Source organism: Lampetra planeri, chromosome 7 (assembly GCF_965212315.1).
Source record: "Lampetra planeri chromosome 7, kcLamPlan1.2.h2, whole genome shotgun sequence".
Taxonomy (NCBI): Eukaryota; Metazoa; Chordata; class Hyperoartia; order Petromyzontiformes; family Petromyzontidae; genus Lampetra; species Lampetra planeri.
The window spans coordinates 9,059,552-9,342,070 of NC_136113.1; the positions used below are offsets into that span (position 1 = coordinate 9,059,552).

Consider the following 282,519-nt stretch of genomic DNA (forward strand, 5'->3'; position numbering starts at 1 on the left):
CTTGCCCTGCGCCGAAATCGCCGCTTGTTCACTCTGCTCCCACTCAAGAGCGGCACACCCCCCCCCCCCCCCTTGACATCACGTTTGCACGTCCTGTTATGTTGTTGTGCATCACGCATCCTAGATACATTATCCCTACGAGTTTTGGAGGATTGTGATAATACGATGTGAGAGCCGCCGGTCAATCCGTCGCTTGCGGCAGGGTGGTCAGTGGAGATCGGTGAAGTTAGGGGAGTAGGGGGAGCCGGTGGCACTGGCTCAGGTGCATCACACACCAACTGATGTTGGCTGTGGCTAGGAATCAAACTCGGGAAAAACGAGTGTCGCAACAAAGTTTATGGTACGGTGCGCTAATCACTGCGCCACCACTCCGCGCTTTGATATATTCTGAGCATAACATTATCATTGTAATGCGCAATACATTCCCTGGCCGCACATTCGACATCGCATAAATTTAGAACAACGTATGTGGCTGGCTCAGTGTTAAAAGAAACGAATTTAAAACAGCTAAAGGCTAACAGAGTATGGAATATACAAACGAGGACGCATACGCAATGTCATGATTTGCTAAATGTAAATTGTACTTGAGAAGAGGAGACAATCTGGCTCTCTTCAGGCTAAATAAAATACGTCAATGTTAGGCGCAGAGTCCGACACTCAATGTGCATGGGCATAACACAGAAAAGCTGCAGACTCCACTCGAGTTGTTGCATTTGCATCCACACAGTAGACGGGTTTAGACTGAAACACAGCAATGCATTGACTTGTTTTTATCACAAAAATATGATTGTTATCTATATTTTCTGTATTTGTTTTTCACGTGTTCATCTGGACCGGTGAAGTGTGGTCAATCAACCCCCATGAGCGGCATGATTTGGGAGAGGCCTTCAGCCAGCGGCGGATTGACACAGAGGCTAAAACAATGCGCTCTGTTACTCGCAAGGTAACAACAATAGCATGGAGTGTGATGTTTAGTAAATCTTAGCAATGATTACGTAATGCCCTCTGTCAATCCACGACCAGATGAAGGCCCCTTAACACTAGACCAGGCACAGGGTTGTGTTTGACCATACTTCACTTTCTCTGGTGAACTCTGATTTGTAAATGCATAAGGGCCAACACCATGTGAGATTAGGCTCTAAGAAAAGCTGTCTCGGGTGTGGACCAATCAATTTCAAGGACAGTGCATGCATTATCAGAGTTGTGGGTTTTTTTGCATTCCGACCGCAGGTATTGTGGTCAATGCAAACATGACTCCTTGTCAAAAAAGGTGTCAGTTTTGTTGCCAGATAAAATGGTAAAAAATAAATTCTAATATTTTGCTACTGGCAAAGGAGGTTCCAATGGCGTAAGGGCAATCCGGAGCCGGTTCAGACATCGCTCGCCACTGACGTTCGCCACAGCTTGGAAATGAGCGAACTCGGGTCCCCTCCGGGTTCACAGCGCAGTGCTAACTGCTCCACCACCGCTTCCCCAAAACACACACACGCACGCACATAATGAGTTTGTTTGACACTTAATGTTGCTGTTGAGTGCGCCGCAGTTTGCGTCATCGTCCCGCGTTCGCGACCGCTGTGTCGAGCAGCGCTCATTCATCGCGCCCACAGGGGACACTCGAGCGAGGCTGACACAATCGCCTGAGAGGCAGGACTCAAGGTGGGCCAGTGTCATCACGCCGAGTGCACGTTACTAGGCCGCCTACAACATTAGCAGCCCCCTCCTTCCCCCCCCCCTCCATCCCATAACATCACCCCTTGCGACGTTTCACCCGCGCACCCTGCAACCCACGCGCTCCGATCACCCTCTCCCAGGCAACGCACGCTCATCAAGATTGCTAAATTGCCATGCGCTCACTATGCCATTTTGCTAAATGGCCGCGGAGAAGCGCAAATCGTCACCCTGAAGTCACTCGGGGCAGGGCACGGAAGTCCTCTCTCGTGAGCGTTGTTTTTACGACCGCTCCGAGTTTATATGTTTGTGAGCGTAGAGGTGTGTGAGCGTCGCCACGTGATCGTATCGGTGCGAGTGTAGGCCCGTGAGTCCAGGTGCGAGTGGAGCACATTTGGCTGCGTACGGTGCGAAAGAAGTTCAACAAAGGCACACACGTACGTGAGTGTATCGGTGCGAGTGTGCGTTGTGGTTTGCTTGACCAATAACATTGCAGAGAAGGCGTGGAGTTCATTCCCATTATCCTCTCAAGCCTCTCTACAAAGCAAAGCGTGGCATTTATTTATTTGATTGACAAGCGTATTTATTTATTTATTTCGCCACTGACATCCCAAGGCTTCTTTCTACTCGAGATCGTCCTGCACAAGAGAGGAGACGCCATCCAGAGGACGCCCGCGATGACACCAGGTCACGTGCAGGTGTCACGTGCTCTGAAGAAGGGACATTGCCCAAAACGTCGCCCAGTAGAAATATTTTTTTTCTAATTTTGTGGCGAATGTGTTGAGTTATTGTGTTTTTTGTGCTCGTAACGCCACTACCGATACAGCAGCATCGCAAAGCAATGTGCGCGAAAGCGATGGGCGCAGTGTTCCCTCGTTATTTGCGAGGGAAACGTTCCGCAGATGCCCTTGAAAAGAACATTTTTGCGGATGATTCTATTGGCCTTCGAAAACCACCATTGTCGATTAATCACCTTCTACAAATACGTAAAAAAAGGTGTAAAAATGTATCATAACACGGAAAGAAATTGCTTCTAAAGCTTCGAGAAGTTCTATCTCTCTCATCTCTTTATCGCTTCACTTTGTCGCATCTCATCACTTTCTTTCTCTCTGGATGCAGTAGTAGTCGTGTAGAGTTCCATATACGATTCACAGAGAGCCAAAATCGCCGGTAGCAAGTTCGTGAATGACGAGGAACTACTGTACCGCTTATTCTTATCGCATCACACGACTGCGAGAGATGACAAAAGCTTGCGGAGCACTTCATCCAGCAGTGGATTGAACATGCATGATGATGACAGGCGTACCTCGGCATGTGTGGCCATGTCATACCTGTCAACCCCTTATCAGTGCCCCCTTGCTTATTACAAACCAATTGAAACCGTATTCGTCACCCCGTGCCCTTCTACATCTCAAAGTTCATCCTACAAAGTCCCATCACAAGGGAGAAACACAAACAAACAGACCAAACACGTAATTTTGCCCGTATCGAAACGGCTGTACGCCGTATGGACCTGAAAACTCAATATCCCTGCACAAGAACACGGGTAAACCGTACGGGTTGACACGGTACATGCCATGCCAGTAAATGAACAAACTATTTCCTGTCCCGCCTGCCATGCAGGTGAGTGATGAACGCGCACGATGGGCACGACTCATCAACCCAACCTCTCAAAGCAGAGCCGCCACGAGGGGGCAACAGCCCCGGGGGGGGGGGGGCGAACTTTGCCTCGCCCCCCCCCCCCCACGCTTCGATGTCAGATTTTAGCTCGAGAGCATCGGGGGGGAGGGGGGGGCCCACGCTGAGTGATTTGCCCCAGGCCCCGCACGCCTCAACACCGGGCTATGGACGGCCCTTGCTCTAAGCCCCCCCTGGACCAGAGGTCAGCTACCAATGTAACAAAAAAAGGCATTTTTCTTCGAATTCGGAACCAAAAAAAGGTAAAGTCACGTAGAAGGGAAATAATACAATAAAAAAATAAAACATAATTAAATAATTCTCACGACGTTTCGGCCACAACGCAAGCAGCCGTCCTCATGTGAAGAATGTCGTCGTGAGAATTATTTTATTATGTTTTATTTTTATTATTTTATTATTTCCCTTCTACGTGACTTTACCGAAAGAACCGAGAAGATGAATCCCTGCAGTCACGAAAGCTTTAAATCGAAACAAAAAAAGTACTCATTTTAAGAGCTGCAATGCGTGTGAATTCGAGACGGTGGGGTCCTCAACGAATAACGTCACGAGGCAGTCCACAAAGAGGCGCGTAGGGCTCTCGAACTGCAGGTGTCGACCCCTGCCATGGACGGAAGGCGTTGAAGACAAAGATTCATCGCCACCACCGAGTGGACTTTCGCTCGAATACGTTACTTCTCGTCCCGTGCCTCCACATGCAAATACAATCTACGTTTGTCTATCGGCCTAAAGGGCTTGCCACACTTCTTATCCACACCGAATTTGTTCAGACGTGCAAACTCTGGGCCGGTTTTTGCCCCTCCTGGGTGTTAGAGTCTTATCGGCAGAGTCAAGGCTCGCTCAACAAATACAGACAGAACTCGGGTTAACCGCAGCCCCATTACCCACACCTCTTGTTGTGCATGGCAAGGTGTTATTTCCCTCACCTGGGGGTTATTTATACACCCTGACGCCTGTATATTTGTGGTTTTGCGTGTCTCTCTCCCCGTGGCCGAGTGAATTTTACTCCGGATCCTCCGGTTTTCCCCTCCGCATTTAATATCATGCCTTTAAGAGTGCTGCGATACATTTGCACGTCATAAGCCACTTCGTGGAGCCATATTTTGTGGCCACATTCGCTACTGGAATATAGCTATAATTATATAGCTTAGTGGGTGGGCCCTTACCTGGAAAAACAACACATGTTAATATTTTAACTGTAGGGTCCACGAAAACTCCTATTATCCACGCTGACCCATCAGTGACGTGCGGTGAGGTCAATGGCTGGGGAGGCATTGGCTAGTGTCAGAGCCAGATTCACAACACTGAGGGGGGCGTGGCCTCACGGAGGGGGGGCGTGGCCTCACCTAGGAGGGCGTGGCCTCACTGAGGGGGCGTGGTCTCACGGAGGGGCGTGTCCTCACTGAGGGGGCGTGGCCTCGCTGAGGGGGGGTGTCCTCACTGAGGGGGCGTGTCTTCATTGAGGGGGGAGTGGCCTCACTGAGGGGGCGTGTCCTCACTGAGGGGGGCGTATTAGACACGTCCCCCTCAGTGAGGCAGATGTGATAGCTGCCTCCCCTGGTGCTTTTTCATTGCAGTTTCATGACGAGACCAGCGAGCCTAAATATCTTTATACACGCACGTGAAATAAGTTACCTGGAGTATGGAAGGCGGGGACATTAAATGAAGGGGTCTTTAAGGACTGCTTCGTGACTCGTTATTATTTGTTTAACGGCTCTTCTTCTTACTTTGGATGCCGACCCCTGCCCTAAATCATCACGAGCGTCGTTGTGAAACATATACATGTGTAATAAAAATACACATAATATGAATAACCCGACCGGCAACGGATACCCATTGTAATTTATATGCATTTATTAATTCCACCCCCCCCCCCCCACGCACGTTCGCAGGTGAAGGGCTCGCAAGTGTTGTCATCATATTTATCCCTCTATTTAGGGAACGAAACAGGAGGATTTCTCCACAAATCTGTCTGTCGCCTGATGAAGCTAGTTGTAATTACTGGCGAAGCGTCGTACTCAGATTGTAAATGTTGTGGCTTGGCTCTCCAACACACCGGTGTGCTGTACGAGTGACACATTGGTATATTCTGTTTACGTGACAACCCTTACTAGTTGGCTGTGTCGGGTGGTGGCGGGTTTAACGACACATTTATACGTTTACGCGATCTAACCCAAAAAAACTATATTTTGGAGAGAAAAAAATCATCAATCAACACGGATAACTTAGCATACTCTATGCGTCTCTCCACGTAAACATTATTACAGTGATTATTTTACAGAAGCCACCAGCCCCATGGCCTTTTAGGAGTGCATAGCTCTCCCAGGTGCCTTCTCGTCGTACCGCGTGTTGTTCGGCACTATGTCCGACGTTTCGCTCCACAGGCTGGCCTGCTTCATTCGGTCCCCGAAGATGCTGACAGCACACGGGTACCAGACACCCAGAGACTCGCTCACTGAACGAAAATTCCGGTCCGTGCAGCGAAACGTCGGACGTCGTGTGCGAAAGCTACGCCGTTAATCGCGGTACTCTTACCCCGTTCACTCGGTGCACAGCCACGCGGAGCCAACAGGCGGCGCTGCGGTACCCACAGAGTCACCCGGGGGTTGGAGAGCCACGACGAGACGGGCGTCACGTGGGGTGGGGAACCTTTTTTCTGCCAAGGGTCATTTGGATATTTATAACATTATTCGCGGGCCATAATAAATTATCCACTTAAAAATGTGCCTGTTATATTTGGTCAACCATTTAATTAACTCACCCCTAACGTGATGGCTGGAACTGCGTCTCTTTGGTGAGGCGTGTGATGTTAGCTGGTATTGATGATGTTGCTACTCGCAACTGCTTTTCCAGGTTTGCTCCTAGATTTATTGAATTTCGAGTCCCGCCTGCGGTTGCCTTGGCAGGGCCAGACCCAAATGATTTCGCGGGCCGGACGTTCCCCACCCCTGATGTAGAGCGACCTCGACACGACCGTGCTGCGGTTCAACGTTCTCGGGATGCATTCGCCATCTTCAAGATCCTCCGCTAACTCACCCTTTCTACCACTCTCGTCTCACTTCCAGCGACCAATTGTCTTCCGCTGAAGTCGCCCTGTCAACCTGGAACTTGATCGCTTCGACTAGCCGTCCAGGCTCAAGATCGTCACTGTCCTCTCTGTGGCACCGCTGTCCCTTTCTATAGAATCATCGCATTGCTTCGATGGCGAGTGAGATCTGAACCGGCGATCGACCAACGTGGTGAAGCATATTCTTAGGTTTTTTCGGTAAAGTCACGTAGGTAAAACATCAAAATTAATAAAAAATAAAATAAAAATCACGACGTTTCGGAGGCAACACAAGTCTCCGTGTTGCCTCCGAAACGTCGTTATTTTTATTTTATTTTTATTAATTTTAATGTTTTACCTACGTGATTTTACCGAAAAAAACCTAAGAATATGAATCCTTGCAGTCACGAAAGCTTCAAATCTAGAATTGGTGAAGCATAGTCGACGAAATCCCATCGCTAAAATGCGCTGTGAAATATGAATTGTTTAAGACGGTGATGACGTTGGTAGATGTAAACAGTCACACAACTGGGTAAAATTCACTTGCACCGGTTATAATTACCGCTAGCAAGCTAACAAGCTGTAAACAAATTCTAGGAGGTTAATTTTGTTCCAGCAATGTATTGTTACTATTAGCTCTGCAGAGTACGGGCAAAAACACAACCATTCAAGTAATTTCTCAAGAAATCCTCTTTTTTTCAGAGGGTTCTGCAACTGTCTATTTGGGGGACATCCTTCAATGAGTGTTGTGAAGGCGAAAGGCTCGTGAAGGACCGCTGCTGCTACTGGGACAGTTGGAGGCAGTCGCCCCTCCAGCCACGGCGGAGGGCAGAGGAGCGACGCTGCTCAAAGCAAAACGTGCGCAGCACCGGGCGGATTAAACGCAGCACGTTGGCACAGGAGGGGGCACAGCTGGTGGTGCATTGGCCAGTCATCTCAGTCAGCCGACCCATACCACCTGCTGGGTCTGTCCCGAGACCTCATGCACCTAGCCTGGCACAGTAGGGGGTACAGCTGGTGCATCTACCGGTCATCTCAGTCAGCCGACCCATGACACCTGCTGGGTCTGTCCCGTGACCTCCTGCAGTTAGCCTGGCACAGTAGGGGGTACAGCTGGTGCATCTACCGGTCATCTCCGTCAGCCGACCCATGCCACCTGCTGGGTCTGTCCCGTGACCTCCTGCACCTTACCTGGCACCGTAATGGGTACAGCTGATGCATCTACCGGTCATCTCAGTCAGCCGACCCATGCCACCTGCTGGGTCTGTCCCGTGACCTCCTGCACCTAGCCTGGCACAGTAGGGGGTACAGCTGGTGCATCTACCGGTCATCTCAGTCAGCCGACCCATGACACCTGCTGGGTCTGTCCCGTGACCTCCTGCAGTTAGCCTGGCACAGTAGGGGGTACAGCTGGTGCATCTACCGGTCATCTCCGTCAGCCGATCCATGCCACCTGCTGGGTCTGTCCCGTGACCTCCTGCACCTTACCTGGCACCGTAATGGGTACAGCTGATACATCTACCGGTCATCTCAGTCAGCCGACCCATGCCACCTGCTGGGTCTGTCCCGTGACCTCCTGCACCTAGCCTGGCACAGAAGGGGGTACAGCTTGTGCATCTACCGGTCATCTCAGTCAGCCGACCCATGGCACCTGCTGGGTCTGTCCCGAGACCTCCTGCACCTAGCCTGGCACAGTAGGGGGTACAGCTGATGCATCTACCGGTCATCTCAGTCAGCCGACCCATGGCGCCTGCTGGGTCTGTCCCGAGACCTCCTGCACCTAGCCTGGCACAGTAGGGGGTACAGCTGATGCATCTACCGGTCATCTCAGTCAGCTGACCCATGGCGCCTGCTTGGTCTGTCCCGAGACCTCCTGCACCTAGCCTGGCACAGTAGGGGATACAGCTGGTGCATCTACCGGTCATCTCAGTCAGTCGACCCATGGCATCCGGTTGGATCCGGTTGGATCCTAAACCATCTATTACACGCAAGGTTTGATATACAGGACTGTACAGGTGTTTGCTGCCTTGCCCAAGCTTTCTAAAATCGGACTTATATAATGAATTTGTATTCGTTATTTAGATTGAGTGCCTCGCTTACCATTTTCTCTACGTTGCACTCCTCTATAATGTTTTCATCTGTGAAAAAGCGCTTCAAAGCTCATCGGATTCCTCCAGTATAAATACAGATTCTGATTTTTGTTTTGAAGAGCAATAGTCGTTGGCTTTATCCGTTATACGACTAATTAGGCTTAATAATTGGATCTGTATTAGTGTGGCAATTTTTATGATACAGGTCCAAATAACAAGTTGATACGTTTAATATTAATATGAATTGCTTTATACGTTTGTTTTATGAGTCACTCGTTAAACTACCTATTTCAAAATGCCATGTCAATTCAAACCCGTTAATTGACCCCAATGTCAAAGTGTTCTAAGGTCACCACTCTGGAGAGTGCAAGTCAGTCGGTCAATGTCTCTGCCCTCGTTGTGCTCTGTAGAAGGACTCTCGCACGAAACCTTGGTATGTTATATACAGCACAGTAAAGCAGTGCCTTTTGTTAGATCGGTGGCGCAATGGAGTTCACTTTATAATCCGGACACGTCTAATACCATAAGTGGCCATGAGCGGAAACTGAACTACACCGGTACTGGGTTACCCCTTCTCTCCCAATTATACCCGTACGGAACAGCAGGGCGAAGTATGGCCAGACAACCCCATATGACCCACACGTCATGGGGGGGAGGCCTTTATCCAGCAGTGAACTGACAAAAGGTGCTTACAAAGCAGCGGCGTCGACAAATTGTGATCTCAGCTTTTGACCATCACTGTCAGCGCCCACTGGGGAAGGGATGGGACATGGGCCCTGGTTCAAGCAATTAAACCTGCCCCCCTGAATTGTTGCCAACTCCTAAAAGCGAAACAACACCAAACGAATCTCGAGATATCTGTGTAGACATGTTGCTATGTGCGTAGACGCAAAGTTCTCAAATATGTCAGTGGACAATTCACTGAGTATTTAACATCGTACACCGGATGCATGATTCTGAATAAAATGCTCTCGTCCTTGGGAATCTTGAAGACAAAATGTTGTCACGAACGAAGCCAAAAATAAAAGTCGCTCAAATTAGCGACACGGTCGCTAAGGTGACAACACTGGGCCCTCCTGTCCAACTCCTGCACTCCTCAGAGGTCGGCGGACAACCGGGCCCCGCCATGGTAACGTAGGCGAGGGTGCAGTGGCACTGCCTGCACACCCGCATGACAGCGCCACTGCCATCAGTCCGTCTGCCTCATTCTAGATTTGAAGCTTTCGTGACTGCAAGGATTCATATTCTTAGGTTTTTTTCGGTAAAGTCACGTAGGTAAAAAAATGTTAATTAATAAAAGTAAAAGAAAAATTTAATAAAAAATAAAAATGACGACGTTTCGGAGGCAACACAAGCTTCCGTCTTCAGGTGGAACAGTAACAGTACAATTGCTGTATCAAGTAAGAATCCTAACAATAATATCCAGGTGCCTGCCTTGGCTCCTCCCACCCTCAACCAGTATATATACAAGGACGGTTTTCTTGGAATTTCTCTTACTTGATACAGCTATCGTGCTGTGACGGTTCCACCTGAAGACGGAAGCTTGTGTTGCCTCCGAAACGTCGTGATTTTTATTTTTTATTTAACTTTTATTACTTTAAATTTTAATTTTTTACCTACGTGACTTTACCGTTCCAAGCGACAGAAACGCGACCGAGAAGCACTTCGAATTTTTTTGTGCATCATATATAAAAACAATCAACAGTTCCTGAAAGAACTGCATTGTTGGTCCTCAGTTCTTTGGTCACCATCAAAATACAATGTGCGCAAATGCGACCAACTGGCAGGCGGCAGTGATGCAGAGAGACAACCGTGGACCGGCTTCGTCATGATGAGGACTCATCAGTTGCCATTACGCATGTATATAGTTCACAGAGGTCGCAACCGGGTACCCGATACCCGTACCCTACCCGATACCCGGCTACCCGTACCCGCCCGGCCGGGTACGGGTACCCGTTTGCGACCCTGGTGCGGACGGGTACGGGTAGACCGTGAGTCACTGGTGAGTCACCGTTTGTCACTCATTTCCCAACGTCGTGTCTCTTCTCACAATTCAAGTTCCTAGAATCAACCCACCCGCGCCTGCAACATGGCTTCATCCCAGAGGTTGCAAGCAGGTACCCGATACCCGTACCCTACCCGGCCGGTACGGGTATGGCCGGCTACGGGTACCCGTTTGCGACCCTGGTGCGGCCGGGTACGGGTACAGGTAAGGAATCAAAACCCGTTTGCGACCTCTGATCGTTCACCAACTCGCACTTACTGTGGGAACCGCATCTCCTCCGCATGCTCAGCGAGCTCAACTGCTGCCGAGTTGCGCCGCTGTGTTCGGGACGCCCTCTTCCGTTCGCCCCGTGGAGTGAAGAGCCCCGGGCCAGGCAATGTCCATCCCGAGCCGCGCCTCCAGGTGGCGCTGTTCGTGGTCCCCCACCCCCCCCCCCCAGTTCACACTGCTTGTGCCTGTGCTGGGCTCGGCACGGGTTTCCCATTGTGAGTTGGGAGGATCTTCTTGGTTCTTTCGGTAAAGTCACGTAGAATGAAAATGATAAAATAATCAAGCATAATAAAATAATTCTCAAGACATTTCAGACTCTGTCTTCTCGACAGACCTGTTCTCCACCTGAGGACGGCTGCTTGCGTTGTGGCCGAAACGTCGTGAGAATGATTTTATTATGTTAAATTTTTTATATTTTATTATTTCCATTCTACGTGACTTTACCGAAAGAACCAAGAAGACGAATCCCTGCAGTCACGAAAGCTTTAAATCGGAGTTGGGAGTAATTGTATTCCCATTGTCGCGAACAAACAAATGCCACAATAATGCTCATTGGCATTTTCCTAAAACATGTTTTCGAACATATTAAATAATAATTGTGCTGTTTATTAGCGGGGTGATTTTCCAAAGGAGATGCTGTGCTTTCGATGTATTAAGTCTAAGTTTGCAAACGATTCGTATACTTCGATAAATAAGAGCTCAATGTATACTGGACGTGAGCCATGCTCAGCCGTGAGATGAATTCTCAAACCAATCTTACTCCAATAGACATGACTACCATACCAAATATCATCCACGCTAAATATAACTGTCACCTAAGTAACCCAGTGATTGATTGTTCGATAGTTATCGGTACTGGCTTCCAAATAAATACTCGAGGCTTCCGAATAAATGTGGTTGAATATGTAGGCATCAGCACGGTATCACAAAAGTGTAACGAAAATGCTAGGAATCGCAAGTTGTCTTTTCCAAATGTAATTGCATTAACGCTCGCCACTTTAAATATCACAGATTAAACCCAAGTGTGCTTGCCGAGGACTGACAACGCGTTAATTAGCCGGGCAGTTGTGCTGGTTATGCGCGTGGCCTGTAATCCAACACCGTGGAGTCGGGGATTGGTGGATCGCACAAATGTCACGAAAACTCCCTTCCCGTGGACGTCGATGAGGAGTCGTAGCCTGGCTCGCCAGGAGAATTGGGTACAGCAAATAAGTATAACCAGTAAAAACTAAGTTTTTCACTATAAATCCTTTATATGCGTGGCGGCTAGAGTCCTCTCGTCCTCTGGCTTGAGATGGCTGCCACCTATGGGTCAGATGATTGCATTGCACCATTAAGCAATTGGTAATTAAATATAATATTTTTGTCCTAAAAAGTGTAAAGTTTTGGGGAAAAAAATTCACGAACATTAATTGTCACGCACAACGAGTCTGTGTGGAAAATGTCAGCTCGATTGGATCACGGGAAGTGGGTTAAAAAACGACCGAAAGATTTGCACGGTCCTAAGCAAGCAAGCGAACTTAATATGAAGGATTTAAGAAACAGTGGACTCAACCCGCTCTGCCTGTGTGGGACAGGGCAGTGTCCTTCACTCCTTTCCAGAGGGGGGCCGCTTTCGCCGCTAAGGCATTAGTGTGAGGGCCGCCACGCCGCCTGCAAGGGGTGGGGGGAGAGTTCACATCTGTCGTGTCTTGTCTAGGGCCGCACATCGGGGGGCCCGCACTAAAGGCCAGCAGGGGCCGCCAGTGGCCCGCGGGCCTTGCAATGGGATAGAGCGTTTCCCCCTCACGTGCGTGGATTTTCTCCGGGTGTAAAAGTAATGAGTTTGACGATAACGCCTGAATATGTAAAGGACCGCAGAGCTTAGGCAATTGTTGGCGCCGGTTCATCCCTCTGAGTCGTCCTCTCCCTACGAGAGAGAGCGAATACTGGGTGGAGCGCAGTCCTACAAGTTGACCTTTTTATTAAATCGCTGCACTGATGGTGGCGCCTCGCTTCTAAAAACTCTTGACTGTCAAGAATCACGAATATGCCAAGCGCGTGCTGGAACCCTGCAATCATCCAATACATGATTAAAATTACGGCAAAACAATAATGATAATAATGATTTTTTTAAACAACCACAACCACGCGTTGCAAGGCTCCACGAATTGTTTATTTATAATCAGTAATCAACACACAAGTGCACTGCACAGATGCACAGCGAACACTGCGACACACGGCACTGCTTGATTGCCAAACATCTGCTCTTAATGAGGAGCACGAGTGAATCGATGGCATTAATCACAACGTCGTGAACTTGTACAGAAAACTTGAAGGCAGCGATCCCCCCCCCCCCCCCCCCATCAAACTTTTAATTGGCTTTGTTAATTTGCAATTAGGAAATACACCAAAAAAAACATTGAAACAGCAGAGAAGTTAATGTTAATATGGATAAGTGGGGAATTAAAACCCATTTGTTAATTAGAAAAGAAATTGACAGCTTTCATCCTGTTTATCACAGGAGAACAGAAAAGATAAATTATCAACCTTTCACAAGTTCTCAGTGTTTGTCCCAGGCGTCAATGAGAATGATCTACCAGAATTTTGTATGAGTCTCTCTAGCCTTTTTTAACAATAATCCGAACAACAAATAATGAGAATTCGTTTCAAAGTGACTGACAGCGCCCAGAGATGCTGTGCAGTGTTCCAAAATCAGAATTTTTATCCCAATTGGGGAAAGACTCAGCCAATAAATCATTCCTCCAGTGACAAAAACAATTGTACCACTTCATGGGAAGACACCACCAGTAGTTGGCCTGTGAACAGATCATGATTTACCACCAGCAGAGATGAGGACTCGTGTGTGCACCCAATGACTCCGAATGGCGAATGCCCCACTTACATGGCACGTTCTGCGGTTGAAAAATCTGCATTAATTCATAGAGACTGACAACAACACAGAATGAGTGATAGCGTGAATTTTGCAAGGTTGTTGGAGATTTAATGTTGAGAGATGGGATCCAATGACACCTTCTATTCAGCATTGTTATTATCACGCTGTATATCAGAGGTTCTCAAATTCAAGTGCCCCCACGGCAAACATCAACACAGTTCATATTTCACTGTTTACTCATGTCCTGCAGATAAATATAAAATTCAACAAAGCACGGCATAGACATCTGATGATTGCTAAACCTCATGTGCATAGTAAATGTGAGATGAGCTATGATAGATATATTAGGATTACTATTTGAGAACCTCTGCACCAAACCTCAGCCAGTCTTTACATTTTTACCAAAACCACAGCCGGGTGCAATTTCTCAACATGCAATGTGTACGTCGCAGGAGCAGTTTTCTTAGGAGTTATCATACTGCAGTGTGAATCTGGCGACCTGAGTTTGATTCCCAGTCACGGCTACTATCAGCGGTGCCACTTCACCAATCCACACAGACCATCGTGGTGAAGTGTCATCAAACAAAACCCCCATGACGTTACTGACACTTGTTGGTGAGGCCCCCACCCATTAGTGAATCGACGAAGGCACACGCAGTGAATTTGTTTGTTTTTGACGGATACATCGCTGGCTATTTACGACCGCCACCATCGACTACGCTAAAAGTGAAAGATATTCGAAGCTCGAGAAGTGCCGCTGCTCTGTGGGGCTCAGCACTTGTAGAGGATGTCAAGAGGCTGCAGGTAGCACGCGCGCTGGGAGATGTAGCAGCTCCCTTTCTTCTCCTCGTCCAGGTGCACGGGCGTCCCCGTGTCGTACCGAAGCAGCAGCCCCTCGCCCGACTTCACGAGCACTTCGGCCAGGCTCACCTTCTCCCTGGGCCGCGCCGCGTCGGTGCTGACGCTCACGTAGCCCTCCTTGGGCCGCCCAGTGAGCATCTGCTGCAGGTCCACCGTCCGGTCCGCCGCGCCCAGGTTGATGGCCACGACGTAGGTGGTCCGCACGCCGTCCATCTCGCGCGAGAATGTCAGCACGTCCGCCGCGGCGCCCGACAGGAAGCAGGCCCAGCCGCGGTGCAGGGGCAGCTCGGAGGAGCGCATCTGGCTCAGCGTCTGGTACAGCCTCAGCATGGAGGCCTCGTCGCTCTTCTGCACCTGTGGATGAAAGCAAGGGCTCAGCACGTTCACTTGTCTGTGCCCATGATATGGCCAACTCACGTCATTTCAGGTGGCACAGTACGAAACGCCATTCCCGATAATTATTTTGGCACGCCGCAGCATCGGTTGCGTCTTGTTATTTTGTCCTGATGCCAATTTGCGAGTATAGGATTATAGGAATGTAGTGTACGGTAACATAGGACTATTTTTTTGCACTTATACCATAGTGGCATCGCCTTACGCCGCTAATCCCTACACCAAAGCCGGCCTAGCAGAATTCCTGACAATATCGAGAGACAAATTAGGCCAAACTTTCTGGACAATGGAACAATTGTGGGTTATCAAGTTCCTCCGGCACACCCCGAATACACTGACCCTTCCCGCAGCTCGTGGAGAAACGAGAAGGGTGCCTACGCGTGAAGTCTACGAACAACACGACTACAAAGGGCATTTAGAGAGCGTCCGTTTGCCGGCTGGCGATGAAACCCATCGCGTGACGCACCCAGGACGGAGGTGCGCGACTCGCCTGCACGTTGCTCGTGAAGTTCGTGTTCACGGGCAGCCACGTGGTCGAGCTGTTGCTGAACCCCGCGCTTGTGGAGTTGTCCCAGTGCATCGGCGAGCGCTGGGGATCCCGGTTCCTCGCCTGACACAAACAGAGAACAAGGCGAAGGGGTGCAACCACACGAGGCATCTCGGTAAGGGAACTTGATTGTTTCTAGATTTGAAGCTTTCGTGACTGCAAGGATTCATACTGTTAGGTTTTTTCGGTAAAGTCGCGTAGGTAAAAATAAAAAATAAAAAAATAAAAATAATAGAAGTAAATTTCGATTTAAAGCTTTCGTGACTGCAGGGATTCATCTTCTTGGTTCTTTCGGTAAAGTCACGTAGAAGGGAAATAATAAAATAATAAAAATAAAACATAATAAAATATTTACGTAGAAGGGAAATAATAAAATAATAAAAATAAAACATTCTAAAATATTTATTATGTTTTTTTTTATTATCAAATATTTACTATGTTTTATTTTATTATTTCATTATTTCTCTTCTACTTGACTTTACCGAAAGAACCAAGAAGATAATAAAATAAAAATAATAATAGAAATAAAATAATAAATCACGACGTTTTGGAGGCAACACAAGTCTCCGTCATCAGGTGGGACCGTCACAGCTGAATTTACTGCATGAAGTGAGGCAAAATTCCAAGAGACAAGCCCTTAAATACAAGTTAAGGGGGGAGGGGCTTATCTGAATGTGGTAACCAGGGAACGGAACGTGGGGGTGGTGGGCGGGGCTACAAGAAAAATTGACGAACGTCGACCTGTGCAAGAGAGCAATCGGTGTACCTCGACCTAAACAGGTGTTGGCTGAAAATACAAATACAAAAAAAACTTGATTGTTGCATCCACACCAACATAAGCACTTGCAGCGGGGCACGGACACTGTTGTTGACGACTACCCTCTTGATAATAGGTTTTCCCCCTTTTTTTCTGGCAACAAAACAGGTGTTAAGATGTTAAAACACCAAACTGAAACCTCTTACGAGGAATCATGTCTGCATTAACCACAATACTTGTGGTCAGAATGCAAACAAAAAAAAGCTGTCTCTGGTGTGGACCAATCAGTTTCAAGGACAATGCATATATTATCAGAGTATTTTTTTGTTTGCATTCTGACCACAAGTATTGTGGTTAATGCAGACACGATTCCTTGTAAAAAGGTTTCAGTTTTGTTGCCAAAAAAAGGAGAAAACCCCGATTCTTATATTTTGGTACTGGCAAAGGAGGTCCCACGAAGCACAAATACAGTCGATACGCTTGCTCTACTGCCAGCTCCGGGCCACCTTGCACACCAACGGGTTTGGCAGTTTCACAAATCTCTGTGATCCACCGACCCTTGCATCCCAAGTACTGAATTAACAAGGTGTGTGTCACCTCTGCCCGTACTTTACACCTCATTAACCCGCATCGCTCGCTCATCATTAGCACGATGACGAACACGTTTGCTGAAGCAAGGCATGCGAACCCACCGGGTATTTTTTCCCATAGGGGTCTTGTATGTCGTTCACGACGACGTTGGTCATTCCGATCTCCTCTCCGTAGTAGGTGACGGGCGTGCCCGGCAGTGTCAGCAGCAGCATGGTGAAGGCCCGCGCGTACTTTGGTTCCAAACGTGACGCGATACGGCCTATGTCCTGGTTTCCTACCTGCAGCAAGCACCAACAGAAAGACAGAGATATGATTCGTGGCGAATGCATGGCCAGCTCAGGGGTCGGCAACATGCGGCTCCTTAAGGACCCCTTCGCGACGTTGCTTATTGAGGACCACCATCTTGTATCCACCACACGCATTGCGGTTCTTGAAATACTGAGTAGTGTTTTTTTTTTACCGAATTCAAAAAAATATGGCTCTTCTTTCTAGATTTGACTGCAAGGATCCATACTCTTTGGTTGTTTCGGTAAAGTCACGTAGGTAAAAAATAAAATAAAATGAAAACAAATAAATGAAATCACGACGTTTCGAAAGCGACACAAGCAACCGTCATCAGGTGTTGACTGCTCCAGCAAAATACGCTGCAGTAATTTTGCTGTAGCAGTCAACACCTGATGATGACGGTTTCTTGTGTTGCTTCCGAAATGTCGTGATTTAATTTATTTGTTTTCATTTTAATTTATTTTATGTTTTACCTACGTGACTTTAACGAAAAAACACAAAGAGTTTGGCTCTTCTTGTTATTTAGCTTGCCGACCACTGCCCTCGCTTAACAGGTGGAGGTCGGGGGGGGCGGCCCCCTCTAGCCCCCCAACACTATGTGGCTATTGGCAGAGACAGTTGAAATACATAAAAATGACCAATAAATGGAGTAATGTACTGTAGATAGATATTACCAATGAGCCCTGCCTCATGTAATTTACTTACAAATTTCCAAATACTTTGAGTTGATTTTTATATCAGCGACGTTACGAATGTAATGAAATGACATTTTTCCCATCACATGTAATTCAAATACTGCCGCTCATGGCTAGAGGAAGGCGACCTTGGCGTCTTTATAGGCCTCAACACAACAGAGCCACTCGCCACCCATCGCAGACAGTAATCGTTTAGCGCCGTCGTGGAGAAAATGAGCAAGGAAATAGTCTAAGCGGACGTAATTCCTCTCTCCCATATTTGTCTCTCTGGATTTAAAATATAATTTATTTTTTTATTTACACATCACATCAGTCGCATGGCTTCCTGGAAAGATCATATCTGTTTGTGTGTACGTTGAACTTCTTTCGCACCGTACACAGCCAACCGGGCTAGTCGGAGGTGCGGGGGAAGGACAACAAACTCAACACAAAAAGCAGTTCTAACAAAATGAGTTGTCAATCTAAATGATTTAAAAGTGCATAGCTCCAGTAACTTCCTAATATCTAAAGGAAGAGCATTCCAGACGCCCGCAGAAGTGCATCTGAAAGCGTGCGTGATGCTTTAATGAAAGCAAACCCCGGTGTCGACATACAATGTCTCATCAGCAGAATCAGGCTCACTTGAACCATTGCGGTGAAAAGTCCGATGTTCGCAGGCAAGGACCCATCCTGTTTCGAAACGTTCAACTCACCATCCAGTTGGGCCACTTGCTCGGGATCATGCCTTTCATCCATGTCTCGATCAGGTTGCGTGCCCTGCTGCTCGACGCGCTGTGCGGGAGGCTCACGAGCTGGAAGTTCAAAGGGAAGTCCGCCTCATCCTGCAGATTTGAACCATAGTAGCTCAGCGTCTTCTCAATCTCTCCCTCGTCGAAGGACTTTGTGGCCAGGAACCTGTCGGAGTCGAGTCGGGCAGGAGGAAGACTGTGAGCCGGGAGCACGGTGCTTTTCACTGGAGTCGAATACAAGAATAATCATAATGATGATTTTTCGATTTAAAGCTTTCGTGACTGCAGGGATTCATCTTCTTGGTTCTTTCGGTAAAGTCACGTAGAATGAAGACAGACCTGTTCTTCACCTGAGGACGGCTGCTTGCATTGTGGCCGAAACGTCGTGAGAATTATTTTATTATGTTTTATTTTTATTATTTTATTATTTCCATTCTACGTGACTTTACCGAAAGAACCAAGAAGACATAATGATGATGTGAAATTGTGACATGCCGCACGGTTTTCGCTCACTCTCTACGAAAGAGACAGAACGACTCAGAGGCGCGAGGAACCACAGACAAGCAGGAAGACAGCCACGCGGTGAGCCAGTGCCCAAGCCCGGCCGCCTTTGTCTCCCTAGTGGCGATGTTTACACACCGCACTAGGTACTCATTTGAAGCTGAGTCGACCTAGGGGAGGCCCAGGACCGGTTCAGATAACTTTCACTGATGATGGCCTTGAGCGGGAATCGAGCTCGGATCGCCAGGTGCGTAGCGCAGCGCGCTAACCGCTACACTACCGCTCCCCGCACGCGCGCGCACGCGCGCGCGCGTGCGCGTGCTCACGTACGCGCGCACGCTCACCTGTACTTCCCCGGCTCGTTGCTGTACTCGTCGAGGATCGCACGCCAGTTGCGCACCATGTCGTGCAGGCCGGGCTGCGTGGTCGTGAAGTCGTGGTGCAACTCTTCATAGTGCTGGATGGTGCCCTGCTCACCGTTGCGAGCGGCACAAACAACCCCGTCAGCTGCCACTGCTTAACAACACCTCCCATTAGCGTGGTTGGCTGTGTATGGTGCGATGGAAGTTCAACATACATACATGCAACAGCGATAATAACTGGATGATGATCATGTCGGTCACAGGGGTATTTCACTGTGTTGGTCAGTGGAGGGTGTGGGCTGGGATCCAGAACCAGTTCAGATGTCCCTCGCCCATTCATGCTAGCCGTGACCAGGAGTCAATGGTCGATACCGCACCGATTTATGATCACCCTCTTACACGATTAAATATTGTGAAAGCGACGGCTCCATATCTCACAGAGGAGAGGGTTCAGAGGTTGAATTCGTGTTTTGAGATTGGTGGCGAGACATGCAGAGCTTAGATTTCATGACGGTGTGTACGGGCGGATTGCATCGCTTAAGTAAGTTATTTAATTGTGGCTATCTATGAATGGATCACCCTGCAGAACTCGCTGAGAGGCACGACAATTGTAACGGAATTGAGGGGAAATTTTAAAAAGGTAAAATGTGAGGGCATCCACCTCGATTACACCCCCCGTGCTGGGTGTGACGTGAGATTATCATATCAATATTTGCATTTACTGAGCGTTTAAAAATACACATTTATGCATTGTTACTCAAATTCTCACCGGGTCCTGGGTCAAGTTGACTTGAACCTCATTTCTTAGGTGATCAGCCTCCAGCAACCACTTCACGTTATCCACAATGAAGCCATCAACGCCTTTCTTCAGCCAGAACCTTAAAACTTCCTGCAAGACAGAATGGAGAGGAATTGAGAACGACTGCATCATAAGCCTGCTGTTTTAATGAGACTAGTCTGTGTTGATGGTACTCATCTGTGTTGATGGGACTAGTCGATTGGTACCGGCCAGGTGTCTCAGTGGGAGAGCGACCATATTGGAATCAAACAGTTGCACCACTTATTGGGAAAGTCAACAGCTGGGTGTCCTCTAGATAGACTCGCCCTTGTCATAGGAATGTGGACTTCCCCCCCTCCCAAATCACTCGGGACTATGAACACGAGATGAGCACTGCCTCAATGTTCATATGAGAAATAAATTATTTTGACTGCATATACATTGATTGTGGCTTGCAAACAGTTGTTAGAGCTGGTAGGGGATACGTGAAAATCAAATGGATGGGAACCACTGGTCTAAGCCTTGTACAGCAGCAGCCCAACCCGTGGCTGTGGAAGCTCGGAGCCTCCCTTCTTAAGAACGCGCCGCTTTCTTGCCGGCCACGATAGCGAGCTCCTTGAAGCTGTTCCAACTCACCTCCAGATCTTTCTGCACGTCAGCGTTACGGAGGTTGAGGTCTGGCTCTTGCGGCAAAAATTGGTGGAAGTAGCATTGGTTTCTCACGTTGTCAAACGTCCACGCCGGCCCGCCAAACACACTCACCTGCCAAAGAAAAGAACTAGATTGTCATCGCCATCATTGTCAGCGTGTAGCCAGAGGTTTGCTTTGGCACATTGAGCATAGGCTTCAAAGAGACAAGGTCAGAGCTGTGACTGAACTATGAAGGGGCATGGGACATATTAACAAGCTCTGGCTGGAGCAGACGGTTTCTACAGTGTGGCCGATGAGTAAGAGATGGCGGATAAAACAAGATTAGGTGTCAAGCTGAAGACAAAACAAATCCTTAAAAGATGAAACTTTTCATAGCTTTCTACTTAGCTGTATTAACTCTAGAGAGATAATTTGCATAAACAGACACAGACTTTATAATGATTAAATTGGTTCGTGCCTCAGCTAGTGGTTGAGGCCTATCCTGTGTTTGTTGCCTGGGCTGTGTGATAAGCATGTATTTTCATAATTGTAAAACGTGCAAACTTAGGAGTGGAACAAATGCGATGAATCACCGATTAATCTTGATTCTTAAACTCACGATGCATGCAACACACCATTTGCGCGTGAGAATCAACGTCTTTCAATTCGCGTATGGAGGTTGTCAGGAAAAAAAAAACAATGATAGCCCACGTTTATTTTGGATTATGTATGTCTGCTGTAATGGAAGAATTTAAGATCTGATGTTGATATTTGTCATATCTCAACTCAAATGATGACACATTGATCTGAATAATGCATTTCTTTGTCCGCTTAACCTGTCTATCCTCAACAACAGCCTACTTTATGGGAAATTCGATTTCGTGGGTTAACAGCTTTTTTTCCAGCACATACTCAAATTTACGTTGCTTGAAATTGATTCACGTCACCCACCTCTGTAGCCACAAGGGGCGCTACCAATACTCACAACAATAATACACATTGCAGTAGACTCTCGATTATCCGCGTGTGGTTTATCCAATTTGCGGATTTAACCGCGCACCTGAGATTTTGGCATAGATTAATAACTCTTGGAAATGTTTATTACAAGTCACACGCTTAAACCGAACAAATATGTACTCCGGTTAATCCGAAACCCACGCGTTTTCCTCTACAGTACAGTAGTTGCATATCTTTACAACAGTGAGCGGAGTTTTATTTCTATTGGCGTGGCTCGTCTATTTAGTGGGTGGAGTGACAACGCTTTCCTGCGTGGGAGCAGGAAAGTGTTACCACTGAGCACGCGCATCGATTGGTCGATCGTTAGTATACCCATATTAGTGGTTTTTGGCATAAAGATCCGCGGAAAATGAATATTTTGGATTATCCGCGATTTTTTATTATCCGTCCTCCCCGTCATTAGCACGAAAACTCAACACATTGGTCAATAGCACCGTGGCCTTAAAAGAAAACTAAATATAATAGTCAACGTTTTAGTAAATGGCCCTTACTCATAACACATAAATGGTAAAAAAAAGAAAAGTAACTGGATATTTTTGGATCAGGACCCTGAATCTTGGCAATTCATCACATTACCGGAGTGCATCATTCCACTCCTACTCAGCATGTTTCACGCGCAGTGCTCGGAAGAAAGAGCCCAACATCGCTCGCTCACCCAGTTGTTTGGGGGAGTGCCTTGGGTGCAGTTTCTCCATATGTAGTAGTCGGCGTACGTGCCTTCCCTGTTCCTGCTCTTGTTAAACCAGCCGTGCTGGTCACTTGTATGGTTGGGAATGTAGTCCAAGATCAGCTTCATTTCTGAGTTCACGAAAAGTATCGGCACATACACGCTTGTGTTATGTTACAAATGCACACGAGTTACATTACATACACACTAAACGTATATACACAGATACATGCATATATATGTACAGCCCTTTTGTCAATCCACTGCTGGATTAGGACCTGCACATGCCATGACGGACCGTGGGGGTTATTATGACTAGGATCTCACCACGCTCGTCAATGCGGATTGGTGAAGGTTTGGGAGAGCACGGACGTGGGAACATAGAAGTTCAGTACAACAATGGATTTTTCTGAGCTCCCCTCTACTGCGAACCTCGTAGCCACCTATAACACCTGTGGTGTTGTGCATGGTGGTGGTCGCACATCCAAGCGCCGTCCAGGCTCCACCCTGCTCAGTTTCCGAGAGATGACGAGATCCGGACCTATTCCAGGTGATTTGATTCAATGGCGTACACTCCACACAGACACGGAACAAACGGATGACGACAGATCGCGTAGAGCGATGCGCACGCTGGTGCGTGTAAGACACCGTTGGTGTGTGGCTCCTCACCTTGGTCATGAATGGCAGTAATCAGCTCATCTATGTCATTCATGCTGCCCAGCAGAGGATCCACACCCAAAAAATCGCTCACGTCCTGCCCCTGCTCGACTTGAGGAGACGCGTAAAAGGAGCTGATCAGCACGGCTTTGATATTCAGATACTTGAGGTGTTCCAGCTTCTCCTTGATGCCTGCAGTCACAGCGCAAAGCAACGGGAGGTTTCATTCGCGCTGCACTTGAACAAACGAACGCCACGTTCCCATTGTCACGGTGGCGAGATGGTAACTACCTCGTCTGGTATGCAGGAGGTCATGGGTTTGATCCCAAGCCCGACGCCTGCTGTATATTTGGAGTTTTCATGTCTCTCTCACTATGGTCGCTTGGAATTTTTTCCAGGTCCTCCGTTTTTTCCCCTCCACTAAAGAAGCATACATTTAGATGATTTGGCTAATGTAAATGTCCACATAATAAGCCACTTCGTTGAGCTATCATTTGTGGCCAGGTCGCTTATGAAAAAGAGCTATATAGCTAAGTGGGCCTTACTTGGTAAAAATAAAATTACTACTATAATGAGCCAAGAATGTCTATGTGTGTGTGTAACGTGCGTGACGTCACTCCACATGCCCCCCCCCCCCCATCATGAATATTCATGAGCGGGTGGATTTTTACACTCACGCAAAAGAAGGTCGAGCGGAAAAACATTTTTTTCGCAAATTCTAAGTTTGACTTTTCTTTATTGAAAGTGAATCTAATCAATAATGCCACGCAGCCACAAAGTGGATTTGGTGTCTTTATTTATTTCTTCAGCACTTGAGACAAAATGTAAGTCTAATTTATGCTTCTGCATTATGGTAAAATAGACATTTCTCGGCGATTTTCCAGATATTGTATCGATTTCAAATTTGTTTCAACTCCAGCGACCGAAAGCAGAAGAGAATAAAGTATCAGAGCAGTGGATTTGAACAAATTTATATACAGTGCTACAGTGACATGAAGTGAGGTGTTTTATGACTTCGTTTTGTGCCAGATTCACTGCCATTAATACAGTGCTACAGTGAAATGCAGTGAAGTGTTTGATGACATACTTTCGTGCAAGATTCGCTGCCATTAAATTTACACAAGATACAATTATACTCTGCTAAAATTTGTCTTAAATATTACAGCTTCCGTCCTAGGACGGGCAAACGAGCTAGTAGTTAATAATTAGTTGCAAGCCCTCTGGAGAGAGTACGGCACCAGAAAAGGACACCCTCCGAAACGACCCTGACATCATGGAATCGACGCAGAGGAGAGATGCTACTGCACCACCAGTAGCATTTTCTTACTGAGATCAACTCCAGGGTCTTGTTTTCTTTTATTGAACACGCACCAGAAATGTACAAAAATAGCAGACTAAAGTCGTGGAAGCCTGGCAAAAGGCAATCCTGCGATTGCCATGGCTCCTTAGCTTTGTGTTGATAATTAATAGAGGAACCATTACCAGTTTTGTATAAAACTTACTAGGCCTGGGTGGTTAATATTCTCAAAAACACGCCAGTATTCTGAGCAAATTACTAAGCTTGCAAAAAAGAATATCCACTATTGCTCGTTTCAAAATTCAAAAGTATAAATGTAAAATACCTTGAAACTAAACCAAAAAATACGTCGTACAAATAACAATACAACACGCCAGAGGTGGGACAAAGTCATTGTTATGCAAGTCCAAGTCGAGTCGCAAGTCATCAAATTCATGACTCGAGTCTGACTCGAGTCCAAGTCACATGACTCGAGTCCACATCTCATAGGTGGGACAAAGTCATTGTTATGCAAGTCCAAGTCGAGTCGCAAGTCATCAAATTCATGACTCGAGTCTGACTCGAGTCCAAGTCACATGACTCGAGTCCACATCTCATAGGTGGGACAAAGTCATTGTTATGCAAGTCCAAGTCGAGTCGCAAGTCATCAAATTCATGACTCGAGTCTGACTCGAGTCCAAGTCACATGACTCGAGTCCACATCTCATAGGTGGGACAAAGTCATTGTTATGCAAGTCCAAGTCGAGTCGCAAGTCATCAAATTCATGACTCGAGTCTGACTCGAGTCCAAGTCACATGACTCGAGTCCACACCTCTGCAACACGCTATATAGCGCAGGCACCGATGTCTCAATTGCAATTGAAAATATTTTCATGGATTCTTATCTGGTTAATTAATGTGAAATAAAATAATTAATCGAACAATTTATACCTGCCATGTATTTCAGTTGTATGTTTTTGAGTTTCTTCCCTGCATTATTCAGCAGGTTCTACATATAACATGCATATTCTAACGTACAAGCATGCGGATCCGAACTGATGCAAGGATTTTTCACTGAGTAACGACACACCACATCCAACCCATGCGAGCAACAAACACCCCACAATGGGGCCTTGTGTGTCCACATTCCTCCAGAAGCAGCTTAAAAAGCAGGCTAAGCAGAGTATTTAAAAGAAAAATATAATTCTATTAGAAATGTGCAACCACCTGTCAATCCACAGCTGTATGAAGGTCCCCGGTGTCGGTTATGGCGGTTGTTTGACCATACTTCACCATCCTGATCAGTGTAGTACTTCACCATACTGATCGACAGGAATGTATGCACTTTTGTAATTTGTACTGATGTACTTTATGTTATTTATTGTTTTTTGTAACTTGCTGACCCACCCCCGACTGGACATCTGTAAAAGCTTAATAGCTCATCGCATTTATCCAGGATAAATACAGATTCTGATTCTTGATTCAGATTCTGATTATGATTCTTTGGTGGTTCTTTGTCGGCAGTGGTGCACAAGCACAAATAAAACAAAAACCAACATATTTGTCCGTAACACTGTGGCCAAAAGAAAAATATATAATAAGTGATATTTCGAATATTTTTGTGCTATGAAGGGCCATTGCCTGAAACGTCACCATTATATATTTTTTATTTTAAGGCAGTGTTACCGATGAATTATGAAGTTGTTTTTTTATCAATGCAGGTTGATTACTGTTTCAGATATCACTTACCAATGATGTTAAACATAGTCTGAGATCGAACTCCGGTCACCGGGTTCAAAGCACAGTGTGCTAACCCCTACTCCACCTGCATCTATCTATATATTTAGTAACTTATCTCGAAGCAGTATAATAGATAGTGATTATGAAAGTACATTGCATGGAACGCTATGAACTATTGGCTAACCAGCCACACCTAATTATTACCCTACCACTAAAGTTAATGTGTACGTGTTTTTTGATGGCAGGTTGAAGTTTGGCCCTGTTTGCAAAGTTGGGAATTACTAGGGTGTCAGCAAGTTCACAGGGCAGTTAATTTAATCGTTCAATACCTTGAGTAGGATTCTACAGAAATATAACAACTTACATTTATAAAGCATATTTCATCCACAGACCCCCAACGTGCCGTGGATGGAAATCAGAATATAAACAGAACCAGGGTAAACTGCCAGAACTAGGGGGTAAACGACCAATTCAAAGAGGGGAGTTTATAAGACAGACTTAAATAGCTCGAACAATTCTGATTGTCTTGTTACCAAAGGCAAAACGTTCCATAGTCTGAGAGCTGCACCGTGGCAACAGCCCAATCAGCCCAGGAACAGAGCCTTAGCCTCGAAGTCCTCGGAAGAAGACGATCCGTAGACCTCAGGGACCTCGTTGGAGAGTAAACCCATTTGACTTCCTTATCCCAGCTGCCTGGTCACGAAGGACTTTTGCAACATTCCAGACATCATTGAAACAGTGCAAACGCCTTCTTAAGCTACTTATTGCAGGGGTGTTTTTTTTCTCTCTCTCTCTCTCAAATAAACTGGATTATCGGAGTTTGTAATTATTGACCACTGTGGCAAAAAATGAAACGCCTGACTCCTAGAACAAAGGACAACAGTGGTGAAAATCTAAAACATATTTCTAAACTCACTTGTAAGTTCACACCTGACCAATGCTAAGCCGAGAGTAGCCTATCTCTGAAGGTAATGTATGTAAGTAAGAAGAATCAAGCATACTCATTGTTTGTGTAACACTTCCTAGAGGATGATGAAAGTCAGTGAGTAATTCGCCGCCAGAGCAGAATGCATTTGCAGATTTGCAAAAGCTATCATTCGATTCGCTTTGGGTTTGTGTCTGCAAAATTTGGGAAACGCTTTGATAAATTTGGACACAACGTGATGTTCAAGTTCAGTTAATATTGGCTTGTGTTCACAAGTGTTATATTATATTGCCTCCCCATTATGGACGAACAGAGCTAGTGCATAAATATATTCAGGTTTACTTTGTAAAGCATAAAAACACACATGACAAAAAGCATAAAAACACACATGATTGCAATACTCTATAGTTTGGGGAAACGAATGTGTTAAGGTGGAAAGAAATAGGCACATGTCTCGTGTGGCCACACTTGTATTTCCAACGTAATTAAACACCCATCCTGTGTTTTCATGAGTACATTTCTGACTGGGAGTATTATGAACATGGTTCTTCTATCGTATAATCTGTCCAGATTCCACAATACTTCTCCTCTGTGTTTCATAGAAACACAAACCCACACCAGAATACAATAATACTAATAACAATACATTTTGTTTAAATATGTAATACCAGAGGTGTGGACTCGAGTCATGTGACTTGGACTCGAGTCAGACTCGAGTCATGAATTTGATGACTTGCGACTCGACTTGGACTTGCATAACAATGACTTTGTCCCACCTATGAGATGTGGACTCGAGTCATGTGACTTGGACTCGAGTCAGACTCGAGTCATGAATTTGATGACTTGCGACTCGACTTGGACTTGCATAACAATGACTTTGTCCCACCTCTGTGTAATACGTTACGCTGTCACCGTCAATTACAGAGCAATGTTCTTAATTATAAGCATGAGTAAACGTTCGATTAAAATAAAATACAAATTGCGGCTGAACTTCACCGTCGACCCCGAGAATCATTTCTGCGCTGCATCACACAATCACAGTGGAAATTAGGAGGCCAAGAGAGGGCCAACTTTATTTTGTGTCGAGGCGAAGCTGTCCCAGTTTTGAACACACGCCAGTGAGGCCGCGGGTCTCGTGTTGCCAGGGCTCTGGAAGCTTTCTCTATCCCGCACTGCACAAATCCCGCGCCCCTCATTGCACACGCACTGCTCGTGGTCGTTGAGATTGTGTTACAGGTGCAAAGTTTATTTGAGATATACGGTATTTACTTTTTTATTTCGAACTCCTTTGCTACTTTATAAAGTGTTTTCAACAATGCCAGCTAATTCTTGGTTCTTTCGGTAAAGTCACGTAGAAGGGAAATCATATTAATTTTATTTTTTTATTATTGTGACTTTACCGAAAGAACCAAGAATATGAATCCCTGCAGTCACGAAAGCTTTAAATCGAAAAATGCCAGCTAGTTTGTTTAAATCGGTCAGCGATTGTCACACTTTTAAGGCATGCCGGACTTCATCGTTGTGACTTGGAGATACTGTATTTTTCATTTCACTGCTGGATGATAGCCTCCCTACGCCGTGTCAATCATGGAGGGTTGTTTGACCGATCATGTGGAACCGGCAGCGGGACAATGCTGAAAAACATTTTGCGACACTCGCCACTGATGCACGCCGTGGCGAGGAATACAATACTCAGGTCGCCACTGCTCCAACCATATCGATGTGCATCGCTGAGATTCTAATCTGTAACGCACCCTCGTACTGTTGAGACTCCGGCCTCGTTATGGGCATACGCAGCACAAACAGAACCTAATTGTGTAACGGGGCGAGCACGGGCGCTGCCGTGAAATCGCCATGAATACGCAAAATCTCAAAAGCCGGGTTGAGTTGGGTTATAGAATCTAGTTAGGGTTACAGTGTTTGGATCGGTGAACACCGGCACCTGCCAGGAGTTGTAGGATGGGGCCCTATTGAGGTGTGCCTATGAGATGGCAGTGCTGAGTGTCACCCACACCCTCGTATGCGTGGTGGGTTTTCTCCGGGTTCAAAACAAAGGCAAACGCGAATACATGTAGTTGACCAAACATCCCAGTGCGGCGACACTTTCCTCGGTAACTGGCATTGACGGGCCTCGCACCGTCTCACTCCTACACCCGGCAGGCCAACGATCCCTCGGGTTTAGGGCCACTTTCATTGTCACGCTAAACTATAAAGCGCATCCGTTGCAGAGGCCAAAACGCTCACGAAGACGCGCAACTTCTTCAGTCATTGCCTGCAATTGCTTTGCCAACTTCTCAGCGATCACTTGCGCGCCAGAGAGGACACGAAACGGCGTGGTCGGGGATTGCAACGACCAATCAAGGTTCGTAAATGTGAAGCATGTGCACGTGATGAAACGCGTTGCTTCAAATCGCTGAGCAGATCGATGCTTTATTTAAAGTATGCCGGGTCTGCCATCCATTGGAAGCAACCGTCCAAGTGAAACATGGAACGTTGGGCCAACGTTGATCGAACGGTTCCACACACACATTGCAAGGTTTGCGCAACGTTTACTTGCTGCGTCCACAACGACGATTAAGGTGTGGACCCGGATCAGGGATTTAGTTGGGGGGGGGGGGGTGCGGGGCTCAGCCCCTCCATAACCCGCGACGCTATGGGGGGGGGGGCTGCCACAACGTCTCCTCGCCCGCTCGTCCCTTCCACCCTCTCACCTTTGAGGTCACCAACCCCGTCCCCGTCCGCGTCGCGGAAGGATCGCGGGTAGATCTGGTAGACAGGGCTCGCCTGCCACCAGTCGAGACAGCGCGGAGACAGCGCGATCACCGTCACGGTGGCCGCCACGAGCACCACCGTGGCCACCACGATGAGCCAGAAGATGACCTCCCGGGTGACGCGATAGCGCTTCTTGTTCGAGTACTGCAGCAGCACCTCCTTGGGCATGCCCGCGTAGGGGCCTTTCTTGCGCGGCACCTCGTCGCCCATCTCCATCGTGTCCAGATTGTCGAACTTCCCCTCCTCGTGTCCCCCGGACGTCGAGTTGCCATCGTCGTCGCCGGGAGACGACGACGAACACGCAGCAACCGCCCCGACCGCCGCCGACTTGTGCGCGTCGGTGCCGTCGCACGGTGACCCCGCGCTGCCTCCGTCGACGGCGCTCCCCTTGCCCGAGCTCGCGGAGGACCTCGAGGATGATGCCGGGGACGCCTTGCCCGCCCGCTCCTTCTCTTCCACCTGCACCTCCTCCACCTCCTCCTTGGTGAACGCGGCGTTCTCGACGCCGTTCTCCCGCGCCGAATCGGTCGCCATCGTTGTGATGCGCGCGACGCGTTTAAATCTTTGATTGAGTAAGAGGGTGGTGGTGGTGGTGGTGTTGTGGGGGATATATGCGGCGGGCAACTGAGTTGATTGAAGCGAATTTTTTGGGAAAAAGACGCCGGTGCTGCTGGAGAGCGCGCGAGCGAGCGAGCAAGTTTGTTGATCAACAAGCAGCCAAAGTGAGGAACCGATTGCGCACTCGCGTCAAGGGGAGGGGTGTTTTACGCGCGAGATTTTACAACCTCCCACCCCGCAACCCTACGTCGTGACTCCCAAGATGTAGTTACCTATTTCGATTGCCCACCATCCACCCACCCACCCCCTCAACGCCTCCACCTCCATCCCCCCCCCCGCACGCCAAGGAGCAAAGGGCGCGCCGCGTAGCGAACGGAGCGCGCGCCGCTCGGCCACGCGGCGCACGCGGCGCGCGCGGCGCGCGATCTTTGAGACCTCGACGCCCGCGACGTCGGAGCGCGACTGCCGCTGTCGGTGCGTCCTGCCGACACCGATGGCGTTGTGTGTGTGCTCACAGCAATACGCCACAACGCGATGGAGGTGTAGGGTAAATTTCAATTTAAAGCTTTCGTGATTCATCTTCTTGGTTCTTTCGGTAAAGTCACGTAGAATGGAAATAATAAAATAATAAAAATATAACATAATAAATAATTCTCACGACGTTTCGGCCACAACGCAAGCAGCCGTCCTCAGACACTGTCTCCCCGACAGACCTGGTCTTCACCTGAGGACGGCTGCTTGCGTTGTGGCCGAAACGTCGTGAGAATTATTTTATTATGTTTTATTTTTATTATTTTATTATTTCCATTCTACGTGACTTTACCGAAAGAACCAAGAAGGTGTAGGGTAGGCGACGCTTCGGGTAATGGTCCTTTCGTCGTAGCAGAGGTTCGAAAGGGGCATTGCGCCGAAACGTCGTCTGTTATGTGTTTATAGATTTTTTTTCACCTTTTATGACTGCTATCAACGAATGTGTGGTGGTTTTTTCGTTATGTAGTGATTATAAACTACTGAAGAGTTGTATATTTAACAACAACCAAAGTTAAGCGCGTTAAAACATCTCTGAATGGAACTTCTCTTCTATTATGTTTTATTTTTATTATTTTATTACTTCCCTTCTACGTGACTTTACCGAAAGAACCAAGAAGATGAATCCCTGCAGTCACGAAAGCTTTAATCGAAAATTCTCTTCGACTGTAAACATAGCTTTAGCGCACGGCGGTAACCGGCAAAATTCAACGTTGTACGTGACACTTGTCTCCTCCGTAGCGCAATCCATCACTTGGTGGAGTGTGCGTGTGTGTGTACGGTGCATTGCTGCAGGTGGTGGCGTTGGCTATCGGGTGTGCAGGCGGTGCAACTGCGCAGGCGGCCCGCACGCTGCCGGTCGGTGGCATTGCAGGCAAGGAGCCAGGAGGCCACGCAGAGAGGACAGAATTAGAATTGTGGTCCCATTTCACTCGGGCTCATGCAAACCGCTCGATGCCACTGTGCAAATGTTATATAACTGTGTCGTTTATAGATGGCCCATCACCGTACATATACCATAAAGCCTGCCGTGGTGTTATCTTCTCAGGGAAAATTTCAACTTAGGCGCAGCGAGAGCGCATGCCGCAAAGACATCAAAGCAAAACAGTCGACAGATGCACGCTGCTCCGACATTTCCGTGCGGAGCGCTTTAGGGAGCATCGAATCCAGTGTTGAGAAACACAATCTAATATGTAGTCGTATATCGTACGATTAGACTTATTGTTAGACTTTGTGGCGGTGACGTAGTGGTTAGTGGTTAGAACCCAGCGACCTGAATTCTATTCGCGATTACGGATCGCACTCAGGGCCGGGTGAAATCTGAAACTTCAACACCAACCCGCACTGACCAGCGTGGTGAAGTATGGTTAAAAAAAAAACAACCACCGCCCTTCCTCCCTCCCATGATTAACACGGCACAGGAAGGTCTTCATCCTGTCAGTAGTAGTGTAGATTATTATTATGAGTACATACATTCATCTGGCACGCTGCAAAGCGTCATATAATAGGAGGGAATATCCAGTGTAGAGACAACATATCTAATGTGCAGGGCTTCATATCAGCCAACTTTATCTGTGTCGGTGGCCCCCGGTAAATACTGCATTGTATAACGTCCAACATCAGCACCGGCTGACGAACATAAACTCTAAGTGTCGGGATATCCCTCTGAAAATCAGAATCTTCCTTTAGACTGGAGGAATCCGACGAGCTATGAAGCTCTTTTTGCAAGATGCCCAGTATGGACGGGTCAGCAAGTTACAGCACAAAAACACAAGACGCGGCTCAATCCTGATCGAGCATCGGACGAGAAGCGTAGTGATACACCAGAATAGCCTTCGGGAGGCGACTGAACGAACACTGTGTAGTGGTGTTAACTACTCGCTGTTCGCAAACTGTGAGAGCGGATCGTAAACAAGGTTCTCCCGCTCAATCAAACGGTCAGGGTCAAATGGGGTGAGGTAGGATCCAAACGCCAGATTGGGAAGGACCAATCGGAGGGTCCCACAAGGTGGCCGGGGATTGGACAACCCGGCCACGAACAGGTATAAAAGCCAGAGCGCTGAGAGCTCTTGGCCAGTTCTGCTACACGAAGACCCAAGTCGGCCGAAGACATCTAGGACCCTGGACCAAGCCCTCCAGCCCTTATCAGGGCTCGGGCTCAGAGTAACCAGTGGTCGTGGAGAGATCCCCTAGGTCCAGCCAGAGGACGCTGGGAGAGCAGGGAGATTAAATAGCCTGCAAGGTCCAGAGGCTGCACCTCCTCAGGGTAACGGGTGAGGGGACCATATACCCCCTTTGTGTGATAGGGACTGTGTATTAATACAATAAACAGTGTGTGCCATGAATAAGTTTAGAAGTCCGTCCTTTACAACACTACAACTGTATTAGTAATTTATTCTGCACGGTATCCATGCTGCAGCCTGCCCCCCCACCCCACCTCCCGCCCGAGGGGTGCAGGCTGATGGGGCGAGAACTGCCGATATCAACGGCGAGAACCGAAGTGATTTCCAAAGAACGAGGGGGAGGGAGAGACACATTCCTTCGCCCTCCGTTTGTCCAGAGGCCACTTAAATCGCAGAAAAAGTGCACCACTTCTCGTAAATAAATAAATAAAAACATTTATTTCGATTGCGCTCACTCCGAAGCGCTCGCAGCAATGCAAATGTTTACTTAGCAGCCCGAGCGTCTTCAGACACGTTTGCCTCCAATGGGTGTTACAGCACCGCTTCGTGAAGTGTTCATCTGATTGAGACTCTCGGCAACGGTTGACATCAACTCACGAGTCAGGTGTCATCCGTTGCTGGGCAACTCCATTCACCAATCCGCACCGACCAGTTTGTGGTGAAGTATGGTCATATAACCACCACCCCTCCCGCACCCCATGACCATCAGGGGATGGTGAGGCATTTACATCGCAGTGTATTGACAAAATGACTAAATTATGACCGGTACAATACATGGCCGACGCCACATCGAAGTGTCATCGACTGTAATGTATCCACGTGGTGCATAGATGTTTTTGTGACTGGGCAGAATTTCCATTACAAAATTAAGCATTGACAGGATGGTTCCTGATATATTCTAGATTTGAAGCTTTCGTGACTGCAAGGATTCATATTCTTAGGTTTTTCGGTAAAGTCACGTAGGTAAAAAAAATTACAATTAATAAAAGTAAAATAAAAAATAAAATAAAAATCACGTTTCGGAGGCAACACAAGCTTCCCTCTTCAGGTGGAACCGTCACAGCCCGCTTGCTGTATAAAGTAAATGAGAGATTCCAAGAGATACTACGTGCTGACGGTTCCACCTGAAGACGGAAGCTTGTGTTGCCTCCAAAACGTCGTGATTTTTTTCCTGATATATTGTAATTATTACCGCATTAAACTATATTTGGTTGTTTCACTCATTTTTGAGTACGTATGCCGATTTGGCCAGCGTGGTGAAGTATTTGGTCTAACAGTCGTCATGACAGATCCACTAAATTCACGACTCAGGGTCGTGACGTCGGCTAGGAATGTGAACGAGCAGGGGGCTGCTAAGAATTGCATGGTAGGAGCAGAACCACGAATAATTTTAATGGCAACTCCAACCTTGTAGAACTAAATAGAAAACTGAAAGAAATACATCGGGCCATAGTTGAACCCAGCGAGGTGAGAAAATAACCCCAGACAATGCAAGTGGTCACGTTTCTATTCCAGGAGATGATGGTAATTATGGGGGAAAGAGGGATTTTATTCTCTCCATTAATCATAGTTTTATGCTTCAAGATTACTGCAGACGGAGTTTTCCAGGTCACAATGCTCTCAAACGAATACAAGGTAATTCTAATGCATGCCCCAACAAGCCATTAAGTTGATGTTGGGCAAGACACATGCGACTGGTAACGGAATGTCAGCACAATTTTATGCATTTATCATACAACATAATTTGGATGGCTATCATCGTAATATGTCTACATCTGAAGATGCTGTACAGAAAGTGGGAATTGTTATACTGGGAGGAACCTCCTGGTACTGGTAGGAACCTCCTGGTTACACCAGCCCACAGAGGATTATTGTCCGTCCGTCGTGCATCCAAAAATGCGTAGGGCTGGGTGGAGAGGGGAGGGTGGAGAGGGGAGGGTGGGGATGGGAGGGTGGGGAGGGGCTGGGTGGGGAGGGGCTGGTCACCCCGTGGTGCCCTTATAAAACTCAACGTTTAACCTACTCACGCCGGCTTGTGCCCGCCCTCAGTCGGGCATATTTGCAGAATACACCACGCCGCCATTGACCGAGCAACCCAACGTTCCTACCAGCTCCCTACGCAGGAATGTGTTTTCAAAGAGGCTGTCATCAGCAGAGGAAAACAGGTCTTGAGCTTGGACTTGAACAGGGGCAGGAAGTCGACAGCATGGACAGCTTTGAGAATCAGAATGGGAGCCAGTGGAGGGACAGGATGACGTTGATCTTGTATATGGCAACAGCACTGTGGATCATCCAGTCTGGAGAGTATGATTATAACAATTTAAATTCATTGATAAATTAACGGATCATTGCATGACCCAAGGATATTAAAATTGGACATGTTGTAGTGGGCAGCCTAAGCTGTAAACACGCTCCACCCCAATTGGCCCATGGCCTAATTTACATTTTCAAAGATATCTGCAATAATTCATTTTTGTATGAATCAAAAACGTGTTCCCTCGGTGAGGGATGGAATTTCCATGAAAGCCTAGCATGATAGAGAGGTGATCATTCGTGGACTTTTCTCAAAAGGTGCCAATGGCTTCAAAAAATGTCTTGTTACTTTTTGTCCAGGTGGACTGTTTCCAGCTCTGCACTGACATTAAACGTCCAGCACATATTCAAGAAGTCGTTCAATTGATTTAGCGACAGTAATTGTAATTTTAAAAAAAACCACACCAGCACAGAATAAAGTGCTGTTGCTCACATTGCTTCTAGGATGTTGGATAAGTTACAATTCAATGTGCCAAAAGGCTCAAACGAATGTCGGGCAGATCTCGTCTCCAACGGAGGTCCTCAAGTCAGTGGTGGCATTCTATATGCCTATGGTAAAAACCAGTCTCCCCGCTCTGTTACGACCTTTAAGTTTAATCAACCGTGCAGTTGGCACCTATTTAAAAATTGCAAAAATCGGGTAGGATTCAATCTTTGCCTCCCGAGGGTAGCATATAAGCCACACCAGTGCAACCATGTGTGGGTACAATATAAAACATTAGTGGTAACAAATTGTTTCGCCACATCAGGCGTATTTATAGCCAGGAGGGATAGAACAGCCAAAGCACGGTTACCAAGGTTGCACTAAAAATGTCACAACTCGTTGGCCGAGCGTGTCAAGCATATTCAGTTGCGTTTCCTTTTATGGACATGATTTGTCATGTTCGATCGTCAAATATGAAATTCCACAAGTACAGTACAACAGAATCTAGTCGGCACATTTGCGTACAGTAGTAGCTCTCATGCACCTAAGTTGAACTTCTTTCGCACCGTACATAGCCAATCGTGTGAATCGAAGGTGCAACGTATTGCAGGTACATTTAACGTACGGTTAACATTCAGTGGTGCACTGCAGGATTGAGTTGAGGTTAATATTGGGCTTTCTTTGAAACCGTATTTAATTCGCGTACGTTACCAACTACGCCGACATTAAAAAAAACCCCATGCTTTATGTACTTTGGCCATTTGTGCCAGTTCCATAAGCATATTTTATGACATCCACAATGGCCAAGTCATCCTTGGTGTACCAAAAAAAGGCGCTACCCCCCCCACCCCAGCACGCAGAGCTTATCATATGTTCTCTCCACATGTTATCAGGGCCAAGGTGGAGCCTTGAACCATGGACTTGATAGGCAAGTCAAACATGCTACAAACCAGCAGGGTGACGCGCAGCAGTAACATTTTAATAATCATGGGTTCATAACACCTCTACGGCATACCAGAGAATACTGCATTACATTGTTGAGTATATAATTTATGAAAACTACAGAGAATGTATTCAAATGCAAACGTGTGGTATATGGAAACTTGTTTAACTTTCTACTGCATATCTTCCACGAGACAATCTTTTCTCGACAAAATCCGTGGGAGCAAAGCCTTCCGAATTCTTAAACAATGCATTTAGCAAATCGAGGGTCAAGTTACATATGCCAAATAAATCTCAATAGTGTACAAATTTTCAGCACGCAGACTTGTGTACACAACCGAGACACTCAAGTAATTTATGCGAACTCGATCTAATAAGACATTACAAGCAATTTGAATGGGATCCAAAGGTGCAGGACCACGTGTCTATGTTCAGCACTTACGTGGGCCGACTGCGAATGACAGAAATTATCGAACCATTGAGTCATGTGGTTGGACAATCGAGCGTAACCGATTACATGGGAATTTATTAGCGGTATCTATTAAATCACACCAAAAAGAACGTGTAATACTGCATTAACGGGCTTGACAGCTAATGCACCTTTATGTTCAGGTGATGAGACAGGACCACTGGTTGGCCATCTGGCTCGGTGCAGCAATGCTGGCTGCCCTTGTCGAGAAAGGCGTACAAGTTAATTCATAAAAAAACGTGAACGCCACCTTTAAAAACCAAGGGATTGTCACAAGAGCTAAATGAGTGGATGCAAAATGTCAACGCATTAATATAGTCCACAACACGTGGAAATATATCCACTACACCGTTTTGCCAAAATTGCTGCTGTGTATTTTATTTTGATACCTTTCACGAAACAATAGCATTTAGTTAAACCATTAAAAACAAAGCCTTGCACTTAATTTTTTTAACATGTTTGTTTACATCTTATAAGTATGGTAACATTACCTCAAAGTGCAACTATTTATGCTCATTTTCAAAAGTACATTTCAAACTTAGCCAATTGGAATAAAATGTATGGACCATTTGCTTTTAAACATTTAATTACCATGTTAACTTAAAAAGTTATCTTTCAACAACAGACATGCTTAAGGTACTTTATAAACACATTACTATACCCCTATAAACCTTTTCTAGATGTACTATTTGTTCAAATACGTATTCTGAAGTGTACAACACTCTTGGATGCCAGGTGACTTTGAGGGAGTGGTGGGGGTTTATGGATTCGGGTAACAATGTGGGAGTCATTGTGAAGTATGTTCTTTATTGAATACATTCAGTCCATTCGAACTAAATGAAACAACCACCTGCCATTGATGACTTCGTGTGTAATAGATTCTCACAGCTATACACTGTACAGTCTCCTTGTCCTGCCCAGTTCTGCACACTACTAGCAAAATATACACAGCATTTAATAATGTAGTCCACCTGCAATGCCACACCCCCCCCCCCCCCTTTTAATCTCGACATGCAACATGTGCTGCGGTACGAGTCTTTAGCATTCAAAGCAGTTGCTGTACTCGCCTGTTCCTTAAAACATCCCCGATTATACTCTCGCCAAGTACCATCATATATACCGTCATGCATACCCCCCCCCCCCTCTGCAGATTGAAAACAAACAAAAAAAATCCTATCGCTAGCCATTAACATACCTCCACAGTTGTCAATACATAAAGCAATCTTATGTTTATCAATACCCTAAAGGAAAGTTCTTTATTATGTACAGATAATCAATACAATCTGCAAGATACGTTAATGTGACAATTCCACAGCACGAAATGCCAAGAGAAGGTATCATCAGCTTGGAGCTGGCATGTACATATTGCTGTATTTTGGATGTCAGCACACGTGCACACATTGGAAAGTGTGTATCATTTTATATAACACACAAAACGTACAAAATACCGTTGCTTACATACCTATTCCTAACTAATCAAAAGTGTCAATAACATGATGTTTTTTTTACATATATGGAAGAGAACAAGCAATGAAAGCAATGGGCCACATTAGCTACAAAAGTTCATGCTGCAAATATGACATGTCAGGGCACAGTGTGACTTTTAAGCCCACACACTATTGACTATATAGCACCAGCTACATTTACTTTTTTGGTGGGGTCTTAATCAAAAAAAGTGTTGGTGCATGACCAATGAATTTTGTTGGAAAAAACGCCAATAAAATTTGCAAACACAAGGTGCTATACAAAACATATTTTTCTCTGCAGCATCAAGCATTCAGCATCACTGCAATCAGGAATGGAAACCGTTTTTGTACAAGTCATAAAACAAGTCTGTACGTTTAAATACGTGAATTTAAATTATGATTTTGATTTTGAACGGGAAAGAAAACGAATCATTACAGCTGTAATATTACCTAGCGAATATTGTTTTGATGTATAGTAAAGATCACACTGTGTGGCACTTGTTGACTGACACCGGTTTTATACAGTTCCACGTTCAGCCACAGATCTACCAGAAATCGTAGGCGAAACCCCCACCCAGAGCTCCTTCTTGATGGGCTTCACACTTCTGCATTCATGTACATGTATAGATTATTGTGTAGGCACCAGTCGATTACCAGGTGTCAAGGGATCCCTGAAAAACAAAAGACAACTCCAATTTAGCGTTCAGAATATCAACATACATGCAAAATGGCATACACTACTCACTTGTGCTCGTTTGAATTTTGCTTTACTATTGGTCCACAAGTTGAAATTTATATGTAACTGTAAGAACAGTCAACATCAAACATTCTTGAAACAAGGTAATTTCAAGTTATCACTAAACCAATGGGTTGAAATGTATTATTCAAATGTGGCTGATAAAATATATGCAAGTACACCCATTTCTTTGAAGATCACCAACAACATGCCCTTGCGAAGTGTCATCATTCCATAAAGAAGTTAAGAGTCAGCCATATAGTGGCCAAATAATTGCAAGCACAGCCTTCTACCAAACACAGCACTTAAAAGATATGGAAATACTTTTAATGTAAACAATATCATTGTAGGCAGATGAGTCTAAATGCAGTTTAAGCTGGATATAAGCACACCTTATATAAGTAAGACAAAGGACAACTGCAGACACAAGCACACCTCAAATATAAACATCTGGCTGTGCTTATATTCCAGCTTAAACTCCATATGTATACCAAGTAATGGTAAATGTATACTGTCATAAGTATTTGGTAAATATAATTACTAAAAGTGAACAACTGTTTGCACATAGTTGTGCTGTGTTTACAATTAAAAGGACAACACTGCATTCGGCACTACATACACCCTGATAAACCTTTGCCACATCCATTGCAAATGAACCGCATGACCTTTATTAGCAGACATAAGAAAGCCCAAGTGTAGCTAGGTACAAGTCGAAAATAAATTCACAAATGACATCAAATACAAGAAATCGCACCATTAAAGAACGACATGCCGTTACCGCAGGAACTGCATACACTTAGACAAAGCCACATTCCAAAATGTACTAATTCTGTAAGGTCAATTAATGCCATTTCCAACAAATATTCATTGATGCATTCCTCTAGCCTCTTGGATTGATGCCATTAGTTATTTCAATAACAATTGCTTGCAACAACGAACTCGGTAGGAATGCTGGCATGTAGTTCAACCGTCGGTAGACAAGCACAAACAGTCCATGTATATAAAAAAAAAATCAAACAGCAGCATCTGAAGTAAAGTTGATCTATTCTGCCTACAGACTGCAGTAACTTTAATCTGGTTCAACATTGCACCCATTTTATATAGAACTCCAAAATTGTTCTCTCAAATATAACACTTTAAAATGCATACATTTGCAGCATATCCTTAACAGATTTTAATTAACAGCTATATCAACCACAGTTGTAGAATTGCTCATGTTTGTAAACACCAGAGGTGGGACAAAGTCATTGTTATGCAAGTCCAAGTCGAGTCGCAAGTCATCAAATTCATGACTCGAGTCTGACTCGAGTCCAAGTCACATGACTCGAGTCCACATCTCATAGGTGGGACAAAGTCATTGTTATGCAAGTCCAAGTCGAGTCGCAAGTCATCAAATTCATGACTCGAGTCTGACTCGAGTCCAAGTCACATGACTCGAGTCCACATCTCATAGGTGGGACAAAGTCATTGTTATGCAAGTCCAAGTCGAGTCGCAAGTCATCAAATTCATGACTCGAGTCTGACTCGAGTCCAAGTCACATGACTCGAGTCCACATCTCATAGGTGGGACAAAGTCATTGTTATGCAAGTCCAAGTCGAGTCGCAAGTCATCAAATTCATGACTCGAGTCTGACTCGAGTCCAAGTCACATGACTCGAGTCCACATCTCATAGGTGGGACAAAGTCATTGTTATGCAAGTCCAAGTCGAGTCGCAAGTCATCAAATTCATGACTCGAGTCTGACTCGAGTCCAAGTCACATGACTCGAGTCCACATCTCATAGGTGGGACAAAGTCATTGTTATGCAAGTCCAAGTCGAGTCGCAAGTCATCAAATTCATGACTCGAGTCTGACTCGAGTCCAAGTCACATGACTCGAGTCCACATCTCATAGGTGGGACAAAGTCATTGTTATGCAAGTCCAAGTCGAGTCGCAAGTCATCAAATTCATGACTCGAGTCTGACTCGAGTCCAAGTCACATGACTCGAGTCCACATCTCATAGGTGGGACAAAGTCATTGTTATGCAAGTCCAAGTCGAGTCGCAAGTCATCAAATTCATGACTCGAGTCTGACTCGAGTCCAAGTCACATGACTCGAGTCCACATCTCATAGGTGGGACAAAGTCATTGTTATGCAAGTCCAAGTCGAGTCGCAAGTCATCAAATTCATGACTCGAGTCTGACTCGAGTCCAAGTCACATGACTCGAGTCCACATCTCATAGGTGGGACAAAGTCATTGTTATGCAAGTCCAAGTCGAGTCGCAAGTCATCAAATTCATGACTCGAGTCTGACTCGAGTCCAAGTCACATGACTCGAGTCCACATCTCATAGGTGGGACAAAGTCATTGTTATGCAAGTCCAAGTCGAGTCGCAAGTCATCAAATTCATGACTCGAGTCTGACTCGAGTCCAAGTCACATGACTCGAGTCCACACCTCTGGTAAACACCCATTTTCCAAAGAACACTGAAGCCCTACACACTGCCATCTGGGGGGTTTCAATACTCTTAAATGGTTCAATGTGTTGCGAAAAAGGCAGAATGTTAGTTTTAATGGCAAATTTCAATAATCACGATTCTAAATAGGCTTCATAAGATTGCCAATGCAGTTCGCACATTGGATCTTTCAGTCTTCTGCATGGCATCATACATTGACGATAAAATGTAAGTGTAATAGAGGTGTAGAGTATATAGGGCTTAAGTATTCTTTTGTGCATAAGCAGGCAGTGTAAGAAATTACTAAAGCGTCTCTTTCTAAGCCGTCATTAAAACATATGTTTGTATGTTGAACGTCTTTAGCTCCGCACATAGCCAACCGTGCTAATCAGAGGTGCGGGGGAAAGAGAAACTCACCAAAAAAAGCAGTTCTAAAGAAATTAGTTATTAATCTGAGATGATTAAAATTGCATAGCTCTAGTGGCTTCTAAATATCGGAAGTAAGAGCGTTCCAGACGGCCACAGAAGCGCATTTGAAAGCATATGATGCAGTGACCGTCTTTGGCCAAAAGGCGCTGCGAGGATGACCGGAGTTTGCGTGATGGTTTATGCTCCTTGAGATCAGCAAGGTATTGTGGCTCATTTGTGGCAAGCACTGTGTAATGAGTGCAACAATAAGAAAGCATGTGTTCTACCTTAACTTAACTACTTCAAAATGAAATACAATCGCATATGAACAAGAAAACACCATCAAAATACATAATGCAATATTCATTAAACTTAAAATTCCAGAGATACTAATTTAACATGAAAAATATTTTCACGTTCAATGTTTTATTAAGTTACATATACAGTACGTACGGAAAAATAATATTCAACCTTTTGCTACACCAATGAAAAACTGTATTTTCATTTGTACTGTGAAAAACATACACAATTAAATGTGCTTTTAGAGATGTGGCTTAAGTAGATGCAGCTTCCTTTACAATGTAAAAAATGTTGCACTCCACAGACGTCAAATAAGGAGTTGTGGCCATACAAGCATTGTACTTAGCTCCGTACAGTATCAAAGGCCAAAACAATGCATTTGAGTAATTAAATATATTTCAACGAAGGTTCATTTCAATATGACCATTTGTGCTTTTTTTGCATTAAGAATGTTCTGATTGTGAACATTTTCAGGCAAGTGATGCCACATATGAAACTGATCTTGATAAAACATATAAATAGGAAATGGTTCATTTTGCCGAGACACTTTATGAAAAACGAGCACTAAAGCCTGCTATTGTGAGGGAACTTTTTTCCCAGTACTGCTGTTGTAGCGGAGGCTTGCTAAAAACAAGTCTCCACATTCACAATGTAATTTTACAAGACTTTTGGTTTTTGCCACACATTCTAGAATTTTTACAAATATTATCTGGAATTATCACTGCATTTCTTGCAATGCAGCAAACTAGTGGCATATTATGATATGGGAGGTCATTAGACACTCAGCCATTACATTAATAAAGCCCCCCACCCCACCTTAATACTGCTCAAGTCAAATCATCGTCCAGCTCAGGTGTCGTGCACTGTGGGGGTGAGGGTCCTGGGTCACCACCCTGCTGCTTTTCTCCCCTGTAGCTGGCGAGGGAGGCCTCCAGCAGCCGCCGATAGTTTCCCCGATGGTTGGACCTCAGCGTACGCAGTGTTTCCACCAACTTGCGGCGTCGCGATTTCCCCTTGTTGGCCTCACTCTCGGCACCACTCGCTTGCGACTGGATTTAAAATCCCAATGTCAGCGATGGTCCACTCCCCCACTGATGTCAGCTTTTAAAAACAGTGCACCCCACGAATGCACCAGTCTGAACCAAAACTGTTCCTTTCCAGAGAACATTTTAACAATAGATTTCAGTTTAAACGACAACAGTGGATTTGGCAGCAATTCCACATGTACCCGTTACTATAAAATATAATACCCAAAGGATGTAAACCCTTAACAAGTATTTAGAAAACATCACAATTAGTCCGTTGCTTAGTACCTTAATGTTAGCACAAAATAACAATTAATTTTACATATGTAAGTGTATTTACTGCATAAAGTGAGCATTATTATTTAATAAAAAATGCATCGGATGCAGTCAGCATTATCAATTAAGAACATTATCTGAGAAAACTAATGATTTTGCAAGACCTGGGTAAGTTATTCGATCTCATACTTAACAGTGATATGTGCAAGATAAAAAAAAATTGCACTGCAGTAGTCATGATTTGTTAAATACTGCACTCGCATAAACTATTTTCAAAGCAACACTTTTATCCTGCTGCAAATGTTGTTTAAAAAATGATTTGTTACATATCTGCACATAAATAACAGCAGTAAATCTGATTTTGCAAAAATATAAGCATCTCTAGCCCCAACTTGCAACACTGTTACGTTTGAAAATGTTTAACAATGTCTTTCTGGGGCTTAAAGCAGCCCAAATTTTTTTGAAGTTTTCTCCTCATTAAGCACAACAGTTTCTGATAGAAAAATGTAACTTCAGGAAGGAAGCAAGCACAAAAACAAAACTTTGTTTTTTAGTTTAAACTGCAACAAAAGTACGCTACATTTGGCAAAAGCTATACTTGCCACGTGTACTCACCCCATCATCATCCTCCCTGTGAGGGTTCAGTCGGTTGTATACTGCCTCGATCAACACGCGTCTGGTTGACATAGTAAGCACGTTTTAAGTTCATTGCAAAACATTTACCTTCATCAAAACCTCTCATCAATGAAGGCTCAAGGGCCACAACAGTGAGCAAAGCTTCCATTTTCCATTCAGCAAAGTTTTTTTATAGTTCCCATAGACACTCAACTGCAAAATACTAAACAGCTGTTTATTAGCTCCTGCTGTGAAATTAAAACTTCCACCCTCTGATACATTGTATTTTATTAAAAATGTTAAAACATTTTAAAATGTCAATGTAAATATTGCTCAGGTGAATTGTTAACAAATACATTAAACACTTAAAATAGTATTTAATTAAAATGCATTATACTCTTTGGTTCTTTCGGTAAAGTCACGTAGGTATAAAATAAAATGCATTCATAAGCTTTAGTGTTACAAATGCTGTCGTGATTAATAATGGAAGCACCGTGTGGTGTTTGGAACATCCATTAAGCTTACTTGCTGGCAAGGCCCCCTCCTGGTGGAAGGTTGGGGATGTTTTCTACGGAGACGGCTCTAATGACAGAGGCCAGGTCAGGGGCCACCTCGCCAGTGTGCTTCTCCAGAACCTCTGCACAATCACACCAGCAACAGAACGCATCTCGTTGTCTCCACATGTCCCACGGAAACTGAACCACGTCAATTATTTTCTTTGTGCAGCCGCATTACAGTGAATAGTTTAGCCAATGATCGCATGCATTATCACTAACAATTCAAACAAAGCATGTATATCCATTAAATCCTTAACTAGCGGAAATAGTTTTGGACGAGTGAATTTACAAATTCAGAACCGAGTGAATTTAAACAATAATTTGACGTCTTGTTTCTTCTTGACAAGCTTTGTTCACCTTCGACCTTGGTCTCCAAGAATTTGTCAAGCTCCTCCTCCCGGGCCACAGCCTCCACAGTCACTTTGGGAGCGTTGGGGAAGCACACCAGCACGATGCTCATGTTATCCCTGCTGCCCTGTGGTCGAAACAAATCAGCAGGTTAAGCATTGCAGTCCTCGACATTTCACTCGGGGGCGACAACAATTGTCATAAGGACAGAGGAAACAGGATACCACTGTATAAGCCACATTTTTTATCTGGGAAGAATTTGAGAGTGAACCCCAGCAGTGTAACTCAACATTTTTTATTCACTGATTGTGTAACATCACTGGTTCAGTTAGGTAATTCTAAATCAACAAAATATGTAATTAACTCATTAAATACGTTATTTTTGTCAAGCCACTGTGTGATAAGGGCCTACCCCCCACCACCATGTTATTCATGGGGATTATTTGACCGTACTTCCTTACACTGGTGAAATACTCAGCCATTTGACAAAAAGTTGCATATTATAAGATGTTAAAAACAATAATGTTGGGTATATACATTTAGTACTTGGTTAATTAAAAGCTATTCTCACTTTATCGATGATAAATCATCATAAAAACTGTGAGACAACATCTAATTTCCACAGGTGTCCCTGGAGCAGCTGGCATAAAATTAATTACCAGTTATAACACTGCACAACTTTTTACATTCTTTTACGAATACACATAAGTCAAAAAGAGCATAATGCATCACGAACACCATATAAATCAATGTCAACTATAATTTGTTTAATTATATGGTATGATCAGACCATATACACACCCACATCTGGCAATAATGCAAGCAAACAAATAAAAAACATTGTGTCAAATTAACCAGGGCCATAATGTAGTTGGGCTATTGAATCTCAAGTCAGGGCTAAGAGGCCATCAATTTAAACATGTATAATGCGCAAAATAAAGTAAAACCTAAACTTCAGGGGAAAGGCAAGCTCACCAGTAAAGAGAACTGTAATTACAGAACACACCCGTGTATCCAGGTACTGTATAGCAAATGGTTCAAGGCCAATGTACACGATGATCCTTTTGCATATTTAATAAGTGTTACAAGACAGTTGGCCTATGCGGGTATCTATAAACAAACACTCTAAAGGTATTGTAACCCTTCATTTTTAAACTTTTAAAGGGTACGAGTTTAATTGTGTGTACCGTTGGGTCTTTCAAACGGCAAAGTCAAATTTGTGACAGCCGGTCGCAGAGAATGCTAATTGTAATTTTAAATTAAGTGAACCCATCGTGTTCACCAGCAACGGGCAAACCAACAACTGCAATGAGGATCGACGACACCAGCTCTCTCAAAAATAGGCGGAGAAACACAATGGGAGTTACTCATTTATAAACACATGCACAAGCAGAAAACTCAAACCTACAGTTTAATTATCCCGATTGAGAAACTGAGATGGCTTTTACATAGACTCTAACAGGCCAACAGGAATACACACATAAATCCAAAGCGTGTATCTATTTATATCCCAAATACTACTGCGCCATTTGTTATAAGGTGAAATCAACAACACCTAAACATACCTTGTAGAGGCAAGTGTCCAAAACTTGGTTGCATATCTTCTCGAGGTCATCGGTAAGCAACAGGCGGGAGTGCACAAACTGACCCAGCTCTTCATTGGACATGACATCCCAGATGCCATCACAAGCCAGCACAACAAATTCATCTCCATCGCTGCGCTCAATGGCCCGCACCTCGGGCTCTGGCGACACCAGCTGCTCCGTTGGGCCCTTCCCATCCACACACTTGTAGTCGAAGTCGCCGAGAGCTCGCGACACGGCCAGCGAGCCGTTGACGCGCTGAATCATGACGCTGCCGCCCGCGTTCTGGATGCGCTCCTTCTCAGCCGGGTTGCACGGCTTGTGATCCTCTGTGCAGAAGTGGACACTGCCATTGCGATAGAGCACAGCCCGCGAGTCTCCGCAGTTAATGAAGTACAAGTGCTTGGGAGACAGCATCACCGCCACTGCTGTGGAGCCACTACGGTCCAGTCCATTTTTAATGTCCGAGATGGTGCGCATGTGCTCATCAATTTGTAAAAACCCTGCCTGAATCCCCTTCTCCACAGCCTCTGAAGACGGCTCTGTGCCTGCTTTGCTTTCAAAGTGCTCATTGGTAATGATGTGCTCCAGGAGGTGTTCAGAACAGAACGTGGCCACTCGTGAGCCTGCGTGACCATCGTAGACAGCAAAAAACGACCATGTTTTTAGTCCCCGGGGAATGCCCACGACAGCTGTGTGGGCGTCCTCCATCTCCACACGCCAGCCCTGCATGCTGCTGAGTGCGTAGCGCACGCCATTGCCACCGCCGTGCGTTGTGTGTTTCTCCGTCTTTGGCTTGTCCAAAAATGCCCCCATCCTTGAAAATACTGAACTAAAAACACAGAAAGGAACAAAAATAACATTGCAAATAAGTATTAGCCTCTGCATCATACCAGAAAACAAAACAATGATTTCAGTATCCTAACATCTCACATTCTGCATAGCAATCGATTTTTATATTAAAATCCAGAAATAATGTTAAGTACCTAAGTGTTAAATTAAAACTATAAAATAAAGGATGAATGGAATGACAATTTACTGTCAAACTTAATCTTCATTGATAATTGATACATTGAGCGAGGTTTCACTGAAATGGGTTTATAAACCGAAGTTACAGGGTGTACCTCTTCAATGAAAATTGCATTATAAAATATTTTCTAATAGAATTATGAATGTTGCAAAACAAATCACACAAGCTGTGAAGAGGTGACACTTATATTTTTTGTCAATGCTTTAAAAACATGCTTATTCTTCATTTTCTAATAAAGTAATACCCCGGTTTACATTGGGAATGCGTTCCTGAAAAGTGCGATGAATATCAAAACGACAAAGCAATTTTTCGACGAGAGCCAAACAAAGACAACGGAGGGTACAGTGGTGCTGTGCGAATGCACGCATCTTTCATTCTAGATGTACCCACGTTCCCGTAAATTACGACAAGTACTTTACTCAATACTAATGTACAACAGTAAACTTTAATACAAATTATACAAGGTACAATAAGATACAGTACACTATTTTAAACAATCACCAAAATACCATACATGAATACTATATTGTACTCTACAGTAAATTTCTTTGTGTGTGACCCAAATTAGTCCTTGTACAGGGTAGGTGGAGGCGCAGGTTGAGGCGACAGATACGAGAAAGGACAGACGATGCTGTCAGCGACGTAAGTGTGGGGGAGAGGCAACACAAATCAGGTAGCAGTGTTAATGTGACGATGTATTTGCAAAACATAAAAGGGGGAAACATAAATCATGGTATTGCTATATATTGTATATGAAGGGTACATTTCGTACATGTTGCCATTGTTAAGATGCATTGTAATAGAGTACAATGCCCGATGTCAAACACGAGATATTTCCAAGGCTATCACTGTAAGAACACTTATTTTTGGAGTTTAAAGGACTGGCTTAAGCCTCAACCTTTCTTGAAATCCCTGCTTCCTGAGACATGGCTTCCTGTGACAGCTGCACATTACTTCATGCAGCTCTAAATAACCATACCACTATAGCTTTAACTACATAAAACACGTTTTGGCTTTGAAGCTACAATTGAGCAAATGCACCTTTTATCAATTACCAAAGAACTAAAAAAACTATTATGTTTTCGACTTACAACATAAGTCATAATAATCTATATGAAATTTGACAGGCAAAAAAATATTTGAACATTCCATTACTGGCAGAATGCTCTTAAGCTAGGGGGGCGAGTATAGCATGAGAGCAATTTCGTTCAATTAATGATTCATTAGGTATGCATTCCTCTAAGAGAAGGCTTCCGACAAAAGATAAAATATTACGAACCTAAATTTGACACCAAGAAGCTAAATCAGGGGTGACCAACCTGTAACAGACTAACACGTAGCATTTCGCGACCAATATCATCCATAAGAGGTTTTTTGGGTTAGATCGCGTAAATATATATGCATAATTGTATGTTGACTCAGTAATCCCCCCCTCCCCCCCCACTTTGTGGTCACCATATCTACGCCTCTATGAACCTTATGGCGGTACCCCGGGGTACCATAGTACCCCGGCTCTCACATAATGTCCGTGATGCAGTAAGTTTTAGTCTGTTGATGGTCGGCGATGCGGCAATCGACTCATCTCGACGAGCTGTACACGATGCACTATGGTGCATACGAGCGTTCAGGGTTTCAGCACAATCGTCCTCGCTGCGTTTCAACATTGCGGAGTAGCACTGACTTTGAATTGATTGGTACCCCAGTTAAGTACACCCCTGGAAAAAATAGTGTCCCAGAAATAAAATATTTAATTGCCTCGGCCATTTTGTATTATTTGGTACCCCGGGGTACCGCCATAAGGATCACATAAGGAACAAAACAGGTGGACTTCTCCACAAATCTGGCTGTCGCCTGATGAAGCTGGTTGCAATTACTGGCGAAACGTTGTACTCGGGATTGTAAATGCTGTGGCTTGGCTCTCCAACACACTGGTGTGCTGTACTAGTGACGAATTAGCATGTTCTGTTTACGTGACAACCCTTATTAGTTGGATGTGTCGGGTGGTGGTGGGTTTGAACAACATATTTATATATTTACGTGATCTAACCCAAATAAAAACCTTTATTATGGCTGTAACAGACTAAGGGCCAAAAAGTACCCATTTTATATATGTTGAAAGTTGTCAATATATGTTACAATTCCAACACGCCCTAGAATTTGCCACACAAGACTATTTCCTGGCTTCATCTCTTCCCTTGCTCACCACCCCCCAGCAACTCTTATCGACTCTCAACCTCTTACACCCTCCTACCCTAACCCAATCTTCCCTTTCCCCTGCCCCTTCAGCTCTTGACTTCACCTATTACTTCTCCACCAAGACTGACTCTATTCGATTTACCCTTCTAGCTTCCACCCCTAGCTCACCCCTCAGCAGCCTCTCCCCCTATGTCAAATGACTCCGCTTTCACTATTTTCCCTACAACTTTGATTACAGAACTCTTCTAACATCTCCAAGGCCCATCCAACTTCCTCTCTCCCCTTGATCCCATCCCTGCTTCCCTTTTACCCCGACTCCTTAAGATCATTCTTTGCTACTGTGATAGTATGTTTCTACGTTATGCCCCTTCTATAGAGCCGCACGTGGTGGATTAAAGAGCTGCATTTGGCTCAGGTGATGCCAGTTGGCCACAACTGAGCTAAAGCAACACAAAAGTGATCATGAACCAATGAAAGTGCAAGTAGCATGATGTATTGCAGTAAATCTGAAACTTGCAAGCGAAAAGCAGACCGCGACGTGATATTCATTGCATAAATTCGTGTGGAATTTGTAAGGCCACGGTGACACAGACCTATTTCATTTAAAGGTTAAATCCCTTGTCCATCATAACGTCCTTTGTACTTCTATGTCTCAATAGCGTGATGGAGATTATGTGATGTGAGGGTTCTGCCTTTGTCGTGAGGGTTATAAGTTGACACTGAGGAGGGGGGAGGCGCCTCGCCCCCCCCCCCCATGTGGAGTGACGTCGCCCGCTAACTATTATTAATGGGGGGGGGGGGGGTGTCCATTTGGAGGACGTCAGCTGTTTATGATTATTAATGAGGGGGGCTGTTCGATGCAGAGTGATGTCACCCGCTCATGATTATTAAAAAGGAGGGGGAGTCCATGTGGAGGACGTAACCTGTTCATGATTATTAATGAGAGGGGCTGGCCGACGTGGAGTGACGTCACACGCGGCACACAGACATTATTGGCTCATTATAGTAGTAAATTTTGAATTATGTAATATAGTACTCTCGATTATCCGCACTTATGATGTGGTGGTCAGCCGCGGATAATTCAAAATTGCGGATAATAATAAAAAATATAAATTTTCCGCAAATCTATAATGCCAAAAACTACTAATTGTAGGTGTAGTGCTGATACTTACGTGATCCGAGGGAAGAAATACTCGCACGATCTAAGGGTGCAGTATCAGGATGACGTCACGAGGAAAGGGAGAGAGAGCGGTGACGTCATCGGGAGAGGCAGAGCACGATCGGGGCGCTTCTGGGAGAGGAACGGAGCAGGGTGGAACGCATGCGGCGTGAGCCCGCGGGAAAATAAAGAAAAGTGTCGACCCTCAATCGTCGTCTGGTCAACTCTCTCTACATAGGTCTAACATATTTCAGTTAAGAAAAATGTAGTTGTTAATTAACAACAAAATGTGAAAGTAAAAAAAATCTATTGATATTTTTTTGATTAAAAAAGACCAAACAAACTATTTTACAGGTTTGAAAAATCCGACCGATCGATGGGAGTGCTCAGTGATAACACTTTCCTGCTCCCAGACTCCACCCACTAAGTGGACAAGCCACGTCAATCAAACTCCGCTCACTGCTGTAAACATAAGCAACTACTGTACTGTAGAGACGATCACGTGGATTTCGGATTAACCGAGGCACATATTTGTTCGGTTTAAGCACCTGACTTGCAATACACATTTCAAAGAATAACGGTTTAAAACTGTTTTAAGATGATTAATTTGGGCTTAAGGGAACATTCATAAGTTATTAATTTGCATCAAAATCTCAGGTACAAATCGGATAAACCACACGCGGATAAATGCGTCTACGGTACATTGTGTTTTTCCTGGGAACATGCATTCTGACAACAAGAATACAGTGTTGGCACGCAAATGAATGCTACAACAAAAAGTAATTAAATTGAAAATATAAACACGAAACACCAATATCAGTTCTCAAAGCTGTTACTTTTGGACTTTGCCACAAATTAAAATGCAAAGGTCACAGTGACTGGATAACTATCAGAATCTATGCATCGTATTTCAAGCTTGACAGGACCCAAACAATATCAATTGTAAAGCAATTTAATTGTGCTCGTGGTGATTTACTATGTTAATGTTATGGAAAAAATATTTTAAAAATAATTGGTATCGAGCCTTCACAATATGGTAACACAAGTGTTCCCGTTAGAATGTTAGAAAAACAATTCAATGTAATACAACAATAGTACAAACGCTACTTAAAGAACTTTTAAAGCATTATTCAGGTCATTGACTTAGTGATGTGGAATATTTTTTCGTACAAATGTATTTTTTATCAATTGATAATCAATTTGAAATTCATCTATTTAAATCTATTCAAAATACTCGTCGTTCAAATGTTGGTACAGGAGGATGTTAAAATCTAATTTAAAAACGGAAGATACGAAAAAGCAATTACTGAAAGGCTATCAAAGAGTTGGACTTCAATGTTTAAAAAGGGTTTAAACTGACATAAGATGGACATAAAGGCATGACAAAGATGCTTTCAAAACGTTTGATCATAATTTTGACATATATCCAAAATTCCACTGTCAATCTCAAAATATGTTTTAACACTTGAAATGGAAAACTGAAAAGGATATGCATGACCATCATCTTTATATAACATCCAAATGCACAAGTGGTTGTAAGTCCAATGTGCAACTCAATTTTAAACAGAACAGCCAATATCAATGCCGATCTGTGAGATTATTAATGAATAACTGAATCAAACAATCAACAAGGTACGGTTTGAATGGCAGTTGGGAAGCAGCATGCGGATCTGACAACCCAACAATGTGTGCGCACACAGCAGGACAGTGGACTGGTTTACGCCTTCAATTACATGGCTAGGCTTATGTTCTTCGGCAATTTCTGGCCAGCAGGCCCTAGTCTCAGAGCCAAAAATATGTTTTACTCGTCATCAAATCCCGTCAATGTCAGATGGGCCCTGTTTGACATGCTGAGCTCAACAGTTAAACTATTTCAAACTGGTGGCCCAAGCAAAAGTGTGTGTTACCTGGATATCCACAATGTTAGCCTCTATTCTTGGGTCCCCAATAATGTATTCTGAGCCAAACACTTGTTGTTCACAAAGATATAAAGTTAAAAAGTGCCAACTCATGTTAGCTTGTGAATGTCCTAGCACGTACAATGCTTGAAAAAGGTATTGACAACCTTAGCAGATGAGCTTTTTATTTTACAGAAATACCTATTAAGCAGATGGAAATTAAATTAGTGTAAGGCTCTTTAAGACATGTTTAAAGACATTCAAAAGTCACTTTCAAATACAATGTAAACAGTGAGAAGCTTAAGTGGTTTTGAATACATCCGAGGCTTAAAATAAGAGATGCCATTGTATGTTGTCATTTATAAATGTAGACATCGATTAAAAAAGAGATCATGTCATTAATTCCATATGAACTACAGCATTATTTAACTTTTTCCATAAAAAGTGCGTTTAGATAATTATATAACATCTACACGTTATAGGCAAACTAACTTGGCAGCATATTAAATCACACTCTATAAAAATTACAGTGCTGCACTACAAGCAGCAAAGTGTAACAACAACAAAAAACAAGCCACAAATTCATAGCTAAATACTAATTAAATGTATTTGCAAATATGACAGTTTTTTGTATGTAATTTACATTTATTTACGAATAATTGGATCGTACACATTGACTACAAGTTAGCATATAATTTTACACTCACAAAAATTCCTGTACTTGTGATTTTTTATGAGTGTATTTGGTTACTTTATTGAATAACTATAATTACTGCATGAACTGGTAAACCCTACCTTAGGATATATTATTTTAGCAGGGTTAAATATCATAAAACAAAAGACAGTCCCCCTTTTAGCTAAACCCAATTATGTAAAACTGATTATATTTGTTCAATATCAAGTCCATCCATATTTAACATGTTCATTCGATTACCTTAACTTTAGGTTTATATAAACAAGTATTTGCAATACATTATGGGTATGTTAGTTGGCTTTGTGTGGGAAAACTATACATCAAGTCAGTGTAGTTATAGGCAAGGAATAACATAGTTTGTAAAGTTAATAGATGCATTTATTATATTATCAGTGCGGTTAGCTGTGAAGAACGCTGTCCAGAAAGCAATTATCCCCCAATTAAGGTGCAGCCATGCTTAATAATTTTCACTTCTCAGTATTCATACACAGCACAATAGTGGAAATTGGATGGTTGGGGTACTCGAGAAAATGAGGGTTCTGCAAATTGTCTGGCGCCTCGTTTGTCCTGTGAAATACTTGGTTGTTTCTGAGAGTATTGTAGTTAAGGAAGCCATTTGCAAACTTTTGCAATAATGCTCCCAGAGCACATTTCTCAAGGGGCCTATGTTGGTTCTAAAACTACACACCATGGAAAAAGTCAATAGCCGTTTCAACTGCTACAGTGCAAGCCAAATCAGTACCTCAGCTTGGCAAACATGCGACTTGGTTTTATATACCTGTCACTTAAACCTGAAACAGGCCTGGACATGGCCAAAAGGAGCATTGACTCGGGTGGTTATTTCTTTACAAATGAGTTGTTGTTCCACACGAGCCACTGTGACAAGCAAGCAAGGGTCTGGCAAGAACCTTCCGAGTCTTTTGGAATTCTAGCTAAAGTGGAACAATTCACTAATCACATACTCAATTGTTATGATTTGAAAAGGTATTAAGCTACACGTGTCTCTACAGATAGGTTGTTATATAACTATCTTTAAACTATTCCTGCAAATGACAGCATTTCACACGAGCGGCTAATCACGTTACAAATGAGCACCCGGCCTCAACTCTGACTCCTGCCCTACGACCTTTTCTCTGGTTTAACATATCCCCAACTATCCCACCACCCACGAAAATCCAACCACCATGCCAACGCACATAGCTCTGGTGTGTGTATTACTGCAGGCGACTTGATATACACATCTTTTTGAGCGTGGAGGGGGAGGAAGAGGTTAACTGTATTCATAGCTAGCAACATCCTCTACTGTATCGAAACATGGCCTGTGACATTTTGAACGAATGTAGCTAACCCGATGCCGGCGTTTCTTTCCTGGGTGTTAACACTAATGAATCTGAGAATAGGTTTCTCCTTTTTTTCTGGCAACAAATAAGTGTTGAAATGTTAAAACACCAAACTGAAACCTTTGACGAGGAATCATGTCTGCATTAACCACAATACCTGTGGTCATAATGCAAAAAAAACACTGAAAATATATGCAGTCTTTGAAACTGATTGGTCCACACCAGACAGCTTTCTTTTGAGCTTAGTCTCAAAACGGTGTTAGACCAGAGGACGCCAAAATGCGTACTAATGAATCTGTTTAACAAGCCTTCTGCCTGCCATGAACGCGCTTAGTTTTTGGAAGGTGCTCTTATCCTTATGCCGAACGTTAAAAATCCCAATGAAGGCACATTTGGGGGGAGGGTTTCACATCGCATTGGTGTAGGCAAGGGGTTGACATTTTTGGGCCAAGGTATTCAGTACTCCCAGTGGGGTCTAAGGTCCTTAACACCCCAGCCATCACAGCCATTCGTTTACGCCAAAAATAAAAAAGGCATTATTGGACATAAATATATCGAAACCTCTGACGTGCGAATTTTCAAAATCATTAAGTGGCACGCATTACCCAGGAGCCACTGGTTCACAATCAGTGCTTGCCATTGACAATTATTGTCACTGCTCTGCTTCTCAGAATCCTGATGAATAAAATTGTTTACCTTATCAAATACCCTCGACGTATATTCCCTCCGGCTTAGGCCCCGCCTTATTCCCCTCTTCCAGATCCTCCGAACTATTAATACAACAAATCCAGAGCTGCGGTGTCCAATTGTAAATGGTATACAATACATAACGCAGTATCCGTCAGACGTAGCATTTGCCACTTTTCTATTTGTTTTTTTTAATCAGAGGTGCATGTTAACATGTGATATCATAACGCCAATGCTGCCCATAAAGACAGCATGGTGAATGTTGATTTCGTAATTGTTTTGCTGTGTTTGTGTACACAATGCAGATTTCGGCATGGTGTGCATGCACACACGTGTGTTTGTGGTGGCTTTATACAAGTGTCAATGCGTACCTGGACGTGTAGGCGTGTTTGTACTTGTATTAAATATGTACATGTCACAATAATCTCTATGGCTAAAGAAACAAGGCAATGTCCCTTCAATTAGATGATCTCTCTGCTATTAAGGATCAATGCCCGAAACGTCGCCTATTACTGTACTGTATAGCCTTTATTTTAAGGCAGCATTACGGGTTGTGTTCAGGTTTCGTATTTGTACCTGTAAACCATTGTCAACGCCGGCTCACACCATTACTTGTCGAAAACTAAATGGTGGATATGGATGTACTATTTATAAATACCACCGCCACCATTTACACCGCCTTGATACGAATGTAAGCGGTGACGAACGTTTCGCGCAACTGGTCTCCAGAGCCACGTAGAAAAACAATGTACAGCTTTGGCGGTGCTATCCAAAAGCTTACCACATTTTTTCTTATACAGTGCAGTACTTCGATAAAGACCATTCAAGGGAAGGATGGTGGTTTGGGGCGTGTAATTTATCAGTGCTCAGTGTACGCTCACACACACACAACATAACACGCGTAAAAAAGACAAAGATCGCCCCCCCCCCCCCAATTTCCTTCATGTACGCATAGCCTTACCCAAAGACAGGACACGTACGAATGCGCACAAAGATAATTACGACGCGTAAAAAATAGAATAAAACCATGCGTTAGGGGGGAGGGGGGGTTAAAAAAAAGCGAGAGAGAGAGAGATAAACACACATGTTAAATAATAACACAGTACAACATGGTTATTGACTTGCTCTGGGTGGGCTTGGGCCATCAGGACGAGACACGGTCATGATGGCAGGAGGGGGATCATGGCCGTTGGTCGAGACTAACGACGGAGTGACAGCCACAAACTCTCGTTAAGGACATCCAAAACCCGAGCGACGAAAACAACCACAACAACGCCTTGTGATTTTAAAAAATGTTGGGGACGACAGAGAGAGACGGTGGTTGAGGCTTAGGGAAGGGACCATCGGAGTCGGCAGCGAATTGATCACGGCCGATGGTGACGTAATTAAGCGTTGACATTCGATGTTGTTGTGTTGTGTGTGGTCCAATTGCGAGCACTAGTGGCTGCCACATCGAACGTATACATTGAAAAATCTGTCGATGTGTCTCGTCTATTGTCGTGTTAGTGTAAGTGTGGGGGGCTAAGGGTGGGGAGTGAGGGGAGGGTAAAATGGGGGACAGGGGAGTGGGAGGGGGGGGGTCAAGAGGCCTAGTCGCATCTTGCTCATCCTACGCCCTCACCTGACCACGAGCCCCGAGATGGCGAGCGCTGCGGCCGCCTGGCAAAGCCGCGCAAGGGCCGAGGCTTCGGCGATACGCGCCGCCTCACGCTCGGACACGCAGCCGCACGCCCAGCCGAGCCGCGCGAGTTTGTCGCCGACGAACTTGAGTGCGCTCAACATGCGACTAGGCGCGTCGTGGTTTGGTCGGCGCGGGGAGAGAGGGGGGTGGGGAGGGGTTTAGCGTTTGCCGCGATCGCCGCGAAAGCTCAGGGGCTCATGGCCATTAATGTCGAGCGAGGACGCGAGCCGCCTCCTCCTCCACCTCCGCCTCGACGAGCAGCGTGACGTCAAGCGCCGCGATGTCACCGCGAGTGCCCGGATGCCGCGAGGGAGTGGGGGGGGTGTACGGGTGATGTCATCGATAGCCAATGAGAGCGCGAATCGTTGGGCGCCCCGCCCTTTATTCCCCCAGGGTCTCGGTTTAGCCACGCCCTCTGTAGGGCGCGTCATCAGGTCCCACCCCCCACTGTGTTGTCGAGAGCGTTGCCGTTACTTATTGTTGTTATTATTATGGTAGCCTTGCAAGGGAGATGCCCTCCTTTGCTTACTTGCGTTCTTTATAATGTGGATTTTTTTTGTCAGTGAATAAACAAAATTTAACACGGGGCCTTCGCTTTTGTTTACGTTTTTTTTGCCTTCTGCCGTATGTAATGTGTCACAGAAGCGCGCACTCATTTTTGTGTAGCCTATCCCTGAGTCAACGCCTTTCCTAACCCTCAAGGTCTTTTCCCCATTTCAAAACACATTTTTTTTATTTGACGTGCATTTGTTTTGGTTTTGTACACGAGGGCATTATTCACACGCATTCTATTCGCTCATATTTGTCCTTGTTTGTGCCCTTTTTTCACATTTTTCTCCCCTTTGTAAAAATAATCACCTGACTTAAAAGCTATGATTTGTTGGAAATAAAACAGACCCAGCTTACAGAGAATCGAAATGTTTGCATCATCCATTAGTTTTGGTGGCTTTCACAAATACGATTGTCTCCTTGTTAAAATATGGCACAATATCAGGGTGAAATGTTTTGAATATAGATGCACTGCAGTGAAATAAATACAGTACTGTGCCATTCACAATTGAAATCCCTGTAGGAGCTCATTGGTGTTAAAGCTAATGGAGCTGAGGACTCTAATTGCCCTCCCACCCACCATATCGTGTGAGGGGAATTCAAGGACTATCGTGACCTGTGACCCGTGCTTTTGTGGCACCCATCATCATCAGTAGCAGTAGCAGCCATAGCCCATCCACTGCTGGATTAATACTCCCCCAAACCGTCATCTCTCATGGTCGATAGAAGAGACGATGGCCGATGATTGAGACTCGCTCCAACTGGGACAGCCAGAAGAGACAAAGGCACCCTGAGAGGACGTCTACCAGAGGTTTGAATTATGAAAATCACTCATTCGCGCGGCTCGATGGATGTTGTGGCATCAAGTGGATCCTAATGTCCCAAAACAATTCTGCACTAAAATTACTATCCTGTGGAGGAGATACATCATGGGACCTCCTTTTGGCGTCCTCTGGTCTAACACCTTTTGAGACTAGGCTCCAAAGAAAGCTGTCTCTGGTGTGGACCAATCAGTTTCAAAGACAATGCATATATTATCAGAGTATGTTTTTTGTTTGCATTCTGACCACAAGTATTGTGGTAAATGCAGACATGATTCCTTGTAAAAGGTGTCAGTTTGGTGTTTTAACATCTTAACACCTGTTTTGTTTCCAGAAAAAATGGGAAAACATATTCTCATACTGTGGAGGAGACATCAGACACTATACAGATGTGGCCTTATGACTTTCATATCACAATATTTCATTGGGTGCAATTGTGAGCAACAGCCATATCAAACATCATTACATTTAATCTACATAATCATTGGTTCACTGCAGCTCAAAGACTCAGTTCTATATAAGGTGTGGTGAAGTTTGGAGATGTCCATGTGCTCGACATTTCAAGGCCATCAGTGATTTCGCCGACAATGTGTTCAGGAAGGCAGTTCCATATCCGGACAGTAGAGTAAAGGGAGCTTCTGACCATGTTCTGGCAACTAGGGGGGGGGGCAAGGACGTGGCTTGGCAGGGTTGTGCATAATCAGGTAGCACGGAGTTTTTTCATATGGAGGTGAAAGCATGGCCTGAAGGTCTGTGGGGCAATGGTTGGTTTTCATTTTGTACATGACTGTGACAGCAGAAAGTTGTCGATGGTGATGCAGGCTGGGGATGGTGAGGTGTGTGCTGGCGGTGTCTTCATCAACACCAATTATTTTCAGCGCCTTCCTCTGGATGTTGTCGAGAAGGTTGAGGTAAGTCGGTGGGGCGTTCATCCAGCACAAAGCGGCGTACTCCATGACACTGGGGACTTGAGCTTTGTAGACTGTGGCTCGGCCTTCTGTGTCAGGTTTGTTCGCCACCTTTCTCAGTGAGAACTCTGGTGAGGATTAGATCTGGGCCAGTGGCTTTGTCAGACTTGCGTCGCCGTAGGAGTCTGTTGATGTCTTGAAGGTGATGTTCTCAATTGAGCAGGTAGTGCTTAGCTCGATGTACGAGGCATCTTGGAGACGGAATTTCTTTGCAAAAGTCTCCCAAAACACTTCTGCATTATCCTGTGTTGTGATACGGGCAATATCGTTGTGCACAATGACAGGGATGTCAGCGTTTGCAGCTGTTCCACAGAGGGAGTTGACGAGCCTCCACTATTTATTACTGGTTAAGGTCTTATCAGTAATTTCCTTATTGAGTTTGATGTTGTACACCACCTGTAAAAGATTGGAATATTTTGTGATAAATTGCCCATTTCATGTGGTGCAATTGCTTTGTGTAGCAAGTACTCATGCATAATGCTGCGATTTAATAATGCACCAGCACATGTTTTTGAGAATCTTGTCTTTTGGTGAATGTTTTAAATTTGCTTTGTATGGACGATTTGCAACCATTTGGTACGATTAATTGAGATTATTTAAAAGATGTATAGGTTCCAGGTTCTCAACCTATGTTAATGTGGAATTCTGGCGATTGCTATGTCTAAATAGGACAATGCAAAACGTTTCACAAGTAAATTGATTACTCTATAAATATTAAGTAAACAATATGTGTTTAAGCATATTTAATGAGCGAATAACTGCATTTATATTATGGTTTACTGTACTGAAAATAAAATGAAAATGTACGTATATTTCAAGTGTAAATGAATCCCAACCCACTCGTCGTTCTAATATATATTTTTAAACATTTTAGTTGAATTTCTTTACACTGTGGTGAATGCAGCCGTCACTCGTGGCTGTAGCTGACACCTGCATGGTTTATAAACAACATATACACGTGAAAAACATAAATTATAACACGCGAGTCGATACTTGTATTCTGGGTTTACGATTTGATTTTAGTCATTGAACCCAAGCATCATTATACTTCGAACTCTCATATATTTTATCCATTAAAATATATGATCATTATAAGCCATAACGCAACAATTCCCAAAGACGGGTCCATATTTCCAAGTATTATTTTAAATGTAAAGTTTAAAACGCTATTGTAATAAAGTGATAAGTAAACATATATGAATGAGATTACAGCTTCACCCCCTTGTTTAAATTGAGTTTCGACTAATCCTTGACGTCACTTGCTGACACTGGGATAATCTCACACTTGACAGCTGATCTCTCGTCTTCAGTGAATTAATTCAACTTTTACTTATAACCTGATGGTGTGACATGGAGACAACACATCTCCACATTAGTTGCAAAGGAGACTGGACCAGATAACTCTGGGTATTATTCTCTTCGATGATCTATCATATATGTTGTGATCCACGACATTTATTTCATAAGTATTTGATAACGTATGGCCCTTTGTCAATGCAATGGTCGATAAAGGCCTCCCCTTGCCATGTGGGGGTTGTTTGAACCATACTTCATCACATTGTCCAATGCCAGTTGGTGAAGGCAGGGAGGCTCAGGATTGATCGTTGTGGTCAGGAATCAAACGAACTTTCGCCAGGTTCAGAGCGTAATATGTGAGCTACTTTACCACCGCTTAACCACAAACTTTGGATTAGAAATCGCTATAATTCTAGCCTTGACCATTACGTTAGGTCCCCTCCAAGTAGCACGGTTGGCTACGTACGGTGCAAAATAAATTCAACATATATCACAAGGAGGATATTACTACACACAACAGAGAAATCAATCGTCACATTTCTGCTCCAAAAATGACCAGGTTTCTTTCATGCAAAAGGTAAAGGTGCACCCCTGCAATGTGTTGCTCACACCACTTGCTGGCAGAGGAGCCCCCACTGAAAGGAGTTATCGAAAGACCATCTCGAGGATCTTTGGACTAGTCTTCCCTCCTAGCCAGACATCTTTAAGGCGGTGGAGTACCCACACTTTATCCCACCACACGTGACCCGCCATTTGACTTTTCCGTCCCCATTTATACTTCTTAGTGGACAGATACGGAGGGGGGGGGGGGGTTAAGAAGCCTGCAACATTGTTTCAACTGCTGCGTCGGGAGCCCAAAGTGCCAACCATTCCTGGAAACCATAACTCATTCATCTTCTTGGTTCTTTACCGAAAGAACCAAGAAGATGAATCCCTACAGTCACGAAAGCTTTAAATCGAAACATAACTGATTCATTAAACATGTTGTATTTATGATATGTGCCAGCAGCATCTATGTGGGATGTTGCTCCTCATACGTGTAACCCACGAGGTACGGCCCTGTTCTTCTTATTCCATCATTTTGATACTGGCAGAAACGGCCCCATGGACACCACGTATCCGTTTACTAAGCACGCTCGTGACTCACCTTAACCCCCCTTCCCCGGTGAAACGTCGTAAAATATTAATAGCAGGACTGAAGATAATCCTTGCGTGTTCAAGGAGACAGAAACAGCCCTTGTCTGGCTGCGGGACACGATTTTTCCTGCAGGCACACAATCCTCGTCTCTATGCAGCTGTGCGCGAGCAACACTGGTTATAAATCGCCGTGTTCTACCTCGTTATTTAAGCAAGCAGTGAGCCCGCAGTGAGGCAGACCAGCAGGGCATGGCGTGACAAGTGTGGCACGTGGAATGGCGAGGGCAGATTGTAGCCTGCAGCTATGCAGCATTGTTCCTAATTTGTTCACAAAAATTTCTGCCATCAGGGTAGGGCAAGTATGTTTTTCAAGCAGTCTTCATGTACCAAACTCAGTGACTCATTTTGTGAAGTTACAGTTTAAATTTGGAAATATTCTCAATAAAAAATAAGCAGAGCGGAGAGTGTTGAGATGTGGGTATGGCATTGAATGGCTAGCGAGAAGGAGCACTGAGGATGTTTTAGAGTAGATTCAGAAGGAGATAAGTCTAATAGACACAGAACAATAACAATAAACCATGGCATGTCTTTTGCACTTTCTCAGAAGTGAAAGCTGGATGAAGGGAGTTCTGTAAGAAAGGATGTTGGTAGAAAGGCCAAGAGACAGATGGAGAAAAATGTCGCTTGACGACTTTAAGAACAGGGGTCTGTACAGCAAAATGGATAAGAGAGCTCAAGATTGGACAGAATGGAGAGAGTTTGAGCCAATGGGCTGCCATTTGGCAGTGGACTAAAGATCTATTGTTTTTGTATAACTACTGCGTTATCATGGTTCTAGAGCTAGGACTTAGTTAATTACGTAAAGTAATTGACTAGATGTGTTTGTGTTAAATTACCCAAGCCACTTCACGTGCACAAGCAGCCTCATGAAGGCACGAAACCCTCCTACAAGGCATTCCCCATGGTGACGTGGCTGATGATGCTGATGATTTCACCAAACCTTGCCCATCTCAATCTTGATTTGAGGCTTCCGTGACTGCAGGAATCCATATTCTTTGGTTCTTTCGGTAAAGTTACGTAGGTATAAAATAAAAAAAATCACGACGTTTCGGGCGCAACACAAGCGTCCGTCATCAGGTGGGAAAGCATGGTCTGCTACTGAGGCAGACTGTTATTAAAAGGTTTGAAATGGGTGTAGCCCAAGGGTCATAAATAAGTGGCCGGGGCTCTTGTCCAGCAGCACACGTGGGAACACAGGTGAGATTTTTTTTTCTCCCAACTATGTTTGTGTAATCCGATTACCGTAGTTGCGTATTCAAAATAATATTTCAGGAGCGTTAGTGTTGAGATAAATGTGTATTTTATGTTGAACTTGTTTCGCACCAAACATAGCCACTCGTGCCAAGCAGAGGTGCGGGGGAAGGACACCAAACTAAACACAAAAAGCAGTTCTAAAGAAGTTAGTTTTCTATCTAGCCGTATGTGAGCACTGGCTCGATCACCGCCCTATTTACTATTCCCTTCAATCGACCTGGAATTTTCTAGTCGCTCGCCACTTCATCTATGCCTTGCTTGTTATGCTCCTGATCTCCACATCAATCTCACCTCCTCTGCCTAGAAACGCTCTTCTCTTAAATAAATGCAGGACGAATTATGTGTCTGAAACTGTGCAACAACTAAGCCATTTTTTTATGCGAATCTGCAAGTTACAGAAGTAAAAAATGTCCCATGCTTCCAGAATGATGACTTACCATGTGGTATTATATACTGCTTTATGATAATTTTCGTTACATTATTAGCACAATATAAATGCAAATATTATATATAAGACGTGTCACTTTTTTTCCGAATGCATATCCCATTGTTTTATACAACATCATGTGATGTAGTTGCATTCAGATATTTAGAAACTATAAGCTAGTAGTTTTGTGGGCAATAGGATTGTCTATGAACATTCAACACTAAGCCTCTTTTTTAATGTTTTATATATGTGATTGCACATTCAGGTTATGGCTCGTTAAATCCAGATGCAGACATTGACTTTATTATTTTAATGTAAATATTTAATTGACACAAAAACGAAACACGCCGATACAGTCGACTACTGAATTAAGCGCCTCTGAGTTTAATCGCCACCCCAATGTGCCACAAGCGAACATCAATTTCCATTGACACCGACATGGTATTCATGTTTTCTTTATCTATATTAAATACACGTGTCTAGTTTTAATCCTTGTGACTTGGATATAGATAAAATACCAGGCTTGCTGAGGCAAGTATTAGCTATGTTATTACCAACACGGCAGTTAAAACACTCTGCAACCAAATAATTCAACACGTGTCAAAGACTGCCTTAAAAGAAGCAATATGCAATAGATGTTTCAGGCATTGCCACTTCTTCGTAGCACATAATAGAAAGGTCATTGCCCAAAAAGTCAAATTTTATACTCTGTTTTTTTCATGGCCACAGTGTTATTGACCAATGTGTTGAGTTTGTTTTTGTTAACTGTGCTTGTGTACCACTGCCAACCCAGCAGCAGCATAAGCATCACCGAATAATTTTAGCTTAAATTATGACGTGAATTGTTGAGTCTGTCAATGTGAGATTGGACACCAAATAAACGTGATACAGTAAAAGGCGTTTTTCTGATCATGTTTTTTTTCTCTCGCAAATACATTGCTTTACGATTAACAGAGTGAAAGTAATTTCGTGCACACGTTACAGCTTGCCCTGTGGACAATGAATGGCAGGCTTTAGCCTGATGTACAGTGGACATTTTTTTTTCTCCGGATAAACCACCTCGGCTAGAGGTCGCCGAGGTGGTTTACATCCCAATTCATATCTGGAATCAAATTCATGACGTTCACTTCACCTAGATAATGGCATTAGTTGTGTTGAAGGTGACGTGAAAACACGTCACGGGTGGGCGACCGCAGGAAGGCTACCGCCTCCCACCCAGTGGACAAGCGTCGTAAACCACCGCTTCGACGGAGGAACAGCAAAACGACACAAACTCTCTCCTAAAGCCCTCTCGACATTGGCCTTTAGCTCCTGAAACATATATTTTGTATACGCAAGAATAGAATCCCAATTAATATATAAGTGGATATGTACGTAAGCGACAACATCAGAGATGGGTGCCAGAACGGAGAACATCTTAAAACGATGACGCGCAACAGAAACATCCTGGATAAACCAGCAAATCTTCAAAAAAAAACGCTGTGTGCAAAAATCCCAGTGTGATGCAAGTCAAACAATAACAACCATAATAGAATTTAGATTACCCATATGTTTTCGAAATCACCAAAATAACGCTATAAAAACAACGTAACAACAGCAATCAATCGACAGGAGATACAAAAACAATGTGCTTGCATAATGCGCATGCATTATGCAAGCACATTAAGACACTTCCAAAGCACGTTCGTGCTTCGTCCATCCTGTGTCACTGACAGAGGCAATCTAATCCACCTTGTTACAGTCTTGTGCCATCACTTGGAGCTCTTCCCACATAAATGCAGTAGATGCGGTGTACGTCCACATTGGTTGGTTCCAGCTCAAAGCACACTTGTAACGAACAAGACATTTCCACCAAAACTGTGGGTCATCCTACCAGGCCTTGACACGTATTTTCTGAACGAGTCTACTTTGCAATAAATGTCAGCCAAATTCTGTTAAAGAGCTAATTGTTTGTGTTAACCGTTAACTCTGCACGTTGGCTTTCAGAACCAAAGATTTTAATATCGTCCTATCAAATGAGAGCCCAACGAGATTCATACATAAAATTAGTTATATTTTTTATACGTATGCTTTCATGGCCAATATTATGATTCAGAATTGGTTTCTTTTGAGTGAGGTCGTGTAAATCAAACTTGTGTCCTAAGTCCTCCACCACCCGTTTAAGTGTCACGTAAATCAAACGTGTCAAGATTATTTGTGCTTCAGCACACTGGTGAGCTCATTTTAATGTTGGGTGGAGGAGGGTTTACAACACACATTTTACTTGAGCGACATCACCTAAATGAAATAAATTATGAATCATGAGTCATATGGTCTCTATAATTTTTAAATACATGTAGTTTACGTAATCCTCAAACGTTTATGTAATGCCACAACAACGATTTAAGATTGTCAGCCTGTGCGCCACTTGTGGCATAAACCCATTTGTCACTCGGCCGTTTAATCCGAATTGCAAGCAGCTGTTGCCAAATAACACTCGTGTGTATCACGGTATACTTACAAATCATGCAGCCAATTCATTTTGAAGCAGGTGTCAAGTGGTAACCATAAATAGACGACGAGCAGTCGTGTTCCAGAAGGGACTTTTCCTGCTGCTGTACCACATGTTTTCCCATCTGCTATTGTAACCTGCGTGTAACACACACACACCCACGTATGATATGATAGGCTCTGTAGAATGCTAATGCCCAATTAATATATGCTGCCCTTTGTAAAGTGTTTTTCCAATATATTCTAGAGACGGAGCTATATGAAGTGTATCCTAGATGGCACCTTGATAACTGTGTTCATTTCGTAGATTATTTCTGTTAAATATTAATCTTCATCATGATCTGTCAACTGCTGGCTAAAGCCATCACCGTTCCCCTGTCATATTGTGATGCAATAATCTATCCAGCTCCTGCGCGCAAGTTTAATGCATCACGGCATCTCTGTGATGGGCCCTACCATCCCTTGAGCGTTCCCTTCTTTGGCTGCACCTCCATCATTAAGTCTCAAATTCTGGTCACCATCCCGTCTCGTGATGCGTCCTGCACAAGCCCAATTGCTTTTCTTAACATTCATTCCGATTTCTCTAACCTGCGTATGTTTTATAATCCACGTGTTTTTTTCTTCTTCCCGCAGACGTAATTACAAGACTGCACCTTGCCGTACATATTTTGACACTGTTCAGCTTTTGTGGCATTCCTTTGTCAAAGTCCATGTTTCTTATCCACGTCGTAGCAGGTAACTAAAGAAATTAACACAAATATTTGCATGGATTCGAAGAATATGTTGCTCTTCATTATATATTTCAATTTTACAAAATCCCTCCAACTTGCTGTCAATCAACTTATTATTTTAAAAATGTCATCCGAGTCCGCCTCCAATAATTGCCTTTGGTATACATGTGATGTGTTTTACAATTGTGTCACTCCAACAGATCGCGTCAATCGTTTAGCCATCAAGGTCTGTACTGAAAAACGGTATGCAGGCCTCTCACGTTGTGTTCTTCTGCAATAATCCCCATGCTTGTCAGACCGTGTTGTATATATGAAAGTGCAGGTACATTCATCTGTTCTTTGATTTACAAACTATATCAATGGTGTGGCAAAGGTAGTGTTGCAAAGGCTGCAAGAAGGCTATATCCCCCCTCTAACCCTTGTAACAAGTCCACTGCATCCAGTGGCGGCTCCTGCTAAATCTCTCAGGGGGGGGAAATGTCTGGATGATTGATAAGGATAAGGTCCACCCATGCAATGGATAAATTAACAGCTTAAGCATGTAAAGGCAACTTCACTTCTTTAATATTAATGAAAAATTAAGTGACTCTTACAATACATCTTGTTTGTTTCTATACTCACTATTAATATACAATCCACTCAAGTTTATTTTATTAAAGATTCCACTAGGTGGCGACAAATTATATTGTTGGATGAAACGTGCTTGCGTATGATGACGTAAGCACGTTAGGGCGACCCCTCCCGGAAGCCATAGAGAATGCATTGCAGCGCCCCCCCGTTCGAAAAAAAGCATCTTTGAATGTAAGTCTATGGGAACACTCGGGGCGATTCTCAGCTGGACGCTGATTGGACTATATCCAGAGGCACAGTGACGGCTAGCGTGACTCTGTGGTTGAATGACATTGGTGGTGCGTCGCCCAATCGCCCTAATGAAGAAACCGCCCCTGACTGCATCGCTGAAATATAGTCCATTATTTTCAGTCGCAAGCTTACGCACACAACAGTAAATCGCATTAGGAGAGCATGTAAATATGGCTTAAAATAAGCTGCTATTAAGTGCCACCTGGCAGTCTACTGTTGCAGAATGACTTCCATAATGAACTTGTCATTTACAAGACCTGGAATATAGAGGTGTGTTCACTAAATTGGTTATAAAACTAAAGAAAACATAAGAAAGCACCGTGACAACATAGGTAATCAGTGTACATTATTTAACCATTAATACAATGTATATACTGTAGGATACAGCACATTGCTGGACTTGGAGTTAAAAAAAAGGCTGGTACAGGATCATTCTTATCAGTAGTCATGTGGGGTAAAATATCGCGGATCCTATTATCCACAATTTCACTTCACTTATCCACGGTAAAATCTGTGAATAACAGGAAGCATAAGGATACATATAATATCTTGATTTGAAGCTTTCGTTACTGCAGGAATCCATACTCTTTGGTTCTTTCGGTAAAGTCACGTTTCGAGAGGTTATTTAATTGCTCTCTCGCTGGTTCAACAGTTCCACTGCTGAATGAATTTTTCGCCTGATATATTATTTTAATTTTATTATTTTTCTACCTACGTGACTTTACCGAAAGAACCAAAGAGGATGCATATAATACTTTTCATAGACTCAACAGCACCCATTGATAATAGTAGTTTTGCGTAATTGGGTTGCAGATAAGTTCTCATATATATCTAAAATAGGATTGTATCTTTTAAGTAAAAAAGGCAATGTTCGTAATCTGTAACGTGACAAGAAATGCACATTGTATCACGTCTACTGTATTGTGAATGAATATGAATGCAAATCATAGATTACCGTAACTTCAGCACAGTACGTGTATAAAAATGTCTAAATAAATTTTAAATGAAATCAAATTCATTTCACTCGTTAATTATTGACGCTTATAAAATTTCCAATTAAGCATTTATTTTCACAGGCAGGAAAGGCAGATCACATGCTGTATTAACGGCGACATTGTTAGGCTCTAAAACACACGAGAAAGAAGCACGTTCAATATGCTGTATAGAGCTTCTGATTGATCAACGTAATGGCAGCAATGAAGACAATTATAATGTGATCATTATTACTTTATTTAATTTAAATCAATGTCATTTCAATTTGATGGCTGCTCCAATTACGCAAGCATGGTGTACATTTCGATGTGATATCTCGGGGAAATGCATGGTATAGTATTTGCAAAAAAACAGGTAGGACGCATTCAAAATAATTGCAAGTAGTTTTATATTTAGGAAATTGCCTGCTCAGATAGTGCATATCCTTTATCACCTCTGCTTACAAAGCTATTCTCTAAACCATCCAATCTGTGACATTAATACCCCTGCCCACACTGGCTGGCAGCCTGTGTGCAGCACTGTGAGCTAAAGGTGGCGAGACAGAACTGGCGAATTTTCAATTGTGCCATGGATTTGTTCCGTTGAAAGTTATTTCATTCTCTCAATAAGATCCTGCACACAGCGATGTTGTGAATAACATGGTTAGATTTTTCTGATAATCAAGGTCTTCTTAGAAAAAAAATTTCTAATATTCGCTGGTAATGGAAATAGAGCTATGGATAATAGGAGCTTTCGCGTGGGTAATAGAAGTAACGGGCAATAGGGTTGCCTGAATATTACCATACTCTGTAGGTGCATCCAACCGCAAAAAAATATATATTCACACTGAAAAGATGTTTGACGTCTATCACTGCGCTTGTGCTTTACAATCCGCCAATGACTTTCCCTCTTTAAGTTGCCTGCATTTAAACTCGAGGTTTATTGACACCACAACTGCTCGTGTAATTGCTTTGCCAATAGCGTGGTCCAAAATGCAACCACGCCTGGATTCCACCCCCCATAACCACATTGTGCAGCCCACCCACCCTGCCCTACAATTATCCGGACCATCACGAGCGGACTCCCCCGTTTCAACCCGGTCCCAAATTAGGCCCCATCTGGATGGATATCCTCTTGCCATGACCTTTGCATTAATTTTTTGGTATTTTCAGCTTTGAACAATGACATTTAATGTGTGGTCTGCATGCATAATTGTTAGAATTTCTACCTTGTGGAATATTTTTCTTTTGCATTTAAAACAATGTCATTTTACCCTATGTTACAACAGTGGTAGGAGGTAAAAAAAAACAAGAGGCTGTATGCAATAAAAAAAAGTGGTGTGACAGATTATTGGATAAATGCATCATTAGTGATTTTTTTCACCTTCTGAGATTGTTAAAAACATACATCTAATAAACTAATAGCTACAGAGTATGTACAGTATTTTGTTTGTGACCAAAACGAACTTTAATCCTTTAAATTTTATGAGTGCATCGCAGAACACATACAATACAGTACACACACAAGTACTGCGTAGAATCTGAACCGATTCTGGGAAACCCCATCAACCGACTGACCACATGTGAGGTTCGACAAAAACCCCCATGACCAACACGGCACAGCAAAGCCACAGTCCAGCAGTGGCTTGATAAAAGGCTGTAATTTTGTCTTCGCTATCGCTTTTATTGAATGCAGTTTTGAGTGTGATTTGCCCATGACGATGTGGTGTACAGTACTACACTAACGCCATAGGCCAGTGTATACTCATCGAGGTGACAGCCCGCTGAGCCACCATATGTTTAAGAAGTCAAATTGAACCACCTGATGACGGACGCTTGTGTTGCGCCCGAAACGTCGCGATTTATTTTATTTTATACCTACGTGATTTTACCGAAAGAACCAAAGAGCATGGATTCCTGCAGTCACGAAAGCTTCAAATCAAGATTGAACACTCAAGTTGAAAGACCCTCGATAAAGTCACATTATCACTCTTAGTAAAAAATGTTACTGCTCAAGGGGCACATTATACTCATGTCTGTAGCATTGCATAACTGCAATGCAGTATAAGGATTGTATAGACGGTATTATTGTGACCTTACAATAATATACAGGTGAAATACTAAACATATAGACAAATAACGCACGCACCTTATAATTGTGTAAAAGGCGTTACTGTCATGTGGTAAGAGAAGGGGCCTGATAAATGTGTACACGGGAACACTGGTTATGGCCAATACTGTAACATAGTAGCAAAATAGGGAAATTGTATAAGAGCATGGATGAGCCGTCGATTGCCTATTCGTGGTTACTCTGGAAAAGCTTTGCATTCAAACCTCAACCGTTTTTACACGTCACGTTCCCCAAGGGAATATACATGCAGTACAGAACATTTTCCAACAGGGAGAAGTGCGAATTATCAATGATAAGTCAATCAGAGTTTTAACATTTCCAATTACAGTATCGTATTGATTAATGAAATCATAAACAATCATTTATAAATTTAAAAATACATAATGCACGGGAGAGGCAGTACACCACTACATTTTACCAAGTCACAACTTTCAGCAAAGTGCACTTGAGATTGTATCTGTAAGCGATGGGTTAAAAAAAAGTTAATGAAAAAACTTTTACTTGTAAAGGTGTGCCCTGAAATTCCTTCCTCATGCCACGACAGGAAGAAAGGTCTGCACAGAGAGAGAGAGAGCGCTATAGAAGGTATTTTAGCCTACTCTTCCACACTAACAAGGCACCTTTGACGAAGCCAGGAGTTCACACACTTTACCCAACCACACGCGCTGGTTGGACAGAGGCTGGGGAGGTTTTAATGAACTTGTCCATTGTTTCAACTGCCGAGCCAGGAGATTGAACCGGTGACCTTGTATTTCAAGGCGAATGTGCCAACACAACGATTGCATAATCAACGTTTTTGGGTTTAGATCGCGTTACTTATAAATGTGTCGTAACCCTCCACCACCCGACACGGCCAATCAGTAAAAAAGTGTCACGTTGACAAAAGACAAATAATTCACTGCTTTAGCCCACCGGTGTGTTGAAGCGTGAAACCACAACATTTACAATTTGAGTACGACGTTTCGCTGGTAATTGCATCCAGCATCATCGGGCAATTCGCCAGAATGGTGAGGCTCTGCTCTGTCTCCCGTTCTTATATAGAGCAGCAGCAGGGTGACGTCATCATTAACTGACAACGATTGCACCACGGCAGCATACCTTTGTATGTATGAACTTATTTCGCACCGTACGTAACCAACTATGCGAATCGGAGCCAGCCGTGCCAAACAACTAAACGAGAAGGGCGAGGGGGGACGTGAATTAAATAATCTTACAACGAAGGCAATGTGCATGTATGCCAAAATAACATAAAAACCCAGTGACGATACAGCAACTACATGCTTAGTGACCAGTTTCACATTGCAGTTATTGTATTTGCCATTAGTCGCAAAAGTGTGGTGCGTAAGGGCCCAGATGTAGTAAGCTAAGCTTTCATTGCGTTCCCCATGTGATTTGAATACAATTTCACCACCACTGGAATGGGTTATTGCTGCTTCAATGCTTAACCCTTTTGCCTACGGTGATTTGTGATAGACATATATAAGAAAAGGTCGTCAACATCGATTTCATCTGCATCGAAGGTGTGGCCGTGCAAATCTGAACTACGGTGATCAAAATCGGGGTTTTATATTACCGGTAACGTTTACCGATTTGCCACACATGTAGAAATTACTAGTTATGAATGTACAATTTTCACCTTTTAAACTGGGTAAACTAAAGGGGGGTGGCTCTGTGCGTAAATGCAAGCACACCGAGCCTTGCAATTCCGAGGTGGCCGGCACGGCAGTTGCAATCATGGGCAGATTTTCCAAAGTCCCCTCGCCGCTGTCCGGCCAGCGGTATAAATAAGTTCACCACATACTCTTAGTTCTTTCGGTAAAGTCACGTAGGTAAAAAATTAAATTAATAAAATTAAACAATACAGTCAGTGGATTGGCAGCTCACACGTGGAAGGATGAAGTGTGTCAGACGTCTGGCCAACGCGGAAGAGTTGACCGAATTCCCTTTTTCGTACTCGAATTGTAAATGCTGTGGGTTTACTCTCCAACACACTTGTGTGCTTAAGTAGCTAATCGATGTTTTGTTTTCGTAACAAACCTAATTGGCTGTCGGATGGCCGGTTTAATGACACGTGTTTATATTTACGCGATCTACCCCAACAAAAATGTTATGTATCCGTTGTCCTTTCGCTTTGTACTACGTGTTTCGGCACGTCTGAAGTTTCGCTGCTGTAAGGCATCAATGTGGACGGCGTGTTTTCGGTCAGATTGTATTACACATTGCCCTCTACTGCGCAAATATTTTAAAAGTTCACACGAATCGTAGGGTGGCACAGCAATGCCAGGTAAGGCCCATGGAGCTATACTCTGTATATGGGTCTTTTCAGCAGCGACCTGGACGCAAACGATAGCTCAGCGAAGTGGCGTATCACCATGTGGAAATTCATTGCAGCCAAATACTCGAAAAGCATGTTTCTAAAGGAGGGAAAACCTGGAGCCGGAGAAAAACCCACGCGACCACGGGGAGAACGTGCAAACTCCAAATATACACACAGCAGGCGTCAGCGTCGAGATCGAACCCACGACCTCATGCGTACCAGGCGAGGTGGTTAACATGTCGCCATCGCGGCACCCCAACCCGCGAAAGAAAGGCCAGCACAATACAAACAACAACGAGCACCGCCATCAACAACGCACTGTGACACCCGTAAAAAAAACGCTTTCCCGCGTTTTAAACAGCTGAGAGAGCACGTGCCCCAGAACGCTAACTCCCATTGGCTCGCAACGCCGCTCACGCGCCGGTCACGCTCTCTCCGCGCTCCTATTGGTCGACAGTGAACCAATGATGTCGTTGATTGTCCCCCCACCACCGCCCCTCCCGGTCGCCCCGCCCCCGTAGCTGTGGACGAGTGTATGGCAGTCGTGGGGGGGGAAGCCCGTAATAATTGTTCAAATAACATTTGTTTCCTCTTCAAACATGAATGCATCTCTTTTTACTCATGACGAGCGTCTTAATGAACGAATCAAGAATGAACGTGAACAAAAACTCGAGCGCGACAATCGACAAACTAACAAAACAAATTAGCGATTATCTTTCATCGACCCCCGAACTTAATGGACTTGCCTAGTGCTTGCGGGCATGAACACCGGAGCTGGTCCATTTAACGATGCAATCGACTGCATCGATGAGCTATGAATCGACTGCATCGATTCACCTTTAATCGATTGCGTGGTTCGCAACGTGATTTTTAGATTTCTCCTCCCTCCCGCCCCCAAACCACGATGATTAAGGGGCCATCCATGTAGTAGGTGCATAAAGATCTGTCAAAACTTGAGCCCCTCCCTGTACGCACGCGGACGTTTTACCCCTCGCCCCCCGAATCCTATAGAACGGCCGATTTTTTATCCACGCAAAAACGATCAAGGATCAATAATATTAACGTTTTAAGCAAACAGTCCACCGCCGGACTAACTCATTTGAAGGCCAATGTAGACAAATTATTATCGAGGCTTCACCCCACCCCCCCTCCGTTTCCTATGCGTATATTGTCAGTAGACCCCCCCCCCCCATACGCACGCTACGCATTTGGGTTAAACCTCCCCCCCCCTCCATACGTACTACAGTCTAAATGGATGGCCCCTAACGTCAGTGGCAAGTTGTTGATGTCCGAACCGGTCGTGTGCCCCCTTTGTTCCCCTCCCATTCTTCACCACCACGCACAGCAGCGCGGTGGTGAAGATTGGTCAAGCGACGATCCAGCAGTTGATTGACGCTTGGGCTGACAACCATAATAATACTTATACATAGCTGGCAACCCATACGGTTTACCCGTATTTTTGTACAGGGAAATTGTGTTTTATTATGTCTTTGTGTTTCTACCTTATTGATGGGACTTTGTGGGAGGAACGTTGAGATTTATAAGGAGCACTGAGTGACCAATACGGTCTGAGTTGGTCTGTAATAAGGGAGGGCACTGATAAGGGGTTGACAGGAGTGATCATGTATCAGCATATTTATACCGCAGGAAGAATCCGATGAGCTATGAAGCTCTTTATTTCCACAGAACGATGTCCAGTAGGGACAACGGGGTCAGAACGTTGCAACAACAAACAATACAACAATACGATAGGAATGCAAAGTATATGAAAAGTAAACATCACTTAAAATATATTGATACAAATAAAACTCAAACTGTATAACAATATCGTCAATAACACAACACAAACTTGCCAGTGCAACCCAGTGGCAGCAGCTGGTACAGGTACAGCTTGGTCGTTGTCAATCCACTGCTGGATGAGTGTCTATTTGACAATAACATCACCACGCAGGTCATTGAGGGTTGGTTGAGATAATGTACAACAATGGACTTTGCCGTACTGCCCTCTACTGCCAAGAACTTCGGCAAATGTGTAATGAGTGATAGAACAGTATGTCATATGCGACGTTTCGGGCAATGGCCCTTCTTCACAGCTCGTTACATAAAAATGTGTTTTAATTCCATCATCCTCTTGGTTTTCCAGACCAAGATGCGGCACCATTTGTTTAGGTCAGTAGGATTTAAATATACTGCTGGGTTATGACCAGATGTTATTGATGTGAGTATTCCCATTGACAAAAAAACACCGGATACATTCGTCAATAACACTGCCTCAAATTTAAAACATTCAATAATCGATATTAATAAAGCATTTCCCCCTTTTGAAGCCGCAGTGTTATTGCTGAATGTGTTGAGATTTTGTTTTGTTTTACTTATGCACCCCTGCGACAGCAGTATCACCAAATAATGATTTGCTTCTTTGATTTGTTTTGCCATTTTTAGTGAAAAGCCATATCTCTTGCGAATGGGACTGTCCTGGTCTACTTGAATATTCACCTGGTTAAACAAAATAAACTTGAATTACTTAATTGACAGACATTACTGTTTGGAAGAAGGGCCATTTAAAATGTTTTAGTCTATTATAAATGTGTTTTTCCTTTTTAAGACCAACATTATTGACGCATTTGTTGAGTTGTTTCTATTGGACCCTTTTTGCCAGTATCAAGATAATGGAAAAAAAACAGGGTTTATTATTTACAACAAGAATATAGGAGGTGTTAAAATGTGCATACACTAAATAGCAGAGGTGTGGACTCGAGTCATGCGACTTGGACTCGAGTCAGACTCGAGTCATGATTTTGATGACTTCAGACTCGACTTGGACTTGCCTCATCTTTGACTCGACTTGACTCAGGACTCGAGAGCAAAGACTTGAGACTTACTTGTGACTTGCACAACAATGACTTTGTCCCACCTCAGAGGTGTGGACTCGAGTCATGCGACTTGGACTCGAGTCAGACTCGAGTCATGATTTTGATGACTTCAGACTCGACTTGGACTTGCCTCATCTTTGACTCGACTTGACTCGGGACTCGAGAGCAAAGACTTGAGACTTACTTGTGACTTGCATAACAATGACTTTGTCCCACCTCTGCTAAATAGACACCTGTCAAAAGGCATCAAGTCTGCATGAACCACACATGCTTGTGGTAAAACGTGCAAATATACTTTGACAATGTGTGCATTGTCCTTGAAACCGATTGGCCTATACCAGAAACAGCCTTCTTTATGGCCTTGTCTCACGAGTGTCAGACCAGAGAATGCCAAAAGGCTAGCGGCACAAATGCAATCTAAATATCAAAGCATAAAATAACTCGAGTCGAGCAGTTATATCTACGGGACCCTTTTGACCGGTATCAGAATGATGAAAACAAGTATAACCCGTAAAAACAAAGTTTTTCACTATAAATCCTTTATATGCGTGGCATCGGGGCGGCTAGAGTCCTCTCGTCCTCTGGCAGCATTAAACAATTGGTAATTAAATATTTTTAAAAAATTCCCTAAACAGTGTAAAATTTTGGAAAAAATGCATTGTCACGCACAACGAGTCTGTGTGCAAAATGTCAGCTCGATTGGATCACGGGAAGTGGGTTAAAAAACGACCTAAAGATTTGCACGGTCCTAAGCAGGCAAGTGAACTTAATATAAAGGATTAAAAAATAGGCTTCACCCTCTCCGGCAAGAATAAAGGTGTCAATGCATCAATTATAAAAGCACGTTTGTTTGCATTTTATACAGCAAGCATGTATAGTCAATGCAGCTTTGTTAAAATGTGTCCATTTGGTGTTTGAACATCTTAACACCTTTATTCTTGCCAGAAAGGGAAAAACTATGATTTTTTCATCATCTTGAGTTTGTTATTTGTGCTTTTACACTACTGATAACTCAACCGCAGTTTAGCACCTGTGGAGGTGTTTAATGTATTTGGTAGGGTGTTCTTATCTCCAGCCTGCAAGCTTTCATTAGGTTTTTACTATATTTACCATTTGTACAGCACTCTCCAAAAAGTGTAAATTATTATCACCACCGCCATATCCTGAAGCTCCCAAACTCAGGAACGCAAGGCTGTTGCTAATAAGACGATCAGAATAATTATATATATTTACGACTGTCTTGACCGATCCCGACTGGACATCTCTCTCATTCTGAGTGAGTCCTGTTCAAAATGGAACCTTTTTTCCAGTATTAAAGAATATAGAAAAAATAAGAATAAGTTTTATTCTTTCTGGCAATAAAACAGGTGTTAAGATGTTCAAACACCAAATAGAACCCTTTTGCAAGGAATCTTGTTTGCATCTGTAGTGAGTCGCAGACGTTATTCTTCAGAGGCAACACATTCATTGTAACACGTATATACAAAGGGGTAACTGCCCCTTTACCAGACACAGCCTTGGGTTGGTGACCACCTAGCTAACTACACTATATTTAGGAGTCACAGCGATGGAATATCGGACCCTCACTCGGGTCCCCGGCCACGTGTTGATGCCTCTTCAGACGTAGGATGTAGAGCTTCCAGCTTGTAGGACGTGGAGCTTCCAGCTTGTAGAACGAAGCGACCCCGGTCCCTCTCCGGGACCCACCTTATATCCTCCCGGGTCGGGCCGGCTCCGCCCTCGGCCCCGCCCACCTTCTCGAGCATTCCAGCTCCCTCTCGATCCCTCTCGAGAGCTCTCCCCGGACACGTGATCACCCCCTAGCCCCCCGACCTGGGACCTTCTCTGTGGACACTCCAGATCACGTGTCTACGGGGTCAACCAGAGTGCCATGGCCCGGGACAACCCTGCCCCTGGGCTGACACTCTCCCGTTCCCCCTCGTGGGAGCCCACACTGCACGGTGTGCGTGGTGCCCGTGCTATCCCAGCGCTCACCAAGTCCCGCTCGGGCTGGTACTACACCCGCCTACGGGGTGTACGCGATGATTATTTTATTATTCTATTTTTTTTTTCACCTACGTGACTTTACCGAAAGAACCTTGCAGTCACGAAAACTTAAAATCTAGAAGAGGCAACCTTCTTTATGACCTAGTCTCACCAGTGTCAGACCAGAGAACGCCAAAGGCGAATAGTACAAAGACAATGCACTATCAAAGCATTTATAGCTAGGGGCGAGCAACTACAAAATGGGACCTTTTTTGGCAGTATCAATACATAAGTTTATCAGCTGTTTGAAGATCTTAACACCTGTTTTATTGCCAGAAAGGGTAAATAAAACCTCTTCTTATTTTGTTAAAGTCCTAAATCTTGACTTAAAGCTTTCGTGACTGCAAGAATTCATATTCTTTGGGTCATTCGATAAAGTCACGTAGATAGGTTAAAATAATAATATACTTTTTTACAGCAGCTTTCCCCCTCGTTTTGCCTCCTGATGACCACCGCTTGTGTTGTGATCGAAACGTCGTAATTTTTATTTTTAATTTCCTTTGAACCTATCAACGTGACTTTACCGAAAGACCCAAAGAATATTTCCAAGTCCTATTCTTAGGTTTTTTCGGTAAAGTCACGTAGGTAAAAAATTTTAATTAATAAAAGTAAAATCAAAAATAAAAAATCACGACGTTTCGGAGGCAACACAAGCTTCCGTCTTCAGGTGGAACCGTCACAGCCCGGCAGCTGTATCAAGTAATTTTTATTTTTATTTTACTTTTATTAATTTTACTTTAAATTTTTTTACCTACGTAACTTTACCGAAAAAAACCTAAGAATATGAATCCTTGCAGTCACGAAAGCTTCAAATCTAGAATTTCCAAGTCCTGATTCAGTCTATAAAGAAACACACTCAACAAAAAACGAATCGATTCCCGAATCGACGTCAAGTGTCACTCGTGCTCAAAGAATCGAATCGCCTAGTCTCGTGGTCTTCAGAGAGTTTGCAATGGCGGCGCTCATGGTACCGGGCCGCGTGGTTCGCTCCGCACTGCAGGCGCGGAGATGGAGGAGCCATCGCTGCCGCCTCCTCCTCGGGCCGGTGCCAACATCTGCAGCGGCGACCCCGGGCGCATCCTTCTCCTCCTCGTCCGCCGTGACTGCTCAGCGCCTCTTAGAAGGCGCCCGGGGCCCACTAGCGCCAAGGTGCGTGGGCCACCCCCTCCCTCCACGCCGCCCTCGCTTTCAATCACCGCTAGGGTGCCCTTGAGTGGTCACCCACGTGCGTTTTCGAGCAGACACCGACAGACTGTCATCGTGATGGTGCTTGGCTTGATGATGGTGATGTGTGTAATTGGTGATAGTTGTCATGACGTTCATTGTCGTTTTACGTGAACGGTTCGCGTTATCGGCGTGAGTCTCATTAAGAAATCGCCGTCAGATGATACTCACTAGATCGTCATCAGATGTGATTATTGATCATTTTAGGTCTGTTATATGTTTCCGTGGTCTTATGCCTGTAATCAGGCGTCATACGCAGTTATCAGTGATTATCGCCATTCAGCTGCAAGCTCCGTACAGTATCAACCTCCATACAGTATAATTTTTACTCGTCATGATCAGATATATAATCAGTCCGATGGAATCCCAATATAGACTTCATCATATTTTTAATTATTACCACATGTATGTTTAGTATAATTTATATAATGAATAAAAAATGTTGTCTTAATTATCGATTAGTACGGTTGGCTACATGCGGTGCAAAAGAAGTTTAACATACATACTTAGGGGTCACGGTTGAAACGTCGTGTAAAAGTGCTCTTCTCTTGGTGCAAGTTGACCAAGGGCATTGCTTCCACGAGGTGACCCACGTGGCCCTGTGCCCTTGAATGAAAATCCAAATGATCTTATATGCACTCTCACAATAGATTGGCACAGAGCCCTTCTAAGATGTACAGGTATCTTCCCTTAGTAATTTAAAACAAACACGTTTTGACTGTTCGGAGAGTTTTGGTGCGCAGGACATGTCTCTGGAAAGAATGATGGCCGGTGGTCGAGACAAACGACGGAGTGGCAGCCAAAGGAGGAACTAGACCAGAGGTCGTCCACTGAGGAGACAGGGCGATGAGATGAGCTCATGTGCAGGATCGAGATGGGTTGTTGCAGCGTAGGACCATGATAGTTGGTGATGACTTGGGAAGGCCTTCACGCACCAGTTGCGGGAATCATGGCTGATTTATAAAGTATATAATTTAACTGATTAATGTGATGCTGCTGGCCACTAGTATGGAAACGACGTCAAGTACAATACCCTTGTAGATGTTTACCTATTGAATTCTGTGCTGTCCCAAGACATGTTTTAAGCTCCATTAATGAGAAAAAAGAGGGAGACATCACTGTACTGACATGTGAAAAACAAGTGATTCTAAGAGTGGTTGTGCCAATAGCCACGACCGCCTTAAAACACAGCCTACACTATCCCTCTTAAAGCAAAACCTCAGCTGTACAAGGAGAAAGCCATGCTTGCACTGAATGTATAAGTTATTCAAACTCATTCCAAGACTAAATGATGTTTGCAAAATGTTCCCATCAATTCAGGATAGTCGACTTCTTCAAAAAGCAACAAACAACAGCACACATTGAACCTCAGAAACAGTATCCACATTTATCTTGAGCAATGCCTAATAACATAAATAAATACAATAGTTGCCTGAAATTAGTGAAGTGTAATAGTTATTATTTTCCAGGAAAAGCCTCGACTCATTCAGCAGAGGCCTCCGTTTTTGCAGTTCGGAATGACAATTGCCATGTGTTTCTAAATTTAAATAATTTGTGAGTATTTTTGTTATTTTACAAACTTGGACAAGGACACCAGTACACGGGACTACTCCTTTCCGAATTTCATCACAGGATCTTTAACGTCCACTGTGGAGCATATATTTACGTTTAATGCACCCACTGTATTAACCAGGGTGGCTGTGCGTTTGAATCACAAGCCTCTGAAACAAGTGGTTAAATGCGCTACCGCTGAGCCATGTCACCACTAATTCCTTGTGCACTATTGCCATTTCTGCAAGGGGAGATTAGGGTAGTGCTCTGAATTTTAACTGACTAATATTGTCATTTATATCTTGTGGGTTGGGCTACAGTGTAAATGTATGTGTTTTTCATTATCCGCGTGTTTATACAGTCCACTGCCGTGGATAATTGAGAGCTGATTGCACTTTAATTGTGTCTTTGCAGTAACTGAAATGCACTTGCAATCCATTCCTGCGATGGCAATGCGCATGTTTTCCAGGCTGTCACATGGACTGCGGCCACTAAGCACAGTGATGACCCACCAGAGCTTTGATGTGAGTAAATCCATCCCGGCGGTCCAGGCCAAGCAAGTGCAGCAGTTTGAATGGGCCCTCAACCAGCTCGACTCATCTGTGAGGCGCACGGGACGCGTCACCAGCAAGATGCTGCTCGACGTGTTCCATGACATCTGCCGTTCGGGCTATCCGAGCGCCAACCAGGCCCTGCTGCTCATCCGCAGCTGCGGAACCCTGCTGCCGGAGGAGCTGCCCGAGAAAAGGACAGAGCTGCTGCATAACTTCTGGAACAAGCTGAAGGAGCTGGGTCAGTTGATGTTACATTGGTAACCGTTTCGTGTCTCCCAGTGTGGCAGTTGGCAAGTTTCTTAAAATCCGTGCCTCTGTCCAGACGTTAGTCTAAATGGGTACTCCACAGTTAGTCGATTGGCAGGTAAAATTTTGAGTTGAAACTTTCATGACTGCAGGAATTAATATTCTTGGTTCTTTTGGTAAAGTCACGTAGATAGAAAATAAAATAAAAAATACAAGCAAACAACCACGACGTTTCGGTCACAACACAAGCGGTCTTCATCAGGCGAAGAGAAAAGATGAAGACAGCTTGTGTTGCTATCGCAACGTGTTTTTTTGCTTTTATTTTGAATTAAAATTTTAATTTAATTTTTTGTTTTGTTTTCTACGTACGTGACTTTACCGAAAGAACCAAGAATATGATTGCCAGGTTGTATGAGGTGTTGCTAGGCCCACCTCTTTCAAAGGCCAAATACTATTTGATTGAGCTCTTTGTAGCTCCCATGAGCAAAGGCTCCTTTCGCCAGTGGTCACGTGAGAAAGCAGTTGCAGGGATGCACCTGTACTATGCCACATTATAACAAATAGCTTTATGAGTACATTTTCCCCATATCGTATAATAATATTTGACAGTACCAAAATATGATAATTGGTTTTCCCCTTTTTTCTGGCAACAAAACAGGTGTTAAGATGTTAAAACGCCAAACTGAAACCTTTTGCAAGGAATCATATCTGCATTAACCACAATGCTTGTGGTCAGAAACAAAAAAACTTACTCTGATAATATATGCATTGTCTTTGAAACTGATTGGTCCACACCAGAAATAGTTTTCTTTTATGTCTCAACGGTGTTAGACCAGAGGACACGACCAATCAGTTTAAAAGACAATGCATATATTATCAGAGTATACTCTTTGGTTCTTTCGGTAAAGTCACGTAGGTATAAAATAAATCACGACGTTTCGATCACAACACAAGCGACCGTCATCAGGTGGAACAGATACAACAGGAGAACTGCAGTTACCAAATGCAGATCTGCACCTGAGATTTCTTGTTGTCTAAATCGTTCACAATTTTCCGCTTAGTTTGCAGAGGTAATTTGCTCCCTTGCTAGATGACGCCATGGTTGACTTAGAAGAGCGTGCAGCATGACCTCTAATCAATACGAGAATACTGTGTTTTCCTGCAACTATGTTATAATAGGGCATCGTTAGAAGCATGCTTCATTGTACTGCAGTAATACTGTACTCTGTATACAGGTATTTGCACATTTACAGGTCTGCAAGATATCCCATTTGTCAAAAAAATAATTGAGATAGATAATATTGCAATCCCTTGCTGGATAAGAGCCTCCCCCTATTTCGTGTAGGGTTTGTGGGTCATTTGACCTGGCTTTACATGGATCAGTGGGAGTTGGTGAAGGGGATCATAGAAATTGAGGCATAGCACGTTGCAACAATGATTTTACTGCACTGCTCACAGGTGCCCACCATGTGTCTAGATAGCCTATAACTAGTATTATGTATGACAGTCGCCCATCCATGCAGAATCCGGGCTCGATTTTGCTTGGCTCTGGGTGCATTACAATTGATTGGGAAGAGGATTTGTCTCAAAATGTGAATGGTAACTTTCTGCTGTACTTGTGTGTAACTAATTATCATGTTGTACTGTGTGGCTGTGCAGGTACTGTGTTTGATGTGAGCCACTACAATGCCCTGATTAAAGTCTACCTGCAGAACGACCACAAGTTCTCGCCCACTGATTTTCTGGAAAAAATGGAGAAAGAAGGTGTAACGCCCAACAGGGTAACGCATCTCATTAACTGCATGACGTTGACCACATTCTCTCCAGTTTTGTGGATGACTTGCATCTAGCGAAATCTATTTTACCACCATGCAAATTGGAATTAATTTGCCGTTGATGGTTTTTGCACAGGTCACTTACCAGAGGTTGATTGCTGCCTACTGCAACGAGGGTGATATTGATGGTGCAAGGTACGCTTATTATTTTTCCTTGGTAAACGTACCACATTTTTTAATATACATAGTTTAACGAAATACTAGATACAGGACGGCCGTGGATTATAAAAAATCACGAATAATAAATTGAAATTTCCACGATAAATGGTCAGATAAATCGCTAAAAATGAAGCACAACTGACGATTTTGATTGTTAATCTTTCGATTTAGAACAAATACTAACGATCGACCGACCAATCAATGCGCGTGCTCAGCGATAACACTTTCCTGCTCGCGCGCAGAAGACTCTGCACACTAAGTGGAAAGCAGAGCCACACCAATCAAAATCAATCAAACTCCACCCTCTGTTGTAAATGTATGCAACTACTGTACTGTAGACGCGATCACGTGGATTTTAGATTAACTGGAGCACATATTTGTTGGGTTTAAGCACGTGACATGTAATACACATTCACAGGAATAACGAAAAATAACTGTTTTTAGATTATTAATTTGGGCTTAAGGGAAAATCCATGAGTTATTGATTTATGTCAAAATCTCAGGTGCGCGGTTAATCTGAAAATCGGATAAACCGCATGTGGATAAAAGAGAGTCTACTGAAAACACTCTTAATTCCTTTTTAAATCGTGTGTATTTTGTGGTTCCTTTTTCAGCAAAATCTTGGGATTTATGAAAAACAAAGACATACCCATCACAGAACAAGTTTTCAACTCCCTTGTTACAGGCCACGCAAAAGCTGGGTAAAGCCTACTGTCTGCCTGACAAACTAATGCACATGACTGAATGAACAAAACAACAGTGTGTATGCATTGAATTGCATGCAAATCCGTTGTAATTTTGAGTTTTGCTCAGTTCCTGAAAAGGTTTTGCCAAAGTGACTGATGCCCTGATGTTGATTGCTTTTCTCAGTGACATGGAGAATTCACTGAAGATCCTCTCAGTGATGAGAGACGCGGGCATTGAACCTACCTCTGAAACCTACTTGGCTCTGCTCATTGCCTACGCCGAGAGAGGAGACATTAAGAGCATTACAGAGGTGCCAATATAAACAACAATGAAAACTGTGTGAACACATGCATTATTTTGTGAAAAATTCTTCACTTCCTTAGAAGCAATATCAAACTGCTGATGAAACACCTCACTTAATTTATAAATGCTATGCATGTTACTGCGTAGATTTTCGCGGTTGTGCTTTATAGCTCTACAATGTGTTTTCGGTTGCAAATCCTGCTGGTCAACCCACAGTACAACCTGAAAACATTAGAAATCATAATCTCTGCATAATTTTTTTTCTCTGACATTAATACAATTATAGCATATGGCTGTATTTGTAGCTGTCTGAATGTTTCTGTCGTAACCATAATCTGATTGTGAACCCATGTTGTATTGCAGCATTTCATCACGATGGAGAAGAACAATAAGAGCCTCATGGATCGCGATATCATGCAAATTATTTTTTCCTTGGCCAAGGCTGGGTTTTCTGATCAGGTGCAGGCCATAGTGGGCCACATGCGACATCAACCTGGCTTCATTCCAGGTGCGCAACGCTTTAAAGTTTATCCTTTATATAACAAAACATATTAACGTACTCTTTGGTTTTTTCGGTAAAGTCACGTAGGTATAAAATAAAATAAATCACAACGTTTCGGGCGCAACACAAGCATTTGTCATCAGGTGGGAAAGCATGGTCTGCTGCTGAGGCAGACTGACCCTTGGGCTACACCCATTTCAAACCTTTTAAAACCGTCTGCCTCAGCAGCAGACCATGCTTTCCCACCTGATGACGGACGCTTGTGTTGCGCCCGAAATGTCGTGATTTGTTTTATTTTATACCTACGTGACTTTACCGAAAGAGCCAAAGAGTATGGATTCCTGCAGTCACGAAAGCTTCAAATCAAGACATGTAAACATATTGAAAAGTATTTATATTTGACAGTATACTGATGGATTAAGCTGTGTTGGGCATGCTGGTTGTTTGACCATACTTCATCAAGTTGGACAGGGCATGGACAGGGGTGGGACCCAAGACCAGGTTCAGATATCATTCGCCACCGATGCGAGCCATTGCTGAAAATCCAACTCGGGTTGATGGTTTTATATTGCTGTGCGATAGCCACTTCTCCACCGCTCCACCGTATTTAATAGTTTCCTTGTGCGACTAAAATGTAAGAGGATGCATGTGTGATTTTAGTTTTAAAGGTAAAGTCACGTAGGTAAAAAATGAAATAAAAATTAATAAAAATAAAACAATAAAATCACGACGTTTCGGAGGAAACACAAGTCTCCGTCATCAGGTGGGACCGTCACAGCCAGATTTGCTGCTGGGACCGTCACAGCCAGATTTGCTGCAGCAATTCTGGCTGTGACGGTCCCACCTGATGACGGAGACTTGTGTTGCCTCCGAAACGTCGTGATTTTATTGTTTTATTTTTTTATTAATTTTAATTTCATTTTTTACCTACGTGACTTTACCGAAAGAACTAAGAGTATGAATCCTTGCAGTCACGAAAGCTTCAAATCTAGTTTTAAAGGTGTTTTAAAATGTGGATAGCTTATAGTAATATAGTTTACTTTTATTTGCAGCTTTCAGAACTTTACCAGCTGCTGCTAACTATTTCATAAAACTAGTCGAAAGATTAAATGGCTTTAATAAGGAAAAATCTGACTGATTCGTTTATTTCGCTTATCACTCGAATAACATAAAACTCCCAGTCTAATGGATTGTACATTATTTTCTGATTGTTATCCCTTATTTTACGCCTTCGTATTTGTGTTTTCCAATTTGTTTGCTATTTTGCAGTGTTCAGCTTGTTTAAGGGGAAAAACAAACCTCTGTCTCTTTTCTCTTTCACCCTTTTTGGGGAAGCAGATGCCATGAATCTTTGTTTGAATCTGGTGACGCACGGGTTGGAGGACACGGCCTTCGAGGTGCTCCTCTCGTTCCCAGCCCTGCGCATTAACCAGGACAGCTTCATTGGAAAGTTCTTCCTTCGCCACTGTGTCACCCTTGACAGGGTAACGTACAATTGCTTTGACATTTTTAATTCGTTTTTGGGGAGGAGAACGGGATTTGTCATTGTAATCAATCTGGGTGACACAACTCACAAGGCGGTCACTCTCATTACTTTCTTTTCAGCCGGTGGAGAAACTCGTGAAGTTCTGTGACACGCTGCAGGAGAAACAGATGCACACCTCTGCCCTCATGTTCACTCTCCGCTGTGCGTTGGAAGCAAATTACAAGGGTGGGTGTCAGATTTATGTTGTGCAATTTCTCAAATGGACCATATCACCTTTTAGTCTAATATCCATCTGATAAGTAAATGCATGGACAAGCATGATAGATAAATGTAAATTGACAAAAATAGTGGAGTGTGCTTGTAATACATTTCTCTGTTGTTTTTTTGTTCATGCGCAGATATGGCAGTCCAGCTGATGAAGCACGCTTCCAAGACAGGCCTGCCCGTCAGGCCACACTTCTTTTGGCCGCTCTTGACACACGAGCAGAAATTAAAGAACCAGCAAGGTAGGCATTGCTTCTTTACCTTCTTCATTGGGGCAAAATATCCTCTGGCCAGCTTTGTGTTTTGTGGCATTTTAACCTGGGATGGTTGTTTTTTTGTTTATTTGCTGTGGGCCACATTGATTAAATCTGAGTTAATGCAATCAATGTTGATATGTTTTTGGCCACAAATCTGGGTTTAAAGTTTGCCCAAAAGCTTGCCCGTTTTTGTGCCTGCTAACAACATTTTAGTGCTGTTTAACAGGGCACGTTTATGCAACCTGATTGTATTTTAACAATGGCAACTCGTTGGCTTGGAAAGAGTTAAAACTTGGTACTTGGTCACATATAGTAGATCACACTGGTCTAATTAGAGTTTTACAATTTGGCCAGTCTGGTGTACATTGCAAGCATTCATCATGTATTAGAAATTGACTTTCTGTTGTTTTGGTAATTCTGGGTTGCACGTGCCCCTTGCAAGCGGCGTATTGCTCATTATTACAACTGTCATGAGTCACCTCCCATATCATCCAATGAATTGTCATGATTCAGGGTTGCGAATTTATTTGAGATATTTGTTTTTACATTGCTGAATATAACAGCTTATAGTGGCTGAAGGGATGATATTAACCCGCGGCAACATATTGGATTGAAAACATTGATTCTCACGCACGCGTCGCGATCTTCAGAATCTATATCGGTTGACATCACGGCTGTCCTCATGCTTTGCAGGGGTTTTGGATGTGCTGAAGGCCATGAGAGACATGGGTGTGGAGCCCAACCAGGAGACCTTCACCTCCTACGTTATACCCGTGTTCTCATCCTACGCTGAGGCCCGAGCCAAGTTTCAGGTGAACCCCTAATCCCTGGGCTTTTACGGCGCCCAACGCCGTGATGGCGGTGTAACGTGTGTCATTCTAACCCTGGCACCTGACATACAGCCTTATTTCTCATAAATCTTCCTTAAAATAACATTGATAATTTATTGCACATTGTCAAATGGGTGGGGGGGGGACTTTTACTATACTTCACCATGCTGGTCAGTGCAAGTTGGTGAATGGTTGTGGGGGACAAGGATGGTTCATAAAGCGTGCTAGCGGTGGCCGGAAATCGGTAACATGAGGGGTAATGCCGGTCCAGTATACATATACAAACCCAAAAACCTCAACTGTTAGGTTATGGCTTGTGGTTCACTATCTTTACGGTATGCATCAGAATGTTTTTCATTATTCGCAGCCAGACTGTCAGTTACTGGCCTGCTGTGCTTATTTTGTCATCCGCCTGTGTCTGTGTTACACGCTTTGTCTTTCACAATAGAGTCAGCTGTGCTCACTCTCTTTATATCAATCGTAAAGCTGGTGATAGACGTGATGTCAGTATGAGACAATGAGATAACAGTGATGAGAAACGATGTTTAAAGGTGTGACTATGATGTGTGATGTGTGCAGGAAATAGGCTTGAACCAGGAAGAAACGGCCGTGGCAGAGATCAGATACATGGCATTTTCTGGGAACCTAGATCAGATTTATGACGTGTGTACGTAAGATTCACTTTTTTTCTATCACATATACATATTGTAGCTCTGCCGAACACTTGCATTTTAAAGAACTGGTGCTTTTCAGAATGTGCAAAAATTCAAGTTTGTAGCATGTTGGGAAGTATGCTAAATATTTCAAACAGACACATCCACAAATTTCCCTTTTGAATATATTTAATATCACATGGGTATGTGTGGAATTAAGATGCGCGCATTAACACAGCTTCACCATACCCGCCATTATCTTTGTTTAGCTCTTGTGGTGTACATGCTAAAATTGGTTTAATTTGCGTAGTTTCGTTATTCGTTGCACCTTTCAGGAACGCATCCCCGACGTAACCCGGGGTATTGCTACATGTTGCCGTCTGCTTGTGTATTCATATCACAATGCTGTCTTTGTTTTTTGCAGTGTCCTCCCCCAAATTTCCACCTACAGACATGAACACATTTAGGGGAAGTCTCACAATGGCGTTCAGGAAGTAAGAAGCGCATGTACCGTCCGTTTTAAAACAAACAGCTAAAATGTACCAAGGCCGTAGCCATGGAGTCAACGTTGGGGGGGACCAAATCTTCCAGGGGTTCTGGGGGTCCCCCCCTCAGAAAAAAAAATCTAAATTTGAAAACGAATTTCCTGCCTAAAATATAAAAAATTCACTAACACGTAGGATAGACTTTTTATTTATTTTTAACAATAATGTCTAATAGTGTATTGTATTACATTGCTCTGTTTTTTCTTGTTTTACTTTTTCTTGTTTCGTTGTATGTAATTGCAGAGATTAGGGATTTATAAAGTATAACCATAACCACAATCATATAAATAGAAATCTATATCATAGCAATATATTGGGGGGGGACATTTTACGGCCTTGAAATGTACTAAACGGCAACACTCATTAACAAACTGATGCATTTCGATTTAAAGCTTTTGTGACTGCAGGGATTCATATTCTTGGCTCTTTCGATAAAGTCACGTAGAAGGGAAATAAGAGTATTTATTATTATTTTATTATTTCCCCTCTACGTGACTTCACCGAAAGAACCAAGAATATGAAACTGATGCATGCCTGTCAAAGCAAGATGTGCGTTGTTGATTGTATTGTTTTGTATGTGCTGCCACCTGCAGGTCTAATGATGTGGCTTGCCAGAGCAAGGTAATGTTTCTTTTATACAACGCTAGCTTTACTACCCGGCTTTGCCCGAGACTTGGATTCTTGTCTTGGATTAATACACGGCCTACGCGAAGGGGGGATGCGTGACGTCAGCAGGCGCACTGCGTGACGCTGCCGCATGAGGGTGACCTCATAGATGTGACATCACCGCTCACTTGCCGTGCAAAAGAAATCCATTATTGCGCCCCACCCCCAAAGTACAAAAGTATATTTTTAGACTTTTTAAATTCTGTACAGTCTGGAAGCTACCCACATGCCAAATTTCAAGTCTGTTGCATGTTGGGAAGTATGCTAAATATTTCGAACTGACACACATTCACAAGTTTCCCTTTTATATATATATCGATTTCCAAAAGGCTTCAGTTGTGTAGCATTGGCATCGACGGCTCATACGTGCAATCAGAATGCTAAATCATTTACTTGTGACACTTTTGAGTCTGATGCTTTTTTGGAGAAATTTTGTTTAACGGAAGCCATCCGTCGAATGCATATTTTTTGCTTTTTTACGTTACCCATCTCATTGTGTTACAAAGTTTTATCAGAAATGTAAATGCGAGCATATACAAACGTGTATTATTTACATATATCGTATATTTAATAAATGCTAGTGATATGATGTGTCCGTATTGGTTGTTTGTGCTAACCTTTAATTGTTACTTCTCTCTAGATCACAGAACTGCTCTTCACAGATTCCCGGTTCAAGGGTAGCTTTTCTGTCCAAGGTAAATATAAATTAGGCTTTTACAATACTTAAGCTTAAAAAAAAACACGTTAAATAATTTTACTGTTGAATTTTATGCATATTTCTGAAATAAATATTAAGTATATTTTACAAGGTTATTTTTTGAGTTTCTTCTTGTGGAAACCATTCCGTCAGCAAGTGCTGTGAGCAAGAAATTTCAGTTCTGCATCTTTTCCTGCATTCAGTAGAATGTTGGAATTAATCATTGGTTGTAAATATCTATGCCATCAATCTGTGTGTTTCGCCAGAGTCTTTGTCCTTCTTCCTGAGCAACCTTTTGGAGTCTATGTCGGCGGAAGACATACGGAGGAAAGAGACGCACCTTCACACGTACTTTCAGAAGCTGAAGTCCATGGTGCGTTCCACTTTACGGGGCTGAAGATCCATTGTTGTTCTCAGTCATTGTAGCTCTTGGGGCCATCACCTTCACGCTTCAATGCACACACGCTGATACTGAATTAACGCATATGGAGCTTATTCGTCTTTAAGCTCAGCTGAGTTATTTTTGTCGCCTGAAACAGAACTTGAAGATCCAGATGAAAGGCTTTTATGGATTAAAAAACTTGCTGGATACTCGTAGAGCTCCAGGGCTCACTAAGGTGAGTGTTGGCCAATGTCACATTGCAGCATTTTGATGTTGGAGGTTTCACTGTCCAGTCTAAAAATATATAAATGCAACTCAGAATGCTCCGTGTGTGAATCGGAATGATTGTGGGATTTTTATGTTTTCACATGCAGGATGTTTACCTACTCGTGGAAAATGCTTCAGCCATGAGTGACCACAATCCCTCTTTGGTGAGTAACACTGCTCGTGTCTCATAAGTCCCCTCAACTGCCTGCATGGTGCACATTCACACTTAGTGTCAATCAAACCTAGCTTTCCTTCCCCCAGTGCTTTGTTCAAAGTTCACGGAATATTTATTTTTGAGAGCACATTACGGTTATATGCACACTGCAGCTTGCCATCTACAGTGAAATGAAATGTATTTGCAGTGCGAATGGGAACACTTAAGAATTAGCATATTGCAGGGGATTTGACCAATTCTTAATAATTTGTACTAGGCTTAAACCCAAAACATGGTGTTAACACCCAAGCTATATTTAGACATGCCATCTGAGCTTTATAAATATTTGATCTTTTAAATGTTCAGTGCATTTTGTCCATTTACCGTTCATCTCTATTGTGATTAAGCCCAATAAGTGGCTTTAATACATCTTATGCGTATTCAAGGGCATCACAAAATGTTTCAAATCCTCTGGGTGGATAGGATTTTAGGTTAAAATTTAATCTGTACGACAGAATGTCTTGCAATACAACACACGCCTTGATGCTGGAGCATTGGTTGAGGTTTTTCTTAGAGGTAAGAGTGCTGCTCTTGACTTTGCTTGCTGGCAGTATAGCTGATGCAGCAGTTGTTGTTAATGAGAAATAGAGTGGAACATGAAGCAAGAAGCGTCTGAGTTGGTCTGTGTGTACATACACGTGTTTGCACATTGCCATTTGCGTGTGGGGGTCTGCGTGTGCGTGGTGTTATTACGTGTGTATGGTATGTCGGTGCTACTCGCTAACAGCACTTGCCCCAACAGTCTGTTCAGACTATTATACCTCCAATTACCACGGTTGGCTATGTATGGTGCGAAGTAAGTTCAACATACATAGAAGTGGTAATATGGGGACAGTAGTGCAATGGTTAGCAGTCTGCGCTTCTAAACGAAAACATTTTTAACTCTTTTTATTTTAGCAGGTAAGGCCCACTGAGCTATATAGAATTTTTTTAGGAACGACCTGGCCACAAATGATAGCTCAATGAAGTAGCTTGTGTGTAAATTTATAACAGCCAAATACTCTAAACACATGTTAATTCGAAATGTGGATGGAAAAACTGGACGACCCAGAGAAAAATCCACATGATCACGGGGAGACATGCAATCTCCAAATATGCAGGCGTCCGGGTCGACCTCCTGCATACCAGGCGAGGTAGTTAACATCTCCTAGCCACCACAGCACTTCAAACCCGGTGACTCGAGTTTGATTCCGGCTCGTGGCCAATGCCAGTGATGATTTTCTGAACAGGTCCTGGGCCTTCCCTAGGTCGACTCGCTAAAAGCACTTGCCGCAAAAAAATTCAGTTTATGTTATATGGGGATCTTTGTCTTCATATGGTATGCTTTGTGTATAATATTTCTGTGCAGCAAAAATCCATTGTTGTACTTTACTTCTGTGCTCCCAAGTCAGCTCCCCACGTTCACCAACCCACATTAACCACCATGCTGAAGTATGGTGACATAACCCCCATGACCCAGACGTTGTGGACAGGCTTTAACCCAGCAGTCGAATAACAAAACCTGTAGATGTACTTTAGTACAAGTCATGTTAGCCTGTTTAGACCCATTACAGAAATGTGTGATGTGGCCACCTTCTTCACTTGTGGAAGATGAGTGATGAGCCTAACTAAATGCGACTGTGGCTATTAGTCCCATACCCAGGAACATATAGCGTAAATCTGCCCACTAGAATCTGTTGTGGGAGGATCTTAATTTCTCCACTGAGCATCTCAGGAATCCATTGAGTGGATCACCAAACTAGACGTTCCATTATAAGCATTTCCTATACGAAAGAAGGTGCAAGTCTACAAAATAGATGCACTATTATGTGTGCATGCTTGTGTAAGAGCTGGAATGAGAGAAAATTAAGTTAGCCCTGTACTTGTGTATTTTGTGTGGAGTGTGGACTGACATTTGGTAGGCATAGGCGGCTGTGTACTAGTACTGTAGCTATTTAGGTATAGGCTCATGCCTGACAGTAATTTCATTAATGGTTCTTAACAGGCTAACAAGAAGCCATTTGTGCTGGAGTTGCAGAGTGAGACAGAGGAGAAGCTGAAGCACCTGAAGGAAGAGGGGCTGCCCTTGGAGGAAACCTTGCGCAATGTCATCCGCAACTTGTGCAGCCAGCAGGTGCGTCGCAGATCTTCCTTGGACTTGGCGTGACTGCAGTCAATCTCGGGGGGGGGGGGGGTTATTTCGGCGGGTGACAGCCCATTGAGCTTCACGATCTCCTTTGTGAAGGAAATGTTGGAAAATTAATTTGCTGTGGGACAATCGCGATTTTTACTCCTGTGTTTTATTGTGGCTAACATTTTGGGTTAATTGCATTTTAGTGCTGACACAATGGTGCCTATGCCGCAGTAATAAGGCTGCCAAGTAGTTACATGCCGCAAAATAGAATGTCTGTGTTATAGGTAAACATTTGCCTTCAGGTTAATCCATTTCATATTCCTCTGTCATCGAGCTTTTGGGAGTGTATTCCTCATAGTTGGCTGAAAGTGGTCACTTGAATGAATTTCGGAAGTAGTTTTGTCCAATAGAATCAGAATTGTTATTTAGACTGGAGGAATCCGATGAGCAATCAAGCTCTTTTTCACAGATGTCCTGTATGCCTGGTATTCACTGCTCTCCAAGAGTTGCAAATAGACACGCTTCATTAGACGAAGCCGATGTCAAATTTGGAATACAATTATCAAAGTACGGACACAAATGTAGTCCTTTACGTTTGCACGCAACTATGGTTTACCTTCTGGAAATGTTTCCATTTGGCAGAACTTAGACAGAGCCCTGGAGGTGAAGTCTGAGTATTCGGCCAACATGGTGGTAGCAGGTTACGCGACGCTGCTCAAGCATTGCTGTGAGCAGGGCAACGTCACTGAGGCCTGCAATATCAAGAAAGAACTGTAAGTGGGATTTCCTTACAGCAGAACAGTGTTGAATGTTGAACCGCGGTAAAATAGTAGTTACATTGGTGAATATTAAGGCGCAGCCTTGCAATTGCTCGACTCACGCCAGTGCTGGTGGAAGGACCTCCACTTAGAGAGAGCTCTAGACAGCCACTATAGATTCTAGATTTGAAGCTTTCGTGACTGCAAGGATTCATATTCTTAGGTTTTTTCGGTAAAGTCACGTAGGTAAAAAATTAAAATTTATAAAAGTAAAATAAAATTAAAATCACGACGTTTCGGAGGCAACACAAGCTTCCGTCTTCAGGTGGAACCGTCACAGCACGACAGCTGTATCAAGTGATGCCTCCGAAACGTCGTGATTTTTATTTTATTTTTATTTTACTTTTATTAATTTTAATTTTTTACCTACGTGACTTTACCGAAAAAACCTAAGAATATGAGCCCCTATAGAGTTAATTTGGCCCACTTCTTCATGCTGGACCTTGGGATAGGTTGGAGCACCCACACTATACCCCCGCCACGTGTTACCGGCCGATTGACGAACTGTGCTGGACCCATTTACACTGCTGGGTGGGCGCGCTGATTGAAGAAACTTGCACCATCGGTTTAACGGTCACACCTGCAGATTGAATTGGCGACCTCTGCATTGCAAGTCCGGTGTGCTCACCATCGCACCACACAGCAGCCAACCCTAGGTTCATGGGTGTTGCATTTTAATTGGCTTGCAAAGTAATATTAATTTTACCAAGTTGAGAAGTGAGAAGTTTCTGCATCTTGAACGCCTTAACCCGGTAAGCACAATTCTCACTTGATTTATAAGAGGCTGCTATTTGTGAATACTAATGCTCACCTATTTTGTTCAGCTGTATTGCTTCAGCCATACAGAACGTACTTTCATTTACCTCTGACTCAAAAGTCTTTGTACTTTAAGAAAGCAGGTATGCTGAAGCTGTTATTTGAAAATACATTTTAAAAAGTGAACACACAGTGACTGTAGGTGTTATAAAACATTTTTGCTTTGTTAAGTACCGTCATGCAATTTCTTTCAGAGACCGTTTTGACCCGAACGCTGTTCTCGGTGTGTCCAAGTACATTGCGCTCTTGAAGCTCCTCGCCACTCATGGGATGGTGCAGGGTGAGTGAGCAGCTGAATTGCATGCTTTTTTTTTGTTGCAAAAGTCTTAAGAGAGAGAGAAAAAAAATATATTATTTATTACGTACCTCCGATGGGATTTTACCATCAATAATAATTCAAGTATATTTTGTTTAACCAGGTGAGAACTCAAGAGACCAGGACAAGTTGTATTCGCAAGAATGACCTGGGGGATTAGTCTGTCAGTAGTTGGCGATGATTGCTTTATGTAAATGGCGGACAGACAATGGGCTACTCTTGCAAATATAAAATAAGGAGAAATATTTTAACAACATTTCCTTGGGTTTTCCATTTGCATACACACCCATATTTACACATGGCCTTAATTAATGTTCTGCTTTGGGGTGTTAGATGGGGGAATTTTCCATTGTTTGAAATCTCCATATCCATGTGTCTGATGACCTGTGCTAGTCAAAGTCATTGGGTTTCAATGACACAAAGATTCACAATACAGTTTCAGTGCTTGACACTTTAGGTGGAACCTTTAAGCGTAACTTTAATAACAATTTTGGCTTTTGTTTTTTAATCTATACGTAAACCACATTTATGTGAATGTACAAGTAAGATGCCCTTGGCCACTTTCTAGTAACCAAATGCCATCCAAACATTATTTTACGTGCATTTCTGCACTAAATCCCTAAATAGTTGGCACACACATAAATACTACGCTTGCCATTATCATTTTTACTAATGCACACCATTTTGTGTAGTAGTCCTGGTTGGAAATGCTGTTACAAATGCACCCTTGTTTGTGTTAATGCTTAAAAGTTACACCAAATGAAGCATTCCAAATCACATTTTGGTCATGTCAAGTGACATTTTAGCTGTTTTCATCATTAGCGCATGTATTGTGCAGCTGTGTTTAACGAATTAACTAGGCACATTTCTGCCAGTTTACCCTCCCACCACCCTCGCGCCCTCCTCCCCCTGCCCCCACTCCTCTCCTCCTTCCACCCCTCGGCTCCCACCCCACTTCCTGCATAAATGTAGACGTAATTGCTATTAATTACCGGTGCAAATGGCTTTGGTAAAAAGCCAGCTGCAGAGCGCATTTGCACTTTTAGTTTGGGAAATGAGTGCGATTATCAGCGGGTTGCTGGGCCATCTTGGGCGGTAATGACACGGTTTTGCACAAAATAATTCCCAGTGTGGATGACCGTTGTGGCCTGTGGGGCCGCAGTGAAGCTGCAGTCTCCGGCCACTGAGTATTTCATTAACCTGATGGTGAGAAGCCGTTACCAGGAGATCCAGCACCCCAGACGCATAGACGTGGTGCATTCAGCCTGCTTCTATAATTATGAGTTACAGAGCTAAAGCTGTTCTGAAATAATGGAGAGTGAAATATATTGTGGGTTGTCTTTTAAATTAATATTCCTTTGGGTAGTTAGAAAGATTTAATTGGACAGTTTTGGCATGCGTGTCTGGGATGAATAAATATGGTTTAAATTTCATTCCCTTTTTGCTGCCACTGCAAATCTGGAATTGCTTATCTGGCACGTGAATACCTTGTAATTTCCATGGCCCCTGGAAACTGTGATCTGCTCGTCCTGGAATGACCCAGTCCTGGCCTAGGACCCGCTCCATGAACCATGAGGCAATTTTTGGTTGATCCATCCCTACTCTTAACCTGCCACCCCCATGTTCTCCACTTCCACTGCCACCCAATGGCTTGGATTTAGGGTTGCAAAACATTTTTTTCAAAGTTAATTTTAAGCTATGTTTTACCTAGGCCTAGGTTTGGTTAAAATCTATGTTCTAATTTTCCATGCATGTTTTACATTAACATGGCTTAACAATCTTAGTGAGTGACGTCACAGAGCATGCTTCTCATTTCTGTGTTGTCTCCACGATGTACGAGTGGTTTTGAGCTCAGGCCAAGTACAAGTGTGTAGTGTCGGTTATTGAGGCATACTCAGGATTCGAGGTGCTGAGCTCTGAAGTGGTGGGGTCCGCTCAAGAAGGGATTGCTGTCGGAACATGAAGTTTTCCGAATGCAAGATCTGAGCCCACACACTTTCCACTGGCTGTGAAAGTGACAAAACACTACTCAGCAAATATGTGTTGCACATGTTGAATGATTCAAGTGATCTAACGGTTTTTCACGGCTTGGTCCCAGGAAAGCTAGGCTGAGGCTGACCCAGAAAAACTGAGATTAGGTGAGGACTCAGTATGGGACAACTTGCAAAAACTGCCAAAGACAGAGAGTCCTGTGGCGTAGGAGAGTCCGGATCGAGGAAGGCTAGGAACATAATCAGTTTTACATTTCCACCAAGCAGGATTGAACATTTTATTTAAATAGAAATAAGTCACGTAAAACCTCAAACATTGCCAGTGGCTGTAGCGCTATACAGCACAACCGTGAACAACAAAACAGCAGAATTGAATAGCGCCTGTTTAATTTAGTGCAGCAATTTGTCAGAATTAACATAGGGTAATATCCTGGAAGTTGTATATTTAAGTAATCTTTGTTTTGTTGTTTCTGTTTCAGAGGCACAAGAAGTTCTGAAGGAGTTAAGTGCCAAGAAACTGCTGATGAATAATGAGTTGAGATTGCAGAACTTTGTACAGCTCCTGCAGGATGTTTCAGCCACTGGAAATACTGAAGCTGTACGGCAGCTGTTGGATTCCATTGTGACACTGGGTTTGTGCAAGCCCGGAAACTTACTCTGCAATCCGCTGCTGACTCCCTACCTTGAGAAGTGAGCACCCCCACCACCAGCGGCAGAACACCACAGCACAGCACACTGTTACCACTGCCACTTTCATCACCACCTCTTGCAGCGCTAACACCAGCGCCACTTGTACTGCCATGCATCCTTGCTATAACTTGCACCAGCACCGGTAATTTTAAGCTCATGTTCAGAGAGATATGAACACAACTTTTATTTTATCATATTTGGGAATTATAATAGCAGCCAATAAATCTAAATTCATCTTTCTAAATGTGGAGGGGAAAAACCAGTGGACCGGAGAAAAATCGATGTGACTACAGGGAGAACATGCAAACCCCAAATATGCAGGCGTTAGAGTTGGAGTTTAACCCAAGTCCTTATGCATAGCAGGTGAGGGGGATAACATTTATATAAATAGTTTTAAAAAATATAAACTGACACTTTATTGATTGTTTATGAGAGTAGTGTTGCTACAGGCCATGAACCTCACTTGAGGACTTAATTACAAACTATTTTGTCTACACATGTCAAAATATATACAAGATAGTGATTTATTAAACCTTCATCTAATGGTCAACAGAGCTCAGTGGTATATAAAATATAATTACATTATGCCACTTTAACTTAATTTAATAATGTTACAAACATGATCTTAAACTGGTACTGCAGTTGAAAATTGCCTTGGCTTATTCTGCAAACATAAAACCGAATATGTTGTGCAGCCTCAACCTATTGGATTAAAAGTTGCAGAGTGTTGTTTCTTTTATTATTTGAGGTTTTGCGAAATAGTAAATGCAGATTGTATTGGTAAAACCCATCAAATGATGACTTTTAATGTTATGTTGACTGCAACCAAAATATCGGTCGAGGTTTTATATTTTGGTTGTTCAGCATGACCAATTGCCATACTGCGCTCTCGCCCTCAAGCGATTCTAAAATCTTGACCTCTGAGGAATCAGGCAATCGCCAAAGCACTTCTCTGGCACTGAACAGCAGGTGTTTGACCTCTGCTTCCAACAGCTTCGTGAAATCATCAAAGCACACAATTCTTGGCAACCTTCATCATGCTAGAGAATATCAGGCACGCAATCATGTATTTCCTTATATCAAATATTGTGTGGTGACTGTTCGAAAGTAGGCTCCCATACAGCCCGTGCCTCATATTCATGGATGTTGGGCTCTTTTGGCAATAAAAGTATGCATGCTCAAGGTTTTTTTTTGCTTAACAGCAAGGCCTGGCCACAGGAATCGCACAGCAGTGTAATTGGCGTATTGACTGCGATTGACACCTCCGAATTAGCACGGTTAGCTACGTACAGTGCGAAAGAAGTTCAACATACAGACGTCGACACACGTATTCCCTGCCTTGTCTTCACCATCTTTGACAACGCACGGCCAAAAGGGCTCCTGGGAACAACGACAAAAGTCTTGTGATTTCCTGCCCAAATGAGCATTGAGGTGGTGCTCATTGCCTTTTTTACAACCCTGACTCATAGTAGTAGTTTTTTACCCTTTTAAACTGGTACAAAACTCTGACACCTTTATTCAAGGCATCATGTTTGCAATAACCACAACACTTGTGTTGTGGTTATTGAATAAAGGTGTCAGTTTTGTACCAGTTTAAAAGGGTAAAAACCTACTACTATATTTTGCCACTGGTAACAGAGATCTCATAGTGTAAATGCTTACCCCGAGCTCTCAATACTCTGATATTGCACTGTGTTTGAGTTGTACGCCTTCTGGTGTCATCTGGTCCAACACCAATGGGGACTAGGCTCTAAAGAAAGCCGTCTCGGGTGTGGACCAATCAACTTCAAGGACAGTGCATATTATTATCATTATCAGAGTTGCTTCTTTTTGTTTGCTTTTTTGACTACTTGTGTTGTGGTTATTGCAAACATGATGCCTTGAATAAAGGTGTCAGTTTTGTACCAGTTTAAACAGGGTAAAAACCTACTACTATATTTTGCCACTGGTAAAAGAGATCTCATAGTGTAAAAGCCCTGACTCAGTTGTGGAAATTGCACGTTTAAATCCGCAACGTTTCGACTGTGAACTGCTCGCAATACCGTCGAGCCGACTGGCACTGGGCAATGAGAACATCGCTCTGGGAGAGATGTCCACGCACAGACCTTGAGCAGCACAACCAGAGCCAGTCGATTTGTGTTCATTGCTAGTAATGTGTGCACTCTTGCGCATTTATTATTGAGCACATTGTGTAACCGTAATGTTTGACATGTAAATACATAGTTAATCTTAAGTAAAAGTGTTTTAATTATTACTTTTTATCTATTTAAAATACAGCAATTTGGTGGCTTTTCCTAAAATATTTAAACTTTTTAAAGTCCAAAGTAGCACTGCAATTGGACATTTAAATAGGGGTAAAGTGACCACAACTTGACATGTAATTCTTTTTAATGGAACATTAAGATTGTAGTATTGGGATGGTTTTGACATGATTTATCACAAATGTTTAGATGCAGTGTGCCCATGAAATCAAACAAAATGCACATTTTCCTGACATCAGGTCAGACTTGTTAGTTGCCAAATGAAGTGGACTAGTGTTTGTTGCAATTGGATGTTTGATTACTTTGTTTTTATTTTCAGCGGTCTATTTTACATCTTATTTAGCACGGGACACTTAATTGTAATTCCTTTTAAGTCACTTATAAAAGAAGAATTATTAATCAGCGACTTTTATCGTTAAATCCACTCGCAACAAAAAAAAATCAAAAAGCACAAAAATATTGAATGCATTTTAATGACGTGAAGTGGAATCTGCACAGTTTATTTAAACTGCTCATCGCAATCAGAGCAATCCAGGGGCGCAAGCCTCGCAGGATTGAGTGGGTTGAGTAATTGTTGCCCCCCTCCAGTGCTTACTGCCTTGGGGCAAACTGATTAGGAAATGACAGGCTAGCAACACTCGAGGCTGGCTGGGCTATTTGCTCACTGCTGCTGTCCTGCTGCGAGCTGTAATGTAAGTGCGGCGCGCCGGACCGTGACCAAACAGGAAGGTATTTAGGCAAGCGGAGCTTTGCTTGTGCCCATGCTTTCTTTTTTTCCCCTGCTTATCCCATTTGTTCCCCGCTGATTGTGCGAGTGCGCCTAATAAGCCGTAAACTTGTCACATCTGTCAACCGCAAGGTTCCTCCGATGTGAATGCGGAATGCATTATGAATGATGACTAAATTATAGACGGACCAAAGGAGGGGGGGGGGGACGCTTTTAGCAGTTAGTTTTGCCGCAAACCTCTTGCCTCGCTCGCCGTTTCATATGAGTCTCGGTGGGAAATTACAGGTGTTTTGTGTGTGCATGCTAAGGCGTGCTAGGTAACTTCATTCGAAGCTCATTAAACAACGCACCAGGCCATAACTCCAAGGGCTAAATCATAGTGACATTGGTCCTAAATTGTACTGGGGTGGTTTTTAAGGGATTTATTTTAAATGTTGATAAGTAAACATTTGTGCCACATGTTGTGTTTTTTGAATTCAACATTGAAATTAGACATCTAATCTTTCAGGGAAATGAGATAAATACTGTATTTAAAACACTACTCATAACTATTAAAGAATGGTTATTATATTCAAATCAAAAGTTGCTTATAAGTCTCACTAATTATGCTACACTGGAAACTAAAGGTCATAAACATTAGGTTTAGATCTAAAACATACATTCTTTTTTTTCACAAGCGCAGTTCAATTAACTTTACTTTACAAGCCAACTTGTTCTGGAAGGGCTAAACAAATACAGTATATGCAATCAATGCTATTTCGTATTTTTTTTAAAGATTCCATTCATCTATACATATACAAAAAACCTACCCAAAATAATTTCCAGGTTTTTGTCAATATAATTATTTAGAATCTTCATAGTTAAAAATGTTCAAATGAATGAATGTAGATTGAAGGCTAAAATGGAGTTGCCTGCTTTGTGTGACTATTGCAATATTTGTAGTATTGTGCCAGTGGTAAGGTGCCCAAGGCTCTGGGGGGGGTCCTATGCCATCAGGTTGTGCAATAGCTGATTTATACCCTTGACATTACAAGCAAACCCATGCACAGCCTTGCCGCATCTGTAACACTTGCCACTCAAGGGCTGACTGCCGAATCGCATCTTTGCCTAGTATGTGTGAAGGCGGCTTACTGCTCTCTTCCACAAATAATACAAAGTGAAATGAGGCTCAGTGCAGCTGCGGTCAATTACAGACGTTTTCATTATTTTTTTTAAATGGTTGCTTGCATAACGTGTGTGTGACAACGGTGTGCGGTAGGCATGTAACGATGCATCGATTGAGTATTTGATTAAAATTATTATAGTTAATCTCAATTGTGCACGTAAGAGTCGGTTATACCTGTGAGCAGATGACTACGGAAAAAACAATTTTGTTGGATCGTGCTGTGCTCTTAATTTAATGTATATCCATATATGTTGTATGTAAATGGTTCACTATACGGTGCTGTGATCCTCACAATGTTTGAAAAATAGCATTGACTATTGAAGCGGGTCATGTCGCGTTTCTTGAATTAACCCCAGGTGAGAACCAAGAGACCAGGATGGTCTCTTTTGAAAGGGTGACCTGGGTCATCAACATTACAAAAGCACAACAACAAATACAATGAAGTACAGTAACGAAGTGAATAGGACTCAGAGCAAATACAACTGTGTCACGAGAATTAAAATTAATAAAAATAAAATAAAAATCACGACGTCGTGATTTTTCTTTTATTTTTATTAAATTTAATTTCATTTTTTACCTACGTGACCGAAAGAACTACGAATATGAATCCTTGCAGTCACGACAGCTTCAAATCTAGAATGTGTCACGAGAAATCTAAAATATTGCATGAAAATTCTGGATGCTGAATTATGACAATCTGGAGACTCGCCAGGGGGCGGGGATTCGTTACGTGCACGAATGTTTTCCACGGAATATTTGGCGATCGTTTTTATGTTGGTCGACCTTGTGCCATTAAAGAGCAGTGTGTGTGTGTGTGCTTGCTTTTGTATTCTATGCATGGGAAAGGTTTGCAACTTTATTTTTTTTCATAAAGAAAGTTCTAGCATTTTAAATGAGTCTTCAGAGTCAATTGTTCCTTGAGAATAATCATAACAGTACACTGTGTTTCAATTTAAATAGATTTTATTTATTTATCACGAGTTCATCTGCTCACTTCACCCATGTATTATTTAGACCGTTGGTGACCTGTGATGGCTATACTAAGGGTACATCTACTTGTATATATTACACATGTATGACCAAGTACCGAAAATGCACCCAAGCTCATCGGGTCTCTGAAGCTAAGCATGGTTTAGCATAGACTGCTTGGATTGTCAATCACTGTGCATAAAACATGTGCTGTAGGCTGCTGTGAGGTGCTACACTTGTCAGCAGAGGGCAGTGCATATAAATACATTGTTGTACTGTACTGTGCACCAACCTTTTATGCTCCCTTCAGGAACCTGCACTGACCAGCATGGTGAAGTATGGTCACATCACCCCCACAACCAGCACAGTGTGGGTGGGAAGCCGCCCTCGTTGAGCAGTGGATGGAACAGAAAGGGTTGTGCATATATATTACACACTTCCCACTGTTATCAACAACTTTTCCATGTTTGTTTGTCGCAGGGAAGACTTGTCGGGAGCACTTGACGCTGGCATGGCATGTGCCAACAACTATCAGGTCTTCCCTCAAAAGCTGGAACTGCTCAAGAGCTTGGTGGAAAAGGGGGAGATGGATCTCCTCCAGAAAGGTCACTATAATGGCCGAAAGGTCACATCTATAGGCGTTCCTGAAGAGGGTGTGCGCGCTGATGGGGTGATGCTCGAGTTCAAACTCTTAGTTCTTTCGGTAAAGTCACGTAGGTAGACTTTACCGAAAGAACTAAGAGTATCAATTCTTGCAGTCACGAAAGCTTCAAATCTAGAATTGATGCTCGAGTTGTTTTGCATGGGCACAATATAGGCATGAGCTTGGCAATTTCATTTGATCACTTTTGATTCACTGTGCACTTGAGAAGCTGTGTGTAACCACGTAGGTTTATCGAAGCTACCAAAAAGATAGATTAATGGCAGTGCCATTTGTCTGCGTGCAACATGTTTGAAAGAATGAAAGCAATTTTACAGCCTACCGTAGTTCTTAGTTTTGAGCCAGTTATTCATTGTTGGAATAATGTTTTATAGCACTAGCAGTATATTCAGTGGTAATGGTTCATTCGTCAATACAAAAACATATGTATTTCTCTCAATACATGCTTACAATTGTACATGTAAGAACCGATTATGATTCATGTATATTATTTACAAATTATAGCAAATGTAATGGATGAAATAACAGACTATACCAACGAGGCAGACAGAAACACGAATGAGACAACAAATGTTACAGAGCATAGACCGACAAAACAAACGAGACACAAAGTATAAATGAGACAGAATGAGCCAGAACAAATGAGATGCTACACATAAGGTTTTACAAACGAGAAAGGCTGAACCAATACAGTAAGACGGTTCACATGAGAGACTTGTGCATGATGGAGTTATTGCAAACAAGACAAAAAGGAATTTAATTCTGACTGCACATTTTGACCATAGTATCCCTGGGGGTGGGGGCAGTGGAATTTCTACAGGCCGAGTGATTTCTCTTACCTGTTCCCGGTGTACATATTTCCATGCATTCTTATTTAACGATTGCCTTTTTTTTTAGCAACCATGCAAATTGCCTTTTGTAATTATTAAAATTTGATTACCGACATCCCATTGGTTTGGGCCAAATGTATGTTTGTTTTATATTCTTTGTTCTTTCGGTAAAGTCACGTAGAAGGATTTCACACCTGATGATGATTGCTTGTGTTGCAGTCGAAACGGCGTGAGAATTTGTATTGTTTTACTATTTTATTATTTCCCTACTACGTGACTTTACCGAAAGAACCAAGAATATTAATCCCTGCAGTCACGAAAGCTTTAAATTAATATGTTTGTTTTGTTTATTCTTGAGCCATGAAGGGATCTACACCTGGGTTCCAAAACAAATTTACCCATAAAAACAAAGTTTTTCACTATAAATCCTTTATATGCGTGGCGGCTAGAGTCCTCTCGTCCTCTGGCTTGAGATGGCTGCCACCTATGGGTCAGATGATTGCCTGCCACCATTAAGCAATTGGTAATTAAATATTATTTTTTTCCTAAAAAGTGTAAAGTTATGGAAAAACATTTTCACGAAAATAAATTGTCACGCACAACGAGTCTGTGCAAAATGTCAGCTCGATTGGATCACGGGAAGTGGGTTAAAAAACGACCGAAAGATTTGCACGGTCGTAAGCGCGCAAGCAAGCAAGTGAACTTAATATAAAGGATTTAAAATATTCCTCTCCAACATACTTTACCCACTTTTTTATGCTCGATATGATGTGGAGGGGGTTTTTTTTGTCGCAAACAAATGATCTGTGTTAACCAAATGCTTGTATCATTTTATTTGCTGCAGAGCTTAACAAAAAAAAATCCTCACTTAACTAATAGTAAAATAAGTATAACCCGTAAAAACAAAGTTTTTCACTATAAATCCTTTATATGCGTGGCAGCGAACTTAATATAAAGGATTTAAAAATATATTCGCCTGTGGAGGACGCGGGGATCGATCCCGCGACCTTTGGCATGGGAAGCGAGGGCGCTACCAACTGCGCTACTCCGCCACGGCCTGTGGAGGGGTTACGCTCTGGGCTCTTACACTGTGACGTTCAGCCAAAGCCATGAATGAGTTCTATTTGAATATATGTAAAATAAAAATGTTTTGCCTAAAAAGTGTAAAATTTTGGAAAAAAAATTTTCACGAAAATTAATTGTCACGCACAACGAGTCTGTGTGCAAAATGTCAGCTCGATTGGATCACGGGAAGTGGGTTAAAAAACGAGCGAAAGATTTGCACGGTCGTAAGCAAGCACGCAAGCAAGCAAGCGAACTTAATATAAAGGATTTAAAAACACAATCGATGCATCAGCAGAGCACGGCACAGTATTTTATCGCATTGCTTTGCCACGCTGTGCTTATCACTTTGAGCTGGACACATTGTGTGTCTGTTTAAAACTGCTGGGAGTCTGCAATGGCCTATGGCAGCTGATGATGGGCAGTTTATGCTTAGCTAAGTATACATTGGCCTTAAAATAACTTCTGAAGTGTCTAAAGTGTCATTTTCGGATTTTTTTTATTAAATGTCATATTTTGCTTGAGATATTCATTTGGCAACTTGTAAGGCTTTTCTTTTTAAATTGTTGTAGCGTTTATCAATGTTTAGTCGATTCATTATTACATAGCATCGTTGCAAACTCGGATTAATTTAGACAAGGCTAATTGAAATAACATTTTCCGGTTGGATTTGTGAACATTTAGTGAATGAAAATAAACGTTTTCCCTGACCTATAATCTCAGAGACAAGGAAGAAGAATACGCACGTACATGGGGTCCCTTCCTTAACCTTAGACCAGTCTTCAATACCCGAGCCTAGAATGTCAATGACCTGGCCAACCTCCACTCCCCCAAAGAAAATCACATCCTCGCCCCCCCCGTCTGCTCTGATGAGTCCGGTGTGCCTGATACCGTCGATGCAACTGGTAATGCCGTCCAGAATGTAAGAATGTTACAATGTATGATGCGAGGGAGGATGTGGAATAAAACATATTTTATTTTAAAAAAAACACTACATTTGTTTTCAAAAGGTTTGCACGTAGCTAAATGCCAAATGTTTTATTGCAGCGTTGGCCTTCATAAGTAAGATGGCGGGAGAGTTGAACATGCTGTACGACATCTTTTTCACCTTCTTGGAGACTGGAAAGCACGCGGAGGCACTCAAAATCATTGAGGTGAGAGCCAATGTCTTCTGTCACTCCTCGCTTGTCACAACCGGGAGCAGCGTGCGCGTCAAAGCTAACGGTCACCGTGACAAGCGGTAGCTGTTTATGCCAAGCGCCTCGCCAAGTTGTGCGCACCTACCTGCAGCGATACAGTTTTACCGTCTTCACTCGGGTGTGAAGGTGAAGCTGTCTTTCAGCGTCTTAATCTTTCGAAAAAGATGGCAATTTTAACCGCGAGGCGCGGACTCATCGGCAGCCCAGCATGAGCGCTGGCAATTTGAATTATTAATTTGGCCACTCTGTGCCGGCGGGTGCCGAGCCGCCCGCCGACTGACGACGCGGCCCCCGAATTGTCCCCTCGATTGCTGCCATTTGCCCACCGCCGTGTGATTGCGCGTGCTGCGGATTTGCATAAAGAGATTGCGAGGCCTGGCCAGCTCCCGTGCCTTTTGTTCGCGCCACGGACAGATTGACGCGCGGGCTCCTGGAGAACCTTTCAATTTGCTTTCGATCTTTGGAGCAGCCGAGCGTGTAACGGTGACATTAATTTCCACCTTTATGTTTTATTTACATGTTGGGATAAGTGCCCTGACATTCCTTCGCTGTTCTTGTGCTCGGGTGTTCATTCAGAGTATAGAAATACATTTTTCTCAAAGCTTTATTAAGATGTGTGCGTGTTCAAAACGAGCTGGTTTCTTGACTTAAATTCCATTCCTAGTAGATTGCATTTCTATCTTCAAAATGTTAATCGCTGGCTTTAATTCATTTTCTCTTGTGTGTGTGTGCGCTTTTAAATCTATTCATACATATAGTATATTCAAATGTTAAGTATTGGCACCTTTAAGTGAATGTCAAATGAGCTCAATTAGTGTAACGTAAGTATGATTTATGATTTGCAAAAATGTGACGTTCCACAATTTAGTACAATTTGTATATTTTTTATGCTAGTGTCTGGACTGTAGGTACCTGTATATATGCGCATGTCTATGCATCCTTGCATGCACACATGTGCATGCACCGTGCTTATATGTGCATGCATGCACATGATTGCATGCAGACGCTTTGCCATGCATGCGTGCAAGTGTATATTTTAGGGTCAACAAATTACCTTGGTACTCGTGAAGGTTCCATGCATTCCACTCTCATGTGCACATGCCAAATGCATACCTCCTTTAGTACATAGCATCAGCCTACGCATCTGTGAGCTTCAAGTACAAAATAAAAAACATAAAAATCAAAGCTACTTTTCTTTTAATTGGTGTCTTACAGGCAAACGTATTGAGGCATCGAAAGGCACCAGATAGAAATGTAGAATTTAGCACCAAAGAAGATTACTTTCTCTTAGCCAAAGGAAATGATTACAGGATATGTTAAAACATCCTTTCCATTATTGCTGCTTTAGAGCTTTAGATTTCTACTTGGGAAATTGACATCTTTAGTACCATTATCGGCAAAGCTTCTTAACGACTGCACGCTTAGCTCACCAAAACTGCCTTGTCGCAAACGTAGAAGCGATGCCCACTCCACCAGCTTATACGCTGCGTCTGTAGTTGAATGTAACTAAAGGCATTTTAATTTCACTGATGGATGGGAGATTATGCAGAGCTCTTATAAAGGTTGCTGGAGGTCCTTGGAGATTAGCACTAGCCATGATCTTTGTGAAAACTTAATTTGGAGCTTTCGTGACTGCAGGAATTATTCTTTGGTTCTTTCGGTAAAGTCACGTATAAAGATAAAATAATAAATTAAATTAAATACTAGCATACGACGTTTCGATTGCAACACAAGCAATCATCATCAGGTATAAATTAAATAGAAACACAAATCTAGTATACTTAGAAATGTAATGTAATACAACAGAGAGTCGGATAACATAGGGTGTTGACTCCTGTGTTTGGTTTAGCATGCTTGCGTATAACGCCAAGATTTTTCAGTCAAGTTAATGTAAAGTCATTCTGAAATGTTGATCCTGAAATGAAACATTATTTATGATTGCGTGTGAACATGTTGAAAGGCCACCTAAAAACAAAAGTGTTCAGTTGTATGTTTTAATTGACTCTAGTCCATGCATACTTAGCTTGCTTCATAGTTTTATTTGAAAATATTCAACCCATTTATTTTCTATATCCTTTTGGGCTGATGTTTTCATTTACTACAGTTGTGGGTTTTTTTTACAAGGATTTGCCTTTTACAAGGATTTGACCTTGTAGTTGGAAGTGTGCTTTTTAGAGCTGTCAGCCATCAGTAGACCTTTAAGCTGGCCAAGCTTAAACACTTTGTAACAAACTATTTACGACTGTCCACATATCTCACAGCTGGTGTGCCACGTGTTTAGACATTAAAATCTACCTGTTGATTGCATATATGTCAGAGATATTTTTTAAATCATTTTTTATTTGCACAACGAATTGACAATTTACACTCATAATAAATGATCAAATAAATCAGCATTGTTAACATATCAGTCTCAACATTTTTTTACATTTCCTTCGTACAACCAATCAACCGAATGGCCTTCTGAGAGTGATTAATTCAGCAGGATAGTTTCAAAACAAACAACCCCTGGAGCAGTTTCGGCACACGGTGTTAGTTGATATATTGTGTGGCGATAAAGGGAGCCGAAGAGAGAGAGCACATACACACAGTAATGGAACCTTTACAGACAAATGTACTTGTTTATTTGCTGGTTTTATATTTCTACAGGAAAGTAGAGCAAAAGGACTACATAAAACTGTGCAGAGACTTTATTCCGTTATTCTTTTGTTGCAGACGCCAGGCATGAAAGCTCGTCCCAGACGCCTGAAGTGGTTTGCTGAAAGATGCATTTTTAATGACAAGGTAAATCACCTGTGTATATGTTGGGACATTTCATTATCAAAGAAGCGACCTATGAAGTAGTGTTTTATGCCCAATTTGTGGAATTTTTCAACCCAATGAAGAATAAGAGACGGGTGTAATTTTCCTACTCCTCTTGTAAGCAATCCTCCTGTACTGGAGCACTGAAAGTTTTTTGAAATGTGTTTTATGTAATAAGATACCAAGATATATATTCTTGGTTCTTTCGGTCAAGTCACGTAGAAGGGAAATAATAAAATAGTAAAAATATCAAACAATAAAAATTCTCACGACGTTTCGACTGCAACACAAGCAATCATCAGGTGTTGCAGTCGAAACGGCGTGAGAATTTGTATTGTTTTATTATTTTATTATTTCCCTTCTACGTGACTTTACCGAAAAAACCAAGAATATGAATCCCTGCAGTCACGAAAGCTTTAAATCAAAATACCAAGATATGTTTTGTGATTTTAGTTTTTAATATTCTCTAGGATTTAAAGAGTATTCTTGCTAAAGAATTGGATTAAAAATACCACACATTTTAAAAGTTTGAGCAATTGTAGATTCAACGTGTGGTCACTCGTCATGTATTCGTTACTCCCACCTCTTCGATGCCGTTCTCTATTCTCTGTCTTCCGAGCGTCCGTCATTTTTATTCAGTGTTCCATGGAAAAACCCATGTCGCCAGTTACCCAGCTAGTTTCAATGGCACGCAGCCACTATAAACAGAGTTATTGTTTGAATGGAGAGGAGCCCAGCCAGCAGCCAGCCAACAAACCCGAGGCATAGATTATTTGTAATAGTCATGAATAATATTTAACCAAAAGGTTTTTAACATTGTAGACCTCTCCCATGTCTGCTGAACGCAATTTCCTACATTTTCCGTAGGACTTAATTATAATACTGTTTAAAACATACTTTAAACGTATTTTGTGTTATGATTGAAATGTACTTCCCCAGCAGTACCTGTTACACAAAGACATTTCTTACGCGGTGTTGGTATTTTTTTAAATTTTGTCCACAAAGTTGCCACTTTTTTAAAGTGCTGTATTGCGGAGTGATGATAGCAGGACAGGACGTTGACTGTGTTGATTCCATCACGTGTTTTGCACGGGATTACAGGGCAAGATCTTGGAGCAGCTGTTGGACCAGACCAAGAGTCTGTTTGAGTGTGACCGGGACGAGATGTACTTCTACATGCTCCAGTATTGCAGTGAGTGACTCATCTCGCAGTGGTAACAATACATTATCAATGTGAGGTTACATCTGACATTTTTACCTCATCCATATCTGACCCTTTTGTGTTTAAACTTTTTAACATGTCGATAGATTGCCAGCGAATAAATATAGTTAATAGTGATCAGGTATCCCGTTGCGTATTTTAACAGCGTACGTGTTGAGCAGGCATTTTCAGCCACAGCCTTTACCACCGTACAGCTCAAACTCCATTTCAGAGACTTTGAAGAAGAAGTGGCAGTGTTTTATTGTTTTCATCTCTGCATAATAGTTTAATCTTCCCTTGTTTACCATTAGTTCTGCTTTGAACCGACAATTTATTTATTATGCTAATTGTAAATATAAATGTTGGTAAATTTATAGCCCTTTGTCAATCCAATGGCTCAAACTTGCTTAAGATTGGCAATATCAGGTGCATTCTCTGTGATATGGTCATGTATGCAATTAGAGGTTATCCATGATATAAAAAATCCACATGCGGCAATGGAGAAAAAAACTTTTAACCAAAACAGAATCTGAATCTTTATTTGCCCCGGAGAAATCCGATGAGCTATGAAGCTCTGTTTCACGGGTATCCAGTAGTTTGGTAATAGTACAAGAACATGGATTAGTGCTAAACCTCAGTGATTAGTTTAATGGTTTGGAAGGCCATTGCAAAATTATTAAATGGCTCTTTGTGCATATCACAAGGCAAGGGGTGGAGGGTGGAAGTCAGTTTTTCTTAATAACGTCACAGCCTCAAAACATGTAGTTGAATAGATTGGAGTGGCCTGTAGAGACTTTCGCATTCCGGCAATGGCTTGCCTGACTTTTCTTATTGGGCCGCCACAGAATGTACCTCGCCATTGAGGACCAATTTAGTTTGGATAACGCTCCTTTATATGCCCGATGGAAGGCGCAGTGATAATGCATTAATGGTTACTAATGTACAGGGCTAATTCACTTGGGCCGTGGGTGAGGAGGACTCTGCATGAGAGCAGCAGACTCCCCACGAGGGCTTCAGGCTGAGTGTTTTCTCAAGGCCTGGGTTACAATAGGAGTCCGACAAAGACCACGTACCGAGGGCCAAATTAGCGAAACTTTCCTGCTTCTTTTTTGCGTTCCTTGTGATGCACAGCGTCTTGTTAGAGAAATCATTAGAGGCGAGGTTTTTGAAATGTAACCCTTGCTCTAAATTCAGGTTTTTCAGAGTGTATGTTTTTTTCCCACCGCCTTTCCTTTATATAAAAAACTATTTAATACATTACTTATAAAGAACAAGAAAGGAAGAGCTTTTCTTCTCTACAGTTACAGTTGTAGAAAATATGTCGATAAAAAAAATCCTCATTCTTAATGTTAAATTTACAGTACTCTTTAACAATTGGATTTCGATGACATTTCATAGATAGGTTCACATCATTGTACTTTCATGAGTAATTTTCTGTCTCGTCTCCCAACAGCCCATTTGGGAACATTCCTCTTCGCTTACCGGCGTAGATAGTCTGTCACCGCACGGCAACAGACTATCCAACACACCCAAAACACGAGTGTGCTTGATCACCAACCCCCTCCCCCCACTTGCCTCCCTGCTCTCAGAACTTCACAGCGACGTGGATATGGCCACTGCCACCTGGACCAAGATGCAGGAGGAGAACCTGATCCCACGGGAACGAACACTGAGCCTGCTGGCCGACATCCTGCAGAGCAACGGGCAGGACGTGCCGTTCGACATTCCTGTGGTGAGTGGCATCCCTGGGCACGCGCGCGCCGCTACGTAGCTTCGACGTACTCGGCCCGTGGGGATTGCGTTTGCGCAGCTGTGGGAGTCCGTCGTGTTTGCCTGTGGGGCATTACAGGCCAACGGTTGTGACGCCGGAGCGCCGGTGCGTTGCTCCCAATGGAGAGAGCTGGTTCCTTCCGCGGAATGTTGCGCGTTGTGCGAGTTTAGTCGTCTTGGGCAGTGACGACGGTGTGGAGACTGAGGCGTTTGATGCTAGCGGTGGAATTCTTTGGAAGGATGTTTTGGAAAATTAATGCAAATATTCCCCCAGTATACAATTTTATCTTGGGTGAAATCCTATTTGGAATTATTCTTCACATTTATAAATGTTATCCACTGTTATGAAATATTTGTGATGTTTCTCACTTGTACCATTAATGGCTTGAAATTACATATTTATTTCTTACCAGATTTTGATAATCAGCTGTGTATGGATGGAAATGTATTTTTTTTACATTCTCACAAAGCCTATAAATATACCTATATTAGTCCAACAGATGTAACATTGCGTGGGTGTAACACACGTATATATACACACACACATACACAGCCTACTACATCAGTGGTCCTAATGTAATCATGATAGCAGGCAATGGATTGTGTTTTGCAACATAATGAGTGACCCAACATGTCTTGGTTTTGTCTGCAGATGCATGGCGCAAAAGAATCGAAAGACAAGGCCTCTCATGATAACAAAGGCAATGACGAACAGCTGACAGTGTTTTCTAACAATGCCAAACCAAAACAAAGTAACATGAATGCCCCCTGGCAACCCATGGACGGAAACAGCATCCAAGAAAGAATCCTCATTCTGTGCAAGCGGAAAAATATCACAGGTTTGTTTGAAATGTGACCCAAGGTGTGCGTGACTTGTGCTGTCAACTACAATATAGCAGTGATTTGTTTCACATGCCCGATAATAACTATGGAGTCGCTATTTAGATGGGTTTTTTTGTCAGCATTCAACTCATTGCTGCCGTGGTTGTGTGTGTGTCACGTGTTGTTCACAGAGGCATTGGAACTTCTGTACAAAGCCCAGGAGCAGGGTCGCGCCCTGTCTGTCACCGTGTTTGCCACGATGATAAATTCCTTGCTGGCCAACGGCATGCTGGAGGACGCTTTTAAAGTGAAGGCCATGTGAGTCCACGCTGTCTGCAGTCCGTCTCACTTCCTTCAGTTATCTTGCTGTCGCAAACAGGGCCACCCGCACAAATAATAACCGAATAGCACAGAGTTTTTTTATTCCAATTATTTGTTTGATTTGTGTGAGAAAATAATTTTACTTCTATGTGTTGCTGTGGCACAGTGCCGTCGAGTTAAAAATATAGTTATATATGCCTTGCCATACAGTGCAGTGTCCGTAAAATCGTATTGTAATATGCGGCTTAAAATTGCGTGCGATAAGAATTATTGAATTACAAAGCCAGACACACAATTTAGACAGCTGATATTATGTAGTGCGAGATCAATTTTCCGCAAAATATTAAGTGTGCACAGGAGAATGTATGTCAAAGTGAGGCCCCTATATCTGCATAGAATTTGTGCCCTCAGAATATTCCATATGCGCAAGTAAATGTCTCCTTTTATTTAGCACGAACGGTCCATTTGAAGCAACGCTTTTGTATGTTTTAGTTGGGTGTCAATCACCCCAAAAATGCACACAAAGTGGCAAGTGTGGCGTGAATGCATTAAATGATTGCTGTCCTAAAAATGATCACATCAGAATGTCAGCTTTTCAATCAGAACAAAGAGCAATTTAGCAATCCAGTCATGGGATGTATTTATAATAAACCCTTCTCCCACTTGCCAGATAATGAGGGGTACCAAGGTTAAGCACAGAAAGTGTTTATCTCTAAAACTTGCCCACTTTGGCCTCCACTTGTGATAATGAATGAAGCGACAAAGATGGAATTCTGGCTATCCTGAAAAAGCAATTTATTGCAAGTGAGGGGTGGTAAGACCCTGTGTGGTACTTTCCAATGCAATTCCCCAGTAAGTCATCGGGGATATACAAAACATTTCTTGAAGCAATTTACAATAATTCCATAGCCGAGACTGTGTCTTATTTATTTTTTGTGCATGAAATCTAATGGATGTAGAAAAGGACAAAAAACCTACGGTACCACATATGCTGATGAATTGTGCTATACTGAAATGCAAGTGACATGCTCACAGACTTGGCAAATTAGTGTCCCACTAACCTTGAAGAATTAAAATAGACGTTAAAGCGTACACTGATTTGAATGACTTGTTGCTGTGGTTTGTCCGTTCAATTTAACATGTTTGATTTAATATCCTCTGTGTAGCATGAAAAATACCGCGTCTGTGTAGTTGTTTCCTTGCTCCAAATGCAATTTAATTATCTATTATTTCGTGTATGAAATTGAAAGCAGCAGGAAGCGCTGAGACTTTGAACAAACACAGTACGGCAATTAAGTGTAAATTTTCTGCTGCATGTGATGTGCTTGCCATCTCTCCGAAGGATTGCGGTCCATTGCTAAGACCCCCTAGGGAGTGTGTAATGAGAAGCTTGACAGGTTAAAAAAAAAACGTCTTCATTATATCTTGGCAGCATCGAAAAGCAAATGCCTGACTTCACCATGTCCCCGACGGCCAACAGCCTGCTGGTCATCACATACGCGTTGCAGGCGAAAGTGCAAGGTACCTCGGAACACTGTGTGCATCAAGAGGTCACACACTCCTCCTGCCTCTTGTGCCTCATGCACAGCTAAAAGAGCGAGGCCCGCGCTCTTATATTTGCATGAAGATTTCTTTAAGTATGCACCCATATATATTTTTGCTGCTCAGATTAAGGCCGCATTGTTTTCTTCTTTTTTATTTGGATATGAAAGGTGCAAAGCCTCTCTGTATTTTTCACCACTACCTTATTTTATATAAACATTAAATTTGTATTGTTAATTTATATATATGTATATTTTATTCGTATATAAATAAAAGGTTCAAAACCTCTCTGTATGTTTCACCACTATGTTTATTTTATATCAACATTACATTTATATTGTTAATTTATATATATGTACATATATATTTTACTTATTTCAGGTGAATTTCCCATCTCATTTTAGCCATGCAGCGATTGTATGCAACATTCATTGAGACACAATGAGTGATAGTAGTTGTCAAACTGCCAAAACAAAATTTGTATAAAATACATGAATTGCCACCAAACCTTTGGAAAACATCGTGGGTAACATTTAAATTAACAGAAATATCCATCTGTACGCATTCAACATATGGGCAACAGCATTTGTCTTAACAGGCAAACTGTGGACTTGTTTTGACAATCTAGGTCTCATCAGCAAAATCAGGCCTGTTAAACAGATGCTGTTGTGTTTCCAAATCTGTTGGCAAGAGCCATCCATTTAAGCTTTGGGGCCTGTTCAACTCAAAGCAGCAAAAATAGTCAAACACTTCTCAATGTAGCGGAGGATAATGCTCTTGACGACACCTGGAATGTTGAAACCTGTGCAGAGTTTACCTCGGTAAACAAATGTTACTGTTAAACATAGAAACACAAATCTCGGTGTAATGGACTATACAGTATATATTGTGTGCGGACATCTAAACACTGACGGCTGCCTATCATTATTTATATGTAACCTCTGCAGATCAACATTGCAACTTCTGCGTAATGTAGAACGTTGCCCTCGGCTCTCGACATCGCTGACCGTACTCTCTCGTGTCCCGCCGGCAGAGGGGATGGCGTTGTTGCGAGAGATGGTGGAGAGGGGCCAGCCGATGAATCCCTTGGCCCTGGTGCGCATGGCACAGCTGCTGAGCAAGGAAGGCGACATCGAGAGGCTGAAGGAACTCGAGGCCCTGTTCACCGAGGACACCTTGCCCACTGGGGTCTCCCGCATGTTGTTCGTCAACAACGTGGGACTCGCTCTCCTCAACAGGTGACGCTGCATCGCGCGCACGCACTTGCGCTCGTGGGGGGGTTTAAGTCAAAGTTGATGCCTATGGGGCAGAGGTCGCAAACGGGTTTTGATTCCTTACCCGTACCCATACCCGGCCGCACCAGGGTCGCAAAAGGGTACCCGTACCTGGCTTTACCCGTACCCGGCATCGAGTACCTGATTGCGACCTCTGGAATGAAGCCATGTTGCAGGCGTGGGTGGGTTGATTCTAGGAACTTGAATTGTGAGAAGAGACAAGACGTTGGGAAATGAGTGACAAACAGTTACTCACCAGTGACTCACGGTCTAACCGTACCCGGCCGCACCAGGGTCGCAAACGGGTACCCGTACCCGGCCGGGTACGGGTAGCCGGGTATCGGGTAGAGTACGGGTATCGGGTACCCGGTTGCGACCTCTGCCATGGGGCTTTGATCGTCTTGCCGATTACAATTTTTATTCGTACAATCAACTCAATTATCTGGGGTAATGGTGGGGAAAAGGATGGGGCCCATAAAAAAACAAAAGCATGAACGCCGCAAAACATATGCAAAATAAGATTTGCGTATGCAAATATTGTTTGGCGACGTATAATGGCGGTGAAGATGTAGAATGTGTCGTCTGTTTTTTGTTTTGTTTCTTAAAAGTAGTAATGTTGTTTACCGATGACGAGTTAAACCAGCGCGCACACATATCAAATATTTGCTATCCGGATATTATGCCAACGGATAATCGAGAGTTGTACAAATAGACCCTGGCTGACAATCACCAATCCATGTATTCCTTTTTTGCATGAAAATTGTTATTATTGACACTGCTATTATTTTTCACACCGGTGATTTTTCGGTTACAATCTTTGCTGCATAACCAATTATTATTTGTTCCAACACACTGGGAGTACCGGCCGCATTATATGCAGCGTGCATTATAATTCAAACACAAACGAAAACAAATGTTTGGACTTCCATATTTATTGTTCCCATCCATTGCAATTTACATTACAAAAAAATGTACGTATGTATGTGCTGGTTATAAATCTACAAGGCATTCAAAATACTGGTGAAATACTGGTGAAAATACTGGCCTCTTTTTTGCTCTCTTTGGATATACATTATTAACGTACGACAAATTATTCTCACAAAACTTGCAAATTTAGATTGGAATTGGTCTGAATGAACCGATCCAGGTTGAAGTCTGTAACCTTTCGTGTTCAGGCTTTTTTGTGTTATTCCTTGTTGTTTAATTCCCCATCACTGCCTTCTTGAAACTTTGTGTATGGGCACCCTCTGGTGGCTTGTTTAATCCCTGCAATTCCAAGTAATTCCTTTTGGCAAAATCCACTTTGCTCACGAGTGAACAATGCCTGTACATGAATTGAAACGCAGTAGGTTTATAACTCATTTGTGGTAACTCGATTTGTTAGTGTAATTTATTTGTTGACGCGATTTTCCTGTTTTAAAATGGAGGTCATGCACACGCAAAGACGTGTTCACTGACAAAACACGCAAACCAAAGATTGAGAGTATAGGGGAGATGATGCAATTAGGCCTTAATCTAGCAGTGGACGGGTTACGGCTGATTATGAAACAAGGTTCAATTGGGATTCATCCTCATTAGTCTATGACAATACATTACCAGACAAATTAAGAGAGCTACCAATAGGAGGAGGATCACACGCCTGTTGTGTTATCATACTGGGCATCTGTGAAAAAGAGCTTCATAGCTCATCGGATTCCTCCAGTCTACATAAAGCTTTTGATTCTGATTGTCTCATGAACTAAGCCAGAGCAAGGCTTCTATTAAACACATGCAGGCTGTTTCATCTATTCGCTGTAGATGTGTCGAGCGTCACATTGCTTAACTGACTCCCTTGCGCCGCACTGCGCGGCACTGCAGGGATGGAGCGGATGCTCTCGTGAGTTACCTGGAACCCATATTCATGACCGGAAATGACGAGGCCCAGCAACCCTCGGGTAACATCATCTACGTCTTCAACCAGATCATAGCGAATGAAAATGAGGCCGCACTCGACAAGCGTGAGTACTTCACTTGCTGCGCCGTCGCGAGCTGCTGCACTGCACCAGCTGTTGTTTCATGCAGCAGTCACCGGTGTGTGACATGGCATGGGCGTGTGGCTTGAAAACGTGCTTAATGTTTACATATGATTTAAAATTCCTTTGACCAAATCACCCAGAGTGCACCTGATGTCGTCAGACTCGTCAAAACTAAGTTGATTTGAGCCTGGTTAGCAGAGGTGGGACAAAGTCATTGTTATGCAAGTCCAAGTCGAGTCGCAAGTCATCAAATTCATGACTCGAGTCTGACTCGAGTCCAAGTCACATGACTCGAGTCCACATCTCATAGGTGGGACAAAGTCATTGTTATGCAAGTCCAAGTCGAGTCGCAAGTCATCAAATTCATGACTCGAGTCTGACTCGAGTCCAAGTCACATGACTCGAGTCCACACCTCTGCTGGTTAGTGCTTGGATGAGTAATCGGTGTGCATGCATCGGGTGCTGGACGCTGCCCCGCGGGGCTACGTGTTCAGTAGAGAGCAATGCAGCAAAATACATTGTTGTACTGTGCTATGTGCTCCCAACATCTTAATCTTCACAGCATTCACTAATCCGCACTGACAGAGTGGCAATGTATGGTCACAACTACTCCCACGACATCACGAGGGGCCCCTTCCACCCGTGGATTGACAAGAGTCGTACATTCAATATTTGTATTTTGTTCAATTATCACAGATGACTTCAACAGCAGTGTACTAATGTTTTATACATTTCTGTTACATTGTAGCGTTGAGGCCTTTCATTATATATATTGTTTTGCTTGGTGAATAATTTTCTTGATGTAATATCAGTTGATTTTTCTTGAATAAGAGGTTTTGAGGGACTTTGCGTGTTGCAGTGAGCCGGCGTGATGATTGCTTACCCCTGCAGTGTGGCGGTGTTGTTGCAGTGAGTGCCATGGGAGAGAGGCTAGCGAAACAGTTCTCTCAGTACCAGTGCATCACCTACCAGTTTCTCGCCTACATCACCAATGACAAAATCCAGGAAGCCAAGTTTCTACTCGAGGTAAAGGAATCTTGACGCAACCTCATTTACGGACCACGAATTCTGATGCTCTTTAATACCAAATTGTATTTTAAGTATTATCTGCGGGGCAGTAACATGGCTCAGCGGTAACACATTTTCTGCTTGTCGTGTCATCTTTAACCATTGTATCTATAATGTATAGATTGAAGTGTATTGTGTCATTATTTAAGTAAAACATTCTGGGCTATAAATCATATGTTGTAAAACTAAAAAATGTTTTGTGACTGATCTAAGGTTATCGGTACTTGGCACCGAATTTCATAGCAATTCAATGGACGTCATGCGACTGATTTTGGTGCCATACCCTGGCTTGCCAGGAAGAAGACAGTACAACAAAAATGTGGACTCCACCTATTCCATCTGTCTGGGATAGAGCGTTTCCCTCTCGCAGGCGTGGGTTTTCTCTGGGTGCTCCAGTTTCCTCCCACATGTAAACTCTCATTAATTGGCCAATATCAGCTTGATATATAGAGGACCAAAGAGCTTGGGAAACTGTTGCTATTGGTCCATCGCACGACTGCCTTTCTGCTTGTCTGTGGTGCCTCACGCCTATGAATTGTGTTCCATCTCTACGAGTGTGAGCGAATACTGTGCAGCGTGTTACAAGTTGAAATTTCTGTCGTCATTCTGTAACGCCGTTCTTTGTTACCATTTTTAGCGTTGTCCTGGGATTGTGGAGCAGAAGGAAACCCTGATCAACTTCATCGTGCGTACCGCTAACCGTACTGGCAAGGTGAGACAAATAAACGAATATGAATGGTATCATTCTGAAGTGCTTAATTTCTCACTGCATACTTCTGGATCACTGGTCAACCGGAATTAGGCACAGGACTAACAGCCATACCGAAATATTTTCAGAGTCACTGACCCGTACCGAACCCCCGCAGTTTGTTGCATGAAGAAACTCTGGAGCGGGCATTGTTAGTACAAGTAGTGCATAGCCAACTTTTTGAGTCGTACAATTTTGGTGCTGTGTGGGTATTGAAGGACTGCATTTGGATCCGTAACATTGCTGTGAACTTGTCACACGTTCCTTCAAGTCCTGATGATGCTTGCCACATAGTTAATAGTCATTGTTCTGACAGTCTTGAGAAGGTGGATGTTATATTCTGGGAAGAGGTGACATCTTGTGGTGTTGCCTGGAACTGACAACCTGTCAGTATGTGTACAGATGATTTCCACAGTTTTTTTAAAAGAAGTTTAATAATTAAGTGTTCAACTTTTATACATTTGGATTGGTTGAGTTTTTTGATAAAGGTATTTGTGTATAAAACTAACTTTTTCCCTCTCTCACTAAGGCTGTGCATATTGAAAACATTCTGGAAGTGGTGCCAGACATTGACTACAAGAATGTTGCCTTCAGCTACTTACTGAAGTGCTACGGTAAGGCTTTGTGGGCTGCAACCAATTCACTTTACTTCGCAAACGAGAGTATCTTGTCAATATGTTTTCAACAGCGTCTTCATAAAACTGGCGCAGCATCTGACAATAGCGTAGGTTTAAGAACAATCAGTATATTTCACCAAGCGCAAAATCCACGTGTGTTGCTATTGCATAAGTGACCTTAGCTAGGGCGTGCGTATAATTTGAAATACAATCACCATTCATTTTCCCCTGACAGTCAAGCACAACGATGTGGTGGCAGCCAAGGCGTTGTACAACAAGATACTGGCAGATGGTTTCACACCTGATGAGCTGTTCCTCAAGAGACTGGCCGTACTTCTCATCAAAGTTGGCGAGCCCGTGCCCTTTGAGGTGCCGCCGGTATGTTTGCACTCTTCGACTCTTCGCCCGCTCGCTTCTCGTCACGACGTTGGCTAAGTTAGAACACGTCGCCTCCGCAAACGGCCCAGAGCTCTTTTGTGTCTATGGGCCCCGCGATGGCGAGATGTGAACTACCTCGCCTGGTATACAGGAGGTTGTGGGTTTGATCCCGACCACTGACACCTGCTGAGTTTGCATGTTCTCCCCGTGGCGATGACGAGATGTGAACTACCTCGCCTGGTATACAGGAGGTTGTGGGTTTGATCCCGACCACTGACGCCTGCTGAGTTTGCATGTTCTCCCCGTGGTCGCATAGATTTTTTTGCCAGGTCCTTGTGTTTTTCCTTCCACATTTTGAAATGCATGTTTCGAGTATTTGGCCGCTATAAATTTCCGCATAAGCCACTTTGTTGAGCTATCATTTGTGGCTATGTTGCTTCTGAAAAAGAGCTATATAGCTGAGTGGGCCTTACCTGGAAAAAATATAGTTTAGTGTGGAAGTAGTAGCCATTTTTTTTGTATTTAAAAATCATAATCAGAACTATATTTCCAGAGTGAAGCCCATTGAGCCCAGAAGCTATTTTTCAAGGCAACTCGGCTGGCAGAAAACATCGAAGTATTTAAATGTTTACTTTGAACAGTTTCATTGTGCTAGATATTGTCACCCATATTTACATTCCATTTTAAATTATCAGCAAATTCAGTTGTTTTAACACCTGATGTGTCAGGTCCCCGATGGTGGACTGCTATTAATTATGACTGCTCTGTAGTTATATTTAAAAACATGTTTAACGTTAAATAGAAAAATAAACGCGTTGGTTATCCTTTTAATAATTATTTAAAAGTATTATTTATTATACTAAAAAATCATATAAAAAATGAGCATGTAAATATGTCTTGGTGTGGATTACAATTTTTTTTAAAGGGTATGCATTTACAGTATCATTCATGTTCTATTGTTTTGATTCATGTTATAGCACGTAGATATACATGGATTATTATATTTTTGAGAAACTTTGGCACGTTGCTTTTCACTTGCATGAGAGGGATTAATACATATTTCTTAAAACACTTTTTATTTCACCTGTTTTCATTTTGTCTTGCAGGAATCGTTTGAATACTATGTAACACAAGCGAAGAAAGCACATCAGTAAATATATATGCATTTTACAGTAATCTAACTATACTGTTGGAAGTAAGGTGTGTGTTTTTTTTATAACTTTGATTGTATGTTCAGAGGCTGAGCCAAGGATATTTTGACCATACAATTGAATATCAAGACAAGTTATTTAATTACATTGTGCACTGGCAGGTATATTTAATGGGTAATTTGTGTTTTTAATCGATAGTTACAATACAAGTCTTGCTAGAATCTATTAAAAAAAAACGAGCTGAAATGTCATATCATGTATAACCAAATTCCGCAGTATTTATACTTCGTCTTATGGTTAAAAACACTTAAGACAGTCATTATTATTTGGGTCTTTCGGTAAAGCCTTGTAGATAGAAAAAGAACAAAATTATCACGACGTTTCGATAGCAACACAAGCAATCGTTATCAGGTGAAAAAAACATGTAGCGAGAGAACTGCCAAGACAGTGCTGTAGTTAAATACTTGGAGCGTGTCAATCTTTGGTCATTCATGCACATCCCTACATTTGATATTGTTCTGCTGAGAGTGTTACACTTTCTTGACATTGTTTCTGTATCAGTTGATAGCCTGTGCATTTGGGCATTCCTTCAAAGTGACCTGTCTAAAGACTACAGTTGCTTGTTTGCGCTGAAGATAATGAGATTTCTGCTTTGCACACCCTTTTGCTCCGGGAAAGGGTTGTTACCCAAAACTTTGGCTTGTTGGTAAGTTTTCATTTTGAAGGCAGCGATTGTTGATTGTGACGGTGAAATCAATGTGTTCCTTTGATTTTACATCACTGCCTGCCTGTGCCCCATCCCTTGCACGTGTTCATTTAAAGTTGAGTGCAAAGGAAGAGCGCAGCGCCTGTCGCGTTAGTTTGCATTTACCTCGAGAGTCGGTGTATGCTACTCTTGTGGTGTTTGTGCAACATTGCCATTGTAGCCATTGTGAGTTAACAGATAGGCTTTATTATGAATAGCCAGTATGGCTGCAGGTTAAATATTGTAAATGTCACAGGCAAGGAAGGGATGGCTCAACGGTATATTGTATGTGTATATGAATGGTGACAAAATAAAAACAATTTTGAACACATGATCACTGCTTTCCAGCACCCGTTGGTTCCTGGCTGTATCGTATTAATGTGTGCTGCGTGTGTGAGCTGCATGTGGGGAGCGGTGGTGCAGTGGTTTGTGCGATGTGGTACAATCCTCATGGTGACCTGGATTTGATTATTGGTCATCAACAGCATCAGTGGCAAATCGCATCTTAACCTGTCCTGGAGCTCTTCCCTCAGTCGACTTGGCTGTATACCAGGACAAGGTCTGTAAACAAACATTACGATAGCATAAAAATGAGATGTAATAGAGCAAATCTGAGATAAGATTTGGAATTGGCACCCTGAAATTAGTCTAAAGGAAAAAATGTTTTTGTTGTTGACCAGTGTAATACATGCAATCGGCTCGCTCGGGTGTATTACAGAGAGGTGAGATATTGCAATGCTTGGTGAAATGTTCATCCAGCAGTAGATAAATTGTGGCTGATGCTCCCGTGTTACAAAACAGTTTTAACTGAAACTGCAAGCATCCCGACAAAAATCCAACGAGCAATCCAGTGAGTGGTTCAGGTGCCATGTAGAATATCCACCAGCAGCCTTGTATGAATATAGCCGATAGCCTCGTGTCAGACATCAAACGGTTATAATGATCTCATTGCCATAGACAGTGCGCCTATCGTGCTATGAGTGAGATCTTATCCGATGAGGAAATATCCTTTCAGAACTCTCCGCAATAAAGAGTGCAACATCCTAGATTTGAAGTTTTCGTAGGTAAAGAGAAAATAAATTAAATCACGACGTTTCAGAAGCAACACAAGCAACCGTCATCAGGTGTTGACTGCTCCAGCAAAATTACTTGTGTTGCTTCCGTAACGTCGTGATTTTATTTATTTTCTCTTTTTTACCTACGTGACTTTACCGACAAAACCAAAGAGTAAAAGAGTGCAACAGCCCATGGTAGAGAACAGCCTCTGGAAGATGACACGGCAGAACTACATCTGGGATGCATTCAATTGCACCTTATCCACACTAGGCAGTGAAACATTCTCACACGCCCTATTGTTTGAGGTATTTGATGACCGAAAATCAAACCCAAATGTAATGTTCCCAGAGGCCCAAAGCTGAAATATTCGTTATTGAGGACCCATCATGATTTTGTTGATGTGCAGTCATTGATGACAACTGAGATTAACTCACTTAATTTAAGAATGTACTTTTTTTTATCAGAGCCTTTGACCGAAGCATCCGAGATGTGCCCGATCTCGTTAGATCTGAATCTAAGCAAAGTTGAGCCTGTCAAGTGCTTGTGTGGTGGGCTTTACCTGGTAAAATAATGGCACCTTCTACAAACAGAATGAGGGTACCCCTATGGGCTCCTCCTTGTCACCAGTTATAGCCAACATGTTCACGGTAAAGTTTGAATCAGACGCCATCCAGACATCCACCCTGCGTCCTTCCCTGTGGAATAGGTATGTGGATGACACTTTCGTCATCTGGCCACATGGCCTCCCAGCATTGAACCACTTCTTGGACCACAAATTCTAGACACCCATCCATCAGATTCACCATGGAAGTGGAGAAAGACGGTAAACTACCATTCTTGGATATTCTTTTTGAGAGGAGGCCTGACGGATCCTTGGGACATTCTGTCTACAGGAAAGCCACCCACACAGATTCCTACTTGAAACCGGATTTCCACCACCACCCATCTCAAAAGAATGCTCTCATCAAAACGCTATACCACATAGCCCATGGCATTTCTGACCAACACCACCTGGCCGGTGAATTGAGACATGTACATCGGGCCCTCAGGATGAACGGATACTCTGACCGCACTATCCGCCAAGCTGTTTCTCCCACCACAGAAACAGCCACATGAAACTCCGACCAAAACTATCACGTTACCATACATAGCAGGCGTGACCAAAAAGATCTCCAAAATTCTAAACAAACATAAGATCCAAGTCCGATTCAGTACAGTGCATAAAATCCGTGATCTGATTCCATCTGTGAAGGATGTCGTTCCTGACTTACAGTATCCTGGAGTCTACAAATTGAGTTGCATTTGTGGTGATTGCTACATTGGAGAAACGAAACGTCATGTTTCTGATCGTGTCCGCGAGCACAAGTCAGATCTGAAACACGGCAGAACTGATTCTTCGGCCGTTGCCGATCATTGCTACAACTCGGTGGGCTCTCATGAAATTGTCTTTTCCGAGACCAAGGTTCTCTGCAAACCTCCTGGCTACCATCAAAGGTTTGTACACGAAGCCATACAAATATACAAACACAGACATAATTTCAACCGTGATGATGGTTACAAACTGAGTAATCATTGGAAAGATGTGATTAACCATGCAAAAAAGATTTAACTACACTTATTTGACCAATCTTATTTATTATTTGACAGACAACTATTACAGGTTTACCATGTTTACCATGTTCGCCATGTTTAGTTGTCACAAATCATAACAAAGGCTCACCCTCTTAAGCCTCACCTTACCATATGAATAAAAAGTGTGCTGTACTTGGCCCTTCCCCCCTCTCCAACCATTATATAAATGGAGTGGTAGCTCCTGCAATCTCTCATTTACTTGATACAGCTGTCGTGGCTGTGACGGCTCCACCTGAAGACGGAAGCTTGTGTTGCCTCCGAAACGTGATTTTTATTTTATTTTACTTTTATTCATTTTAATGTTTTTACCTACGTGACTTTACCGAAAAAACCTAAGAATGTCGGATGGGTAGCAGGGTTGTTCTATGGTGCTGCGATGACACGTTATGGACAGCAGAGGGCAGTGCAGCAAAGTTAATTGCACTCCACGTCTCTGCTCCTCTCCTTCAGTCCAACCCGCACTGCCCAGCATGGTGAAGTATGGTTAAATAACTCCTAACCCCACGACCTTCCCGGCGTTGAGTCGGCCATCATCCCGCAGTGAATTGACAAAACGGTAGTACAGTTAGTAACATCTACATTGGCTACATATGCTGTTTGTAATTGATTGATGTGACTATCCCTGCATCCACCCGTGTGGTCGCTGCATTCACTAGGGTACCGACAACAACTTTGAAAAGGATCGATTGTTGAATGCAAACTTGCAACAATTACCGACTGTGAGACGCATTTCCCACACCTCTCTGTATTTTGTATCCAAAGTTGGGGGTGTGCATTGTACAATCCGTTAAGTGCGAGAGGCCGTGTTTCTAGAACTATCGACAGACACGTTTGGAGGGGCTGCGTCTTATAATCCGGTGCGTCTTGTAATCCGGAAAACACGGAAATCATCGAATTCGCCTGGTGTTGTGAAGACGGTGGTGGTGGTGTACTGAATTTATTTAAAACTAGGCACACGTTTGGAGGAGGTGCGTCTTATAATCCGGTGGTGGTGATGATGAGCGGTCGTGTAGCCCCGAGCAAAGCGAGTTCGATTCCCGCTCACAGCCACCAACACCGGTGACGATTATCCGAAACGGTCATGGGCCTCCCCCCTAGGTCGACTCAGCCTCAATTGAGTACCCGGTGCCGTGTGCAGTGAAAGTCGCCACTGGGGAGAGACAAAGGCGGCCGGGCGTGGTTGCTGGCCACCCACCCCTCCGTGCACCGTTCCCATGCCCGTTATCAGTGCCCTACATTATTACAGACCAATTCAGACCGTATTGGTCACCCCGTACCCATTATAAATATCAACGTTCGTTCTACAAAGTCCCATGAACAAGGGAGAAACACAAACAATGAAGATATTTATTTTTTTACTCAATTTCCCTGTACAAGAAGAATACGAGGTAAACCGTATGGGTTGTCAGCTATTGTGGAATTATGATTATGGTTGTCAGCCCATGCTGTCAATCAACTGCTGGGGATGAAGACCCAGCCGTGCCCGGCCATGGGAGGGAATCGTCGTCGTTTGACCAAACTGCAACCGCGCTGTGTGAGTGTTGGTGAAGTATGGAAGGGATGGAGGGGGGGGAAAGGCCCCGTACGCCGGATGGACCTGAAAACTCAAATTCCCCTGTGCAAGAACACGGGCCAAACCGCGTGGTTTGACGGCTAATTGACGGCTCCTTGATGGGTACTTGACAGGTACGCGTGCCGGCCTTCATAGGCGCTGCTTGCTGACTAACACCACTTGCTCTCCCCCAACAGTCAGTTAAAGTTCATAATAGAGGTGGGCTTTTTGGGGGGTTTAGATCGCGTAAATATATAAATGTGTCGTTAAAACCCGACACCACCCGACACAGCCAACTCGTAAGGGTTGTCACGTTAACAGAACGTGGCCAATTCGTCGCTAGTGCAGTACAGCCAGATCTGGCTGTCGCCTGATGAAGCTCGTTGCAATTACTGGCGAAACGTCGTACTCAGATTGTAAATGTTGTGGCTTGGCTCTCCAACACACCGGTGTGCTGTACTAGTATACTACACTATACACTACACTATACACTACTATACAAAATACACTACACTATACACTACACTATACACTACTATACACAATATACTACACTATACACTAAACTATACACTACACTATACACTACTATACAAAATACACTACACTATACACTACACTATACACTACACTATACACTACTATACACAATACACTACACTATACACTACTATACACAATACACTACTATACACTACACTATACACTACACCGGTGTGCTGTACTAGTGACGAATTGGCCACGTTCTGTTTACGTGACAACCCTCACTAGTTGGCTGTGTCGGGTGGTGGCGGGTTTTAACGACACATTTACATATTGACGCGATCTAACCCCAAAAATGGCCACCTCTATTATGGACGATATTGGTCGCGAAAGCCTGCCACGTGTTAGTCGTCTGTTCAAGGCTAGACGGTACCAGGGTGAGGGGTGGGGGATCTCTGTGTTTGTGGTGAGTGGCGGGATTCCTCTGCAGCAGGAGGAGGTGGGGCGATGATGATGGTGGTGGTTGTGGTGATGTTGGTGGTTGTGGTGGTGGTGATGGTTGTGGTGATGTTGGTGGTGGTGGTGCTCGGTTTGGGGCGTGGTGCAAGCGGTGCCGAGCCGCAGTCTCCGTTCGCCAAAGGTCTCTTAGCCAAGCCTCCTTCCGTCCCCCCGCCCCGCCGTTTGTTAAAATAAAAAAAACCCACCCTTGTTTTGTTGCGCCATACTAAGCACACACACACATCCGTTTAGTTGTCTCTCCTCCCCCCGAGAGAGAGAGTGGAAGAGGAGCGGGAGCTTCATTCAGGCTGCCAACAGAGAAGAGTCACTGTCGGTGTTACTGCTGCTGCTTGGTTGTGGTGGTGTTGGTGGTGGTGGAAGGCGACCGACAGAGTGATCACCTTGCAACGAAGTCAATTCGAGAAGCAACGGGCAGAGAAGAAGGTAAAGAAGCCGTTGCGGGCGTCGTAGACGTTGCGTTTTGCTGGCAAGTGTCGGGCTTGCAAAGTGCTGCGCTGGCTGGAGGCTATGTCCGCGTGTGTCTCGTCTTGGATGAAGAGGAATGCTGTCTGTTTGGTGGCCGTGAGGAATGTTGTGTCATGTGAACTGTGTGCTTCTCTCAGCCTTGTTTTAAGATGTCTCTCGCATTACATTCGTTAAGGTACGCACCTTCACCGTAAAGCACGTTAATTGCTGTCTTCAAATGCGTGCGCGTGTGGATTTGTGTGTTCAGCGGTGATGTCTGGACTCGGCATTAAATTGGTAATCCGGTGCGGTTTGTAGAAACATCAGAATTGGGGATACAAAGACGGCCGGGCGTGGTTACTACTTTCCCCAGCAAGTTCGCGCGAGGACAATGAGATTGCCCACGTGTGTCGTTAAATGGCCTTTCTCGCTGTAGTTGTCGAGTGGCAAACGACACGGTCAACGAATTTGGAGCGCTCATTGAGTTTCACTTTCATTGAATTCGTTCGTGAGCAGGCGAGCTCACGCCGGAGATTGACACCACGTTGGTGGGAAGTGAGGTCAGTTGTCAACAACACAAACAAGAATAGTGCGCCCCAAATATCATGAATTCACTTTCCACGTAACCACATTAACGCAGTGCCATTTTTCATATTAAAGGTTTCTGGGTTGTAATTGGTTGTTTACCCTTCTATCTGGCAACAAAACTGACACCTTTTTACAAGGAGTCATGTTTGCATAGACCGCAATACCTGCGGTCATAATACAAACAAAAGAACATAACTCTGATAATGTGCACTGTCCTTGAAGTTGATTGGTCCACACCCGAGACAGCTTTCCTTAGAGCCTAGTCTCACATGGGTTGGACCAGATGACGCCAAAACCCATGTGAGACTATGCTCTAAGGAAAGCTGTCTCGGGTGTGGACCAATCAACTTCAAGGACAGTGCACATTATCAGAGTTATGTTCTTTTGTTTGTATTATGACTGCAGGTATTGCGGTCTATGCAAACATGACTCCTTGTAAAAAGGTGTCAGGTTTGTTGCCAGATAGAAGGGTAAAAAAACAATTATCATATTTTTACTAGCAAATGAGGTTCCCATAGTGGTTTCTGGGTTGTACCGCCTAAGCATAAATGTGTCGTAACCCTGCACCAGCCCACACAGCAGCCAGTAAGGGGCAGAAGTCGTCACTAATTGACGCGTTTTGATCAAGTGGAAAACCTTACTGGCTGTCTCGGGCGGTGGAGGGTTACGACACATGAATACTTACGCGATCTAACCCAAAAAACCTTTATCATGAATAACTTGCTTCTTTGCCCGTCCTAGGACGGAAGCTGTAATATTTACGAAAAAATTGAGCAGAGTATAATGTGTATCTTGTGTAAATTTAATGGCTGTGAATCTTGCACGAAAGTATGTAATCAAACACTCCACTGCAGTTCACTGTAGCACTGTATTAATGGCAGTGAATCTGGCACAAAACGAAGTCATAAAACACCTTACTTCATGTCACTGGAGCACAATATTACTGACCTTCAATTTGTTCAAATTCACTGCTCTGATACTTTATTCTCTTCTGCTTTCGGTCGCTGGGGTTGAAAAAATTGGAAATCGATATAATATCTTGAAATCACCGAGAAATGTCTATTTTACCATAATGTAGAAGCATAAATTAGAATTACCTTTTGTCTCAAGTGCTGAAGACACAAAGACACCAAATCTACTTTGTTGCTGCGTATAATTATTTATTAGATTCACTTCCAATAAAGAAGCGTCAAACTTAAAGCGAATTTGCGAAAACAAATATTTCCGCTCGACCTTTTGCGTGAGTGTAAAAATCCACCCGCTCATGAATATTAATGACGGGGGAAGAGGGGTGCGGCATGTGGAGTGACGTCACGCGCGGGACACACAGACATTCTTTGCTCATTATAATAGTAATATTGGTCGCGAAAGCCTACGTGTTAAGCACCGTTAAAAAAAAACCTTAGCATTCTGACAAGAGTCAAATCCAAACACGTAAACAAGATGAAACGAGGACGTGTGGGTATTCTAAAACACATTTTAGAATCGATCACGTTCGCAATCTCCAAGTCAAGGAATCTTGCGGCTTTTTGGAGAACTCGCTGAAACGTTATGGAACAACTGAAACGGCATTTAAGAGCTGACACGGTATTTTAAAATCCTTTATATTAAGTTCACTTGCTTGCTTGCTTGCGCGCTTACGACCGTGCAAATCTTTCAGTCGTTTTTTAACCCACTTCCCGTGATCTAATCGAGCTGACATTTTGCACACAGGCTCGTTGTGCGTGACAATTTATTTTCGTGAAAAATTTTTTCCAAAATTTTACACTTTTTAGGAAAAAATAAATTATATTTAATTACCAATTGCTTAATGGTGGCAGGCAATCATTTGACCCATAGGTGGCAGCCATCTCAAGCCAGAGGACGAGAGGACTCTAGCCGCCACGCATATAAAGGATTTATAGTGAAAAACTTTGTTTTTACGGGTTAATTTTTTAGAAATGGTTATAGAATCATTGGTTGTACATGCATCACGACAAGAGAGGCCCAGTAAACATGGGACACATGCCAACGTTGTTGGCCCCGACCTTGGCATGTTTACTCGTGAGCTGTGATAACGATGATGATGACTGCTTGATGAATTGTCACAGGTTGTTATGCCCCGTAACATTTCCCATAGAGACGAGCTACATTTATTGATGGTTCAGTTCATCCCTTGGCCTTGTTGTGACTTCCCAGCATCGTCCCAGCAATGAGTTGATGAAATTCCATCCCCTGATGTGTTTTGCATGGACGGCAGTGTTTGCTTTGCTTTGCTGACTGCCCTCATTTATTGGCACGCGAGTGATTCATGTGAAGTAGCGTCATCAATTGTACAACTTACCGTCCGGACTGCCTAGTCTAATCGGATGTAGGTGGTGGCATTCACTCCAAGAACTTGAACCTCCGATGACGTTAATGCGCGTCAGTCAGCGTTCGCCGATGAGGTCGTGACGAGTTTCTTTTTTCATTCCTTTTTTTAATTTTTTTTATTCCTGTTGCTCGCTGCCCCTGTACAGTTCCCGTTCGCTTGCAATGTGCACTGATGTCTACTTTGTTTGAAACCGATATTGGCATCTAAAACAAAGATGACTATAATTAACGTCATAAAACACGAGCGCTTCATATAACGGTCCAAAGATGACGTATCTGAGATGTTGTGCTATTCGTGGCCACTTGTTTCCTGGCCACTGGGAACACGTGTGCTTTCAGAACCAAGCACACGTGTTCCGGACCAGTCCAAGTACAGTATCAAGAATATTTTCACGAGGGCTCTACATGGGATGTTTGCGCAATTCCTTTTTTATTATTTGCTTCCGTATGGAATGGAACTGGAGTAGCATAAGAAAACCCCACGCACACACAAGCGAAGATCACTCAGATGCCACGAAGATTTGGTCGGGCAATTTGCTTTATGAACTGCCTCCAGTGGGCAGTTCATCTGCCCCAATAGGGACATGTCGCATCCACGCATTCTGAGTGCGAAACGCCAGTCTCGAGCAATACTCCAACATCTTTATTCCCCACCTTCACCAACCTGCAATGACCAGCGTGGTGAAGTATGGTCAAATAACCCCCCCTCCCCCACAATCCATACGAAGTGGGGATGCCCTCTTGCAGCAGCGGATTGACAAAAGGGCTAGACGGTTTTAGAGTCGTGCACTCTTCCAAAGAGTGGGCTGACAATTCGTTTTCCCGATGCCATATTTGGATGAACCACCCTTCAAAACCTCCCAAGTGCAAACGTCCTGAGGGCTGTGTCCAAAAACGAGAACAGGCGTGTGCCTCCGCTCCAGTCGAACGGTCTGTGAAAAAATCTATCGGCGCACCCCGTCAGCGGAGTGGAGGCTTGGTCGGCGGTCTCACCACCGTCCCGTTTCGTGGCTTGGCAGAAAGCGGCGTTGACGATGTCGAAGCACCAAAAGGACGGGATCCGCACGGCGGACGGGCACCTGGCGGACGGCAGCTGGGAGCTGTCGGTGACCATCACGGACCTGGAGCGCCCCGTGACGGTGCGGCTCAAGGGGGACCTACACATCGGCGGCCTCATCCTCAGGATCGTACAGGCCGCCGGTGAGTGTCGCGATCGCCTGCGCCAAGAACGTGGAACGTGCGCCGCAGCGGCGGAAAGGGTTTGCACCGTTGCCCGGCTGCGACGAGCAAAAATTGTTGGAGTGAAGAAATGTAAGCGTGACAACTATGTGTCTCGACAAGAATTCCGCTCGCGTAGCCGCAAACCAATAATGCAGATTGTTGTCCAATACGATTGAACGACGATGTTCTTGTTTTTATATTGCCATGGCAACTCGATTTTAACCAAAACATTCCGCTCGTTTAAGTTACTGCCCTATATAAATCCACTGCCATGTTCAAGTTTCAGGTTTATCTCATTTAACCAAGTGATAGTGACCTGGGTCAGTCGTTGGGGGTTATTTGAACAATACATCGCCAAGCAGGTGAGCGTGAGTTATTGAAGGTGGGGTGGAGCGTTGGGGGGAGGGTTAGTTTCTCACTATCAGTTCAGATGTCACTTCACCCCTGATGTTACCCAGGAATTGAAGTCACTGGGTTCATAGCGCAGTGGTGCTAACCGCTGCACAACCGATCCCCTTCCACTTGCAATAGTTGCAATAAACAACACGTCGGTTGTTGTTCGATCTTTGTTTATTTTTTTTTTCGAGTAGCATACAGATGTGGATGTTGTTGCTGGCGTGAGCGTATGCCATGGTAGATGACTATTTGCGTGTAACTTTGTAAGACTACGAATGGAAGATTCTCGGTGACGCTTCATTAGGGGAGTAACAATGGAGCGATTCATTGTTTACTTTCGATTCTTAAAGATGGACAACACACACATCAAATTGACGTGTAAGAATCAGTGTCCCCACCCCCCATTGTATGTAAATTATATGCAAATCATGCTCTCAAATGTAGGCTAATGGAGTAAGACAAAATGGCATGAGTCGACAGAAGAAACGAGAAACAATACAAACGAGACCGTGGATACTCGACGAAAGTATAGATTCTTGAGTCAAATCGTCGCCCTGAATTCGTGCGATTTTATTTAGCGGGGTGCAGGAGGGTGGAGGGGTATTGTGCATCGTTACAAACCTTACGCCTCTCAGGAAGAACCATACACAGTATGTTATATAAAACGAATATTCTTGGGTCCCCAACTTATTGTCATCAGTACACGATACACTACTGGGCACCACGGTGGCGAGATGTTAACTACCTCGCCTGGTATACAGGAGGACGTGGGTTTGATCCCGACCCTGACGCCTGTCTATTTAGAGTTTGCACGTTCTCCCCGTGGTCACGTGGGTTTTTTCTCTGGGTCCTCCGTTTTTTACCTCCACATTTAGCAACATGCGTTTAGAGTATTTGGCTGCTATACATTTCCACACGATGATAAGCCACTTCGTTGGGCTATCATTGGTGGCCAGGTGGCTTCTGAAAAAGAACCACATAGCTCAGTGGGCCCGCCCATCTATGTATCTAAACAGCACATTCCAAGAGGAAGCATTGTTACACGCTCTATGGGAACCTCATTTGCCATCTGGTCCAACCCATGTGAGACTAGGCTCTAAGGAAAGCTGTCTCGGGTGTGGACCAATCAACTTCAAGGACAGTGCACATTATCAGAGTTATGTCTTTTGTTTGTATTATGACTGCAGGTATTGCGGTCTATGCAAACATGACTCCTTGTAAAAAGGTGTCAGTTTTGTTGCCAGATAGAAGGGTAAAAAAACAATTATCATTGTTACACGCTGTCAATAGTATCAATGAAAACTTAGTTTTTGTGAAATTTCTCGAGTCCCTTAAACGAATGTGTTTTTTTTTAAAGAAGTGTCGGCACAAAAAGCGGCAAAGCCCGTCTCCCCGGTGACTCGGCTGCGTGCGGTGCGGCGGCGGCGACGAGGAGCTGGCAGGAACCGCCGTGCGTGCCGTGGCAGGTTTCAGCTCCAGGCTGCCTCGCTCGCTGCCCAAACCGTTCATTCATTCTGCTTCACGCGAGTCCTGAGGCCAAATGGCACGGGAATGCACCTGGTATCATGAGCCAAGCCGAGTTGAACAGGCATAGTGCTCACTTGGGTTAGGGCAGGGGTCGGCAATCTGAGGGCACATGAAGGACGGCTTCGTGATTCTATGAAGGACCATCTCGGGTTCACGTGCATTGGCAGCTCTTGAAATATTGCGGGGGGAGGGGGGGTTTCCGAATTTGGGAAAAAAAATTGTCTTATTTCGGTTGTCGACCCCTGGGTATGATTGACAACGCACCCACAGGATGTCGTAGGGCTGCGGGGTGATGTGGTGGATAGCAGAGGGCATTGAAGTGTACTTTATATGCTTGCGCATTTATGCTCCCCCACCTTTACGAACCCGCACGAACCTGCCGGGTGAAAGAATGTTCAATTAACCTCTGCGGCCCACACTTCCACGGGGAGGCCCACATTCAGTAGTCGATTGAGAAAGGGATAGTTATGTATGGATGTATGTTGAACTTCTTTCGCACTGTACGTATCCAACCATGCTAATGGGAAGTGCGGGGGAAGGACAGCAAACTATCCACAAAAAGCAGTTTTCAAGAAATGAGTTTCAATCTAGATTTTAAAGTGCATAGCTCCAGTGGCTTCCTAATATCAGAAATAAGAGGGTTCCAGATGGCCGAAGAAGTGCATCTGAAAGCGCGCGATGCAGTGGCCGTCATTGTTCGATGGCTCGCGAAAAGCCGCTGTGAGGATGACCGGAGTTCGCGTGATCGTTTGTGCCGCTTGACGAGATCGGTAAGGTGTTGTGGTTCATATGTGGCAAGCTCTTTGTGTGTGATGAGTGCGAGCTCATAATGCACATACTCACCGACACACACTTTATTCACGTTGAGCAACTAAACGGACTTTGAGAATGTAAAGTTACCGAGCGAGTTTCCACATTCCTGGTCACAGTTATAAGTGCTCAAGCAAAAAAGACAGCCACCCACACAATTCGACTTCTCTGGCCAGTCGGTCGGTAGTTAACCACGGAGGATATTTGCAGACGATTTGACAAACAACAGCTGAATTTCGATTTAAAGCTTTCGTGACTGCAGGAATTCATCTTCTTGGTTTTTTCGGTAAAGTCACGTAGAAGGGAAGTAATAAAATAATACAAATAAAAAAATAAAAATTTGTTTTATGTTTTATTTTTATTATTTTATTACTTCCCTTCTACGTGACTTTACCGAAAAAACCAAGAAGATAAACAACAGCTGGCCGAACACGACGGTGGTGCCGGCCAAACGGAGTTATCGGCTGCGATCGGTGGGAAACGCCTTTGTCGAGGAAGCGAGTATTGACACTGTCAGCAGAATGGAATTACGGGGAGTCAAGTTGGTTTTTTTTTGTGGGCAGGGGTGGGACGAACAACCCCCAGACACAGGCTGCAGACAGCACGTTGCGCGGGACATAAAGAGACGCGCCGCACCTCTGCCCCTTCCAGGATGTGCAGAGATGTGCCACTTGAGAGCCGTGAAAGATGCTGTCGAGTAAACCACACGTGGTGCAATGGTCAAGACACTTGCTTTGTAATCCGGAGGTCACTGGTAACATCTCATGGCACGGCAGTTGAAGCGAGACGGTGCAAGTTTCCTGAATGCCCCTGCCTCGGTCCACCCAGCAGTATAAATGGGCGCACCAAAGTTAGTCAAGCGGCAGTTGGCTTGTGGTGCAGGGGTGATGTGTGGGTGCCCCGACACGTTTTGAAGACATCTGGCTAACGTGGAAGAGTCGACAAAAATGCCCTCTTTAGAGAGGGCATTTGTAGTGGAGGCCCTTTCGCCAGCAATGGCATTAGCAGGTAGCACTTTTGCCTCTTTTTACGTTTAAATAAGAGTGAAATGTTAACAAAAAATTGGCACGAACTCGACGTTGGACTAATGTAGAAGCGTCACGAGGTGTTCCAGAAAATGGAATTCCACTTTCACGTAAAATAATTGTCGGATGCCTTTCGACGCTTGACCATATCACTCAGAAAGTGCCCGAACGTCAGCTCTCGGAAGCCTAGCAGGGTTGAGCCTCCCGTAGTGCATGCCGGGTTGCCATAGACGGTTGTGGGGCTTTCACCAACCCGCACTGGCCAGCGTGGCGAAGTGGAGTCAATTAACTCTTTGGTTCTTTCGGTAAAGTCACGTATAAAGATAAAATAACAAATTCAATAATAGCATACGACGTTTCGATTGCAACACAAGCAATCATCATCAGGTATAAATGAAATAGCAACAAAAAATCTAACCAGAAAACTATAGACAGACATATAAGTAGACAGATATCACCAATATACGTAGAGAGAGAGTAACACAGGCAGAGAGAGAGAGAGTAACACAGTCTGCTTATATGTTTTTCTGTTTAGATTTTTTGTTGCTATTTCATTTATACCTGATGACGATTGCTTGTGTTGCAATCGAAACGTCGTATGCTATTATTTAATTTGTTATTTTATCTTTATACGTGACTTTACCGAAAGAACCAAAGAGTAATTCCTGCAGTCACGAAAGCTCTAAAATTAAGATGGAGTCAAATAACTCCCATGATATGCACCACTATGTGGAGGAACTCATCCTGCAGTGGATTGACAAAAGGGACGTGAAATGTACATTGGTTAGTTGGTGTTTGAGACTTGATATTTCTAGTGAGCATCTGTTTAAACAATGGACCGGTTGGGTATCATCAGCAAAAGGATGGTTAGAGTACTCATGGGGTCGCCAGGTAATAATGGCAAGAGCACTTCCTCTGTATGGATAATGGATTGTTATTATTAGACAATGAGGTATCTTTGTGAACTGTGTTGAAAAAATTAGGTTGGCTACATGCACCTGTGGACTTTGCTTACTGACCGTTTTACTGCTCAAACGTGCGTTAAGGCAATGTTCATGTCTAATTTACAGCCCTGAGTCAGTGGTGGAAATTTCACAATCCTATATCGGGGGCGAGTCTATCCCTAGAACAACCACCGTCGATTGTGTGCACTCAAAGCGGTACCCATTTCATCGACCCCAGAGGGATGAGCTGGGTTGAGTCAATCCCCAACGGGGATTTTATCTCACACCCTTCCAATTACGAGCCGATCCCTCTACCAGAGCCACGTGGTTGTGCAAGTGCCGCACGTGCCGTGAGCTGGGCGCCCTTGTGATCGGAACCCTTTCCTGTTTACTTATCCTCTGACTGATAAATGCAACTGCAGGCACCTAACAATGAGCAGTGGGTGGACACTCTCCCAACCAAACCGCACACAATTACCGTTTCAGTTGATGCCTGTGACGTTATTCATGAGAATGGATTGCTGTGCTAACGGTGGGATAATTACCCATGATTAGGGAACGAGGCGATGTCTTTTCCTCCGTGCCTACTGGAACCCGACTCTTCTGTGCCGACGTGGCTGGTGGCCCGGGTCACGTGTTATTCGGTCAGTGCAGGCGCTCGGCTATGGGTGGCGGTGATGCTGTGACACGTGGCAATTTGTAGAGATGCTCGCGATGCGTGCATCGAATCGTGCCTGTGGGAAATCTATCGCTCGCTACTTTTGGACATGATATGGTGATGTTGGGGTGGAGCGGTGGCGCAGTGGTTAGTGCGCAGCGCTATGAACCCGGCCACCAGAGTTCGATTCCCTGGCACGGCTAATAATAATGCGATTTGTAGCATGCGGAGCCAAGCTCGGTGTCACTCGAAAGCCATGTGACAGAGGTGGGGCCTTGAAGTAGCTCTTGAAAGCAGATGCTGCGAATGTGCAGTGGGATGGTGTTCCAGATGGCGAGGGTTAATATCAGTGATGAGTTTTCAATAAATATTGAAAACATATTTCTTTAGAACTGCTTTTCGTGTTTAGTTTGTTCTTCCCCGCACCTCCAATTAGCTACATACGGTGCAGAAGCAATTCAACATACATACACCTGAACCGGTCCCGGGTCCTTCGTTTCACCGCGCATTGACCAGCTTGGCGAAGTATAGTCAAAACGAACCCTCATAACTAACGTGGCGTGTGGTGGCCTTAATCCAGCCATGTGGATTGACAATGAGCCGTAAATGATGACGCGAATGCTACATGTGGCTCCATGGAGTGAACAAAAATTTACAAACCAGGCGGAACTATTTCAAACGCCACAAACGAGATGCTAAAGAGGAGACGATACATTAATCGATTTTTGAATCAAATCGCGGCCATAGATAGTGACTTGAATCAAATGCATGGTTAATGCATGTACGTAATGTCACATATACAGTCACCACAATGGCCCCTGTAAAAACATCACGGGCTGCGAGATCACCTGCCTTTCACATGTAAGCTGTTGTTTTTAAAGATACAAATCAATGACGAATTGATGGAATTGTAACAAGGGATCTTTTCTGACGTCGCTGTGCGGGTAACGAGTCTCTATGGAATTATCGCGTCAAGTTCTATTTTGTCCCAGACAAGAGCTTGGAGCAAGCGTGTCGCACTGCCCGCTAATATCGGTGGGCGTTTACAGAAAAACCCTGCCTCCTTTCCAGTCAAGGCTGCATGTCGATGCACTGACATTTTGGGAACCAAACCGCACACGTCTTGGCTTTCATGAAACATAATTCATGATATGGTTTATATCACATCATAGACAGAAAGCAGCAGCAGCACCCATTCAAATGTGATCGTGAACTCTACTCATGAATCAGAGAACCTTTGGGTACAGACATATGAGCAGAACGGAGTTCTGTATCTCCACATGTAAAATCCCTCGGTGTATAATATCAGACCAATATATCGAAGCATAAATAGTTTGAGCAAGCAAACTGGACAAAATAAATACATTCGCGAAGGTTACATTTGCGAGAAACGTACATTATCAGAATTATTATACTAAAAATAAATTACAGTAATAGACCGATTTACGTTTCCCCCTTGTACGTCGTTTCCCAAATACGTCCTCGTTCTTTTTTTTAAAGACCACTACCTGATTCGCGTCGCCTGAACCACACACTACCGTCGCTGACGACATTGTCCATCCTTTCTCGTGTCCATTGTCTCGGCCTTCGCCTCCACCTCGCCTGTACATTTGCTTTGATTTATGTCAATTTCGACATTCATTGCACCTCTCAGGAATGCATCCCCTGACGAACACACCGGGGTATTACTGTACCGCAGCGTTTTTTTTTTAAAGCCCACAATTAGTTTTTTGGTTTTGTTGTAGGACCATTCATTTAGCCGTGCGTCATCGCGATCCCATGTGCATGCTCAGTGTGCACCTTACAGGGGCACGTGGCCAATGCGACAACAATCACACCGTTTGGTAATGGACGGCTCAGTGGTTTTGCCTTGTAGCTGGTTGTTATGTCACGCGGTAGTTGATCCAGCTTTTGGGTATTTTATGAATGCACTTCTGCATTTACAAAAGTCCCCATTTCTGCTTCAAATCTCAACAACCTCTGCCACATTTAACAAACGTACCGACCCAGCTTTTAGAAGTGAGTCTCCCTATGGTTACTGTTTGTCCCTGTTTTTGCTTTTCGAAAGCCTATTGAGAAGCAAAGTATCTTCTTCCCTTGTTGAAAGTGCTCCACGGTGGAATGTTGAGTAACCAGCCCACAGCTATAATATCCAACAGCAACATTTGACATTTCAAGACTGGGGGACTGGTTTTGTTTTTGATGCAGTATAATGCACCGCACGGCAAACCTCTACGTGTCTGTGGAAGTTGCTCTCCGTGGCCTTGGACACAGTTAAATGTAACGCCATGCGGAAGATGGCGAGGTTAGCATTGGTCAAATTGCACTTTGTACTGTACGAGACAGACCCCGTGAAATAGCACGGTTAAGTCCCACACTTCCCCAACAAAAACTCAATGTGTGCCTCTCGCGTTACCCAGATGTGTCTTCGTTTCACAAACTTGCCTTTTCAATCCATAGGTCAAAATTCAATGTCTGCACTCCTTCAAAGGAGGCGGAGTAGCCAAACTACGCGAACTCATCTCTTCTAAAGCTCTCTCGTCGTGGGCAGCAGACCTCGACATTAGCATTGAGCTACTGAACGTGTTGCTGCAGGAGCCCTCAATCCACTGCACGAGAAAAACGACTCAAGTGCTGTGACTGGCCAACCTGACTCACAAATGAAATGTTTTTTTATGATAACATAGATGCACTTAAAGTGCAACGGGTGCATTTAAATATGACTCATTTATTGTATTCATAATTGTACTCAACAAGCATTGCTTTTCAGTTTCATTCTGTTTCTAGGCATTAGTCAATACAATTCACTAAAGTATGACTAACTTCCTGAGTGGGATAGAAAAAAATTGTAAGTAGGTTAAATGTAGGAGCCAGCCACCAACTAAACCAAGCATCGTTCTCACCTCGGGCTGAATTAACATTTCTAGTTGTAGTCATATAGCGGTAACAGCCATACTACGCAAAATACTACAACAAGCGAAGCACCCTTAATTCCACAATTTAAGTGTGAATTAACCAATTTTTGTCCGTGAAGAAGATTAGTCCACTGCGTGCCAACGCCACGGTCCAAATTTGTCAAATTACTCGCAGACTACTTAAAGCGGAAAACACACACAGCAATTCCCGCCTCCTACTGCGACAACTCAGCAGGACACCTCCTGAAAAGGGCGTCGAGGCTGCACGAGGCTTTCCTGAAATAAACAATGCCCTTATACATTTCAGTTCCGAGCGTTCCCAGGCTGTGCGGACACAACACATAGGTGCTGGAGAGTGCGGTGGAGGGCATGGGACTCGGAGCGGTGTTGTGGTTACGGCTGTTGCTCAAGAAGGCGGCCTTATCACCCCTCGCGCAGATGGCCATAGCAGGAAGCGAAGCCGAGCCCAACCGACCGCACACACACGTGGCCGCCCACTGAGGAGGGCCTGCTCGCATCACACATGGCAGGGTGGTGGTGGTGGGGGTGGGGGGGGGGCCCTCCTCTCCACGCCTGCAGGGTGCGTGCAGCCTGGCACGGTTAGCGCTTTAACCGAGGAGGCACCGACTGCGGGCTGCAAGCTTGGCCACGCTTTAACACTATGAGACCTCTCCTTTACCAGTGGCAAAATATAGTAGTAGGTTTTTACCCTTTAAACTGGTACAAAACTGACACATTTATAAGTCAGTTTTGTACCAGTTTAAAAGGTAAAAACCTACTGCTATACCTTGGCCACGCTGTCGTTCGCTCCATCGCCTAGGCTCGTTCGCGTGGCTTTCGAGCGACGCGTGACCGTGGCTCCGCGCTAACCGGTCATTTGTGCCCGAGAAAAATGTGCGCCATGGACATGAAACGCGTTGTGACGATTGTCCACCGTAATTCACTGTTATGGGGAAATTTACTCTGATGAGCTGAATTTCCGCTCTTTTCTTCAAGGAAATGATGGAGAGTTTCCACCAGAATAGTAAACATGAAAGTAGTCACACGAGGTGAAGGCTCAGCCCTGCAATTGCTGGCTCGTAGCAATGCTAGCGGAAGAGCCTCCACTCGATGGCGCTCCAGAGAGCCTCCTCTAGAGGGTACCTGGCCTACTCTTCCACATTGGCCACACGTTAACTCCCACCAGACGCGACATGCCGATCGACTGTGTTGTTCCCATTTACACTACTGGGTGGATAGAGGCAGGCGGATTTAACAAACTTGCACTCGTGTTGCAAATGCCATGCCGGGAGATCGAACCGGTGACCTCTGCGTTTGGAAGCCCAACGTGCCAAACATCACTGCGCGACAGCCTCCTAGAATGAAAGGAATTCAACACATGGTTCCAGATCAACGAATTAGTGCTTGTAAATTGATTGGACTTAACATTTCTAAAATGTGCAGTGCCCGTTTAATGTGTAAAGTACAGTATTGTGGATACTGTAATGGGTGACATCGATCACAAAACAAGTTTAAATCTAATCAGATACATCGTGCTAACACGGGACCATTGGGCCAACACTGTTCTGGTTCCAACCACGTGCCAATGTTGGCCCACAGTTTGAACCGTTGAGTCGCCGTTGTTTCCAAGAATGACCAAAAAAACCTCCAAACGAATGACGTATGTATGTTGAACTTCTTTCACACCGTACGTAGCCAAGGGGGAAGGACAACAAACTAAACACAAAAAAGCAATTCTAAAGAAAGTCGTTTTCAACCTAGACGACTTAAAAGTGCGTAAACTCCGGTGGCTTCCTAATATCGGAAGGAAAGAGCGTTCCAGACGGCCGCAGAAGCGCACGCTGAAAAGGCGACATTCATATTCATGGTGACGACCCGCACCCCTCTCCCATGCGCAGACGAGCAGAGGGACTGGTCGGACCACGCCCTCTGGTGGGAGCATCGCAAGCTGTGGCTGCTCAAGCACCCGTGGACGCTGGACAAGTACGGCGTGCAGGCTGATGCCGTGCTCGTGTTCACGCCGCAGCACAAGCTGCTGCGCCTGCAGCTGCCCAGCAGCAAGCGCGTGCGCGTCACCGTCAGCTTCTCCGACCCCGTGTTCCGCGCCGTCGCCGATGTCTGCCGCACGTGCAGTGAGTGGCTTCGCCCGCACGCTTACACGCTCGCTCGCTCATCCACTGATCTGCACGCTCGCCCACACGCGCTCGGTTGTTCGCCTGCGTCCTCTGCTGTCTACTCTCCTGCTTGTTCACCCACACACTCACCTGCTTCACTACTCGCTCGCTCACCTGCTCATCCACTTGCTTGCCTACCTAGCTACCCGTTTGCTCCCCTACCCAAGCGCTTAGCTGCTTGCCTGCCCGTGCGGTTATCAATTCTTGATAATGTGATTGTCACAAACTAGAATGTCACGCTTAGACTACTTACAGTGGATAAAACTGTGCAAAGGAAACACAATACAAGTAGGATGGTAAAAACGAGGCACGCATGAATGTATTCTGAAATCGAACCACAACCCTATATCGTGAATCATGACAATTCAGCTGGCAAGGTCACCTCGGATCAGGCTTAATGTGCCGGGATGGGTCTACGGTTGATTTGGCACCATAGTGGTTTGCAAGCCACTCCGATGTGCGAGGGCGGAGTTCCCTAAAGAAAACAGCCTTCCACATTGTCTATGACTGCCCCCTTTACGACAGCAGCGAGAAGATGGAATATAAAGTTTGATTAAACAAGATGACATCGAGAGGTTTGGACATCGGACGGTCAAAGCAAATGCAGGAAGAAGATTAACTCGCTGGGGAAGAGGCGGGAGGGGTGACTCATTGGATGATTCGCGATGAGCATCACTTGCGTCATCACAGTTCAGAATCAGAATCTTTATTTAGACTGGAGGAATCCGATGAGCTATGAAGCTCTTTTTCACAGATGTCCAGTCGGGGCAGGTGAGAAAGTTTCAACAATAAACGATACAAAAAAACATGATAGGTGTGCAAAGTCTAGGAAAGGTAAGCAAATCACAAAACCCACTGAGCTATTAGGTTCTTTTTCAGAAGTGACCTGGCCACAAATGATAGCTGCACAAAGTGGCTTATCGTGTGGACACTCATAGCAGCCAAATCATCTAAATAGCGCACGTTTGCCTTGCCCTCTGTGCCCCCTTCCCCTGCAGACATCCGGCACCCAGAGGAGCTGTCTCTGCTCCGCAAACCGGACGACCCAACCAAGAAAAAAAAGAAGAAAGACAAAGAGACGACGGACGACTTCCTGGAGCCACTCATCCAGGCCAGCGGCAAAGGTGGGTCGTGCCGTGCGTCGCGTGCCGTGCGTCGCGTGCGGTGTGGCCTCTGCGTGGTATCCTTGACTGCCCGGTCACTGCCCTCTCCTCCTCTGCCTCCGCAGACGCGCAGTCGCACATGGACATCGGGCAGAGGTTTACAGCGAACCATCCGATTGATTACGTACGCAACCGACTTGGCCTTGTGGCAAGAATGGTCAGCCCAAATCTGTTCGTGGGTTGGTTTCATTCGGCTCGTCGTCCTCCCCGAGGAGACGATCAAATGAGCGCCGCGTTGCGCCACAGCGGGTTTGCCCGTAGGATGGAGTGCTCGCCGACATCCGTGCAACTTTCACTGATGACTCTGGACTGACGACGAGGTGCCCACTGCCTCGATGCTCGTTTGGAGGGAGACTTATAATGTTGACATCACGCAGAGCGCCCCTTGATAGAACCGTTCTCGAAGAAGAGTCTTGAGCCTCGGTGAGGCTTTTATGGGTATCGAGGCGTAAATAAATTTCACGGAAATAACTCGCTCCTAATTCACACCAGTCACTTGTGGACTGTGAAATACACAACCACGCTTCAGCAAATGTTGCCTTTCCCTTCATACACCGAGTAGTGCCCGTTTCCTCCTCCCTACCTGCACCATCAGCCCACAGCCGTGTGCCAACATCTCCCCTACGCCCACCCCCCAGCGGGCACGCAGGGCCTGTACAGCAAGACGATGACACCCATGTACGACACGAAGGACGGCACGCCGCTGGCCAGCACCGTGCAGTGGTTCGGCAGCGACGGGCTGACGGACGGGGGCCTCTCCGTGCTGGCCACGAGCGAGGCGGCGCCGGCCGACGTTCTAGCGCGACGCTACCGCCAAGAGTCGCTCACCGACAAGGCTCGCATCAACGGCGGGTGAGCCGGCGTCGTGAGAGGGACCCAAACCGTCCCCCCCCCGTAGCGTCTGCGGGGGGAGGGGGGGAGGGTAGCTGGAGGGGGCTCAGCCAACCAACCCCATAATTCTTCCTTGTCTAGTCAAACAAATGTTTTTGCAAAAATGAGCACGGTTAAGTGACGCACGTCGCAGCCTTTGGTCGTACACACAGTGGGTTGAGAGCCAGAGCAGAATGCACAAGAGGCAAATGGCGATCGTATTGCTACTCAGATTTTAGTGTTTAGTTTGTTGTCCTTCCTCCGCACTTCCAAATTGGCACGGTTGGCTACGTAGCGTGCGAAAGAAGTTCAGCATACATGCACACACACTCATTCTGTTCAGCGTTTTTAACACTTGTCTAACGTGTTTTTATTACGCTAACCGGGTAGGGTTTTGGTGTGCACCCCTCTTTAGACACGGTCTCTCTTAAGTGCGTTCACTTGGAGGGAGGGGGAAACCCAAGAGAACGTGTGACCTCTGCTCGCGGGCGCGACATCGTTCGCGTGAGGCTCAGGAACGTGCGACGGTGGGGATCGCGCCCGCCTCGGTCGCACGTGGGAAATTGCCCAATGCCAGGCGGCCTCGCGTTGTCCTTTTAGGTGCTCGCTCACGAGTTGCCAATGAACAGCGGTGCATGGGAGCATTTTCCTGCCTCGTCGCCACCGCGTACATAACTGGCCACACGGGTTGGCGCGAGTGATGAGACCCGTTGCCTGGTTGCAGATGGCTGGACTCCTCGCGCTCCCTCATGGAGCAGGGCGTGAAGGAGAAGGACTCGTTACTGCTCAGATACAAATACTTCTGCTTCTTCGACATAAATCCGAAGGTGCGTTGGGTCCGGGATTTCTTTATAAATTACTTCAGAAATGTATTTGTCTCTTTTTTTAAGGAGGGTTGTCGAGACGGGCGGCTCAAGGGGTCGGTGCACTGAGCTGGCACCGCTGAAACCCTGGGTTCGAATCCAGGCAATCGTCAGTGATTAAACCGGGCTTTCGTGTGTAGTGAGTTCATGGTCTCGGCACGGTCAACAATGAATGTACAAAAACGATAGTTATAGGTCTGCGAATAATTTAGATGCGTTCCAGCCCTGAGAATTGAAAATATTTATTCGACCGTGATTCAACAAACGTTACTGTGTAGCAGGACAGGTGGAAAAGTGCTGCTCCCTTGTCGGTGAAAATACTCCCATTGAAGGCATCTCCCAAGTAGTTCTGTGTTGTCCGCTTCTGCGGGCTATTCTGTAACATGGGGAGGGGGGGTGCACTGCTTTGCGAAAGTTCTGAATGGATTTTTTGTCTCATGACGTGACACTGAAAGGACAATTGGCATGAAATTGTGGGAAAATAAAAAAAAAGCGTAAAAATGTTACAATTTTAATCTGTGTGCAAGAAGTGAGAACTATTTCCCAACGTTGTAAATAAAATGGAAGTAATTGCGCAAAAATAGAATTAAATAATAAAATACAATCAATGAAGCATAGCGATTTCAATTTTATAACAGAGCAAATTTTTAACCGTTGTTTTAGGCATGCAGTTTCATAAAAGAGTTTATCCATCTCCTGCAGTTTACTTCGCATCAATTAAAATGGGGTTACCCGCCCTCCACTCCTGGCTACCCAACACAGCAGGCTTTCCCATGCTTCCAATCTTCTCCGTTTAAATATACGTAAAGTCATTACCTCCGACACAATTTCCCATGTGGCTTTCATGCAAGATTGAGCTCGTGCGTGTGGACGTGTGCACGCCTACCCAACGTGGTTAGGGAGCGCCGATTCAATCTGGGCAGCATTCTCTGCATCACATGGGGCATGTTCAACACAATCTAGGCAGAAGTGTAGGCACTTTGTTTACGGGAATTGCCATCATCATGTGGCCTTGTCCGTTTGAGGCGGTGGAAGTACAACATACGAGTCCGCTGTGAGTCTGAATGTGCCTGCCTGCCCTCCCGACTGCCCTACCGGCACCTCCCAACATCCCCTTCCTCCTGCTCCTCTCGTCTGCCCTCCCGACTGCCCCTCTCGACTGCCTGCCCCGCATTGTCCCTCCCGATCGCATGCCCTCACGCCCCCTGCTGCGATCCACAGTACGACGCCATCCGGATCAACCAGCTGTATGAGCAGGCGCGCTGGGGTATCCTCCTGGAGAAGGTGGACTGCACGGAGGAGGAGATGATGATGTTCGCCGCCCTGCAGGTACGATCGGCCGCCTCGCCCTTCCGTGCGTGCCACACTCTGCATGCTAACACCATATTTCTGTTACATTGGCGAGCTCGTTGGCCGCCCGCGTTTTTGGCCGATTCAGCTCGGATTGACGCCTCCGAGGTACAAGAAACTGGGACGGTTTGCAGAACGCGCACAGCTTCGAAAGAGGCCGGGTTAGTTTGTTCGGTCCAGCGAATTGAAATGTAAAGAGTTATTCAGGTAGGATTCATGTACGATAGTCTACAGAGAAGTCATTTCTGGTAAAAAAAAAAAAAGACATTGCAGCACAAGTCCAGTGAACTATATTCAATGCCGGACCATGGACCCCCAGTGGCAAAAGCCATCTCGACCCAGTCAGTTGATGCTAACTAAATTAATCACCTGGTAACGTAAGATCAACATTTGCAGTTTAGTTTCAGGAGGTTGTGGGTTCGATTCCAACCCTGATGCCTGTATATTTGGAGTTTGCATGATCTTCCCGTGATCACGTGGATTTTTATCCGGGTCCTCCAGTTTTTCCCTCCACATTTAGAAATGTGCGTGTAGAGTATTTGGCTGCTATACATTTCCACGTGATAAGCCAACTTCGTTGAGCTGTCATTTGCAGCCGGGTCGCTTCTGAAAAATAGCTATATAGCTCAGTGGGCCTTGCCTGGTAAAGTAAAAATAGTTTCGTTTTTAGACAAGGGCAGCCGGGCATGCTTGATCCTGGCCACACCACCATCTCGTGTGCCGTGCAAGCCTCAACAGGTGCTCACTAACAATGCTCGCTGGCAGCCCACAAGGCTAACTGTGGGGAGCGGGGGCGTTTCTCTTCTCTGGGTAACAGTACCATATCAGCAAGCTGTCTGCGTCACCGGAGATTCGTAAGGTGGAGAGTGAACCGGATGTGGATGCGGTGGATTCAGCCCTCAGTGACCTGGAAGTGGCTTTGGAGGTCAACAACCCAAGCATTCCCCTGGTAACCAGCTCTATTCTGTAATTAGATAATAAAGGTGCGTCTGTCTGTTATAAAAGTAACATGTTATAATTTTCGTCGATCAGACTTATGGGTTTTTCAGACAATTGTTTTCCGGCAGGGGTTTAAGTGGGAAAACCTTGGGCTGGTTTCAACTGTCAAAGTCTCATCAGCAGTCAGGCCTAGTTAAAGTTAAAACAATGTTGTTAGTTTGACAAGTGTCACAGATAAGAGTTATCCACCAACACCATCTCTCTTGATTGATTGTCTCCTTGGTTCTACACAAGTAAATTCTGAACCCGTTTTGACATTCAGTGTTTCATCATCAGAGTCATGGCTCGCTTGCACAAATGCTGGTGAACTTCCAGATATTTATGGGCAAGAACCCTCTCTGTGGAATATGGGTCCAGGATGTTCTTGTACTGAACCAATACTGCTTAAATCACGCATGCCCAGAAGGCCATGCGGCTGATGGGATCTGTAAAGAAATGCCAACATTTGTTATGTGGAGAGACAGATATGGGAATCGGGTAGATTGCCTGATTCTTTTGTTGCTTATATTCTCCATTATAATGCAAATTATTATTTTATGATTACAATTGAGTGCAGGTCGTGTGCTCCCTGAAGTTGAGCATTTTTGTTGCGTGTGTTTGCAGGGAGACTTAACCTCCATCCCACAGCTCGATGATTACATCAAGGTGTTTAAGTAAGTACATGGGGCCCACGTCAACATTTTCATGCCCGGGTTCTGCAGTATCCAGCACACTTCTAAGTTATTCAGCACCTACGATTTGCATCGTTGGCTTACGTATGGTGCGAAAGAAGTTCAATATACATATGAATGACTAAATGCATTGTTCTGACTGGTCTTAGTACAATGCATTACATGCTTCTGCTTTTTTATATTTATAAAACTACGCCAAGAAACGTTGCCACTTTGCTTCTCAAGACAAGAAGTGATTTAAATAAACATTTTCTTTGTGAGACATTTCAACACGAGGAAGGAAATTAGTCATCATCAGTGTGAAATTTCCACATCGTGACAATGGGCTTAAATACACGCAGACCCATGATATGATGGGAAACTAATAGTTTTGTATACAGCTCAATTTCCAATTTACCTCCAAAGAAACAACACTCATTGCCGTTCTGCAGGTATGCAAAACTCAACACCTGGGGGGGGGGGCTCATTGCTTTTCAGTGTCAACTGTATAAGCGTGTTCTGTATTTGTCCACAAGCGCCTCACCGAGCCTTCAGTCACCTTGTCATAAGGGCCCTGGATTTGCAACGCTTGGTCATCTCCACAAATCAGTGGCATGTGGGAGGCAATCCACCGCACATACGAGGGTGGGCATAACTCTGAAAGCGCCACTCAGAGTCTACTGCCAGTGGCAGGCTTGCAACCCAAGCCTATAGCATCTGGTATTCCCAGACAGTCACCCATCCAAGTACTAACCAGGCTCAAGCCTGCTGCGTTTATAAAATCTGACGAAAATGAGCTCACTCAGGGCGATTTGGCCCCAAGTAAATGAGTGAAGGGCCCAGTAAAAAAACCCCAACCATATGTTGTGTTTCAAGGCCCAAGAGGTTGACGCTGAAGGGCTACAAGCTCTACTGGTGCGTCTTCAAGGACACCTGCATCACCTGCTACAAGAACAAGGAGGACAGCGCGGGGGTTCCTCTGCAGACCATGAACCTCAAGGGTACGAGGAGTCGGCAGCCGAGCTTCATGCAGCTCCCATTCACAACACGTTCCGCTCTGAGAGAACCAGTGCCATTTGGCTTCGATGGCCATTCCTGGCACGACTGTTGTTTGTGTAAAATTGTTTTTATTTTTCCCTGAGTGGAGCGGGGATGCAGCGATTGGTGCACTGCGCTATGAATCCGGCAACCCGCGTACGATTCCGAGCCACGGCTGTCGGTGGCAAGTGATATCTGACCTGATCCCTGCCTCCCTCCTTGATAAAGCTGCACTGACCAGCGTGGTGAAGTGTGGTCAAAAACCACGACGACTGACACTGAATGGGGAGACCATCATCCAGCAGTGAATTGATAAAAGGCTCCAAATTATTTAATTGTATTCTTCCTTTAATCTCTAAATCCACCCCGCTCCTCCACCAATTACATAACATCAGAACATGATATTCATGGCTTGCACTGTTTTTAAATATAGCTGTCCATTGTGTTTCTCACTTTGGTGCTAAAGTTTGACTTTGAGCTCGAGGCAATGTCACTTAATCTCAAGCATCCGAGAATGATAAGGAGCCTCATCATGAGTGCCACTGTTTCTGCACATTGCCACTCAGCCATCATCAACTCCAAAACAATGATTGTTTCCTTATTTTTTTCCCTCCCCAAGGCTGTGAGGTGGCACCCGATGTCAACATCTCTGGACAGAGGTTCAACATTAAACTGATGATCCCGGTTCCCGAAGGCATGAATGAAATCTGGCTGCGCTGTGACAATGTAACGTTTGACCACCGCTAAGCACTCAACACACGCAACTCACTCACTTCGGCCGTTTGCGTTACTGAGCCTGTCAATCATTGACGCTGGTACATCGTGGGTTGGACTCGATGTATACGCCCCCTGAAGTCTGCTATTTAAACAAAAGGGGAAATAAAGTGAGGTTGAAATGCAGAACACAAACATTCCCCTCCCCCGCAGCCCCCCCCCCCCCCCGAGTTATTATTATAACCCCATGACCTTCCAACGAGAATGCACGTGATAGTGTACAGCTTGGGGGAGGCATTCATCCAGCAGTGGATCTACAAAGGGCTTCTCAATTATTATTATTATTATTATCATCACTAAGTAAACTGTACGTGAAGAGGATCCGTGGTTCATTGACAGCGGATTCTTCACCAGTGTAAAAGTATTGTCTTATACAACCGATATGCTGTCATTAAAATGTCCACAACTGCTGAAGAGAATACATTATTGATGGTGAGACACAGCTGAAAAACACGGCAGGAACATGTACCAAGGGCAACTGCTGAAGTCTGACCAAAATCAAAACGATGACACTAAGACAACGAGAGCAGGATGGTTTGCCTTTGATAAGCCAAATATGGTTGTGAAAAGCAACATGCTAATATGCCCGTAGACGAAAATGTTCAACCGGTGCATATAACTCACGGACATAGATTATAATAGATTGAATAACAAGTGTAGCTTTTTAGGGGCATAACGATGCATGAACCAATATAATAATTCACCCCGCAACACATCCGTCAAAATGCGTAACGGATTAATGTGACCCCTAAAGCCACTGCTCTCTTCATCTGTGTAAAGTAAAAACAAATATTAGATTCTTAAATCGAATCCAGCCTGAATCGTGATAAGTAATTTAATCATAAGGGGGGGGGGGGGGGGGGCAGGGTAGGGGGCAGATCGTCACACCGCGGCCATTGTCTAACGTGTCGCTCGCAACGAAACGTTCTGAAACGTCCCCGCCCGGCGCGTGCAGGAGGAGCAGTACGGCCGCTGGATGGCAGCGTGCCGCCTCGCCTCCAAGGGCAAGACGATGGCGGACAGCTCGTACCACGGCGAGGTGGACAGCATCCTGTCCTTCCTCCGCATGAAGCAGATCAGCCCCGACGTCCAGATCTCCAGCCAGAGCATCAGCGCCGCCGACATGACGCCCGAGTGCTTCGTGTCGCCGCGCTACGCCAAGAAGATCAAGACGAAGCAGGTGGGGGGGCCGGAGCGGGAGACGGATGGCGAGGGCCGTATGTTCCCCACCGCTGGCTTATGATGACGATGATGATAATAATATCGATGTTGCAATTCATAACGCGCGCAGTCATCATGGGACCTCCTTTGCCAGTACCAAAATACACTAATAGGGTTTTTCCCCTTTTTTCTGGCAACAAAACTGACACCTTTTGCAAGGAATCATGCTTACATTAACCACAATACTTGCAGTCAAATGCAAACAAAAAACAATACTCCGATCATTTATGCATTGTCTTTGAAACTGATTGGTCCACACCAGAGACAGCTTTCTTTGGAGCCTAGTCTCATATGGTGTTCGACCTTTTGGCATCATCTGGTCGAACACCATATGAGACTAGGCTCCAAAGAAAGCTGTCTCTGGTGTGGACCAATCAGTTTCAAGGACAATGCATAAATGATCAGAGTATTGTTTTTTGTTTGCATTTGACTGCAAGTATTGTGGTTAATGTAAGCATGATTCCTTGCAAAAGGTGTCAGTTTTGTTGCCAGAAAAAGGGGAAAACCCTTATTAGTTAACGTGCGCAATGTTTCACAGACGTAATACAACATCAAGTTGTAACACGCCGCCGCGGCACGGTATTCACTTGCTCGCTCTCGCAGAGAGAGAACGACTCACGAGTGGCGCGAGGAGGAACCGCAGACGAGCGGGAAGGCAGCCACGCGATGAGCTGGTGCCAACTATTGCCAAAGCTCAACGGTCCTCTGTATATTGAATGACCGCGACTCTGAGCCAAGCTCAGTGTCACTCGAGGGCCAGGCGAAAGAAGCGGGGCCTTTGAGTATCTCTTTAAAGTCGGTGCAGATTGAACGCTGCTGCTGCTGCTGCTGCGAATGTGCAGCAGCAGCAGCAGGACGACGACGATGATGATGACGACGATGGCCGCGTTCCAGACGGCAGGGGCAGCCACGGAGATACAATGGCTGGCAGTGACGGTCCTGCCCCTTGGTGTTGAGAGGAGGAGGTTGCAAGTCGCACTGCTGCAGAGGGTTCCACTGTGAGCCCGTGCAGTGCGGGGTGACGGGAGCGGAGAGAGTGACGGTGGCACGTGAGCTGGCTGTGCTGTGGTGGTGCTCACGCTGTGCCTCTGTTCCTTGCCCCCCCCCCCCCCCACCAAGCTTGCCGCCCGCATCATGGAGGCTCATCAGAACGTGGCCAACCTGGCCTTAGTGGAGGCCAAGATGAAGTTCATCCAGGCATGGCAATCGCTGCCCGATTTTGGCATCGCTCACTTCGTCGTAAGGTTAGTGGATGCAATATTTTGTAACAGATTGTTGGGGCGAGTGCTGTTTGTGAGCACCTATAAAGACTGGCACGGCATACGAGGGGGGCGGGTGGCCAGCACCACGCCCGTCCGCCTTTGTCTCGCCTCCCCAGTTGCGACATTTACACATCATTTGAGGCCGAGTCGACCTAGATGATACAGGCAGATTATCACCTCCGCTCCCAGCCCCCGAGCCCACCGAGGTCACCTCGACCATGCCGAGGCTCATGACCATCCCCAGCATGCCCACTGCTTGGCCAGGAAGCGGAATTTGGGGTTATTTTTTTGTTGCATTATGAAGATTTCACTGTAAATAAACTGGTTCAGGTGCGAATTCCCCATCTCTGCTGCATTAAATGAATCGATCAACTATGAGAATTCAGGTTCCTTTTGCCTAATTTTCGTTGTATTTGTTTTGTTAGCTTAAAGGTAACGTCGTTAACAAAAATTGTGACGATCCTCACATGTACAAATTAGATGTGTGTATTTAGAGTAATATATATTTCCAGAGTTAAATTAATCGTTATATGCCCCGTATAAGCACTCGCAGATTATTTTCTGTATATTCTTTAAAATGTTTTTGAACAGTGTTGCCAATGAGACTTGCTCTGTGGCATAGGCATGGCTGGTATGGACCTTGGTGCAAGGAATAAATGGAGCTCTCTGTCCAATTTCCCCCCCCCTCCCCATCCTCTTCAGCCCAGCACTTCTGGCCCATGAGCCCCGGTGCAGACACACACCGCATGCAACGCACGATAAACTACGCATTAGACAAGCTGTGAGAGTAGTCTGTTCTCCTACAACGCGTGTTATCAGAACCCGAATTAGATATGATGCGATGAATGTATTGGGGAACACATTTTTTCTTAACGCGGATGCCAATTGGCTATAATGCGATTTGGTGAACAGAACTACGTCGCGAGAGTAGGAATAAGCGGTTGTACGGCTGCCTCGGCATAGCATCACACACAAGGTGGGATGCTGCTGGATGTTTCCAGATGCTACCCACGCATCTCAGTCTTTGTTCAGCCTGCGTACGCATCTCACGCGTTATCGCGGACTGTGCTTTACCCTATATTTGTATTATTATAACGTGATTTCTCCATAACGCGGTGCTCTTCAGGAACGCAACTGTATGCATGTTAAGATAATAATAACAATGACAAACCCAGCTTTGTTATAACACGTAGCCATCCGCAGACATCCTGTACGTGGTCCTTTACGATCGGAGCGTGCTCGACGTGTGGCAGGTTCCGTGGCAGCAAGAAGGATGACGCCCTGGGCATCGCGTACAACCGCATCATTCGGCAGGACGTGAACACGGGCGAAGCCATCAAAACCTGGCGCTTCAACAACATGAAGCAGTGGAACGTCAACTGGGAGGTCAAGCAGGTGCGCGCAAATACAGCAGCCGCCTCAACACGTAGGCTTTCGCGGCCAATGTTATTATTGTGGGTCTAGTGGACATCTGTGAAAAATAGCTTTATAGCTCATCAAATTCTTCCAGTATACATACATATTCTGAATCAGATCGCATAAGAATGTATAATGTGTATCGTACAGCCTCCTCCACCCCACACAGCCAATTAATAAAGGTGTCACGTGATGAACAAACGTGCCGATTTATTACTGCTTTTAGCACCACAGGTGTTTTGGAGAGTGATCTCACAACATTTAACAATTGGTTTCGACGTTTCACTGATGGTTACAAACAGCATCATCAGGCAGTTGAAGATACAAATACCGGTGAGCCGAAGCAATAATAAATGAGCGCGTTTGCTTACGTGACAACTTTAACAATTGGACGTGTCGGGTGGAGGTGGGTGCACAACACACATTTTACTTGCGTGTATCTGACCCCAACATTTAATGTGACCTACAGCAGTCTCCTGACGTTCTATCACTCAGGGGGCAATGTTTTAGAGTAATATTTTATACATGGTTGAGTGATGTGCCACGATTGCACGGGTAATCCACCCAAAGCCTCACGTACTCCCACACGTGATGCGTAATCAGCTGGAATAATGGCAAGCTTTATGGGATGCCAGAGGTAACCGCTGCATATGAATTGCACAACATTTGCTTAAAGTATAATCTATTCTCATACGATGCAGGACATGCAACGTGGCCATTAAACCATTCTTCAAAAGTTATTATATACTCGCGATGTTACATGCCCACAGATAACAAAACGCCACTTCTACATCGTCTTAAGATGACTTTTTTTGTAACTGGCTGTCCGCTGTGCTCGTGCGTTTCCCCGCGCGCCGCGTCTTCGCGCGCCAGGTGATCATCGAGTTTGACGAGGAGGTGAAGATCGGCTTCAACTGCATCAGCGCCGACTGCAAGGTGGTGCACGAGTACATCGGGGGCTACATCTTCATGTCGACGCGCTCCAAGGAGCAGGACGACAATCTGGACGAAGAGCTCTTCCACAAGTTGACCGGCGGCTGGGAGTGAACTCCCGCGCAGGGGCGACACCTCCGTTGCAATCCCCTCCAAAGCCACACAGAGACCGGCGCAGCCGGGGAGCGGCACGTGGGGGCTGCTTCGTTTCACACCCTTATCCATTTACCCGACTCTGGCAGCAAGAGCACCCGAGACTTTGTTGCTCAATGCAAGAGAAAGCTCGCAAACAAAGCCCAGGCCAACTCCATCTTATTTCCAGCAAAGGTTACTTGTCAAATGTCTGCAATGTGCATCCTCGTCACGTCCTAAAAGGCAATGTTGTGTTACCTCTGCAATTTGGTGCCACTGCGTTAGATATTCCGGTGGCAGTTTAACTTTAAGCCAGTGTGAGTGTCTGATCTCACGTCACTGTTCCAATCCTTGCCTCTTGTTGCCACCATCCAGTGTATAGTTTCTGTACACCCACTGGCTGCCCAGTTGTATGTATGTATGTTGAACTTCTTTCGCACCGTACGTAGCCAACCGTGATAATAGGAAATTAGTTTTCAATCTAAATTTAAAAGTGCATAATTCAAGTGGCTTCCTAATATCGGAAGGAGGAGCGTTTAAGACGGCCGCAAAAGTGCATCTGAAAGCGCACGATGCAGTGGCTGTCTTTCTTCCATGGCCAGCCAAAAACTGGCCAGTTGATATTCGCCTGTTTACCCTTGTGCTCAAGCGAGTTATTTTCCCAGCGCATTCTTCTACAGACATTTGACTCCGAACGTGGTCACGCCGGTCAGCCCACTGGATCTCAATCGCTGTGTAAACTTTGCCCACACATGGGGGTGAAGGCTGCTGGAGTGCAACGTCTTGTGATTGCGTGTTTCGCTTCGGCACACACGATCAACCGACTGTATCACGCATATATGTAAGAGCATATATTTTTACCGCATCCGGAGAAGTATTTTGAACGCCACGCTTGATTCTGAAAGCATAAATGGCAGCTTTGATCTTGACCAAAAAGTGGTGTTCGTGACAAATCAGGGAAGACAATTCTAAATTGAAGAATCTGCAAGAAAGCGGCGATGTTGAATGCGTCACGCCTGTCTTTGCAATGTTGCATTTTTATTGCGATCGTCTTCAGCAGTAGCCCAGTAAATATGCAACGTTGGCCCAACTTCGGCATGTGCTTGGATCAACATTGCCACCAGCATTCCATGTTTAATTGCAAGATACCTTTTAGCAAATGGTGTATCACAAACAGTATTTGTGAATCTGTAGCAAGGCGTATGCAGTAGATCAAATCTGATCGAGATGTTGCCATAAAATAAATTGCAGGTGCTCACGTGAATCCAACTGTTACTTTTTAGGACATCAGCATTTGTCGAAATGTTTCTTTTTTACTATTCCTTTTTTTATTGGTATGAAAGTGTTTACAATAAAATATCTGAAGATTACACCTTTAAGTTGAAATTACATTATTTATGCATCACATTAACAGCATTCATACTTTTAGCATTATACTTAACAGACCAGTATTTTAATCATTTGAATTGTCAATGATGTCGAAATACAGGATATAAATTTTCATCATTTTCACTTGATAAAACTGTACAAGCTAATTGACGTCATTTAATTTAAAGCGCATACTAAAAGCGCGTGCAGTTACGTTAAAATCATTAAGCACATAAGAACTCTTATCCACGGCACTATTACCAGCAACTACAATTATGTAGGAGAGCTGTAGGGCCTGCAAAAAAACCCTATAATCTGCCGCCCTATTTCAACCTATTACACTATGTAACAAAAAATTTGTTCCTGGGTAGTAAGTGTTATTTCGTAATTGCTTATGCCTAAAAAGTATAGAAAATGGCTATTATTCCCCACAAACTTTGCTTTTGTGACCAGGACAGTGATATTTTGAAATGCACCTATTTTCAATGAGAAAACGGGAGAATTTGTGTCTTTTCGGTTACATAAAGTCTAAAAAACCAACATATGAATCAAAATTAACATGTATTTATAGTAAAGTAATACAAAAATGACTACAAAAGATTTAGGAAAGTTTTTCTAGATTTACAATTATACTGTAAATCACTTTCACGAATCAGCCCAAAATGTTGTCTCCAATCATGTTCTCGTTATACTGTCCTTGGTAGCGGCGTCCAAAGTGCAGTCTATCCTGGTGGAAGTGCTCGGGTTGCTCCTCCGAGTACGCTCCCATGTTCTCCTTGAATTTATCAACATGAGCATCAAGGATATGGACTTTGAGGGACATCCTACAGCCCATTGTGCCGTAGTTCTTCACCAGTCTCAACCAGCTCCACATAGTTTTCAACCTTGTGATTGCCCAGGAAGCCACGAACCACTGCGGCAAAGCTGTTCCAAGCCGCTTTCTCCTTACTAGTGAGCTTCTTGGGGAATTCATTGCACTCCAGGATCTTATTTATCTGTGGTCTGACGAAGACACCGGCTTTGACCTTTTTGTTATTATGTGCCAGGGACTCAATGAGATGATAGGACAATAGTCTGAGTCCATATTTGGCAATAAGTAACGGCAAAGCAGTTATAAGTGACTCAGAATTGTGCGCAGTTGCGTATACAGTACACGACTTCCCTGAAGTCGTCAGCACCTTCAGCGAGCGCGATGCCGATCACACAACGCGGTTCGAATTCGTCCCTCGATCGATGGCTGCGCCATCGCCGCACACGCGTCGAATAAAAAGCAAGGGACAAGTTCTAACTTACTAACAACTCCTCTATCATTTTTCATTGCTGGAGGGGTTGCCCCCCCTTAGTGAAAATCCTGGCTCCGCTATTGCTTGTAGGCATCGCACATCTTAGCAGATGCTTCCACAGAGTACTTTTTCGCTCTCGTCTTGATAAATTGGCCGCAGACATCCCAAAATGCGCCTGCCGGATGCTTGCAGCCTCTTGATGCCATCTCATGCATATTTCACTGACAATGCCCAGATTTGAGTTAAAATGGGCCTATTGAATGGTGCATTGGATGCCTTCACATCAATTACATTCTACAATGTAGTTTAATTAGCGGTCATTGAACACGAACAAGATTGCATCAGCCATCCGTGCTAAGCACAGTTCTAGCATTGCAGTCTACAGCTAAAGTCTACTGCTGAGCAATACTCGATGCAAGGTTAAACACGAGTTGGAGGTGTGTGTGTGTTTCAAAAATCCCGTTGCTCATCCGGCTTTAAAACGGTAAGCGAGAGGCAGTTAACTTTGGTAATAAATCAAGGTGGCAGTGAACTTCACGCAGCATAAACAAAGGAACCATTAAGGCAGCATCCGGGAATGAACGCATTCCCAGAGTATCTCCGCGTTTCACCCCCTCCGCCAATCCGAGGTCCAAGGAACTGACCCTTATCAGAAGGGTCCACAAGGTCTTCCCTTCTGGGGTTGCCGTGTTAATTGAGTTGTGATCCGACAAATCGTTTCAAACCCCGGCTTGAAGGGTAAACACACAAAGTGAAATAACCACGACAGCTCACGCTTACATAAAACGTTTATCGATGTTTGCTTTCATTACGATTCATGGCCACTCACAAAAAGAACACCTTGTAGAATCAACACAAGGTACGCTCCTTCTACGACTTATTTTACATTGGGCCCTCTGTTGGAATGAACAGCCCAGCAAACCCGAAGCGATTATCACAGGAGGCCTCTGCAGACTGAAGAAACCATTCCAGACTCCATTGTACCCTGGCAGAGGCCCTTTTTGTTCGGTTTAGGCAATAAACATTAATACATCGGGCAACGTTGATGTTTGTTTGCCTTTCCATGTTGTGTTTCTCACGCCCAAATAAAAATGCCAAGCCCGGTCCCTCGCCAAACTAAACAACGTGTATTTTATGTTACCAGGTAAAGGCCCACAGAGCCACAGTATATGGCTCTTTTTCAGAAGTGACTTGGCCACAAACGAAGTGGCTTATCACGTGGAAATGTATAGCAGCCAAATACTCTCATCGCAAATGTCTACATGTGGAGGGGAAAATCGGAGGGCGCGGATAAAAAAAAAATCCACACAACCACGCAAACTGCAAATGATGCAGGTGGCAGGGGTCGGGTACGAACCCACAACCTCCGAGTTATACTGGGCTAGGAGAAGTTAAGATTTCGCCACCGCGGCGCTCAACCTTGGCTCGTGTGTGTCCGTATCGGAAAAAACCTTGGCCAACGCGGCTTTTATCTAAGGCGTGTTTCGACTCTCCGCGGTTTGACACTGCTAAGATTAAAATCAAGGAATGTTGGCCACGACGATAAGGATTAATTCAACAATCGGAGCAATTGCCACGCTGCCTTTCGCCCTTCGCGGTGTTCAATGTAGCGCAGGGCTCGGAGCGGCATGCGGCTCTTCGCTGACTGCTTCGTGACGTGCTGTGCGTTACAGGTATTCACGTGGGCAATTGTGGCACTTGGAAAAATATTGAGTCTTGTACCGAAATCGAAAAAGATATGGCTCTTCTTTTTCTCGTTAACTTTGGCTACCCCGACCCCCATGCGTCGAGTGTAGGTAGGTAGGGTGGTTAGCAGGATGATCTCCCTACGTTCGAATCTGACGCTACACTTTTTGGGATGTACAGAGAATGAGCGACCTGGTTGGTGACAAAAAAAAAGTTGTGGATGTGAAGGAGGCGCTCAAAAGGACCCCCCCTGACTGTGTTCGTTCTCTGCAATCGTGAAGTCGTTAAAATACAACAAAACCCTGTATTATGGATGATATTGGTCGCGAAAGCCGACGTGTTCAAGCGAAGTCGTCTGTTGCTGCTGTTTGCTCACGCACCGCGGATGACCCGTGAAAAATAGCCGGGCAACTGGCTGCACGGGATCATCCGTGTAACAGATAAAATACACTTCAAACGAATGGTCGGTTCGTGGAATAAGCGGAGGAAAGACGCGAAATGTTCATTGTTGCGTTACGCCAATCATCCTTGTGACCACGAGGGGGCATCGTCTTAAGACTCCCCATTAAAAAACAATCAACCTTTCCGTGGAACATCAAACGGCGTGGGGGATGCCTTCAACATCCAGCAGTGGATCGAAAAAGGGCTCTGCATTCATCAGAACCATGATTTATACTGCAGGAATCCGGCATCCCGTCACAGCAACCAGGGCCACCCTGATGACACACACTCTATTGCGCCTGGCAAATTACGAAATAAAAAAACTTTTAAAAATGTAAAAAAAAATACCCGCAAATTCCAAACCAATGATTTCCACCCGACTGGCAGACTGACGCCCCAGGTCACTCTTGCGAACGAGATTCATGCTGGTCTCTCACTTCGCTTTAACACAAAAACAATCTTTAACATAAACTGAAAACGCCAACCCTAACACATACTGGTCCAGATCCTCCTCGTTGTACAGCACTCTACAACAAACATCGCCGTGAGACCCAATACAGCACGCTCATCGTATCGCTGAGTGCATTTGATGCATGAACCTTGAATCGGCTGTTCACGATGAACACCCTGAACCCAGTCCAGCCCATTACAGGAAATTGAGTCACCACGCCATTACATCACTCTGACCCCATTAGTCAACCCACACGCAGAACTCATTCACCCACACGAGCATCCACATCACCACGTGGATCATAGTGTGGGTGACTGATCCCATTAGTGCCCCTGTTATACACACACCATTAACCCATATGAGTAACACAAAGCGATGATTTGCGACCCTTTGTCAATACGCTGCAGTGAAGGTATCAAGCCGTGACAGTCTGAGCACACTTGGCTAGACAGTGGAGGTTGGTCCCAGGACCGGCTCAAGATACTTGCCACTCATTATATTGAGCCGTGGGCGAGAATTCATCTCAACCCACCGGGTTCATAAGGGTCGTCCATAAATGACGTCACGCACCTACGGGGGGGGAGGGGGGTCAGACATTTGTGACGATGTGTGACGAGGGGGGGGGGTTGAGAAATGTGACGTCACATCAAAATGCGCAACTTTAAATAAATATAGACAACACGTTCTACTTAATTAAATAGACTTTTTAATAAATGTTTTCTCCTACGACATCAGAGTGCAGCGCCACATTAAATACGCACTACAATGACAATAGTTTAAAGCGATTTGAAGCAGGTTTTATTTTTTTGGGGGGGGGGGGCAGAGCTTTGTGACGTCATTTTTGAGGGGGGGGGTCTGACTTTTTGTGACACCGTGTGACGAGGGGGGCGGGCAAAAATCGTTCAAAATCGCGTGACGTAACTTATGGACGGCCCCATAATGCAGTGCGGATAGTCAAATCGCCATCGCTCCCCCAAATCCATCCTGTACGCACACCCGAATACACGCGATGTCACCTCAAAAACAAAGATTACTCATCTAATATGTAACATACTGTTGGGGCAAGTGCTGTTCGCGAGGACCTACAAAGGCCGGCACGGTGCACGATGGCGTGGGCAAGCAACACCACACCCTTGATGTGTACACACTGCACACAGTGCTCATATAAGGCTGAGTCAACTTAGGAGATGCCCTCCGTGTATCAACAAGCACCATTCGTCACGAAGTGGCGCTTGGTGCCAGGCTATGTGCACTTTTTGGCCAAGTGAAGTGTTGAAGGCTCGCTGGCAGGTCACGGGACAGACCCAGGAGCCATGGGTTGACTGAGATGACTGGCAGATGCACCACCAGTGCCCCCTACTGTGCAAACTTGATGTTTTATTCGCGCTCCGCTCGTTGTTGTGAGCGTCGCTCCTCTGCCCTCCAGCAACGTCCGTCACGAGCCTCCTCCAGAGGCTGATCTTGACACCGCTGGTTCCAGTCATCGTCATGTACCACATCACTCCATCTCTTTTCTAGCCCGTGCCATGCCCGTTAAGCCCCTCTATCCGGCCAAAAAAAAGCTTGGCATGCGGGCTAATGACCCAGTTTACGTAGCCTCTGTATATACACACACGTAACTTTAAAGCCACCATTGGCCTAAACATCACTCTCAACCCACACAAACTCAACATATTCACCCTTCATCCACACTCACACCTCCTACTGTAGACGTGCCAAAAGCCCAGGCGCGCACAACACAAACATCGCTCATCTCCGACACGCACTACTGCCACTCTGTGCACAAGGAGAGCACTCACTTTGCATGTTAAACCAGACTTTATTCAGTATAGTAGCCGTATCTCATGCAGTTTGAGAATCATTTAAAGCCACATACTGTATTGCACAAAACACCACGAAGCACTTATATAAAAGCAACGGCACCAGCTTGCACCACACTCGAAGGACGTTAGAAATGCCTTAGGTAATAATATACACCCGCTTACCAATACAGCAGCCCAAATAGGTCATCGTCACCTCTGCATATTCTTCACCAAAAGCCATTCTCTATCCTCTGCAGGACACAGGCTCCGTCATCGCCACTGCCGTTGCATCCAATGCATTGCTGAGCCTTTTTTCTCATCTTCTTCCACGTTTCTCCATCCCCCCCCCTTCCACGTCGCATTTTGACCAGCAGCACTTCGCCAGAAGATGCCAGCCTCTGGTCTTGTGGTGGGAAAAGTTCGTTGTTGAAGTTAGTTGCTTTTGCATGTAATTTTGCAGAAATGGGGACTGTAGTTTGCTCTGTAGTATAGTTTACATATTTATGTAACAAGCTCCTATACATCTTACACACGCAATGCCCTCCAAACCCACGTCCACATTCGTCTAGCCACCGTGGCAGCTCAGTGTACGCACAAGACCTCTGCATTTCGATTTTCAAGAACCTCGTACACGATACAATATACAGCACCAATTCAAAAAATAAGAGTACCTTTATCGGAGAGCTAAATTTAAGGAACTGCAGAAGCTCAATAACACCATCTCATCTCATCTTCACAAAGTACAGATCACCTGCTGATACACGCGGACCAGCTCAAGAGCCCAGTTTATATTACCGTGTACCGCTCGCAATATACATCAATAAATGATAATACATGGAGAGAGCCGTAAAGGGCGATGGGTTATCAGAAAATGCTACTATGCAATACTTAACTAATGCATCAAGGCTCCCCAGAAAGGTTGAATTTCAGCTCAGATTACAGTTGAATATGCAGAGGACTCAGTTACACAAAACCAATAAATTTAAGGCGTCTACAAAGCCATGTTTACATTTATTATCCTAATGTGACTTGTCATCACATTGCTGTAAATCATTATTTGGCTTCAGAATTGGCCATTGAGTTAATGTTGAGATAGACTGGTATAGATAGTCATTAAAAAAACTGTTTACTCTTTAGTAGTGCATGACAGTAACATATATGTAACATGTATGTTATGGCCAAATGTGATTGGAACTGTTATCATCAGTTCATGAAGGCATGTTATTGTCCATTGGTCACATGTAGACAAAAAAGTCTGAAAAAATAGCTCAGATATGTCCTTACATGTATACGACGCAAACTGATAAACATGCAATTGGCAGAAATGTTACATATAATCTTATGCCAATGGAACATTTTACATATAACACAAACCATATAAAGAATGCACGTTCAACTGTTGTAGTGTGCAAGACAGAGGGCTGCGTTGTGGGGTGCATAGTCTAACTTATTAAACGCACACATGAAACCACCAAGGCGTTCTCCTCTCGTGTTGTCTGACAAGAGCGAGCACACGTCATTAAGTTTTAAACACCAAGCGGTTGTGAGTCCTTCGACGTGATGAGCGTAGGGGTGTGTGCTATTGCAAGCCACCTCAATATATTCAATAGAGCCCTGTGCCGACAGGGGTAGACGGTAAGAGGGGGCAGAGACGCAAAGAAACACAACGATGCAGAGACACGGAGACACGAAGAGCAGACATGTCGGGGCCATACACAAACTCCACGGAGACGTAGATAGCGACCAGAGAGACACGCAGGCAGAGAGACGCACAGACACGTGGAGACGCACCGACGAAGAGAGGCACAGAAACACGCACAACGTCAACATGTGGAGAGACACGGGCGCGAGGACAGAGATACGTGGATACAGAGACACGGAGAGGGACAGGGATACAGAGACACGAAGAGGGACAGGGATACAGAGACACGGAGAGGAACAGGGAGACAGAGACACGGAGAGGGACAGGGATACAGAGACACGGAGAGGAACAGGGAGACAGAGACACGGAGAGGGACAGGGATACAGAGACACGAAGAGGGACAGGGATACAGAGACACGGAGAGGAACAGGGAGACAGAGACACGGAGAGGGACAGGGATACAGAGACACGGAGAGGAACAGGGAGACAGAGACACGGAGAGGGACAGGGATACAGAGACACGGAGAGGGACAGAGACAGGGAAAGACAGCGACACGAAGGGAGATGGAGTCACAGCGAGGGACGCAGATAGACAAAGAGAGAGAGAGAGACAGACTAACAGGTAGAGAGATACATTGAGATGGTCACAGAGAGTGGAACACGGTCAGAGACGTGAACAGAAATAGACATGAAGAGGTGTAGGGAAAGAGAGCGCTAAATAGACAGATAAGACACAAAACAATAACATGTAAAGATGAAAATGACAACAGAGACACAGAGGCAGAAACACTAAGATGTGTAGGAGAGACACAGCCGTGGAGAGAGACGCTGAGAATAAACGGTGTGAAATGTATAAGAAGAGACAGACATACGGAGACATACATACGAAGATAACTAAAGGCAGACACATAGATAAGTAGAAGAGGCAGAAAAAGACAAAACGGTAGAGAAATATACAGAAAGACACAGAGAAAGAGAGACAGAGAGAAACAACACGCAGGCACATACATTAGTAGACAAAAAAAACAGAGGCAGACCCAGAGATATACACACAGAGACTCGAGATGTAGTGAAAGACATAGAGAGAGACACACAAAGAGAGATACAGAGATACAGGCACAAACATAATGAGAAATAAGAACACAAAAATAGACATGTGGAGAGATAAACGTAATGAAACAGGGGGATCCAGAGAGACAGAGAAAGACACAGGGAGACAAAGATACACAGACACAGAAGCATACAGATGGAGACATGCACACACGATAACAGAGACACACAGAAACGGACAGACACAAAACAATGGTAAACATAACAGAGATCAACACACAGAGACAGACAGACACAAAGACACACAGAGACAGACACAAAGACACACAGAGACAGACACAAAAACACACAGAGACAGAGACCCACAAAGACACACAGAGACAGACACAAAGACACAAAGACAGACAGACACAAAAACAGACAGAGACAGACACAAAGACACACAGAGACAGAGACCCACAAAGACACACAGAGACAGACACAAAGACACACAGAGACAGACACACAGAGACAGAGACCCACAAATACACACAGAGACAGACACAAAGACACACAAAGACAGACACAAAGACACACAGAGACAGACACAAAGACACACAGAGACAGAGACCCACAAATACACACAGAGACAGACACAGACACACAGAGACAGACACAAAGACACACAGAGACAGACACACAGAGACAGAGACCCACAAAGAAACACAGAGACAGACACACAGAGACAGAAACCCACAAAGACACACAGAGACAGACACAAAGACACACAGAGACAGACACAAAGACACACAGAGACAGACACAAAGACACACAGAGACAGAGACCCACAAAGACACACAGACAGACACAAAGACACACAGAGACAGACACAAAGACACACAGAGACAGACACACAGAGACAGACAGACACACAGAGACAGTCACAACGACACAAAGACACACAGAGATAGACAGACACACAGAGACAGATACAAAGACACACAGAGACAGACACAAAGACACACAGAGATAGACACAAAGACACACAGAGACAGACACACAGAGACACAAAGACACACAGACAGACACAAAGACACACAGAGACAGACACAAAGACACACAGAGACAGACACAAAGACACACAGAGACAGACAGACACACAGAGACAGTCACAAAGACACACAGAGACAGACAGACACACAGAGACAGTCACAAAGACACAAAGACACACAGAGACAGACACAAAGACACACAGAGACAGACAGACACACAGAGACAGACACAAAGACACAGAGAGACAGACACAAAGACACACAGAGACAGACACACAGAGGCACAAAGACACACACAAAGACACACATAGACAGACAGACACAAAGACACACAGAGACAGACACAAAGACACAAAGACACACAGAGACAGACAGACACACAGATACAGTCACAAAGACACAAAGACACACAGAGACAGACACAAAGACACACAGAGACAGACACACAAAGACACACAGAGACAGACACAAAGACACAAAGACACAGAGACCGACACAAAGACACACAGAGACACAAAGACACACAGAGACAGGCAGAGACAGACACAAAGACACACAGAGACAGACACAAATACACACATAGACAGACACAAAGACACACAGAGACACAAATACACACAGGGACAGACACAAAGACACACAGAGACACAAAGACACACAGAGACAGACAGAGACAGACACAAAGACACACAGGGACAGACACAAAGACACACAGAGATACAAAGACACACAGGGACAGACACAAAGACACACAGAGACACAAAGACACACAGAGACAGACACAAAGACACACAGAGACAGACACAAAGACACACAGAGACACAAAGACACACAGAGACAGACAGAGACAGACACAAATACACACATAGACAGACACAAAGACACACAGAGACACAAAGACACACAGAGACAGACACAAAGACACACAGAGACACAAAGAGACACAGAGACAGACACACAGAGACAGACACAAAGACACACAGAGACAGACACAAAGACACACAGACAGACAGACACAAAGACACACAGAGACAAACACAAAGACACAGAGACAGACACAAAGACACACAGAGACACAAAGACAGAGACAGACATACACACAGAGACAGACACAACGACACACAGAGACAGACACACAGAGACACAAAGACACACAGAGACATACACAAAGACACACAGAGACAGACACAAAGACACACAGAGACAGACACAAAGACACACAGACACAGACACAATGACACACAGACGGACACATGCTGAGAGATAGTCAAAAGAGAAGTGAGAAAGACACAGAGATAGACACAAAGACACATAGAGACACACAAATACACAGAGAAACACACAGTGAGAGACATAGAGACAGGCACCCAGAGATAGACACGGAGAGACATACACAGACACACACACAGACGTAAAGACAAGATGCAGTGACACAGAGGAAGATACATACAGAGACAGACATAAAGACACAAATACGGACACATACAAACACAGGGAAAGTCACTAGAGCCACAGAGATATACACAAAGATACAGAGAGAGACAGACATAGACAAAGAAAAACACAGTGAGACACATACAAACACACATACATAAAGACACAGATAGACACAGCGAAATACAGAAATACGTAGACACGGAGACAGACGCAAAGACACAAAACATACAGAGAGATAGACACAGAGACAGAAAAATATAGACAACAACTGAGACACACACAAAAAGAGACAACATGAGAGACACAGAGATACGCATAGAAACACAGAAACAGACGCATGCAGTTATACAGGCAGACATGAAGACAGTGAGAGACAGGCAGGCAATCGCAGATACGGGGACATACATACATTGACACAGAGACAGAAAAAGACAGTGAGAGACAGAGACACACGGATACGGGGACATACATAGACACTCACACACAGACAGAGACGGAAAACCAAAGATGGGGGGAGAGACAAAGAGACACAGACAGACCCAGAAACACACACACACACATAGATAGACACAGAAACACAGAGAGACAGACACACAGAGACAAATGCAAAGACAGAAATACACAGAGAGACAGATGACAGACGGACAGTGTCAGCTCTCTGGTAGTCCCCGAGTAGGGCCCGGTCCCACGTTAACCCCAGCTTGCCACTCCAACGCTCACCCCATCCCAGAGGTCGCAACCGGGTACCCGATACCCGTACCCTACCCGATACCCGGCTACCCGTACCCGGCCGTGTACGGGTACCCATTTGCGACCCTGGTGCGGCCGGGTACGGGTAGGCCGTGAGTCACTGGTGAGTCACTGTTTGTCACTCATTTCGGGTAGGGTACGGGTAGGGAACGGCTACCCAGTACCCGGCCGGGTACGTGTAGCCATTTGCGACCTTGGTGCGGCCGGGTACGGGTAAGGAATCAAACCCGTTTGCGACCTCTGCCCCATCCCGCAGAGGCTCTCACTGTACCGCACGTGGCACACTCCCCCTCACCCGGGCCATCAATCGCGAGTCTGTTGACATTTTAGGCATTGCTTCTCTTGGGAAAGGGCAGACGCAACTCTGTTCGACACTGGTAGTGACAACAGATCCAAATCGTGTACATTCGTATTTGCCAGACGACCAGAGAGGAGGCAGCTTTGGAAACATGTTCAGGTTATAGTTACGATTAGAGGAGTGACGCATTAAACCACGCTCAATGGTGCAAGTCCATAGCAACCCATTAGCAACATTATCCGGTACAATTAAGTCCATGCACCAAAGCAGAAAAAGGCTACCACATAAGGTAGCAAATCTCTAAGTCGGTGGCGAGATGTTAACTATCTCACCTGCTATACAGGAGGTCGTAGGTTTGATCCCGACCCTGATGCCTTATGTGGATTTTTTCTCCGGGTCCTACGGCTTTTCCGTCCACATTTAGAAACATGCGTTTAGAGTATTTGGCCACTATAAATGTATACATGATAAGCAACTTTGTTGAGCTGTCATTTGCGGATAGGCCGCTTCTGAAGAACTGTATAGCTCAGTGGGCCTTACCTGGTAAAATTTTAATTCAGTTTCAGTTTAGTTTAATACGGATATTATGAGTGAATTACTTGATAACTTACTCATTAATGGGTATCACATAATTCACTCTCGTTGGCCATTTGAAGAAAATGGAACTGCTGTAGTTTGCCAACTCATGTGGTACCTACAAGTAGAATACTTGGCCTGGGCTTGCGGACTAAATGGGGACCTTAAACTCCGTAAGAGCACGGTGCCGTACTGTATTTCCAAATATTTGGGAATATAGCAGTCTTTCTTACTGCTGTTTTCATTTCCCTTGTAGTTCTGTTATCTGTGTAGCTCTGATTAGATATATACATGACGTGAAAATATTGTTAACATTGACGATCAACTCATTACTGATTATATACAGTACACACAAAACCAAAAAAGCACAACTTATCAAGTTCAACCCACCCGTAGTTATAGTACGTTTTACCTTAATGTCCTAAAACAATCCGATTAAAAATAAACATAGTGTTAAACAAATTAACTTTCTAAAATACGCGGAAAAAACTGAAAAGTGCTTCGGTAATACTTTGTGAATACGGCCAGGTGAAAGAACGTTAAAGGTTCACGATGAGCACATATAATGAAATGAAGCATTAATGTATTATTGCACTAACGTAGAAAGCATTACACTTTGGTCAAACCTCACTTGACTACTATTCCGTGGGCCAGAGAAGAAGTTGGTACCACCTCAGGAGGTAGTAGCCCATTTATACGGCGAATAGAAGTGGATTATCTCGATAACCCCACTCATTTCAAGTGGTGTTCACAAAAAAAACAAATCGCTGCTATTGGCCATGCAAAGAAATTGGAACCGCTAAAGCTCCATACCCCCCTCAGGTGGCACGGACAAAGTGAGAGCATCTGGTCTGGCCTCCAGGAGCCAACCCAACCAATGGCGACACCCTGTCCACTCTGCAATGCAAGCGACGGTAGGTCAGATGGTTCCTACAAGAGGGGTGTAACTGTGACAGTTTACGGAAATTCAAGTTCGCTTGACACACAGCACGGTAGGTGGTGGGCGTATGTGTGCGCATGAAGAGGTTGGAGAGAATTTCAAAACCTCCAGTTCACAATGTTCACAATATCCCGACAATCCTAAATTGTTACATTTCTACCAGTGAAATTAACATTTTCGTCTCGGGTGCACCAATTACTTCTCCCGTTCGATTTCCAATGAGTCGATCGCTCGTGTTGCCACCACATGAATTTCGACCGCTACGGTGACAGGCTGAGATTGAGATTCAGTGGCGAATACCCACAACACACGCAAGGACGACAGCAGCAACAATCTAAGCGTTGAAAAAACACAGAAACAAAATACTGTAATAGAAAATACAGAAACAAGCTGCACTTACCTTATGCTGTACTCAGAATGCCCCCCAAGCCGTCATATTATATTGTACTGCCACAAACGATAGCATATTTGGCAAGAATATGGGTCGAATTAAAACGTAGGCTTTCACGTCCAATATTATTGATAATAACGTTTCGTGGGTTAGATAGCTTAAATGTAAATATGTCATAAACCCACCGCCACCCGACACAGCCAATTAGTAATGTTTATCACGTGAACTAAACATACCAATTAGTTACAACTTCAGCACACCGGTGTGTTGGAGAGTAAACCCACAACATTTACAATTTGAGTATTGCCTGCTATTGTCTAGCAATAACCTGATGATACTGGTTGCTGTAATTGCCAGTGAAACGTCAAGTTTCATTTATGTCAGGTGGAGGTGGATTTACGACACGTTTACATTGACGCTAACCCAAAAAACTTCATAACGAAGAATATGGGTGTTTTGAACGGCTGTTGTAAAACTTAACGGTACTATTATATTGCGTAGCTGTTTACTGTACTGTTTAAATTCTTAAACGATGACACGTTTGTGCTTATAATCGATAGCTGGTTATTCTTCACGTCTGTTCAAGATGCTCTTGCTTTGAAGATTACCGTGACACCAATCTATAGTTTTAACTTTATCATCCCTCATCACAATTAAAAATTATAACTTTAAACCGCAAGTTTCATAATCTACCCCTTTGCTAATTTTCTCATATTATATATGGGAGGTGCTGTCTGACCATAACTTAAAATATATATTTTTACAGGACTTATTCCTGCCCAATAAGAATGTTTCTTTTAACAAGGGAGCCATTAAAATTAACCATACAAATATAAACAATAACCCGTAACTTTCCTGCTATTGTTTAAAAAGCGTGTACGTAACATTAAATTCCCTAAACTACCTCCCTTTGTCGATTATTAATATCACTCCTCCACCGGCAACAATTGTGCCGGTCCTTAAAATAACAATTACACCATACTAAGCTCACCAACGGCAAACACTAAAAACCGAATCCTCGTCCTGCTAACGGCATCCTCTTACAAGCTCGCCAAGTACGACCAATCAACAGGCAGGATGACGCACCCCCGGCTTTAAGCGAAACTGATAGCGTGAGGGTCGTGCCACCGCCGCTGCCCCACCACCCCCACCACCCCCAATCCCCTAGATGGGTGGGGACCCCCACGGGTAGCTCAGCGTGATCCCCATGGAGGCGAGGGATGATCGCGACCGCATGCAGTTGCTGGGCGCGATGAAGCTGGGACCGACGGCCACCAACCACAGCACAAGCAAAAGCATCAGCCAGATGAGGCAGCCGACGTTCCACACGCGCCCCGCGTGGCTCGCCACCACCTTGGAGATGTCGTCAATGTCGGCGTCACCGTCACCGGCAAAGTCCATTCCGCCTTTGATCGTAAGCGGAATGCCGCCGCCGCCACCGCTGCCGCCACCGCCGCCGCCACCGCTGTTCTTAAAATTCTTCTGCTCTTCCACGAGACTCGCGCTCACACCGCCGCCCTTCGGCACAACTTCACTCTTCTTCTCAACAACGTGTCGCTGGTGCTCATCTCGCTTCACCATCTTTCTTACGGGCCTTTCAACGGCCTTCGCCATCCTATTCTGCACCTGCGGGTTTCTGCCGCGCACGTTCAAATCACCACCGGCAACTTTCAGATTTCCCTTCCTCGATTCCGCTCCACTTACAAGCCCCTCGTCAGCTGCTCTTCTTCTCACACCGCGTAAACTCTCTTGGAACTCCTTGCGACTTTCGTCAACCAAACCTTCGCTCACCGTCGTCACCTTCTTGAAACCGCCTTCGCCAGTTGCGCGGGAAGGAATCACGTCTTTGGGGAAGCCAGAGAGACGTCCCGACGTTTCATTTCTGCTCAAAACAAAGACACAACAAAACACAACACAAAGCGCGACAAGAAGAACGCTCAAGGATAAACGCGTAAACATAACCACCTTTTAACCGTGTACCGAAGCCCAACAAGCAATGAACTGCCGTTCATCACGGTGAATGTGAGATCCAGCCATTGTGAAAATAGGAAACTTTCTTAACTAGAGTCAGTGGGGAAAAAAACACGCAAATAACATAAGAACAACTGAAAAAATTATACCGACAACAGCAACCCTTCCAGAGAAAGCTAAAGCAAAAGAGATGCGAAAACAACGCGTGCCACCGCGATTCTGTGCTGCTAGATGCATGCATAAGGTGAAATGAGAGCAAAGGAAGGTGCTTTACGTTGTTGTTTAAAAAGAAAAAAGCTAAATGCAGGAGTGTAAGCGGAAGTCAGCTCGCTCAGTGCACGCACGGAGCAGAGGGCGCGTGGCTGCGGGGCTGATCCCTGCAAGCGATAAGCACTGAATCAACTGCATTACCTTTGATTCTGATCTTGCTTTGCTGCTATTGACATCTACACAAATGCAGAAGAAAAACAAGAAACAAAAAAAGGAAATAAATAAGAGGGATTTGTGAGGCATTGGGTTGTTTGTTTGTTTGTTTTCGTTTAAAAAAGAAACAAGGAGAACAAAATTACAAAAAACAAACTGATAAATAATAATAAAAATTAACAAAGATCCTGGACGGATTTGTAAGCCGATAAGATGTCGTATATTTTGTGGTCGTTCCTTTTTGTATGTTTATAAAATGTCACACGCGCACACACGCACACTCGCTGAAAACGGAGCTGTGAGGTCATCAGTAAAACGCAAAACAAATTTCTCGATTACGGTGAAGTAACCGCAACCATGGCTGTCACGGCTTCTGCTAAACATTCGGTCGCTTCGGTAAAAACTACACTGGCAACTCTGTACGGGGCACGCAGGTTTATTTTCTCATCGTCTGCTCGGGGGGGGGGGGGGCAGGGGATGATCGTCTCGTTGATGGGCGCTTCGCCGTACCTGGGCTGGCGAACCGGGCAACGGTTTGTGTTCCAAGGGCCCCTTCCACAGCAGACGCACGGACGGCGCCTTCCAGCCGGCGCGTACGGGAGGGATGGGCCCCGTCCACTCGCAGAGGCGCGGGACGCAGCTGCCGCAGCTTCCGCCACCGTCTGCGAGTCTCTCCTCGTGAGCGCGGGCCGGCGGATTGCCCCACGCGGCTTCCATCGATGCACGCTGCGCACATAAATCGACGAGCGCGATGAAGGAAGAAAAATAATGGCTTTACCTTTTACGGCAAGAATACAGGAGGTGTTAAGATGTTAAAACACCAAAGGGACACCTATTACAAGGCATCGATCGAGTCTGCATTAACCGCACATAAGTTGTGGATAAAACGTGCACACAAACGTGCTTTGATAATGTGTGCATTGTCCTTGAAACTGATTGGCCTGCATCAGAGACTGGCAAAATAAAAGGCTCCCGTAGATTTCGAAAAGCACGTTCGTGAGATTACATCCACGAACGTGGATGTAATCTCTGGGGAAGGGGGAGTCGCGCGGTGCCGTGCATGCTCAGCATCGCTCAGCGGTCAACGACGTGCGGCGCTGCATCCCACCTCCTTCACTGGCGAGGGTGGCGACCGTGACGCCGGCGACGTGGCCGCCAAGGTTAGCGTCTCGCCGCCGCCACCGCCACCGCCGCCACCGCCCAGGCTCTTGGTGCCCATCTGGGGGCGTTTCCTCGCGGTGGGCGAGTTCCGGGCGGCGGTGCCCGGCGAGGCCTCCGCGCCGCCGCCCCACGCCTGCTGCTCCTCGCTGTTGCGGTTGACGTCCCAGCCCGCTCCATCGGAGGCCTCGCTGTGCGGCCGGGAGTTCGAGTTTTCCGGCGGGGATCTCGGATTGCAGAGCGTTCCACTGCCTGGAGCCGGGCGGTCGATTAAGTTGTGGCCTGGGGTTGCGTGCGCGTCTGTGGGACACCCGTTGCGAGACGTTTTGGGCTTGACGTCGGACGAGGTGGGCGTGGATAGTTTTTCATTTTGAGCAGCTGGCAACGTATGCGATGGCCGGTCCAGCGATGGGCGGACCGACTCCACTGCCGATGTTTTGTTTTCTTGATCGGAATCCGCGGGCTCATCTGTCACCACCTGGCGGCGCAGGCCTGACAGCGCCGCCTCCACCTCTGCTCTCGTTGAGTCATGACGCCGCCGCGTTCCCGCGGCTCCTCCCCGCAGCGCGACATCACCGTTCTCCCGACAGCTTCCGCCCGGACAGCTCTCCTCAGCACCGGCCACAGCAGAGCGGCGGCAAAGACTGTCGCCACTCACGTTTCTCGCGGGCCGTCCTCCTTCTGTGGCCCCACCGTGATTACTAAGCTCCCTACACCCAGTCTCTTGCGAGAAGCACGACACCGACTCCCCCCGCAAATGAGCCTTTTCCTTGTGGCGGGTAATTTCAACGTCGAAAGACGGAGAGAAGGAGGGGGCGGTCGTCTCAGATTCCTTAATGTGGGTAATGGCTGCTTCTATAACTCCATTCACAAAGCTGTGAACACCCATAACCTGTTCCCGCAATTCAGATGTTCTGACACAGGCCTGGCTTTCCGGGAGCTTGGATGCTACACACTGCTCTTCCCTGCCGCCGCTCTTTACGTTTAGCGTTGCTCCTCTTCCGGGGACGGGACGAGTCCAAGAGCGCTTCTCCGTCGCGCGCAATTTGTTACGAGCCTCTTCATTGTCCCAGGAAAGAAGAGAGCGGGAAGCCCTGCAGGGATCGGGCGGCGGCGTGATGGGCTCGCCGTCAACGTCGCGGACGTTGTCCTCGTCGGTGTGTGCGGAGAGCGACGAGTCCGAGTCGTCTCTGAGAAGAAATCCGAGTCCGTTGTTGGAGGATTCCGTCGATTTGCGATTGTTGAGATGCTCTGAAGCTCTGTGACGCAAAGAGGACAATTCATTCCCGAGCTCAATGGCCTCTCTGTCACCTCCGTTGGAGTTCACCGCGTCACTGTTATTTCTCGTCGGCCTATTCGGATATTCCCTTTGTCGAGTCAGGGAGATGACATTTTCAGGAAGCAGAGGGTAATTGTCACCCCTGTTAAAAATCTCACGCCCAACAGCGTACTTATACTTTGTGTCCATATCATTGTATGGAGTATATGCGTCAGCCAAACTTTGGAAAGCCCCTTGCCGCATTTTCAAAGAGGTCTGGTTGTGAATACTGGGATCTCCACGGTCCCACCTTTCGGCACGTGCAGCATCCGGTACCATTTCATAGGCATGGCTTATGTTGCCATTTTTAATATCGTCCAGGAGCGGATCCACTTGCCCTTCGCGAGCGCTATCGGCCGGAAAGCTTCCAGGCTCCACTCTAAAACTCGAGCCAAAGAAGTTTCCTGTTGTGGCCAGGGGTGATACTGAAAAGCGCGAGTAGAGCTTGCTCGTCAGTAACACGGGGTTACTGCTGTGCAGCAGAGGCCTTCCCTTTGAGATGTTTTCCCACGGGGGAGTGACGTAAAACTTTTGATCCTTCAGCTCGTCATCCAGCGAAGAGCTGTCACTGAAGTCCGAGTCGATGCACCAGCCCTCGGAGTTGGAGGAGCTGTCTTTCTCCAGCTCGTTGCTGTCGCCGCTCAGCGTGGTGCTGGAGCTGGACAGCAGGTCAATGTCGTCCTCTTCGTCGTCCGAGCACACGGACGCCCTGGAGGTGTTGACGATCAAGCTCACGTTGACGTCGTCGTCCAGCAGCGAGCCGCTCTGCCGTCCATCGTCAGCCTTCCCATCGAGGGGGATAGCCGGCCTGTTCGCTAGGCCATCGACAACGAGCGAGTGGTCCTCCCAACTGTGGCCTCTCACCCCTGACATCGGTTTGGTCTCTGTGCTTGACGATGCCTCGTTGCAGCTGTTGCTCTCCTTGAAATCAGAACGTTTGTGGACTGCGGCTTGTGACAACTCTGACCCCTGAAGAAGCTGCAAGCTGCTTTCATTCAAGTAGGCACTTCTTCCTGATTTGTTGCTTTCAGTAAGACAGCTTGACGTGAAGCTCCGAGGACTTTTCCTGGCTACGTTCACAAAGTCCTCCCTCTGGATCATGGTATCAAAGTGATCACCTTTTCCTGCACACATTCTCCCCAGTTCAAATTTCTGGAACACGTTACTCGAATGCTGCCCCATAAAAGATGATATTGGGCTCAGCTGGCCTTTGCTTTCATGATCGTGCACATACCCTGCAACTTCAGAATAGCACGGATTGGTACTCGTCAGTGCGTTATGAGACGTCTTGTTTCTGTTGCTTAAATCAAGCGCGCTGTCGTCTTGTATAACTACTGTAGGCAAGTCGGAGATAGCCATGACGTTCTCCAGACTGTCCTCTTTCAGGTACGAGTAATCATAGAAGATTAGCGCCTTCTCGAGCTCAGAATCACCGTCGTGCCCTTGCTTCGGGCTTTTGGCACCTGGATTACTCCCGGTTTCCTTGCCCGTGTCCAGGTATTCGTCGCATTCCTCATCCGACAGCGAGCTGGCGTAGCCCGCAAAGGTGAGGAGCCTGGCGAAAGGATCGGGCCTGTAGGCCGGCGCCGAGTCTTCCACCCTGGAGGAGGACGTGTCGCCGTCGAGGTCCTGCACCTCCGAGAGGAGCCCAGAGTCCGACGTCGTGGCCACGTCGCCCTCGCTGGCGATGCCGCTCTCGCACTCGCACGAGCGCTCGCCGCCTCCGCCGCCTCCGCCGCCTCCGCCGCCGCTCCCGGCCAGCAGCAGCCCGTCCAGGAGGTTGAGCAGCGAGTCCGTCGACGAGAACGAGTCCTGACCGTCGGCCTGCCGTGGCTCGGCGGGTCGACCACGGCCGCCTTTGCTCGACTCCTCCGCCGCCGCCGCCAATCGCCGAGTCGTTCCGTCCATGCGACTGGGGCTCTGGCAAGAGCCAGGGGAGAAGCCGGAATCGTGGCCGGCCTGGAGGAATGACTGGCCCATGCTCCACGTGTCTACAGCCGAAGGTTTGCCGGTGTCACTCGGCGTGGAGGAGGCGACCGCAGGTGGCTGCTCAGCGCGGGCAGCCGAGAGCTCATTTCCCAGGTCCGTTTCATCCCATTCCAGACCCTCCACGGGAGAGACCGACAAGTCGGACTGGGAGGCGTCCACGTAGTTCAAGGTCACCTGGGGGGGGGGGGGGCAAGGGGAGTGAAACGCCGTCACCGCCAGGCACAGTCTGGGGCAGTCTCTCGTGTAAGTTTTTGCATTCGCTGCATGAATGTTCATTTATAGAAAGAATATAACGCAGCACAATTTGGATCTGGACAGCATATAAATGCAGCTGAATCTCAAGCCGCTATATATATAATCACGAGGAGTGTTAGTGTGCCTTGCCATGTTTTATTGTTAATAAAGAGAAACAATGTATACTGCCAGTGTTTAGGCATTGTCCACATGACAAAAAATCGATGTTAAATACATAATAATAGTTTACAGCTCTTCCTTTGTCAGTCTACTGCTCGTTGTGTCACTATACTTCGCCGCACTGGTCAGCGAGGGTTAGTGAAGGGAGTATATGCCCAGGACCAGTTCAGATATCACTCGCCACTGATGTTGGCCATGGCCAGGAATCAAACTCAGATCGCTGGGTTCTCGGCACAGTAAAATAACCACTGTGCTGACGTTGCCCACAAAAATGCATATTTTCTTCTCCCTTTATCAATGCGGTGAAAAATCGCTCAAATATTCAGTAAATTCATGAGCATTAAAAACAGTAACTCAATTCACTTATTCGAATTTGCGACAGGGGCATTGGGCTCACCGCCCGTTTCCCCCCTGCCACCCTCCCGCCTCCCCCAGCTACCATGTACCCCCCCCGCCCCCACACACACACACACACACCTGCTCCGCGTTGAGCCGGCGCTGGAGGCGCGACTGCCAGTGCACGGCCTGCAGCACGACAGCCTCCCAGCGTCGCTCCAGCGACACGGCGGCCAGCTGCAGGTTCTGCCCGTCCGCCCCCGGGTGGCCAACGCCGGCCGCCCCCCTCTCCCCGGCGCCACTGTCCCCGGCACCGCCCACCCCCTCCAGCAGCCGGTGGCACAGACGCACCAGGGCCGCCACCCCTCCTCGCCGGCGCCGTATCTCGTGGCACAGGGACTGCGGGGAGATAACTCCCCGTGTCATTTACACACAGCGAACATTGTCTGCGTCAAGGTGGTCAGGCGTCTCAGGGGTCAGGGCACTGAAATCTTTAGATTCCTGGGAATCGCCTGCGATTAAACTCAGGATAGTGAGGTGATGGTTTTAGCTGGTTCACCGGTGACTGGACCAATTTTTATTAATTCCAGCTCTGACAATGAAAGATATCAGTTTGCCATGTGATGGGCAGTCAGGTGGCGCGCTGGGGATGAATTCAGTTAAAGCCACTATGTGATAAAGGGGTGGTATCACTGTGGTGGTGCTGGTGGTGGTACTGGTGGAACTACTGTGTGGTATCACTGTGGTGGTGGTAGTGGAACTATTGTGCGGTATCACTGTGGTGGTGCTGGTGGTGGTACTGGTGTAACTACTGTGTGGTATCACTGTGGTGGTGGTAGTGGAACTACTGTGCGGTATCGCTGTGGTGGTGTTGGTGGTTGGTACTGGTGGAACTACTGTGTGGTATCACTGTGGTGGTGGTAGTAGAACTACTGTGTGGTATCACTGTGGTCGTGGTAGTGGAACTACTGTGCGGTATCGCTGTGGTGGTGTTGGTGGGTGGTACTGATGGAACTACTGTGTGGTATCACTGTGGTGGTGGTGGTGGAACTACTGTGCGGTATCACTGTGGTGGTGTTGGTGGGTGGTACTGGTGGAACTACTGTGTGGTATCACTGTGGTGGTGGTGGTGGAACTACTGTGCGGTATCACTGTGGTGGTGTTGGTGGGTGGTACTGCTGGAACTACTGTGCGGTATGGCTGTGGTGGTGGTGCTGGTGGAGACACGGCGTGCGGTGCGGTACCTTGAAGTGGTCGAGCTGGCGGTCGAGGTCGGTGGGCGCGCGCCGCTCGACGCACCCGTCAAACACGAGCATCTCGGCGTCGCGCAGCCAGGCCTTGAGCTCGCGCACGCGCCCCTCGAGGCGGCACACCAGCTGCGCCGCGGCGGGGCTCAGCGACTCGCACGCCGGCGGCTCCGCGGGCTCCCCGCACGCCGCCGCCAGGAAACTCTGCGACGACGACGCGCCATGCAGAACATCTCGTTCTTACCGCCCCTTTTTAATTCGTCGTCGCGAAAACTTTTTTTTCACATAAATATAACAAAGAAATCCCAAATCGCATCCCGATTGCGCCACCGGCGTCACGCCACGAGACGAAGGATCATATTTGGATCTTTCGCGCAGCGGCTCACAGAAAGCGGATACCCCAGAGCTACTTCAGGGGCCCCCTCACGTGGCCACACGGTAGGGGCAAACTTTCAATTGCTCCAGAAAGGAGGGGGTAGCACTTTCCCACGACAATTAAACCAATTTATTTTCATGTGTTTTTGCGTAGTCATTGGTGACCAGACTGACACCATTACCTCACTACACTTGAGAACACGGTTTAATCACAGATCGCCACCTGAATGAAAACCCAGGATCTCAGCACTGTCGGATCAGCGCCCTAACCTACGAGAGCCTCCTGGTCATCTCGAATAATTCAATGGCTCAGAGGTCAGGGCACTGAGCTCGGACCACCAAGATCGTGGACCCAGAATCCGGGTATCCGGGTATCGGCCGCATTCTCAAGTGTAGTGAGTTGATGGTCTCAGCCCAGTCACCAATGACTGCACCAAAAACAATTGCATTCAATGTAGGTTTTCACTTTATTTTGCTCCATTCCAGATTGCAATGTGGAAACATTTTGGCTTGCTTGCCATATCCTATTCTATTCAGAATTCATACAGCGCCCTTCCCAGGGTGCTTTACAATGCAAACCGATGGCGATACACAAAGGGGCAAAAGGGGAACAACGGGTGGGGTGGAGAGGCTGTCAGTTAGGGACGTGACGGAAGGGACGGAGGGACAGGGGCTGGAATAGGAGGTGCTGATGTTGCAGGGGTAGGGAAGGAGGAATGAGGTGGAGTGTGATGGTGAACGAGGGTGACAAATGGGTGCAACGTGAATGAGAGGCAGCGGGGTATGAGGCACATGCGTGAAATGATAATGATAACATAGATAGGCGCTGTGGCCAGGCATGGATGAGGGTAGGAGAAGGGTGGTAGGGGCAGAGGTCTGGTGGCCGGATAGTTGGGCTGGTTGAGGAGCACGGTGGAGGGCTAGGGGAGAGATGTGGTTCGGTGCGCATGGAGAAAGCGAGACACGGGAGCCGGGTCAAGAATTAGAGTCGTCAGTTCTCTGGAGCAAAGCATGTGGGGGCCCAGGTTATCCATAGGATGACCAGTGTTGATTCTCCACAAGGTGGTACTCATTTTATTGACCCTGGAGGATTTATGGGCCGAGTTGACCTCAAACTGCAATTCTTCCTTATAATTTTCCTACTTTGAATCCGGTGCAGTTTTTAACTCGCCATAAGTATCATCAGGTAGTCAAAAAAACATTTAAAAAATACAATCCAGCAGAAAAACTAAATGTTGTGTAATGCACCAACAATAGGGCGGAGATTGCTTTAAGCCAAGCGCAAAGTAAGGATTTACTCCCGTCACTCTCTCCCTGTCATACAATCGCTCCCTTATGCCTCTTTAATCACTGTGACCATCATCATTGTTGTCGTGATCGTATTGCCTTCATACATCTGGCAAATGCCAAGGACTTGTTCTACCAGATTCACTGTTTTCTCGAGTCCTTACAGTGCTTGACCCTCATATTTCAGGACGGTACATTTCTCTTTCTCTTCATTTCCTTTCATTGCATGACTCTTGAACCCCCATCTTCTCTTTGCCGAATTTCCCATACCCTTGCTCTTATCAAGAAATGCGTTCATTCCTATCTGCTGGACAATCATTAGTGCTCTAAGTTTCTGTCCTTTCGCACCGTGCGTAGCCAACCATGCTAATCGGAGGTACGGGGGGGGGGGAAGGACAACTACACACAAAAAGCATGTCTAAGTAAATACGTGTTTTTAATTTAGATATAATGTGCACATATTTTCTGGGTTGCTGGTAGACCTGAGGGGCACACGGCAAGTAGTCAGAGCCATCGCTAGAGGTGTACTGGATGTGGTGTGCCAGGTGTCAGAAATATTTTATGAGTCACCAAACTAGACAGACCTGGCTAAAATTAATCCCTAGCTATTGTGGCCTCAAGGCTTCTATTCAGCATGTACAGGGTGGTCCAGATAGTCTTGTGACCCCCATTTAATGCTCTAAATGTTTTAAGTAAGGTTAATTTAAAACGCAAATTAATATGCCAAGGGAAAAAAATGTTAGGGGTAAATTAATTGTGGGGAAGGGGGGGGGGTGTCACAAGACATCTGGACCACCCTGTGAAACAAATAAAATCCCACAATATACACAGTGCCACGTCGCCGCCGTACCTCGACCGAGTTCCACTTGGCGTCCAGTTGCTCCAGCTTGAAGCGCACGGTATCCGTCGTGAGCGTCTGGTTGAGGCTCACGAGCTCCTGCCCCTGAGTGAAGATCTGCCTCTTCTTGGGCAGCCACATGGTGAGCTCCACACGGTAAACCTGAGGTGTGCGCGTGTGCGAGAGACACGAAACCCCGCACACCTCCGTTTAGCAGGGTTGGATATGTACGGTGCGAAAGAAGTTCAAAATACTGTACATACATCATTGACAACCTTACGGTGCGTCCTCTTTTGAGGGCCTAAATACTCGTTTGCACAACCTCCACCAAGTCAGACATCTCCAAGGGAAATAATTCCTCACACCTATGTGGTTAGATACATCCTTTATGCGAGCATTGAATATTTGTTGCAGAGTTACTTGTTATCCAACAGGGGGCAACGTGCATTCCTAATGGGGCTGATAGTTTACAGGTGAACGGTCATTGCTGTGGGAATGATCTGGTACGTTAAAAAATGTAAGCAATGTTTTTTTTAATACCATATAGAACAACAACCGACATCTATTGTTTGTTATGGAACTGAACGCCCCTCAATGCACTTTCTGCTTCAGCAACAAAGACCTCCGATTGAATCCCCCAGTCAACATTGACTTAGTGGTAGGTCGCTCATTCTCTTCTGTTGCCCTCAGTCTGAAACTCTCTTCCTCCAGACACCTATGCTGTCGATTCCATGCCCCTGTTGAGGTCAGGCTTAACTCATCCTTTGTCCAAAAAAGAAATCGTCACAATTCCATACCGCGTCTTGAAATGAGGTCGTAATGAAGACGCTGCATAAATACGCATCGTGTTGTATTTTCAACACACAAGAAACAGGGCAATACAACCGCAGGCAGAAGAGTGCATGACCAACACAAATTCAGTAGAAGTTTAATAAAATTATTGTTGCGGAAATTTCTTAGAGACCAGATGCGCAGTACTCAAAAAAGTGTGGCCACCAACCTTAGACAGCTGGTGCCAGTGCTCCTCTGACATCATCAAGTCGTTGTCTTCCGACATCACCGCCTCCACATCGCAAAGCCAATCCCACAGCTCCAGGCAGTTGGCACCAAACTCTTCGCAACTGGAGCAGAGCAGAAAGTAGAGCCAGACCTCGTGAGCTGTAACAATCGGCAACTATACAAGCTGCAGAAGAAACCCATCCCCGCATGGTGACTGCTATTTGTGGCGCACAATCGCAAATCGTGTGCTTGGCAGGACATGATATATTGTCATTTCAAAATAGCTGTTGCATTAGAAGTGTGAGAATCTGGCCTTGAAAACAAACTCCCATTTTTCTTTATCTTTGCCAGACCCGCAGATTTTCCCCGATGTGCCGTAACGCCGAGCGCTGCGGTGCACGTGTGTGATTTGGTGACCTGGAGGATAAAGGCACAGCCCCTGCAATTGCTTGCAAATGCCACTTGTGTCAAAAAAGCTTCCGCTGGAGGGAGCTCTAAACAGCCCCCTCTAGAAGGAACTGGACCCTACTCTTCAATGCTGATCAAACGTCTTACAGCGTACAGGGAAAATTCAGTGCTGTATCTAAAGCAGTCGGTACAGTAAAGATGTTTTCACAAAGGTCACAGGTGTGGAGGCAACTCTCCCTTCATACCTTTAGGTTTCCTCTGAGCACTCTGTTGCACTTGCACACTGAGAAATGCTTAAATAAATTGGCTAAACATCCCACGGCGGGGGACCACACCTCGCTGACAATGAGCCTTAAAGCTTAGCAAAGTCTCTCTTGGGTAAACAAAAAAAAATATTATTATATTCCCAAATATTGGCTTGCACAAAAACCCATTTATGACAGGAAAGTTCCAAGGAAGACGCGAGGCGGGTGTGCCAAGGAATTTACAGCAACGTGTGACAGCTTGAAAATACAGTTATTAGGGCAGCATTAAATATTGCGCTCAGAGTTTTAAAATCGCCATTAAACCGCGAGAATTACTATTACGGTCGAGCCCAGGGCATAGCTCAACCTCCTGCAAAGCAGCGGAGCGTGGTTAGCAGGCATTGGCCCTAGCGCAAGGAATGAAATAGGGCCCCCTGTCCAATTTGAACTTATATACATGATCTATTTTATGTATTTATTCTTTGCGATTTGATTACCTCTCCTATACTTTGCACTCCTCTCGTTTTTTGTATTGTTTGTTCTTGTAACTTTCTGACCCACCCCGACTGTTTCTTCCCGTGGTCGCGTGGATTTTTCTCCGGGTCCTCCGGTTTCCCCCCCCCCCCCCACATTTAGAATCAACGTGCGTTCAGAGTATTTGGCTGCTATAAATTTGCACACGATAAGCCACTTGTTGAGCTATAATTTGTGGCCAGGTCACTTGTGAAAAAAAAAATGAATTGCTCAGTGGGCCTTACCTGGAACAAAAAAACAAAGTAAGTATTTTTTAAAAAGCATTTAAGAAGTCTCTGTCGAAGCGAAGCCGGAAAAGACGGAGCTATCGTGGTGTAAACAAAGCCAATGGCAGTGCGGTCGTGCACCGGCATTCATTAAGCGCTCCACCCTTGGCACGAGGGCAGGACTGTGAGGTGGCCATGCAGCTCAGTGGGGGGGGGGTAGGAGAGGAGTGGGGGGGACAGTGGAGTCTTCAATGCCCCACTCGTCCCTGGGGACAGAGACAGCTAAATCCGGCGCCGGGGCCTCACCTGTCGTTGCGCCGAGCGTCGCTGGCGAGCGAGAGGGAGCGGGCGGCCCGCGCCGCCCCCTGCGCGTGGCCCAGGTAGCGCTCATGGTGCAGTCGGAGGGACAGATGCTCCACAGTGTCTCGCGCCAGCTCCAGATCCAGCAGCTGACCCTCGCCCTGCGCGTGCGCACAAGCGCACGCCCACCCCGTTAACCTCAGCGCCACCAGCCACTTGCCAAAGCGGACAAATACACCCTGGGATTTTTTGTTTAGTTTCATTCAGACTCTGTCTTCTCGACAGACCTGTTCTACACCTGAGGACGGCTGCTTGCGTTGTGGCCGAAACGTCGTGAGAATTATTTTATTATGTTTTATTTTTATTATTTTATTATTTCCATTCTACGTGACTTTACCGAAAGAACCAAGAAGATGAATCCCTGCAGTCACGAAAGCTTTAAATCGAAATCCATTAACTAATTATGTCCCACTTGAGCCATTGAAGTTGTATAAGGTTGCGACCTGTTCTGGATTTGACCCAGACAGTCTAGAAAATAGCATCTTTGTTCGGGGGGGTGGGAATTGAATCTAACGAGATCTTGTACCAGTATTGTGTTTATTACAGGATACTGCATGGATTTGATAGACCCAGGTTGAACGAGGAATATGTCTGGGTTTGGTCTGTGGAGAAAGGTGGCAACCTATTGGTAAGCCACTGGAGCAATGCGCTTTGAAATCTAGATTGAAAACTAATTTCTTTAGAACTGCTTTTTGTGTTTAGTTTTTTGTCCTTCCCCAACACCTCCGATTAGCACTGCTGGCTACGTCCGGTGCGAAAGAAGTCCAAAGTACATACATGGAACCTAGAGTTACCCAAGGCTAGCAGCCTTGAAGTGAAATGGGGCACGCTAATGATCTGTGAGGTAACGATCTATGAGATAATGATTTGTGAGGTAATGATTAACTATACACCCACAGTATAGTGCCGTTTATGTATTACGTAATTGGAAGTATTTTAATAAAAGGAGCGTTAAAAGAGTACAGTAACACCTAGAAGCCAAAGAAGAATCCATTTATTTACCTACATTGAAACTAAGATTTTTTTTCTTTAAAGCCCGATACGCAAGAAAGAGCGTGAGTGATCTTATCGTGTACATGGACAGCCTTTTGGTCAACCCACTGCTGAATGAGGACTTCCTGACACCACGCATATCATGGGGGTTATTTGACTATACTTCACCACGTCCGTCAGCACGGGTTGGTGAAGGCGACGAGCGTAGAGGCACAGTACAACGACGGATTACACTGCACTGCCCTCTGCTATCCATCACGTCCAGCAGAGAGTATCATAGGAATCCAAGTGTGGTCTCCCAGGCTAGGCCATGCATTGATAATTTGTATGCACGATTGCTGAACGTCTTTCACAACCGTACGTAGCCAACCGTGGCCAACCGGAGGTGCGGGTAACCTGGGGCTGGGCGTGCCCGGCAGCGTGCGGGCGAGCCTGGTGCGACGCCAGGATCCCGGCCTTGGCCACGTCCAGGGCGGCCAGGAGCCAGCGGTGCTGCCGGCAGATGTGGGCCTGGAGCGACGTCCACGCGGCCTCGAGCCAGCCCAGCAGCCCTGGCAGACCTGGGGCCCGGCGGAACACGCGCGTTACGCGCGCAGAGGTGCCCCGTATGGACTTCAACGGACTGTTGGTGCAAGTGTCATTAGCGAGCTAGCACCTGTGAATGCCGGCACGGCGCCCACAAGGGGGGTGATACCGCTTCCGACCGGCTGCCTTTGTCTCCCCAGTGCTGATGTTTACACACAGCACCAGGTAATCATTTAAGGCTGAGTCAACATCGGGGAGGCCCAGTATTGGTTTATATATTCACCAATGTTATTGATCGTGAGCAGGAATCGAACTCTGGTCGCCGGGTTCGAAGCACAGTGCGCTAACCACCACGCCACCGCTCCCCACACAACAAGTGAATGCGCACGTACATATGCGTGCACAAATACGCACACATAAGCCCACATAACAAAAATAAAAAGGTGAACAAATGAGAAAACGCCATGCACGTTCCCAAGCGTTAAAAGATCAAGGGGCATGTAATTACACTGGCACGCGTGCGCGCGATTGCAACAGTACGGAGCACAAGGTCACACTCGTGCGTGGAATGTTGAGGTTGTTGGAGGTCACCGGTAACTCGCGCAGGATGGCGAGGGTGTTACCGGTGACACCGATTGGCCAACGGCCGAGTGTCAAACCGAGGTGGTCGTACTAACCAGACAGCCTCGCCCCGAGCAAATCCAAAAACTGCTTTCCTTCTTCCACCACTTCATCCTTCATCACGCAGCGGCTCTCCATGCTCATCTTAAAACTCTGCAAGTCAGAAAAAAGAAACAGGCAGGGAGATGAGATGATATACTGTCGGTGTCAACGCGAGGCAATAAAATTAATAAACTGCGGGACGCATCGCGCTCGCCGTGCATCCACTGTACGCTGGTCGCCGTGCGTTGTGTTTGACTCTAAATGTTGCGTCGCTCAGCACAGGGGGCAGGACGAGACCGCGGGGCTCCTGCTACAGGCAGCCTCTGCAAGTTAGGTGGGGAAGGTTCACCATGCCCCCAAGCGATTCCAAGGTTTTATATGAAGAAGGACCATTTCCCGAAATGTCATCTATTGTATACTTTTCCTTTAAAGGCCACGGTGTTATTGGCGATTGTGTTGAGTTTCTTTCACAATGAGTTTGTGGTGTTTCATTTTCGACTCGGCAGTCACATGCGACGTTGGCAAAGGCATAGCCACCCCCTCCTCTCTGAGTGGCGTGGATGTCGGGGGAAGTGGGCCTCCCACCAGGTGGTTGTGCAGGTACAGCTTGAGGCTCTGGGTGTCGGGACGTGGGGGGCCCATGCTCTCCGCCTGCTCCTCCGCCTGCTGCAGCCACGAAGTCAGCTCCAGCAGCCTCTCCACGAAGCTCTGGCACGGGGAGGTCACAGGCAGGGCACGGACACGAGGAGGGGGGAGGGGGGAGGGTCAGGGCGTTAGCAGACAAAGCAGTCACCACTTTGGGCCCAAAGCAAGTCCATGGATTCATGACAACAAAATTGAGGTGCACCAAACAGCAGCTCAAATTCACATCCAAATTAACATGGCGGGCTAATTCACATGAAAAGGCGAATTTATCTCTCTCATACGTTCTCTCCCCACATTTATATTTTTGTTTATGTGTCTCTTATCTCAAGACATGCATCTATAGCTCTTGACTATCTCTTCTGTCATCTCACTAGGATTCTTATAAATGGAAAGGGAGGTCCCTCCAAATTATTTCCGTTTAGGGCACCCCCCCCCCACCACCGATGGGCCAGCACCACCACTGGGCAACATCGGCTGTGTGGTCCCTGCAACGGGAGTTTCATCAACTGTGCTCATGCTGATTCCCACCGAGGCTAAACATGAATGAGCGGCATATACGTTAACATACTGTCTTTTTTAAATCCACTGCTAGATGAGAGCCTCCCCATCCCATGTGTTAATGGCCATTGCTTAACCATACTTCACCACGCCGGTCAATGCCGTTTGGTGAAGGTCGGGAGGGGGGGGGGCCCAGGATCGGTTCAGATATCACTTGCCACTGATGTCAGCCATGGCTGGCAATCGTGCTCATAAGCCCTGGGCTAACTGCTGTGTCACCGCTCCGCCATTAAGTTCACCACTACGTACTCACTGCCACAGGCCAATCCATTGGCGGACAGACCTTTTAGAAAGGCATTAAGCGATTCGGTAGGCTGGGAGACGCCGGTGCGTCTTGCCCTTGCAAGGGCTCTTTGGTGAGCTGTGCCCAGCTACTATCTACCAGATTTTTACCACTGCCAAGAGGACCCTTCTCAATTTGCCCACTGCCATGCACTCGCTGGACCGGTTTCCCAGACTGTCCTTTGTTGACACTAAAAGCTTTGCTGCGCTCCATGGGATGCGGCGGCGCATTCCGCAGCGCCACTGCAGGGATATGGGGAGGGCAGCTTTGGCGGTGATGCTGACTTCTGCGTCTCTGCAGCATTGAAGTCGCTCCCCTCTGTCTCTAAAACCATCGCATCTGGGCACCCCCCCCCCACTTCCTCCCACCCACCCCGATGAATGGGCCGAGTGAGATAAATGCTGAAGAAATTAATATATTCGGCGTACACTGCACTGCAATGTAAATGCTACACGCGAGCCTTAAATGGCTTTGGGGTACAGAGGTTGACGGTTCGATTTCACTGGCCGCGCTGATTAACCATATTGATATGTTATTATTATGATATGCGCCGCCTGCTTCACAGTGGACGTTAACGATCCCCGTGACGCTATTTGCAAGAGCAGGCAGGCCGTTGTATGTGTTGGCATCACAGTCCACATTTAGAAAATGACCCACAAATTACTCAATTGTTATTATACACAGCAATCAACGGCCCCTTGTGGAACTAATGCCCCAGGTAATTCTTGCAAATGAGGTTATCGTGGTTTCTTGAGTTATTTCCTGGTGAAACAAAATAAAGGGATGACTTCAAACATGCAACTAAAGCCTTTCCTGATTAAAAAAAAATAGATAATTGGCAGTCCTCATCTCAACTGATTAATAATTATATTCTTGGTTCTTTCGCTAAAGCCACATAGAAGGAAAATAATAAAATAATTATAATAATTATAATTATCAAAGGGAAAAAAAGAATAGAAACTCCACATTCCTCTGGTGGAAGCCAGTCTCTCCAGATTAACACGGCTGGCGAATTCCTACAAAGTCGACCTCATTCAATCCACAGAACTACAATCTGTATCTCCACATATAAATACAAGTACGTATTAGTCCAGGTAAAAATGATCTGGCAGCATTTATTTCAATCTGCTTGCATCGATCTGCCAGCGAGGTATTTCTAAACATCCCCAGGGCGTGATTTCAAACATCTGGGGCCATTTCCTCTGCTTACACAGCTCCTACCCCACTGTGGTATTCCCTTCCTCGTCGGATAAGGGAACTCCGAGACTGTCCAATGTGCTAAAAAAATACTTTAGATGTAACCTGTATAGCGTGGCATTTACAGATGAAAACGAAATTTATGTTATAAAAGTTATGGGTGCAGAATAACCTAGTTATAATATTAATTGCATTGTTTTAAAAACAATTGTACAGAGGATAATGATTCGTGTATAGGGGTCCTTGGCTTTAGGAAAGGCGCCGTAAAAGAAATAACGTTTAATTGATTGGTTTCAGAAATAAATATCTGGACCAGTTTCAACCTTCTAGGTGTTATGAACAGTCAGGCTTCTAAGCAAATTCTGTTGGATTACCAAGGGCCTGTGGGTCGAGTCATCTTCCAACTGGGATTAGAGCTCACATAGCCTTGCTGACCGTGGGTTGTGTCTACTCTGAAATGCAGTGCCACCCAGCTAGATCGAGTTAACACAAAAGACGCACCAACATTCAATTTGGCAGCAGCTGCTATAAACAGAGGGCTGCTTTTGGCTTGTTGTGTCAGTCTCATGCACATGATAAAAAAAAACAATTTGAACGCCATTAGCAGTTCAAATAAAGCTGTCTCCAGATTATGTCGCATAATGGGGATTCAATGCGGAGTGGGGGTCACAGATACGTTACCCGTGCTGGCTACAGTTCTGTCGTTGCTGGTAGTGATTAAGGCTTCAGCTGCACCAAACACTGCCACACATCGGAAGCCATAGAGGGAATATTTAGTTTCGCATGTGTGTATACATTACAGCACTGTGTCTAATGAGGGTCGGCTGTTGCTATAATAGCGCCATGGTGAAGCTGTGTGTCACGCAATAGGGAAATCAGACTAACTACACTTATACTAATTAGACTATTAGAATGTAAGAAATGCAGCCATTGAAATTGTCATGTTACTCATAAAGAATGAAATGGTAAGCATTGAAGGATTTCGTAAGAAAACAAATAACTGACATATGGACGCATTTCTATTGTACATTACTGCATGTTTCCGAAACATATTTTAAAAAATTACACATTCATTATTAATGTACAGGGTAAATTGATACGTTTAATATGCTTGCAACATAGCCAGGGAATGTCTACAGGCTCTCGTAATCATTACGCCACCCCCCCATCCGTGATAAATTGTCCTGGCATTGATTCTGATGTCGTCTTCACCAATGGCAAACATCTGAACCTGTCTGGCGGAAAGCAGGCTCGACGCGGAATAATGTCATGGCCACATCACACCCCTGCCCTCGTGCCAAGGGTGGAGCGCTTAATGAATGCCGGTGCACGACCGCACTGCCATTGCCTTTGTTTACTCCACGATAGCTCCGTCTTTTCCGGCTTCGCTTCGACAGAGACTTCTTAAATGCTTTTTAAAAATTTACTTACTTTGTTTTTACGTTCCAGGTAAGGCCCACTGAGCAATTATTTTTTTTTTTCACAAGCGACCCGGCCACAAATGATAGCTCAACGAAGTGGCTTATCGTGTGCAAATGTATAGCAGCCAAATACTCTGAACGCGTGATGTTGATTCTAAATGTGGAGGGAAAACCAGAGGACCTGGAGAAAAATCCACACTTTACCACGGGGAGAGAGAACATGCAAACGCCAAATATCAGGTGGCAGAGACGGGATTGAACCCACGACCTCCTGCATGCTGGGCGAGGTAGTTAACATCTTACCACTGCGGCGCTTCCAAAGGGAAAGTCGAGCTTAATGGGAGAGTCTAGCCAGCGCCAGTGATTCTGATCGTAGCTATTTTAGATTGATTTTTTGTGATCCAGGATACTCAACTGGGGGGGGAGGTTGTCCTTCACGCTGTGTGGATTTACAGGAGCTGAAAAGCGACTTGCGCAGAGAGGGACCACGTTGCTATTTCTGTGACTGAAGCCTCCTCTGTCACAGATGCTTCTCTATTAAAAAAAAATGTCTGAAAGAGTTTTCCTAGAAAAAATGAGAGCTGACGCAAAAAGCCTGATCAGCTCTAAACATTAAATTGCTGCAGAGCACACACACACATTATGTAAGCAGGGCATGTTCACCGTTTGGCTACTTTTTGGCTACTTTTTGGCAGCGTGTCGCAGCACTCAAGAATGTACATATTTTAGATGCTCACGATAGAGGCAACTGTCGCGGTTACTTTACTTGGGAATTGTTACCTCACGCCCAGTTCACCTTGTTTATAATAACGCTACTCTCCGTGGTTTTTCTTTTGCCTCTGACCAAATCATCCAGAATGCGCCTAATCTCCTCAGACCTCACGAGCTAAGCTGGTTTTGAGCCTGGATATTGCTTAAATGGGCGACCACCACCGACGCACAAACATCTGTTATCGGCCGCGGGGCTATACGGTGGCGAGCAGAGAGCAGAGCGGAAACATCCATTCTTGTACTGTACTACTATGCTTCAACATCGGTGCTCCCCACCTTCACTGAACCGCGCTGACCGGCGTGGCGAAGTATGGTCGAATTAACCCTCACGACCCGCAAGGCGTGGGATGGCCCTCACTCAGCAATGGCTTTACATGAACGCTGGATGTACACAGCCTGTTTTGCACATGCACACGTGAGTTTGACAAATGTAGGTTGGAGAAGTAAACAACTGCATTCTCGTGCCTGCACCAGAGAATACGCCATCCAATCAGCAAGCGTCACGCATGAACCAGGGCCCCACTGGTGGCAGAAAGATTCAAGAACGATTTACCCCCCCTCCTCCCCCACCACGTCTGGTGACCGACAGGCCCGGTCCGTTTCACGTGAGCCAAGGCAGCAGGGAAACACGCACGCATGTGGAAATGTGAGACAGTATGTAGCCGACCGTGCAAATCTATGGGTCTCGGTGTGTATACATGTACGTTGAACTTTCTTTGCACTGTACGTAAGCCAACCGTGATAATCGGAGGTGCGTAGGGATGCAGGAGTGGCCGTATGCCCGCGTAACATTGTCGTGGTTTACAAACCCGCCCACCTTCGCCAAGATGCAGCTCAACTTCCTACTGCACTGCTGTCCCTTCCGTACAATATAACCTCCCTTGCTTTATTTGTTGCACATACATAAAATTACTTGGTTGGCGACGCCGTAAATAACAATTAACTAAAACGCAGCGTATTCGTCGATGACGCGTCAGGCGAGGGCCACGCTACGTGGACATGCCTCTGAAGGAGGGCCGCAGTGAGAGGCCTCACCTGTTGTACACAACTTTCCTTTCGAGGCCATCTGTGAAAAAGTACTTCATAGCTCATCCGATTTCTCCACGATAAATAAAGACCCTGATTCTGAAGGCCGCAGCGCTATTGATGAACGTGTCGAGTTTTTTTTATTATTTTATATTTAAGCGAACTGCAACATTAAGTGCACGTATTGGTTGTTTTTTTATATTTTAAAAATGTTATTGTTGCTTTCTGTGTAGCTGCCGTCATGAACACTGTCTGTTTGGGCATGTGCTGAAGTGGCTTCATTTCCGCCCGGGACTTGTGCGTGCTTGCTTGAGCACAACATGCACAAAGCGTGCCTCTGGGAGTAGCCACATTCTCAAACACTGCGTAACGGTTAAGTTTTACTACGTTAAGTCAAGATAATACACAATGAAAACTGCCTTCGTGATGGTCACATATTCTAATTGTCATTGGTCCAAGGAAGGAATAGAGGTCATAAAAAACGTCAGTGATCTAAAAGTCCTCTTACGAAGAAAAAACTGAGCAGTAATATCTAAAAAGCAAAACAATTTATGGCACACTTCTACTGCAACGTGGTTATATAAAACTCTCGTAATAAAACCAGTAGTTATTTAAAACTAATAGCAACCTGTCAAAACGATCTGTAGGACACCACAAACACCTACTACAATGTAAGACAAAGCACAAAATGTCACCGCAAACTGCCGCACGCGGCCTTTACAAAGGGGAGCAAAAAGAAAACAGCCACCTCAATCTTCTCTTCCATCTGCCTGCCGTCTCCTCGACACTTGAGGCACCTGTGCAGCTCCTGCCTCAGCGAGGGGATGCTGCAGCACGCGGCATCGTCCAGGCCGCTCTCCGCCACCCAGCGGGGCCCGCACGCCGTGTCCTCCTCCTCCTCCGTGGGGCCCGGCGAGTCCGAAAAGTCCGACTCGAAAAGGAACGACTCGTCGGACGTGGCCGAGCCAAAGGTCTTGTCGAGGGAGCGGCTGCCGCCGCCGCCGCCCTTCCCCTCGTCCGCCCTCGCGTCGTCCATCTCCCACCAGCCGGTTTCAGCCTGCCACCCGTCGGGCGAGCTCGCCCCGGAGTCGCGCGAGCCCGCGTCGGACAGGAAGGCGTCGCTGGAGCCGGGCGATCCCGCGGGGAACGCGGGTGACGAAGTGCCCCCGCCGCTCCTCCCGGAGGCCTTGCCCTCACTGCTGTCGCCATCCCAGGGCTCGCTCACGGGGCTGAAGGCGTGCGGGGACGCGACGCCGGAGGACGTGCCCGACAGCTCCCAGTCGCTGACGTCGCACACCCTGGCGCCCGTCGTGCCGCGGCGCAGCAGCGTGTCCAAGCCATCGAGCTTCAGCGAGAGGAAGCCGGGCTCCCGCAGCAGCAGCAGCGACGGCAAGGCCATGTACTCCTGGGACTCGCCGCTCGGGGAGACGTCGTCTCTGGCCGTCGCGGCCACGTTGTTCGAGCCGAGGTCGATGGGCAGAGGATCGATCGTAGGCGCGGCGTCGCTGCTGGCGAGGGCCAGGTAGGCGTCGTCCCTCCGGCTCCGAGCATCCGGTGCCTGTGCGGCGTTCCCGACGACGCAGTACTGAGACTCGGAGGCCGCGGGTGCCGACGAGCGCGGAGGGCTCTGCGGGTTGAAGTGCCGGCGGTTGCTCACTCTCTCCGCGCGCCCGTCGTCGCTGGGTCCGCGCCGAGATGGGCGTCCGCTCCTCCCACGGGCGACGTCCTCGTCGTCGTCATCATCTGCCTTGGGGCGTGAGGAGGCCTGGAAATACTCGCAAGCTCGGCCCTGGGCAGCGGCGGAATCGTCCCTCGGACGCCGATTCGCGCCCGGGCAGGACGATCCTTCCGTCGCATTGACATACGCCGACCCGTCCGCGCGATTGTCCACTTCGCCAGCGTTTACGTTTCTCAGGTTCAAATGTATCTGCGTCGGGCGTCCAAGAAAAGCCACCGAGGAGGCAGCATTCAGCGCCGTGTTGAATGTGGTGATGCTGTCCCGAGTGTCGTTCCACTGCTTGTTTGTCATGCCCATGCTTCCTCCGCTCGGCGCTCTGCCCGAAGCAACGCTATAACCGATTTCCCCCGATGCTTCCACGCCAGCCCCCTGATACGTCGCATCGTGTGATCCGTCTTCATCTTCATCCAAGGAAATATCGCTTTCGCTGCGACTCTCGTCTCCGCCAACAGCACCCATGCTCGCATTTCCACACACATCCACGAATGATTGTTGGACACCGCTAACTGACCCAAAAAATGACATCTTAAGGTAGGAGGCATCAGCCGCATTCATCCCAGCACAGACGTTGGCTCGTGTATTTCTCAGCGGCAACGAATCAGAGTCGCTGTCCGAGTCCCTGACTTGCTCCGAACCCGCGCCGGCGTCTTTCGCCTCATCGAACAGAGGAGGGGTCGCCACATCAAGGGGACGCAACCGTCCCTCCGGGGCGGCGTCCGTCGGCCGCGTCGGGGTGGCGCTCCCGGCTCCGCCCGTGCCCGGCGGCAGCGCCAGCGACGGCGGGGAGGGCGGATCATCCTCCCGGGGGCTGTAAGCCGAGAGCTCGGAGGCCGTGATGCCGCAGTCCAGCGAGAAGTAGTCGGCCGGGCGGCGAATCAGCAGCTGCGTCTCGCTCTGCTCCTCCTCTTCCTCCTCCTCTTCCTCCTCCTCGTCGTCCATGACGATGCCCATGCAGTTCTGCGAAAGACAGACAGCAGGTTAAAACGAGGCGGTGCTGGGTCTGTATTTTTAAATTATCTCGCCGGGGGTTAGAGTGCTCAGCTCACAAATGGACCGCTGTGAGTTCAAATCCCAGTTGGGCAGGGGGGTTGGGGGGATCAATACAGCATCGCACCCCTCCATGGTTGATAAAAGGACCACATTATGGGAAGACAAAAGTGACTGTCTCATGGATGGACAGACTGAACACTGCCGTAGGAATGTGAAATCTTCACTGCTCGCTCAGGGCTGCTAACAGGGATGACTTCCACCTCAGACTCTTGATTGGGACCTGGCACCAGTGGTGATTAGTTTATTGACTGTGGTGAGATGTAATTTACTCACTCAGGAAAGCCTCTCAAGACGCTTTAGTGAGGAGGGTTACACACTGAAAACACTTGGCCAATTCCATTCACGAGCACATGGCTTTTACAAGCCAGATTGGACTCCCGCTTGGGATTTGAGATTCTGACCTTACTCTTGGATACTGCGAGACAGGCACCCTGCTGCAAGTCACAACAGCCAGCCGCAAGCGCGAGAGTAAAACAACAACAAAAACTAATTTAAACAATGGCTCTTCATTCCTGCGTTGCGCCATCACTTAGCGCGCAGACAGCGCCAGACGCTCCAATTAGACTCATTTCTAAATGCAGCTGACAGACGCACAGCGCGCTGGGAGCAGAACTAAATACCATCACGTCTCAATTATCGCGCGCCGCGATACGTTTTAAAAGCGGCCGGACAATCGGAGCCCTAACCGTTCCCCGTAAACTTTTCTTCCCCTGAATAGTCAAATGGCTCTTGAGCACTGTGAGAGGCAGGTTTGGGGCTCCGGGCTTCTGAGAGGGCTCTCTTAGCACGACTCATAGGACACGGCCGGCATTAAGCGCTCGCTCGCTCCCTCCCTCGTAGACAATCACCTCACACCCACCCTGCCCCCGAACACATGTCGTATCAATGAAGGAGTTGCATTTGTGTCCGCTAGGGAGTCTAGTCAAACAGGGCCCCCGTCTGTTAATGGCAGCTACCCAACGACTTGCCACACTCGGGGCGTAGCGCGAGGTGGGAAGGGCCCTGGTGCAGGGAATTAAGTGGGCCCCTTCCTCCTGCCAGCCCTGACCTCGACTAAACTATTTTTATTTTACTAAGTAAGAAGCGAACTGGCCACAAATGATAGCTCAACGAAGTGGTGTATAACGTAGAAATGTATAGCAGAAAGGCTTGTCCCAGTATCCAAAACCATAGTGAAAATAGAATTTTTGTCCTCGTTTAAAATGTTCCGGCTTCATGCATGGCTCACGATACTGAAAAAGAGCAGGGCTACCTGAGTAGTAGTCGAGGTTAGCAGAGGAATAAGCGGGGAAAATCCCAGTTGAGCCTCCCAGAGATATGGTAAACTTATGATGCAGCCTTCATGTAAAGGTTAGCACAATGGACTTGCAATCGAGAAGTTGCCGGTTTTTTCTATGGGTAAGCCATAATCAATCGGCAGGTCGCGATTGGTGGGGTAAAATGTGGATACTCACACCTCTCTTATATGATCAGCCAGTATGGCTGAAGAGGTCAAACACCCTCTAGAGGGGCTTTGCACCTTTGACCTTCTCTTGCTCGCTACGGCCAACGTCCCGGCACTCACCCGGTGCACTTGGTCCTCCTCCTCCTCCCGCTGCTCCTCCTCCTCTTCCTGCTCGTGGGCACCGTCGCCACGCATGTTTGCGGCGGCGGCCGTGACGGTGGGGACGTGCGCGGTGGCGGTGGCGCGGAGCTGCAGGCCGCGCAGCACGCGCTCACGCAGCAGCAGCGTGGAGACGCGCAGCCGGTGCCACAGCAGGTGCACGGCCTGGATGTCGAGCAGCACCTGCACGGAGACGGCGAGCAGCCGCAGCGGGAACTCGGCCTCCTGGAGCGCGTGGATCACCTCCACGTGCTCCCAGATCTCCTCGCAGATCTCCTGCAGAGAGAGGGAGAGAGATGATGCGACCGGCGTCGATTTCCCGTCACCGCACCGATAGCAAGCGTCGCCGTCTATTCAACTATTTTTTTCTTAAACTATTTTTGTTTGACCGGGTAAGGACCACTGAGCTATATAGCGCTGTTTCAGAAGCGGCCTGGACACAAATGTTAGCTCTGTGAAGTGGCTTCAAATGTGGACGTTTATAGCAGACAAATACTGTAAACACGTTTCTAAATGTGGAGGGAAAAACCGGAGGACCCGGAGAAATATCCACACGACCATGGGGGAGAACATGCAAACTTCAAATATGCAGGCGTCAGGGTCGGGAACGAATCCACGAGCTCCTGTATACCGAGCGAGGGAGTTAACATCTCGCCATTGCAGCGGTTATCACGATAACAAAACTGTTGGGACACCAGCACCATCGTTGTTGTCACCGTCATCGTCTGAAGAATATCGAGATTGGTACAACTCACAATAATCATTTGCATCGTTGTGGAGAATATTTATATTTCAATAAGCAGACAATGTCTCCTTCACATAGCCATCTCTCCACATAAAAAAGGCTGTTTGATCATCATAATCAAAATCATCATTGTTGTCATCTTTGTAACGCTAGTTATATCACCACCATCATCTGAAGACGTTCATAATCATCATAATCAGCATAACAATTGAATAATAATTGTTTTTTATAAATCCACTCTCATTGTTTTGGTTGACTGGCCTTTTTCCTGTAATTAACACAAGTTCACTGAAGCAGAAAATGGACAAATAATTATCATATACTGAAGGCTATCATCGTCATTAACGGGTAAATATTTTTTTTTATTTGTTGAACGGTCACTGTCATCATCTGAAGATTGTCATCGTTAAAATAAGGGTGTTATTTAATCATCATCGTCATTAGCAGCAGCATTTTGCAATGATTACCATCATCATAAGACTATCATACGTATCGTTGCACCTATTGTCATGGAATAAAAAAGGCACACAGGCCTGAATTACTAATTATAGCGCTGTGCTTCGAGTACTCATTTCACAAATGGATGGCTGTGAATTCAAATCCCACTTGGGCTATCAAATAAGCATATCATCCATCCAGCGATAATAAAATTAGAACCACTTCGTGTTAAGAAACAGCAGTTGTCTAATGGACACACTAGACCACTGCCATGGGAATGTGGAATTACCATCACTGGCTCCGTTTGCTAACAGAGATGAGTTCGACCCCATACTCGCGTAAGTAGGGAAGTACTTTGACTTTTTGTTTGTTTACATTTTGAACAAAGAAACTACTCTCAAAATAGGGTTGATAACATCTATGCACCCAGACAAAACAAGGCAGACGTACAGGCACAACACACACACGGATCATAGATGCACTATACCAGGCTCAACTCAGAAATGTCAATACACTTTTATCACAACCAGGCAAAGATTCGAATCTGTAAATTATACGAAAATGCCATGATAACCGAATAACTGTGTAAGGCTGGTAAACCAAACTTCTCAGACAAGGCACACAAATGTGTGAAAAAGCCACAGCCTTTTGTGCATATGCAAAAAATCCCAACTGCAGTTCCTGGAGAAGTGCATAATGGTCCTCTTGTTTGAGATCTAAATTAATTAATTGGAGCAGATGTAACCATGACAGCAGTACTAGAATTTTGCCATTACTAAAACGCTGCTGTCAGTTGGTCACGTTTGCTCTCATTTTTTTTATCTATTAATTTGCTGTGATGGTCATCTAAGACAAGAGGTACACAATGCATTTATTCCGGAAAATGCTAATGGATTTATTTTTGCATACACTCGAAAAAAAGAGCCGTGTTGCTTTTTAACACGTTTTTTTGTGTCTTGTTTAAAACTCGGGTGGCCACGGTGGAGAGACGTTAACTACCTCGCCTGGTAGACAGGAGTTTGTGGGTTCGAACCCGACCTTGACGCGTGTATGCGTGTTCTGTTTGCATGCTCTCCCCGTGGTTACACGAATTATTTTCCGGGTCCTCTACTCTTTCCCTCCACATTTATAAATATGCTCTTCGCGTATTTGGCTGCTACAAACTTCCACATAAGCCACTTCGTTGAGCTGACAAAGAGCTAAATAGCTCAGTGGGCCTTACCTGGTTCAATAAAAAAAATGCGTCGTTGAGTTTAACTTGACGAAAGATCCGTTTCTGCTTGAGAAACTCCCAAACGGCAATGATTTCCTTATTACAACTACTCAGCAACACCGCAAGGCAAACACTCTTTGAGAGATATAAATACTGTACACATCACGCGTGGAGCTCAACCACCGGAGCGGGAACAAAAACAGAACGATGATGACGCACAAGCCCCTGCAATAAATGACACAGATAAACTTTTTTTTTTGTTGCGGGAAATTGAGAGCGCGACACGTGTCTGTTGTGTCCACGGCAATTTGTAAGTGATCGTGAAAGTTGCCTTTGCCTTCGTTAGTTCACGTGCAGAGTGTGGAGGACGCCCCTGGTGAAATGCTTGAAGGTGTGTGCAGAAATAATGGCCTTCGAAGACTTCGATTTCTTTTTTTAAGATGGCAATAAAACCTAAAAGCCCTCTCTATCGACTATGAGAAAAATGTTCCCGTAGGGTGGTAGCCAGTGCTTTTTTTAAACACTAATTAACACGTTGGAACATGCCACAGTGCTCAATACCATATTGTTGTTACATAGTACAGTCCAGTGCCATCACATTGTAACGCACAGTTCCATCATAAAAATACCATCACACGAGAATACAAAAAAAAACAAAGACAAAGATCCCCCATATAGTCTGAACAGGCTTTTGGGGCAAGTGCTGTTAGCGAGTAGCCCCTTGGAAGGCACACAAGGTGGTGGGGTAGCCAGCACCACGTCCCGCCGCATTTTTCTCCACTATTGGCGACATTTACGCACCAGGATAGGCACTAATTTGAGGCTGAGTCGACCTAGGGGAGACCCAGGACCGGGTCAGATAATCGTCGGTAAACAAACACGTAAACACAAGCAGAGCAGCATTACATGTGGACACTGGGGAGGTGGGGTGACTTGCCAAAGAGGCAGCCGATAATGGGCGTCTCTTGGCCGAACTCCTTTTAAAGAACCCATTAGGTATACAGCCATAAGCAGCAGGGATTTGTGGGTAATGCTGTAATGGATATAGATTTGTTTAGAAGTTATTACGCCACGCCTGAGCCGGTGTCTTTTCGGGTAACGATGCTTCGTGACAGATGGGGGACATTATATTTCGGTGTAATTTTTGCCCACCCCTCCACGTGCGCTCAAAACAAATCTCAAAGAATTCCCCAGGATTAAACTGATAATTTCTCAAATCCACTCGACCTTAATCTTCGACTTTGCCAATCGTCTGTAATTATAAATCCGAGCATTTAAAATCACGGCCGTGCACGAATTATATCTCCATCGTAATCTTGACGAGCACGCAAACGCCTTGCTGAATTGTTCTCGCCTACGGCATTGTCCAGAGCGGTGTTATGCTTGCTCGTAATCCAGCGACGTGCGAATCTGCCCTCGGACGCATTCATCGGCCTCTTGCTCGCCACCCTCCCCCGAAACAGCTCCCCCTCCGCTTTGTGAGGATGACAGCAGAGTCAGGCGTTTGTCCATTCAGGGCCCGGCTTTGGTAGGCACACAAGGCAAGAGGAGGGGGGACGAGGCAGCGGTGGAGGGGGTGGGGTGGGGTAACGTGGCCAGCGTCGATCGTCCGTCAAGGAAATCCGACGCAAGTAGCAAGAGGGATTACGAGCGTGCGACGGGGGGGTGCTGAGCCAATTCGGCGAGGGCACCGTTTGACAATGGCTCACTCTTGCGAACGCTGTCGTGGGATCTTTTGACGCCCACTGGCAGATTGGGGGACACACATCCAGATCGACTCTCCACCGCGTTTCGTGTCGCCGTCGGTTAGTTCGCAGTTCATTTTCCCTCCCGCCGCGTGTGACATTTATGCGAGCCCATAAACGGCGGATGCCCTCACAGCAGAATTTAAGGCCGAGTCTTTGTGGAAGCTATAAACTTAAGAATTATCAAAGGATGCCTTTTTGGGTCGGGTACAGTTTTAAAAGTTTAAGACACCCCTCCCTACCAACGCCCACATATCCCTAAATGTTAAACACGTCATTTGTAAACGTTTTGGGCACTCTTTTTTCTTAATCGACAGCTGTTCACGCTGTTGGCGTTAGACAGTTACACGTAAAACAAACGTAGAGGCTACATCGCAAGGCACAAACAGACGCCGTGTCTTTAAAGGTTCAGCAACTTGCCCAACGAGCATGGAACGTTGCGTGGGGGAGCAAACGTTGGGCTCAAATCGCGTAAATATGATTGCGTCGTTAAACCCATCACATATGGCTCTCGCCTGATGATGCTCGTTGTAATTTGCTGGCGAAACGTCGTACACGAAGTGTAAATGTCGCGGGTTCCCTCTCCGGTGTGCTGCACTAGTAACCAATCAGCATGTTTTGTTTACGTGACAAGCCTTACTAATTGGCCACGTCGGGTGGCGGCGGGTTGAACGACACATTTATTGTTCACGCCATCGAACCCAGCAAAAACCTCCACTACGAATACTATTGGTCGCGCAAGCTCACGAGTTATAAACTATCGGGCTCAAAGCTGGTCCGTAAATTCCAACTACAGCAACCGCGAAACTTGCCAACACAAGCCCGCCCCAAGCATCGGCCCCTGTTGCGTGGCTTCCGCCAGCGACTGCGTGTTTGGGTGCCGCAAGCGGCGGTGGCACTCCGGCAAGTCGGAGCGAGGAGTTTAGCGGGGAGCACGTGGCTCATCTTGCTTCGGGCGCAAGTCGCCTCCTCCCCACCACCACCACCACCACAGCGTTCCACGGCTAAACTCCAAACCGAGGGAGGAACTTCCATCGTGAGAGAGCGAGAGAGAGAGAGGGCGAGCACGGTGGGCAGACACCGCTGCGCTTCGGGACAGCCCAGCCGGAGCAAGTCGAGAGAGGACTCGTTCGGGGATCTGCTGCGGTGTGGTGCGGCTGGGCGGTGGTCACGTGCCACACCGGCTGGGCTGCCCCCTAATGCCACTCGCCACCAAGTGAGCAAAGCGAGTTAAACAGACAAACGAAAAAGCCGGAATGCAAATTGCTATATCAAACACGCGCGGGCACTGTACGCAAATGCAGTCGACACAAGAATGATCTTGTAAGAGCAAAAATATGCAACGCGTGCAGGCATAATGATGCTGTCACCTTGCCACGTGCAATAAGGCTGATGGGTAAAGGTTTTTTGACAGGTTTCCTAGACTATTAGCCGGCAAATTGTGGAGTCTCCAAACTGTTATCTATTTTTCACATTTCCTAAAGCACATCAAGACCACAAACATGGCACAGTTCCAACCCCAGTGGTACGCGCAATGATGCCTCGGCCTTTGAAATGAGACAATTTAAAACTAAAGATAATCTTTTGCCGTCCCACCGTCAATCAGCTACTAACCACAAAATTAATGTGAATCACCAGCACTCGAATGACATCAACGCATAATGACTCATTCACCGGGTGTACATTTTATCAGCAGAAGTGACACACTGCAAACGTTCGGCCAAAACTTATACAAAATATACACAACACATTCTTACTCTTAGGTTGTTTCTGTAAAGTCACGTAGGTAAAAATAAAATTATTTCTATTATTTGTATTATTTATTTTTATTTTTACCTACGTGACTTTACCGAAAAAAACCCAAGAGTATGAATCCTTGCAGTCACGAAAGCTTCAAATCTAGAACAACACATTCTCATGAATGAACGTTGCTGCGGTGGAGTATTGAAAGGCTACAAAGTCACCCAGCCACACACCCATCTCACGCGGCATTGTCCAACCCATTGCAACGAATGACCCAGCTGGCAAGCAGCGAGCAAGAGAGCACTAACCACAGCAGCGTGAAAACAACACCCACCATCACCAACTCAGAAGGAAACAACGCTTCATTCCTTTGTTCGGAGACGCTTACACACACACAAATACTCACACTCGTGTTGGCTACAAACTCGCATGCGGCGCTTAGGAGACCGAGTCAGCGCACACTGACAGGCAAGTCGAACACACATGGGAAAACATGGCATACACCAATCATACGCGTACTCTCCGCCCACCGCAGTGAGCTCACAAGCCACCGGGCACTGAGATTGGATGGAGAGGCCGGCGCTGCATATGGGGAGTATTCTATTGAATGGGCGGAGCGGTCCCAGGGAGAAAGAGACAGGGAGGGGGGGTTGAATGTGTAGGTACGTACTCTTCGGTTTTTTCGGTAAATCACGTAGGTAAAAATAAATAATAAAAATAATAGAGATAATAATAGACGTAAAATAATTATTTATAAAATGATTATTTTATGTCTATTATATGTCTATTATAAAATAATTATTTTATGTATATTTCAAGCTTTCGTGACTGCAGGGATTCATCTTCTTGGTTCTTTCGGTAAAGTCACGTAGAAGGGAAATAATAAAATAATAAAAATAAAACATAATAAAATAATTCTCACGACGTTTCGGCCACAACGAAGAATCTTCACCTGAGGACGGCTGCTTGCGTTGTGGCCGAAACGTCGTGAGAATGATTTTATTATGTTTTATTTTTATTATTTTATTATTTCCTTTCTACGTGACTTTACCGAAAGAACCAAGAACATAATTTATGTCTATTATATGTCTATTATAAATTAATGATTGTATGTCTATTACTATCTCTATTATTGTTTTATTTTTACCTACGTGACTTTACCGAAAAAACCTAAGAGTATGAATCCTTGCAGTCACGAAAGCTTCAAATCTAAAATGTATAGGTACGCTCAGCATGTATGAAACGGCTGTGCAAACAATGGCCCAGTCCATTCAATGCTGATTCAAAGGAATACATGATATAATTTTTTTTATTAACTTACCAGACGTTCCAGAGAAATATAATTTAAATAGCAATAAAAACAAACCATTCTGGCCATTGGACATTCAGGAGAGCAATCAATGAACAGTTTTTCACACTCGCAAGTTAGTCCCGTCAATAAATATAGCCCTCTGGCAACTCACCAGCTCACCAGCAAACGAGGTCTGAAGTGACGTTGTAGCTGGATATGTTGATATAAATACAGATGGTTTTTTTATATTTTAAAAACGTATTTCCCCCCAAATATGTTCCACTTGTGCTCTCGAATTCCTGTGCATCACCCCGGTGTCAGAGAGCGGCCTTGGAAGATGACATCGCAGACGTATGGCTGAAGTGACTTTGATCGGCCTCTTTATTATCCACACGAGGGGGCACGCCCTTTAATACCAAGCAACATTTCTCAGCTGGCTACACTTGAGAACCCGGTTTAATCACGGCGGCTTAATCAACCATTTCAAACCCAACATATCAGCTGTCAACGTCCTCATCGTCACCGTCAGTCTTTTAACCGCGAGGGGCATGGGTGGGCACCCATGATGCTTTGCAAACTCCACCTCTTGTGACCTTTTGCAATCTGCACAACGTCTGCCGTTGATCTGCCTGTCCGTGTCGCTACGTTCCTCGTCATCCGGCCGACCTGCCTTCCTCGTCTCTTCTACTTTAAGGGGCGCAACAGTGACGAGATGTTAACCGCCCTGTCGGGTACACGGGAGATTGTGGGTTCGATCCCAACCCTGACGGCTGTATACTTGAAGTTTGCATGTTCTCTCTCTCTCTCCCCGTGGTTTTTTTTCTCTGGGTCCTCCGGTTTTTACCCTCCACATTTAGAATAAACATCACGCGTTTGGAGTATATGGCTGCGCGATACATTTTCACATAAGCCACTTTGTTAAACTACCATTTGTGGCCAGGTCGCTTGTTAAAAAGAGCTACATAGCTCAGTCGACCTTATCTGTTAAAATAAAAATTAATAGTCTTCTTGGTTCTTCCGGTAAAGTCACGTAGAAGGGAAATAATAAAATAATAAAAATAAAACATAATAAAATAATTCTCACGACGTTTCGGCCACAACGCAAGCAGCCGTCTTCAAAATTAATAGTTTTAGTTATTTTATTTACTGAGCCCTGCAGGATGATGCGGGGAATTCTCACTGCTCTTTGAGTGTCACGGCCAAACCATCACAGCTTCTTCATATTTCAGTCACTCGGCTGTTCTGGTTCAGTACTTTTTATTATGCTTAATTATGCCTGCTTAAGCAACAAAGCCTCAGTCTCAATGCTCTTTTTCCGCAGGACGGTCCTGTCAGGTTTTCTCAGTAGGAGGCGATGTTGCTGCCGATGCATGAAAATCCCAATTTAGTAAATTTTCAGCTACATTTTCAGCATTGAGATGGTTCGCCCATAAAAGTTACTTATATGAGTTTTTTTATGTTTAGCTTACAGGGAGTTATCCTGACCCTTGAAGCATCCGGTCACCTATGTGCGAGTTTATTTGATCATAACATGTGACACTGTATTGACCTTTCTCAATTCAAGACGCGTATTGACGCGTATCTATCACGCCTTCAATACAGCGTTTGTTTCTGGCCCGCTTGACATAGTTGGTCTCTGGGTCCTGTTCTCATGAACTCAACAACCATGATCTAAAAGTTAAACACTACATTACCTTTCCAATAGTTTGCATTGAAGCCAGACCACGTAAAACAATTACGGTGTTCTAAAACAGGGTTTATTTAGAAGAGACTGGAGAATTCATGGCGCCACAGCCCAGCACACAGCGTGACCCCCACCCCTCTTTGTATCTCCCTGTTGAATGAAGCCAGGAAACAGCACCACTCACTGCAATAATTCGTCTGGTTTTTTTTCCCTTCCGCCTGGCGGAGCCGAGCAAGTCGGAGCAACACAATTATTGGGTAATACAGGGCCCGTGTGGTAAACGTGCCCAGGCACGCACACACACACACAGGCTCACACACGTGGCCACCACACACACACAGAGACACTCGATCCAGATCGCTCTGTTGACATGACTCACGGGAAGTCATGGCGATGTTTCCAATCTGCTCAGCGTCGTAGAAGGAATTAAGTGCAGCAGTTGGTATCTGCACTTCATTACACCTTATGCAATCCAGGACAAATGTGTGCAGTACTCAATTTACTACTGCGTGGGTTTTTATCAGTTGTGACCGGTATACAAATTTGCGATGCAATTTATGGGTCGTGCTGCGTGCTGTTTGCGTGCTGTGTCCGACGTTTCGCTCCACACACTGCGAGCTGCTTCAGGAACTGTCACAGCTGATAACCAATGACTCAATGTCCTTCCTGTGCCTTGTGAATTAAAACTAAACGAGATTGCACAGGGCGGAAACTGAGCCGTTTACACAATGCGTGGGGAGGCCCTCATCCAGCAGTGGATTGGCAAAAGGCTGTCCAGGGGTACGTGTACGTTGCATGCTCAGAGTCAAGCCAAAATCACCGCCATGAAGCACTTACGAACAGTGATGTAAGGCGATACAGATAGCAGTGTCTACAGCTGTGGTGTTGACTTGCCGCGTGTGCATGCTGCGGCAAGTCAGCGAGTGGCGCTGTCAAGGGTCGTGCATTGACGAGTTCGGTTTTCCTCTTACGCGCCCCCACCGCCCACGCCAACCTCTGCCACCCGGAGCCTCCCCCCTCCAATAGGTTTGCACTCCGCCTCCCTCGCCCCCCTCTCTCAACCTCTCCACCTCCCGACTGCCCCCCCCCCCAACAACCCCCATATCCCTTTCCGCCTCATTCCTCTCAAACCCCTCCAGCCTCCTGCACCCTTCGCCCCCGTATCTTGCCCTCCACAGAGCTCCACTCACCCACTCAAAACATACGCGCCACGGGGCCCGCTAGCATGAGCCTCCCAAATAGCAGTGAACAAAACGCCGCTTGTCCGTGCGGAGGGAGCCAGGCTGCCGAGCCCAACCAAAGCGACAAGGCAAGGGCAGCTCAGTGGCGGACATCTCTGTGCTGTGTGAGGTCAAACAACAAAAAAGTTAACGGTGCAGCCCTGGAAATGTATTGGTCATGGGGGCCATCCATTTAGTACGTACGCATGGAGGGGGGAGGTTAACCCAAATGTGTACGCATTCGTATGCGGGGTATATTGACAATGTACGTACGCATAGGAAACGGGGGGGGGGGGTGAAGCCTCGATAATAATTTGTTCCCACACTTTGCCCCAAGGCCGAAGCCATGGAGTCAACATTGGGGGGGACCAAATCTTCCAGGGGGTCTGCCCCCCCCCCCCCCAGAAAAAAAAATCTACATTTGAAAACTAATTTCCTGCCATTTTCTGCCAAAAATATTTAAAAATTCACTAAAACATGGGATGGACTTTTTTTTTTACAATAATGTCTAATAGTGTTACACTGCTTTGTTTTTACTTTTTTACCTTTTCTTGTTTCATTGTATGTAATGGCAGAGATTACGGATTCATAAAGTACGACCATAACCACAATCATATAAACTGAAATCTATGCATTGTTATATGAAGATAAGTCCAGATATTGTGGCCGCGGTTTAGCAAATTGTTGTTTTTATTCACATAGCATCGCAATTATTATTTTAAATATTTTTATAGCAATATATTGGGGGGGGGGGACATTTTTAGCATATTTGATTATTCGGGGGGATGTGTGTCCCCCAATAAATATTATAATTACGGCCTTGCTTTACTCCACCGCATACAACCTGTACCACTGGGTGGACAAGGCGGGCGGTATTTAGAAAACTTGCACCATCGTTTCATCCCTACAGAAAATCGAACCGGCGACCTCTGGATGGTTAAGTCCAGTGTGCAAACCACAGTGCACCACGGTTGCATCCCCACTGTACGTGGTATTGACCTATAAATACACCGGCTAGTTGCAGCTCCAGTCAGTGGCAGCTCCAGAGACATTTTTTCTTTTTAAATGTATCACGGAAAGTGGTCGCGGTCCCATGACTCGTTTTGAGTGGCGCTACGGCCCGTCATGGATCGTGCTAATTCTGTTGCGTTAAGAGTGGCCAGTGGAGGTGATTTAGGACAGCTTGTACAATAGGGGCATGCACAATCACTCTCTTGGCCATAGGTAGTTTGTGGGATGAAAAAAAATCACTGCATTTCTTATCGACGCGGGTTATCTTAGGAATGTTACTGCTAACCAAACGTGGGAAGAAAAAAAATACAGCCTATCAGGCCACCTGCTGTACAGCAGAGAAAGTCTCACCTGCAGATGCTGCAAAAGCCACGATGCAGGAACACGTGCGCAGCATTACATTCAGAAAGCACCGCTCTTTCATTTAGGAATTATTTATTACTTTACAACCTTTCAGGCAACGGATAAAAAGTAACTCCACATGTACTTGTCCGACCGGTTCAAGTGGAATGGACTGCATTCCTCACTGAGATCCGTCCAATGGTTAAACGGAAGTTAAAACCCAGTTTTGCATAGGAGTGATGCGGCCGTCCTCGCTTTTCAATTAATTCGGTCACAAGTCATAGGTAAACGCGGAGTTGAAATGTGTTCTGTCAAAACGAATTCCTCTCCCAAGTAGCTGACATCATTCTCAACACAGAGTGATACTGCCACCTTCGAGATTCATGGTTTGATAAGACGCTGCAAACATCCAATATCACTTGATGTTGCACGTGGCCTTGCTGTTGTAAAAGGTAAAACGTCTTCCCAATTGTTCATAACTGTTAAGAATGTATGTATTTTTTTACTACAGTAAGTACTTTTATGCATTGACATTAATCTGTGCTTGAAAACACAAAACAGCTAACACTTTAAAAAATATCATTCTTGTTTTATGCTCCAAATGTAATCCACATCTCATGGTGCATAGTGAATGATCATACATTTCATATTAATAATGTGAACAGATCAAGAAGGAGTTATGTTTACACCCAGTGATTCTTATCACCCAATACTCCTTCACCAAGCAAGCAAAAGTGGCTTGGGGAAGGCCCCCATTCAGTAGTGGATTGACGATGGCTGACGATGAGGAATGTGAAGGAGAAAAATATAAAACAATAAAACGAAAGTAAAACCTTCTATAATAGAATATGAATCAGTAGGTGGCTATGCATGCCTGTAATCCAGCACTGTGGAAGCAAGGGTTAGTGGATCACATCAATAATGCGAAACTCTCTTCCCATGGCTGCCAAGGTGCCATACCCTGTCTCGCCATGAGGAGATACAGAAAATGGGAACTCCATCTGTTCCATCTGTGTGGGGTAGAGTTTCTCCCTCGTATGCGTGCGTGTTCTCTGGGTGTTCCAGTTTGGAGTTGGAAAAATATCCTCATTTAGGGCCACAGAGCTTGGGCGATTGTTGGCGCTGGTTCCATTTTCCTTTCCAGCTCATTTGATTTCCTCTGTATGTATGTTGAACTTCTTTCGTACCGTACGTAGCCAACCATTCTAATCGGAGGTGCGGGGGAAGGACAACAAACTAAACACAAAAAGCAGTTATAAAGAAATGAGTTTTAAATATAGATTTAAAAGTGCATAGCTTCAGTGGTTTTCTAATGTTGGAACTAAAAGCGTTCCAGACGGCCGCAGAAGCACATCTGAAAGTGCACGATGCGGTGACCGTCTTTGTTCAATGACTCGCCAAAAGCCGCTGCGAGGATGACCGGAGTTCGGTGATGGTTTAATCCACATCTCATGGTGTATATGGAAAGATTCTAAATAAAAAATTTTAAAAATCTAAATATTAATGTGAACAGATCACAATATTTTGGATCTACGCAATGTGCACGTTACGAACTTGTAACCTTAACTTTTAAAGCAGGTCATGGGACCTCCTTTGCCAGTACCAAAATATGAGAATTGTTTTTTCCCCTTTTTAATGCAGACATGATTCCTTGTTAAAGGTTTCAGTTTGGTGTTTTAACATCTCAACACCTGTTTGCTGCCAACAAAAAGGGGAAAACCTATTCTAATTTTAATGCAGGTGTAAAGAACAATTGTCTCAAATCATGCATAAGATTCGTCTTGAAGAAAGCAACAGACTCTTTAATGTGCAAAGGCCACGGGGTCCCACATGTCACGCAGCACATGCAAACGCGCGATTACTCCACCTTTCAAGAAAGGTTACATTTAATAATTCTTTATATCGTGCATGGTAACATGTGTGTGTCAGACATCACGCAAATGTTTAAAAAGTACTCTCAGTTGTTTACAGGAAACTATGCACATACTTTGAATGCAGGTGGAGCCACCTCTCTCTATAATTGGACATGCGCTGCAACACTTAACGCTAAAGCAATGGCCCCGCTCGTTCAACTATAATTCTTACTCTTTCCACTCCGCTCTTGAGAATAACAACAATTTAGACAAGGGGCATGCACTGTAGTCTACATTTAGCCTGTCTGAACGCTAAGTCTGTTGCATCAGCAGCACCAGGAGCCTGCCCAACCACTCACTGCCCGGTGTCTCTCTCCACCACGGGCAGCTGTTCAGAGGGCGCTCTAAAACAATGCTTAAATGCCCTGCGTCTGATGCCGCTAATTATAGGCGAGAGCACATACAGAACTCGTGCACACAAAAGGACAAACACACACACACGACAACTACGGCACCTCCCTGTGCACTGGCCATAAGATAGCCCCTTTTTGTTTTGCTTTTTTTTTATGGGAAATCGCAGCTCTTGTTGATAGAAAGGCTCTAACGGTGGCATATTCACGGAATGTTAAACAAGGAGGTGGCGGGGGGGCACGAGGAGGGTTGACGGCTTAATACTGGTAGGAACCTCCTGGTTACACCAGCCCACTGGGGATTATTGTGTCCGTCCGTCGTGCAGGGAGGGGCTGGGTGGGCTGGGTGTTGAGGGTGGGGATGGGTGGAGAGGGGCTGGGTGGGGAGGGTGGGGCTGGGTGGGGGGTGGGAGGGGTGGGGCTGGGTGGGGAGGGAGGGAGGGGCTGGGTGGGGAGGGTGGGGAGGGGCTGGGTAGGGAGAGGCTGAGTGGGGAGAGTGGGGAGGGGCTGGGTGGGGAGGGGCTGGTCACCTCGTGGTGCCCTTATAAAACTCAACGTTTAACCTACTCACGCCGGTTTGTGCCCGCCCTCACAGTCGGGCATATTTGTGGAATACACCACGCCGCCGTTGACCCTGGCCATTGACCGAGCAACACAACGTTCCTACCAGCTCCCTCCGCAGGACGAATGTGTTTTAATGTTGGATGAGCAGCCTTCGTTAATTCCAGACGCTGAACTCGCTCTGAGACGTGTGGAGCTATTTGGAGCGGAGGACGTGGGTTCACAAGGCCTGAACAAGTGAAGAAAACACGAGTGCATGTGTTGCTGGCCTCTCTCCCCACCCCCAGTACCATCCCCTGCCAAAATAAGCTCCCCATCCACCCCCAGCATGTGTCTACCCCCCTTCCCAGAAGCCAGCCCTCTGCAGTCTCCTTTTTTTTACGATCAGTGGAAACAAGAAGATGCTCGGTGTAGTCGGCATTTTGCCTCGTTCATCTGCAGTCTCCTCCGCTTCCTGCACGCTCCCCTTCCAGAGGTAATGAATGTACAGGAATTGGGGGGGGGGGTCCAGATGTATTGTGACCCACATATAATTCTCTAAAACTTCATATATATTTTTAAGTGATGTTTGTTTAAAACTAAAATGAATATGCAAAGGAGAAAAAAAAATGTTAGCGGTCAATGAATTGGGGCCGGGGGTGGGGATAACAAGACATCTGGGCCACGCCTATACAGCACCCAGTCCCGGATCGGGCCAGATATGCGCACAACATTCCAGCCACTGTGGCGAATCGAAGTAGGAATGATCTCACCAAACAAGCCAAACGCATGACGCCTCCTCCTATCGCCACCCCTCCCAATCCACTCTCCACCATCCCCGGGCGACTCTTTCCCACATCGTGTCCACGACGCGAACCAGCAGCCCCCTCTCTTGCGCGGCCACGACACTGACAATTGTCCACGCGGCTCGGACTCACCACGTCCCGTTGACAAATCATCAGCCTACGTTTGAAAAATGCTACTTTTGAAAAAAATGCCGTGCTTTGACCGGTCTTAAAATTGTAACCGCGAACCTCATCGTCATCGTCGTCGTCGTCATCACCTTGATCGTCTTTGATATTTATGGAACGGTGATTGTGAGTGTATGAAGGTCGTGATGAATTGAGCGTCAGCTACATTTGAAAAACGCCTGCTAAGCTGTAATAAATAGCTCTTACAGAGATCTTAATAATACTCAACAACCTCATCATCAATATAACAGTAATATCGCATATACAGTATACTAAATCAACGGAAGACAGTGCTTTTAAAAATAGCAAAAATCCCTATACTGTATAATGTTTGAATTTATGTAAAAGCTAAGCCAGTACAAGTGTCATATATTACTGTATATACACATGCATCTCATTTCATTTTGTACCCACAAGCAGAAATGCTACGTGGCCGTCTTTCCATCTAAAGAGTAGCATTAAATATTCAGCAGCGACCATCGAACGCGAAGCGCACCACCGCAAAGAGTTTGGTACCTTGAAACGGAGGCGAGTTGAGTCGCTTCTCTGCTCGAAGCCCACAAAAGTGTAAAAAAAAATTGTTTTATTCTGACAAAGTCACCGTTTGCAACGACTCTCTCCCTCGACTATCGCAGACGCCTTTCGCAAATAAACCCGCAAGAAATTTTTTTTCAAAAAAGAAATGGTGGTTCGCATCCCGCGCACATCACGGGAAGATTTCAAAAACAGCCGCTCGCTAACGCCGGGGGGGTGGTGGTGAGTCTTGGCAGGCACGAGATTGGACGGGCGATGGCCGGACGCTGGCCAAGGGGCCGGCGCGCCGGCATCTGATGTCACGCGGCGCTCTCAGCGCAGCCACCGCCGGGTGGGTTAAAGGGCGTCTACCGAAACCGTTACGTCCACGGCAGCGTCTCCACCACCGACCAACACCCACCGCCACCACCAGCTCACGTGCCCTCCCCATCCCATCCCAGTCCCACCCCACCCACTGCGAGAGGGAGGGAGGAAGAGCCGCTGGAATTGGCGAGTTTGCTGCCTGTCATGCACGCCGTACAGCAGGGGCGGGGAACCTTTTTTTTCTGCAAAGGACCATTTGGATGTTTATAACATCATTCGCGGGCCATGCAAAATAAGCAACTTAAAAATGAGCCTGTTGTATTTGGTCAAACATTTAATTAACTCGAGATTTGAAGTTTTCGTGACTGCAAGGATTCATACTCTTTGGGTTTTTTCGCTAAAGTCACGTAGGTAACTCTCTTCACTTAATACAGTGATTTTGGCTGTAACGGTTCCACCTGAAGACGGAAGCTTCTGTTGCCTCCGAAACGTCGTGATTTAATTTTGTTGTTTTTCATTTATTTATTTTTACTTTACCGAAAAAAAACAAAGAATATTTAATTAACTCACCCCTAATGTGATGGCTGGAACAGCTTCTCTTTGGCGAGGCGTGTGATGTTAGCCAGTATTGATGATGTTGCTGCTACTCGCAACTGCTTTTCCAGGTTTGCTCCTAGATTTGTTGAATTTCGAGTCCCGCCTGCGGTTGCCTTGGCAGGGCCAGACCCAAATGATTTCGCGGGCCTCATACGGCCCGCGGGCCGAACGTTCCCTACCCCTGCCGTACAGCGTTGGTGGCGTCCGTGATTTTGCCGCTTTCAACGCAGCCGGTCCAATTACCGGATTTCGTTTTTTTAGCGTGAGCAGTGGTGATGACATTCCATGGGGTGAGGTGGGGGCTCGCTGAACTGCATCCTAAATGGTTAAAGGCAGACAAGTGTCAGCAAATTGTCAATCCACTTTTGGATGAATGGCTCCCCCCTCTCCCTCCACATGTCGTGTCAATCATGGGGGTTGTTTGACCATACTTCACTACGATGGTCGATTCGGGTTGGTAAGGTGGGAGGGAACCAAACACCGATACCATTCGCCGCCGACGTGAGCCAATCAAACTCAGGATGCCGGGTTCATTGCAGTGTGCTATTAGGGGCCGTCCATAAATGACGTCACGCGATTTTGTACGATTTTTGACTCCCCCCCCCCTCATCACACGACGTCACAAAAAGTCAGACCCCCCCTCAAATATGACGTCACAAAGCTCTGCCCCCCCCCCCAAAAAAACATGCTTCAAATCGCTTTAAACTATTGTCATTGCAGTGCGTATTTAATGTGGCGCTGCACTCTGATGTTGTAGGAGAAAACATTTATAAAAAAAAAAACTATATTTAATTAAGTAGAACGTGTTGTCTATATTTATTTAAAGTTGCGCATTTTGATGTGACGTCACATTTCTCAAACTCCCCCCACCTCGTCACACATCATCACAAATGTCTGACCCCCTCCCCTAGGTGCGTGACGTCATTTATGGACGGCCCCTAACTACTGTAACCACCGTTCCCCGAAATTGTCAAAGGAAGGCCCAAACGTATTGTGTTTGTGTTTTTATTTCATCCTGGGAATGTGACAGAAAATGATCAGGAACACAAGCCACGCCAAGCCTGAAATACATTTATATAACCACATAAGAATATACCCTGCAACTCTGGGATAGGAAATTACAGTGAATGTTTATTCTGGGTAATTTAGCCAGAAAAGATGCCGTATTTATAGTACAGTGCTCTACAAACAAACAGTGAGGCCCACGAGAAGGAAGGGCACAAGCACACTCGGACATTCTTGAGCACAGGGATTTTTTTTTTAAACGTCAAAGCAAGGCGATCTACATTTTTTTATTTTACCATGCTAGATTGAGTTACCCACCCCAGATTAACAAAGTATGAGTGGCGTACAAGGCGGTGAACGCTCCTCATGCCACCCCCGCCCCGCCACCGTCCCTCTCACTGAAGAACCCCATGGTTACGATTAAGTGACTGACCATAACAGTGGCAAGGCTGCTTACACAATGAGGGCTCTATAGTCACAACAATCCTGTGCTCACGGGCGAGAGGGCTGAATTTATCTGTGGGCTGGATCCCGTGGGGTGGGAGTGGGTGGAGATGGGGGGGTAGCTATTGTTGTTCTCTCCGGGATAATTTGGAGTCTTAGGAAATGCCAGAGCTGTGAGTGAACGCAGCATTGCAGATGGTTGCGTTTCGGCTGCTCGCGGAAAGCGGCTGCCACACGTAAACAATACTTCCCACGCCCCCGTGCAATGTGTGGGACCAATCCCCATGAGAATTGTTGAAGCCTTGCATCAGAATTTTGCGGGGTGGCGCTACAATCGTTCTCACCGAGTTGTCTCCGCATTGTGCTGTCAAGAGCAGCTCCGCCGAATTTGGCTCAAGTATCTGCTGCTACTGCTTTGTGCAAATCCGTGGCGTGTGTTTGAATGGGGGGGATAAAAAAAAACATTGCATGCGATTTTTTTTTTAATGGGAACTGTATTATAATTAATCTGAAAACGCTCCGTTGTCAGTAGATTTTTGAAAATATGCGTTAATGTATTTGGGATGGGGCGGTGGCACATCAGTTAGCACACTGCCCTATGAACCCACAGACCTGAGTTTGATTCCCGGCCACGGCTATCGTCAGTACTCAGTGGCGAGCGATATTTGAAGCTGTCGTGGCTCCTCACAAACACGATACTTTTTTCCAAACTATATCCGTGCTATCCGAGTAAATCAACCAATCATCGGTCGAGTAATAGGACATCCCAGCTCTAAAGGAAACGCTTAGTAAACAGCAACACGATTTCTCATAAACTGTAGTGCAAGCATACACTAACTATAACAGGGTCGCACAGTATGCTTTCGATATATACTACAGGACAGACATTTTCCTTGTTGACATTCTGTTCCTTGAATATTTTTTTTGGTATACATATGGTAGTAGTTACAAACATGGTTGCAATTTTGTGCATGAAGTGTTTTATGTAAGAAGAAAATCCTGAAGATAAATTGATGAAAGGTCAGCATGTTTGATGTTTACGTTAGCATTTCACCAAGTTGGCGGGGAAAATAACTTGACACAATTTCTGATTTTATGGTAACGAACAGAATGGGGTGCCCTTGTTAATACATTGTGAATCAAATAGTTGCCAGATGCTGCCGACATGAAGCGAATACTAACCGCAAGGTGAAATTACGCAATTATAGCCCCACAATTTGCGTGGCCTTACCGAATTCTAAATATCAGCATTCCAGAAAACTTCCTGGCATTAACACAATGGCTCACAGGCCTGTATCGATCAAGTGCCAGATGAAGGCCTCTCTAAATTGTGTTATTCATTGGGCACTTTTGACCATACTTGACCATGCTTGTCAATGCGGGGATTGGTGAAGGATGGGCACAAGAATTCTGGCACAAAATCCCGTAGACGCCAAGCATTTAAACTCAGAGCTGTCACTTTTCACTGCGGCTTGAGAACCCACGCTTGGCAGAGGGGGGTTTTTAAAAGTGGGCAAGGGTTGTGGAGGGCAGTCCTTTACTACTCCACTTTCTTGACAAATGGGTCCCAGCTGATGCTATTATTCTAAGGGGCTCCCATCGCTCTGCCTCAGGCTCCCAGCCCCCCCACCCCTCCTCGATTTCAGGATAAAACTGTAAGTCCAGGAAGACAAAGTTCCATATTTTAAAAAATAACTATTTCTTCTATCCCATGCTAGCCCTGCACAATCATTCACCAACAATTTCACATTTCTCTCCTCGGTTGCGTTCTTTTCAGGAGCAATTCAAAACCATAACATCTAAATCCACGTGACACCACATAGCAGCAGCAGCAAAAGAAGAAAACAACCCTGAACCGGCCACTTTGAAAGTCCTTCACTGCCTCCCACGCCACCCTGCTTTGCATAGGCCCTTTAACCCATTCTTGGCAGCAGCCCTGTTAAGCCGGCTACACGGCCAAGTGCGAGAGCCTGTGTAGCTGGGGGCTCCTTTGTTAAAATCGGTTGCTTGGTAGGAGCTTGAAAATTCCAGGGAACAGATGGCCCCTTTAGATGTCCTCATCTCCATACGGAGTGCGCTATTAACGCGCAGAGAACACGGCCCTACCAAAATACGTTCACTCGGCGGTGAGCGCTGTAATACGTATGCGTGTCAACGCCACGGCTTCAATTGGCGAGTGTTGTGCGGAGCGAACGGAGAGATTTAATCAAGGCTGCAGTAATGCAATTTAGATATAATTCACTGAAAACGCTGCACAGCATACTGTTTTATATATGTGTATCGTGTTTATAGATGCATATGCGTGCACGTTATGTGTGCATGTCATGAATTGTTAATGAGTGCGGCAGGAAATTAAATACACAACACAGTATCACATTATATTTCAAGATAAAAACAGAGCACGAACCCAACACAAAGCATAACTGCCAAAGCGATTTCCTGCTCAAATGTCCATGAGATGTCACCAATGTTTTGCTAACAACCCTAAGCGAAATTTCGATTTAAAGCTTTCGTGACTGCAGGGATTCATCTTCTTGGTTCTTTCGGTAAAGTCACGTAGAAGGGAAGTAATAAAATAATAAAAATAAAACATAATAAAAACCCTAAGCCAGTGGTGGAAAGTCCACATTCCTATGACGAGATGGGAGGTAAGTCTACCCAGAGGACAGCCACTGTTGACTTGCCACAATGTGGTAATCATTTGATCAACTCAGGAGGGATGAAGGGCAGAGTCGACCCCGCAGTACTGTGTTACAAAAAGCACATTCGCAGTGCTTGCTAATACAAAACACACACGTGGAGAGCACGTTCAGCTGCAGTGTTAAAACGAGCTTTAGGAAGCAGCAGGACGCGAACGCATTGCACCAGCGGTGGGCAAAGTTCACATTTACAATGCTCCGAGGTCTCGCGGTGCGGTCTGTGTAAATCACCCTGTGATTCGTGCTTATTCCCAACAGGGTCGCACCGCACACTGCCAGGCTTTTTGCTCCATTCCCCTGATTAAACGAAGGCTCTTTGAACTCAAGTCGATTCTTCTGCTGTGTGACAGCGAGCCGATGTGTGCTCATCCATCCTTAACACAATGTGTACACACGGATACAGTCGCACGCATCACTGGATGTTGCTATGACCAGGGCTTCATTTCAGCCCGGGTCTGTCCAGTTCAGCGACCCTGGGAAATATTTCCGCACCCTGCACACCACATCAAGTATGCATCTCACTATGGCTGCGGCTATTAAGTTATTTTGTGGCAAGTAAAGGTCTGCCCTTTGACTAAATTACCTGGAATGCGACCATCAGATCGTGGGAGTTACGCAAAGGGGATTGAGTTTGGATAAAGTGCAAGTCTGAGCAGACGGCTGCAGAGCTACAGGGTGGGCAGCAGAGAGCGTTGCAGGAAGATCAATTGTCCTGTACTTCTATCCGACCACATCTATGTCCCCCCACCTTCACCAACCAACACTGACCAGTGTAGTGACGTAAGGTCAAATAACCTCCATGACCCACATTGCATGGACAGGTCCTCATCCAAGCATTGCCAACAGGGCTGCATACGTACGCACATGCACACATGTGCACAAGGAGTCAATATAGGTTACAATTAACAGGTATAACAATGCATTAATTGATCGATTAGCATCAATTCTTCAGCTCATGACACACGCACGGGCTTGTGTGCGTAAGATGTAATGTTTTAAAGTTAATCCATAGACGTGGTATTTACTGTACAGTCATTTGTAAATGTGACCACTCCAGGCAAGAGTGGCCAATCCGTCTGCCACAATATAGGAAACATAATCGATCCTTGCATCGAAACCGATCCCGAAAGACAACAATTTGTTGAATTTCCACGGGGCGAATCATTACGCCTCTCGATTACACCAGGTATAATGATAAGGTACAGCATATGAACGCACAATTATAGGGTATTTCTAACACATCATAAGCGTTCTAGCAGAAGAGCAATGTCTGCAGGTAAATGGAATGGTACCCACACTTGAAAGAGCTTGAGATGTGAACATCCCCCCAACAAATACTTCCCGTGGTTCTTAAGAGGTCAGATTAAATCAGGTCACTGGGATGAGTAAAAGTGCACTGACACTGACAAACGATTAACCTTCAGGAAGTGCCAATTTAATCCCATATTGGCATTTTAAAGGGAAACTTAAATGTATCATGTAAGACAGTTTTTATTTATAACCAAAAAACGCCTCTGGAGGTCTGACGTCTTTTTTCCAAGAGACCTGGGTAAAATAAATACATGATGCTCCAAACCAGTTTCTGAATGCAAACAATACAAGACAGATGAATTACACAAAGTGACAGAGGTAGAGCAAAACATAATGGAATGGCCAAAATAAATAAAACAGCCTCCAAGTAAAAGTAGAAAAATGCAAAGTTAAGCCCAAATAAACACAGGCCTGAATTATTTTTTTTTAAATTGAACTGGCCAAACTTAAATTTTAAAGTGACTTATTGCAACCTCAAATGGCTGGTTACCAAATAGTGAAGTCAGCTTGGGTTAAACCAGTGCAGAAATCCGTAGTGGAAATAAAACAAAAGAACATAATAATTATCGTGTGTCTGCATTGCGAAGTCATGCCATTGTATGTTTCCTAAAAAGGGTACACTTCCCTCAAAACAAGGTGCTTTTTTATCAGCTTCCCGTGTTTGTTGTGTTCCTGTGTTATTCTAGAAATATATTTAGCCCAGTGTGTGCTTTTAAAGCATTGCACGTGAAATATTTTTAACCTTCCCTGATTTTGGCTGTAAAATGTTGGCCTTGGCTGCTGCCAAGTAAATCACTGGAGCAATAATGAGCCGTGATCTACAGCAGCACTGGCTTCTGCATGCTCCTTAATGAAATTATTGATCGCTTAGAGGTGTGTGTGTCTCATGGAACGAGATGCACGCACTAGCCCCATCACTCAAACCAAGTAGAGTTAATTTTTCATGAAATGACTTTTGCGAACAAAAAATCCCCTAAGAAGTTAGGAGACCGATGCAAAGGCCCTGAAATGTTAAGTTAACTGCACATAAAATGAACACGGACCATGCGGGAAATTGAACTAAAGAGATTACATCATTGTATCCCAGCATGCCACCTTCTCAATAAAAGTTTTACTGTATAGCATCATTGGCACATTTCATGTTTGGAACTGACTGCATCAATGTGTATGTCAGTGATGTCGACTGGGGAAGTCCTGAAAGAAATAACTCCAGACTTAGACGCGTCGAATCGTCACCAAATATATTTGTGACAACATAGACAATGTGTGCAGTAGGGGGCAGTGTAATAAAATTAATTGCTGTATGGTACTTCAATGCTTCTACGTCAATCTCCCCGCCTCCACCAACCACCGTGTTTTAAGTATGACCATAAAAACCCCTTGGATCGACACGTCGTGGGAAGGCTATCAGCATGTGTGCATGACAGTGGCAGGCTTCATAGCTGCCTGCCATCTCGGTCAGTAAACCCACAACACCTAGACCCGTTTGTCCCATTTCCTACTGTCAGCAGCGAGCCTTGCACACTTCACGTGGCCAAAAAGTGCACCTAGCCTGGCATAAGCGCTGTGCTGTTGTTGTAGTGCGTTTCTAGATTTGAAGCTTTCGTGACTGCAAGGATTCATACTCTTAAGTTTTTTTCGGTAAAGTCACGTAGGTAAAAAATAAAATAAATAATGAATAATAGAAATAATAATAGAAATAAAATAATAAATCACGACGTTTCGGAGGCAACACAAGTCTCCGTCATCAGGTGGGACCGTCACAGCTGAATTAATACAGTAAATTCAGCTGTGACGGTCCCGCCTGATGCCTCTGAAACGTCGTGATTTATTATTTTATTTCTATTATTATTTCCATTATTTATTTTATTTTTTTACCTACGTGACTTTACCGAAAAAAACCTAAGTTGTACTATGGTTCTAGATTTGAAGCTTTCGTGACTGCAAGGATTCATATTCTTAGGTTTTTTCGGTAAAGTCACGTAGGTAAAACATTAAAATTAATAAAAGTAAAATAAAATAAAAATCACGACGTTTCGGATTGTACTATGGTACCAGCGTGGCGCTGTGCGGGACTGGGGCACGCGCGCATTCTACCTTCAGCTGAATGAGGCACGCGTCCACGTGGTGCGTGGCTCGCCGCGCGTCGCTCCCCATGAAGTCCGCCAGGGCCCTCACCCTGCCAGCCGCGTCCCGCAGCCACCCCTCCAGGGCTGGCAGACTCAGCACGGCGCGCCAGTCGGCCCCGGACGTGGACACGGGCGGTGGCCGCTCGTAGCAGCTGGTGTCGCCCGCACCATCGTTCAGACCGCCGTGACCCGCGTCCTCCTTGTCCGGGTAGAGCCCGTCCACGGATTCATCAGCGTTGGCGCCGACCCCACTGCTCGTGGTTGCGTTCGTGTTTGAGGTGTGCCAAGCGAAATCTGCCAAGCCCAGCAAGTTTCCTTCCAAATTGGCAGCTAACAGATCGACTGGCTCAGAAGTGCCGTCCATTAGGCCGTGAGCATTGTCCGTGCCACACACGGCTCTGAAATCAATGCCAGGCTCTCCTCGTATTTGCCTACTCGTGCAAGCCTTCGCATCCATCTCGTGGCCCGGAGACCCAAGAGTGTGCATTGGCATAAGTTTGTTTTCCATCAGCGCCAAGTTGTTTCCTGCAAGAATGTGGGGTTGAGAGGGCGACTTCATATCTTTGGAAATGAATTTTATATTTGCCATCTCCTTGTCTTCCTGATGATGTTTCGTTTCCAAATATATTTGAAGTCTTTGCAACTGAAAATACATGCAGTCGTGTAAACGTTGTCAATGTACTGTTTACCATTTTCAATCACAAAACTTCGCAATTTAATTCGAGACATTGTTTTATTTGCATTCGTTGTGAATAAAAAAATATATCATTTGCATTTTCCAACTGACCAAACTTGGATTAAATTGGGACTAAAATATTAATTGTTGAAAAAATCATAACAATAAAATGCCAAAAATGTGCACTCTGCATTATCGTTACAACTGATATCGGACCATGACTTAACTTTTACAATGTCTGCCGTGGCAAAATTAGCACAATTAGCACAATACCGTATTCTCCACATTAAACGATGCTCAGGAAAGTAAAAAACCCCAAACTTGTGCCCCATTCACTATTGATAGAGGCATACATATCCGGTCTCACTTAACAGATTATGAGACGCACCCCCAACTTTTGCTTTAAAATATGGGGGGGGGAGTGGAGGGGGGGAAAGTGCATCTAACAATTTGGAGAATACGGCATGGATTGTACGTGTACCTGGTGGTATACAAATGCACAAACATGATAAACATAAGGATGGCATGAAATTTCGATTTAAAGCTTTCGTGACTGCAGGGGTTCATCTTCTTGGTTCTTTCGGTAAAGTCACGTAGAAGGGAAATAATAAAATAATAAAAATAAAACATTATAAAATAAATCTCACATTATGTTACATTTTTATTATTTTATTATTTCCCTTCTACGTGACTTTACCGAAAGAACCAAGAAGATGGCATGAAACTCATACATTTCACATCATCTTGATGCCGAATCAACTGATAAACTGCGTCGACATATGCCAGTACACGATGTGCCTCGCACACATCCCGCGACAGATGCACTCGCCGCACTCGGGCAAGTGGACAGGCGCTCACCTCCACGTGTTGCTCTGCGTAGCCCTCCGAGGTCATTCCAGCAGGAGCCTCCATCCCAAGGGGGCAGCCGAAAGGGCATCCACGGGCAGGGAGGCAGGACGGGTCTATGCGCAGCCTCCCTTCGCAAGAGCCGCAAGCGCTGGGAGTGGGGGTTGCCACCTCTGAGGTACACAACCAAAACGGGACATGTCATGGGAAGAAGAACATGTCACAATACCAGAGGAGATGAGGACTACACGTCAGCGAATTGTTTTGAGTGGTGTATTATTCTGACCTCTCCCTGGAGCACAGCTACCTCAAAGAGAGAATGATCCTGGAAAAGCCAGGACAGGTGGCAATTCTAGCTGGGAGTGGGAGATTATTTATGGCTTTTAAACAAAATAAACAAATCCCCCACAGATAGCATTGCCTTCTATGATTCCATACTACATAGCTCATCGGATTTCTCCAGGATAAATAAAGATTCCGATCCCGATGTTAGTGCCGCGGTCAGTTCGCATGTGCATCACGCAGCGATTCCCAGCGAATAACAGTCGCCTAACATGTGGAGCAGCGGGTACAGCAGCAGAGGGCGGTGCAGCAAAATCCATTGCCTGTGCTTTACTGCAACGCCTTCGTTAACCTGCAATGGCCAACAGTACGGTCAAATAACCCCCGTGTGTCCACTCGGCATTGGAGACACTCATCCAACGATGAGTCGACAACAGACTGTGGAACAGATTACACGAATTCTAGATTTGAAGTTTTCGTGACTGCAAGGATTCATACTCTTAGGTTTTTCGGTAAAGTCACGTAGGTAAAAAATAAAAAATAAAAATTACTAAAAGGAATACTTTATTATTTATTTTATTTCTAGGAATTCCTTAGCCCAGGGATCGACAACCGGCAGCTCCGGACCGGAATGCGGCTCTTTAAAGACTGCTTCGTGGCTCCCAGCACTACAATTGCAAAGTAAAAAAAACTGCTCCTAATTATTTTCGATAAACGGTGAACGTCTCCAAGCCCAACAATGATTTGTAATGCGGCATTAAAAATCATTGTGCGTGTGCCAATCTTAAAATAATGATTACAAAACAAAATATGGTTTGACGTTATTTATTAAGGACCGTATTGTATTCACATGCATTGCGACTCTCGAAATATTTAGCTTTTTTGTACCGAATTCGAAGAAAATGTCTCTTTTTGTTATTTGGGCTACCGACCACTGGCCTAGCCCAGTGACTGTGATTGATTACAACGAGATGGTCAAGATGCTCACATTCAGTCCGCTGTTTAAAACATCTGAAACTGCTGCCCGTGAAGTCACGTAGAAAAATTATAACAGATCTATTATTTTAAAATAATAGTTATATTATTATTTTTCTACATGAAAAATTACTAAAAGTAATTATTTTAAAATAATAGATGTATTATTATTTTTCTACGTGACTTTACCGAAATAACCAAATAGTATGGATTCCTGCAGTCACGAAAGCTTCAAATCAAGATTTCTACCCGTGAGTCTACAAAAAATAATAGAAATAAAAAATACAAAATTATAGAAATTTTATTATTTCTATTATTTATTATTATTTATTATTTACCTACGTGACTTTACCGAAAAACCTAAGAGTATAGATTACACGAATGCAGCGTGTAGCTACAGAATATATAACAATATAATAGAGTACTATTTTAGAAAGGCCACAGTTATAGTGCACAGTGTGGAATATAATAGCTAAGAAATGTATAGTGCATAAATAAGGATCGTATACTGCGTGGGTATTTCTGCGAAATATTGTAGACTCACGGGTAGAAATCTTGATTTGAAGCTTTCGTGACTGCAGGAATCCATACTATTTGGTTATTTCGGTAAAGTCACGTAGAAAAATAATAATACATCTATTATTTTAAAATAATTACTTTTAGTAATTTTTCATGTAGAAAAATAATAATATAACTATTATTTTAAAATAATAGATCTGTTATAATTGTTCTACGTGACTTCACGGGCAGCAGTTTCAGATGTTTTAAACAGCGGACTGAATGTGAGCATCTTGACCATCTCGTTGTAATCAATCACAGTCATTGGGCTAGGCCAGTGGTCGGCAGCCCAAATAACAAAAAGAGACATTTTCTTCGAATTCGGTACAAAAAAGCGAAATATTTCGAGAGTCGCAATGCATGTGAATACAATACGGTCCTTAATAAATAACGTCAAACCATATTTTGTTTTGTAATCATTATTTTAAATCGGCACACGCACAATGATTTTTAATGCCGCATTACAAATCATTGTTGGGCTTGGAGACGTTCACCGTTTATCGAAAATAATTAGGAGCAGTTTTTTTTTTACTTTGCAATTGTAGTGCTGGGAGCCACGAAGCAGTCTTTAAAGAGCCGCATTCCGGTCCGGAGCTGCCGGTTGTCGATCCCTGGGCTAAGGAATTCCTAGAAATAAAATAAATAATAAAGTATTCCTTTTAGTAAATTTTTATTTTATTTTTTACCTACGTGACTTTACCGAAAACAAACCTAAGAGTATGAATCCGTGCAGTCACGAAAGCTTCAAATCTAGAAGTAATACCTTCTACGGGGAGGAATTTCACCTATCTGTTAGAGTGTTTTAAGAGACAACGAGACAAGAAGTCACAGCTTCTCGAGACGAAAAGTTCTTTATTATTTTATTTTATTTCTAATATTACTTTTAGTAATTTTTTATTTGATTTTTTACCTACGTGACTTTACCGAAAAAAAACCCAAGAGTATGAATCCTTGCAGTCACGAAAGCTTCAAATCTAGAACTAAGGAATGCCTCCACTATAAATAAATATTCTGATTCTGAATGTTTGCGAAAAGACTCGGATAAAATTCACCATAAAAAAATCTGCGGGGAAAAACGCACTCCGTGTGATCTGCGTGGAACTAAACGAAACTATTTTAAACTATTTTTTACATTACCAGGTAATTCCCACTGATCTATATAGCTCTTTTTCCAGAAGCGACCTGGCTACAAATGATACATGAACTAAGCCGCTTATCACAAGGCCATGTATAGCAGCCAAACAATCTAAACGCATCTTTCTAAATGTGGAGGGAAAAACTAGAGGACCCGGAAAAAAATCCACGCGACCACGTGGAGTATGAACACGCAAACTCCAAATATACAGCAAGCATCAGGGTCGGGATCGAGCTCACGCCTCCTGTATACCAGGCGAGGTAGTTAACATCTTGCCACCGCGGCAAGAACAACATCTCTGTGGCAAAAATCACCACGGACGTCCACGAAACAGAACAACCCCCCCCCCCCCAAAAAAACACAATCAACTGCAAGCACAGCCCTAGGCCAACAACCCATTCCATGCTTAATGACACAATTCAGAAACATTTACGTATAAGCCACATTATACCCGAAGTCAAAGACGCGCGCAAATTGTCGGCGGGGGCGGGGGGGGGCTAAGACAATCCAAAGAATGCAATTTACTGTATTGCAAGTCCTGGTATAAGACAGCCACGTGGCGCGCGTGATGTTAGCACGGGAGACCCAAGGGCAGAGGCTTCTTCTGTTGTCAGCGGACGGAGCAGCTGCCAGCCAAAGAGGAGGAGACGCACTGCAGGGTGGCGGACCCGGTGAAGTCTCAGCAAGCGCAACAGAATATTTAAAGAGGCAAACGGAATTACATAATTCAAAGTCAATGGCAGACCTTCCGCTCAGGCTACCGACTAAGGTACGGGCAATACAATTAGTCTCACAGAATTAACTGAGTAAGCAATTGTGAGAGGCGCCCGCATCAATGATACTGGCATTAAATGTGGACGTCTAGAATTATTTAAGGAATCATTGATATCCATACTGTTTTTGTCCAAGATCACCGATGTTTTTTTATTTCCTTTGCTCTATATTTGTTCACTGTCTTCTTGTTGCCGAAATAATGTTTTCACGTGAATTGAATAGAAAGTTACTGCGCTCTTTTTACCATCACTGGTACAACACTCAACACAATATGGCAATGCAGTATAAGATAAAATACCATTTCAGCTACTGCATTATAAGGCACATAGCACAGTAAATGTTCCCAATGACATCAAACACAAACGGATAAAAAAAATCCACTGCCAAAATTTACGAGTGTATTTTTATTGCTAATAAAACACATTGTATGCAGACTTTGTAAAAAATATTATGGTGCAATTATATACTTAAAAAAGAACACTTTTACGGTTATAATTCACAGCACTTCATAGTATGTCAAATCGTTGAACAAGCTAAGCCCATTCACGAGGCAGGGAAGTAATTCAAATTGCATTATCTTTGTTGCTCACAACGAACGCAATATAAATAAATAAATAATGAGCTCGAATAGTGATGCTTCGGAAGTCAGTGACATTCAAGCCATCAGTGTTTCCAGCCAGAAAATATTACGAGCACATTGCCATGCGATGTTCAACTCTTTCAATCTATTTTACAGTTCACTTCTTAAATGTAGCCCCTAAGCATATGGAATCAACCCCTCAACAATTATTTTTTTCTAAGTAGAACAACACTTCCTTTCAAGTTACATTTTCAAATCAACCTCGAGCCAAATTGTAAATTGCGTTCGTATTTTCCAGATGTCTGGAAACATTAATCAGAGTTCGTAACATCCCGTGAATGTCTCCTGTTATTAGTTATTGTCGTTGCCGGTGAACAGTCACTGCAAAGCATCTGCTTGCTTTTTAAAAATCCTTTATATTAAGTTCACTTGCTTGCTTGCTTGCGCGCTTACAACCGTGCAAATCTTTCGGTCGTTTTTTAACCCACTTCCCGTGATCCAATCGAGCTGACATTTTGCACACAGACTCGTTGTGCGTGACAATTTCTTTTCGTGAAAAAAAAATTCCAAAATTTTTTCCAAAATGTTTTAAATATTTAATTACCAATTGCTTAATGGTGGCAGGCAATCATCTGACCCATAGGTGGCAGCCATCTCAAGCCAGAGGACGAGAGGACTCTAGCCGCCCGTTTCAAAGACCAAAGTGGGCTGGGTTGTGGCCCATTGAACACGCATATAAAGGATTTATAGTGAAAAACTTTGTTTTTACGGGTTAATTTTTTAACTTTGAACCGCTGCTGTTAGGAAGGTGGCAGGTTGGTTGAGAGTTCAAAGTTGCGGGCTGGCACTGTTTGAGTCCTGGATTTGAATTGAGGTGACCGCATGTGATTAACCCAGGTTTTCAAGTGTCGCAGGTTGATGGTTTCAGCCTGGTCACCAATGACTGCACACAAAACACCCCATCATATTAAATTTGGTTTTGCACTTCATTGGCCAAAGTTTAAATGCGACTGTCTTGAGACGATAACTGCTTCGGTGAAATGTTCCTTAACAAGGTGGCGGTTGATAATTGTTTTTTTACCCTTCTATCTGGCAACAAAACTGACACCTTTTTTACAAGGAGTCATTTTTGCATAGACCACAATACCTGCAGTCATAATGCAAACAAAAAACATAACTCTGATAATATATTTGGCGTCATTTGGTCCAACCCACGTGAGACTAGGCTCTAAGGAAAACTGTCTCGGGTGTGGACCAATCAACTTCAAGGACAGTGCATATATTATCAGAGTTATGTTTTTTGTTTGCATTATGGCTGCAGGTATTGTGGTCTATGCAAACATGACTCCTTGTAAAAAAAGGTGTCAGTTTTGTTGCCAGATAGAAGGGTAAAAAAACAATTATCATAATTTTTTACTGGCAAATGAGGTTCCAATGGTGTAAAGGTGGCAGTTGTCATAGATTCTAAAGGATTCTTTACAATCAGGACATTTTTGAAAAAGAAATGAAAACTATACAGGACATATTTTTTTTTAAACCTGACGCTACCAGGAGAATAAAATTGAAAATACAATTTAAAATCACAGCTGTGGTGCTTTTTTGAAAACAGAAACACAATTTGACATGTTTTGGATTATTAATGACAGCCAACATTTTCAAGCTGTTATACAGCGTAACTGATGGTTAGGGTGGGTAATAAATGTGCACTTAAAATGCTGCTGACGCGAGCCTTTCGATTGCACGTGATGAAAAAATATATAGCCTTCTCAGAGGAAACTCTTGTCTTAAACAGAATAAGCAATACGCATCAAGTAGCCACGTTACGGTCAAGGCTTTAACCTCAAACAAAAATAATATGTAATTTATCTGACGTGTTTTTTGTTGACGGATAAACTGGTAACCTTTACCCCTTCCATAAAACAACACGAAGGAATGTGAGATAAAGATGCATCTCACATTCTGTAGATTCATACACCATATGTGTATGTAATGGGTTCGTTTCACGCGGCTTTCCCTTCAACTCTAATTCACAATCGGAAGAAAAACAACTGCCCATTTTGCCCTTTTCAATTTTAGTACAATTTTTGTATACTTTACAGTATATTGTACGAGCAGTGTGTTTATAGATAGTATGTCCTATTTTCTAATCGGATATGGCCAATGCTCCACGATTAAAGATATGATTCATCTTTTAGCATAGTTTTTGACTTGCATATATTTTTTATGGGCTCTCGTGACCTCTGCAGCCACTAGAGACCGCTACGTTCAGCACAACAAAGCACACACCACATCGCCTGCTGCTCATGTTTAAACTAAATGGTAATCTAAGCCCTCCCTCAAAAGGCTATAGGGTTTTAAGAAATGTATTTATTTTAAAATAATTTTGCTCTTTCTGTTAATTATAATTGGACTAAAGAGGGCTGTTCTGTGCTGGGAGGGGGGCTCTGGGTAGTGGTGAGGGTGGAGGAGCAGGGAGCCCCCCCCCCCCCACCTTTTTATGGTCTACAGTCTGTGCACATTCAGCGTCCTTCAATTACACGGTGACATACCGACATACCATACCCATTAGCCAACTGACATAGGCTACCAATTAAAAGTGATATCATCACTGTTCGATAAGCGAGTTAGAAATATACTGAGAGGATAACAATAAGACCCTCATCAGATTATGGAAATCACACTTCATCGCTAGCCACATCAGTGAGTACCAATATATGATCGTGACAAATACAATGCCTAACATTTGACCAATAAAATTAGGCTATTTTATGCAATTTTGTTTTTATTTGATGAAAATCATGACGATTAGAGTGCTTTAAAAAAACAAATCCCTGACATTTCTAAATGCACTGCCTGATGGAGGCCTACTCATGCAGAGCCATTAATGGGGCTGTTTGACCATACTTCACCACACTGCTCAGTGTGGGTTGATGAGGCGTGGGTAGGACCAATTTGAATATCAATCGCGACTAATGTTAGTTCTGGCCAGATGTTAACTACCTCGCCTGATATGCAGGCGAACATGGGTTTGATCCCGACCCTGTTATATATTTTGAGTTTTTATGGATTTTTCTCCACATTTCAAAAAATGCACTTCGAGTATTTGGCTGCTACACATTTTCAAACGATCAGCCACTTCGTTGAGCTATCATTTGTGGCCATGTCACTTCTAACAAAGAGCTATATCGCTGTCAGTGCGCCTTAGCTGGTAAAATAAAACAAAAGTTTAGTTTAATTCACCACTCCATGTAAATAGTAATATGTAGTTAAAAAAATAATAATGCCAAAACACATGAATAATTATATGGTGAAAATATTATAAGATTATAAATGTGAGCCTATAGTTACTATATTATTTTGCAATAGGTCTTCTTACACAATATAATCACTGACTTGGCTCAAACATAATGCCACCGTTGCCATGGTTACTAAGCTTTAAATGTATCAAATTACCATCAGCTGAATTTGAAACAAATGTCGGATGACATAGTGAAGGTTATTTTCCATATATATACCTTCATTGTATTACAGCTGATTGTTGCGTAGAAAAAAACAATCGATCAATGTATCACATGTCGACGCATTAGCAGGCCACAATTAGGCCTAAGACCACAATCGCCTAACCATCATTTATCTTCGTTCCCCTTTAGCGCCGTACGTTGGTGGCCTCTCTCTCATTCACGGCGCACCGAGCTGACATGAGAGTGAGGAGGTGGATAATGAAGAAACATTATGCATGGTCTCGGCTGGACAGGACAGCCTCCATCACGGGTTTGTTAATTATGGCCGTGTGGTCAGCACATGGGGCACACATCGCTGCCACTTACAGTAGTAACACGGTGTGTGTAAATACTGCATTCAGTATATAGGGAGGGCTGTGGCAGAGTGGTTAACGCCTGGTAACCTGAGTTCCATTCCCTACCAAGGCTCACATTTGTTCCAAGTAATATCTGAACTTGTTTTAGGGCGCCCACTCCCTCACCCCCTCCCGCACTATAATTCAGCAGGCCACGCTAACCAGTGTGGTGAAGTATGATCAAACAAACCCCATGGCCAACATCACGCTGGGAGCTCTTCATCAAGTAATGGATTAATTAAAAAGGCTGGCAAATGTTAGTCTTTACTCTTCATTATACAGTACAGTAAATGCATGCTTGGAATTACACTGAAAGAAAAGAAAGAGGGAAAGTGAAGACAATTTGAGAGATGATTCCAGTAAACACGCAACGTTGGGCCTATGTCAGCATGTGGTTGGAACCTCTGGGGCAACATCGACCCAAGGGTTCCATGCGTACTGGGATATTGGCTGTTATGGAGAGTAAGTGGGCTTGAGCAGGACATATCGGCACTCTAGAAAGGGCGATGGCCGATGACAGAGACTGGAGACAAAGTGGCAGTGAGAGGAGAGGAAATGTCCGAGACGTCGACCGCCGTGGAGGTGGGGCGATGAGATGAGCACGTGCAGCAGTGAGATGATTGTGACGTCACAGGAGCGTGAGTGATCGTCACAGCGTGGCGACGCCTTACACCCGACAGTAGATGAACACTGGATGATGACGACGATGATGAAATAGGGTGGTAAATATTATTGTGATATCTTGATTTGAAACTTTCCTGACTGCAGGAATCCATACTCTTTGGTTCTTTCGGTAAAGTCACGTAGATAAAAAACGAATAGATCACGACGTTTCGATCGCAACAGACAAACACAGCAGGAGAACTGCTGACGCGTCTGCGTGACTTTACCGAAAGAACCAAAGAGTATAATTGTGATAGTAGACTATTATGCACAAACTATTTAACAGTGCGGTCCGACAGGGTGCTCCAGATGTCTTGTACCCCCATTTTATTCTCTAAATAAAAATAATAATAAAGTAAGGTTTATTTAAAACGAAAATGAATATGCAAAGCAAAACACATTTTGGGGGTAAATTAATTACGAGTCACAAGACATCTGGACCACCCTGTATTGTTGTACTTTACACAACAACACTCTGGTTAAAATGACGAATTCTGCTACAGTTTATGATTAGTACAACCATTCGTGCCTTCTCAGAAGCAGACCAGGCGAGCGTAACTTGTTCATACCTCATTATCAAAGCGCATTGCTCATTCCTAAGTCACAGGCGTTTGAATGCCCCGACGGTATCTGGGGGTCTCTACATTACGCAACTTTCCGCTGCCATCTCCCGCAAGCGTGGTAAGGCATTAACGCCTGCAGAACTCCCACAGGTCGTGTACCACATCAATCATTACAACAGCAAAAATCCATCAATGATACACAGCGTCAAAGAGAAGTAGCGGGGTATGGTCAAACCAGCCCCATGACCAACTCAGGTGAGAGAGCCCTTCATCCAGCAATGGATTTTACAAAGGGTTGGACAGTAGATGACTATACTGTATTCGTATTTTGTCTCATTGGTAGAGGTCAGTACATCATTTTTAAACAGTCGAAAAAATGAACCCTTCATTGACCCTCCTTCATTGCGCATCGGCAGGCCAGAGAGCTAGATTGCTTTGAAAAAGGGTCATTGCCCGAAACGTCACCAATTAGTGTACATGTATATTTCGTATGAAGGCCGCACATTGTTACTAACGAACGTGTGAGGTGTGCTTTTTGTTATTTGTGCTTGTGCACCACTACCAACGCAGCATCACCAAAGAATTCGCTGCAGATAATAATAATTTTTCTTCTTCACAAGCCTCTGTTTTTATTATTCACTGCATGCTGGTCTGCGAGAATTGTTTGCGGGTTGGCAGCGCTTCGCAAGATCAGAAAGGTTGGGAACCCACTGGTCTAAATGATCCCACGTTTCTCGGGAATGCATGCCGTGGCGTGAGAGCACAGGATTGGCTCAGGGGCTGTGCTGCCAACAGGAGGCAGCCTCGTGCTGCACAGCACGTGGGTGTGCGGCATTCACTCGCTTGCACCATGCACGTGTGTTGAACTTATTTCGCACCGTGCGAAGTCAACCGTGCTCATGGGATGTGCGAGGGAAGGACAGCAGACGATGCTGCCCCATGCTGCTGGCTGTGTAAAAAAAAATACAGCCTCGGAGAGGAGACTTGTTCATGTAAATCAGCGGTGGGGAACGTCCGGCCCGCGGGCCGTATAAGGCCCGCAAAATCATTTGGGTCTGGCCCTGCCAAGGCAACCGCAGGCGGGACTCGAAATTCAACAAATCTAGGAGCAAACCTGGAAAAGCAGTTGCGAGTAGCAGCAACATCATCAATACCGGCTAACATCACACGCCTCGCCAAAGAGAAGCAGTTCCAGCCATCACATTACGGGTGAGTTAATTAAATGTTTGACCAAATATAAAGGGCACATTTTTAAGTTGATAATGTTGTATTGCCCGCGAATGATGTTATAAATATCCAAATGGCCCTTGACAGAATAAAAGGTTCCCCACCCCTGATGTAAATAGACATCGATTCGTTATCACAACATAATTTACAGCCCTGTCTCAATCCACTGCTGGATGACGACCTCCCCACACCGTGTCAGTCATGCGGTTCTTTGACCATTCATCACCAGTGCGGGTCGGTATGGGTGGATGCGCAGGACCAGTTCAGATGTCACTCGCCACTGATACTAGCAGTGGCCAGGAATCAAACTCACCTCTCCTGGTCTAATGGGAAATAACTACTACTGTATGTTAATACAAAAAGGCAGCCGCTAAGTGACGTAAGATGAAAATTGCAGTTCCTTGTGTGTGTGCGATATTATAGCTCGCTTAATGATGTCACGTAGATGTTACCGATTGACAGCTCTCACGCATAGCGACGCAAACTCGATACAGTACATCTAAATTAGCTGAAACCTCCCAAAAAACACGCGGCTTGTGTGTGGCCACCTCCACTCTGATTCCCTCCCCTCTCTCCTTCGCCCCCTGTGAAAACAGACGCTGCTGTGCGCAGAGTCGAGGCCCTCATGTCGCCTTTTCCTCCCTCCCCTCGCCTGCCTGACCCTTTGCTCCTGTTTATCAATTCCTACCATCCTTTTCCTCTTATTTCCCACATTTTGTTCATGTCTTTCATTTCATGTCCTCTTTTTTTTATTTTCCAATTAATTCTATCATTGACTCTGCTCCCCTTCCCGTTGTGTGTAGCCACGGGTAAAAAAAGTTGCCAGTTACAACGAAATTTCATCAGAAATAAATCTGCAGAGGTCAAAACGTGATGCTAAAACAACATTCAAATTACGCACAAGTATACGGTTAATATAATAACAATTGCCATTTATATGCTCAAATTCACCCAAAGAGAGATGTAATAGACATTCTATGGTTAAAATAACATCTGCATTGTATTGGGTGGGTGGGATTGTAATACTTTAGTTTAAACACATTTAATGCCACATGAGTGTATGCGTACTGTATTAGGCCTATCGGTACTGAAGGTTACCAATGCAAGCACTGCCATTTTTCTAAATACAATTCTACAGCGCTTTAAGAAACTGTTGCACACCACTTAATGATAACCTTTCTTTACACACTTAAATACCACCAACCCTGGATTACCGTATTCCACTGACTGGCCTCACATTATCCGAGCCTTGCGCAATTCTTACATGGCATCACTGATGTTGAAACATCACCAGCCCTGGATTACCGTATTCAACCAAAATGCCTCACATTATCCTCTTCTTACATCACATCACCGTTCGACTTGTGCCTTCTCTTAATTTGAGTGGGTCACCCTCACACGCAAAGGGAGACATATAAGCAATAAGATAAATGGGCTGCCGTTTATATTTGCTGTTAAATTCTTGACACTCCCATGGGAGGATAGGCGGACATTCGACCCCATTAGAAACTTGCACACACACGCACATTGCCACTGGGGGTAGGAGGGAACGCAATCGACAGCGTGGACGACCCTACCAGCAAGATCCCTACTTGCTGGCGGGGTCGTGGCGGTAATGAAGGGAAAAACGTGATCTGTTTTCCCCAAGTGAGCACTTATAACCGCAGCCCACAGGATCATATTACAGGGCGGCTGAAACGACCCTGGAAGGTGACATTAAACGTCCGGTGCCAAATAAGTCGACAGTCTGTTTTTTTTCGTGTGGGCTCAGAGAAGAAGTTGATACCATCTGAGATGAAACATTTTTCAATATCATGATCATCATCAGCAGCAGCAGCAGCAGCAGCCATGGTCTATTCACTGCTGGATGAAAGCCTTCCCACTTTGTGATCATCTCTCAGTACCTGTGGTGCCACTAAATGCCTGTCACTGCTATACACGAGCTCATCTCGTCGCTGTATCTCCAGAGTAGTGGTCTTCTCAGATGCTTCCCTCCTGTGGCATTAAAGTCTAGAACCGGCCTCAGGATGTGCTTTGCTCAAGGCTGCTTTTCTTCATAATCAATATGATGTCTCTGTCTATACTCCAGCACTTTCTATCTCGCGGTGTTATTCCCAGAATGCATTCCCTCCCAATGTTTGTTGTGTAATTATCAGCTTTTGCTTCACGTTGTCCATGCTCCCAATCCTTACATCGTGGCAGGAAATTCGCACTAATTGGCAGAGGTGTGGACTCGAGTCATGTGACTTGGACTCGAGTCAGACTCGAGTCATGAATTTGATGACTTGCGACTCGACTTGGACTTGCATAACAATGACTTTGTCCCACCTATGAGATGTGGACTCGAGTCATGTGACTTGGACTCGAGTCAGACTCGAGTCATGAATTTGATGACTTGCGACTCGACTTGGACTTGCATAACAATGACTTTGTCCCACCTATGCTAATTGGACACGTTATTCTTCAGGTACATAGGTACTGGAGTTGCTTTCAGTCTTCAACTAGACCTTCAGAAAGCACCCCATCATCATCATCGTGCTTCCCTTTGGTTGTCCTCTCGTTTGACTATTATTTAGCTCTTTATAATTCATGTGAACATTATACACGTATGATATTACACTAATGGGTATAAAATTGTTCAAATTACAGTCATACAGTAGAACCCTTCTTAACGACGATTCCTGTTAACGACTAATCGCTTCACGATGGGCCTCCATAGAGCCCAATGTGTAGTGTATAGTGTAGTGTATAGTGTAGTGTATAGTGTAGTGTATAGTGTAGTGTATAGTGTAGTGTATAGTAGTGTAGTGTATAGTGTAGTGTATAGTGTAGTGTATAGTGTAGTGTATAGTGTAGTGTAGTGTTGTAGTGTAGTGTATAGTGTAGTGTATAGTGTAGTGTATAGTGTAGAGTATAGTGTAGTGTATAGTGTAGTGTATAGTGTAGTGTATAGTGTAGAGTAGAACCCCTCTTAACGACCGCCCCTGTAAACGACTAATCGCTTCACGACGGGCCTCCGTAGAGCTCAATGTGTTCACTTACTGACCATTCCCACGTTAATGACGGGCTGTTGTAGGTACACTAAATATTAATGAATGAAATTATTAACCATGCCTCAACCCACACTCACGTCACCTAAACCCACAGGTCGCCTCGTGTTGCGATCGAAACGTCGTGATATTTTTATTATTTTTCTATCTACGTGGTTTTACTGAAAGACCCATAGAATACTGCAGTTCATCTAAGTCTGGGTGCTTTTAAAACGCTGCACTGATTTCCGACGCTAGTTTTCATTTCTTTTCCTTCTATCATGAGTTCCATTTTTATTTTGGCCTCTGCGGATACAATCTGCAATCTACCAATAATCAACCTCCTATGTGTTGCTTTCATGCTCCCATGACTTGCTATGACATCTTCAGTTATTGTGCGATGTTCTCTAATTTCTTTCCTCATTCATTTCCGCTGAGTTGTCTTTTGTGTTTTTTTATTCATTTGTATACCACACGGATTCTGTCACGTGCTTTTTGTGGTCTCAGATCACTTTTCCTCTCTTTTTTTATTTTGCCCCCCCTACTTTCAATTACTTTCCAGTACAATGGTACTGTATTTTATTAATCAAAAGAGGCGACATACGTTTAAATTAGCATTTTGCTTCTCGAGGCATTTGAATTCGTTGCTATTAAACCAGTCTAAATGTCTCAAACTCCTGAACTAGTTTTTCTATGATGTCTTGTTCTTGCCTGTATTTAGCTGTTTTCTCTCTTTGGCGATATTGGAAATCTCACTTGTATCAACAACAGCCTGTGATAAATTACGGTGTTAAATTGGCTGATGACACAGATGACTCGAATAAACTGGGGTGTCCTGAGGAATACAGTCAATTTCGTTTCTAATTTCCCCATTCGGGCTCATTGGGGTTAATTTCCCAGACCCCTCCATTTTTGTCATGTCCCCGTTGGATGCAAACTATCAAATATGTTCTCCTCGCTCATTTCTCACTATGATACTAAATGCAACCAAATCATCCACTCATCTCTTCACCTTTTATACCCATTTTCGCAATGAAGTCATCAATTATGCCACTGTACAGCATGTTTTTTTCCTGACAATCTACTTGTATAACTTTCGTTATATGGTCAACAAAAGCAAATTAGATGCTAACCTCGTAATTTGAAAACGTTGTAATGTAACCCACTGTAATGTACCAAATAAAGAAATTGCCACTTCGGGTGGTACATGCAAGTTACTTACATGTTCTGGGCCTATAGGTTTATTTTGAAAGAGGCACTGCATACAATATACTGTTGCTAAGTGAGCTTTGCATCCACATTGATTTATAATCCATTTGTCAATACACTGCTGGATGAAGGCCTTCCCATGCATGCCTTGTTGATCGAGAGGGTTGTTTGACCCTTACCTTACCACTCTGAATCAGTGTGGGTTGTAAATGAAATATTACAAACAAATCTATATTATGGGAATTCTTCAAAGGAGTGGAATTATATTAATGCTTTGACAAATCCACTCTGTGTAAGCTTGTAAAGTGAGAAGGTCTGTCATGAATATTCACATGGGTTCCCCTGTTGTGAACTCAACCGCCCCATGTAGCTCTCTGCCCACGGGAACCTCCAGACAATGTTTTTTTTTCTTAAACTACTAGACAGATCTAATCTTATCAGCTTTAAGTGCAATGAGTTGCAGGCAACATTTTTACAACAAAACCATGAGGGTACCGTGAAGTGCATCACATTGTGTGGGTTTACCGCGTGTACAATTAAAAGTGATTTCTTGTTTAAATGCCCAGCATTGGGCAGACGTGCTCATCTCCTATTTATAGCCCTGAGCCTGTCGTGGAAATCCCGCATTCCTATGGCGGGGGTGAATATCTCTCGAGAACAAAAAATATTGACTTCTCCACAAAGTGGTACCAATTGTATCGATCCACGAGGTATGATGGGCTGAGTCAACCCCCCCCCCCAACCAGGATTTGGGCCGCTCACTCTACTGCAGAGCCACCTGGCCGGTTTGTGGGTGAATAATGTATTAATTTATGAATAGCACTAACATCGTGCTATATCCACCTACAAATAACCTCCTCGACCTGTTCGCCTTTTGGTGTCCTCTGGTCTAACACTGTTTGAGACTAGGCTCAAAAGAAAGCTGTCTCTGGTGTGCACCAATCAGTTTCAAAGACAATGCATATCCTGTCAGAGCATGTTTTTTGTTTGTATTTTCACCACAAGTATCTGTGGTTAATGCAGACATGATTCCTTGCAAAAGGTTTCAGTTTGGTGTTTTAACATCTTAACATCTCATCGTGGGACCTCCTTTGCCAGAAAAAGGGGCAAACCTATTCTTACCCTCCTCTATTGTGTTTTTTTTCTGGCTGCACATTCTATTGTTGGGCTTAAAAGACGTAAGAATATGAGGGACAGAGCACGGGCAGCCCACGAAAGTCGCAGCTCCTTCTAGACTCGAGAAAGAAGAGAAGGGGGTGTGGGAAAAACAAAAAAACCCACCCACAGCTCGGCTTAAACAGGAAAGGAGAAATCTCTTAACTCACACTGTACCCCGAAGCAAGAATGTGCCAAATCCACCACAACTCCAAACACACGAGCTATTTATACTCCGCGGATCATTGCATGCATGGCCACGGATCGTAAAAGGCAACGATTTGTGCACTACCGCTCTACAATCTCTTAATGTTAATCTTTTGTCTTGCATATTCACCAAGTTACTCGTTTGAAGGCAATGAGACATATCCCAAATTTGCTTCCATTTCACAAAGGTTGACAGCATTTACATGCCGCTTATTATGGCATCAAGACATGTAGACAATATATGAACGAGCAGCTTTTAAAAAAACGCCATTGTTCAGAGGTTCCTCTATTGTATATATTGTACAATTGTCATGTTTCCCATTGACATTGCAGGTTATTGGATATGCAACGCAGCCTGTGATTTCCTCAGACCGCTGTTGAGAGCACAAATAGCTTTTTGTCAAGCTGTAACAACATGTAACGTACGTTTACATTAACCCGAGTCATTACTTCAGGTATTTTTTTACACAGGAGCGTTCATATATACACAACGCCCTGAAGTTAATGTTGTGCCTGTCAAGATATTGAGCAAGAGTTGACATTCAACCGTCAATTTTAAGGCTCGTCACATTTCCAGATGCAGTACACCTCTAAACACCGAATGTAAATCCAATGCCAAGAACTAGTCCATCATGACATCAAAGATCGCACGCGTAAATATATCTAGCAACAACAAATTAATCTACCCTATATCCAAAAGCCGTAGATGACGTGCATTCCCATTTATATCCTGCAGCATTCACCATGAAAAGCATATCACACACGCACACAAAATGCACATGGACATTCAGCCACGTATTTTCGCGGTGCGACCAACCTCGCACGCAGAGCCACAAATGACCAAAAATGCCCTCTCGGCGTTCGCGTGCGCGCACCTTTGAGCTGTCCGCGTGCATCCACGACCGGAGAGAAATGCGCCGTCTCTGATACACCGCAGCGGAATTGGCTCATTCAGCCTCCCTCCTCCATCGTGCCGCAGCCAGGGATGGTGGGTAACAACACGGGAGAAGACGAAAAAACGGGGATGGTTTGGTTGCTGTGGAAACGAGATGTGCGGAGCATATTTAATCCCAGGGCCGGGCAGTGTTTGTGCTGTGGCATTTGGTTTTTTTTGAGGAGCATGCAGCTGACGCATGGGCGGGTGGGCGGGGGGGCACACGGTAGACGCTATTGGTCCAGACACCTGACCCACATTCTCTCTCGGAGAAGAATGGCTGAGGTTTTGCGCCGTGCCGGAGTCGGGAATAATGGCAAGGGTTTTGCTCCAACACACGCACATGGCACACGGGCGGGCTGGATTAGTTGATCCAAACAACACGCGCGATGCCCTTTCAATTGAAGCAAATAAACAAACAATGCAGCGGTTTCGATTTGCATGCAGAATAAGAGTCAAAGGGCAGCAACAGAACGAGCAGATTAACTATTGCACAGCTTTAAAATGTTAGTTTAAAAAAAACAATATTTCTTAAGCGTAGTCATTGTCACGACCTATTTCTAGGAACAAAAACATTACTTGATAACAAGCTGTTCACCATATCGCTCGATTAGACTTGCATCACATAACTTATTAAACTATGCATGTTTATAGAAGTAATTTGATGTGCAAATAATTTACATCGAAATGCATGTTGAGTGGCTTAATCAGCCGATGTCGGGGTGACGAAGTTGACTTGTAATGATAAGCAAACTACGAAACAAAGATTTTATTATCAAGAAAGTAAAATTTATTTAATATTTGTACATAAGCAACAGGGTTCTTTCTGCAACTTAACCAGTTCAGTTGAGACCAAAGCCATACAAAAAAGCATATTAAGGCAGGGTTTCAGCAAGGCAAGTTTTGTTCCCTGTTATTTTCGTCCCTTTATAAGGCAGGCCAGTTAATTATAACACGTAAAAAAATGCATATTGCTCTGGTTGCCATTAGAGATTTGCAGTAAGGAATAATACACTTGCAAAACATCTCATTTTTTAGTATCACACAGGAACTTTACAGTTACAATACATGTTCATTTATCAGTAGAATATACTACACCCAGTGGTTTATTTCATCTTAACAGGTGGTTGGAGTACATTCATAGCATGCACTGCTTTAATAACATTATTTATACAACAGCCACAAGTTATGAACAGCACTGCTTACCTGAAAACGCAAATTCATAAAAGCTTTCATGATGCATTACAAAATCCACGAAAACAGCAGTCTTCAGGTGAATGGTTTGAAGCAGCCCACGATGTTACTTTGCATATTTAATTACTGCTTCCACAATTTACTTAAAACATATTCCGTGTAGTGATTACAGCTTACGCAGCATTTAATTTAGTTTTCGACATACAAATGAAGAGATCACATCACCTGCCACACACTGATCGAGCTAGCCTGCCACAGGTTGCAGTCGTGAAAGTTACTTTTTTCTTTCTAAGTGTGTTTCTGATTGTGGTATTAAGATTTAAGTATACTGGCATTTCAGCCAATTTCACAGTTGCTGTTTTACAGCCAATTGGGTAAATTGCTTAAAAAAAGGTTTCTCCCTTAAACAGCTCAGCTGGCAAAAGGCCAGACGAGTTTTTTAGTGTATCAAAATCATCCCAATCCTCCCACATACATATATTTAAATAGCAATACGTCTGACAAGGTAAACAAAACAGCATTGAGAATGTGAAAAAATTAAGGTTGTGTCAGTTTGCCAAACATTATTTTTAGGTCACGGTTAACCCACTTTTAATCTGGAATTTATATACAAGCTCTGTGTTCATATACTGTATCCAACCTGAACATACTTTTTCTATTTATGTAGTGCCTGTAAATAAAGCATATTATGCATAATATGGAATGCAGTAAAACTATTCCAGTATGACAACACGATAACCCACAACATAAAAATTAGATTCACTGGACCATAACAACCTTCACCAAACAATCACTAAAAAATGTCAAGTGTTCATTAGGCCAAAGCATGGCAAACCAGCAAGTCAACACTCAAAGGGCTGAACATACACGCAATTGTTCCTGCATTTGTACAAGTACATTTATGTTAATACAACGGTCCGATTCTAATTAAGTCCAGCAAGTACCATACTGTCCATGCCTTGAAATGACATGGGTATATAATTACAGAAATTGTATAGTTTCCCCCTAGACTTTATCATTTAAATTAAATAACATCAACTCAGCATTACAAATCCATGGGTGGTATTTAAATGAACTGCATTTTATACATAAAAAATATTAAAATGTAAGCAACTTACAATTTTCTTAGTTTACAAAATAAGCTTTATTTTAATGTGGGACCCTCAATGCATTAAACTGGATCACCTTAATGTAACCAAAACCATTCGTCACCTTTGATTTTATTTCAGCATGTTTTCATGAACGTATATAATATACCTATGCCATGCCAAAGACTACCAACGGTGAGCGTAAATGAGATTTTAAAAAAACGTTGAGCATTCAAGGAATCCAATATCTCGTTAAGAAAATTGCAGCTTCCATAGGTAATTTCCCAGGCACGGTGGCAACAGCAACTATGCTGTATTTCTTCACGGAGATCCTGGAAGGCCATTATGGCAAGTCACAGAGTAAACTATGCCAATGTTCGTTAGTGTTGCTGTTTATGCAATGTCTCTATTCGCCTCTGACATCAGCAAAAGCTACAGCGCTATAATCTCGCTGTCCATCAGGTCTCCTCCTTGTTGTGAATCACTCATGCTGCCCGCAGTGATCGAGATGGCTGCTGGGGAACTGGGTGCTGGGCTCGGTGCATCCACCACCTCCTCCTGGTTGTGGAACATGAAAGGACACTGGTGGATAAATGTCTCCAAGATCTGTTTGTACACACGTGTAGCCATAACGGGATCCACAACGGTGAAATCTGGCCGCATCAGCGTGGGCCAGAAGCATATCGAGAGGTTCTCGCTCGTCATCTTGTTCAAGCTACTGTTTTGGCTCACTCTGCAAGACAAAAAGTGCATGGGGATCAGGTACACATAGAATATTACAAATTAGAAAGGAGGAAGTAAGCATTCATTCAACATTAAAACAAGGCGCGAGGGTAGTGCATTAAAGGGCCTTAATTGTATTTGGTCATTCAGTTGTACGAAGAAATGTGTACAAAGAAATATGCACATGCTAGTGAACATACATATTTTAGTAAAACCACTAATATACATGTTGACAACACGAAAAACCGCTGGAAGTATGTAAGGTATGCATATACACATTCTTATATGCTGTATATGCTGGTATGAAACTAAAATTAATGTCAGTATTGGTAGGCTGTGCCTCCAGTTTCATAGTCTTTTGTTAATGGGTTTTGTAGTTTTTGTAAAAAATATAAAAAATATACAAACATAACATTTCCCGGGCCTAACAGCAAGTAGCCCATTTATACCTTGGAATAATTCAAGTCTACATAATGCTAAATGTTGTGAGTATAGTCAATTGCATCATATGCAGTTTACAACAAATGTTCTATGAGCCAGCAGCCCAAAATGCATAAGAGGAGTTTAGGTTTTACTGAGCTCAGAGCTCAATTCACTCACGAATGCAAATGTGTGACGACGTATTTGAGGACCGCCATGTTGGCCGCAGGCAATTTCTTCAGCTTCCCTCGTAGCGACAGCAGCTTTGTAGTTTTATCTGGTATGGCTGGAAACAAAATAGAGCAGATTTCAGTTTAGACTTTCCTCAACTAAATTAATGTAGCAATTATATTATATATAATATTCAGACACTAGTTGTGCATGTTACTGTTCGCAATCATATTCCATTAACATGCAATACACAAAGCAAGCTTACTAATGGCCTCTATCATGCCCTGATGTATGTCGTAAGGGATTAATGGTCCAGGAAGCTCGTTGAAGAATGCTTTTAGTGCCCCTGCAACGGCATTCACGTTGAGATCCATGTTATCAAAGATGATGTTCTGGTCTGAAAGAAAGCACACAACAAAATATGGTTATATTAAAATCCTGTATACATTATAATAATAAACACAATTTATTGCACCCGCATATTTCACGAAAACCAAATGCTTTGGTTATTAATTGTATGCCCTAGTATAACGAACCGAAAATTTTGGGAAAGGATTTAGACCCAAAAGTCACAGGTCTGCCGTATTAAAATGTTGCCCTCTGCTGGCAAAGCACAGAAAAACAAGTAGCAAAGCAAGCAATACTTTGCATCCAACTGTACAATTACTTTTCAAAAAAATGACGTTACATATGTTGCATTACACAAGTTAATAATACATTTCGGAAGTTGATTATGGGGCTCTTTCACACTGTTGATTTCAATCAATGGTAATGTTAATTTAGTAAATGAAACTGACATTGTTTTTGTTATTTAAAATTAAATTAGCGGCAAAAACGTCTCGTTATGGAAAATTCCACCTTGTGTGCTCACCTGCATCAAATGTCCGCTGAAGATTATCTTGCTCAACTTTACTCCCACTGACCCGGTACACACCTTCCATGGTTAATCCTAAAAAAAACAAGATACCCGCAATTGACAAGTCACTTATTACACTTTGTCAATTAGCACCTGGCCCTCAAATGATGTTGCAATATCTGTTTAATATAATTATTGCAATAAAACACCAAGTTGAGGCGAAAGTTGTTTGGGAATGAAATGCACACTGGTCAAATACATTCATATACAGAGAGTTGACAACCGGCAGCTTTGTTTATGACAAACAAGTGACATGAATTTAAAAAATGTGGCAGGTCATTCAAAGGGCAAAAAACAGCTTTTAAGCAAAAACATATTGCTGAACATACTGTATATATAAAATGGTGGATCATCATTAAGTGCTCTAACAATGTCAAAATGGTAAACAAAACAATCTGTTGAGTTTTAAAGTGACCAGTGCTTCCATTTTAAACTTAGTACAAGGATTTAACTAGAGCAAACAATAGTACTGAGCCCAGCCCTTGCGTTTCATTTGTGAGATTCTGCTGGTCTGGCAGGAAATTCCTGTTAAAAATTCGCTGGCAGAGACGTATCAGATTTTAAAGCACCCTTCTCTCCGAGTCCCACTATTCAAACCATTTTCTCATGGTTCCAGGACTTTTTTCAGGATGAGCATCTCATCATTATTTAGACAAAGGTGACAACTGAATAAAAGCTAATACACAAGAAATAAAAATATTAATTCCACAAAACTATAAAAAGACAGCTTTAGTTAATGGTGTGAGCTCAGGAAACAACTTGTAAAAGACAATCACTCTACCCACCATTGTGATCTTTATAACAAGGCTGTTTTTATCACCACACCAGAAATCTACACTTGTCTCAGTTTTTCTTTAAGACCTCTATCAAGAAACTGGTAATATTGTATATGTTATATTGAGTAAAACCTTTGCAATAAGAAATTCCTCAAAATACATATTTCCCAAAAGTAAATACTTGATTTAGATAATGTTCCTTTTGCCATGATACCCCTAAGTAATTAATGATGGCATTATTACATTTAAAGACTATTCCTATGGTTTTAAGTGAAGATTGGACTAGTCACTTGGACATTATATGCCAGTGTTGAAACATTAAATCCTACCTCATCGTATTTTATACCTATTGAACATTTAGTGCTATTTTTTTACTTTTATACCGCTTGATAATTACTCAATGTTACATATGCATTAACCGTGTTTGCTTCCTTAGAGTATGTCTCATTTTTATTATACGTTGCAGTATTTGTGCTTCTTTTATCCCCCGTTCTGGATTGTTTAAGCGACTCGTCTCTCTTTAGAGACTAGGTCTCAATGGGCTCTCACCCGGCTTAATGTTTTACTCAAACTACTACAAAGAAAGTATACTGTACTACTACAGTATACTAGACATGTATAAAAGTATATGAATAATGTAAAGGTACAGCATCCCACGATATTGTGCTTATCACACTTTCACAGGTTAAAACAATATATCTCACCCTTATCTTCAATGAATGTAATGCATTTTTCCACAAAGAGTGGGACAAGATTGTCTGGTGACTGAGCCACCTCAGTCAGTGGGTGTCCGAAGTAGTTTTTCCCTTCTGGTTTGCGGGTCTGCATGTGAAGAAACATTGGTAGTCAATATTCAGTAATCAACCTTCCACTAATAACGCTTTATTGCATCGAGGTGATGCAAAACACTCGACATGCAATCAATTGCTTTACTTTTGGCATACGACAAAATAATGGATTATTAAACTTATCAGGGCACCAAACTACGTATAGAGAATTGATTTTTGTTGTCATACGATCTCAAACAAAATGCCTAATGTGCTTAAGTGGATAGTTTTTACAACTACATTTTAGATTTTAGTAAAACATATATTCTTTGAATATGAAATTGGTATTCACCATGTTATGTAATGAAAAGATGGACAAATGTGTAATGAATAAATATAAATCACATTTAATGTAGCTCGAAGCATGAAAAAAATGTAAGTTTTGGGCACATCTATTTTAAGACTCTCAAGATACAACCTAAAATTTAAATATATTTATCAACTGAGATCATGGAAGCTCAATCCATTCGGAAGAAACACGTAACATACAGATTTCAGCATTTGCTTTCTAACGTGAGAAAATATTGCACAACACAATGGTGTCATGCTATTCAATAACGGAAATTCTTCTGATTAAATCTTTTACTATAGCTTTTACACCATATAATAGGCGAGTAAAATTGCAGGTTAATTAAATAATTAAACTCACAATACATGAATCAAGTCTTATGCGAGAGATTTGATGCATATCATCGGAAAGCAGTGAGTTCACATAAACACTGCATCCACTGGAGGCACTACATTCACATTTAAACATATTCTCAAATGTAAATGTTGGCCTTGAATTGAAGAAATTATTTAAACCACAGTCGAGAATTATTAAATACATACTCGATTTCCTTTGAATATCCAAAACCTAAGCCAGTGACTAAAAAATACAATTAATATTAACGTATACTCGTTGCACTGTTTTCTTATAATTGACTAAGTAAATGTACCTTTCTTCTACGCATCGACCTCTTATCATCCACGTCTCCAGACTTTATTCTGTTCCATCGTCGCGAATGGCGGACTGATGGAATTTGTACATCTGGATCTTCATCACTCCCATTTGCGGGAGAAACGATAACCTCTGGAGGTGCAGTCCGCCGTGGTTTAAGCCTCTCAGACCTCTGCTTGTAAGGAACGGGCTTACGCACTATGGTGACTTTACCGTCCAGTGGGAAAACATCCATGCCGTTATCCATGCTGCTGCTTGCAACCAACTGGCCTCTGGTTTTGCCTTGTTTGTTATCCTGAGGAAGTATGTAAATGAAATCTGACACTGGTCTATATTTGCTAATAGCATCAATGGGATCAGCATAGTCCTCCCGATCAATGTCATCAACAGACTTTCGCATTGGTCGTTTTGTCATCTCCCTTGAAATGCGCATTTCTTCCACTTTTCTGTTTAGTTCAACTGGATCTGGCTTCGGCATTAGCTTTGGTTTTGTAGGTACAACAGGGCCAACTGTGTAGCCTTTTGCAGCTGCATCTTCATAACCAATTCTAGGCGAGCTGAAAGCAGGAAAATTGCTAAAAAGCTGATCTTTGCTCAGGTGAGGCATAGACTGGGATTCAGTAAAATTTCCATGTGATCTTTCACTGATTGCAGGGGCTGTCTCACCATCATCTGCCAATCCGAATGTGCTTGAGCTCACACTCGTCAAATCAAAAGAAGATGAACCCACTGGCTCTCCTTCGCTCATGTCCCACAGGGTCATTGACTCTTCAATCTGTGACTTTCGACTGCAGACAGAGCTAAAGAACTGCTTAAACATTTCTGTCTGGTTTTGGAAGTGGGAAACCGTTTCAAATTTGGCTGTTATGTCTCCAGCAATTTCATCCCCTTCCATCACCAGCTCCTTGGTGACATCATCCAAAAAGTCAAAATCTGTATTTGTGATAGCCAGTATGTATATGGGTATCACATCGGGAACATTTGAAAGGAATGCCCTCAGCATGGCTAAAGAGGCTTTTCTATTCGCAGAGTAAACAAGAATGTGCCCATGAACCAATTCTTCTCTTCGTAGGAAGGCTGAGTGGTAAGATATTGCAGTCACCTCCACACGCCTTCTCTGTGACCCCAAAATCAAATCCAACAGCATGGTGTGATTTTCTCCACTTTTTCCTATGCTGCAAAATGGTGAATCCAGGAAAGGTGCTAGGACACGAGCTGGATCGATGGCATCACCACACATGACGCACATGACAACTTTGAGATCAACCTCGGACATATCTTTAATGCTTGGAGATGGATTTATCACAGAAGGCCGCACTGTCCTTGCTTCAAGAAACTCGCCAAGTGCTTTCTTTATGTTTTGTGCATGGAATTTGCAGTTGTAGGCATTTCCTTCTGTCGGGCTGTCAACAAATGGGCACTGCAGCTTATTTGCTAGCTCTTTTCCTTGTATCTTCAATGTTTTTTGCATGACACTGGATTGCTTCTTTTCGTTTGCCATGAGCAATACTACTGGTAGGTTTGAGTTTTCTTTTCTGCTGGTGTATTGCGGTCGTAAGCAGTCTTCAATGTAATGCATTGTGTCAAATGAGTTGAACACACACAAACATCCATGTGGTTTGAACCCATCGGTCTTCAGCGAGTTCAATGCTTTTTTCATGTCCCCTTCAACCATCTTCAATCTTAACTCGTATGTCTTGTCATCCAAAACATATTCATCCTCTTTCAACTGCCCCTTTATTTCATCAGCAAGCTCACCTGCCAATTTACCTTTTCCTAGGAGCACAATATTCAATCGATCCATGCTTCCGCTGTCTGAAATGCAACAAGACTTGGGCCGGCTGAGAGGCTGTGGTGGCCTTTTAGCTAGCAGCTCCTGAATTTGAATATCCATGCAGGTTTGACCACAAGGACATGTTTCAATTGTTGGATGATACACAAATCCAATACGTTTGTACAGCAAGGCTTGTCTCTCAGCCTGCAACTTCTGTAGCGCTTTATACCTTGCCTCCTCTTTTATCTCATTATTTATTGCGGCCATTTTCTCATGGCTAGGTGTTGCATTGACATCAAGGTCGACAAACAAATCTGAATGCTCCATAAGCATCTCCAGAAAGTCGTCTTTTGCCTTTTCTGTTATTTCTTGCTGATGTTTTGCATAGATATCTATTTTGTCTATATCAGACAAATGCTGGTATGGTTCCTCATCTTTCAGCAGCCCACTCACTTCTTCCCAAGGTTTTCCAGGCTCGACAATGTAGCTCTTTCCAAGAATCGTTTTAAATTGAACTTTCATTTCTGCCTTCCACCTCAGCGCTTGAAGTTTTTTAACATGATCATTGAAAACTGTTTCTGCCTCTTTCTCCTGCAGGAAGTCATATGGTATCCTTAGGTCCTCTTGGTTCTCAATGTGCTTGCTATCTTCCCATCGCTCACTTAGCACAATGAAGTACGTTCCAAAGTCCAACTTCTTTTCTTTCACAAGGATCTGTACTTCATCCCAAGTCAGGTGTTCAATTTCTTCCAGAGCAGGGACAAGGATCTCCAAATCTCTAGACAGATTAGCGAGGTATTCTGCCTTTTTTCGCAAAACAAAATTATCTTTAAGCCTTACAAGATGTTTTTTGAAGAGGTCTTTCGCATTCTTGCAACCCTTGAGATTGATGTAATTTTGGTAATCCTTTACATCACACATCCTCCTTGACTCAAAAAGCCATTGAGCATGAAAGTCATTCACACATCGAACAAGCAGCTGTTTGAATTTTTCTGTGGCAGCATCAACAATCTCCTTTTGCTGACGTGCAGCATCTGCATAGGGAATGATCTTGGGCTTCACTCTTGACTTGTCAATTATTTGTGCCAGTGCAATGAAAGCCAGTTCTACATTGACATTCTCACTCGCCGATGTTTCAATCAAAGGAATGCTGATCTTTCCCTTGGTTAGAAATGCCTGCAGTTCCCGGACACAATGATCATGCATGATGTCACACTTAGTGGCAACCAACAGAATTGGTTTCTTTGTCTTAGCTAGCTGCTTGTACAAACTGCTAAGAAATTCCAGCTGATTATCTATTGGTCTGTTCTGCACTTGGCTCACATCGCAGCAAAGCAAGAAACCATCAATGTTGAGTTTCCCATCTGGCATTTGCTTTTGTTCAAAATCTTGCTCTATTCCAAGCTGGTCAGTGCAGATGTACATTAACTTTTCTGCTGAACTTAGCTTTGTCGCTGCTGCACGTTTGACATATGGTTGCAAGTTGGTACTTCGATGAGGCTGGAAAGTGGCATCGTCAATGAATTCGGTCTGTTCCACGACACGAAATGAATATTCCCACCCTTCATCTAACTTTTTAACTTCTCCCCAATAGAGAAAGTGGTCATTATTGACAACACGACCACCAAAATCGCTTTGACTAATTAACGATGTGTGCACATCATAGAAGTCATCTTCCTTTGTTCGAACAAAACGGTTGCATAAGCAGGACTTCCCAACTCCGGCAGATCCCTTTTCTTTTTCTGTACCCGAAAGGCCAACAACACTAATGTTGAATACCCGAGTGTCTTTGTGTTTAGCCATAATCGTTATCCCATTATCTTGATGGGAAAAGAGGTGCTGGATGATGTAGCTTGTTCCATGTATAATGAAAGATCGTTGAGCTGCAATATGGAAGTAGTGTTTTTCCTCCTAAGTGCATGAAATAAAAGGTTTTCTTTGATACTGCAGATGAGACTCCATCCAGGGATTACATGTGTCCTGGTTGATAACCTGCAGAAACATCAATGAATAAATTAGTCTCATTACAATTTACATTGTAAGGAAAGTAAGAATATAACAATTAAAAACCTTACAATTGTAATATTAGTAGTCTGCATTTTGGCTCATGCAGTGTATTGAATGATGCGTACATTTCTCATTATTTCTCATATCTTTTGAGAAGATTACTTAACACATCCTCGAATTGTTAGAACAGTAATACACATATAATACAATGAGTGGCTTTATTTTCCTTAATAGTTACCTGTTCCTTTGCAGTGTATAGCAGCAAAGCCGCAATTGACACATTTGGCAAACATGCTGCACAATTTTAGCAACTTGTTGGAATTAACCAAATCCACAGAAAGGGCATGTATTACGATCATTTGTATTAGTATCTAGGCACACCGTGACATTAATTACAATACAGTACTTAGAAATGCAATTATTATTAAATATCCTTATTAAAATGTAAATTAGAAAGAAAGTTGAACTACTCAAAAAACAAAACGTGCATAACCTACCATCACGTATACAAGTCGAACAAGAAAATTACATCACTACCAATGTTCTGGTACTGTATATCATTTATATAAAAGCCACTTTAACATTCAACATGTGTTGTTGTGTGTCCTTCAGACACATGCATTGCTTGCTATAGCCAAAATTCGCCTGGGTCTATAAATTGTAGTATGGAACTATGGCAACATATTTATGTCTACTGCTGCAAAATGATGTTGAAATCTTATGTACAGCTTACACCTTTTTTTCGTTTGTGATAAAATAGCTTTATGTATGAGTAATATTAAATTAAGCAGGTCCAACAGAAAAAAATGTCATAAAGTCACGAAATACTTTACTTTACTCGTAACACTATCCACACGTTATGAACCACTTACACAGCTAATTTGCTACGTTTATTTCCTTTGGAAATAATCGTAATCAATATAATCTACACAAAGTACTATGCACAAATAACTATGTTTATACTGCATAAGCCTAATCATGAATCAGAGTACTAAAAGTGATTATGTTGACCAACATAGAAAGTTGCTGAGTGTATTCTTTATAATGTGGGTTGTGAAACTTCTACATCTTGAGGCAGGAATGAGCAAGCATTAGCAGCACATGGCCCATCAGTCTGCACGATGAATATAAAAATGACGAAATGTATGTACATTTACATATGCGTTCTTTTTATGTACTCTGTGACAAAGAGTGCCTGAATGAAACTGAAAATTGCTTAATTCTTTACTACCCAGATTTGATATATATTTTTACAGTTTTTGTTAGTTCTAAGTCATTAATCGTACTTGTGAGATCAATGCCAAAATATGTGGTACCAGATCAACAAGTTTAACAGCATGCACGACGTCGCCAATACTGGTACTGTAAATAACTGGAAATGCACATTTCAAAAGCTGCAAACGGCATATAAAAATTGCTTGAGGTCATATATTTTAAGTCATGTAAAAGAATACAACACTGTATATCAAAATAGTATTGTTCTACAACTTAAAATAAAATATTCGAAAACTAACATTTCACTACAAACTCAAATCTCAATCGTGGCAAGATCATTGAACCATCACAAACATGACTTGTTATGTCCATCAACATGGTTAAATAGGAAATTGCTAAATGTCAAATTGTTTTCACATTTAAATGATCACACACTGGATATTAGTATTGACCACATTTTGTAATCAGCAAACGCTCTTGTGAGCCTACGTGAGCCTGTAGATTCCTTCTTAGACAACGTCAAGGCAACACACAAGATTAACGATACCCAAACGCACTACAATAATGTAAACCATGCAGGGCACAACGCATCCCTTATGATAGGGCACAATCTGGAAAGGAGTGTATACCGTGTGGACAATACTTTCCACAGCGTCGAACAGACCGTAATTAAACCATCAACGACAGCACCACGGAAACCAAACACTTAAATTGGTACGCCACGTGAATCAGGTATCCTAATTATCGTTTGATTAACTTTAAAACGCTCCACCCCACCCCCAAAGGAACGCACGCACTGGCTGTAAAAATTCCCCGGCCTCAAAATGAAAGATTGTGTGAACTTGGGCCCTTTTCACAGTACAACGTGGTCAACACACACGCGCGCGCACACATTCTACGATCTCTCTATCTTAAGCGCTCCAAAGAAACTTTGGTCTTGTAGTATATACTACGATAGAACCGCAAAAAAATGTCGCTCATTAATACAACACGGCGAGTTTAATACCGAAGCAAATAGCGCCATGACATAATACGTACCAAGGTGGCATAACACTGTACTGTATTATCGTGACAGCATTGCGTTAAGAGTACGAATACAGTAATTGGTGTTTATTAGAGATGAAATAGTATCATGACAGTAGTGCGATGATATTTCAGTAATAGTAGTAGAAGTACTTGTGTCAGTTATGCTGGAGCATAACAGCATTACAGATAGTAAATTAGTATAGTTTTGTTTCAGTATGACATTATTCAAGTACTTTTAACAGTGTATTATAGTGTCAGTAATAGCGTGTAAATATAGCACTATACTATACTTGAGTCATGACCTAGTTTAAGTGTGATAGTAACGAATATAGTAACGATAGTGCCGTGCAAATAATTTGGTAGTGCACGGTGTGTGTTAAATACAGTATAACGTGATAGTGTCACAGTGTGATGGTGCCATGTTGTCATAGTAGCAGTGTAATGGTTTTGCAATTATATTATCGTTGGATTCTTGACTATTGGGATCACAGTGCAATGTTTTTTTTCTATATAGTGTGACAGTATGTGTAGTCCTGTGACAGTACAATGTGACAGCATGATCATAATATTTACTGTAATTATACTGTGGTTCTGAGTGTCATTCTACCGTGGTCTATACCATAGAAGTGCAAAGTGACACTGTAATAGTGTGATGCTATGGAGTGATGTATGGTAATGTATGCTACAATATGATAAGTGTTTTTTTGTAATAGTATAGTAGTGTCATGGTAATTTAGTAATGGATTTCGATTCGTATTGTGGGTTCATAATATGATACTATTATAAATTATCTGAATGTGTGATTAGGTTTTGGTGCGATGGTATTCGAAGTGTTAGTATTGTATTTGGGAGTTACAATGTAAATACATCGCATGATAAGTTATGGTAATAGAGCAAGATATTGTTACGTATTGTGATAGTACTGTGTGATGCTATCTGATGGTGTAGAGAGTGTACTGTATTTGTTACATTAATACTGCAGTATTAGTGTGACGGCAGTCACGATATCGTGGGATATTGCAGTATCACCGTATAATAGTGTGATGTTGTGGTGCGATGTAGGGTCAGGGTATAATGTGATCAAGTTTAATGACAGTGTAATAGTATATTAGTGTAATAGTACTTTGGAAGCCAAGTGTGATGGTTTAGTGATTGCATCGTGTGACACTACCTTAGTTTTAGTACTCAATGTTGCAGTGACGTAAATGGGATGGCTTTTGTAATAAAGTGATGTTAATTGTGATAATGTAATTGTGGTATTGTGATGTAACATTGTCATGGTATTAAAGCATTCTACAGGGTGGGCCAGATGTATTGTGATCCACATTTAATTCGATAAAACTTTATTTTTTCAAGGACGGGTTATTCATAACAAAAAATGAATACGGAAAGTGAAAAAATGTTAGGGGTCAATTAAGTGGGGGTCACAAGACACTTGGACCACCCTGTCGTGTAATCGTATTGTTATTTTACAGTGTTAAATGTATTATGGTAGAGTAATCTATCATGGCACTAAATTGTTAAAGGGTGACAATATTCGCCTGTTGGTGTGAAAGTGTGCTGAGCACGATGGTGTCAGTGTAGTAATTGTCAGTGTTATGGAATTGATACTATAACTGTGGTGTGAAAATGTGATGGTATCATGGTGTTCTCGTGTTATGGAATTATAGTGAGAGAGTAATTAATACTATAGGGCAAATGTGTCGTACAGTGTGGTGGTAAGGTAATAGTGTGATGACACTGGTGTAAAAAGTGTTAATATGAGGGTGTACCATGGTGTTCATTCAATGATATTGTCATGTCAGTGTGGTAGCACTGTGGAGTGTGATCACAGTGTGACTATACAATAGTGTTGTAGTGTGATGTTATAGTACTACAAAGCCATGTTAAAGTGTGGCAGAACTATAGTGCGCGAAAGTGCAGCGATAAAATGTGATGTATCAAGACATTCTAATGCCGTGTGGAACGCAGGGCCTAGTAGTTCCATTCCTGGCCACTTAACATCGGTGGCGAGTGGCACGTGAACCGGTCCTGTACCCTGCTCGCCCACCTTCACCAACCCGCAATGGTCAATAACTATTTTCTATTTTACCTGGGTAATGCCCAGAAGCGGTCTGGCCACAAATTATAACTAAACTTAGTGGCTTATCATGTGGACATTTATAGCAGCCAAATAGTCTAAAACGCATGTTTCTAACCAACCATTATGACAACATTGTGCAGCATAGGACTTTAAAAGCATTGTAAACTATAGTTTATTATCAGTGCGATAGTATTGTCATGGGGCCTGAAGGGACTGTCGTGTTAGGAGTGTTGGGGATGAGGTATTGTGATGTTATCGTTAGACTGTACTGGTCTTCAGTTTTTACCTGGTAAAACAAAATGAGCTGTGGACTTGATTTGGGCCTGTAGAGTCAGTGAATGTGCCGTGATGTGTTACTGTGGTGTTAAAAGTGTGTCGGTATTCTGATGTTCTGGTTTTCTAGTGAGCGCGAATCGAACTTGGGTCGCTCTCCACCCTCCCCCATTGGTCGACTCCGCCTCAAATGAATACTGTACCTGGTGCTTGCTAACAGCTCTTGCCCCAACAATCTGTTAAGGCTATAACGAGGAATGTTTGTCTTTGGTATTCTCGTGCGATGGTATTTTTGATGTTATGCTGCGATGGAACTGTGCGTTACAATGTGATGGTACCGGACTGTACAATGTCACGAGATTGGTATTGAGCAGTCTGATGCTATCGTATTATCGTGTAGTCTTGCATGTTACAATGCTTAATGTTGTATAGGATGTCCTGCCGTCTTGTGGCGTAATGGATCCATGCCACTTGTGATGGTACCGTGAGTGCTGATACAAATTCTATTGGAGCTTTACAATGTGGGATTGTTATTTTATAGTGCGATGTAATGCACTACGTGGGTTAAAGTATTGGTGGTACTGTATTGACGCTATAGTGTGACGGTATAGAGTGATATGCCACTGTTGCTTTAGTATAATGCGGTCCTGTTACTATGACTTTACTGTCATTGCCATGTGCTGGAGTTATAGTGTAATGTTAAAGTGTATTGCCGTGGTGTAACGTGATGGCATTATGGTGATAGCACTACGCCTCTGCGATGTTACTACTTGTTGTGATGGAACTGTGATGTTGTTACATCGACTGTGCTTCCACTGGAAAACTCTGCCGCATGGACCTTTCATTAAAACCTCCAGGGCATCGCCGCAACGATAGCCATTCTCTTTAACCGAGCAAATATCACAACCACGCACACACACACCCACACTTCCACAGAAAAATGCAACGTTTACACAACAACCACTTCAATGAAGTATCAAGTAAAACAAGAAGGAACGAGACTACACGTGAATGCCAAAGGCTTCGACAGCGAGGAGACCGGGAGGGGGAGAAGACGAGGGGCGGACGAGAGAGACACCGCCGCCACCACCACCACCACCACTGCCACCACCGCTACCACCGCCGTGACCACCACCACCGCCATGACCACCACCAACCACCACCACCAACCACCACCGTGACCACCACCAACCACCGCCACCAACCACCACCGCCACCACCAACCACCACCACCGTGACCACCACCACCAACCACCGCCACCACCAACCACCACCACCGTGACCACCACCACTGACCACCACCACCACCGTGACCACCACCAACCACCGCCACCAACCACCACCGCCGTGACCACCACCACCACCGTGACCACCACCACTGACCACCACCACCAACCTGACCACCACCACAACCACCAACACCACCACCAACACAACCACTAACGTGACTAACACCACCACCAACCACCACCGCCTCCGTGACCGCCTCCGCCTCTGCGCAAACTTTTTATCTCAACATTCAACAGCTCCGGCTACGACTAAACTACACGAGCGCCATCGCCGAGCCAACCACACGCCTCTCGACTCGTCGCCTCCATCAACAATTGTGTCTTTAAAGTTTCTATATTTACCGTGGATGAGGATGAACAGGATGACGACGACGAGGGGTGAGGAGGAGGCGGTGGTGGTGGAGGAGTTCGCGGGGCGAGGCCACTAGCAGAGAGAAGCGGGCCCGGACGCTCAGCCGAGCACCGACTTATAATTAATACGACTACTTCAGCTCATTATTATTATTACCTCGGCACAGCGACGGGAGACGTCGGCGACGCAGCTGACGGCGAGTTTAGGTGACTTGAGCGGAAACAAAAAAGAAGACTTTAAAAGTGCAAAAGGCGCCCTTCGCTCGCCTCCCCTCAGCGCCTTCTTCGTCGTCGCCAGAGCGGCCGCCGAGCTTAGGGGCGGGGCCAAAGTGAAGGGGGAGGAGTCGCGAAGGGGGTGGGCGGGGCGAGGCGGGGGGGAGGGGCAGTGGAAAGGGGGAGGGGAGCACCCCAATCCCCCCCCACCCGCACGAAACAAAATGGGCGGGGTAATAGGGAGGCGGGGCCGGAAATAAGGCGGGACTCTGCGCGCTCGCGCACGCGCACTTCTCGGCGTCGTCGTCGCGCGCCGGCCCCTCCCCACACGCCGACAAAATGGCGGGAGAAGTTCGCGCCACACTGCGCATGCGCGAGGCTAAGCTCCTCCCCCCCCTCTCTTGCCCCCCCCACACCGAAAGCCTCGCCCCGCCCCGCCCCCACATCCTCCACGACTCCGCCCCTCAACTGGTGGCCTCACCAAAGCCAAGTTTTTCATTTATGTCAAGTTTCATTTATTTGGTATAGCCCTGTGAGCCATGCGGCTCTTAAGTCGGGTGCAACCGCAAACAAAATATGAACATCTTCTTGGTTCTTTCGGTAAAGTCAAGAAGATGAATCCCTGCAGTCACGAAAGCTTTACATCGAAAAATATGAACAGAGAACATCTTAAAGCGACGACGCGCAACAGAAACATCCTGGATAAACCAGCAAATCTTTAAAAAAAAACGCTGTGTGCAAAGATCCCAGTGTGATGCAAGTCAAACAACCATAACACAATTTAGATTACCCATGTTTTTAAAATCAACAAAATAATGCTATAAAAACAACAGTAATCATAAGAAATTATTTAAATTGAAAAATAAACGATATATAACAAGCAATTGCGTTGATCTCAGAATGGAACTGGTTATTTATATGTATGGTTATTTATATGGTTATGTTTGGTTATTTATACTGGAATAATCTGTTAAGCTATAAAGGTCTTCTCTACTGGACATCACTGATTTTTCAAGGGGGCAGGTCAGAACGTTACAACAACAAACAATACAAAATTGACGATATGAGTGCAAAGTATTGGAAACGTAAACGAATACCTTTTTTAAAAAACACAAATAAAACGTAACAATTGATTTTTATCTTACCAGGTTAAGCCCAACTGAGCTCTTAGCTTATTTTTCAGAAGTGACCTGGCCACAAATGACCTTGGTTGGATTCCAGCAGTGTGTGCAGTCGTTTTAAATATAAGTTTTAAAATATATATACAATACTACAGTACTTTTCAAGCTTCCTGACCGCATATTGAGTAGTTCTTAGTCTTACAATCAAATTCTGACTTAAATCAATCAAACATTCAATTAAACAAGTCACATCTATCAATCATTCTCTGTTAATGCCTCAAACAGCTGAACTTTCATAACCTCTGATATTTCCTTACTTATTCTCCCATCTAAATCACAGTTTGATGCCAAGCTGTCGATTATTTTGTAACTTCACTTACATCCTGTTTGTTTACATATAACTGCAATAGTGATCCTAGCCCTGTTTAATATTTCTGTAACTTAATTGTAATTGTGCTGTGATCAGTAAAAAAACGAATCTGCCCAAGTCGACTTATGCCACAGGGACTTTAATAGTTAACATTGATTTATATTTGTGCTGATTTCATAGGGTTACTCTTGCCAATGAAACTCCTATTCAGATCTCTTGAGTTCTTACCTGTGTCATGGGACCGTAAACGGGGTTCACTGCTGGGCTCTGGACCAATCACACGGCCCGGGGTATTGGGGGGCGGAGCCCAGTATGGGGGCATATGGGAGGGGCCGCCGTTCACCTCGGGTCCAATCGGAAGCGAGGTGAATGGGGGTGGAGCCAGAAGGGCGCTATGGGAAAGCCGGATCTGATGGTCCGGAAGGGGAGGAGACAGGATCACGTGGTAAAGGGGATATAGGTGGGAGCCCGGAAGGGCTCCGGGTCAGTTGTTGGAGTGAAGAAGCTGTACCACGTTGGGTTGCCGGAGGGGATCCGCGCCATCAGCCACGTGGCTGGAGGAGCTTCGGCACACCGCGCGTGGGGAGACGCTGGTCTGCTGGCAGGACCAGCGGGGTGCGAGCAAGAAGCTAAATAAAGAGCAACGGAGACCAGCAGTGTGTGACGAAGTCCTTTATTACACCTGGTTAGACAAAAACTTGAAATTTTAAACGAGGGCTTGACATTAAACATCAGAATCAGAATATTTATCCTGGAGAAATCCGATGAGCTATTAATCTCTTTTTCACAGATGTCCAGGAGGTGTGATCATATGGCCAGGAGGATTAGACTTTAGGCGGGCCGTGATGGATTATGTTTAAACCCGATATACATTTTCACATGAGTGCATTTCAGAAATGCAAGTTTGCAATCGCTATGTCCAACACCAACTTGAGGTGGCATTGTAAAGTCACTGAAAGGGGTTGAGCTCAGCATTGAACATTTGTGTTAACAATCTTGATTTGAAGCTTTCGTGACTGCAGGAATTCATACTCTTTAGTTTTTTCGGTAAAGTCACGTAGGTAGAAAAAATAATAGATCACGACGTTTCGATCGCCACACAAGCAACCGTCTTCAGGTGAGATTGGTTGCTTGTGTGGCGATCGAAACGTGATCTATTATTTTTTCTACCTTCGTGACTTTACCGAAAGAACGAAAGAGTATTTGTTTTAACCTTTAAACAAAGGCACGCTATGTGTTTGGGATCATTCTAGAACTGATACATTTCCTGGACAAGTTGCATGAAACACCCCTGAAGTGAAAAGGCCCCTGAATTCACACTAATATATACTGGAAAGCAGAGGTGTGGACTCGAGTCATGTGACTTGGACTTGAGTCAGACTCGAGTCATGAATTTGATGACTTGCGACTCGACTTGGACTTGCATAACAATGACTTTGTCCCACCTATGAGATGTGGACTCGAGTCATGTGACTTGGACTCGAGTCAGACTCGAGTCATGAATTTGATGACTTGCGACTCGACTTGGACTTGCATAACAATGACTTTGTCCCACCTCTGCTGGAAAGTAAGGGGAATTTCTAAATAATCTCAACTCGCAAAAGCCATCTATCCAGTTCACCATGGAAGTGGAAGCTGACAGAATTCTATACCATTTCTGGGGTCAAAATGGTAAAATAACACACGATTACCAAAAGAAAACGCATACCGACGCCTATCTGAATGCAGTCACACCATCACCCCGCACAGAAATCTGCTCTTATCAAGACGCTCATTCGTCGAGCTTAGAAAGTGTCAGATGGTGACAGTCTGAGAAGTGAAATTCCACATGTTAAAGAAGCGCTGCATTCTAGGACTGATACATGATGCACAAATCAACAGGGCATTGAATGCCAAAACAAAATCAAATAACACGAGCGTTGAAACTGCCCAAGTAATTAAAATGATCAAAATACCGCACATTGCGGGAGTACATACAATACAGAAATTAATATCTGGTACAAAAGATGTATTACCAAAGCTATAAACAGAAGGTGTGTACAGGATTAACTGCATGTGTGGTAAATGTTATGTTGAGCAAACAGGACGAATCATCAGCACGAGACTTAAAGAACATCAGAGAAATATTAAATTCTCCCAAATACATCTGTCAGCAGTAGCAGAACACGCGTGCAACAAGGCCACTGAATTGATTTTGATAATGTTGAAGTGTTGTGAAAAACTAGCTACTACTGGCCAAGACTAATCAGAGAATCTATCGAAATTGAAATAAATACAAATGATTTTAACCATTCAGATAGCTACCGCCTTGGTCACCACATCTACGCCTCGATATAAGGAACGAAACAGGTGGACTTCTCCACAAATCTGGCTGTCGCCTGATGAAGCTAGTTGTAATTACTGGTGAAACGTCGTACTCAGATTGTAAATGTTGTGGCTTGGCTCTCCAACACACCGGTGTGCTGTACTAGTGACGAATTGGCCACGTTCTGTTTACGTGACAACCCTTACTAGTTGGCTGTGTTGGGTGGTGGTGGGTTTTAACGACACATTTATATATTTACGCGCTCTAAACCCCAAAAAACCCCTCTATTATGGATAAACTAAGGGGAGTTTTCTCATTAGTCGCGTTTTGCTATTGACCCCTGGGTTATTGCATACCCTTATCAGTGCGTACCTTATTACAGACCAATTCAGACCTTATTGGTCACCCCGTACCTTTATAAATCTCAAGGTTCATCCGATAAAATCCCATCACAAATAAGCAAAAAAGTTTTGCCCGTATTGAAACGGCTGTACACCGTTTGGACCTGAAAACTCAATTTCTCTGTACAAGAATACAGGTACACCGTATGGTTTGACAATAATGTTATTGTAACTAATCGACAGAGCCCGAGTCCTTTATCCAGCAGTGGATTGACAACCGCCGTGTATTATTACCACACGTGAACAGGTATACACTTTCTAAGCAGGGGTGCGTAACGCACAGCAGACAGCACCGGAACTAGGGTAAGGGTATAGCAAATAAGACACCATGATTTCGACCCAGCTTAAATAGACGCTCCAAGCCTGGGGTTGTTTCATTCAGACTCTGTCTTCTCGACAGACCTATTCTTCACCTGAGGACGGCTGCTTGCGTTGTGGCCGAAACGTCGTGAGAAATATTTTATTATGTTTTATTTTTATTATTTTATTATTTCTATTCTACGTGACTTTACCGAAAGAACCAAGAAGAAGACACCATGAGTTTTTGGACAAGTCGGGTTGTATGAGGATGCATGCACAGACAGCAGAAAGGAGGCAGGTCAAAAGCAGAGCAACTGTGATGATGGGACATTGTCGCTCAAGAGATAGAGAGCTGGGCTGGTAGCGCTGATAACCTGGGATTTAACAAGGATTTCAGCCACGCATAATTAAACCAGGAAACCTACCATGGTATAGTGAGTTTATGGCCATGGCCTGGTCACAAACAACTGCTGTACATAAAGAAAAACCACGTAGCATTTAATATTGGTTTGTGCCTAAATTCAAACACTGATAAAGTCAACACAAATATTGGTTTGATTGCTATGTGAAAAATGTCTCTCTGCAGCAGGGCAATTGGGGAAATACACATCCTAGTATTAATTCTAGATTTGAAGCTTTCGTGACTGCAAGGATTCATACTCTTAGGTTTTTTCGGTAAAGTCACGTAGGTAAATAAAAATAATAATAAAATAAAAATAAATGAAAATTGTATTATTATTATTTTTACCTACGTGACTTTACCGAAAAAGCCTAAGAGTATACATCCTAGTATGTGGATAAAAGGTCAGTTGAAGTGGTATCAGAATAAGCCATGTGAAAACTGTCTCCATGCGCTGTAACAGTTCTGAATAGATACTTCGCTTTATGATATGAAAAATGCATCCGCAGCACAATTTGAATACATTACGGGTTGCTGGCAGCGTACTTTTCAAGCCACTTAAACAGTACTTATCCATATTATTATTTCTCTTCACTCTTTCCTGCTTACACTTTTATGATTACACCTCTCATACCGCCAATTTTACTTCCATCAAACCCATAACATTACTCAAAGTGTACCCGTCCGCCAAAACATCGACACATCACGCACTCCACCACGCTCTATTAATAACGTACCCGGCATTACCGGACAAACGGTGACTCAGGCAAATTGCAGACACGGCATCTCGTAGATTAATAAATACACACATTCACACACTCGCACAGAGAGAGAGACAATGAGAATGGGGAAGCTGTTGTTGACGAGCTATACAGTATTGTGCACATACCTAGAGAGATAACGCGTGTTTAATCGACAGTGGGGATTACACATTCCGACCTGAGTCACTCACGTCACCAGATGTCTTGCGGGGTGTTGGCTTTTCAAAGTCAGACAATCGGCGTTGTCTAATTGCTTCGCATGCATTAGTTGGTACCGCCGCTTCTCCGTATTCTCTCGTCCTCGGAACGTGGAAGTTTTGTCCAAAGATCGTGAATATGATGGTGCCCATCCGTGCCGATTGCTTGATGATTGTGTTGAGTGTTTTGTTTGTTTCTCATGGCAGTGTCTTGTTTCCGTGCATATATGTGTACCAGGCATGTTCCTGGGGCAGAAAATCGATGTTTCACACCGGCGTGTTTCTGTATCACAATGCACAGATGAAAAACAATGAAATCAAGTCAATAATTTTGTCCCTTAATTTCTCTGTGCCAGATGGCTGCAGAGCATAGCCTCAAGGGGATACTATAAGGGTCATTGCATCACCAGTAATGAATTCTCCTTGCTCTGCTTCAAAACGGGTGGCCACGACTACTTACCGTGTCTGGAATGTTTCTGCTGAGAAGAGCTGTGAAGAGAGGTGTTGGTGCTTTTTGTGTAGAATAAGCTTTGATGATTATTGACTTATGATACATTGTGATCAATGTGGGTTCTCTCTTTCTAGACAATGAAAACAAATATATATTCTTGACCATTGTAAAAAGTGCAATTTTATTCTGGAAACCTTTATGCACTCCCGCATTGTAGTCGAGAACATTAAAATCAATGCTGGCCATACACATTACAGGACAGGTTTGAAAAGTACCAAAGAGATTTGCAGAATTTATGCAAACAATACTTTTCTTTTGCCACGTGAGACGTACCGAGACGAAAGTGCAGAAACAAAATCCCTACTAAATTTAAACGTTTACAAGTTTGCCACAACAGTTATCATTTCAATTTTATTTCCTGCATTTAAAATAAAGGCTTCCGATTTCGTACTAAAAACTCGCCCCCATCTATTGTAGATAAGGCATGAGAGCGCATGGAGGAAATGCAAAGTGAACCCAAAGTCAGCAGAAGAAATCACTTATTTGCCCATTGCAACAGATTATGCCTGTACAGTAACTTTGGACATGCATAAAAAGCACATTCCACCAGCTGCCTGGCATTGATGTTTTTTGCTCGGGATGTCGACAGTACGTTAAGAGAACCACCCCCCAATTGATTGCTTCATAAAACAACAAGGATGTCAACTCTGCTGTCTGGAGGGACTCTTTTTATTTTCATAGTTTCCATTCCCATCCGGTTAGACCATCTCTCCTCGCATTGTGCTAATCCCAACTATGTTTCACGATTAATGATGCTTTCGGCGGTATCGAGCTTGCTGCAATGCAGTTATATTTTTTCCAGATTAGCAGATTAAAAATATAACGTAAAACTCAACACATTCATGAATAAAGCTGTGGCTTTAATAGGAAAATGCTTTATCATCGGCAACGTTACAAGCAAAGGCCCATCTTCATAGCACATTAAATATTTCATGAATTTCTCCTTTTCCACTACAAGGATCAGGATGTGAACTTATCCCCACCCCTCCAATCACTTTATTGCCATCACTTTGCCTTTAATATTTAAACCTCATTCGAGTAGTTTCCCTGAATGCATAGCAATAGGCCTTTCAAATTTCCATCAGCTGGCGGTTGTTGTCGTCTTCTGCATCGTGTCAGTTGTGTTTATTATGCCCTGTCTGTGTGTTATGATGGGAATACATTGGTGCACATTAAATCAAACTTGTAAGGAAACCGCGGTCCTGCCAATGATTGCCCAACAACTGCACAACTGGAGCCAGTTAACATCCACATCCTAAAGGCACCCGCTTGCTCAGTTGCCAACGCAAGCTACAATCCCTCAGCCTTAACTCGGTAGCATTCAAGCCGCATGCACAGCAATCAGCCTTTATGACGGTGATCTACTACTGTGAGATAAGGTTTGTGTTGCCTACTAACTTATTGGGTTCTGTATGCGTCTCCGATGTGTGTTTTTCGGGTTGTACCACGTGTTGTTCGGCATAATGTCCGACGCTTTTCTTCACGTGCTGGAAACCTTTTTCAGCTCCTGGAGAAGATCCCAGCATGGACTTCGCATGAGTGTTGTGGATTGTTCTGAATCCTGTATTACAATGGTTGTCTAAATGCTGATAGATTTTACAAAACACAATGTCTACAATTCCGCATTTTCTGCATTACGATATATAAAAAAATAACTGGTGTACAAAGTATGTAACAAAACAGCTGAAGTTCACATAGGCATGTGTGTAAATTATACCTGAAAGATATAGAAACACTGTATAATCCTTCCCCTCTCAGGGACATTATACCTGTGTTGTAGAATAACTGTACGATCACATCTATGGTTCTTGTTTTGTTTTGCCGCAGAATACAGATCATATCCTAGTGAATGTACTGTAGTCTCAGGTGCAGTTTTGGCAAGTGTCCAAACTACAATTATTCAGTATTTACCTAGGGTAGGTAGCCCTTGGTTGAATAGAGTGTACTGCTCTGCACGGTTATTATTTTTCATTGCTCTAGGCTGAGAGGTGAAATGGTCAGCAGTCTGTATGCCAAGACTATGATGGCCATCTTCCAGAGAACGATGGGTATCACTTGTAACACATACTTTGAATTGATTAATGCTAAGCTGCCTTTCATGAAAAAGGTGTGTACGCCAGTGGTTTTGCATTCGCGTGTGCTCCATAATTAGCGCGTGTTTGTGTACAGGTGCTCGAAATGTTACAAGCATCTGTGAAAATGATGCATCATCTACAGATTCCCTGCCGATGACAGCACTGGCCACTGCGTGTGGCTGCAGCTGCTGGTGTTGACATATACCAAGTAGAATATACACTTCTCAGAGGTGGTGATGTAACTTTAAACTGCCCTTCTCTTTCCTCACATGCCAGCTATTTGCCACCCTTAACACTGTTTAAGATGCAGTTTAAAAATGTCTGCATTGTAACATATGGCTCTACTCTTAGAAATCCATGTGCAGTAATGAACCTTAATATACAAGGGTGTTTAATTAAGTATATCGCATTTCAAGGTTTTCGATGCCATGCCACGATGCAGCGACTAATGTTGATGCTGAGTAACCGCAGCTTCTGAGTACTTCTCGTAGACAAGATGAGCATCGTAAAAACCGTGAATGGTGGGCAACGAATAATGCTCTGTGCTTGTCCTGTCAGTAGTCAATTCATATGTAAGTTATATTCCACACATATCATCGCGGATAGTCACGGACACTAGTTATATCACCCTCGCCACACAAGCATCTAGAGATAGGCTACGACCTCATGAAGGACCTACAAACACTATAGGAACCTCATTTGCCAGTAAAAATATGATAATGGGTTTTTTACCCTTCTATCTGGCAACAAAACTGACACCTTTTTACAAGGAGTCATGTTTGCATAGACCGCAATACCTGCAGTCATAATACAAACAAAAGACATAACTCTGATAATGTGGCGTCATCTGGTCCAACCCATGTGAGACTAGGCTCTAAGGAAAGCTGTCTCAGGTGTGGACCAATCAACTTCAAGGACAGTGCACATTATCAGAGTTATGTCTTTTGTTTGTATTATGACTGCAGGTATTGCGGTCTATGCAAACATGACTCCTTGTAAAAAGGTGTCAGTTTTGTTGCCAGATAGAAGGGTAAAAAACCAATGACCTACAAACAATGGAGGAATATTGTCCACATTGGCACCCCCATCAAAACCCATCCGAGCCCGTAGCTACTGTGATTCACTTGCAAAACTGGCTATCAAAAGCCGAACTGATGAAAGTCCAGAAAGAGCCGTACTCAAAATATATTAGTTACTCTGGATCGAAGCCTACCCGACCGAGAACAATTGAGAAAGATCTCTAATGAGACAAAGACCAGGATATATCGCATCTGAAAATTCAAGGGCCAATGTTGCGGAGCAGACATGCATTCACTCCGTAATACTATCTTGACCTCTGTGTACCTCACAGCAGAGTAGTAACACGCCCATCTGGGCTGAGAGTTGCCACACCAAACAATTAGACGCCATCTTATACACCTGAAGGAAGATTTGTCACCAGCTCAAAAACATTAACTCCTTTATCCTGGCCGTGTTATCCAATGTACCTCCTGATATCTGCAGACAGGAAACGACTTTCCATGAATACTGCTGCATACAAGTCAATCCAAATCTGCCCTTTCACGAATATCTAATAAATCTTCTGACTCTCCGACTGAAATCACACAAATATTTTATTGAGAATGTCCAGAGCCCTTGTCAATTTGGGATTTAGTGCCTCAGAGAAATAGCGACAGATTTGGGTGAACAACATCCCGGACAAGTACCTGATTGCCTATCCCACTGAAGAAGTGCCACCATTTAATCTACGTCAAAAACAGCGGTCCACATTAAATCGAATCTGTACTTCTCACGGTAGAACTGCCCACGACCCTTCACAAGTGGAAATTCAAAGACAGCCGAGCATCCGATTGTGGAAACCTCCGATCAAACAATCAACCCCGAGTGAACCACCGTGAATTTTGAAATGTCAATGGAGACGTGGAATTAATCAGTCGCATGTCAACTGAAGAAATGTTTTGGTAAATTTGGACATAGACATACAAGTCAACGTTCATTCAGTAATATGATTATACTACTATATAACTATCTAGTTGTATTTTATTAATTTTAAGTAAATTATGATTCGTATAAAAAAATGTGCTACCCTTCATGTTTTACTCATTTGGAAATGATGTCTTTCATAAAATAATCAATACACATTACATTACACGGGAGTACTTTTGTCAGTGAACATTCATGAATTATTCAAGTTTACAATGTCTCTTGTGTATATTACTCACATTTACAATGCACTGTGATAGCACTGACAATTCAAGGGATTGAGAAAATGGTGGGCACGCTGGGCACGCTGGAGGGCACAAAAAGAAGCAAAGCCAGAAAAGCTCGGACATTATTCAACACGGGCACGAGGCACAGACTTTCCTAGCAACCGTCTGTACAAATCACCATCACCAGGAAACTCCACCAGTGGCACAACCGTGCACCTTGGACCTTCGAGACGAATAATGGTTTATTGTTCTGCCTGACCAAGGGAGTGAGGTTTGGTGATGACACCAAAACATGTTTTAGCCCCGCATACCTCTGCTTGACGGGATGGTGGTGGCCAAGGTGAACATTTTAAATACATGTCCATAATAACATAAATTATTAACCGACGTTTTATAAGTGGCTAAGATGGTAGCTCTGCACTGGTTCAGCAGGTCAATATATTTGATGATTTTTTTAAGAGGAATTTGGTAATGATTTGAGGGTACAAATCCAAAAGTGGGGGCGGGGAGTAGCACATACCTTTTGCTCTAGGCATTGCCCATTGGTACGCCACGGTTCAGAGACTTAGGTTGGTGCAAAACTTTAGGCTTGTCCCCAAAAATCCGGAATCATAGTACACTAGACAATAGCAGTGGATTTACAGCTTACTCTCTGTAAGGCTGTAATGAGTTTAATAGCTCAACGCTGGGAGCCAGGCAGACAGGTTTTCAGGGCTTGGCACTGCGTAAAAAATGGTGAGCTCATGCTTTTATCCCCTTCTTACGCCTGGGGCCAAACTGTAAGAGAGTAGCTCACTCACTGCACAACCAATGACTTTTGAGATCATTGGTTACAACTCCGTGCCTTGTCCAGTTTAGGTGCTCCATCAGTGTGTGCTGAAGACACACAATATAGGTGTGTGTGTGTACAACAATGCAGGGCACATATTGAAATTCACTTGGGTGTGCCCTTTTCTCATGTTTGCTGCAGTTCATTAAAAATTTGTCACCATGGTCTATCAAAACAAACAAACGTCAATAAAAACGGATCGAACGTGACACAACCGAATGGAACACAAACTGAAGTCATGAGTGTCAATCGCATTCCATTGCACCTGTGGACTTTAGAGCCTTTCTTCATATACTTTTCTCACACATGCCTTGTCATTATAATCTGGTAGATGCCACCAGTGCAGGTTTGCTTGCGTAGCCCACAAGGCACCTTATAGGGGAGACTATTTATTTGGCCACACTCATGGAACTGCTGTCTTCCAAAGCCACTCCTCTTGGACAAATCGCCTTAAAAACTATTCTTTAAGCAAACGTTCTTTCACAATGTTTTTAACATTATAAGTTTTGCCCTTTGTGCGGATTGCTGCCAGTTCGTGAGGGGCTTACATATTTCATTCAAATGTTTAGAGTGATACAAGAGTAAATTATCATTAATACAGAAATTAAAGTTGTCAACAATCAATGCGGGACAATGTTTGTGATAGAGATGGCTGCGATTGAATACATGCAAGCCGTTCCAACGCATGTCTTGGAGTGAAGCTGTTGTCAAATCAACTGCAGGGGATGTGACAGTCTCCATTTGAAGAAACTCACACTGAATGTTATTATTATCTGGCTTAATGTGTCCCAGCATAACTACTTTCCAGTATGACCGACTATAATAACATCCATCCAAGGTGGTGAAGCAATGCAAATTTTACCTTGGCGATCTGAAACATAATTTGTCATCACATTTTCTTGCACAAAAACTATACCTTGGAATTGTTTTTGGTTCGCAAAATTGATAATAATTTAGAGCCATTTGTGAATCCACTGGTTGTTTGAGCCTTCGTCACCACGCTGGAGATTCCGAGCTGGTGAAGGGAGTCGGGCATGGCTGGCTTATATTTCACTCAAGATATTGATTTCACCCGTGGCCGCGAATCCAGTTCAGGTCATCCGATTCACAGCGCAGTGTGCTAACCACACCGCACTACGGCTGCCCTTGTGCTTGGCTCACGGTGACCGAAAGAAGCGGAGAGACGCTTTGATTTGACACAGAGAGCCAGCGTTCAGTCGCAGTTCAGCATGCGCGTACATACTTGAGATGCGACGCAAAAAGAGACAGAGATAGTGTGCGGGCATGCATTCGGCTCGTGTTGGATGCCTTTGAAGGAAAGCATCCTGATGCTTTTTTGTTGTGAAATATCACACGTTCACGGATGGTCGCAACCACAGAAGTTTACTGTAAAAGTCATCCTCTTTGCGAACACCCGTGGAGTAACAAACCATGTGTTTTTTTTTAAATCTCCCTTTCAACGAACTCCGCAGCAGCTGAATGTTCTGTTCCACCGGTCTCCACTTGGCTCCCCCAGGGACACCCAGCCCATCCTGCTTTCCATGTCGGACATGTTTGCGCACAGTACTTACCGGCGGTAAATATTTTTCCTCGCTCAGATGATTTTGAGATATGAAAAGGGCATTCCATCACGGGCATTCACAGAAACTTTTTTAAAATGTATAGTACTGTAATGCCGGGCTTTGCTAACACAGATCTACGAGTCTCAAGACTATGGTTAAGCAGGGTACTGTTTTGGGATGTTTGTAGGAAACATAAATGCACGGATAACATTGCAATGCATGAGAGTAGAGCACTCCAACTCCACACAGCTAATGCACGTACTTGCTGTACTAACATCTATAGGCACTTAAATTTTGCTTCATGCGGGTATTTTAAACACACTCCTTTGCTAAGTGTACACAAACCCCACAGTTTAAGCCCATGGACTAGAAACATGTGCACCAATACACATCAAGTATTGATCATTAGGACTGTATGTGAGGTTGTTGGACCATTACACTGCACATATGATTGGCATCTATACCAGCAGCACTGTATTGCAGCATTGCTCTAGCTCCCTGTACATATTTCAGTCTTGTACACTTTGCACTGAACTTGTGGAAAGCAATATTTAAGCACACTCATAATCGCCATAGTCATCATCGTCAGCTATAATTATCAATAAAATTAATGAAAGTAAAATCAAGTGATGCAGCAAATCTGGCTGTGACGGTCCCACCTGATGACGGAGACTTGTGTTGCCTCCGAAACGTCGTGATTTTTATTTTATTTTACTTTCATTAATTTTAATGTTTTACCTACGTGACTTTACCGAAAAAAACCTAAGAATATGAATCCTTGCAGTCACGAAAGCTTCAAATCTAGGAATATAATTATCAATCCACTATGTCTGAGTGAAGTCCTCCCCAAGTCGTCTTTATGACTCAAACTGATGCGACAAACCTTTTAGCACCTGCACACGAGCTGATTTCATCGCTTCAGTGGGTGTTGTTTGCTCATTGGGCTCCCGAAGCAGCAATTATTTTTGTGGGTTTCCCCCTCCTTCCCAAGGATACAATTCAACTGAGATGACAGAAGAGATATATGCAAGAGGTAGAGATGGAGTGAGATAAAAGGAATGTAGACGAAAATAAAGATGAAGTGAGATGAGAGAAGAGTGATGCAGACAAGATAGAGATTACCGTATATGTTTTGCTTTATGTTAATATCCTGCTCGGATTTGATTTTAGTTGTTTTATTTCAGTTGTGTGTTTTTATTTGTTTGCACCCCTCTTTTCATCAATTTCAGGTGCTTGAGGTCAGAAATATTTGCTAGCTTTGCTTAGGCCTACCACCGCCCCTATTCATCGGCACGTATGTCTTTTACATCTTCCCCCTCCCAAGGCTCTAGTTTGTGAGGATGGCTCACTCCTCCACGTGTGGGTTACCGCAGCACTTGTAACATGCAGCTGGCACTGGTGCCATGGGGTCGACAGGGCACACCCAGTGCCGTTGTTGCACAGGTCTTGGTGCAACGGATGAAATGGAGCCTCCTGTTCAATGCCCCCCCTCCCCCGACCTCCCCCTTCTTCATAACCTGGTTCGGGGGCTCCGGTGCAGTTGCACTGCCTGCACACTTTAATGTCGACGCCACTGTGCACACTTTCCATCGTCTTCCGATGGATTATTTTTCATGTTTTTCGCTTGTAAATGCCACTGTCAAAGATCGATACAGATTATCCTATGTGTGTGTCATCATGTTCTTCATCGATTTACAAGTTGTTTTGCTTAATCTCAATCAAGGCCATTCATTTTCCATTGAATAACTCTTTAAAAGGAATGGCACGAAGGTTAATATAAAAAAGACACAAACGGTTAGAAAACATTTTAAATTAAAATTGACATAGTTACGAACCAACCACCTATATTGACCTGGGCCATGTTCTGTGTGTACGTTAACCAATGACAAAATAATCCATAATGCACCCAATCAAGTTTGATCTCAGAAGCTAAGTTGGGTTGATCCTGGATACTTCTTAGATGAGCAAACACCATGCATTAAAAAAGCAGGTGTTATAGGCTGCTGCTGGGCCAAGCTGTGGGCAGCATAGGCTGTGCAGAGAAATCCACGATTGTCCTGTACATCTATGCTGCCCACCATCACCAACCAGGACCGATCCTCGCGGTGAAATATGGGTGAAAGCCTGCCCCCCGCCCCGCTGTGACCCGCACGGCATGAAGAGGGCCAACGAAAAAAGGCGTGTACATTTAGGATAAGCTGTAAGAGCTAGGATTTCACTACAGACATAACCGCATATGTAGTGAACGGAAATTCTTTTCTGCCACTGGACATGCCCGCACGCTTGTGCTGCCCCGAGTGAGTAAGTAAAAAAGGAAACACCCAGTGGTGCAAACTTACCTCGTGCAATTCTCACGAGGTATCCTTCACATCCATTCCAGAGACCGTTTGATTTAACGGCTCAGTGTGTAAATATTGTGTACGCGAATAGATAAAAACGAACCGGACGGCATAAGCCGTAGAATACCCATATAGCATAACTAAATAAATAAATGAATAAAAAGAATTGATTAAAGAAGGGACAGAAAAAAAAACTGCACAAGCAAAAGAGTTAGCGTAAGCCTTGGCGGGTTGCCATTCTTTGAGTGGCCAGAAAGAGGCAGCCCAGGCTGCATTCCACAGCCTTTGTGGTGAGCACCCAGGGTGTGATCCTAATGGCAAGCAAGCCCGGCACATTGCCGCACACCCAGTCACACTCACTCACAACTACGTACTAACCTTCAGAGTGGCACATGGGACATGCTTCTAAAATAAACGCTGACTTAAAAAGAGAGAGAGATAATTACTGTACATCATTAACGACAATATGAAACACGAAGTAAATACACGGTCGATGGGGGTTTTTTTTTTCGAAATTACGAATAGCAGGTTAAATACCATATTGGAAGCATTTTAATTTAAGCGGGCACTGTGCGCTCATCATAGCGTCCTCTACACTTGCCGTGTGGGCGATATTCCAACCACTGCTTTGTGTAGGAATGGGAATATTACAGAGCCCACTGAACATGTCGGGAACACTGAGGTTTGTTTTGTCTTTTTGCACAAGCTTTCTTCTTAATCGAATTAACATGCCACGGCTGTGTGTCCAATAATAATTACAGCTGGCAACGCGTGTAAATGACGGCGAGGGGGCCCAATGCTTGTTGAATGACACGCGCTCTGTAATCCAGCATAAACGCCGCACATTTGAATAGTGACATGGCCTACATTTGTGATGTAATCTAAACCCAGACACTTTCCCCTTAAGCTGTCGTATTATTATTATAATTTTTCCGGCAACTTTCTGAAAGCTGATTGAAATTCACACCCGCTGCCTGACTCGAACACGGTCTCTTTTAACCAGAAAAAATAAGCACGCACGTATAGGTTATTATCATATTTTCGTGCGCTTGACTATTCCCTAAACACGTGAGAAATCATCATGAGCGGGAATGCGGCGTGTTTCTCCCGCCGTAGATTTTGTAGCCGCGCGCCGAATAAAGTAGAAGACTGGGCTTGTTGCTATTCACTTAAAATAATAGAGCCAAAAATATGTAGACAATCGAAGGTTATGGGGGCTGGGGAGTTATTCTTCAGCAGCACTTGTGCAGGCCAACTTCCTGCCCCGGTTCTTGTTTATCAGGAATGGGCATTCGTCTGTGGTTTGTACCATATGAACCCCACCTGGTGATGGGCTGGGGAAATAGAAAACACACGTGGATTCTGTGGAATAATTGTTTTCACAAGACCTGTTGCTTTTTAACATGCATATTGATATTGGTCATTCAAGTTATAGGCACAGCACAATACATGCACGGTAACCCCGACGTGGCAGTGAAGTGCACGCTTCTAAGAATACCGCTGCAATGGCAATGCGTCAGTCGCACGCTATGCATTGTGTGGCAATGAAATTGTTACCATGTGCACACAGTTTATACTAAAGTACAGTAAGCCATTTTTGACTTTGGACAAGATTAGAAAAAAAACGCTTCACAAACATTGACTGTTTTCTTGGTCCAATAGTCCAAGCTGTATGCACACATTATAAAATATTTAGTCGATTTAAAATGGCAATGCACTGAACATGATCAATTTAAGATGAAAAACAAAACTTAATGGACACGTTGGTGAACCACAACAACTTTTTTTGTTTACGATAAACAAGAGCATCTCGCTCAAACTGCCACGCTTCACCGGTAAACACAATCGCAAGAGTTTATCTGAAGACAACTTCAAAGGGGCCCCCTTTTTAATAACGCTTCAAGAACAATGGAGGTTTCTTCAGCGTGCACAAGCAAGAATGCCACTTTACACCAGCAAGCGTGGAAAGACATTGCATTGGCTATGAATTGAGCAGGATGAAAGCCAAAGGTATTAACCACACCTGCAGTCTCTTATTAAACGACTTACCCACTAATGCCCGTGCAAAAAAATACGAAGGAGGCCCTGGGCGTTCCACTTGGTGGAGGAAATCGTCTATAAAGCATGCTGTGCTGCTCACTGCCAAAACAAATCACGGGGTAAATTAAACTGAACATGGGAAAATGGACCGAAAGATTAATGGCGTGCAAATATGCACGGAAAGATGTGTATTGGGAATTACATAGAGAGAAAGAGCAATGCATATTAAGGACGTCATATTGTCCGCTGAGGAATGACAAGAAGGGATTATATACGTTGAACCTCTTTTGCACCGTGCGTAGCCATGGCCGATGGTCGAGACTGGTCACAGAACAGCACGCAGAGGAGGGAACAAGCCCAAGAAGATGAACTCCGTGGAATTGGTGGGGGAAGGCCTTAATCCAATATTGGATAGACCAAAGCTAATGTTGATGAGGATGACAATATCTAGTTCAAAAGATTTCAAAGGTTATTGGTGCAAGACAGAATAATCCTGGTTGTTCTTTATGCAACCACAATACACCACACACTCTGACATTTCAATGGAAGCTTAAATATTATACAAAGGTTCTGTGCATAATTTAATTCTTGTCATTAATTATGCAGTGAGGTTTCCAACCATTAGCTTTAAAATATGGAAGAAATAGACACAGATCAATTGTGAATCACCTTGAAAGTGATTTTCACAGAAACCCATTCATATGTCATGCATAAGCTTCAGCTGGTACTATCAGTAATTAGTCCCCACCAGACGCTGTTGAACTGCATCACTGCTCGCATGCTCTGCTGTTCTGGAATCTACAGGTGTTGCCAGGGAAGAGCTCTGAGTGGTATCAAAAGACCGTGAGAAGTGGAGGAATTTATTAATTTTAGCCTGAACAGACCGGAATGATGTTCCAGGATTTGTTTTGGGATTCCACATCCATCTCACCAATGATATAGGATTTTAATCTAGTGGTAGTGTCTTACACTGATAATATACTCCAAGTTAGCCTAGCTGCATTCCACTAAGTATAAATTGAGAAATTAAGCCCTCAGTGGAGGGATATCATTTCTCAATGTGTCAGTGACATGGGACGGACTACAAAACTGATAAGTCTTTTTTTTATTTGGCATTTTATAACTGCCAAGACCGGCAGTAGCTCAGGGTGGAATGCATCAGAAGCTTATCAAAATGTGGAATGTTTACTTACACTGTGACTAAACAAAAACAATATTGAGCAATGTAAGTTTCACTGACCTGCCTGCAGAGCATTATAATGTTATCCTTTTGGAAATGTGAAATAGTCCATGCACTCTGGTTCCCTCCAACGCACAAGACCACTCACTAACATAAACTGTATATATTAAATCACGGTTGCAGAGCATAGGCCGAAAACGCAAAGCATCCAGCAACAAACATCATTGTTGACGGGATAATAGACATTAGTTCATACGTTTCTGGAATTGGCCAAGCGTACACAATTAGGCCCCTCCTGAACACGGGTCTAGAGAGTCAGTGAGACTTTTTTCTAGACAACATAATAATAATATATAACTGTTAATAATACAGACTAATATATAACTCCTCATCTCACCTCTCCGTTGTTTTTGGTTCATACAGTACCATACAATTGAGAACAAATTGGAGCTGCACAGTACAGCCACGAAAAACTTGGGCAGGAATGATTGTTCATCTTAATACCTATTGGCTGGCATTCACATGAAGAGTACTTTTAGGTTATTTTCACATTCCCTCGTGTGACTCTCTCTTTAATGATCCTTGAATGTGCCGCTGGGTGCGATGCAAGTCTGTGTGTGATGATACACACACATTTCTTTATCGTCAACATTTTTGCTTCATTGGCAAAACACAGCACTTGGAAGGTATACTTCACCAACTTCCTTTTGTGATCTGGATCGTGGCCTACCAGCATGCGTCCGTCCGGCTGTCAGCCTGGCGCGATAAAGCGTCATCACTGTTTGCATCGCTGGGTCTGGAATGTCACGTGTGTATTTTAGTGCCGCCACCACTGCCAGGCAGTTATGGGCTGATGGCAAAGAAAAATGTGGATTTCATGCCACCATCACTTTGCTGGTTATAACCAGAGCAGTGCCAGTCAGGAGGTACAACAATTCTTGAGCGCCACCAACCAAAGTTCTCAATAATGTCTCGGTTCTATAAATACATTACTCTAAATAGACTACGAATAAATTATTCTTCGATGTTTTGCTCTTCTGATTCGAAGCCAAATGTCCCATTACTGCCTGGGGTCAGTTGCTCGGATTTTCTGTCTCCATGTGCTTATAATCTGTGCCTCTTTCCTTGTAACATCTACTGTCCTCATATCTCATTCCACCGCATCATTCGATCTCATGTTCGGTCTCCCTCTACTCCTTTTTATTTTTTACATCATATGCCCTTTCAAAAAACAAGACAGGTTCAAATGTATACTTTTCAGGACTGAGGTCTGCAGATTTTCTGTACCCACCTCCCCCGCCCCCTACTCGTGTCGCGGTTTGTGCTCTGTACCGGGCTTCTATTGAAATACAATTAAAAAAATATATAAGACAGGTTACATTTGAAGAAGAAAAAAAACCAACACCGATGTCAGCCTATGAGTGATTAAAGTGCTCCACGTGGGAAACGGGGGTGGGAACTTTGCAAATCACAATCCATGTGAGCGCTGTCACAAGGGGAGCAAACACTAAGCCACATCGAAGCCATTAACTTGAGTGTAATCCATCAATTTTATCCATGAAGTCTGTTACCGTACAGCCCGTTTGGGTCAACCCACTGCTGGATGAGGGCCTCCTGCCTCGCTGGCCCTGTAAGGATAATTTAACCATACTTCACCGCGCTGGTTCAACAATTACATTTCCTGCACACTGCCCTCTATTGCCCATAACGCCTATTACTCCCGCCTTAGGGAATAGCGGCCCCCCCATCTGAGCACAATCCAGGCTCAATCCACTGCTGAATGCGGATGCATTTATCCAGCAGTGGCCCAGGTTTTGCTTGACAAAGAAACTATTGATGTCAATTGGCTGTCACCCAGTTTAAAGCTGATGCGTGAGTTATGTATACAGTATAAGCAAAACAAATCATAATGTAATAAAACAATGAAAAGAAGCCATAAACTTTATTTTCTCTTAACCGCACGTTTCAAAGTTTACAAAGAACACAGTAACTTATGGTCAAGGGAGTATGCTGCATAGTGTACAGTATTTACTGTGTATACAATCGTGCCAAATGCTTTATTTAAACATTGTATAATGCACCCTCAAGATTTAGTGTGCACATACAAGTGTAGAGGAGTACTGTGAGTAACCAATGAGGGATGAGCGTAAAGAAATGCGAGTTGGTGGAGAGTTATGCGAGGCCAAGGATGACGTAACGTCATGGGTTACGAAGGGGGAATCTAGATTTTAAGTTTTCGTGACTGCAGGGATCCATACATACTCTTTGGTTCTTTCGGTAAAGTCACGTAGGTATAAAATAAAATAAATATGTACTGTATCGGACCTGGATCTTGTCTAAAATGTTAAACAAACACAAGATCCAGGTCCGATTCAGTACAGTACACAAAATCCGTGATCTAATCCCATCTGTGAAGGATGTCATTCCTGACATGCAATATCCTGGAGTCTACAAACTAAGTTGCACCTGTGGTGACTGTTACATTGGGGAAACGAAACATCATGTCTCGGACCGTGTTCGCGAGCACAAGGCAGATCTGAAACACGGCAGAACTAATTCCTCCACCGTGGCTGACCATTGCTATAACGCTGTGGGCTCTCATGATATTGTTTTTTCCGAGACCAAGGTGCTCTGAAAACCTTCGGGCTACTATCAAAGGTTTGTTCATGAAGCCATCCAGATATATAAACATAGACATAACTTCAACCGGGAAGATGGATACAGATTGAGCAATCATTGGAAGGATGTTATTAACCAAGTAAAACCATAACTGTTTTTGGCCTGCCTTCATATCCGCATCTCCAGTTTCCTAACCCTCCCACTCCCATCCCCGCCAACTTCCCCTCCCCACCCCGGCATTTTCTGCTGTGCTTGCGTCTTACTTGTAGCCTCCACTCCCCCTACCCCACACGCCCACCCTCCCTGTCTCTCCTCCCCCCCTTCTCTTGCCTATATGACCTCTTGTTGCAGCAGCCCCTTTTGCCCACTTCAGCAATTGTTTCTTGCTGTGGTTGTCCCACCTGATGACGGACGCTTGTGTTGCGCCCGAAACGTCGTGATGTAATTTATTTTATTTTATACCTACGCGACTTTACCGACAGAACCAAAGAGTACGTAGGGGGACTTTTGGAAAGTGGGGCCTAGCTGGAGGGAGGAGCTGCCGAGAGGGTTCTTAAGGGGGACCAGGTGACGGACACGTGGTCGTCATCAGGGAGCCAGGGTAAGGATCGGCTGGAAAAGGTCTCTCCTCATCACAGGGCGGTGTTGGCTGATCCCCCGCCCTGGGCAGATGGGTGAGAGAGCCTAGGGGTAGCCAAAGTAGTTATCCCAGGTCCAAGTGAAGGATGGAGAATCGAGTGCACCTACACTGGTGTGAGTGTAGGATGCAGTGCGAGAACGTGCATTAATAAACGGCAACCAGCCCTGATCGTATTCCTCGTCTCCGCGTGGTTGGACTGCACTACACAAGTATACAACACAATACTGTAATGTAAACAGAGTTTACTCACATGTAGTTACTGGACGTGCTACAAACACACTTCGATAAAAAAGACGCGCACACAGTATTCTGATCCACTGTTATCATAGTAAAACAAGGGGATGTTTTTACTTTTCTGTCTTGTACAAATGTTTTTACATTCAGTAAATTAACTGCTCCACATGGCGGGTAAATGTATCGCATGAAGGTATCAGTGACAGCAACCCAAGGAGGCACATTTTTGTCCTTAATCTACCACAGCTGCCCTACTGCAGTTGCATCGGCTTTTTGCCGTCAAATATTCAAACAAAACCAACTTCCACTCCACGCACAAAACCCAGCGACGACTTAACTGTTGACAAATGTACGTGGATATATACGTGTTGTGACATTTCTACAATTAATGATTCAGCATTGCATACCAGCCGAAGATACGTTTTACGATGGTTTCCCGTGCGTGAAAGCTTACGTACGTAATAATACCTTGATGGCAGTAGTAGTGCATCATCTCCTACAAGGTCAATGAAAGGTCACGTCTTGAGAAATCTGCGTTTGAGTTCAGAGTAATTTACCCTGCTATGTTTCATTCCCATTGCTGCACATGAGTAAACTAAGCATTCCTATTTGGTTGTAAATCTTTCTCTGAAAGGCGCTGCACTGAACAACATAAACGGAAATGGTGACTCTACCAATGATGCCCTTCTCAACAAGGCAGTAAGCATGCGCGTTGGGTATCATATAATCGACAGCTGTAAAACAATAAATGCACTTAACCATGGGGCACAAGAGCAGCAGTTTGGGAACATTATATGTTCATAAATATCTGATTGACAATAGCGGAGAAGTCGCCGAGTGCCCTGGTCCTCATGAGACTTCCCGAAGCAAGTTAAAATAACGTCCTAAGTTGCCGCTATGTAATATGGTAATATAGATCGTTAAATACTGCCAACACAAATGTCCGTTGCACTTCTTTAAAAAGTACAAGCACGAGAAAGCGGTGACTAGTTTATCGGCATAACTGGATTTTCTGCTTCTAAACAGATTAACTACGTAAACGTCCTAATGAATGGGGCTTCACGATTATACCAAATCCAGTTTTGCAGGCATTAGTTTAGATTTCCTGGACGAATAAGACGACTATTCTATATCAATGTGGCACCTATCATGCGTCATTCATGCCTCTTTTTAAAGTTGATTGCGCACCTGAATCGCAGACTTTTGCTCACAAGGAGATACAAAAAACATTCAGCGAAACCTTGCACCAGTGGCTCCCACCCTTTTTGATTTGTCCCCCCCAATCAAGCCCTTTTCCCCACGGAACTGAAGTCTCTATTTCCGTGTTATAGTTTAATTAAGCGTTTCGTTGCTGCAATGTGGAAGCTTATGTTTCCTGCACAAATTGACAATTTCTCCTGCACGGTTTCAATTCCGCAGCCTGAACATTCCCCGAGACACTTTCGGGCTTGGCGACCTGTGGGGCTGACAACCGCTACCTTATAAATTGCACAACACACTTATTCTTGTTTTACAAGTGGTCAGATAGCACACACTATAT

The 282,519-nt window shown here is 44.4% G+C and overlaps 7 protein-coding genes across 11 annotated transcripts; 2 read left to right on the top strand and 5 right to left on the bottom strand.

Moving 5' to 3' along the window:
* Positions 1-12,911: 12,911 nt before the first annotated feature.
* Positions 12,912-30,601, bottom strand: SLC3A1 (solute carrier family 3 member 1). Its single transcript, XM_078596224.1, has 10 exons — positions 29,771-30,601; positions 23,131-23,310; positions 22,450-22,592; positions 20,784-20,909; positions 20,139-20,258; positions 19,352-19,476; positions 18,471-18,672; positions 16,900-17,076; positions 15,394-15,513; positions 12,912-14,864 (listed from the first exon to the last, which is right to left on the bottom strand). Exons 1-10 carry the CDS (start codon positions 30,363-30,365, stop codon positions 14,421-14,423), a joined length of 2,232 nt encoding a protein of 743 aa, XP_078452350.1. The 5' UTR covers positions 30,366-30,601; the 3' UTR covers positions 12,912-14,420.
* Positions 30,602-38,035: 7,434 nt separating this feature from the next.
* LOC144719906 (protein phosphatase 1B-like) lies at positions 38,036-57,978 on the bottom strand. Of its 3 annotated transcripts, XM_078596226.1 has the most exons (7): positions 57,623-57,945; positions 51,396-51,514; positions 46,980-47,829; positions 45,424-45,541; positions 45,035-45,146; positions 44,510-44,570; positions 38,036-39,385 (listed from the first exon to the last, which is right to left on the bottom strand). In XM_078596226.1, exons 3-7 carry the CDS (start codon positions 47,811-47,813, stop codon positions 39,365-39,367), a joined length of 1,146 nt encoding a protein of 381 aa, XP_078452352.1. In that variant the 5' UTR covers positions 47,814-47,829; positions 51,396-51,514; positions 57,623-57,945; the 3' UTR covers positions 38,036-39,364. The 3 variants fall into 3 exon arrangements, with proteins under 3 accessions (XP_078452352.1, XP_078452351.1, XP_078452354.1); XM_078596225.1 differs by lacking the exon at positions 51,396-51,514 and having other exon boundaries at positions 57,623-57,978; XM_078596228.1 differs by lacking the exons at positions 38,036-39,385; positions 51,396-51,514 and adding an exon at positions 43,332-43,642 and having other exon boundaries at positions 57,623-57,978.
* Positions 57,979-79,530: 21,552 nt separating this feature from the next.
* On the top strand, positions 79,531-124,342 carry LRPPRC (leucine rich pentatricopeptide repeat containing). Of its 2 annotated transcripts, none has more exons than XM_078596229.1 (37): positions 79,531-79,763; positions 81,859-82,181; positions 83,849-83,970; positions 84,101-84,159; positions 84,798-84,884; positions 85,054-85,180; positions 85,537-85,681; positions 87,014-87,159; positions 87,281-87,386; positions 87,560-87,667; positions 88,376-88,494; positions 89,092-89,179; positions 89,590-89,659; positions 90,304-90,331; positions 91,017-91,071; positions 91,340-91,446; positions 91,613-91,690; positions 91,830-91,886; positions 93,921-94,049; positions 94,692-94,822; positions 95,878-95,963; positions 98,470-98,680; positions 104,283-104,407; positions 107,403-107,509; positions 110,270-110,338; positions 111,458-111,548; positions 113,147-113,289; positions 113,980-114,166; positions 114,341-114,467; positions 115,903-115,991; positions 117,046-117,250; positions 119,144-119,283; positions 120,212-120,327; positions 121,007-121,081; positions 121,647-121,731; positions 121,970-122,112; positions 123,219-124,342. In XM_078596229.1, exons 1-37 carry the CDS (start codon positions 79,567-79,569, stop codon positions 123,264-123,266), a joined length of 4,329 nt encoding a protein of 1,442 aa, XP_078452355.1. In that variant the 5' UTR covers positions 79,531-79,566; the 3' UTR covers positions 123,267-124,342. The 2 variants fall into 2 exon arrangements, with proteins under 2 accessions (XP_078452355.1, XP_078452356.1); XM_078596230.1 differs by having other exon boundaries at positions 93,954-94,049.
* A 5,001-nt stretch (positions 124,343-129,343) lies between these two features.
* LOC144719908 (fermitin family homolog 2-like) lies at positions 129,344-158,345 on the top strand. Its single transcript, XM_078596231.1, has 15 exons — positions 129,344-129,673; positions 133,654-133,834; positions 144,029-144,262; positions 145,303-145,428; positions 146,106-146,319; positions 147,062-147,164; positions 148,422-148,529; positions 149,368-149,499; positions 150,153-150,202; positions 151,076-151,200; positions 151,857-151,963; positions 152,967-153,191; positions 154,352-154,476; positions 155,748-155,889; positions 156,784-158,345. The coding sequence occupies exons 2-15, from the start codon at positions 133,669-133,671 to the stop codon at positions 156,955-156,957; spliced, it is 2,031 nt and encodes a 676-aa protein (XP_078452357.1). The 5' UTR covers positions 129,344-129,673; positions 133,654-133,668; the 3' UTR covers positions 156,958-158,345.
* A 5,658-nt stretch (positions 158,346-164,003) lies between these two features.
* On the bottom strand, positions 164,004-180,156 carry LOC144720147 (uncharacterized). The gene is made up of 5 exons (XM_078596654.1): positions 179,872-180,156; positions 175,624-179,154; positions 175,026-175,241; positions 174,504-174,538; positions 164,004-174,003 (listed from the first exon to the last, which is right to left on the bottom strand). Exons 1-5 carry the CDS (start codon positions 180,154-180,156, stop codon positions 173,286-173,288), a joined length of 4,785 nt encoding a protein of 1,594 aa, XP_078452780.1. The 3' UTR covers positions 164,004-173,285.
* A 554-nt stretch (positions 180,157-180,710) lies between these two features.
* LOC144719909 (uncharacterized) lies at positions 180,711-205,070 on the bottom strand. Its single transcript, XM_078596232.1, has 10 exons — positions 204,993-205,070; positions 198,664-198,978; positions 195,060-197,006; positions 188,996-189,118; positions 188,425-188,521; positions 187,619-187,782; positions 186,176-186,330; positions 184,478-184,598; positions 183,490-183,639; positions 180,711-181,181 (listed from the first exon to the last, which is right to left on the bottom strand). The coding sequence occupies exons 2-10, from the start codon at positions 198,736-198,738 to the stop codon at positions 180,915-180,917; spliced, it is 3,099 nt and encodes a 1,032-aa protein (XP_078452358.1). The 5' UTR covers positions 198,739-198,978; positions 204,993-205,070; the 3' UTR covers positions 180,711-180,914.
* A 37,296-nt stretch (positions 205,071-242,366) lies between these two features.
* LOC144719910 (rho GTPase-activating protein 5-like) lies at positions 242,367-259,003 on the bottom strand. Of its 2 annotated transcripts, none has more exons than XM_078596234.1 (7): positions 258,830-259,003; positions 248,653-252,420; positions 247,592-247,709; positions 246,067-246,144; positions 245,461-245,592; positions 245,205-245,310; positions 242,367-244,614 (listed from the first exon to the last, which is right to left on the bottom strand). In XM_078596234.1, exons 2-7 carry the CDS (start codon positions 252,229-252,231, stop codon positions 244,314-244,316), a joined length of 4,314 nt encoding a protein of 1,437 aa, XP_078452360.1. In that variant the 5' UTR covers positions 252,232-252,420; positions 258,830-259,003; the 3' UTR covers positions 242,367-244,313. The 2 variants fall into 2 exon arrangements, with proteins under 2 accessions (XP_078452360.1, XP_078452359.1); XM_078596233.1 differs by having other exon boundaries at positions 258,664-259,003.
* Between the last annotated feature and the right edge of the window lie 23,516 nt (positions 259,004-282,519).

Bases quoted from the DNA above. Each gene is read 5' to 3' on its own strand.
- SLC3A1 (XM_078596224.1), bottom strand. From the start codon at position 30,365: ATGGCGACCGATTCGGCGCGGGAGAACGGCGTCGAGAACGCCGCGTTC. The intron at 17,077-18,470 runs GTGAGTTGAACG...TGCTTGCTGCAG, and splicing joins GCAAGTGGCCCAACTGGATG to GTAGGAAACCAGGACATAGG. The intron at 15,514-16,899 runs GTGGGTTCGCAT...TGTTTGTGTCAG, and splicing joins CCTATGGGAAAAAATACCCG to GCGAGGAACCGGGATCCCCA.
- LRPPRC (XM_078596229.1), top strand. From the start codon at position 79,567: ATGGCGGCGCTCATGGTACCGGGCCGCGTGGTTCGCTCCGCACTGCAG. The intron at 91,072-91,339 runs GTAAATATAAAT...GTGTTTCGCCAG, and splicing joins GGGTAGCTTTTCTGTCCAAG to AGTCTTTGTCCTTCTTCCTG. The intron at 114,468-115,902 runs GTGAGTCCACGC...ATATCTTGGCAG, and splicing joins GCTTTTAAAGTGAAGGCCAT to CATCGAAAAGCAAATGCCTG.
- LOC144719910 (XM_078596234.1), bottom strand. From the start codon at position 252,231: ATGGCTAAACACAAAGACACTCGGGTATTCAACATTAGTGTTGTTGGC. The intron at 247,710-248,652 runs GTACATTTACTT...CTTCACATGCAG, and splicing joins GGTCGATGCGTAGAAGAAAG to ACCCGCAAACCAGAAGGGAA. The intron at 245,311-245,460 runs GTAAGCTTGCTT...TTTTGTTTCCAG, and splicing joins GGGCATGATAGAGGCCATTA to CCATACCAGATAAAACTACA.
- LOC144719908 (XM_078596231.1), top strand. From the start codon at position 133,669: ATGTCGAAGCACCAAAAGGACGGGATCCGCACGGCGGACGGGCACCTG. The intron at 151,201-151,856 runs GTACGAGGAGTC...TCCCTCCCCAAG, and splicing joins GCAGACCATGAACCTCAAGG to GCTGTGAGGTGGCACCCGAT. The intron at 155,890-156,783 runs GTGCGCGCAAAT...TTCGCGCGCCAG, and splicing joins TCAACTGGGAGGTCAAGCAG to GTGATCATCGAGTTTGACGA.
- LOC144720147 (XM_078596654.1), bottom strand. From the start codon at position 180,156: ATGACACGGGGAGTTATCTCCCCGCAGTCCCTGTGCCACGAGATACGG. The intron at 175,242-175,623 runs GTGGGATGCAGC...TTATGTGCGCAG, and splicing joins CACCCTCGCCAGTGAAGGAG to CGTGCATCGATGGAAGCCGC. The intron at 174,539-175,025 runs GTACGGCGAAGC...GCATTTGTGTAG, and splicing joins TGCCCGGTTCGCCAGCCCAG to ATGTCAATAGCAGCAAAGCA.
- LOC144719909 (XM_078596232.1), bottom strand. From the start codon at position 198,738: ATGCGTGGCGACGGTGCCCACGAGCAGGAAGAGGAGGAGGAGCAGCGG. The intron at 197,007-198,663 runs GTGAGTGCCGGG...TGTCTTTCGCAG, and splicing joins AGGAGGACCAAGTGCACCGG to AACTGCATGGGCATCGTCAT. The intron at 189,119-195,059 runs GTGGCTGTTTTC...TCCCCGTGCCAG, and splicing joins AGATGGAAGAGAAGATTGAG to AGCTTCGTGGAGAGGCTGCT.
- LOC144719906 (XM_078596228.1), bottom strand. From the start codon at position 57,783: ATGTTGAGCGCACTCAAGTTCGTCGGCGACAAACTCGCGCGGCTCGGC. The intron at 47,830-57,622 runs GTGAGGGCGTAG...CTGTGTTTTTAG, and splicing joins ATCTCGGGGCTCGTGGTCAG to TTCAGTATTTTCAAGGATGG. The intron at 45,147-45,423 runs GTGAACAAAGCT...GTGATTGTGCAG, and splicing joins CTTGGAGACCAAGGTCGAAG to AGGTTCTGGAGAAGCACACT.